This window comes from Squalius cephalus (genome assembly GCF_949319135.1).
Source record: "Squalius cephalus genome assembly, chromosome: 7".
NCBI lineage: Eukaryota > Metazoa > Chordata > Actinopteri > Cypriniformes > Leuciscidae > Squalius > Squalius cephalus.
This window is the reverse complement of record NC_137128.1, coordinates 24,513,388-24,747,323: the sequence shown is the minus strand read 5'-3', so window position 1 is coordinate 24,747,323 and position 233,936 is coordinate 24,513,388. Positions and strand designations below refer to the sequence as shown.

General features: G+C 37.8%; 9 protein-coding genes across 19 annotated transcripts; 3 read left to right on the top strand and 6 right to left on the bottom strand.

The window, feature by feature from the left end:
* Nucleotides 1-31,392: 31,392 nt before the first annotated feature.
* Nucleotides 31,393-39,416, bottom strand: olfml2bb (olfactomedin-like 2Bb). Of its 2 annotated transcripts, none has more exons than XM_079876434.1 (8): nt 38,988-39,206; nt 38,425-38,691; nt 38,139-38,246; nt 37,561-37,722; nt 36,946-37,135; nt 33,609-34,055; nt 33,329-33,505; nt 31,393-32,300 (listed from the first exon to the last, which is right to left on the bottom strand). In XM_079876434.1, exons 1-8 carry the CDS (start codon nt 39,129-39,131, stop codon nt 31,702-31,704), a joined length of 2,094 nt encoding a protein of 697 aa, XP_079732560.1. In that variant the 5' UTR covers nt 39,132-39,206; the 3' UTR covers nt 31,393-31,701. The 2 variants fall into 2 exon arrangements, with proteins under 2 accessions (XP_079732560.1, XP_079732561.1); XM_079876435.1 differs by having other exon boundaries at nt 31,394-32,300; nt 33,609-34,058; nt 38,988-39,416.
* A 3,419-nt stretch (nt 39,417-42,835) lies between these two features.
* On the top strand, nt 42,836-61,958 carry LOC307161872 (ADAMTS-like protein 2). 2 transcript variants are annotated; one of them, XM_079876814.1, is made up of 18 exons: nt 42,836-43,045; nt 45,590-45,732; nt 47,899-47,974; nt 48,193-48,295; nt 48,628-48,773; nt 49,464-49,587; nt 50,085-50,165; nt 50,255-50,430; nt 51,474-51,906; nt 52,803-53,151; nt 54,410-54,513; nt 54,610-54,736; nt 54,861-55,074; nt 56,166-56,321; nt 56,421-56,591; nt 56,786-56,962; nt 58,152-58,296; nt 61,233-61,958. In XM_079876814.1, the coding sequence occupies exons 1-18, from the start codon at nt 42,947-42,949 to the stop codon at nt 61,352-61,354; spliced, it is 2,946 nt and encodes a 981-aa protein (XP_079732940.1). In that variant the 5' UTR covers nt 42,836-42,946; the 3' UTR covers nt 61,355-61,958. The 2 variants fall into 2 exon arrangements, with proteins under 2 accessions (XP_079732940.1, XP_079732941.1); XM_079876815.1 differs by having other exon boundaries at nt 42,975-43,045; nt 45,595-45,732.
* Nucleotides 61,959-62,431: 473 nt separating this feature from the next.
* LOC307161815 (putative ferric-chelate reductase 1) lies at nt 62,432-68,140 on the bottom strand (the record flags this gene model as incomplete). The annotated part of the gene is made up of 5 exons (XM_079876758.1): nt 68,073-68,140; nt 65,250-65,442; nt 64,476-64,600; nt 64,174-64,268; nt 62,432-62,636 (listed from the first exon to the last, which is right to left on the bottom strand). Exons 1-5 carry the CDS (start codon nt 68,076-68,078, stop codon nt 62,432-62,434), a joined length of 624 nt encoding a protein of 207 aa, XP_079732884.1. The 5' UTR covers nt 68,079-68,140.
* Nucleotides 68,141-69,432: 1,292 nt separating this feature from the next.
* On the bottom strand, nt 69,433-95,270 carry agla (amylo-alpha-1, 6-glucosidase, 4-alpha-glucanotransferase a). Of its 4 annotated transcripts, none has more exons than XM_079876646.1 (34): nt 95,186-95,270; nt 93,966-94,112; nt 92,781-92,991; nt 92,497-92,666; nt 89,670-89,873; nt 87,789-87,970; nt 87,576-87,687; nt 86,661-86,787; nt 86,268-86,370; nt 86,096-86,193; nt 85,711-85,850; nt 84,523-84,710; nt 82,735-82,858; nt 81,418-81,581; nt 81,231-81,332; nt 80,979-81,134; nt 79,893-80,043; nt 79,072-79,196; nt 78,666-78,778; nt 77,353-77,487; nt 76,896-77,026; nt 74,868-75,004; nt 74,369-74,502; nt 73,668-73,843; nt 73,364-73,466; nt 72,873-73,098; nt 72,385-72,496; nt 72,168-72,303; nt 71,922-72,034; nt 71,393-71,604; nt 70,809-70,906; nt 70,624-70,711; nt 70,399-70,532; nt 69,433-70,032 (listed from the first exon to the last, which is right to left on the bottom strand). In XM_079876646.1, exons 2-34 carry the CDS (start codon nt 94,042-94,044, stop codon nt 69,915-69,917), a joined length of 4,602 nt encoding a protein of 1,533 aa, XP_079732772.1. In that variant the 5' UTR covers nt 94,045-94,112; nt 95,186-95,270; the 3' UTR covers nt 69,433-69,914. The 4 variants fall into 4 exon arrangements, with proteins under 4 accessions (XP_079732772.1, XP_079732773.1, XP_079732770.1 ...); XM_079876647.1 differs by lacking the exon at nt 82,735-82,858 and adding an exon at nt 82,328-82,451; XM_079876644.1 differs by lacking the exon at nt 95,186-95,270 and adding an exon at nt 94,380-94,484.
* A 318-nt stretch (nt 95,271-95,588) lies between these two features.
* Nucleotides 95,589-101,199, top strand: frrs1a (ferric-chelate reductase 1a; the record flags this gene model as incomplete). The annotated part of the gene is made up of 15 exons (XM_079876757.1): nt 95,589-95,618; nt 96,037-96,272; nt 96,402-96,541; nt 97,065-97,159; nt 97,299-97,443; nt 97,527-97,709; nt 97,825-97,923; nt 98,093-98,240; nt 99,284-99,397; nt 99,649-99,764; nt 99,932-100,018; nt 100,575-100,672; nt 100,762-100,820; nt 100,925-101,007; nt 101,188-101,199. Exons 2-15 carry the CDS (start codon nt 96,077-96,079, stop codon nt 101,197-101,199), a joined length of 1,575 nt encoding a protein of 524 aa, XP_079732883.1. The 5' UTR covers nt 95,589-95,618; nt 96,037-96,076.
* A 504-nt stretch (nt 101,200-101,703) lies between these two features.
* Nucleotides 101,704-109,355, bottom strand: LOC307161713 (uncharacterized protein). 4 transcript variants are annotated; one of them, XM_079876617.1, is made up of 4 exons: nt 109,055-109,355; nt 102,996-105,030; nt 102,809-102,897; nt 101,704-102,615 (listed from the first exon to the last, which is right to left on the bottom strand). In XM_079876617.1, the coding sequence occupies exons 1-4, from the start codon at nt 109,058-109,060 to the stop codon at nt 102,604-102,606; spliced, it is 2,142 nt and encodes a 713-aa protein (XP_079732743.1). In that variant the 5' UTR covers nt 109,061-109,355; the 3' UTR covers nt 101,704-102,603. The 4 variants fall into 4 exon arrangements, with proteins under 4 accessions (XP_079732743.1, XP_079732742.1, XP_079732741.1 ...); XM_079876616.1 differs by having other exon boundaries at nt 101,704-102,588; nt 109,055-109,343; XM_079876615.1 differs by lacking the exon at nt 109,055-109,355 and adding an exon at nt 106,617-106,934.
* A 75-nt stretch (nt 109,356-109,430) lies between these two features.
* On the bottom strand, nt 109,431-123,192 carry palmda (palmdelphin a). Of its 2 annotated transcripts, none has more exons than XM_079876609.1 (9): nt 123,112-123,174; nt 119,901-119,952; nt 119,348-119,428; nt 118,203-118,321; nt 117,287-117,401; nt 117,105-117,129; nt 116,887-117,003; nt 115,178-116,071; nt 109,431-110,412 (listed from the first exon to the last, which is right to left on the bottom strand). In XM_079876609.1, the coding sequence occupies exons 2-9, from the start codon at nt 119,943-119,945 to the stop codon at nt 110,372-110,374; spliced, it is 1,437 nt and encodes a 478-aa protein (XP_079732735.1). In that variant the 5' UTR covers nt 119,946-119,952; nt 123,112-123,174; the 3' UTR covers nt 109,431-110,371. The 2 variants fall into 2 exon arrangements, 1 of the variants encoding a protein (XP_079732735.1); XR_013821786.1 differs by lacking the exon at nt 109,431-110,412 and adding an exon at nt 111,558-112,549 and having other exon boundaries at nt 112,653-116,071; nt 123,112-123,192.
* A 16,143-nt stretch (nt 123,193-139,335) lies between these two features.
* plppr4a (phospholipid phosphatase related 4a) lies at nt 139,336-160,779 on the bottom strand. The gene is made up of 7 exons (XM_079876177.1): nt 160,393-160,779; nt 157,007-157,192; nt 145,556-145,685; nt 145,081-145,276; nt 144,225-144,282; nt 143,919-144,092; nt 139,336-142,947 (listed from the first exon to the last, which is right to left on the bottom strand). The coding sequence occupies exons 1-7, from the start codon at nt 160,468-160,470 to the stop codon at nt 141,442-141,444; spliced, it is 2,328 nt and encodes a 775-aa protein (XP_079732303.1). The 5' UTR covers nt 160,471-160,779; the 3' UTR covers nt 139,336-141,441.
* An 8,595-nt stretch (nt 160,780-169,374) lies between these two features.
* plppr5a (phospholipid phosphatase related 5a) lies at nt 169,375-196,850 on the top strand. Of its 2 annotated transcripts, XM_079876613.1 has the most exons (7): nt 169,375-169,410; nt 170,203-170,391; nt 178,794-178,926; nt 181,196-181,446; nt 186,217-186,393; nt 191,120-191,254; nt 194,596-196,837. In XM_079876613.1, exons 2-7 carry the CDS (start codon nt 170,212-170,214, stop codon nt 194,623-194,625), a joined length of 906 nt encoding a protein of 301 aa, XP_079732739.1. In that variant the 5' UTR covers nt 169,375-169,410; nt 170,203-170,211; the 3' UTR covers nt 194,626-196,837. The 2 variants fall into 2 exon arrangements, with proteins under 2 accessions (XP_079732739.1, XP_079732738.1); XM_079876612.1 differs by lacking the exon at nt 169,375-169,410 and having other exon boundaries at nt 169,762-170,391; nt 194,596-196,850.
* The last annotated feature ends 37,086 nt before the right edge of the window (nt 196,851-233,936 follow it).

Below are 233,936 nucleotides of genomic sequence, written 5' to 3'. Positions count from 1 at the left end.
AATTGTTCTAGTTTATACCAGTGGTTCCACTGCTCTGCACATTTTGTGTGTCTCCCTTATTTAACACACCCGATTCAGATCATCAGCTCGTTTGGAGAGGCTCGATGAACTGAACTGAGTGTGTCAGATAAGAGAGACATACATAATGTACAGAGCAGCGGGTCCTGAGGACTGGAGTTGAGAACCACTGGTTTGTACCAGTCCGATCTCATGACATTTCATACGTATTTTACAAGGTGGCTAATTCATACCAATTTGTACGAGCGAGGTCGTACGATTTAGCCACCTCATAAAATGCATACGAATTACCGTGTGATTGGATTGGTCTATACACAGTATTTAGCTCAATTGCATCAGAAGTAACTAATTCAATTCCAGAAAAATTAGGAGTTATCCCTTACTTTACTTTTTCGAGGGAAACGTAATTAAATTACAGTAACTAATAATTACTTAGTAGTTAGTTACACCCAATATAGTCTAGATGGGATCACCCAAAAAGTGAAAGTGAGGAGCATTTATGGGTACAAGTCGGGAACCGGCCTACCTTACATATTTCAAGGGTGCTGAATCCAAAAAAACTGGTTCCCAAGCAAAATTTTGAGTTTTTGACCTTCTAATTTGCATATTAAAATGGCCACCAAATTGCCTATCTTGCTCAGTCGTTGGACCATTTTCCCCTAGTTTTTTTGTAAGTAGGCAATCAAGATGAGGAAATTAAGTTTCTAGATCGATAGTCAAGGGTCAGAGCAAAGATATAATGGAGGCTCACTGCCTTTTTTATGTATATATATATGCAAAATACCAACTTTTAAGGTGAAATTAAGCATTATTTGTGTCATTTTTTAAGGCTGACATACATATTCAATCAATATCACTCTTAAATGTTCCCAGTGTATATATGATATGTGATGTATTCCATATTATATAATAACTAAGAAAAACACCATTGCAAGTTGTCTGAGATTTCATTTTTTATGCAAATTAAGGCGAGACACTACAGGTGAATAGGGTAAAATTTTTAACTAGCAGATATCACCATGAAACTTTCACAGTTGATTACCTACATTAAGATGAGAAAAAAAATGTATTACAAGTTTTCTGTAATTTAATGTTTAAATATGCAAATTAGGCAATATCTAATCAAATGTGCACTAATTTGCATAGATTTAAAAAAACGAAATCTGAGTATTGGATGAAGCCAGGTTAAAAAATATTTTTTCATTGTGTTCACATATTAGATGGGAAAAAAATTACCGAGGGATTTATGGATATCTACTTTTGTTATCCTGTAAATCAGAAAATACTGTCAATAGCCTTAAAAAAAGCATTTTCGCCATGTTTTTTGGAATAAAATGTTATATAAATCAGGCAAGGAATAATATATTTACAAATCCCTCTGTAAATGTCCTCATAATATAACTAGGTACAAGACTGGAAAGTTTGGTTTATAGGTGCTACTGAAGTAGAGCGTCATCCATGTGGTTTCCTTAGTCTGCTTCCGAAGCCTTCACCGGCCCCAAGCAGGAGGACGGCACCGCCCGTCTCCGCCCCTTAGCCGGCCAAAACGCCAGGCTAAGCAGCACTCCTGAGATGGGCAGCTTGGAGTTAGGGCTCAGTTCTTCTCAGGAGCTGGTAGCAGGACCACTCCTTCCCCCGGTGGAGGGCCGGGGGAAAATCTTTTTTCTAAGAACTGATGCCCCTTCCTCCGAGCCCCAAGAGGCCATGGATGGCAGTGTGCGACGCTCTGCCTCGCCACTCTTGTCCCCCTCTGTCGCCAGACCTCTGTCAGAGCAGGCCCCCCGTGGAACACTGATCCTTCCCTGGCCTCCTCTGTCAGGATGCGGCAATGACAGTGCCCCCACACCGGGTCACTACGCCGCCCACGTCCGGACCGTTCATTCCACTTCGCTGCCCTACCGAGGGTACGTCTGTGGTTCCCATGACCCCGCTGGTTCAGTTCTTGGGAGCCTGGCTAGAGCTTCCCAACCTGTCCCGCTGGGTTGAGAGAACCACCAGGCTCGGCTATGCGATTCAGTTCGCACGATCTCCTCTCTGCCTCCGGGGAGTCCGTTACACTATGGTGGGTGGCAATGCCCCTGTCATGCGTACGGAGGTCGCTACCTTACTGGCGAAAGATGCAGTTGGGATTGTCCCTCCAGCCGAAATGAAGTCCGGGTTCTACCGCCCTTACTTCATTGTACCGAAGAAAACCGGTGGGTTACGGCCAATCCTGGACCTGCACGTCTTGAACCGATCCCTTCACAGGCTTCCGTTCAAGATGCTCACATGCTCTCATGGCTTCAGCCTCTCCCTGGAGAATGGAGACTCCATCCAAAGACGGTTCAGCTGATTTGGGATCAGTTCGGGGACTCACAGGTAGACCTGTTTGCCTCCCACAACTCGTCCCATTGCGACCTGTTTTACTCCCTGACCGAGGGCACACTCGGCACGGACGCACTGGTGCACAGCTGGCCGCGGGGCCTTTGCAAGTATGCGTTTCCCCCAGTGAGCCTTGTTGCACAGACCCTGTGCAAGCTCAGGGAGGACAGGGAGAAGGTCATTTTGGTTGTCCCTCATTGACACAACCGGACCTGGTTCTCCAAACTAGTCCTCCTCGCGACAGCACCTCCCTGGCCAATCCCTCTGAGGAACGACCTCCTTTCTCAGGGACGGTGCACCCTATGGCACCCTCATCCCGATCTTTGGAACCTCCACGTGTGGCTCCTGGACGGGACGAGGCAGGTTTGAGTACCCAACCACCAGCGGTAGTGGCTACCATCACTTCCGCTAGAGCATCGTCCACGAGACATGCCTACGCGTTGAAGTGGAACCTCTTCGTCACCTGGTGCTCTTCTCGCAGAGAAAGACCCCAGAAAATGCCCGATCAGTGTCGTGCTTTCCTTCCTGCAAGAAGGGTTGGACCGAAGGCAGTCTCCCTCCACCCTGAAAGTGTACGTTGCCGCTCCTCTGCGAAGAAACATATCTGCATGTTGCCAGCATACTTCCTTATATACCCATGAGGTAAGGCGGAGTTACGCAATGCAAATTCCGCAGACCCATGGCATCTCTTTGCCAATGGCTCGTTTTATTTCTCGAAGATGAGAGGCTTTCTAAGCGAAACCCCATTCATCGTCATGATGTAACATCTCCGTTCCCTACTCAGGGAACGAGGGTTACATATGTAACCGAGACGTTTTACGCCCCCCTCTCAGAAGCCTTGGACATTTGGGACAATGTGTCAAAAAAAAATTTCTCTAACCTCAAACCCTTTCTCCCACATTGGATGTAGTAGCAGCAACCATGTGTGGCCCACTATAGTCTTCTATCAAATAGCAGTATTCATTGGTTCCATGAGAGTGGGGCCAGCCCATAAAAATATCTTAAATTTTAACTTTTCTTTGGATTACTCTGTTGGAGCATTAAAGCCTAACTTTCGTCATCGATTCTTTGGTGTTTTTGTTTTCCGTCTTGTTTGTGTTTTTGTTTAATTTTTTTTTTGGTTCATCATGGACTTCCCTGCTGTCAAGCTGCTTTGCCTTGAGCAGGGAGACAGCTCCCTCGAGGAACGGGCGGTGCCGTCCTCCTGCTTGGGGCCGGTGAAGGCTTCGGAAGCAGACTAAGGAAACCACATGGATGACGCTCCACTTCAGTAGCACCTATACACCACACTTTCCAGTCTTGTACCTAGTTATATTATGAAGACATTTAAAGAGGGAGTTGTAAATATATTATTCCTAGCCTGATTTATATAACATTTTATTCCAAAAAACATGGCGAAAATGCTTTTTTTAAGGCTATTGACAGTATTTTCTGATTTACAGGATAACAAATGTAGATATCCATAAATCCCTCTGTAATTTTTTTCCCATCTAATATGTGAACACAATGAAAAAATAATTTTTAACCTGGCTTCATCCAATACTCAGATTTTGTTTTTTTAAATCTATGCAAATTAGTGCATATTTGATTAGATATTGCCTAATTTGCATATTTAAATATTAAATTACAGAAAACTTGTAATACATTTTTTTCTCATCTAAATGTAGGTAATCGACTGTGAAAGTTTCATGGTGATATCTGCTAGTTAAAATTTTTACCCTATTCACCTGTAGTGTCTCGCCTTAATTTGCATAAAAAAATGAAATCTCAGACAACTTGCAATGGTGTTTTTCTTAGTTATTATATAATATGGAATACATCACATATCATATATACACTGGGAACATTTAAGAGTGATATTGATTGAATATGTAGTCGGCCTTAAAAAAATGACACAAATAATGCTTAATTTCACCTTAAAAGTTGGTATTTTGCATATATATACATAAAAAAGGCAGTGAGCCTCCATTATATCTTTCCTCTGACCCTTGACTATCGATCTAGAAACTTAATTTCCTCATCTTGATTGCCTACTTACAAAAAAACTAGGGGAAAATGGTCCAACGACTGAGCAAGATAGGCAATTTGGCGGCCATTTTGATATGCAAATTAGAAGGTAAAAAACTCAAAATTTTGCTTGGGAACCAGTTTTTTTGGACTCAGCACCCTTGAAATATGTAAGGTAGGCTGGTTCCCAACTTGTACCCATAAATGCTCCTCACTTCTTATAGAAGGCCATTTTTCTGAAATCCGTCTAGTCTAATACTGATCAACAGTAAAAACAAAAATATTGTGACATTTTTTTTTAATTTTTTTTTTAAAAGTTTTCTATTTTAATTTATTTTAAAATGTACATTTTTTTATCCTGTGATGGTAAAGCTGAATTTTCATCATAATTTATCCAGGCTTCGGTGTCACATCATTCTTCAGAAATCATTCTAATATGATGATTTGGTGCTCGAGAAACTATTATTATCATAATTTGTCCAGGATTCTTTGATTAATATGAAGTTCAAAACAGCTGCATTTATTAGAAATGAATTAGAATTTTTGAATTCAATTTATTTTTATTTGGATTAACTTTTGCATTCATAAATAAACAAAGATCTTGGGTTTTCTATCCAGTAGGTGGCGACAAATAACTAGTACTGAGCAATTGCTTTGCACTATATTTTGAGTGCTATTCAAAATAGTGGAGAGTAAGGACTAAGGAGTTATTGGTTACACCTGCACTATAGATGACAGATGATCATAATTTAATGGAAATGTGAGACAATTTGATTTGGTTAAGAAGTACTAGATGTATGAGGACGATATAACAAACCTGGCTCCTGACTTGCTAAATTTGCTTCTCAAAAAATGAGAAATTACAAAAAAAAAAAATGTATGCTGCCACAGAATTTGGTCTGTAAATTGTCATCATGTACTTTATATTTGTATGATATGTAGCACTAATTCAGATTCATGGGCATGTAGTTTCCTCTTGACCCCCAGCGCATGTTTGTATGATGTTTATTGAGAGAGTCTGCATTTCACTGTGGGTGGTTATGGCATTGAGTTGTGAAATCCTGTTGTGTTTATGAGGGTCATATCCTCTATGTAATGACCTGAACTCTTTCTGTGAAGTGTGAAGAGTCGCCCGCGGAGTATTTGCGCAAGAGTGATGACATCAGTTGAGAGAGGAGCAGGGTTTCAGGAATAGAGGAGCTGAGGAAACTAAATGTATCTCCTCAAAATGATATTCACTAACACAATATATGCAGTTGTTTTTGCTTTTTCAGGAACATTAAATATCAGTGTAATGGTAAATAAAAGTTTTGGCTGGAATAGGCTATATGTTATGTGGTACACAGATCACATACAAAGGAGAAACCAGGAAAGTGTGTTTGGTCAACCCACCGCTGATGTTGCAGTCATGGTCTTGGTTAGAGCTGAGATGGAGGTGTGGAAAAGCTAGACATCTGATTGGTTCAGAGACCCACTTAAGCTGTGTGTGACAGTCTTGACCTTTTCAAAAGTAGCAATTTGGCCTAAAATACACAGTTTTTGTTTATTCTTTCCTTTCAAGAGTAGTTAGTGTAAATAACCGTTTTTACAGACATGCCATACATCTGGAAATGAGAAAAGATGCCGAAATGGAACAGGCGGTATTGCCTAAACTGTGAAATTGCTATCGGTTGAGTGTGTAAGACCGAACAGAAATAGTGTAGTTTGCCTTTATTACTTTGTGTATCAGTGTTAAGACTCTTTTTAAACAGGTTTAAAATCAATAGATCAATAAACAATGGTTGTTTTTCTAGATGTTAGCATTTTCAAAAGTAATCAAAATGTTCATTCAACTTGTCTTGCAAATGTAATGACTTGCAAGTCATTATGTAGTTCCACATTTGAAAAGAATTAACATGCAAGACGCGTGTTTATTTTTCTCAGATCAGATGAGGCGGTGTAGCAACACAAACAAGCAGGAGACAGTTTCCCTGCTATTTCCTGCAGATCTATGAAGTGAATGCATTTGCGTAACAGCAGTAGCAAACCACAGATGTCTATGGATCAGATGTTGAGCACATGGATGGACTTAACTGCTAAATTGGTCTTCTTCAGAGATCTAGATTGCTTTAAATCAGTTTTTGGTTAAATAAAATTTGAATTCTGTCATCATTTATTCACCCTCAAGTTCTTCTAAACCTGTATGAGTTTCTTTGTTCACTTTAGCACGCACGCACGCACAAGATAATTTGAACAATGTTGGTAACCAAACAGTTTCTAGTTCCCATTGACTTCCATAGTACTGTTTATGTTATGAAAGTCAATGGGGACCACAAAATGTTTGGTTACCCACATTCTTCAAAAAATCATCTGTGTTCAACAGAACAAAGAAACTCTTGAGAGTGAGTAAATGACTGAATTTTCATTTTTGTCTGAATTATTCCTTTGAGCCAATCTTGCATTTTGAATTAGCAGAGTATTCCAGTGTGTTAAATGTTTAGCAGTGTATTACAGTGCGTTAAATGTTATGATGTTGATTTTCTAATCCGATTATCCAGCTAAACTAGAGGAGATCTGATTCTCAAATATGTATAGCAGATTTAATTTTGCCCATGTGTCTAGAGCCAGCTCTCCTTTGCAGTCTGAATCAAAAACATGGCATGTCTAAATGATTGACACAGTCTTAACTGAAACAACCTTGGACTAGTTTTAATTGATTTCAGGGGGATTGACCTCTTCATGCCACGTCTCCACAGCATTAATATAACTCTTTCATCTAAAAACACATACTGTAAGTGGCCACATAGCAGCTGCAGAAAACTGAATCAAAGCACATATTGTACAGTTGATCCGTTGCCTCTATCTTTAGCATGATCTGTAACTAGAAGCTTCTTTTTAAACATGAACTATTAGTTATATTGATTCCTTCTTTGTCTTCTCTTGTGAATGTGCTTGAGTTGTATCACAAGCCAGTATAATGTCATTAATTAATATCTTTTTGAGGATTCTTTGAAGAAGAGAACAACATTTTTTACATTTCTTCAGTCTAATTCATCCTTGGAGAGTAAATAATCTCTTTAAAACATGTAGGTTTTTTTGTATACATGTGTTTATATATGCAAATATTATATAAAAATTCACCAGTTACACTCAACTAATACTCATTCATGTAATTTGAGTGAAACATGCAGGCTTTTGCGTATTTTTGCCATTTGTATTGGATGTTTACTTGGCTTAGTAATCTTACAGTCCAGTCTAGTTTTTATTAAGGACTGTTTGATCTTTAATGGAGGATGCGGTCAGTGGAAAAGCTCTCAGAATTGACAGAATCTTAGTCTTTGAAAGGCAGATTTGTTGCTGTGGTTATTGGGGAGGTAGAAGTCAAAGCCCAGAATTAAATCTCTCTTCTAAAGAAAGGATTTTCTTCTGACACAAATCTTGGCTCTGTGGCCAGGAAATTTCTATTGGTTTAGTTAGTTATTGTGCTACTACAGTATATTAATAATGATTCAGTTTCCAAATCATTCTGAATGCATGTGTAAAAAGGGGTTCTTTAGGGTGGTCTTTAAAACTCTTTCACCCCTTTTAAAGTGCAGTTAAGTCTAAATATTTAGCTATCTGGCATTTGTTTAAATGGCTAAAGAGACATCCCGTAAAAATGATCTTGTGTCATTGGTCATTTCAGGTCATTGGAGAGCCTCAGGCTCTCCAGAAGAGGATATGTGTGAGGTTTTGCAAAGTGTGTTCAATTGAGGATTGGTTGTTTAAAAGGTTTTGCTCAGTAAGCAGAGCAAAGAAGAAACAAACAGAGCCGCAATCTTGCACAACCTCAAATTAGCATTTAAAAATGCAATTACGATTTGGACAGCATGGATTCTTTAGTTTTGTTCATCTCTGTGTTTACAAAAGCATTAGCAGAAGAATACGGTTCCTGTCTCCATCTTTGTCAATATGGCAAAGATGAAGACAGGAACCTTATTAGGTTTTTTGCTGAGCATGATCGCTCAGGGTTTTTCCTCATACATATCAGTCCTTTATTCCATTTCCAGAAACGTTTTTTTCCCCCTACAGACCTCACAGATGGCTGTGCTCCCAGATTTAAAAAGGTTTCTTTGGAAACCAAATACAACATTGTGGTTGGAACCTAAACTGCTATAAAGCCAAAGCTATTAGATGGCCTACACAAACTGACCCTAGAGCAGGTCTGAAGATGAGCTGACTGAGGGTTTTCTGCTGCACAAGGACATTGAGGACATTCTCTTGTGACTTTTTCACGGATTTATGGACAGGAGAGTGGGGACCACTGAAGCGCTAGTCATGTGGTTTATTCTATAGACCAATGCTTGGACAGAATTGAATGTTTAAGTCCTTTTCTTTTTCTCCTCCGCACAAAAGCATTTGAGTAAAGTGGAGCACCGGCAATTTGTCCTCCCCTCCCAAAGTGTTGTGTAATCATTCCGCTCTGGGTTTTCCATTTCCCGTTCCTTTGTTGCTCCCCATTCACTGTTGAGAGAAACCCCTCTCAGAGTTCACTCCATATAAAATTTGTATGCAGATTTGACTTCTATATATACATGATCATACAAAGTTGTTTTTTTTTTCAGAGAAATGTACATCGTTACAAATGATTTTATTACATAAATGCTGTTGTTTTAAACGTTCTATTCATCAACATTGATAATAAAAAGAAATGTTTCTTGAGCAGCAAATCAGCATCAGAGTGATTTCTGAGGGATCATGTGACACTGAAGAAAAATTCAGATTTGCAATCACAGGAATAAATGACATTTAAATAACTTTTCATAATATTTCACAATATTACTGTTTTACTGTATTTTTTATCAAGTAAATGCAGCCTTGGTGAGCATAAGAGACTTCTTTTAAAATCATAAATCTTACCGACCCCAAACTTATAAATGGTATATACATTTTATTTCCAATATTTATGTACAGTAATATAGTTATTTTAATATGCGGCAGGAACACTTTGGCATTTTTCCACTTTCACACTCTGCCCCCCATCTAGTGATTTCTCTTTACCTTACTTGACCGTATTAGATAACCAGTTAATACATCAAATTACCTCATTATTCCACAGTTTATTTGACAGCTATAATGCCTGTTTGCATCTAATTATTTTTCGACGGGCTGTGGTAATTATTTAATGTTTGCATGTCATTCTTTCCATTGCCGCAGCTGCACCTGTTTGCTAGGTGTTGTTTTTCTCAGCTGTGCGGTACAGTGGATGGCAGCAGCTGGAACGTGAATCACTGCACATGTGTTGGGCTTTATTATAAAACAGTTAGTTTCCAGTCCTTGATTCTGATTGGTCAATAGTGGTGTTTTATTCATACATAGACCTTATGTAGCCCCGCCCCTTTCAGCGCTACGCTCGTTCCGGTCTGTATTTTCACAGCGATTTTGCGTGTTTATTAATGAACGGCTCGTTTTAAAATCTTCCCGGTCGACTTACATTTGTTAAGACATCTGCTTTAAACATTACAGTCCTCATGATAACTTTCGTTTACTTTACATTAAGTAAATCCACTTCAAAAGCTAATTACTTCTGGACTGCAGCGCCATAGAAATATAGCCTATAGAGCGACCGCAAAAACGGAAGTTAAAAGACAATATTGTAAAGATGGCGGCGCCCTCGTTTTTCTGGTGCATACAAGGTCTATACAGCACTGGTACATGCATGTAGAACTCTGGAACTTGTCATACCACGTGTTAGTAGGACGATAGTAGTTTGTCGATTAACAAAATTTCTGGTTTCACTCTGATATTCTGACACTTGTGCAAAGTAAAGACTTTGCAAAATATAGACGGTTGCATTAACCAGCTGCATGACATTTAGCTGCTGTCTGGCCACAGTTTTCAGGGTCAGTTTGGAGAATGGAAAATGCTAACATAAAATCCATGACATCATGACTTCTATTTCCAACTTACTTTGACTTCAAACCCATTGGGTTTTTTTCTAAATGCAAATGATTTTCATGTAAGTCTCTCACATCACATGTCATGTGTGTGATTGCATTGGAGTGTTGTGAGTTGAGTCCACTGCCAAACATCATATCATACAGGAGGTTCAGATTCTGTAATCAGTGAAATCATCGAAACCACCTGTCAGACACACTTGCTGTGCATTTTCCTGCCGTACAAGCTGATTTTGATTTGTGTGCGTGGCTTTATTCTTCAAGTCTCTTGTAATCAACCAGTTATCAGGAGTCTTTTGCATCAAGCACAGATCCCTAACTGAAAACATTGACCACATGAAACAAACCTTAAACGACCTTTGAGATTCTATCACCAATGCAATATATATAGCTAGCCAGGAAGGTTTTAATGCAGCCTGATTGTTGTAATGAGGCTTGACAACCAGATGACATAGAGAACATTGTGGAACAGTGAGAGCTGGTGTTACATTTCCTCCTTTCACAAGCCATTGAGCTATACCTGTCCCAAAGAAAAGGGTGCAGTAATACAGTTTTACATTCATGGAAAATGCTAGAATTACTGAAATATCCACAAAAAAGGCCATGTTTCTGACTTTTTTTTTGTTGTTGTTGTTGTTGAAAACAACTTGTTAATATATGCTTATATAATTGTAGGCTACATGTTTTTTATTGTCCGATTCTGTTTCAGACAAGTCTATAAAGCCAAATGTATCGTATTTCTGCAAATTTCTAAGGCCTCTAGTCTAAATGATCAACATGATTAAAACAATGCTGAAAAACCTGCTGTATCTTCTACATGTCTTCTGCTCTCTGATTGATAGTTTTTTTCAGCAAGTAAAAGGCAATTTTAGTACAATTTTCTATAATTTCGTTATAATAGTAAAATGTCCACCTTCAGGACATTTACTGATATTTATAAAGTAAACGCAAGGATAACTTTTATATTGTAAGTAATATTTCACTGAACACTTACTGGACTGAAGCAACTTAGGTTTAAGTTATCTATACATCTTTTTTTATTATTTTTGTATTAAAATATTATACATCTTGACGAATGTTTATTTGTACATCTCTCTATCCTCATTGTATTGTATTGCATTATATTTTTGTCCTCCACAATAAAAAACTACAGAGCTTTGATCATAAAACTATGCATTTAAAAATAATCTCACTAAGAAAATTTATTGGGATATGTAGAGTGACAACTGATATTTATATACATTTTATGTACAGTACGTAGTCTGCTTTACTGTTATAAGATCTCGTTGATTTACATTACAAGCTATATTTTCCTGATTAGAATGGATAAGTGTCTGTGACCCATTTGTTTTGTTCAGTTTTACATGTGCAAATAGCAATATAAAAAACAACATGCAAATTCACATTGTCGTCACACACCTGCAGTGCTTCTGTAAATGGAGAAAAACAGAATGATTTTTTGTACTTATAAATATATTTAACTTATATATTTAAATATGACGAAATATATTTAACTTTAACTTTCAGGTTAACTAAACGAAAGAAAAATGTTTTCTCTTCTGTGTGAGTTTACACAAATAAAAATAGACCCTTCATAGTTTCTAATGATGTCTTTACAGAGTAAGACAGAGTCATTTAAGTTGTTTCTGCTGTTATAATGAGACAAAATCATTTGGCTTTGTGCCGATTTGTGTCGTGGAAGTCTCATTACTAGTCCAGTGATGAAATATGTGTGTCCTGGAAATGAGAAGCCTCAGGTGCCGCTTTACTCGCTGGCTCCTCGTGGAAAAGGGAAGTATAAGCTCAGATGTAGATGGCACTTTTTCACCTTTCCGTTAAATGTAAGTTTGGTAAATGAGGGGCCTCCTCGTAGCTACACAAAAAAGACATATGCAAAGATTTTTAGAGTTTATATATATATTTCAATAGACTGTTCAATTAAAAAAAAAAGAAAGAATTATAGTATATAGTAATAATAGTAAAAGACTATTATTTCATATGTCAGGCTTTTGAATGACAAATGTCAGTGACTTGGAATCACTATTTTTCCTTGTCTTCACATCTCAGGAAATTTGCTAGTGTAGAGTTTGGGTCTGTGTGTTCTTATGATGCCACCATCCACCAGTTAACATTATCATGATGTAACTTTTATGTTGCTCCAGAGTGACTGGTCACATGGCAGCTCAGGTGATTTGCTCAAAAACATCTGTAGTTCCATGAGCAAAATATGGCAGATTTCAAATGGCAGATTTCCGGGGGTCCTGTGCCAGCAATGTTAATGCTAATGGAATGAAAGAGTGGAAACCCTGAGAGAAGTCCAAGCAAGTCTGACATTTGTTTCTTGATAGTCTGCTCCAGTCGTGATGTGAATGAATGAGAGATGCTCAATGCTGCATGTCGTCCATTGTTCCGTGAACAAACTGCTTGAGTTAAGTCATATTTTCATTTCTTTCTTCTCACAAATGTGTGGAAAAGCCACCTTTGAAACAGCGCTTTTTGATGGATGCTCTGGAAAGTTGGCCCACCGGTGCTGTGGGCTGCTCCGACTTTCCATGCGCTGAGGCTTCTCGGAACGCTGAGACGTCAACCAGGGCCGGCTCAATGAAACAAACGCGCTTATATTTAGAACCAAAGTGCTCAATCGAACCCAAGCTGCCACTTCCATTCCAATCCATCTCCAATGTTTGTTAAATAAACTACATTGAGAGAACGAATATACTGTAAGCTTTTCCTGGCTGTGCTGCTGATCGGCAAGTGCTGTTGTTTGGCTCTCTTCGCTGACTGCCAAGTATTTGCTTATTAACAAAACCTTGCAGAGTTTGCCATTAGAAATTTTGTTAAGTACCCCAGTCAAATAGAAGAGTGTTTTTGATTTCTTCAAAGCCAAAGGTCAGTCATTTGACTTCTGTCTATATGTACATAGTCTAAGCTTCAGACCCATGGACCGTTGGCTGAACCTGAGATTTTCAAAGTCTTCATCTGAATTGAATTCTCCAGGATTTCTGGGAGACATGTGTGTCATGTTCTTTAATGGTCTGCCTGGAAACAAAGCCGCTTTGATTCCAAACTCCCTTATGGAAGAAGAAAGCCGTTATGTTTACAACTGTGACAATGAGCGCTTATCACAATCAACTAAACGCTGGATTTTCAAAAGTGTGTGAAGTTTACGGCATAGACTCTTTAAAATACATCCAAGAATTTTACACTTTGGTCTGTTATTGTAGGGACATATGCTGCGTCTGTACTGTCTAGGAACTACATTTGAATTTGGATTTACTTTGCGACAGTAAAAAGTATACTCTATATTGAATATGGGTAGTATGAATGAAATTCGGACGTACTACCCTTTTGGCGTACTGTTTTTCAGATACTAGGGAAGTATTTGATTTCTTGATATGATATGTTTTAGATGAATTGAATAGTTAATGCATCAATTATAGTTAACTAATGGGCCCTTTTTGCACAGTGTTGCCGATTGTGATATAACTGATATTATACTGATGTACTGTTGCTTACCACTCATCTGTTGGCTTTATCCTAACAAACTGGACTGGGACGCAAACTGTATTTTTCCACAGGATATGTGGAATTTTACTTGAGTAAGCTGAAGGTCATTTTTGTCTGTACATTCATTTCTCTGCTGGGTTTTCTCTGCAACTACACCCCTCACTACACTGGAGAGCAACTGCTCCTCAAATGCTCAGGACACAGACAGTCTGGATAACAGCATACATCTGCTGGACTTCACGCTCATCTAAAACAGAGCAGGAAACACCAGACGGGGCCTGACTTATGGTACCCCTGTATAGAAAGCTTACACATCTCCAAATACACTTTTAGCTCATATGATCAAAATGTAAGATAGATAGATAGATAGATTGGGTGAGTCTCTGTATGCTAATTGTCTGTGGTGCGTTTAGTGAGCATCGAGGTGACATATGAAGATTGTAATGCAGTTGGTCTGTGTGAACGCGGGTGATGGAGAAGTGGAGTGTGCAGAACACATTAAGAGCAGGACCTGCTTATATAACCAATGTGAGTCTCTCACTGAGTTATGACCCAGCTTTCTAGTTTTGGCAGCCCTTCTGCTGTAGAGCTGCTCCCCGACGGCACAAAATTACTCCACAGCCACCGCAGACCTTATACATACTGTACAGGAATCTCAATGATAGCAATTTTTAAGTCACAAGTTCACCTTGGCTTGTTGCTTTTCTCTCTCTTTTACATCACCAAACTCCTTCAGGTTAAACTTATTAGTGGTTGTTGTTTTTTTCAAGTTTATTCATTATAACAATGAGATATATTGTTCAAAGCCACACTTGTTTGATTTGTCAACAGTGGAGCTAAATTTAACAGTGGAAATGGCTGCAAGAGGTCTCGGTGTAAATTCTTCCCTGTTAACTGTATTGTTCAAGAAACCGCACACAGAAGTGTGGTTATACTGGTCCACTTACTTTTGGACCCATTTTTCTTAGGAACCCTTTATTATTTTGATGTGTTTTTGTATGCCTGTTCAGAGCATGTAAGCAGCTCTCTGCACACCAGAGAATATATAAGCAATGCTGTCAAGCAGAAGTAAACAGATCACTCTGTTGTGTAATGACATCATCTGTCAGTCTCATCTCAGCGCAGAATGTTCTCAGAACTACAGCAAAGCCTTTTGGCCTGGTTTTATGATTCTCTTTCTGCCTTATATACAAATCAAAAGTATATAACAGCAGTTCCTTTCAAATCAGAACTCCTTGTTGCCTATATGCTGAGCAAAATACAAAAAGAATACCAGTATAAATGTTAATCTGTGATAAATAGACAGATAAATAGCAGAGATGATCTGTCAAAACCACTTATTAACTTATGTGAAAATCCATAAAAATAGTTGAACTGTAATAATTAAAATCGACTTTGGTGCAAGGAAGTCCAGTTGCATAAACAGCCACTGTCTTATTTTAGCATTAAAATAGATTTTATATATATGGTAGATTTAATTGGTAAAAATGATTTCTACGTGAACGGATACTCTGAGTGATGTAAGTTCTTGTTTAAGATTCACAACAGTCACAGGCGTGCATTTATGTATTTTTTTGCCAACTGTATGAAACGTCAACTTTGTTGTGTGAATTACACATCTGACATTTACTGCATTCATAACTCATCCCAGGCTTTCCACTAATTTGTTGGAAATTAATCTGTGTCATTTGAATTCTGTGTATTTTACAGGTGTGAAGTTTACCCTGTAAATGATTTTAATGAATATTTTATAGCTATTAGTTTTATTTGTCCTCAACTGTGACACCACATGAGCTCAATGAAATGCTCTGTAAAGCACAGGCTTGGAGAGTTTCTCTCGTTTCTTACTTAAGGAGTTTTGTAAATCAGCATAAACATTGCTTTTTGGATGAGGGCAGGAGCAGAGAGAAAGAAAAAATCTTATGCACATGTGGTTCTTCATATCACAGACAAGCTTGAAAAACATTCCCATCCCGTGGTAAACATTCTCATGTGCCCCAGCAGGAACATAACAGTAATATACAGCTACAAAATCATGCATTCAGGCAGTAGATACCAGTGACGTGTCACACAGCTGGCCGGCAGAACTCTTTCACTTCTATCAGATAGATTGTGCCTCATTTTAAACAGACTATTAGAGCTTTCTATTGCAGACAATCATCCGACTGGAGAATTCCCACTCTTCCTCTCCTCTACATGGGAGTCCTTTCCTCCACCTGTCGTGACTTCATTAATCACCCCACACACACTGTGGTTCTCACTTCACATCATTCTCCAGCGGCTGCGGACGGAAGAATCCCCCTCTTCTGTGTAACGGGAGAGTCCTGAGAGGGTCATGGAATGTCAGTGGAAATCCTGGATGTGATGAGGCCTGATTTCTGCAGATCAGTGACCGTGTGTTGATTCAGCTGCACCCGTATTGCCCTGACTTACAATGAGCTTTAGATATAATAATGCAAATGATAATATAAATATAATTATATTTACAGACTTGAGTATCTTTATTATCGGACAGTAACGTCTCAGGTTGCAAATGCAACACAGTTCGATGTGAAGGAGAATGAGACGCTGCGTCATCAGCGTGACCGATGTCTGAGCATGTGTAAACAAACGCCAATAATCATTGGCAGACGGCAGCCCAAGAGTATAAAAGGGCGCCCGAGTCGCACGTCATCAACTTTTTTGTCTGAAGGAGATCTAGGTGTTGGCGCAAAGGGGGGTGCAATACCTACGACACCACGATGAAGAAATACCTGCCCCACTAGGCTGTGAGTATGCACAAACAGAGTGAGCACAGCACTTAATTGACTCTGAGTCAAAAAAGTGTGTCAACACCAGGGTACATCCTTTGTGACTTGTGCAAGAGATGCACAGTGGATCTGCTCCCTAAGCCAGTCTCCACAGGTGTTTAGGGAATAACCCCTAAAACTTCTGAGTCCTAAAAGTCCAGACAGGTCTTAGCCTGAAACCCTGGAAAAAAGGCTATTCATGAGTTCACCCTTACAAATAATCAGATAGAGTAAGTAGTATGCCTATTTAGTGCAGCAGATTAGTAAAAAAATCGTTCACTTTGGTATAGAAGCATGAAATTTGGCACAGATACTCTCTAAGGGCCACTATTTTGGAAAAAGGCGTTGGCCACTCAAAAATTAAATATGGCGGCCATTTTTCAAAATGGCCGCCATTGCTATTCAATGCTTATTATATCAATTATTCAAACAGTGATCCAAGCATAACATTTGATACAAATATACTCTCTAAAGGACATGTTAATAGAAAAAGATGCTTGTCCCTCAAAAATTCAAGATGGCCGCCATTTTTAAAGATGGCCACTGTTCCTGTCGAATATTAAGGTGAGACATGGCAGGCAAAAACATTGTTGTTTTTTTTACTGGTCAATTTTGAGATTTTTGGATATTTGTCTTCAATAACATGTCTTCTTTCAGACTGCGGTGAAAAAAACTCCAAAAAACACATTTAGATCTTTATTTTACTACACTTTGTCTGTTTGCGTCTGTAGATTTCGCGTAAATTCAACAAAAGTTGTCGTTGTAAATCCTCCCGCCGATCCGCGATCTCTGTCTGCTCTCTGTCTTCACAGGCACCGCTGGAAAGCTCTCTCTTCACTGTACAATGCTGTCGGATCCAAATATGGTCATTTCCTTTTTATCAGCAACCAATCGCGAAAGTAAAAGGGCTGAATGCGCGATCTCATTGGCTGATGATAAATCTTTAAAACCCGTTTTCTCAAAATGACCTTTCTCTCATACTCCAAGTCTGAAATCTCCACTTCAGTAGCACCTACACCAATCTTTCCAGTCTTGTACCTAGTTATATTATGAAGACATTTACAGAGGGATCTGTAAATATATTATTCCTAGCCTGATTTATATAACATTTTATTCCAAAAAACATGGCGAAAATCATTTTTTAAGGCTATTGACAGTATATTATGATTTACAGGATAACAAAAGTAGGCTAGATATCCATAAATGCCTCTGTATTTTTTCCCCATCTAATATGTGAACACAATGAAAAAATAATTTTTAATCTGGCTTTATCCAATACTCAGATTTCGTTTTTTTAAATATATACAAATTAGCGCATATTTAATTAGATATTGCCTAATTTGCTAATTTAAACATTAAATTACAGAAAACTTTTAATACATTTTTTTCTCATCTTAATGTAGGTAATCAACTGGGAAAGTTTCATGGTGATATCTGCTAGTTTTTTTATTTTTACCCTATTCACCCGTAGTGTCTCGCCTTAATTATTTAAATTGTTAAAATGGTGATGCAAGCATACAATTAGGCAGAAATACTCTTCAAGGAACACTCTTTTGGAAAAAGGTATGTGCCACTCAAAAATTCAGGATGGCCACCATTTTCAAGATGGCCACCATTTCTGTCAAATAGTTATAATGTCTGCTTTGTCTGCCTCCTCTTCTTTGACCTGTCCAGCTTCGTTAAACTTGCCAGGGATATAAAATCCCCGCTGGCATAGCTCTCAGGTTCAATGGAGTTCATACACAAGCCTCTCCACCACGGCAAGGTGTAGTCCACAGAGAGGAAGGGCCACTGTTAGAAAAAAGGATACGCTACTGGTACAGGTTGCACATACAGTGGGGAGAACAAGTATTGGATACACTGCTGATTTTGAAGGTTTTCCTACTTACAAAGCATGTAGAGGTCTGTAATTTTGATCATAGGTACTCTTCAACTGTGAGAGACGGAAATCCAGAAAATCACATTGTATGATTTTTAAATAATTAATTTGCATTTTATTGCATGACATAAGTATTTGATCACCTACCAACCAGTAAGAATTCCGACTCTCACAGACCTGTTAGTTTTTCTTTAAGAAGCCCTCCGGTTCTCCACTCATTACCTGTATTAACGGCACCTGTTTGAACTCGTTATCTGTATACCTGTACACACACTCAATCAAACAGACTCTAACCTCTCCACAATGGCCAAGACCAGAGAGCTTTGTAAGGACATCAGGGATAAAATTGTAGACCTGCTCAAGGCTGGGATGGGCTAAAGGACAATAGGCAAGCAGCTTGGTGAGAAGGCAACAACTGTTGGCACAATTATTAGAAAATGGAAGAAGTTCAAGATGACGGTCAATCTCCCTCCATCTGGGGCACCATGCAAAATCTCACCTCGTGGGTTCATCAATGATCATGAGGAAGGTGAGGGATCAGCCCAGAACTACACGGCAGAACCTGGTCAATGACCTGAAGAGAGCAGGGATGACAGTCTCAAAGAAAACCATTAGTAGTAACACACTACGCCGTCATGGATTAAAATCCTGCAGTGCACGCAAGGTCCCCCTGCTCAAGCCGAAGCATGTCCAGGCCCGTCTGAAGTTTGCCAATGACCATCTGGATGATCCAGAGGAGGAATGGGAGAAGGTCATGTGGTCTGATGAGACAAAAATAGAGCTTTTTGGTCTAAACTCCACTCGCCGTGTTTGGAGGAAGAAGAAGGATGAGTACAACCCCAAGAACACCATCCCAACCGTGAAGCATGGAGGTGGAAACATCATTCTTTGGGGATGCTTTTCTGCAAAGGGGACAGGCCGACTGCACCGTATTGAGGGGAGGATGGATGGGGCCATGTATTGCGAGATCTTGGCCAACAACCTCCTTCCCTTAGTAAGAGCATTGAAGATGGGTCGTGGCTGGGTCTTCCAGCAGGACAACGACCCGAAACACACAGCCAGGGCAACTAAGGAGTGGCTCCGTAAGAAGCATCTCAAGGTCCTGGAGTGGCCTAGCCAGTCTCCAGACTTGAACCCAATACGCTGATTTCACGCAGCCGTTATTTTGAAATCGAAAGCGAGGCTCCGGTGGGAAGAAAACCGGAAGTGTCGCCTTTAATCATAGGAGAGTCTTGAATGCGATGGCGTATTGTTGTGTTTAATGATGTTGTGTCAATTCTAAAACTGTACATACATTTCTTTAATACTTTAGACTATATACAGTGAAATTCATTTATAAATAAAATAATTTTTTAAAATAATTCAGAAAGTAAAAAAAGAAGCAGGAATGAACTATATACATATCCTATATTGGATATTAACATCCAAAAGTGTAAATCGCGGCAGCAGCTTCAGGTTGGTAGTCCAAAGGCATTGTTGTTTATCTTTACTTCCGGGGTTTTTCCCACCGGAGCCTCACTTTCGATTTAAAAATGGCGGCTGCGTGAAATCAGCGTATAGAAGATCTTTGGAGGAGCTGAAAGTCCGTGTTGCCCAGCGACAGCCCCGACACCTGCAGGATCTGGAGAAGGTCTGTATGGAGGAGTGGGCCAAAATCCCTGCTGCAGTGTGTGCAAACCTGGTCAAGAACTACAGGAAACGTATGATCTCTGTAATTGCAAACAAAGGTTTCTGTACCAAATATTAAGTTCTGCTTTTCTGATGTATCAAATACTTATGTCTTGCAATAAAATGCAAATTAATTACTTAAAAATCATACAATGTGATTTTCTGGATTTTTGTTTTAGATTCCGTCACTCACAGTTGAAGAGTACCTATGATAAAAATTACAGACTTCTACATGCTTTGTAAGTGGGAAAACCTGCAAAATCAGCAGTGTATCAAATACTTGTTCTCCCCACTGTATCTGCGAGAGGGAAGGCGGAAGGACCATCAGAATTAAGACTGGTTTCAACAATATAGGTGACCAGTTCAGAAAGAGCCATAAGAAAGATGGCTGGTTGAATCGTTTCACTCTGTGACTCTTTCTCAAGCCTTCTGAGGTGGAGTTTCTCTCTGTTGTAAAGATGAATGAGACACAAATGATGGTATTTCAGCTCCTGCGCAATGGCATCAGCACCACTTAGTTGAGACAATAATTTAGCATCATTCAGTGTTTGTGCACATTCATGTAGTCTGTCATTCAGTTGCAGTGTCGTTACCTGACGTAGGTCAGATTCAGGAGATATGTTATCACAAAAAAAGCAAACCTGATCATCTAGACTTTTCTGCATCATGGTTCTGCGATGCTTTGTTTGGCCTTCATCTGTCTCACTACATTGAGCATCGGATTGTTGCTTCTGGGCACGAAGTAACTTTGTGTTGTTGAACCGAAGTCGACAATTGTAGTGATACTTCGCTTGGTTCCTTCTCAAAGTAGCTTCTATACCACCACCTTCATCCAGTCGTTCCAGGTCCAGGGTCATTGGCATTTTGTTCATCTTGTGAAAGAGTGGAATGTTGGTGGCAATCATTTTATAGCCATCATGTTGAGAAACATGATGGGTAGGTGGTGATTGGAGGGGTTCCTTTGTGTCTGTCTGACAAAGACAACATTTCATCCAATCAGTTGGCCTCTTGGCTGACATGGGATTTTCATTTGCCATTTTGGAGGTTTGTTGTCTGATTAAGGCCGAGGGGTTATCCTTTTACCACCTCAATCATAGACATAGTACACATTCAGGTATGGGATACAACTAGGTACGGGTCACCTACACCTAGCCCGATCATTCATCCAGTGCCATTTAAGTCCCGTGTGATCTGTACACCTTCCAGGTAAGCATACATGAACAAGTCATGTATTGCCCCGCTTACCCTTGGCTCGGCTCTCCCACGCTGGCACAACCTGTCAATTCGGGTGCGGTTTAGGGACACTAAACTTAGCTATACTATTACTACTAGTCAAGAACTACAGTGAAAGTAAAACTAGATTAGCTGACACTGAATCCCATGCTGAGTTCCACAGCAGTGAAGTCACCAGTGTGCCCTGGTTGTGTAATGACGTTCACTCTATTAAACAAAACCTTCCTTAACACATTAAATTGAGCTCTGACAGAAATGGTGGCCATCTTGAAAATGGTCGCCATCTTGAATTTTTGAGTGGCACACATCTTTTTTCATGATAATGTTCCTTTAAGAATATTTGCACCAAATTTCATGATAGCATCACCATTTAAAAAAAAAAAAATTAAGGATTCAAGAAAAATGGCGGCCATCTTGAAAAATGGCGGCCATCTTGAAAAATGGTTGCCATCTTGAATTTTTGAGGGACAAGCACCGTTTTCCAAAAAAAACATTCTAAAGAGAGTATTTTCACAAAATGTTATGCCTACATCACTGTTTGAACGATTGACATAATGAGCATTTGACAGAAATAGCGGCCATCTTGAAAAAATGGCCGCCATGTTGAATTTTTGGATGGCCAGCGCCTTTTTCCCAAAGAGTGACCCTTAGAGAGTATCTGTGCCAAATTTCATGCTTCTATACCAATTTGAACGATTCTCTTGAAATATGCCATTAATCTGCTGCACTATATTTGGCGTGCTGTTCGAGAAGAGGGCTCCGAGCTCTGTATTTTGGCCCAAACACTAAGTACTCCCCCCTTATCTTTGGTTAGGATAGTAACTAGGCAAGTGTGAGGAGACGAGCTGGTGGAGGCATGTTGAAAACTGTCGAGGAACATACGTGAGTCGACTGCGTATGGATAGGCCTCCTCTCATGCTGATTGAATAGATCATTTGAACGTGTTCCTCCCAAACTTTGGTAATAAAACCAACTATCATGACTCATACTACCAAACAAGCCAAAGGGAGAACGTACATCCCTACTTGAAGCCCAAACATGATTGGGATTGGAAATTGCGGACTCCCCAACACAGTTCCATTTACCTTGTATCACCCTTAAGGAAGAATATGACAGGAAGGAAGGAAGCCATTAGCCATACCTGAAACTCCTGTATATCCACCTTATTCTGCTCTAAACAATGGGCGCTGCCATAACGACGACTCCGGTTCCATACTTCCGGTTCGTAGCGCTTGACCTGTACTAGTAGCGAGAGAAGTTCAGTTTTAACGCTAACCACTCTAAACGTTTACTTTATTGAATGCATCTGATACGGAATCGGACATGGGCATTATCTCCTTCTTATCTTATGCTCGAAACACTCAGTTTCTAAAAAGTTTGAAATCTTCTTTGAATTGTTAAAACAAAAGCACATGAGGAGCTTGAACTCATTCTCTCGCTGCTAGTACAGGTCAAGCGCTACGAACGGAAGTAGGCAACCGGAGTCGTCGTCATGGCAGCGCGCATTGTTTAGACTGAGCAGAATAAGGTGGATAACATGAGAGGGTGGTAAAAGAGGGGAATGGTACGCTGGCATTCTGCCCATGACAACTCTCATCACCAGGCTTCATTAATAATAGAACCCCCATCCCAAGAGGATAAAGGTCCGTACTTTAAGCCCCAACCATTGGGGAGGGAGGCAAATAGAGTCATGGGACGCAATGCAGACTGCCCAGTGAAATAAAATTACAGTTTAAAAGAGCTATTTTCTATTTTAATATATTTTAAAATGTATAATTAATTCCTGTGATGGCAAAGCTGAATTTTCATCATCATTACTCCAGTCTTCAGTGTCACATGATCCTTCAGAAATCAGAAATCATTGTTTTTTTGCTGCTCAAGTACCATTTTTTTTTTAAATCAAAGTTTTTTTTTCAGGATTCTTTGATAAAATAGAAAGTTCAGAAGAACAGTAAAAATGAAAAACTGGCAAGAGCAAATGTGGAGAATCAGCCCTTACGTGATTCCTTTGAGACACTATGAATTTAGTTATTTATTTTACTTCTTTATTAAATGGACACTGGAGCTGCTGTAACAAGTAATTGACTGTAGAAGCATTGGAGTTATGGAAAAATTGAATCAATTTAGTTACTTTGGTTTTACTCTTTTGTTTTGTGCTGTCATGCAGAATGGTGAATCATCTTTCCATTTTAACTTCCCAGCTGATGACTGAAGGTAATACATGTAATTTGTATTATCCATCTTCTGTCTAACCTGAAATGTTTCCCAGTTCCAGATAAAATGTCCCTACTGATACACTGTATTTTAGAAAAACTGTTCATCGCATGAAACAGGTTTTTATGTAAGGCTGACTGAATGGTCAGCAGCACAGACGCCCCTCAGGGGACTGTCCCAGACCCCTTCCTGTTCAGTCTCTACACATCTGGTTTCAGATAAAGGGCTGAAATGTGCCATTGTTGGGTGTATTGTGTTGGAAGGTACAGAAGAGTGTGTGGAAACAAGAGACTAAAGTTTATTTTCGAAAATATTTTACATGCATAAGTATATGCTCATTGACATTGAACTGAATGTTTAGGAATGGATTGCTTTGTCTTGTCACAATGTAATACAGACAATGCACAGCCTATATTTGAAGAGGCTGTTGTTGAAGGATGGGGAGTTAACAACTATACTGGGCATATACCCCCTGCCAAAACGGGCCTTTTAATTCTAAGGGTCAGAAAGACGGTGGAAAATGGTCAGGACTTGACTGCTTTGTCACTTTAGTTGGAATATTAACATAGTTTAAGAACTTTTAAATAAAAAATATATATATTATATATTTTGTATCTTTCACATGGAGAGTTCTGTGAATGCTGACTTAATGATTTTATGAAATGGTTGCGAAAGTCTTTTGTAATGGAGATTAAATGTGTAATGCAACACAATAGATTCCAACTTCCCCACTCTTAATTGTATAGTGCATAGGTTATATTTACTATGACTTACCTTAAAGGAGAACTCCGGTCAATTTTAACATTGAGCTCATTTTTTTGTACATTTGGAGTGCTGTCAGTACAGAGAACAACGACAAAAATCGGTGTTGCCTACACCGAGTTATTCTATTTTTAAAATTTGCACCCTGTTGACTTCAATGGGGCAAGTACTAAACCTGCTTTTAGCCTCTTAACATCCTTGATGTGTCATTACAAGTGCACAGAAAATGTGAGTGATTCCTTCTGAGTGAACACGAGTGAGTCTGACTGCAGTAGATGTGAAAGAAATGTATAAAAATGATGTTATTTAAGCCAGCGCAAATACCTTTGTTTACATCCTGTTTTTCGGTTGAAGTCCAAAGTAGTCGATTGCCGAGTTCACGCGCGTGATCATAGGTATTAAACCTATGCGTGTGAACTCTGCAATCGACTACTTTGGACTTCAACCGAAAAACAGGATGTAAACAAAGGTATTTGCGCTGGCTTAAATAACATCATTTTTATACATTTCTTTCACATCTACTGCAGTCAGACTCACTCGAATCACTCACATTTTCTGTGCACTTGTAATGACACATCAAGGATGTTAAGAGGCTAAAAGCAGGTTTAGTACTTGCCCCATTGAAGTCAACAGGGTGCAAATTTTAAAAATAGAATAACTCGGTGTAGGCAACACCGATTTTTGTCGTTGTTCTCTGTACTGACAGCACTCCAAATGTACAAAAAAATGAGCTCAATGTTAAAATTGACCGGAGTTCTCCTTTAATAGAATTGTTCTTCAATGTAGTTGTGATATATTTATTAACACTTGCTTGTTCTTCGGGTACAATTGATGTAATATTTAATGATTATTGAGTTAGACACACTAATCTCAGAAGATGTGTTGTCATAACAATATGAAGACATTTTTTTTAGGGTGCAATATCTGATTTTTTCCCATTAATGTGAAAATAAATAAAATAATATTCCTGAAATATGTCAAAAATGTTCTAAAATTTCACAAAAGTTCACAGTTAAAAACCAAGGTTTGAAAATTTTTGGCTAGCTTTTTTTTGGGCTTTTATAACCTGCAGTGCTTAGTGCTGGTAAAAGCATGCCTTCCTTTCAGCCCAAATGAGCATAATTGTGTTCACTTCAAAGAATGATCTGTAATGCCTGATCTAATGCAGATACAGTGTGTTGAGTTCCCCTCTGAAAGGTCTCCAGGAATGCCATGTGCTTGATGGCTGCATAAACAGTCCGATGAGGTTTGGTAAAAGCATTCTCTTGATGCTAATCTGATAAATCAGCATTGAGTCTCACTGTGAAAGGAGTCCTAATGCCATGCAGGGATAACACTCCCACAATTAGCCCTATTCAGACAGCTCCTCTGAAGTTTCAGACCCGATTTTCAGCATTATTTCAAGCCGATGACTACTAGATGAGCAGACAAATGTGTTTCTGATGATATGCCAGAATGGAGCTCATGGGAACTTGAGAGAGAAAAGCACCATGCTTGATTTCTGTCTCTGGACCTTTTAAGAGTGGCAGTTCCTCTATGAGGTTTATATATGCATGTGTGGATACTTGTGTTTTCTTTCATGCTCTTGACTTCTTATGCAACATACAGTTACATCTTAAAGTCATTTTTTTTTTATGGAATATCAGTGTTTATTGTAAATGATTTATCAGTGCACATCAATTATATATATATAAAAAAATTACTGGCACAAGGGCGGGACAACCTGTCACTCAAATGAGATCACAGCAATAGCAAACCACAACCATTCAATCAATTCCTGATGGACAAAATCAAGATCCCCCCTATTATTTCTTGTTTGAGAAGACGTTTCACTCTGGTATATACGTCACAATAGGGAAGAAACTTCTGTTTCATGCTGACTTTGAACTGGCAACTAAGTAAACCATTTGTAGATGTTTCTACAAAGTGTAAACACAATGGCACCAAAGCCTAAACAGAATAAACTTGTCCAGGTCTGGATGACCAGTTGTTTTATCTGTGAGTCAGAGTATTAGGAGACAAGATACAGTTCCTCTTGGATCAAAGCTAAAGAAAAGAAGCTCTGCTCCCAGAACCTTCACTGGCTGATTGAATGGCCAGAGCACATACACATACATACACAACAGACGCTGTGATAGAAAGCACAGACTGGGACCGCATTGGCTTGGTAATAACCCAGCTGCTGTGGGAAAGAAGAGCTGGACCTAAAGGCTTTGTTGGAGAGCATTTGTGAAAATACATCCAGCCAATGTGACCCTGTTTTCCATAATGGCTGAGTGTAATTTGCTCAGAGTTTCTCCCAAGTCTTGTGAAATGTGCTAAATGTCTTTGGTAACTGCTCTCCAGAAGGATAATGTCCCTTTCCCTAATATTACCTGCCATTAGCAATAGCAAGTGCCAGATCATGGTCCATGGCTGTGGCTTTTTTGTTGTGAAATCTTTACTGATTTTTTACTTTTTTATTGATAGTAATATTTCAAGATGAGTACATACTGGACTGAAGCGTCTTAGGTTTACTCCATACATACATACATTTTTTTTTTTTTTTTTTAAGAAAAATCCTGTTATCAAATATGATACACCAGGCTTTTGAGGAGTGTTTATATGTAGCCTACATCTCTCAATCATCATTGTATTGCATTGCATTATGTTTGCCCTCCACAATACAGAGCTTTGATCAGAAAAGCAAGCATTTCAATTTCATCTTCCTAAGACATATTATTGGGAGTGATGTCTGATAATTATAAGCATTTGATGTAAATAATCGGCTATGCAGTCATAAAGACCTCATTTATTTGTATGACAAGCTATCAGAATATCCTTTTACTTTTTGGCCATATATCAGCAACTGCACCAAATTGCAGATTTTGCTCGGTTTGGGCCTCAGAATAAAATGTAAGTATTTTTTTTTACTCCTCGAGTATAAGCTCCAAACTCACTATTTTATGAGCCATAAAAGCCTGTTTCAGTATGATACAAGAAGAAACACATATGCAAACTTTTCTAAAAATGTCTTTTTATATTTTGTCTAAATGTTCCACAAACCAACACGTAAACTATTCCATTTCAAAAAAATTGATTTTTCACTTAATATTTAATGTCAGGCTTTATAGGGTTAAATAAAACAAGCCCATTTGTAGTATGTCCTGCCCCGTCATCCTATTTCAATTGGAAATGCATCAACACAGGAAAGGACATTGTAAAGCCATTTCACACAGTCTATAAAGACACTTTTTGTAATTCTAAAACTATTAGTGGTCCATGAAAACCACCTGGTAAGTTTGAGTTTGAAGAGGCCCACAGTCCTAACCGGTCAAAACCCCAAAAGTATTTCCAGAAGTTCTTGACAATATGGCGAAATTTATGACCTCCCCTCTCTCATCTTACCTTTTTTTTCTGCATGACATTTTTAACCTCATTCGTTTAGAGTTCATTTGAAGTGTGCTAGAGAATTATAGCTGAAATTGACCTGTGGGTTACTGTCTTTGTCCTGTTATTGTGTGTTTTGTTTGCTCCAGAGGATTACCCAGTCAAGTTCAGTGGTCCCCATGACTGTGAAGACATGTCTTTTTAAGAGGAAGCATGTATGATGGGCTTAGATATGCCCAGCGGGAACATTTCTCACTCCGGCTCATTGCATGACATCAACATCCCCTCACCATCCTCTCTTAAGGGTCAGCTCTCTGAGGAGCTTCTCAATATGTTCACCTCTCTCTGTCTTTCAGCTTGGTTTTTCCTCTACTTTTTCTTGAGATATACAAGGCAAAAAGCCTATTGAATTAATTTAAGTCGGATAAACCTTTAATATTAAATATTAAAATGAGGGAAAAGCCGAAAGATGCATAGGTCACTGATGATTTCTTTAATCACACATGCCACTTACATTAAGGATCCGATTATCATTTCTCCAGTAGGTTATGACTTGTTAACAGCCTGAGCATAGAGCATTGATCCTAAATGTTTGTAGTTCATGAATGCTTTGGAATACAGACCTAAGATTGAAAGACAACACTCAGTTATTGCAGAAGTAATGGAACTGAAAGTGTAACAATAGTTTTAGTTAAAATAGTAATTTTAAGTTTTAGGGAACTGTTATTGATTTTAGATTTTAAACAAAATATGTATTTTACGAAAGAATTTGGACTCTCAAACTGCTATAAAATCAAAGCCATACAGTATGTCTAACCTAATTGTGATCCAAAAGTTCATCACACAAATTGAGCACACTAAAGGGATTTTAAGGACAGTTTCCATGGTACCACAATGTCCAGTGTTCAAAAGGGCTTTCACAGGATGAATTTTTTCAAATGATTTTCAAAAGACCTAATTATATAAGGAAAAAAGGCAATAAAACAGCGCACCAAGTATCCCACTATACCAGGACACTGACAGTTAACAGGGTAAAGCACATAATGGTGAAGTTCTGGCCAACTGGTGGGTAACCCTGTTTTCTTCACTTGGGAAAGCCAATTTTTACTCTTATTTGGCACTTGATGAGTGTTAATTTTGGACTTTGGTTGGTGTAAGTCTTGTGTCTGGGGTTTATGGTCAAATAATTCTGAGTTATCCAACTGAAAGCCTGAACCAGCTGAATGAAGTCAGACCATATTAACTAACTCAAGAGAATAAGAGCAGGGAACCTCGTCATCAACGTTAAAGCATGAATGAATGACTGCGTTGGCTGATATTGGAGTGAGTGAACATATGAACTCGTTGGAGTATAGCGTGACACAGTCAGCTCGCCCAGACAGACGGTGGGCCTGGCCAAAGTAAAGCCTCTGTGGAGACCTCTGGGGTTTCAAATCCCACTTCTCCAAAGCTCTGCAGATGTGGCCGCCATTCAGGGCCCTGTTAATATGTAGTTGTCTGAATGATTCCCCACAGCCCTGCTGGACAGCCAATTCTCATAATGCTTTAAGGCCATTTAAACCACTAGGGGCATTTGTGTTTTGTCTTTCAGTTGTCATATGTGGAGTGAGTGTCAATGGCATATCAGTCCTGTAGGGTGACCCCCCGACCCGCTTTGCATTGTACCGCACAGCATTTTTACCCCTTGTCTCGCCCGTCGCATATTGAGAAAATGTTCATCAGTCTGTTGGTTTTTAATTATCATATGAAGAAAACGTGTATGCGTTGTTTTACCTTTTTAAGAAAGCCTTTTATGTATTCTTTTTGCGGCATAGTTTTTCACCTATATTTAACAGCGCTTCGTCAGAAGTACAAATACAACAGCCGTTTTTTAAATCCTAATGGTTGAAAGGAAAGGAGTAAACACGGTCACTAGTAGGTTGTGACGGCTGTCAATCAAAATGTGGAGCGGTGATTCGTCCATATGTTCACTGTCAGAAAACAAATGGATAATTCGGTAAATTTCAATTTAACAGAATTGATCAACTTGTTGCTTGCTGTGGTTGTTTTAAATCACATTTAAAAAATATGTAAGTTTTTGGTTTAAAATATTCTTAATATAGGCTATAAGACTGTCAATGATACAATTTCATGTTGTTTTATATTTTATTTGTTCATTATTTATTTTGCTGGATTTTAGTTGAACTTGGTCAGAACTGTTTCAAAAATAGTTATCTGCATGATGCCTGCTGCCTTTTGGCTCAGTGATGTTGAATGTAGGCATAGGTAGGTAAAATAAAGACATGTTATGTTACATTGTGATGTAATGGTGTTTTCTGGAAGGAACTAAAGAACAAAGTATTTTTATCAGCTGAAAGGCAGAATACAAATGTTTTTATTAAGTTAGATAAACTTTATATAACAGTTTCAGGTTATGTTTTAGTGTTGGTAACATGTCCCACATTGTCCCACACAAACTTATAATCGTCCCACATTTGGTTTGTTTGATGGTGGTCACCCTAGCTGTCACTTCAGCTCGTCTAACACTCAAACGCTGTCAGGTATTGAGTGAGTTTTGACTTTTTCACTCAGAAAGACATATTCTCAAACCAGACTGACATTAATGGAGCAGCTTTAACTTTCACAGGAAGGTTTCCAAAAAGGAAACTGATTGCACATGTTTTATAAAGAGAAACACTGAGCATGATGTTTTCATTGAGACCAAAGTTTTCAATGAGTCTGCATAGTAACTATTAATAGCCTTCTATTATAACTGATATTCACATCACAGATCTCCCTTTGATTTATCACACATGAGCTGTGGGACTTCAATGTTTAAAGGAATAAAAAGAGACCAGCAAATAAATAGATAAATGTTTGTTTGCTTGCATATTTAACAAAAATATTCCCAAATTTTTTGAAGCATTGAGCTTTTTAGCCAATCACTGACATGTCTATTTAGTGCAAAATGCAATGGCCGGTCAAATGTTTTAAAATAAAAATGCCACAAAGTTCAGTGTGAGCTGTTTTGTAGTGTTATTTAGAACTAATAATTATTAGCATTTTTAATTAACACATTTAATTTAGTTAATATATTTTATTTTAAAATTGTAAGATAAAACTAGGCTAAGTAGTTCCAATATTTTTGCTATGGTACCGAAATCCGTACAGAGAACTGTGACGTACTGGTATTGGTAGCGGCTGAATTTTGGTAGCGTGCCAACTCTAGTGATTTGTAATGGTGATATTTATCAATTCCAGTGTGCTGTTTAGCCCCTTCCTCTTTCTCAACTGGTTTTTCTAGGAATTTCTCAGAGGAAAGAGGCAAGGAAAAGATTTTTAGAAGAGCTTGCGGACTCTGATAACAGATGTAGCCTATACTAAAGTAGTATCAGTCAATCCTTGAGATCGAAATCTGTATGTAATGCACATTCCTAGTCTTTTAGTGCAAAATTACTCAGTGCATGTCATTCAAAGATAAAAATGTTTGGCATATTCTTTCATCAAATTTGAATATCTCCTCCTTTTCAGCCACCTGCTAAACAGAAACCTTCTTTGATGATCCAATCAATTTCAGATGGAAAGCTTCATTTTTTTTGACTCAAAAACTCAAAAATACACCATATTATGGAAGTTTAATGGGTTGTTTGAGAATGACACTTTAGTCTGAGGTAATGACACTTCACAAATTTAGAAGAGCTTGCTATAAAGTTTATTTTAAATTACATTATATACAACATACATGTACACTTCAAGAAAGCAGTGAGAACCTTGTCACGAATAGCTCAATAATAGTTTTGTATCCCTTTGAGAATAAGAAACATCCTTTGAAAAGCAAATACAAAAGACATGCAACAGACAAAAAAAATAAGATATGATGAAATATTCATAAAAATATTTGTCATGTAGACTGATCTACAACCCACTTAAGACACAATCATTTGACTATTTTATACAGAAAGTGCTGCACGCAGTACCTAAATAAAGTGTTAAATTACTGTTAATAAGCAAATATTACATTGTAGGTCACTTGATGGCCGTTGTCCCATGCATAAAGCATGCGTTCCTTAGGGTTATAGTCGATTTGTGTGGTGTAGCTGTAGCTGTTTATAAAAGGGAGACGGGGAATCATCTGGGTGTGTGTGTGCGTGTCGAACGCGTAGGAAATATTGGCATGCGTGCGCTCAAAACTGTCAATGGCGTACAGAACGCCGCAGATGACGAAGCAGTTTCCATAGTAGTTCCTCCTCAGGCCCGTCCTCCAGCTCTTCACTTTCTGTAAGTCAGAGGGTTGAAGCTTGCTTAGGATGATCACTTCCTGGTGAAATCCCTCTTCGTCCAGAGCTGGGTACACTAACCATAACCCGCTCTCGTCCACACTAAAGTTAACGTCTGAATGCCCTCCCCAACCCCAGGGCGCCTCCTCCTCCTCTAATACTGCATCATGAAGGGTGGTCCAGGCTGCTACGTACCGGAGACGAAGATCAAACCTGATTATATCACGAGAAAAAGCTCTATTGTAGAAGAAAGAGCCACCGTAGACGACATGGCCGGTGCCAATCCAGTTATAAGGGAGTTTGTAGGAGTTGCTGAACTGCCCTGTGAGAAAAAGAAGAGAAAGAAATGTCACATATCTTGCAGGGGTCGATCATGATCCTGTTGCAAGGGACCCCCTTCCTAAAATATAAAGGCAGCTGTATATTTGCATGTATAAAGAAGAATAATTTATGCTATGTGAGAAAAGAAAGTATGATCTTGTGATATGTTGTCTTCAAAATTGAATAATTGGCTTTTTATAATATTGTAACTGTACTACTGTAGCTGAATTAATTAAGATATTATCTGTAAGATGTACTTTGTGTTTTGTACTTTTACCGTACATGTTTTGTAGTACCACTAAAGTAATGTTATATTACTTTATATATAACGTTTACTGTATTACTATGTATAAATGTGAAGAGAAAAAGTTTCAATCTAAAAAATCTAAATAAGGGTGAGTACGATCTTTTTTACGTTTTTGAAAGAAGTCTCTTATGCTCACCAAGGCTGCAATTATTTGACAAAAATACATTAAAAACAGCAATATTGTGAAATATTATTACAATTTTAAATAACTGTTTTATATTTGAATATATTTTAAAATAAATTCATTCTAATATGCTGATTTGGTGCTCAAGAAACATTTCTAATTATCATCAGTTGAAAACTGCTTAATATTTTTATTGTGGAAACCGTGATACTTTTTGTCAGGACTCTTTGATGAATAGAAAGTTCAAAAGAACAGAGTTTTTTCAAAAACAGATTTTTTTTGTATCATTATAAATGTCTTTACTGTCACTTTTGATCAATTGAATAAGTCCTTTCTGAATAATAGTATTCATTCCTTTAAAACAATGCACTAACCTAAAGCTACAGTAGTGTAGGCTATATGCAGATTTGTTATTATTTTGTACAGTTATGGCTCCAACCAGTCCAGTTCCAATCAAACTGTAAGAATATACAATTTGATAAAAATAACCTTTTTTTATTTATTTACACTGTAGACCCCCTAGCATCCCTTTGCAGACCCCAAGTTGAAAATATACAGTACAGTATGCTTCAAATGACTATTTTAAAGTCAGATGTACCTTGTTTAAAGGTGTCCATGTCACGGAATTCCAGAAGCTGGTTCCCATAGTAGTAGTCGGTCACATAAATAACTTTTCCATTGCCTTTTGGGTCTCTCATCCAGGCACCTTCATTTTTGCCATATGTGTTGTGTGTAACAGGATCAGCAATGCTTGCTAATGTGTCCTTGCAGATCCCTGTCAACAGTAAAAAAAGATGGGAAGAATCTATATATCACAGATCATACTCTAAACTCTTTTAGTTAATAATCATCAAAGTGGGCTCTAGGTTCAAGCTTACCTTGTTCTTTGGTCTTCTTTGGGGGTTGTGTGTTTGTCTGAGTCGTAGCTTCATCCCAGCTAAGTTTGGACTTCTTTGTGGGGGCTGTAACACTGGCCAGCTGTTTTGGCACTGCAAGAGAAGTTGCAATGCTTGTTGTATTAGTGCTTGGTGTCGTTGTGGTAGTTAAAGTCACTGAGGTTGGCAGGATTGCCCTTGCTGTTGTAATTGTGCCTGACTTCTTGGCTTTTACAGTCTCTCCTTTAGTTTGCTTTGTCACATTTGGCATGTTTGCAGCAGAAGGGTCTCCATTCTGTGGGTTGAGCTTCATTAAGGGTGTCTGGGTCACTGCTGCAGGAGTTCCAGGTCTTGTCACAGATGCAGATGCCTCTTGCTTATGGAGCTGGTCCTCAATTATTAAATCCACAGAGCCATCGCCACTTACAACCTCATGTGCTGCAGTGGCAACTACTGAGAGAAGAAACATAAAATGCTTAAGTTGAACTTGTTTGAAAAATTTCACCAGTAGTCTGAAAAGAATGGGTCTTACACAGTGCCTAATTTGTAAATGAATAATTGCCAGACAAAATCTGTGCCTGTTCAGAGGGTTCATGCAGAGTGATCGGTGGCAAGCCCATTATTGTAATTCATTTCAATGGTAAGATGTAGTTTTTCTCTTTATGAAAACAACATATAAAGGCTAATATAAGAACTCAATGCTTGCATGTAATATCTGTGATTGAAAAGGCTCTGTGACCGACACTGACCATACAAACAACTTACAAGTAGTACAAGACCATACAAGTTTTCCAGGAATGTGTCATGTCACTAATTGGTGATCTCACAACTATAAGAGCATCATATCTTTCTGCATGGCCCTAATTACATGTATATAGCGATGTTGAGACCAAATATTATTCCTTTGATCTGTGATATTCTTTTGCCTTTCATTACATCGATTTCTGAATATGACCGTTGCGTGTGTCTCCCACTATCCTGATTAGTATTAGCAGTTCCATCTTCGGGATCTCTTTTGATCCGAAACACCATCAGCTTTACTCGTGGAATTGGAAAATGAAAATATGCTTGACTGTCTTTTTGACATTTTGGCGATATTTCATTATTTTTATTCGAATCATTTGTCAGGTATTTACACTGCACTCCAAAATTTACACTTTACTGCGCACAAGACAATAAGCAGTATGCACCAACCAATGAGAGCGATTTTGAACTTAAAAAAAGCTGATTGGTCAAAAATATATATGCTGCGGGCCAATAGCAAAAGACAACCTCCAAATACATCTGCATAATCCAACGCTGACTCTGTCTCTCACATCACCATGTAATGCAGGATCGTTTAAAAACAAAATGCCGGAATGCAAAAATCCCAAATCTGATATTTTCCGAAACAGGATCCGGCTCAAATGAAGCACTGGTCTTACAGCAGCCTGAATGTCTGCCCAACCTCATGGAGCAAAAGTCTCTCTCCACCATCACATTTTACAGAGCCCCTTAAAGGGGTCATCAGATGCAAAATTCACTTTTATATGGTGTTTGCATGTAAATGTGTCTTTGCAGTGTGTGGACACAACCACCATAGAATGAAAATCCATTCACTTCTTATTTTTTAATCCTCAAAAAGCCTAAACACTCTCAATAATCAAGCCGTTTGGATCTGCCCACGACCACTGACGGACTGTCCCGTATTAGCATATTTCCGATCTCAGCCATTTGTATACTGTCTGCCAAGGCATCACTTTACTTGTCTTGTGTCCACACCCCCCATGGAAGAGAGGGGTGGGGTGAGCAGTTCTCATTATTATTTAAAGAGACATGCACTGAAACGGGTCGCTGTCAACAGAGCTGTTTTTGAGGAGGTAAAAAGGGTGTTGTTTATACAATCATTGAGGAATTTTAACCAAAGTATGTTACAAACTTTACAAGACCCTAAATAATCATACCAACTTGTGGAAAATAGGCATCCGATGACCCCTTTAAGGGACTTCGTGGTGGAAAAAATTTGGGATGGGAGATTTTTTTTATTTAACTTTTTTTTTTATCTTTTGCGTTCCCTCGCAAAACTTTTGCGTACCCCCGAGAAACTTTGTGTTCCCTCGCAAAGATATTTGAATTCCCTCGCAAAACTTTTGCGTTCCCTCACAAAGATATTTGCATTCCCACGCAAAAACTGTTGTGAGCTTTAAACAGACACTTCCTGTTTAATGTCCCGCTGGCAGTGTTTCAGACAGCTCCGTACGTTAACAATGAAGCGTTTCATAGTGTTTGAACTTGGACTCAAATGTAAAGAAATGCGGCCAGTGAGTTCTTAGGAGTTCAGTAAAGTTGGCAATATATTCACAGATTCGAACTTCCCGGATCAATATTTGTGAGCTAAACATTGTTAAAACACAAATGACACCTATTTACAATCACAGTAACGTAGACAACGAGCTACAACCCAATTTTCCTCAAAACGAGCTTTATAATCTAAATTTGCATGTTGCAACCGCATGTTGAGAGACCGTCTGGTGCAATATAGCCCAAAAAACGTGAGTATTATTATTATCTATTAAAACCAGTACCAAATCAGCATCTAAGTATGATTTCTGAAGGATCATGTGACACTGAAGATTTTAAAATATACTAAAATAGAAAACAGTTATTTTTAATTGTAATAATGTTTCACAATATTACTGTTTTACTGTATTTTTAATCAAATAAATGCAGCCCTGCTGAGCATAAAGAGACTTATAAAAACAGTGACCTCAAACTTTTGAATGGCAGTTTATTTATATGCATAAATATTTTGCAATAAATTTTAAATATATTGATTCTAAACTTACATTTTGCTATAAATTAATAGTTGTATATTGTTTTAATTTGATTACATCATTTGCAGTAGTTCATTGCCTCATACTAGAAGACATTAAGTAGGCTACACATAATTTTTTTTCTCCAGATTTTCATATACCTTTTTGTTTTACATTGAATTTTGTAATGTTGTGATTCATTTAAAAACTGGTTGGTTTAGTTCATGGTTTAGAACTCATTACTGAAGTGTTTTTTTGAAAACCCTATGGATAAAATAAATAGGGAAAGTAGTACTTCTGGAAACAAGTTTGCTGTTAAAATAATGTGGGCGGGGGTCACTATGTAATGCTAATGAGTGATTATCAGTGTTGAACTTTCATTTAGCTTCTTGTTGAAACACAAGAACTTCTTGTTGTTCCTTCTTAGTTTTTTTCCTCAGTTGCTAATATCTTTGATAAACACAGGAGCTGCAACTTGAGGTCCCAGTGTAACAACATACATCTTTAAAATGGATATAATGAAGTAAAATGAGATGTTGGACACTCACTGTGCTCTTCCCCCTCACTATCCTCCATCGTGTTGGCTTTGTAGAAGGTCATGCTTCTGATGGTCATGTCATTGGGACCTGCTTTGGTCTTCACAGGTTTATGTGGCTCCTCCTGATCCCCAGAGTTGCTTCTCTTCAGCACAGGCTTGCTGGGGCCCTGATTCCCAACAAACTTCTCCTCATATTTCCTCTGCTCAGGAACAGTCAAATTGCCAGTTAAATTATTATCTTCACAAATGCATGTAATTATCGCTGCATCAAATAAGCAGCATTAATTGTCTCTTTCCAAGCCGCCCATTTTTGTGTGGCTGCATAAATCTCCTGGATGAGATTTTTGGGAATGGGAATTTGTGGTGTATTAATGACTTGAGCATACTGTGGGAAAGTAGGATGGCTGTAATCGACTTATTTCTCTACTGACATGTCTTCAAGCTCACAGTAAATTCAACCACTGTTTCCACTGGGCAGGGTTTAGTACTGGTGGCTTTGCCCTTTGCATGCATTTTATAAATGACATTTGCAGTGTGTATTAGTTATATGTTGGCAGTTGCCATCTATGTGAAGTGAGACAAATATCAAGGCATTTGTAACGGATTGTGCTAGTGTGTCCTGTACCTCGGTGTGAGCAAACGCCGCGGCCACATTCTTCTGCAGCGAGGGCTCCAGCACACTGAGACGCTTCTTCTTCTCTTGCCGCTGGTTGGAGCGAGGCCCCTTCCCCTGCGCTTTTTCACCTTTCACGCTCATTTTCTCCTTTGTCAAGTTTCCGGAAAACGACTGTAGGGAGAATGTAAACACAATAGAGATCCATGGGTGGCAGTTCCGCCTAAACCACCTGAACTCAATTCCCCTTTGTCCAGTGGCAACATTTGAAAGGACACAGTGATTTCTGTTGTCATGGTAATACTGAATAGTGCACAGAAGCAACATTGTTGTTTTAGGGAACAGTATGATTAAAAATAAATAATGTGACAACCTGTTCTTGTTCTTAATGAACCATGACTGGATTGGTCTGCTAATGTGGTAAAGGATGCTTAACTTTTTTTTCTTTTACTATCAGCACTTTTTTACTAATAAAAAAAGAATAACTTTTTAGTTATGGCCCACACAGCAAGTAATTAATTTATTGATTTATCATTGAGTGTGTAATATATGAATACATGTAATGTACTATATATATATAACTCACTCACTTTCTCTATATTATCGACCCGTTCCAGAAGTTTTGTTGTGACGGAGTGAAGCCTTAATAAGTCCATCCCATAAAATGCTCCCTCTAGCAGGTCCATTATGGTTGAAAGCTGAAACATTAAAAAATAAGAGTTTAGATGGTTAATAGAAGTTATTTATAAATATAATACGCATTTATTTAAGTCTAAAACAAGAATAAATAGGATAAGTCTGGTTTTAAAACTGATCCAGTATCCAGTATTATTAGGGATCATCTATTAAAACCAGTGTTGTGATGATTCCCTTTACCTTGATATCGTCCCGCCCGGCGTCTTGCAGCTTCTTAAACCTGAAGTCTCCCTCACAGGGGTTCAGGGCGGACGGAGGGGCGATGCAGGCACACTTCTGGCAGCTGGGTCCTGCAGTGACTGTCTCCACTGTGTAGAAGTCCTCAGCCTTGGCTTGACCTTCTTCAATGCGCTTGCATGCGCTCCTGCTCAGAGGCCTTACTACACACTTACACCGACAGTCTGAGCCCTCAGAGAGAGTCTTCACCTTATCATAGTCCCCAATGAGCTATTAGAGTCAAGAATGGAATCATTATTATTTATAAAGTATAAATAAAACAAAATTATTAACCCTAATTAAAGTTTTCAAATTTTTTTAAATAGTGCTTTATAGATTATTATATTATGTACATATGACATATATATTATGTGCATATATAAATTGGTAATGCAAATTCTTTAATAATATAATACAATTATTGTTAATAATATTATTATTAATGTAAAATACACTCACTAACAATCATACAGTATGTTCATGTAATCATTAGATTTTTTAAAAAGTAGATAACCAAGAAGAATTACCTGTGTTAAGATGTTTTCTTGATTGTCCATTTCATCTTCTAGAGTTGCATGGTTTTCTATATTGTCAGCAGTCTGTTGCTCCGTCACACTTGCACGTGTAAAACAAAACGCGCCACAGCAAAAAATCAAAAACAATAATTCCATTATAAAAATTCTTCAGACAAGAAGAGCTGCTAAAGCAATTTTAGTAAGATGTTAAGGTGAAGAATTTTCTTTGTCTTTTCGTCCAAGAAAAAATGCAATTATTCTTCATGTAATCTATGCATCAATGGTCCATTAATTAATGAAGATGTAAAAAGTGCCCCTGGTGACGTCAAAAGGGTCCTTGGTTTGGTGAAAGCAGATGCTTATGCTTTTTACAGACAGAAAGAAGACCTTCAGTGTGTTGGATAGCCAGTGATGAATGGATATTTGAAAGGTTTGCTGTATGAACAGAAGTCAGTGGGCAGGAACCTAAAGCAGTGTTTGAAGACAGGGAGGAGTTCTGCCATTGGATCAATGACCCAAACTTTTTACTGCTCTACAATAAATAAATGCATAAACAAAAATAAAAACAAAAACAGTACAGATATAAATAATTTAAAAGGCCTAATAGCATGTTCATGGTAAAAGTATTCAAAAGCATTTCACAGTGGACATTAATTATGTCTTAATTATGAAATAATTCTCTAGAGGGTTTAGATATATTGATCAGTTGTTTATGAGTCAAAAAACATCTATTTTTGCAAGACATGATTTACAGAAAGAAACTCTCCAAATACCAATGAAGCTGCATCTGAAGTAGAGCGTTTACGCCATCTACTGCCATTTAGACGAACTGCAAGTTATCAAAACAAATGGGAAAATGTTAATGTGCAAATTACCTGTGTGAGAATATTATTATAAAACTACTTGGTTATTTGAACTCTGGGTAATGTGTTTATTTTTCAAAATGATAAAAGTGTTCAAAATATTAAGCAAAAATCAATTTGATATATTTATGCATCCCTCCTTATCCGACGAATGACTATAAAACAGTATATGCAACTAATTATTTATTTTAAATATCCCCTCCATATCACTCTGCCTCTTCCTCTCTCACTCATTTACTCATTCTCACATACACTCTTGCACAATGCACACACTTGAATCAGGGGGATATAGCCTAGACTGTCCTAAAGTGAACTGTCCTGAATTACCAAAAGCAAACAACATTTATTTTGACCAAAGTTATGTATATAAATTTTGACAATTTCAAAGAGATGTAAATTGTTTGTACAGTATAAAGAGTTGGGTTGACATAACAGTTAATTGCAGAAGTCAAAAGTGGGGGGAATTTTTTTTCCCTGGATTACCTTAATTCACCCTATACCAGACTAGAGCACTGTTACCAGTGTTTTGCAGAGACCTCAGATTTTACATTTATGTTCTTAGCAGAACCATACCAAAAAGTGCATATAATTTGTTAGTATTTATTACTTGAGCAGCAAAGAATAAAAACTCAAAACTTCAGAAAGACAAAACATTACAAAATAAACAGAGTACTTCCGAGATAGTCCCCGCACCATCGGTGCTCGGGCACTAATAATAATAAGAAGACAATGTTTCATAGGTTTCAGATAATAAACCAAAAGTATTTACACTTTCTAGCTGTCAAAATTTGTGAAACATACAGTTAACTACAGTTATGTCCTCGTCTAGGATGCTTGTGTAAACTTGAGGCAAATCACATTGAGAGCGGTTAGAACTAGAAGTCCCAGCATTTTTGTTGTTGTTGTGCAGATGCCACTTGGATGTTATGTATCTAATGCAACAAAAGTGTCCAAATACATTTTTGGGGTCACTGTAGTTTAATTGTAAATGTTGAATTTGTAAAAAAAAAAAAAAAAAATACCCTTCCATGATAAAAGCATGTCATAACTCCTTATACATGATTGCATCAGATTAAATAAATGTACAAATACCAATCCAATACTGTCATAACTGTCTAACATTAAATCAGCACAATGATCGTGTCATTGATTTTAGGATGTCTCGGATACTCTAAAATGCCTGACAGATAGCTCTTTGTGTTTGGTAATGCTTGATCTACGTTTCATTTTATATTACTGGGAATGTCCATATGTCAGTGTCTGTAAGAAAAAGATTCCTACAGTTTGGCAGCTCCAAACAAAAGTCTATTGTGTAGGCACAATGCCCTTTAGCAGTGTGAAGCAGCACTGAAGCTGTTCTTGACATTGACTCGCACCTACAAGTATGCTGCTATAGGTCTTTAATCAAAAGTCATGTTTTTTTTATCACAGGTGTCTATTGTTTCATATATCAAGTGTTTGCAACAACCTGGCATTGTTCAAGTGTGGAGTTTTTATTCTCGTTATATCATGAATGATGGAGTCTTAATTGATGGAGTCTAAAAATACATGCACGCACACACACACACACACATACACACGTGGGGTTTTCATGTTCTATGGGGACATTACATAGACAAAATGATTTTAATTCTGTAACAGTATTATATCCCCTACCCCTAAACCAACCCATCACAGAAAACTTTTTTACATTTTCAAAAAACATAATTTTTGTTATGATGATTTTGTTGATTTATAAGCTGTTTTCCTCATGGGGACCAAAAAATGTCTCCACAAGGACAAGAATTTTGGATATTGCCATCTTTTTTGGGACATTTGGTTCCCATAACGTAGGGTTTACCAGAAACACACATACATAAATGCTTGTTCAATGTTACTATGCTATAGATGGATTGCTCTGATGTTTTATTTCGCAAATATAATATATTGGAATTAACAGCAACAGAATATTGGGTTTACTTTAGTTATCCAGCTGTTATTTTTAAGTGGAAAGCACAGTCAGGGAAATCAGTGGAATCAGTGTCTGAACATGCCCTGTTGTCAGAATCCTAGATTTATGGTGGCATGAGAACAATATATAATGCCTTGTGTGTTGGTTTGAATATAATTACTCTGAGAATAATTAATAAGGTAATTAAACTAAGATTGTGTCATTTTTATGGACTTTTAGGGCATGCACACTATCGTTCAAAAGTTCCGGGCCGCCAATGTTTTTGAAAGAAGTGTCTTATGCTCACCAAGGCTGCATTTATTTGATAAGTAATATTGTGAAATATTACAATTTAAAATAACTGCTTTCAATTTTAATATATATTAAAATGTAATTTATTACTGTGAAGGCAAAGCTGAATTTATAGCATCATTACTCCAGTCTTCAGTGTCACATGATCCTCCAGAAATAATCCTAATATGCTGATTTGCTGATCAAGATTTTTTTTTTTATTATTATCAGAGTTGAAAACAGTTGTGCTGCTTACTATTTTTGTGTAAAATGTGATTTTTTTCCCCTCAGGATTCTTCGATGAATCGAAATTTCAAACGAACAGCATTTATTTGAAATAGAATTATAAATGTCTTTCCAGTCACTTTTGATCAATTTAATACATCCTCAATGGATGAAATATTAATTTATGAAAGAAAAAAAATCTTAGTGACACTAAACTTTTGAATGGTAGTGTACATCCAGTGCAATAGATCATCACACAATGATGTGCATCATAATATCCAAAAGATATTATGATATATTATAAACTGACAGGCTGTGATCAGGATATCATGTTAAAACATGCCAGGTGATTCTGAGAGAGCTAGTAGCCTTTGTGGAACTTTGTCCTGTTATTAGTAGCAGTTCACTCAGACCAGTTACATGACTAATGTAGGCAAACTTCTGTTTCTGGGTCCTCATAGAGATGGATGCTGTACTTTGAAATTTACAAGGTCAATCACAGTGGGTCTGACCAGCCCCCTTTCTTTTCTTCCAGCAGGTTGTAAAGCCATTAATGCATCAAGGCTTTGGTTCACCGTTAGACCTCAAAGTGCGAGCCCCTCTCTCTCTTTAGTCTTTGGTTAAGATCAGGGGGGCGAGGTCTCCTTGTTCTCAAATGAACCATGTACTGTCTCTGGACTGCAAGATTCGGACATATTCTACTACACTACTTTGTCTTACACTTATGGATTATTAATACAGCAGCAGGTGCAAATGTTAAGGTAAATCGCGTTCATTTTTGTATATATCGCTGTGAAACACTCTTTGGGCTTGAAGTCGTAAGCTTGATCTACTAACGCTGCTTTGAATAAGCGCTCAGTTACAAATGCCGGTTAAAATGCGGGAAGCGAGAAGAGCCAGTCTGTGGCGGGAGTAACGTTAACGTCAAACTTTCACACCAAAACACGGGTTTGACCACGTCCACGAGCACGGCATTGCTGTTTTATACCGCGTTTTGAGCTCATTCGGATTCTGAGATCAAAGCCCAGACAGAGTTTTTATGTCTGGAATTTCCCAAATTAAAACGGCACATTAATATTACTTTTTTTTCGCGATTTATTAACCCACACGCACGTTTTAGTCATTCTCGAGAATAACACATCGTGAGCGCAATTTTTTATTTGCCTATTGAAAATGTCTTTTTCACTTGCCTTCTGTACTCCGTGCCGGTGACAACTTTTCTTTCTGTTGCATGTTTGAGTTGATTCGAGGTGAATCTAGTGATGGGAAGTCCGACTCATTTCCGTGAATCGGTTCTTTCGAACAGTTATTTTCAAAGCACCTTGCTAAAAGACTGATTCAGTCGACGTTTACGTCACCGCACGTTCCTATTAACGTATTCTGTTAGTTTACACGCTGAGCTCTGGGGGGGTGTATTTTCTTGTGTTCAGTTCGTTTTGTTCCAGGCATTATTCAGCACATCGGGACAAAAGTCGTTTTGATCGTAAATATAATTGGTAGCCTATTTAACGTTATACTAAACTGGTTCAAATTAATTTACATCGCTCGGCTGGAAACGTTTTTGATGTTATTTCTTAAAACCAACATCTGTGTTTATAAAGCTGTCATTTCTACTATTAAACATCCTATTTTTTCCCACATTTTCGATAGAGCGGTTTCAATGTTGACTCGAGAACCGCTGGCGCTGATTCAGTCCGTTTCGTGAATGGTTCAAACAGGTTTTGTAACAGGTCTTTCTACCGATTCACTAAAAAAGATCCGAATCAAAAGAACGATTCGTTCACGAATCCCTATGGTTGTCCATAAATAGAGCATTGTTATTCGCTCAGTTGTTTGGTCTAACATTTATGGGCGTTATAGCCATAGCCTACATGTTGTTTGAAAGCAATACTGTTACTATAAAATATGTTTTGATGCTCATTCAGAATGTTAATATAACCAGTTCGACCTAACCGGCGCCGTGTTCTAGCATCAGCAGACTAAACTCAACTGAAGTGACATTTCGAAACTCATTGGGCCCATGTGGTCTCCATAGGGGGTCTCCAGGGCTGCATTAGAAAGTGGGGAAAAGTCTATTGTCTATTTAGAATATAAACATCTAGAGGGCATTCAGATAAAAAACATATGGGCATGCAGACCCTTGTTTGGACAAGATCCCCTTAAGATCCCCTGCGTTTGGGGCGGGGGATACTGTGGCTCTAGCCAAGCTGTTTGGGTTTGTAGAGGGGGGCTGCCAAACCTCCTTAGCCTACTACAAAACATCCCATGATTATGCATTTCTACAAGCCTGCAGTAATAGTCAGTGTTCTTGCTTTAAGGGTCATATTCAACTGTTAGTCCGTATTCATTCTACTGTAATCATGCTTCTAAAGAGATTCAGTCGTAAAAAAAGACACAGCTATGTGCACATCTTTGTCAAAATGCCACTTTCATGCTTAAATATACCATAACTTTCCAAATGTCAGTTGTGGACTGAACAGCACACTATTCAGGATGGGTCAACGGGTGCATAAAGCTCTAGGAAGAAAATGGTCTTTGTGTAAATCCGCCTCCTTATACCAAAATCCAAACGTTGACCATTAAAGCTGGTTTGAGATCAACCATGCTGGGCAGCTCTTCTCTTTTAGAGCTTCACAAGACTTTCCAAGGAGCCGTGCCTGTGCTGTGTTAAAGCTCACTGATGCACGGCTTGAAGAGGAGTGATTAACCTGCTGTCTAGACAACAGGAGTCTGCTTAATTTGCCTACAGTCGCTTGCCCTTTCATCTGGGCCGTTAGGGGGGCTCCATCCACCTTCGTCTCCATCTCTTCCCTAAAACTGCCCTCCACTCATCTCTCTCTCTCTCTCTCTCTCTCTCTCTCTCTCTCTCTCTCTCTCTCTCTCTCTCTCTCTCTCTCTCTTAAGTAACAAAGTCTATCTCATCTTTAATGTCTAGGCTTGTCTGAGTTTCTGAATTCATAGACAGCCAGTCTGTTTCCAATTTCAGCCAAAGTGTTTTCCTTACTGTCCTATTTTTCTTTTTTTATTCTGCTCTCTATTCTCTATTCTCTCTATTTTATTTATGAAAGTGTCTCTTGAGTTGCTTTTTGTCTTAAAAGTTTTTAATACTTGAGTTAATGTAGTAAACAAGACCTGTACTACAACAACATTTGACTAATATTAGTGCCTTGAGAGTCATGACAGCTTTTACCCACAAGTTACACAGAGAAGTCGTTGTGTCTGACAATAATTGCCATTGTTTACAGATTTTCCATGTTATCATGCAAGTGTGCAGCAGTGAAGCACTGTGTCTCTGTCTTTGCCAGGACAGCAGTGAGGGGAGGGATGATTTCCAGAGGCAGCCAGACGAGGTAGCTCAGTGGTGGGGTGAATGGAGCAGCTGGTCCACCTGTTCCCGTACCTGCGGAGGAGGAGTGCGCTCTCAAGAGCGTCACTGTCTGCAGCAGAGGTAAACCACTCTTAACTTGTACACACATGCTCATTCAGATCCAGCTCACCCTCGAGGAAAAAAGACCCTCTGTATCTGTACTAATCAGAAGTGACAAGTCTGATGCTTTGTGCAAGGTTCTCCACTATGGGTTGAGAGCTGTCATTTTGACCCTGGTCTGAACCCACTTTTCACACCGGGTAATGTCACTCACGATCAACTAACAAAATTCATTTAATGTTGGATTATTTGGCCCTGAATTCTCAGTCTCTCTTTAATGTTTTTTACTTTGATTTCATGGACAATTTTGATCTGTAACTGGTTTACGTTTAAAGTCAGCATGAAACGGAAGTTGTGAAAGTCTTTTCTGCCCTATTGCGATGTATGTCCAAGTCAAACGGCTTCTCAAACAAGAAAGAATGTAGGACATGGGACTTGATTTTGATTGGATCTTTTGATAGTTGTGGTTTGCTATTGCTGTGATCTCATGTGAGTGACAGGTTGTCCAGTCCTCACGCCAGTAAACATCATCAGAGAAGAGATTATGAGAGCTCATGGATTTAAAAAAATAATGATGTGCATAGATGAGTTATTAATAATAAATACAGCAATATTTCATTAAAAAAAAAGTTTGTCAATTTTGCCCCATGGGGACTTTAATTATTAATATTATTATTATTTTTTAACGAATTTATTTATGTTTAGTATTTATTTTAGTTTATTATTTTCTTCAAAGAAAGAGAGAAAATAGTGAACAATTGTCCCATCCATTGAAGATAAACCATGTATAAAACAGAGTTTCCCTTCCTCAGTCTATACCAGAACGCAGACTAACCCAAGTGAACCCTCACATGAGAAAGGGGGGAAGTGGGAGAGAATTCCCCTTTGACTAATATCCTCCAGAGCACCCAGAGGAATGTCATGTGGAATTAAAATCAATCCACTGGCCCACATGACACAGGGAATTCTGCTCAGAATGACAAACATATTTATAAAATGGCTCTTAAAGCAAATGGTCAAACATTTTGAGGAGATTCCACTGAAGATAAGGGCCCTGGCTGAGCCAGTCCAGCTGGCTCCCATTAGCACTTCCCAGTATGGTGGAGGCAGCGTAAGGTGTGTGTGTGGGGGGAGGGAATGGAGAGAGAAAGATGAGGAGAATCATATACGGATACGTTTAGAGAGATCCCAGTGGCATATGCTGTGTTTTGCATGCTGGTTACCACCAGTATGGGATGCTGGTGTGCTAATGTTCCCAGTAGGGTTATTATCGTTAACTAAAACACAAACTATTAAACACATTTTTTTATTTTTTTATTTTAGCTTCATTTAAATTAACAAAAGTCAATAAATATTAGATGAACAACTTTTAACTAAACAGCAATTAGAAAATTTGCCTTGACATCTAACTGAAATAAGTTTGATATGAAGCACTAAAATTGCTTACTGGATATAAATAAATGCTAATACTGAACTGAAACTAAAACCGAAATAAAAACGAACCCAAAGTGGAATATTTAAAAAAAAGACAAAAGCACATGACAATGACAAAAAAAATGTATTAAAGCTAATTCAAAATATTAATAAAAACTATGGGCTAATATAAATACTAAAATAACACTGGTCCAAAGCTGAATAAACACCAGACCAGTGCTAACCCAAAAAAACCCCAGCCTTGACCGGTTTGGTCCAGTCCTGGTGTCAGTTTTTTTTAATTTTTTTTATAGGAATGATAGCCAAAAAAAACCTGAAATAACATTGCTATTTTCTAGGGATATCGATTCATAAAGGTTATCAGTCCATATGAAAGATTTATTGGTATTTGCTGATATTAGATATTTAATTGTGCTGCTCATTTACCCTATTTTTACATTTAGATCGCCTTTGTCGCCATCTAATGCCCATTAAAAGCTAATCTTTAAAAACACTAATAACACTGTTAAATATAATCTTAAACTAATCTCAAAATGAATTTCCATTTTTTTATCATGTTGCGATGCCTTAATTCACTTGTAGCATTTAAAATGACAGATCTCAAAGGGTTTTATTTTTTAAGCGGGAATAGTAAATTTTACTATTTTACTATAGCCAATTTATCGGTTGTCCGCCATAACAGATACTTTCATGTATGAGTAAAAATGTTATGTCCCATCAAGATGGACTTATATACAGATGAACTGTTTTCAGACTGTCGTCGACACACAACATCAACAGTTCCTTCTGCACTGGACCATCCAAACAGTATCAGCTGTGTACAAACCAGGTATGACCTACAATTTATCTTCATAAAGATGCTTGTGTATAATTAAATTATAACCCATAATGTGACTGTGTTTACTGGGTGGAATACTCCATCCAGGCCAACTGGCATAACTGTGCATTTTTACACATGTTGGCTTGAAGCTCTAATATCTGCAGGCTGTTTGACCTGCTGCCTGGCTCACGAGCTGTGTCTTTATTGTTGTCTGGATGTTTGCCTAGCCGTGCCCAAACAGCAGAATCAGCTTCAAACAGCACCAGTGCTCTCAATTCAATGCCAAAGCCTTCGGCAGGAAGCACTATGAGTGGGTTCCACTTTATCCGGGTAAAAAAACGTCCCTCTGTGTTTTCTTTTTCCACCTCACTCTCTTTCTCTGTTTTGTTTTGTTTTTTTAAATCTCTCTAGTGTTCTGAGTTAATTTGCTCTCCTTCTCCATCTTTTAGCCTTTCAGTGTTCTAGACTCTTCTGAATTTCTTGTCTTGGCCCCTGGCCAGCTCTATTATAGCTCACATATGCCCCTTTAGGATTATTTCCTCAGCCTATATTCCCCTATGTACAAAAGAGGCCTCTCAATGCCATAAATACCTATTATCTCTAGAGGAATTCTCTAAAGCCTAGATCGTAATGATATTTTGCTGATGTCACCTCCTGTTCAGATGATTACATCAACATCTCCAATAAGCCATGTGACCTCCAGTGCACCACAACCACAGGAGAAAGGCAGCTGTTGGTGCCTGCCCATGACGGGACCTTCTGCAGGGACGGCATCTACCAGGGCGTTTGCATCGAGGGACAGTGTCAGGTGTGTCAGAATAATATTTGGTGCAAAGATTATAAGCCAAGGTCCTGAAAGGCGAGAAGGCTACATTAATGCTATATGTAGGGTGCTTGACATTCTAGCAAAAGCAGTTTTTCAATTGAATTTTTATTGGTTGATAGCATTGGGTTTCAGCTAACCGTTTTGTGTAGAAATCATGAATCATCAATAAGCTCACACTTAAATTTATTCGAAATTTATAATAAAGCCAGACATGGAAACATGGAATGTGTTGAGCTAGCATTTAAATATAAATTGATTATGTTCTAACATTTAAATTCTGACCTCAAAAACCTTAATTTTTTTCGTTGCAAAAATAGAGGAAATGAGAAGGAAGTGTGACCTAATGGGATATCAGGGATGGAGGGGGCCTGTTGCATAAACTTAGCAACTATGTTAAGACTATGTTTTAAGAACTAGTTTGACCAACTTGCTGTTAACCAACGGGTAATCTCCATCTAACTTTTCCAATTCAGATTAGACCGATCTACCATCTCATGCAACTGACTTTAAAAAGTTATGACCAGTCTTGAAGAAAAAATGTAGGTGACTACGTAAATTTTAAGACTAGGCTAAGCAGTTTATGCAACCGGCTGGTTTAAGCTCTTTGGTGTCGTAAAGTGATCACTGTAAACTCTCAGTTCAGTGCTAACTGTTCTGTTGTCTTTGTTGCAGGTAGTAGGGTGTGATGGGAAATTGTATTCCAGTAAAACCATAGACAAATGTGGAGTCTGTGGTGGAAACGGAGGTTCTTGTTATCGTGTCTCAGGATCTTACCGGAAAGGGATCACACAGTTAGGTATATCTTATGTTAGCATTAAGGGTTGATTAGACCATCTGTTTCCTTTTTTCCATGCATTTCATAAATTAAAGGAATAGTTCACCTCAAAATTAAAATTCTGTCATCATTTACTCACCCTCACATTCTTCCAAACTTGAATGAATTTCTTTCTTCTGCAGAGCACAGAAAAAAAAATATTTTGAAGAATGTTGGTAACCAAACAGATTTGGTTCCCATTGACAACCATTGTTGTTGTTTTTTTGTCCATACAATAGAGGTCATTGGGAACAGAAACTGTTTGGTTACCAACATTCTTCAACATATCTTTTATGTTCTACAGAACAAAGAAAGTCATATGGGTTTGGAATGAGATCGGGTGAGTCAATAATGACAATTATTTTTATTTTTGGATGGACTATCCCTTAATGAAGATGTTTCATTTGACACAGTCATTAAACACAAGCATTATTTTAGCAAATAATTTCAAATGTTTTCGTTTGTCTTTGTGTCTTTAGGTTATGTGTTCATAACCAATATACCAGTTGGTGCCACTGATATCCAAATCATAGAGAGGCGGAAAACTGAAAATATTTTGGGTCAGAGTTTCATTGGTGGATCAGTCAAAATTCTGGTGGGCAAAGAGAACAATAAAGAGTGATTAAATGTATCTTTCATTATCTTCTAGCTCTCTCTGATGAAGCTGGTCACTTCTTCTTCAATGGGAACAGTGTGATTGACAATCCACGGAACTTCCATGTTGCTGGGACGGTCTTCAAGTATAGGAGGCCGGCTAACCTCTTCTCTGATGGCTTTGAGTACATCATGGCTCAGGGTCCCACACATCAGGCCCTGAATGTCATGGTAGGTATATAGGTATGTAAAAATCACAACCATGTTTTTATTTTATCTCATATGTGACCATCTGATAATATCTCAGACAGCATGTAGTATGTACAGTATAATTAAAGACAGTTAAAGGATTAGTTCACTTCAGAATAAAAATTTCCTGATAATTTACTCAACACCGCATCATCCAAGATATTCATGTCTTTCTGTCTTCAGTCGAAAAGAAATTAAGGTTTTTGAGGAAAATTCCAGGATTTTTCTCCATATAGTGGACTTCAATGGGGTACAACGGTTTGAAGGTCCAAATTGCAGTTTCATTGCAGCTTCAAATGGCTCTACACGATCCCAGCCGAGGAATAAGGGTCTTATCTAGCGAAACTATCTGTCATTTCCTAAAAAAATTTTACATTTACAATACATGTATATACTTTTTAACCACAAATGCTCATCTTGCACTAGCGAATGTTTCCCTTTTAAAAAATGCGAATGTTTTCCTCAAAAACCTTAATTTCTTTTCGACTGAAGAAGGAAAGACATCCACAGCTTGGATGACGTGAGTAAATCATTCAGGAAATTTTCATTCTGAAGTGAACTAATCCTTTAATATTTAGTAATATTTAACTGCACTGACACTATCGGATGAGAAGAAAATTTGAACAGAATTGAGCCGAATAATAACTGTAACTTTGCAACATCAACACTATTATAACAGAATTGAATCAACATTGAACTGACTTGAGCTGAATAATGACACTGTTGTCTTCAGCAGAGCTTGTTTCATAACTGATGAACTTTGCAACACTGGCATTTATAGAACTGAACTGAACTGAAACAACATTGAATTATATTGTGCTAAATAATGACGCTATTATCTTCTTGTAGGGTATTTTTACAGCTAAAATTGAATTTGTTTCATAACTGATGAATTTTACATTAACACTGTTATTCTCCTGTTTAATAATGTGAAGCTGCTTTGAAACAATCTATAAAGCGATAATAAATGTGGCTTGACTTTTTTAAGTACAGTCTGTTTTTTTTCTTTGTATGTTTATGTGCAGTATTACAACCTCAATGGAAAGATGCCTCACATCACATATGAATACACGGTTCCTCGAGCTCCAGAGTTGAGAGCGGCACCTCCCATGGCCTCCACCCCTGAGCAACCTCAAATAAGCAATCTGATGTCAAAGACATCCAAAGACCCTTCATCGGCAGAGCAGAAGGTTAACGCATCCTCTACGGAGCTCTTCTCCACTCATAATGAAATCGAGGCTCGTAAGGAATATGGAAAGAAAGACAATCAGAGCAGTTCTTTGGTAGCCCAAGATAACGTGGAGGTGCATGTGGGCCATGAGGAGCTGTTGTGGGGACTTCAGGCCTCTGTAAACTTCAGTGAGCTCCCTGGTCTGGTGTTGTTTAGACCTGCCAGTGAGGTCCTCCAGAACGAGCTTGATGATGAAATGCACCATCTTGAGGCACAAGGCAGTTTTGGTAAGTCATTTTAAGGGGAAAACATTTTGGGTTCATTCGTTGGCATTTCATTCTGCTTTCACATTAGAGGTTTTGGTGCAGACAAGGGTAAAGTTTAGTTTAGTCTGATTTGTGTAAAAGCTGGGAATTACCCGTGGGTCTGTTCGGAAAAGCTGGTTCTGTTCATGTGAACTACAGTATGGTTCATGATTGATGTAAATGCGGGAATATTTTGCCAATATGAAACAAACATTGTTCATTGTACAATTATATACACTACCTTTCAAAACTTTGGGGTCAGTAAGATATTTTTTAAATGTTTTTGAAAGAAGTCTCTTATGCTCACCATGGATGCGTTTATTTGATCAAAACACACATGGTATACACATTAATATTGTGCAATGTTATTACAATTTAAATAACTGTTTTCTATTTTAATATATGTAAAGTAATTTATTCCTATGAAGCTGGATTACAGTCTTCAGTGTCACATGATGCTTCAGAACTCATTATAATTTCTTATGATTGTCAATGTTGATTTTTTTTTTTGAAACCGTGATACGTTTTTAATGATACAGCATTTATTTGAAATAGAAATCTTTTATAAAATAAATGTCTTTACTGTAACTTTTTATCAATTTAATGCATCTTTGCTCGCTGAATAGAAGTATTAATTTCTTTTAAAAAACGGACCCCAGACTTTTGAACGGTAGTGTTAAATATATTATTAAATATAGTAAATTTTTCTATAGTACATTCTGTAGAAATAATAATTAAAAAAAAAAACCAAATTGTTAAGTGCATATACTGTAAATATTGTACAGAACATTTATAATATAAAGGAAATCTAATCTTGGCTAAAATTTCATGGACTAATTGACAGATTTCACATTTTAGCATGCTTTGCTGTTGTCCAGGTCCTGATTCCAACTTGATTGACGGTGATTCGTCTAGTTCCAGTGACTCCAATCACACCTCTATGCCAGTTCTGAAGAGTCTCTTCTATGATGGGGCGCAATGGCCCTCAGGCTCCAGACAGCCCTGTAAAGACGGTTCTGCACTCTCAGGTTGTGCCATCATCAAGCTCAACTCCAGCTCTTCACTGGACAACAGCCTGACACTGGAGATTTACCCGGGCAGCCTGGACATGCACGGTTCAGATGGAGAGCCTCAGCCTGAGCCCAGGACTAATGACTCCACAAAGCACCAGTCCAACCTTCTCCTGCTCCACCAGGTGGAGCCAGTGCAGACCCCCCACAGTGAGAGGTCAGACAGAGGGCATTTGAGCGGATTGAGCCTTTTAATGAATGCTCTGACATATTTATTGCCATGGTCTGGCTTGAGTTGTTATGAATGGAAATGTGCACCAATCTTTCAAAACGTCAATGCATCCTTTCCACAGATGTGCTTGTTAGGGTAGAAAAAAGGTAGAAAGCTTTTCCTTTCCCAGCCTTCAATGTTTTATTCTCAGAGGGCAAGTTGACATGAAATTATGAAACATAAATGAGCCTTTTCTTAAATTATGGATATGCAGGAACTCAAGGGATTTACATTTTCTGCTGTAGTAACTGTATTGATGGTAATGTAGTTCAATGAATCAAATTCTGGTTCAGACTTAAACTTAAAAAAAGTGTGAAAGCGACAAAAGTGTCAGGGTGGGTGAATTCAAGGTCTGATGAGTTATGTGCACTATTTTAGCCTATGTAATCTAAAACAACAGGCTTTAGGTTTTTTTTAAGCTATATTTTTGTGCCTTTCTGGCTTTATTTGATAGGACAGTTTGAATTGAGACAGGAATCACAGGAACAGGATAGCCAGTCTCACCTTATTCAGTCAAATGCCATATAAACTCTTGTGGAAATCTCTTATATTTTGTCTTGTCGTAATTAAATTACTAATTCGAAATAACTAATTTCTGATTAATTTTCCAAACTACACCAGAATTGTTTTTTGTGCTGGTTTTTGTGGGTTTATTTTCACTGTCCCAACCACAAAAGAATGAACATTTTCCTTTTAGCAATATATTTTTCAATATAATATATGTAAAATACATACATACATACAATGTAATGTTAAGTTTTCTTTATGATTTTTTTTCTATACTTTGCCTTTTTGTTTTACAAAAAAACAAAACAAATTACACAATTTTCTTTAAACCAATTTATTTACTTTAAAAAAAGACAATTTGAAAAAATGTGTACAGTTATACAGCTACAATATAACTGTAATGTATAAGTGAAAACAAAAAAAATCTGCATATTTTGTCTATACTGTATGATAGCATATAAAGGAATATTTCCTTGTTAAAATATACTTGTTTTTTCCCTGTGAATAAATATGTTGACTGATGAAACACATTATTTTAACACTATATAAGCTTAATATAGTATATAATACATAATATTTAAATTGTGTGACATGTCAAAAGTAAAAAAAAAAAAAAATGAATCAGTCATTTGTACCAGCACTGCTCACAAACGTTTTTCTGTCCTTTCTCTCTCTCTCTTTTCTCCTACTCCGGCAGTAATGAGTTTGAGGTGGAATCTCTGGATCATGACATCAGCATGTCCGACATGTACAGATGGAAGGTATCTGCGTATGCACCCTGCAGCTCAACGTGTACCACAGGTGAAATTACAAGCACACACAGAGCATATATGCACATGACACTGATACACATTTGCAAACACACAATGAACCTGACCTTATGCTCTGTGTCTGTAGGTATAAGCACTTCTTATGCCTTATGTGTGAGGTATGATGGGTCAGAGGTGGATGAGAGCTACTGTGACGCTTTGACCAGGCCGGAGCCCACACATGAGTTCTGCACAGGGAAAGAGTGCCTGCCCAGGTTTGATACTGACACTTCATGCTGTGAATTGAGTTTAATATAATTTGCTTCATTATACAGTAAGTACATTCTTAAGCATAGATGCAGATGCTGTTGATGATAGGTATTCTGTATTCTGAGGCAGGTGGGAAACTAGTCGCTGGAGCGAGTGTTCCCGGACATGTGGGGAGGGGTTTCAGTTCCGCACGGTGCGCTGTTGGAAGATGATGGCGCCGGGATTTGACAGCACTGTGTATGATGCGCTGTGTCAGGCTGCGGAGCTGCAGAAGCCCATGACACGGAAAGCCTGCAAGAGCAAAAGCTGCGGCCCGCAGTGGGAGATCTCAGACTGGTCTGAGGTCAGTGTGTCTCAAGACTTTATTTAAAATGTGCATGTGAACTGAGTATTAGATGCCAAAATTGACGTATTCCTTCACAGTTAGTTGCATTGATCTTAATTCAGTTTATTTGTATGCTCCAAATCAGCTTTATAGAAAACCCTTGTGGAAAGGAAATTAAAAAGAGAAAAAGAGTACTTATTACAGAAATAATATACTTTAAAAGAATATACTTAAGTGCTTACAGAATGTAATGTTTTCAGACACTTAATTGCATGATAATTGGAATTAAATGAAAATGTATTATAGTTTAAAATGATATTAAATGCAATTAGCTGAACTTTAGAGAGCTTTTTTAACCCACTTGAGTACAACTCTTTATGTAATAAGTCATTTATTTGACAATACTTCTATTGTCTTTGAAATATGGTTAAAGTGTACTGCCAAATGGACTGACAAACATTTATCGTAAACGAAATATCTATTAAAACCTGTATGTTATGCATTTAAATATATTTGTAACTACACATTTGTAATGATCAAGTGATTTAAGAAACAGTCATAAAAGTATACTCTCTTTAAGTACACTTAAGTGGTCTTTTATTTCATTAATATTATATTATCTGTACAGTAAAAGTTCACATTCAGTACAATTAAGCACACTTTTTGTTTTTCACAAGGGATGTGCCTTTCAAACCCAATGGACCCACATCTCCGGGGTTCTCAGAAGCAAAATTCGTCATAGTTGGGTAAACTTCTATAGTGGTGAATGGGAGAAGACAGCAAATATAATTTTTAAAAAATACACAATAGTGTTTCCACGACTTTCCATAAGAGGGAAAAATATAGAGAGATTGATTACAGCAGTCAGAAGAGAGAAAGATTTCCCATCACAACACCCTTGCAGCAGCATTAATCCGTATTTTTTTTTTTTTTTTTTTTTTGTCATTTACTGACAAGGTAATATAACACAAAGTTTAGAGTCATAAATGTGTATTTAAAAAAAATTCACATTTTAATCACTTTACTAGATTTGCGATGTTGATAACTGTGGAAATGCGTCCATAGTGAGCCGAATGTGGCAGGAACCCTAGTGTTTTTCATTGTGACAGTGTTCAGCGCGGTGCGGCGGTCGTGGGGTGAGGAGCCGTGAGGTGCGCTGCTCCATGGAGGCCAGACTCTGTAACGAATCCACCAGACCGGCCAGCCAGAGAGAGTGTGAGGGGCCGCCTTGTGACCGCAGGTGGACCGTCTCTGACTGGGGGCCGGTGGGTTTCAGAAAACATCCTGTAAAATATCACATAGAAACTTCAAATAGATTGTCCATTAAACATGACATTATGTGTCTTTGTTTCTCCCTCTCTAAGTGCTCAGGGCCGTGTGGGGAGGGTAGGATGAGACGCTACGTGGTGTGTAAGAACAGTAATGGGAAGGTGATTTCTGATGGGCAGTGTGATCCAGAGCTCAAGCCGCTGGCGGTGCATCCGTGCGGAGACAAAAACTGCCATTCCCACTGGGTGGAACAAGAGTGGGAACAGGTGAGCTGAACTGCAGTTTATGAACGCTAACTCTTCCCATCCATCTCCTATGCTGTTATTAGCATTATTTATGTACTATTATAATATTTATCAATATTTTTAATTGGTTCGATTTTAGTTTTAGTGAACGATAACAACACGGCTCCTATGTGTATGAGTTTTTTACTGTAGTATTTTGTCTTGAACATTCCCAGTGTAATGCCACATGTGGCCGTGGGGTGAAGACGCGTCAGGTGGTGTGTGCAGGGCTGGAGGGTGGTGTGTTCAAGGAGTTCCCCGAACGGATGTGTGACAGATCCCTCAGGCCTGCAGACAGTGTGGCCTGTTTCGAGAGACCCTGCTCCAAGTGGTTCACCACTTCCTGGTCCCAGGTTAGGAGTGGTTATTATAGTTTAACTGGTTTGGAAACTCATTATTAAATTTGATATGTTCTATAGAATTCAATTTATGCCATATGTTGCAAGTTCATTGGGATGTTTACATATTAGGCTCATGCTGTGACAGTGTAGTTCAAAATACTAAGTATTACACAAAATGTCATGTGCCATTTTTAAACTGTACAAATCAATTTAAAATCTCAGTTATAATTTTGATTTCCATTGAGTAGATCCATCCTACTGGTCATTTATGGAAGCCTGTTTAAAATAAGAAATAAAGTCACTATTGTGAGACATAGTCACGTCGTGAGAAATGGAGCCTCGGTTACAAGAAATAAAGCCACAATGATGAGAAATCAAGTTGCAATTGTGAGATATAAAGTCACAATTACAACAAATTGTCGGATTTAAACTCGCAATTATGCAAAAACAAGTTGTGTGAGATGATAAAAGTCAAAATTGTTCGATAAAGCCAGAATTATGAGATAGTATAGAATTGAATTGCAATTACAATAAATAAAAGTCACAATTACAGGAAATTGTGACATTTAAAATCACAATTACGAGAAATTAAGTTGTGAGACAATATAAAGTCAAGCTTGCGAGAGAAAGTCTCAGTTATGAGATATTGTGGGATTTAATTAAAATGACACGAGATAAAAGTTGCAATTACTAGAAATAAAGTTGCAGTTGTGAGAAATAAAGTCTCAATTCTGAGACATGAAATCGCACTTGTGAGCTCAAGAACCTATGTGAACGCATTATTTAAATAGGAATCCGCACGATCTGGTGATCATGTGACGGTGTAAAAGTTCCCCACAATTTTGATGATTTTGCTCATGTGCAGGTTGGTCACACAAATTTGCCACATTGACCAACAGGCTTAAAAGTGACTTCTATGTGAGGAGTGCTACATGCATCAAGAACAACAGACCTTTTTTTCCCGAAAATGAATGTGTCAGCACTTTAAGAAACACTTCTGTATGGTATCTGATGCACATGACTGTAACCCAGCCTAATTACAGGGCTTCTGTAAGACCAACATTTTAGAAAATATTTGCTTTTGCACATCTCTTTGAAAGTCATCAGTGCAAACAGGCTGTGATTTCTCTGTTCTGGTTAATAGTTCATTAAAATGTTAGCCGCTCACACATGTGTTTGTGTGCATGTCTGTGCCCTGCAGTGCAGTAAGACATGTGGGATCGGAGTGCGTGTGCGAGAGGTCAAGTGTTATCAAGGAGAAGAACTGGGCCATAGCTGTGATTCAACACTGAGACCAGAGGCCAGACAGAGCTGTGAGGTGCAGCCCTGCACCACTGAGCCACCAGGTACTGTTAAAGCAAACCACAGCACTACAATACAAACAGATTGAGGTTTCCAGACCAGCTTGAGATGGTCTAAGCTTGGATGCGGACAGCAGATTTTCAACAAGACAGGCCCTGAGAGAATTGAAAAGAAATCCACTCTGTCTTTATTTGGAAAGATGCTATAAGGACGCACTCTGGCAAGGCTGTTATTTGATCATGCCAGTTGTAAGTAGTTTACGCTGTACCTTTTAATAAAACACAGCAACGAGTGCGTGTTAAACCGCTTGGCTCAATTAAAAGCACATGTGGATCTATCTTGGCACAACACAAGCTAATTCCTGTGAAATTTAGACCAGATTAATGCTTTGTTGTTTTTAAGCTTTGCAGGGCAAGTGCATTATGCATGTTGTCAATTTGGCAGCCAATTTTGTGTTTTTGGACAGCAGTGACATTCCTTGTTCTCAGTCAGAGATTTAGTAGGGAGAACATGGTACAGACCTGCAGTCGCTGATGTTCATCGAGATCTACTTAAAGCACTTTCTAGACATATCTGCAAAGACTTGCCTTATGAAGGTGAAGTGTGTAATGTCTGTGCAACAAGCCGTACTGCAAAAATCATGATAGTTTCCAAACAGGGAACATTCCAGTTTTTTAGTCAAACAGACAGTCACCTGAGTTCAAATCTTAGCACCGGTTCTATGCTTGTCCCGGTCCCCTTTTTCCTCTTCATTGTTTCTAAAAAAGGCATAAAAATGCCACAAATATACTTATAACAAAAAAATAACAAATGTCCTATGGGTGATTCAGAGAACGAATGTCCGCACAGAAAATGTGCGTACGCCTCTCTTCCAAATGTGAAATCTATACATCGCAAATGATCTTAAAATGTTGCGCAGCTGAATGATTTCAGATCTCCACCTTATAAATGCCGCCTAATTAATATCATTAAAATATAAACGAGTACCAATCAATGTCCAAATGCTTTAATTGAGAATGGCGAACAGCAAGAATTGTTTAGACTTCCAAATACCTGCAATGACTTCGACTCTCTCTTCGAAAAGTGTGTACGTCTGCTTAGATCCTGACGTGGCGCTAAGCACTTTTCCACTTCAAACACCGTTTTTATAAATATGAACGTTGACGTGGATTTCAACACTCTAAGTTGAAATCTGCCCAGACAGCAACACAGTGTCGGCCCAGATCCGGCCCACATCTGGTACGCGTAAAATCCACATGTACCAGATGTGGCCCACATCCAGAGGTGGACAGTAACAAAATACATTTACCTGAGTACTTTACTTTAGTACACTTTTTGAGTATCTGTACTTGAGTATTATTTTTTCTGGAAACTTTTTACTTTAACTTCACTAGTAGTAGTAGTAGTAGTAGTAGTAGTAGAAGTCTAGTCTAATCTAAAAATTTAGATCTGTTCTTGGTCAGAAGGTTTGGGCAGAAACGACGCCTAGATGTCAGTAGTTTAAAATGAGATGCCAACGGTTGTGTGTAATCACATACAATATTATTGGCCTTTCTCACCATTCTGTCTTTGTAAATGTGTTCAATGCTCGGTAGTGTTATCCCAAGTAATTTGATGGCTTATTAAATTTACTGATTGTCTTTTTCTGTGATTCAGTGGCATTTCCGAACCAACAGATAATACAGCAAGTTAAAACACTTTCAATAAAAGTCAAGGTCCTTGAGTAGAAAGTGGTAACGTCAGTCAGGGGATGATTTTGTTAGCAGGGGGGGGGTTGCATTTTGGGTGGAAATGAAAGTCGGATTGACGTCAGAACTCGACTGATGTTGGTTTCTGACGTCAACCCGATTTTCTTTTTCAACCACAATACAGCGTCTGTCCAACGTTGGAGATTAAAATGCCAATCTGACGTTGGATTCTGACATTCAACGTTGAGTTTTGGTCTTCTAAATGCAAATTTTGTCATTGTTTTGGAGCACACTAGCTTATAGATAACAGTAAGGTTAACATTCATACTAAAAGCCAAAAAACTTTAAATAGGGCACTATTTGAGGGAACAGCCATTTGGGTGTCTGAAACCATTGTGGATGTTATTGAGTGCACTTATTCAATCTCATATTCAATCCCACTTCTGGAACTGTGTTCTAGAAATAAATTTGATATTGATATGAGGGTAGGTAGGCAGGCATAGATTCAGAGGCATAAGGTACTGTAAGTATTACAGTAATAAAACGATACATTGACACTTACTTTTTACTTTTGATACTTAAGTACTTTTAAAAACAATAACTTCTGTACTTTTACTTAAATAAAAATCGGTCTTTACAACTTTTACTTGTAATTGAGTAATATTTGACCAGTAGTATCTGTACTTTCACTCAAGTAAGGAAGTTGTGTACTTTGTACACTTTGTACTATTGCTGACACTGTTTCTGTCTGGCTGTGCAGTGTGCATATGCATGTTTTTATAAATGAGGCCCATAAAGTCATGTGAGACGATATAAATGCAAAATTGTGTGATAAAGCCACAATTATGAGATATTATGTGATTGCAATTACGAGAAATGAAAGTCACAATTACAAGAAATTATAAGTTTGTGGTCCTTTGCCTGTCTTGTTCCCCTCTCTCTCCTTCCAATTTTTTTTCCTATCTCACCTACCTATATAATAAACCAAACAAACAGATCAATCTTTTGAAATCTTAATTATGCCAAGGAAATAACTCAGGATCCAGTCATGAATGCAGTTCAACAGTTTATTTAATAAACAGTAAATAATCAAAGAAATGTAGTCAGATGTCGTGGGACATCTTATTTCCCATTATAAAACATTTTATTTATTTATTTATTGCTATTGTGATTTTAACATTTAAAAAGTTATAATAATTATATAATTAATGTATTTACTTCATACAAATGAATGATGTAAGAATCAAGTTTCACATCTTTGATGTCTTTTAAAATTTTCTATTTTTCCCCAGCTGAGGATGCTTGTCAGGATAAAGCGACAGCCAACTGTGACCTTGTCCTGCGGGTGAAGTTGTGCACTCACTGGTACTACAGGAAGGCCTGCTGTCTGTCCTGCAGAAACAAGAGCCAGTAGAGTCTGTCTGGCTCCTCACTGTGGCCTGGCAGTTAATGTGAAGACCCTCCTCCATATACTGGACGCACTGAACCCAGAACTTTACCCCTGCCTGTCCATAGTCCAGCCCTCCAACCCTCATTGCTGTCACTCTCCCCTCCTTAAAGAAAGGTGCTATATCAAAAGGGCACTGGCCCTTTAGTGGTCCCAGGAAAGGCAGCTCCTGTAACTGGACTGCGGAGGAGCCGTGGGTCTACTGATGATAGAGACACACTGTTCTCTGATCAAACAACTGTACAGGCTCCTCCTGTGTACTGTAGAAGCCTTGATTCTGCTCTTACATACTTCTAAACACATCGTATGATATATGTATGTACAAAGTTTTTTTGTTTTGTTTTTGTTTGTATTTTATGTCCACTTTTGGTCTGGAAGAAGAAATAAAACTAAAGCGGATCTGAGATCTGGGCTGTCTTTTTTTTCATACATCCAGACTCTTGTGTTCACCCATACTGTAAACATTCATGCTTTTGTAACTAACCTGTAAAAGACACTCTTGCAGAAGTAAAATGAATGAAAGCAAATGTACTGAACTAAACATGTTTTTTTTATTTTATACAAAATAAAATTGGACTCTCATATTGCTACAAAATCAAAGCCATATGTCTAACCAAGTTGTTGATACAAATTAAGCCTGTTTTCATGGTAAGGCAATGTCTAATTTCAAGTTTTGAGTGTTTAAGCTTTCAAATGATACCTAATTTATGATAAAAATATCTGAATAGGAAAAAAAGTGCACAATTTCCCACAACCGAGACACTGACATTTAACAGGCTACATAGTCTTAACATTTGATACAAGCTTCATTATATACCTAAATATGACAGTTGGGTACAATGAGGCTTTTATGTTGTCCTATTAAAAGAAAAAATATTTATATTACAATATCAATATATCATTGAAAAATGTAATATATTTTGAGACCATAAAAATGGCTTTTTTTAACACCATTGTACTTCAACAATATAAACCTATTTGAATTTTAAACTAAAAGCCTATAAAACTGATTTGATTAAGGATTTTGTCCAGGTTTTTTTTTTTTTAAATAATTGCCAGCAGAGGTAGAAAAAAAAGAAGACACCATGTGAGAGATGTTGATGGACTATCATTAGTTGTTTGGTTGGGTGTGGAGACTGTCACGTTCGGTGGGGAGACTGTCACGTTTGGAGGATTTGTTGCCAGAAATCTAACAGAATCACTTTGAACACCAACCCAGAAGATAGATATATTCTGCACAAATGTTGCCCTGCAAAAAACAATTAAATCCATTTACATTTGCAATGACAGCAGGAAAAAGCAGTTCCCTGAAAAAAGGCACTGCACATCATAATTATTTGTTGAAAGCATCTTTTAGTGTGTCATTTCAAAGGTAATGAGGCAAGGGAAGTGAAAATCCTCAATTGCTGCATTATGAATGCAACGTTTAAAAATGCTTGAAATATGATTAATCACTTGAAATAGGATGAAATTGCTTATCACTTTTGACCAATAGGTGCCGCTGTTACCAAATTGATGTTGTGTGGTTAGTGTGTGGAGACAACAACGTGTACAAAGTTTGGTGTCAATATGCCAAAGCATTGCAGAGAGACAGCCTCAGAATCAGTTTGGCACCATGCCAACAAATTCGTTTGTTTATTCAAGAAAGGTTTGTTCAACCAAAAAGCTTGTAATTACATTTGGCCAGCATGGTCTAAAGATGTTCTGAGAAAATATTTAGATATGTTTTTTTTTGTTGAAAATCAGACCAACAATCTAGGATGAGTTCAAAAAGTAAATTCAAAATGGCGGACAAGTTCGATCGGTATGACTCAAGGAATCTACCAAGACCAGTTTCATTAAAATAGGTAAAATTAATCAAAATCTTTTAGCATTATTTGAAATTTCATTATAATTGGTCAACCTTTTTGAGAACCTTCAGGGCATGGTCCTGATGACACATAACGAGTAACGATTAGTGTATCATAACGATACACTAATGTGTTCAGAAAATAAAGCATTTTATGACAATCTTCAAAATGGCCAATGCCCAAAATTGCTGCTATGGGAAAATCGTATGACTCGGTATGCTGCAGTGAGTTAAAAGAGAACCGTTTTATGATATTTGGGCAAACTGTATAAGCAAACTTAGCCATTTTTAATATCTCCTAACCAGTATGTTATGCTGTACCGAAACATTGCCTCAGGTCATGCTTGTGATGGCATTTGCCAAGATTCATCGCAATACACTAAAGCTATGCAGAGATATATCCTTGCATCCAATTTGGTGTGCTCTTAGTCAAATTCGTTTGCACGTTATTCAAGAATGGTTGGGTTTATCAAAAAGCTTTTAATATCTTTTTGTCTGCATGGTCTGGAGATGATCTGAGCCAATTTCTGTGAAAATTGGAAAAACCGTGTTGGACAAGTTCGAAAAAGGTTTTTCAGAAAATTCCAAATAGCAGAATAATTTTCATGACAGAAAATGAAATAATTTGCATGACGGGCAATCGAATCTTCTTGAGCCAATCAGAGCGGAAATGTTTTTTTTTCTTTTTTTTTTCTAGCCTTACAGTTCAAAAGTTATTAGCGTAAACGTAAGTCAGTTGGTGGTGCTTGAGGGGTTGAGTTAGAGAATCCATAATTCCCGTAGTTAATGCTGAGACTGTCCTTTCAGTGTGCCAAATTTCATAATTTTCCCGCAAGCAGTTCTATGGGCTGCCATAGACTCAAGAGCAGAAGAAGAAGAAGAACAGATACAATAGGTGCCTACACACCTTTGGTGCTTGGCCTCTAATAAGTTTTACCTGAAGTGAATATCTGTGTTGTTACTGTTGGGAGCTTTCCACTGAGCCACAATAGTTGATTTGACATCATTTGAAGTATGACTGACAGATGAGCCCTGAAAGACAGAGTATGCTGGTTCACATCAACGAGTTCAATCCTATCTTCATTCCTTCTTTTCTATATTTATCCAGTCACTTAATTATGTAATGCAAGGTCAAAACTTCTTTACTGAAGGAAGCTTCCCAAAGTCATAGAGGTTTGGAATGACATGAGGGTGAGCAAATGACAGGAATGTTCACTGTCCCTTTAATAAAAGTTTTACCTCGGTTCCACAGGTGAGTAATTGAGCATTGCTTCCTGTGACTGTGAAAGTTCCTACTGGACCCTTCTCATTCCTGGCCTGAAGAAGAAAGCCCTTGAATCCAGTATTATTTGCTTGTAGTGTCACTGACAATAAAACAGTGATGTTAATTGTGAACTTGAGGAAAACTGACACATACATACAATACAAAAGATTACAAGACTCCACACTGAAATTTTTTTTTATTTCAACTTGTTTTTGTTTACGAGATTCAACTCGATTTCTTTTAAGTTTAGTATAATTTAAGTTTAATTTTGTCGTACAGCCAATTTGATAAAAAAAGGATTTTGTTGCTTAAAAATCATTGCCAAAAAGGTTAGGAAAAATGGTAACACTTTACAATTAGTTAACATTAGTTAATTACCTTAGTTACATGAACTAAGAATGAACAATACTTCTACAGCATTAATTAATCTTAGTTAATATTAATTTCAACATTTACTAATACTAAAAAATAATTTACTTTTAAATTATTAAAATCAAAGTTTGTATTTGTTAACATTAGTTAATGCACTGTGAACTAACATGAACAAACAATGAACACCTGGATTTTTATTAACTAAAGATTAATAAATATTGTAACAAATGTATTGCTCATAGTCAGGTCTACATTAACTAATGTTAACTAATGAACATTATTGTAAAGTGTTACCGGAAAAGTGGTTATTTCTGAGAATAATGTTAATGAAATGTAATTTATACATGTTTTTACAGATGAATAGGGTTGTCACTAACCTGTGATCACCTGACCATCTGTGTAGCTTGAGGCATCTGAGGTGACAGTATATGGAGGTTCTAATGTAGAGTTTAAGTAAGTCCCATGTCCAGGAGTCATAGACATGCATGCCGGAGTCACCTGTCCATTTTTATATGCCGTTATAGCATGAAGATTCAGCCCAAAAACCAGGATGAGAAACTGTACATGCATCTAAAACAGGAAAAATCAAAAGGATGGATTTTCAATTTCAATAGCATATAGATAACAAGTATAAATATTCCTAATGACAATTATTGACATTTGAATAAAAACACTAAAGTTAAATGCACTATTTTTGTACCAATAAATGTTTTAGCCAAGAGTTACCAACCTTAACAAAACCAAACAGCAATGTTGTGTTGCTTTCCAGAAAATGTCACTATCTGATTTGTGTCAGGAAGAAGAGGGATGTTTATAACAATGTTCAATGTTCTCGAATGTTCTATATCAATGTTCTTGATAACAGGAATGTAAATGAGCAGGCTAAAAAAAGCATCCTTATCACTAACGAAAAACAATAAAGAAAAGGGAGTGGATATGTGATGTATGAGGAAATAAAAGTGGTGAATTGTGAAAAATAAAAGTGGATATTTGAATTATGAGGAAATAAAACATTCGCCTCTCTTCTAATATACTCTTTCATGTCTTTTGTACTTCTTAAATGTGTAAAAATGGATGAGTGGAGTTGAGTGCTTTTCTAAAACTAACAGAGATCACCTGAATGTGCATCATAAATTGTATCCACGTGACACATAAATATTTATTATTGGAAAAAGTTCACGAAGTGATAAGAAATCAGATTTATTACATGTAAATTGGTTGCCAGGTTTCTTGGCCCACTTTGAGTCATGTACCAAAAAAAAAACAAAAAAAAACAAAAACAAAACGCCAACGGTATATTAGCTTCGAAGAACACTATGCCTACCATGTAAATATATATTTGTCATAACTCCATCCAATCCCTCAGCGCCAGACTCCTCAGCTCCACTAACTCGTTCTCTTTCCCTGGAATATAAACCATCTGCACCTCAAGAACTGTTATTTAAACCACTTTCACACTCACACCGTTGTCTGGTGTATAAAGTTTTAGGAAGATTATATAACAACTATTTCTTTGAAAATATATTCTCTATTTTTATATGTATTAAATTTTTTTTTTTTTTTTTTTTTTATTTATTCTATTTTATTTTTAATACAAATTTTAAGATACATTTTAGGATATACTCAGCATAAATGAAATTTTGACTTGTTTAAATATAGATTAAATCAAATTTTGCTCTATGGTAAATCTAAATGAATGAGAGTAAATGTCCCAATCGCAACCGAAATAAATTGACATGGGAAAACTAGAACACAATATAAAGTTGCGACACACGTTACGCATGCACAATCACAAATACAATGAGTTTTTATACACCCACATGAAATTCAATCTGTATTCACTCTATATTTATGGGATTGAATGCTCTTTATTGAGAGTAAGGACATTTCTAACAACTCCACAATCACTGCTGTTTCTGGAGGAGCAAACTTCTCACTCTTACACAGTAGGTTTCACTTTGCTGTCTTTGAATGAGAATCTAACAGCTGAAGAACATGCAAATATTTTATTGGTTCCACAGCATCATAACAAATAGCTTAAAAATACAGAGTTATCATGCTTTTCACTTTAGAATACTGTTCCAAATAAGTAGTCATTCCTTCTGAAGGATTTGGTAATACTTAAGTCATTACTAGTAGGTTACCATGATCTTTACTTTAGAATAAATTATACATTGTGCATACTAATTAATTATGAACCTTATTTAGTAGTTCTTAGTAGTCCTCTGGGAGTTATGAAAATAATAGAAGTTACTGAATAGTTAATAGTGAACTAGCCCATTCAACTGGGGCTCACATCTTTCCCTGATGGGCGAGTGGAGGATTCCTGTCAAAGCATGACCCCCTCTCACTCGAACTATGAGTCTCAGACAAGCAGCTCTCATTACAAAGTCTCTGTGAACCGCACCACATTCACACCAGGACAAACCGTCACTGGTGAGGGGCAGTTTCTAAATGCTGCTTCTTCTTTATAGCTTTTTAGATATTAGGTAACCCATTGTTGTTAATAAATAAAAGACTGACAAGTTTTCTATCCTATGCCGATGTAGGCCTATTTCCTATTGAAATAGGAAGTTTGGGCAGGACATATCGAAGGGCTTGTCCCTTTCAAAAAAATTGCCAATTAGACTTCAGTTTCATCACAGATTCAAACTGCTGGTATTGAGGGAGGGACTTTCCCATTCTAGAGACCATCTGATTGGACAAAAATCTGTGCAGTGCAGGATGAGTCATTAATATTTAAGACTACATATCAGAAATTGCTAGTAAATTTCACAAATACAAAGACACAGCAAGTGACATTAATAAAATGTGACATTTTGAAGAAGAATGAGAGAAAAAAATTATTTTCTTGTGAAATATACCCCAAAAGGCTAATCTTTTATTTACATCTTTTTTTTTTTTTTTTTTAGTGTATACATTTGAAATGCCCATATCAACTAAAACTGAATTTGTCAACGATCATGTAGACCTTATGCGCTAGAGAAACGCGCGCGCAGCCATCTTTAGAATTTTGTGTTTGAACTTGCGTTTTTGCAGTAGCTCTGTATATTTCTATGGCATCGCTATCAAAGAGTAATTAGCTGGTGATGTGGATTTAGGCAAAAGTTATCATGAGCATTGTAATGTTTGAAGGGGATGTCATTACATATGTAAGAAGATTTTAAAACAAGTTCATTCATAAATCTGTAAGATCTTACCTTCATGCTGTGGAAATACAAACAGGAAGCCAGAGCGCAGTGCTGAAAACAGGCAGGGTTACATAAGGTCTATAGAGTTCATGGGGTCTTCTTAAAGACTTTTATTTGTAATTCTACCTTAACGCCTTAAAATTTCGCTGCGTTATTAAGAGTAATTTCATGGTTTCAGTATAGGGAGGTGTACATTATACTTTTTACATTATACCACATCACTACCATTGTAGTTTCCCCAATAATGAAAAGCTCATGATTATGTAAGCAGCAGGGGTCAACTCGAGTTACGCTGACAGGCCCGGAGAGGTCACCACACATCTCTGTGTTTAACACTCAGTAACCCTGCAGGCGGCAGAGAATGCCTCTGAATTCCAAGGCTTCATGTTACAAGCTCGAGAGGTGGACGGAAAAACTGCAGTGGGACGCTTCACATCAATAAATACCGTCCAATCCCGTGCCATGAACTGCTTTAATATAGAGGTGCTTTATTGTTATTTTAAGATGGAGTTAATGTATTTCATTGTTCATTCGTATTCATTGCAGACATTTAAATATTAGCTGCTTTAGTGCTAAAAGGAGGCATGAGTCATGGAAACACTCTGGTTTTGGCCCTCAGAATTCAACTCTCAGCCAAGCATCTGCAGTCAAGAAATCCCAGTTTGAGGCTACATGGGAAGCACCGACAAACACCTCCCTGGTTGATATTCAGTTTTTGTATGCATTTAACACTCGTTTAAATAGCCAAATTATACTTTGCAGTCTCTTAAATTATTAAAACTCCTTGATCATAATTCTCCATTATTTTAATGCCCTTACAGTGTGACATTTGTCAGAGACTATACTGTTTTCTGGACCATGGTGAACAGCTCTACAATTCGTTCAATTGACAATCAGTCCCCTCCAAACAACACATCTACAACAAGTACATCTACAACAAGACCACCGGCTGGTTCTCAACAAACTTTACCAGTGAGTGTTCAGAGACATGCGTCTCATTTTCAAATCATCAGGTGCTTGAATGTTTTTATTTTTCTTTTCTTTTTTTTCTGACAGAATTCCTGCCACAAAAACACACATTTGAGTGCGATGCAACACACTGTGATTCTCCTTGCACTAACTTTCACTTCAATCAACCTTTGATAAGTATAAATAAGTTCTATAGGAAAATACTCTGATGTTTTAGATTAAAGGTAATAAAACTTGATGATAAAAGATTAGTATTTATAGAATATAGCCATGCAATAATTGTGGAGAATGCGAATACTTTAAACGTGTAATAAAATAAATAGCTGGCAACAAAAATGTCTTCGCTTTCTGAATTAAAAACAAAAAGTTATAAAGTTTAAAAAATAACCTTTTCCAGATACTCAGTCTTTAAACCTTTTTATTTCACATTTATCCATGTTTTTATAATTATTCAGTCATTTCAAACAAGCAAACAAAAAGATATTTTTTTGAGTTTTAAAAGATGCATCCTAACCTTACAGCAGTGTGAAAGACGTTTGTGTGCAAAGAAGAAGGACTAACACCACACATTAACTTACAGCACTAACAATGGGTTAATGGGTTAATTATAGGTTATACTAGACAGGTTCTGAATATTCTGACAGAATAACAACAACATCTTGACTATGCTCCTCAATTCAGCTAAGGGCAAATTCACAGTCTCTAGTAGTCTAGTAGAAGCTGGACGAGGGATGGAAGACAGTGAAACAAGGAAATATCGTATTAACATTACTGGAAGTACAGCGTGTTATCTTGTACTTTACACTGAAGCTCAGGGAGGTGATGTGTCCTCAGACCTGTTAAAGTAAAGAGCACACAAATAAGATAGCACAGGATCTCTGCTCACAGGTCATGAAGAATCTCAAGCACAGCGGCAAGAGACCAGGCCTGAGTTTCACAGCTAAAAGGGCAGTACTGGCCATTCTCATTAGTGAGCTCTGGCAATCCCTTCCAGGATGACCTGAGGAACAAAACACAGATATATCAGATCCAGATGACACGGGCTCTCCAAATACAGCATAAGATTTAATCATCTGTTTTCATAATCATTTATTGTTCCATTCACATGCATAGTTTCTCAGATGTTGGAACCGCATTTTGATGACTACAGTGGTATTGAAATTACTCACTATAAACTGGATTATTGAACAGGTGTTTATCTTTATGAACTTACTATCTCATTTGCTACGTTTCGGTTTTTTTTTAAGTAATATTTGCACAATACCAGCCATTAGTCATGGCACCAGTAATTTAAAAATCCAATTTGTTCAACAAAATAATAGTGTTCACTGCTTCGGAGAGCAATAATTGTTAATGCAATGTTTACCGTTCCATGTGGATATAATGGCGAGAGAGGACATTCTTCACCAAATACACTGTTTTGTCATAAGTGTCTTCGCCTAACTTCTTAGCAAAGTAGATCTTTGCACGGAGGAAGAAACCGATAGGCCAGAGCCACTCCTGATGAGGGTAAATGAACAGAAAGGTAAGTGATCCCTTAGACTGAAAAGCTGAAAATGTGCTGATGAAGTAGTACATATATGGATCTTACAGGGCCTTGATGGTAGTTGAAGCCCCTGGCAAGGTTGTAGTTGTCATTGTCCAGAGAATTGTCATAAACGCCACAGTAAACCATGTCACTATTCAAACAAATGATCTCGAGTCACTCACAGGAAGCAGGAATAATGGTAATGCAGTATAATTAATGTAAGCCGGTAGGAAAACATGGACTCTCACTCTGGGTCTAAGGTCTTCATCCCAAGAGGTCCAAGCAGTTTCTCTTCTGTAACATTCAGTGCTTCCCAAGCGCGCTCCACGGTAAACAGCTCTGGAGCCTGGGAAGGGAAACCATTAGAAATATACAAATTACAAACTATAAATCTTTTAGTAACTAACCAATAATTTGCTCCCTATAATAACTGGCACTTTTGAGCATTATGCCATTTTTTCTTACCCATATAAAAACTCAGCATGTCGCCCATTTAATAAAACACTCGACTTGAATGATCTCATTTAAATAAACTGCCGATCTAAGTATTTATTGATGCTACATATAAAATAAAACGAACATAAAACACAAAAATAGCTGTAAATTATTCTAAATGCTCTAAATAATGCTTAAGATTAGCATAAAACATGAAATACACCAAATGTTAAAATATCAAATAAATAAGCAAACAAGCAAATAAATAATATTATATTTATAAAGTATATGATCCCCCTATTATTATCCCCCTGCTCACACGAAACGAAGTGAAGGGATCTTTGATCTTTTAGATCTGATCAAGACCTAGTGTGTTACATTTAGAAGGAATCCTCACCACCACCATGGCAATGGCAAAGTTGGGTCTGAGCTGGTAGTCACACCAGGGGCTGGAGGCTCCGTAGCTGTCTTTGTAAATCCCCTGCTTATGGACCAGCTCAGGATGCTTCTCGTTGGGGTCATTTGGGTCATGAGACACATAGAACATCTTCTCAAAGTTCTCTTGGATTTTTCTGTCCCACTCTTCATAGGACACAGAGAGCTGTTTGCCTGCAGGTATAACAGAAACATTTGTGATTCAAAGGTTCTGGATGACAGAATGAACCAGTCACAAATATTAGCTCTGTTCCAAAGCTTAGTGAGCTGCCTTGTTGTCTACAAAGGCAGCATCCTATGATTTGAAATGCTCACAAACAATATACACACACAAATAACTGGAGGAAATGATTAAAGGAATCTTAGAAGGTAACATCACTTGCATTGAGAGTGTGCTTGATGATGCCTTAAAATAATGTCAAGGTAGGCAGCTGACTAAGTTTTGGAACAAAGCTAATGTTATGAACACTGTCTGGGCCATCTGAGCTCACCGTCTTTGTGTATGGTCATAGTATTGTAAGGAAAGAGCCCTTGCTTATGTAGCTCCACCAACCAGCGCAATGTAGATTTGCACAGACCCACTATTTCCACCGCTGAGCCATCTCTGCATTAGGAACAAAAGAGTCATATTCAATCATGGGAACAGATATAGAATGTGAGACAAAGAAAAGAGATCCACTTATAAATGGTGTCTTATAAATAGAGTATATGTGGCTTTAAGAGATTTCAGTGCATGCCTGGGTGTAGCCGGTATCCCTTTATTGCGGGCCCTCTCGCTCTCTCCCATTTTGTCCATCCAGGTCCCGCAGTTAAACCGATTTCCACCATACACAAAACCAGTGTCGGGGTTCACCTTGGCCACAATATTGAAGCCTGAGAAAGTTCATAATAAAGCAGATTCATACATTTTTGAAAGAAAAAAAAAAAGTATCAAATTATTTCAAAAGGCTTTACCTTCATCTCTCATGTTGCGGTCAATCTGTGGTCCGGCGTTCCTCTCTCTGAACTCTATACCCTGCATGTGGCGCGTCATGGCCTCATGAATGACCTCATACAGCAGCTGATCCTGTGGCATCATCAAAACAAAGCAATACTGGTGACATCTGGCTAACAGTGAAGATAAAATTTTAATAGAGTGCATTCACAATGCATTAAATAGTCTATTTTGAATGACTACTGAAATTGATACTTTTATTCAGCAAGGATAAATTGAATTATGTTACAGCAAAGACATTTATAATGTTACAAAAGGTTTCTATTTCAAATCAATGTTCTTTCTATTCATCAAATATCATGAAACATTGATACGAATAAGAAATAAGTCAGCATATTAGAATGATTTCTCCTGTTTTAAGGATAAATGTATACTATTAAAATATATTTTAGTGGAAATCAATACAAAAATACAGGCCAAGAAAAAGATTTTTTGGTGGTGTGCTCACCACGGTGCCAGGTGTCAGGGGTTTTGAGTCGTCTGTAGGGAACATCCTGGACACGGGGCTTTGGAGGATGTCATTGCCATTTGGCACCATAGTACAGTAGTCCTGAATGCACTGCAGCCACCACCACACTGCATCACGGCAATTGAAACGGGCCCCTACACCCTCTCCCAGCAGGTTAGGGATCAAGCCATGTCTCAGTGTGCCTGCAAAGGCCAGGATGATGTTCCTGTAAAGCAGGATGAAGAGAAACAGAAAGAACTAAGGGAGAAATCTACTAGTCACTCAAGAGTAAAATCCTTTTTCTCAGTCTGAGGTCATCCATATTAGCAGAAGGGGAAAATAATCCATTAGCGGTTGCATCACAAATGTTTCTCAAATGATTCTAGATGGAGCGATACTTCCCTGATAAGTCCCTGAATCAAAATCAAATTCTTATGCCTATTTCACATTGGTCTCAGTTGATTGCTTTAGAAATGAACTGAATTCAGTACCTGGCCTCCAGGTGACGGCCGGTGACCAGCATCAGTCCTCGCAGGGCGATGAACGTGTCCCGACCCCAGCAGCGAAAAATTCCAGCAGAGAAATGTGGCAGACCTATGGAATGAGGAAATCATCAAGGCCAAGAATGATAGCACAGAGCTTAAACACTGTACCTGGACACAGTTAAATTTAAACCTACAATCCTATGTTAGCAGCCCAGACACTTTGGCTATTCGGCTAGCAACACTCAATAATTAATTTACTCTGGTGACCTGTGACATATATAGGATTTTCTATGGGGAACTATAGAGTCACCTGCAGCCAAGGAGACACAGCACTGCTCCTTCTTCTCAGTGATTTCATTGACACGGTAAGGCACATCGCTCAGGGCTGGTGAGAGAGGTGGAAGAGCTGGATATCGTCCCACGCCACACATTTGGACCGATCCCAGAGCCAACATCTTCACAAAAGATGAGCCATTCTGCACAAAACTAACACATACACACACATGCACACAATAAATAGCAATCTTATAACAGCCCAAAGAAAACAACCCCATGACAACTCTCGAAACAGATTTTAAGTGGATAGATCTTGGCGGACTAGATCTGCAATGTTGTTCAGAATTACAAGCATTAGGATACGCTCTGCTTCTGCAAGGTAAAGTAGGTAGAACCCCACAGCAGATCTAGACAAGTGGTGCTGGGGAGGAAAATTCCCATGTCACACAGTATTGAGCTGAACCAGGTTGCAATGTTAATAAATAAGCTTGCTGAATAAGCTAGGAAATAGAGATCGATTGGTTGCTGGATTAGGAGAATCAATCGGCTACTTAAAAGAGTTTCATGACTGAACTGTTTGTTTGTTTAATTAGTGATGCACAGACCCTGTAATATAGTTGTTTTTGAAAGTGGAATCATAATAATAATAATAATAATCATACAGCCCAACAAGTTGAGGATGGGCTAGGATAGACACAAACACCAGGCTGATCATTCTCTTGTTTAGACACTGACCTTGACATCTGTTTGAAGGTCGCATCAAGTGCAGTGGTGTAGGCCCCAACCAGGATGGCATCAAAGTAACAGGGGATGAGGTAGCGAGGGATGTGCTTCAGGTAAGCAAACATAGCCTGGAACCACTGACCCACCTAAGCACACATTAGAGTTGGAGTCAAATTTAGGTCAAACTTTAGATTAGATTATTAGCCTATATTTTAACTATGACTTTTGCCTCAGGCTCAGCAAACTCCTAATTACTAATTAATAGTTGATAAGGTGGTTGTTACTTTTAGGTATGGGGTAGGATTATGGTTTAGGATTATGTAGAATATAGTCATGCAGAATAAGGCATTAATATGTGCTTTTTAAGTACTAATAAACAGCCAATATCCTAGTAATATGCAGGCTAATAAGCAACTAGTTAAAAGTAAGAATTGGACCCTAAACAAAGTGTTACCTGAATTTAACTAACTACTGGATTTAAAAGTAGGAGCAGCTGTTTTGACTCATTCACCTCGGCCAGTGTGCCCCCGCGTGACATCAGTCTATTGCTCACATAGTCGATCATCCAATCCCCTTGCCTAAGGTTGTCACAGAACGGGTGGCCAAGATCGTTTTTGGGTCGAATGTCTGCCATCACAGACAAAAGACCTGTGTGGGTGAAATCACAACAGTTATTGCCAGTTACTGTGACTTATTTAAAGGGATAGTTCACACAAAAATTCAAATTCTGTCATTAATTACTCACACTCATGTCATAACAAACCCGTAAGACTTTCATTCATCTTCGGAACACAAATGAAGATCTTTTTAAAGAAATCTGAGAGCTTTCTGTCCCGCCGTTGACAGCTGCGCAACGCTTCAAAAACTTCATAAAGAGATTACAAAACTAATCCATATGAATTGAGCGGTTTAGTCCAAATTTTCTGAAGAGACTCGATTGCTTTATATGATGAACAGATTTAATTTAGGCTTTTATTCACATATAAACATTGATCAGCGAACATAAACAGAAGCTCAACCGAACCTGCTTGACGCGTAAGAACAAACCTCATTGGTTCTTCAGGAAGCTCAAACGTGCTGCGTAACACGAGAATGAACCTCATTGGCTCTTGAGAAGCTCAAACGTGCTGCGTAACATGAGAATGAACCTCATTGTTTCTTCAGCAAGCTCAAACATGCAGCGCAACACGAGAATGAACCTCATTGGCTCTTGAGAAGCTCAAACGTGCTGCGTAACACGAGAATGAAACTCATTGTTTCTTCAGCAAGCTCAAACATGCAGCGCAACACGAGAATGAACCTCATTGGCTCTTGAGAAGCTCAAACGTGCTGCGTAACACGAGAATGAAACTCATTGTTTCTTCAGCAAGCTCAAACATGCAGCGCAACACGAGAATGAACCTCATTGGCTCTTGAGAAGCTCAAACGTGCTGCGTAACACGAGAATGAAACTCATTGTTTCTTCAGCAAGCTCAAACATGCAGCGCAACACGAGAATGAACCTCATTGGCTCTTGAGAAGCTCAAACGTGCTGCGTAACACGAGAATGAACCTCATTGGCTCTTGAGAAGCTCAAACGTGCTGCATAACATGAGAATGAACCTCATTGTTTCTTCAGGAAGCTCAAACGTGCTGCGTAACATGAGAATGAACCTCATTGGTTCTCGCACGTCAAGCAAACATGCTTAAGCTTTCTTTTACCACAACTGATGTTTGAGTTGATGAATGTTTACATGTAAATAAAAGCCTATGAATGAATGAATGAGGCATTTATATAGCGCTTTCATATGTACTACTGTACACCCAAAGCGCTTTACAATCATATCAAGGGATCTCTCCTCAACCACCACCAGTGTGCAGCATCCACTTGGATGATGCGACGGCAGCCAAAGTACAACGGCGCCAGTGCGCTCACCACACACCAGCTATAGGTGGAGAGAGGAGAGAGAGTGAAAGAGCCAATTCAATGTAAGGGGATTATTAGGAGCCCATGATTGGTAAGGACCAATGGGTGGAATGTGGCCAGGACACCGGGGTTACACCCCTACTCTTTGCGAGAAATGCCATGGGATTTTTAATGACCACAGAGAGTCAGGACCTCGGTTTTTACGTCTCATCCGAAGGACGGTGCTCTTTGACAGTATAGTGTCCCCGTCACTACACTGGGACCCACACAGACCACAGGGTGAGCACCCCCTGCTGGCCTCACTAACACCTCTTCCAGCAGCAACCTGGTTTTCTCAGGAGGTCTCCCATCCAGGTACTAACCAGGCTCAGCCCCGCTTAGCTTCAGTGGGCAACCAATCTTGGGCTACAGCCTAAATTCAATCTGTTCATCCTATAAAGTGATCGTGTCTCTACAGAAAATTTGGATTAACCACTCAATTCATATTGATTAGTTTTACGATCTCTTTATGGACTTTTTGAAGCGACCTTTAAGACATCTGGAAAGCATTTATTTGCACAAAATACAAACCTAGTGTATATTGTCCTTTTGAATACAAGTTTCAATACAAATCCTTTTAAATACAATCTGTACCTTGCAGACCACCGTATTTGAGTGGTGTCCAGTCGGGGATGTTGTAGCAGCCCCCTCCATCTTCCTTCTCCTCTGCGTCACAGCGAAACAGCAGAATGTTCATATCAGCCAGAGTCATCTTAGACATAATCCTGGTGTGGAGGAGAAACACGAAAAAACATCTTCAGAACTCCTCAACAATGAACAAAACATACATGTTCAGTCCTCTGTGCACAGAAAAAGAAAATCTACGTGGGACAGAAAGACTATAAGGCTGCAGTAGCTGTTAAGCACAACAAACAGAGGAACAGGATGTCCATTAGCGTCAGTGGAAATGTGCGGAACGGATCTAGATTGGGCACCGGCACCATGGTGGTGGAAACTGGTAAATGTGGATGTGTCTTGAATATATTAGAAGAAAAAAACAATTACATCACAGCAAAAACTCAAAAGCTGAAATGTGTTAGTGTGAACTCACTGTGTCAGGGTGCTCTTCAGTATGTCGGGTGTGTTTGGATCAGATAGACTTCCTGCTTTATACAGTGGATTGAACTGAATGAGATGGTTCCTCAACACACCAACCAGCTCCTGGGATTTGGGGTCCAGACTTACCCTGAGAAACAAAGACATTTCACTACGTACTACAAAATAAATTTTATTAGAAGTCAAAACTTTTTTCCACAGGTCAGTGGTTCTCAGTGGTGGGGTCACAGGAGTCTGTACTGGATCAGCTGAGTGTGGATAACAGGAAACAATTATAAATGCAAGTAATAAAATGGAACTAACTTTACAATTGTAAAACTAAATAAATAATACACTACCATTGAAAAGAGTGGGGTCAGTAAGATTTAAAAAAACAGCAAGAATGCTTTAAATTGATCAAAAGTTACAGTAGACATTTATAATGTTACAAAAGATTTCTATTTCAAATAAATGCTGTTTTTTTAACTTTCCATTCATTAAACCCATCAGCACATCTGTTCTCAGTATTGATACAATTTTTATTGATAAAAAATAATTATAAAATTTTATATTTTCAACGTTGATAATAATAAGAAATGTTTTACTTTAAAAGTACTGAATCAGCATATTAGATTAATTTCTGAAGGATCATGTGACACTGAAGACTGGAGTAATGATGCTGAAAATTCAGAACAATTTACAATCACAGGAATAAATTATATTTTAAAATATATTAATATGAAAATAGAAAAGTTATTTCCTCAGTTCTTTGTTTGTTCTTCTTTGTGTTATTGTGTAGTTACTGTTCTGATTCTCCTGCGTATTTTCCCTTCCGAAGACTCTTGGTTCTATTTGGATTCGTGTGTTTAACTACACCTGACAATTACTGTTTTTACTGTATTTTTTAATAAAATAAATGCAGCCGAGGTGAGACTTCTTTTAAAAAAACATTGAAAAAACTTTCCAACCCCAAACTTTTCAAAACTTTTCAGTTCTTTGTTGTTGACATTAAAGATTGTGTGTCCAATCAAACTCGATCTGAACTTTTAAAATATTGTCCTATTTCGCCTATTACATGTTTATTTTGTATATTGTCAGGCCTATGCAGTTCATATTAATATAAAATACATTTCAAGTTTTTTTAGGGCCTGAGCACCGATAGTCTGAGGACCCTATTGGAATTGCGCCGTTTAACTTTTTGTATGATACACAATTTTGGCATCACCACTTCATGTCCAGTGCAAAATCTAGGCAAAATCCTGATGTAAAACCATTTGAAAACCACTGTCATAGATCGGTTTAGGGACAGTAAAGCTGTTGAAGTCTAACCTGAAAGCAATAACGCTTCCAGGCGTCAGCTGCTCAAACACGATCTCCTGCACATATTCACTGCGCCCTCGAGACGTCACCCCCGCCTGCCGCACCACCTTGCTGTCCTTCAGCTGAGCAGACAGAGACGCAAACAAAGGAACATCTGAGACCAAAAGATAAGATTAACTCGTGCAGTGTTGACAGTACAGCAAATCAAAAGGCCATGCAAGTCCAGGCGGCAGACTTTTACAACCAGGCAGGAAAGGGGAGGTTTACCAAAACAATTTGTTGAGATGAAACGAGAGCTCTTTGAGGGCTGTAGGGTTAGAGCTTTTGCTATTTTGTGAATGAGTGCTCTCTGCTGAGGCCATTGTGTCGGCTTAGAACGGTTATAATTAGAGCGGTCTCACAGCACTCGAGTTACCTGTATGTGCTCTTTAATTTCCACCGTGTACCCAGGCATGCCATTAATGCTCCTCTCATCTTTTTTGTAGGAGCCCGCCTGCCTCTCCACAGTACGCACTTCCAGCACCACCTCCTCTATCTTACCTGTGAGAGAGGATTTGTTCCAAAAGATTTCAGGGATTGGCTTCCAGTCAGGCATTAAGTACAAAGGACACATAATAGAGACAGAATAAAACCAGACACCAGAACTGAATCTCAGTAGCTGCGTTTACATGGACCCTAATAATCCGATTGTAATCAAACTAGTAGCACAGTCGGAAAAAAAAGTCATATGTAACCGCGTCGATCGGAATGAATTGGCCAAATAGGATTAAAATTTCATTCGGATAGTAAGGGGTGGTTTAAACCTTTTCTAATTCGATCGAGAGGAAATGTAAAAACTGGAATGTTATTGAAACCCGAAACTGGAAAGTACTGTGCATATGCAATGACGTAGAAATGGTGTAACGAAGTATTACGTGTGGAACGAGCTGTTGTTGCTCTCATCCACGTATGCCTTGTTTTGGGCGCGGCACGGCACAACGGTTCATGTGCTCGTCGTCTCCTATTTAGGACACGAAATATATAAATATTAAGACTGCTATTTAAAACAAAGAAAAGAAGACATATAGGAGAATGGTTAGTATGCACTAATAGCGGGAAACTCAATTGGAATGAATTCAAACAAAAGGTGTCCATGTAAAAGTAGCTAGTGAGAGCGAGTGAGAGAGGATATCTCATCCAGTTAAACACAAAGAAGGTTCAGCATCTCTGATAAGGAGCAGTGAGCCTGTGACACACCTGGGATGCACATCGGTGGAACCTCATTTGCATACCGATGGTGTTTGGGGTTCTTGAATGCAGTGCGGCACACAGCCACCACTGACTGGTGCGTGCTGGGACAATGACGGGTGACCGCCACTATGTCCTCATCCACTTGGTCCACAAACACCTAAGAAAAGAACCAAAGACATATTGATAAAGATTGTCAAAGGTTTTTATAGTTTTGAATTTCAGTTTGGTTTTTATATTAATCGTGTTTACAAATGTATTCTATTCTTTTCAGGTCATTTCTAGTTCATAATTGTATATAGCATTTAGCATTTTTTATATATAGCATACTATACATCCAATATATAATATACGAAATACTATCTATAAAAATATAAATATTTAACATTTATTTATTTAGCTGGTTAGTTTCAGCAATGGTTTATTTAGTTACACCTTTAATTGATTAAACTTTTTCAAGTTTATTATAGTTCTGCATTTTTTATTTCATTTTTATTTTAATACAATTTATTTGTAACTGTATTTACTCCAACATTTTTTCTGGTTATTTTTAGCTTAGAATATAGCGTTTAATACATATAGTTAGTAGTTTTTATTTTTATAAAATTATAAAATGCAGGTTATTTTTAGTTTCTAATTAAAATGTAATATTTAAATTTCTATCTAAATGTATACTTTTACATAACATTTTAATGTGTTGGCAAAACTTGCTAGATGAACTTTAAAACCAAGTACTGACAACCTTACTTGTGTCACGTGTCATGGTAAATGCCGTTAACATTAGCTTTCTGTATGCTTATGTCTTATCGCTGCCGGTGTGTTACGTATAGCATGCGTTTGGCCAATCAACGTACAGTTTTGTCACTGGTAGTTCCTATTGTGCTGGGTTAGACCCTACTCTGAAGTAGGAGCTAATTTAGTCCCCTCAAAAGGCATTCCTATAACTAAATTCGTTCCCAGTTCCTGCGTTGTGAAAACACCAAAATGTGGGTACTTCCGCCAATAGTTATACTGTAGGAACTATGAAAACATTCCTCCAGTGCAAAAGCCCCTTATGTGGCTAAACCATCTGTGGACCCCCAGGGCTGCATTTACCTGGTTAAAGCCTTTTGCAGCCAGTTCCTGGTGTAGCCGATTGAGGGCCAGCTTTCCAGCGATGATTCCTGATTGCAGGTTGACCTCACCAGGGGATGATGGCTTAGCCTGAGGATTCCATTTGCTATAAAAGCGCTCCTCTGAAACCACTGAGATCTGATGGTAGAGACAAAAAAGAAGGGCTTTGAAGATGTACTCAAATAAAGGAACTCAATCCATGTTTTGTGAGTCTGTGTGAAGTTGATATCTTGCCTGGTGGGGTACTAACTCATCGTAGCCTCTGGTGCTACCAGTGGCACAGCAGGCCATAGAAACAACAGCAGAGCTGGGCAGTGAATCATATACAGAGCGGACCTACAACACAGAATATCAACATAAGAACTCTTTCAAGAAGCTCCATCAACATTAAAGTAATTCAACGTGTTTGACAATGCTATACCTGAATAGGGCACTCATTATCATGTGTGACATCTAGGAACATGGCGTGGGCAATGCTGGGCACCAGAGGCCTGAGACTGGGCTGAAGAAAAGCCCCTACCGGTTCCCCTCCGTACCGGTACACCAGCCTGCCCTCCTCATGACTGTCTCCTGCGCTCATCGCCTCTACAACAGCACAAGGAATGACAAGTAATGCAATGCAAAGTATAAATACTCCATCAGTTTAAAGTGCCCCTATTATGTTATTTAAAAGTCTCCTGATTTTGTTTTGGAGGTCTCCTACAATAGGTTTACATGCATCCAAAATATATAAAAAAAGCGCTTTCATTTTCACCTCATTTTTCAAAGATTCTGAAAACGGTACTTTGGAGATTCTGTCTCTCTAAACTCCTCGTTTCCGAGAGTCTACTCTGCTCTGATTGGTCAGATGGCTCACAAAAATAAATGTTTTATATATTTACGGTAGGAAATTTACAAAATATCTTCATGGAACATGATCTTTACTTAATATCCTAAGAATTTTTGGCATAAAAGAAAAATCGATAATTTTGACCCATACAATCTATTGTTGGCTATTGCCACAAACATACCTGTGCGACTTATGATTGGTTTTGTGATCCAGGGTCACATATATTCAAATAGGAAAACACCTCTTTTGAATAGAAATAAAATTTCACAACATTGCTGTTTTTACTGCATTTTTGATCAAATGAATACAGCCATGTTAAGCATGAGACTTCTTTTAAAAAACATTCAATCCTTAGTGACCCCAACCTTTTGAATGGTAACAATTCAGGATGTTTGATAATAGTGTTAGACTTCACACTATACACTTACTGTATGTACGAACAATATAATAAAAGAGCTAGAATGCAATTTTGTCAAAGACCTGGGTTATTAGAAGGCCATACCTCTGATGAGTGAGGAGATTCCTAATCTAGTCACAAAGACATTATCCAGCTCCTCGCTGCCCGTGAAGAGCTCGGCCACCACGTACAGGTCAGGCCTCAGTGTGCGGGCGGCATCCAGCATGAACTGCAGCAAGCAGGGTTAGTGCATGACAAACAGCCAAGAGGAAACCAAACCACGGGTGTTAGTATGTCAGGTGAGGGGCAAAAAAATGGGTTCAGAAAAGGAGGAGAGTCATGCCTCAAATGAAGCCAAAATGAGTGAACAGGAAACAAGGTCCAGGAGAGAGTTTTAGGACGTAAATATTCAGGAATGATAGTTCAGAGAGGAAATGACAGGATATGCAGAGCAAAAAGAGAAAAACAAACAGATAAGACAATGTTAGTGTCATGCTTACAGACATCAGTACCTCTGATGAGACTGGTTATTCCGAGCCGGTTTACAAACACATTGTCAATCAGCTCGCTGCCTGTAAAGAGCTCGGCTATCACATAGAGATTGGGTCTGACGGCTCTGGCCGCCGCCAGCATGGCCTGCAGGGCACAACATGTGATAAAATTCAGAAGTGTTGCTGCCTAGAAAACCATCAACTGATGTTAAATTTAGCCGGGTTTCATTCATGTCCCTTAAATACAGTACATATGTGTAAAAATAACTTTAACCCTAGAATGCATTAACCATAAAATAATCCACACGAATGCATGAAGCGGGTCAATTTGGGCAATTTGAACCCCTTTATGCATTCTAGAGGTAGTAAAAAAAATAAAATAAAAATTTGCCTATCAAGAAATATGAAAAGTACATTGATGAGGGTCATGGAATATCAAATAAATAATTGTTTTCATTGATAAAATATTTTTTAAAAATCACACCATTCCAAGTCAATTTGACCCACTTTATGCATTCCAGGGTTAACAACAAACAGCTGTTTCCAAATTTATATGTGTTATTATAGATATTTTTAGAAACACGCCAGCTTTATTTCATGTTTCATGTTTCATTTTTTCATGAGGTTACTTTTGCCCTTTACTTTCGACTTCTCACTGTATTAGCTAATGTGCACATTTTGAAAGCTATCAATTTGTCTTTGTGCCTTCTGTATTTTTACGTTAGTAAAATCTTAAAGTTGTCTTCAGTAGTCTTAAGCAAAGCAGACTTAAAGTTGTCCCCAGGTTTCACATTTTCAATAAATGCTTATGCAACATTATTTTAATGACAGAATCACTTTAACATTATTTTAATGACAGAATCACTTTAAAGAAGTGAACTATTAGAACTAAGGAAAAGTTAGTCTCTTTTTAAACACTGTTTAAGAGACAATCTGTTATGTTTGTGTGTAGTAAACTGATAATTGAAAAAACATAATGCCAACCCTGTTATCCTTCTGAGGGCATAACTACATCCCAACATGACTTATAATGCAATTTATTAAGATTCAAACAAATAAATTTGTCTAATAAAAGATTTATAGTTGTATGAAACCTTTTGGGTACCACTTTATATTAAGTGTCTTTACTATGTACTAGCATTTAAATGAATCTTGAATCTTGTGTATACATGTTTTTACATTGTAAATACCTGCATGTAATTACAGCTGCAATTAATTTCTGTAATTACTATATTTACACTGTTGACCTTTCTTTGCCTTTCCTTGTCTCAACCTTAAACCTACCCATACCACCAAACCTGTCTTAACCTTACATGTCTCCCAACTCAATAGCAGCAAATGTGTTTTGCAATTCAACATGAACACAATAAGTGCATTTATTGTACCAAACCATTTTTTTTTTTTATGTAAATACATAGTAGTTAAAAACACCTAATAAAAGCGGGACCAACTTTTGTAATTTAAAAATCACCATGTTAAACTGGAAAAGGCGTCAGTTGCACAGCATGACTCTTATACCATCACTGATTTATCAATAAGCATAGGACAGAGAATAAGCCACACTTAATATTTCTTAGTGTGAAGTACAGCAAATGACGGAGCTATCGGTGGATGGGGAACAGTCAGCAGCCAAAACGTACTAACCAAGACAGTAACTAACGAGCTCGCCATATAAAAATGTGTAGGGGAAAAAAACATTCTTGCCCCCCATGTCTAATATTCGTCTTTACACATAGTTAATCTCAAACAGGTTATTTATCTGCGATCTAGCCAAAAGTAATAATCCATCTTTTGACACTGCCGCTGTACCTCAGCCACATGCAGTGGAGTTGAATGGCAGTTATCCAGACGCACTCCCACAAAGTGCTTGGCCGTGATCTCGGTGTATTTCTGCATGTGGGCCCACAGGTAGGGGCAGTCCTCGGGCCCGTTGCCATACCGCAGTTTAACACTGTCACCCCAGCAGATCAGCTCCCTCCTGATGTAGACATTGGACCCTGACCAGAATGAGGAGAAGAAGAAAAAGCAACTTTGATTCACCTCACTGCCAAAAAGGTTTGGCAAGTGCTGTCAATGATTAGGATTTAAAAATGTGTTGATATCGCCACCTTGTGTTTAAAGTCAGAATGACATCACTGCCATCTTACAAATCCACTGTGACAGAATTCATTTTTACAATACACTTTTAAACTTTATAAAAACGTTTTTTCCAAGTAATTGTGGGGGGAAATATATGTTTTTCTGGGGTTCAGTTCAGGCGTTACACTTCAGAACTGAGACTATTAAAGTATTAAAGGTAGATGAAAACTTTTTTAAATTTAGCCATGATAGTTTTACCTTTTTAAACAATACACTTAATTACACTACTGTTTAAAAGTTTGGGGTCAGTAAGATTTTTTTTTTTTAAATGTATTTTTAAAAAGGTCTCTTATGCTCACCAAGGCTCCATTTATTTGATCAAAAATAAAAGTAAACTTTGTAAATATATTATGTATAATAAATGTAAATTTAAGGAATGTAATTTATTCCTGTGATGTAAAGCTGAATTTTCAGCATCATTACTCCAGTCTTCAGTGTCACATGATCCTTCAGAAATCATTCTAATATGCTGATTTGCAGCTCAAGAAACATTTTTATTATTATCAATTTTGAAAACAGTTGTGCTGCCTATATTTCTGAAGAAAACGTGATCAATTTTTTTTTGTATTCAATGATGAATACCTTTTTTTTGAAAATAGAAATTGAATGTGTCCTTGCTGAATAAAATAATTCATTGATTTAATTTAATTTTTTAAATCTTACTGACCCCAAACTTTTTAATGGTAATGTATTTTTCAAAGCTCTTTCAAAATTGCCATTTCAATGAAGAAAAAAATAATAAATCAACATGCAACTTTATTTTAAAAGTTTCTTTATGGTCCGTATATACACTACTATATTTACATAATTAAAGAAAACATGTAACAAAATTCTGTTAGTCAAGGCAGACTGCTAAACCTGGCTCTGCGAAGTTCCTCAGAGGATCGTCCGCCATGACCCAGCCATTGTGGGCCAGGAAGTGACATGACTTTTCTGGTTGATTCACCAGTTCCAGATCTTCCTCCAAAGTTGCCTCCTCGAATGGGAAAGTGAAATATCTGCATACAGACAAAAGTTTTCAGAAGCACCATAATTACATATATTGTATTGTATTCAGGTACATCACTAGAGGGCCGAAAGTTGGTGACGATTCTAGGGCCCAACCGACAGAGACCCACAACAACAACCCGCACCGGGGCTCCGGATACCTTAGCTACGGCCCTTATTGTATACATTCATTTTATTAAACAAAGGAACATGATGCTAAAACTTCAGCAAAGGCTGATGGAAGGAACTTTGCTACCTGGTAACCAGAGGATGCTTCCTGGTGACGGGGCCCAACTTGGGTCCATGGTCAGCCAGTCTTTCATAGCTCACGGTTCCATCAATGCAGTTGGTAGCCTAAGAGTAAAGAAATGACATTACTGCACTGGACTACATTGAAATCAGAGGTAATGCTACAGAGAGACACTCACCTGCTCCTGATGGTGCTTAATTTCATGAAACTGTTCACCATTTATTTCCTCTAGTCTCCTCCTCAGCCAGTTACAGCAATCTTCAATGGCACCAGGACTGCTCCTACAACAACATACATGTATAATTCATCTGTAGAATACCGAATACAGCATAATAAACAGTGTACAGCAGGGGTGCAAAACTCAGTTCCCTGGAGGGCCACAGCACTGAAGAGTTTAGCTTTAACCCTAAATAAATGCACCTGATCCAGCTCATCAAGTCCTTCAGGCTTATTTGAAAACTGCAGGTGTGTGTGTTGGAGCAACTCTGCAGGGCTGTCGACCACCAAGAACTGAGTTTTGCACCCCTGGTCTACACTGAAAACATGCTCAAATGTGTATCAGCATACTAACCCATGGGGCACAAAGATTTCTAGAGCGGAGTTCATGTCCACTGTGTTTCCAAAGCGCCTGTACTGAGGGTCCTGAATGATCTTCAGTTGTTGTTTGCCATCAGTCTTGATCCTATCAGGTTTGGCTCCTGTACAGACAATTTAGAACAAACCACTAAATAAATTTGTTCACTCAAAAATGAAAATTCTGTCATCATTTACTCATACTCATGCCATTCCAAACCCATTAAACTGGTCAATGTTTATATGTCAATAAAAGCCTAAGTTAAATCTGTTCATCATATAACACGATTGTGTCTCTTCAGAAGACTTGGATTAAAACCACTCGATTCATATTTATTTATTTTACAATTTATTTATGAAAGTTTTGAAGCATCTGAGTTTTCAGTGAATAGACTTTCAATGGAGGGACAGAAATATCTCCAGTTTCATTTAAAATGAAAATATTTTCATTTGTGTTCCGAAGATGAGGGAAAGTATTATGGGTTTGGAATGACATGAGGGTGAGGGTATTTTTTATTTTTGGGTGAACTAATCTTATAAAGTCATCATGAAATCAACTGGAATATTGAAGTATTTACTACAAATGATTTATCTGTGCACATCATTTTTTTAATTCATGTGCCCTTATAATAATCTTTAATCAAAATATCTTCCTCCCCCTCTTGCAGAGACATTTCTTCTCTTCTCTAATGACATGTTTACTGGCACGAGGGACAACCTGTCGCTCACATGAGATCAACCAATAGAAAAATCACAACCATCCAACATTGTTCCTTGTTCAACAAGCCGTTTCACTCGGATATCCATCACAAAAGCGAACAAAAGACTATCGCAACTTCCATTTTATGCCGACTTTAACATTTTCATTTCTCTTAACCTACTGTAAGTGTCTGAGAACCATCCAGGAACTCACCGCTTTGTAGTAAAGCTCTGAACTGCTCCACCGCCGGTTCCACTTTGACTTGGAAGAACTCCCACAGTTTAATCTTGGGAAACACATCCTGCCAGAGAACTCCACGAATGGCCTAGTGAAAACACATTACAGTTAGTTTTGAAGGAAATAAGAGCACCTTACACTTCAAAATGAATTCCATTCTATGGCTTTCACAGAAAGCGATTCACTCACATGGAGGTGCGGGTGATCCGTGATTAGGGCAGGGAGACCCCTGTCTTCGTATTTGCCATCAGCTATAGCACAGGTGACGTGCCACAGGGCCCTGTCCAGAACCCAGGCGGGCTTCAGATGAGGAGAGTTCACCAGGTTATAACCACACTCAGGATGTTTCTCAATCCATTTGCTGTTAGCAGCTGAGAAAGGCAGACGGTTAAAAGACACAGCGGTTATCGTGACATTGCAATGCAAAATAAATAAAAAAAGGACATAGAAGATGAAACGGGCATCAGGTAAGTCACTGCAAGTCACTGAATTGGTGATTCTACTTTTGCTGAAAAAAACCCTCCACCCCCTCAAATGAAAAAAGATATGGACTTTTTTGGATTTAAATGACAACAACTTTAAGAATAAGTTGTTGGTTCTAAAGAGACCAATTTACAATGAGGTCCAAAGGTTTGAGATTTCTTATGAAAATGTGTCTATTTTGCATTTTCCTATTTTAATGCAACAATAGTAATTCCATTAGTGACCTCAAAATAATAATAATGAACATTTATTACTTTATTTTATTATTTATTCATTATTTACAATACTGTTCAAAGGTTTGAGGTCGGTGAGACATTTATAATGCTACAAAATATTTCTCTTTCAAATAATCAAAAATCATGAAATAATGTCTTGCGGTTTCCACAAAAATATCAAGCAGTAACAATTTTTTGTTATAAACTGCATATTAATTGTTAGAAAAATAAGGAATGTTTTTTGAGCAGCAAATCATCATATTAGAATGATTTCTGAAGGACCATGTGACACTGAAGACTGGAGTAATGATGCTGAAAATACAGCTTTGCCATCACAGGAATAAATAAATTTAATAGAAAACAACTATTTAAAATTGTAATAATATTTCACAATATTACAGTTTTTACTATATTTTTTTAATCAAATAAATGTTTGTATATTTATATATGTATATTTGACTTTGATTCCCAGATTCATAATGTGGCCTCAGACTTTTGGACCCCCCTGTATATATGTAACCTGCACAAATACACACATATACTATGCCGTACTGGACTTCCCCTTGTTTAAATGTTTGGCATTTGTACACAGCTTCAGATAAGGTATCACACACCCCCTGACCTTTAGCTGTGCTGAGTTCTGGTAGCAAGAAATGAACTATGAACTTTGCTTTCTATGAAGCCTGACTATTCTAACACATGCATGCACAGCAAGACAAGATTAAGGAAAAAGAAACATGATTTTATAGTGACATGCTTAGAGATGTCAAACAGAGACGGAAGAAGCTCTGTAACAAGACTATGCAAAACAAGTAAACAATTCAAATTCCACTGCAGTTACTCATCTGTAAACACATTAGCCTTCTCTAAACCTTCACAGTCAGTCAGCTTGTCTGAAAGAAAGTTTTAAAGTGCTCCTCTTTATATTCTGCTCACGCATTGGGTCCATACAATAGCTTAACCGCACTATATCAGACAGGCTAAATGTTTCACCGATAGGTCCTGTCCTCTGCAAATAAACTATTTTTAGAATTGAAGTCAATGCAAAGGCTTTTAGTGGGGGCTTACTGGAGATTACAGTCATTCGCTTTGGAACTGTGGCCTTTTCCATTGGAATAAGAGAACCCACTATATCTGGACCCTGCAAATGGATAATTGACATGCAATACTTTTGAGAAGTCATGTGGGTGTGATATGTTATACTTAATTTAAAATTATTTAACAACCTTTTGACAATTCTTTTATAACGGTTATGCATGTAGCTTTTCTGAGTTATAAGGATATTTTAAAATTTAAAAAGTACCAAAAATGCATAAAGCATTGTTGAAAATTGTCTATAAACTAGATAATAAAAAAATAGAAAAACGCGCACCCGTATGATTGTAAACCACATCCGTGATGCAAAGCATATTCCACTCATTCTTCATTTTCTCCACCAGGTTGCCAACATCTGTCCAGGTGTAAGCTTGTCCAGGAGGGGAGAAGTCTGGGTTAAGCTCCAGCTGATCGGCCAGAGAGTAACAGGAGCGAGACTCACCCAGCGTCTGCAGTGGTGTGAAGTGAATCATATTATACCCTAAAAAATAGAAATGAAATATGAAATCAGTTACTTTGAAACAGAATACTAACTGATTACGTATTAAGATATATACTCACCTAAAGGATTATTAGGAACACCATACTAATACTGTGTTTGACCCCCTTTCGCCTTCAGAACTGCCTTAATTCTACGTGGCATTGATTCAACAAGGTGCTGAAAGCATTCTTTAGAAATGTTGGCCCATATTGATAGGATAGCATCTTGCAGTTGATGGAGATTTGTGGGATGCACATCCAGGGCACGAAGCTCCCGTTCCACCACATCCCAAAGATGCTCTATTGGGTCGAGATCTGGTGACTGTGGGGGCCATTTTAGTACAGTGAACTCATTGTCATGTTCAAGAAACCAATTTGAAATGATTCGAGCTTTGTGACATGGTGCATTATCCTGCTGGAAGTAGCCATCAGAGGATGGGTACATGGTGGTCATAAAGGGATGGACATGGTCAGAAACAATGCTCAGGTAGGCCGTGGCATTTAAACGATGCCCAATTGGCACTAAGGGGCCTAAAGTGTGCCAAGAAAACATCCCCCACACCATTACACCACCACCACCAGCCTGCACAGTGGTAACAAGGCATGATGGATCCATGTCCTCATTCTGTTTACGCCAAATTCTGACTCTACCATCTGAATGTCTCAACAGAAATCGAGACTCATCAGACCAGGCAACATTTTTCTAGTCTTCAACTGTCCAATTTTGGTGAGCTCGTGCAAATTGTAGCCTCTTTTTCCTATTTGTAGTGGAGATGAGTGGTACCTGGTGGGGTCTTCTGCTGTTGTAGCCCATCCGCCTCAAGGTTGTGCGTGTTGTGGCTTCACAAATGCTTTGCTGCATACCTTGGTTGTAACGAGTGGTTATTTCAGTCAAAGTTGCTCTTCTATCAGCTTGAATCAGTCGGCCCATTCTTCTCTGACCTCTAGCATCAACAAGGCACTTTCGCCCACAGGACTGCCGCATACTGGATGTTTTTCCCTTTTCACACCATTCTTTGTAAACCCTAGAAATGGTTGTGTGTGAAAATCCCAGTAACTGAGCAGATTGTGAAATACTCAGACCGGCCCGTCTGGCACCAACAACCATGCCACGCTCAAAATTGCTTAAATCACCTTTCTTTCCCATTCTGACATTCAGTTTGGAGTTCAAGAGATTGTCTTGACCAGGACCACACCCCTAAATGCATTGAAGCAACTGCCATGTGATTGGTTGATTAGAATAGATAATTGCATTAATGAGAAATTGAACAGGTGTTCCTAATAATCCTTTAGGTGAATGTATTTCAGTTAATTTACCAATGTAATAAAACCACATAAATGCAATCTATAGCAAACTATGACATACCAAATTAGCCATACTTCATAAATTAACCTTGAAGGCTTATTGCTTATGGGAAACATTACTCATAGTTTTAAGAAGTATGATCTACGTGCATTTCAATGATAGACCTTACAGTGTATGATTATATACGGCCATTAGTGATGCACTGCGGATAATAACATTCCAATTAATTGCGGGTGGATGAGAGATAAATCATTAATGTGTTGACATTAATACGATAAGACACGGAACTCTCATTTGACGGTAAAATGCAACGAACGTGCGTCACAACTTTTATCTCTTCAGGGAAAACCACCTCCTAGTCGTCATTATATTAAACACAAAGGGAAAAAAGATATTGCTTAATAACTTAACACTTTAACTAAAAATATACACAAGCATAACCGAACTTATTCTGATAGAAGTGTTTTCCAACATAATGATGGAAATATTATTATAAGTGTTAAAAGCTTAATTTTTTGGTCAGGCACCAGTTTGCAGACTCTCAATAAACTATGCAATTGCAGGGTTAGTGGAAGCAAAACAGATCCGAGTTGGAAGCATTTTACTGAAATAGCTAACCAGGATGAATCAAGTGGTGGGTACGTGATATGTAATGGCTGTGAAACCGCAGTATGTATATGACAATAAACTAATAAAGCCTATATCCAGCCTTTGCTTGGACTGAACATATTTAATTTCTTCTGTGTGTGTTCGGAAAGTTGGCGGAACTAGTGGCAATTTAAGTTTCAAGAGAGTAAAGCCTTTGTTAACTTTAGACTATTAAGGAAATGTAATTTTGCCAAAGAATAACTTTTACATTAAACAAATGTTCATTTAAATGCAGCCTACTTCAGTGTAATATGTTACCATATAATTTCACTTAACACTGAGAATTTGAATAATTGTAATGTGACGATCGGGTGTGGTTCGGGTGCAGATATCTAAATCAGAGAAAATCACTGTTCGGATGGGTGGCGGGTGGATGGTTTATTTTTAACAGTAGATTCGGGTGATGTTAGAGCTGACCCAAGAATCTCTAATGGTCATTATTCTGAAATAAAGAACTCAAAAATATTCACTTTGGTAAAACTAACTTGGCCTAACTAACGTTGACTAACTTAACCTCATTAAATCTATTTGTTCAGTTTCTGCATAGTTATTGGTTATTGATTTGTTCAAGTAATCAAATTGACCGCAGATAAGAGAAGTTCAAATGGAGTTAAAGTTGGAAGTGTTCAAATTGTAAGTGTAACTAATATAGCACCAGCTGTCTTCTTACCAGCCTCTTTGGTGACTCTGAGCCTGTCCAGCCACTCATCCAGGGGGCCGAGGCATTTGGACAGGTATGTCTGGATACTGATGCAGTCTAGGGGCAAGATGTGGTTGTCCACCCCTACCCGGAGCACTGGGTCAACCACAATATATCCACCACCAGACCTCTCCTTATCTCTGAAGAGTAAAAAATTAAATGAACAAGGACCTGTTGTACAGTTTTTAACAATATTTAAATGCAGAACTGACAGTATAATCTAAAAAAAAAAAATGTTTCTGCAACTAACTCACCCATGGCCAAAATAATACTGGTATGAGCCTGAAATCTTGAGGTCAAGGTTGCAGAACTTGTCCGAATCATCCTGTCTTCCAGTAGGGTTAATCCAGTCTAAGGCGTGAAACTTGTGGCGCTCAAAGCGCTCCCCTTCTGCAGGGTAGTTGGTGTAAACGTGCACGTGTTTCCCCTGAAGAGTGGGACCCAGGCGAAACTGGAGTTCAAACCCTGAGCAGAAACACAACATAAGCTTCATGACACAGATCTTGCCGTTTTTGAGTCACAATAAATAATTGTATAATAATAATAAAGAATTGATACAAATACTGGTGGAACTTGGCACAAATTGTTCATGACATATGTATTTATTAACAAGCTTTCTTTTTTTCAAATATATTTCAATGTCTTGTGGTACCATAGTAACAGTATCAGATGGCAATATGATGGTACTTTGTATTGATTCCTTATTATTATGCCATGATATTTACATGGTACTTCAAAGTTCCTTAAAGTGTAACATGGTTTTACCATCATAGTAGTCTCTAAAATAAGCATTGTATTATCATGATACAATCCCCCCAAAAAAAGGGTTATCATCATTAAAAAAAAAACATTTTATACCAAATTATGTACTTATGAAGGATCTATAGGGCTCATAATATTATTATTAATAATATAATATAGCCTAATTGTTATCATTGATATTAATTAGATAATTATTATCATTAATGTAAAGGCAAATAAAATAATCTCATAGCTTTAGCAGATGCAAATTAGATAAAAACTAGACACTAACTATTAATCTATTTTGAAATTATGCATTAACAGTATCTGAGGAAAATGATGCATATGAATTTGAACATATACATTGATAAATGAAAACCTCTTCATAAGAGTATCCATGGGATTAAAAGTGAAAAGTTCTGAACAAGATTTGTTTACTGGATTCATTATATAACGAACAGATTACATTTCTCAAAATTATCATAGCCAGTGCCAATCTCCTCTGCTATATTTACTCTTTATTAGTGCATGAATGAATAGTATAAAGTTGGCTCCTGAGAACACCACCGTCTATAAATAAGCACAAACGTTCCGCACGTAACACAGACTACTGGCCATTATCACACTACAATGAATACACTAGTACTTCTGTCGTGCCTCAGGACAACGCAAAGAGTTAAACATGAGCTGAAACTTGCCTTGGTCCAGACGGAACAGGGTCCTGTCTAGTTTCTCCATGTCATTGAGGACCATCACTCTTGTTTGTTTTGGTGTCATGATTGCCCTCCTTATTTTAGAACGTCCTTAATACAACGATGAACAGGAATTCAACGGGACCCCATTCACTGAGAAGTGAACCAAAAAATATGCAAATCATCACACACACACACACACACACACACACACACACTGAATTACAATAGATGATGACTTCATTGAACTTAACAGAAACCTGTAGCTTCTGAAAAAAACAAAACACAGAATTGCAACAGTTTCCTTTCAAATTATTGCAACATTTTACCATGACAATGTAAGAGCCACATAACATGATAACGAGTGAGCATTGCAACAACCAAAACAGAGAGCTCTGCCGGAATACATACGGAATATACCTCAATATTGTCAAGGTTTGTATCCGTACGTTAGTATCTACGCTCTATGCACCATCACCACCTCTGATATTAACAGTGTCCGATATTCGTGAACGAATCGTTCATATGAATCGGATATGTTCAAAAGGTTGAACCGGTTCACTGGATAGAACATGTCCGATTCGTAATGTGCCTACACTTGGAGTGACGTGACCCGAGGATAGTTTGCCGAGACGAATTGCAGAAATGATTAGCTACACCCAAGAGATGTGAATTCATTATAGTTTTGTCTAATGTAAATGCAAATTATATTTATCTTGTAAAAGACTTGTTTTATGAGCCGACTAAAATTAATAACACATGAAAATACAATAATTGTTACAATTATTCTAATCATCCATAATAACCAGCATTATGTTTACGTATTTACTAGATTATTTTATCACTAGGCCACACCGAGATGCAAAAAGAATCAGTGAATCGTTTTGTAAAGCGGTTCTCTGAAACAAATTGTTCGAAAGAACCGACTGGCGGAAATGTATCGGACTTCCCATCAGTACAGTAAACATGATATACTATTTAAAAGGCACGGCCAAAAAAGTATCCTCTATCTCAGACTGGTCGAGGTTAAGAATTTAGCGGATAAAGGCCAAGTCTATTTTAAATGAGTAATCGGGGCAATGTAGGCTAATATTTGCCAAGCCATATTACAACATGCATATATGTCCTATTCTGATGCACGACAGTCTAAAATATAAACTGATATCAACATTTAGATCAGTTTTGCACGACAATACAGTGTTATAAAGTAGGGTTAAAAGACACACCAGTGTTTTTTTCCTGTTTTCGGCTTAAGGACGTTCCAGTCGCTGGTGAAGGAGGCGTGTGCACGTCTCTGCTTCCCTCTACCGTAAATACACTAATAAAAAAGACACATTGCCATTTGCATTAAATGTTTTCAGACACAGCGTATGCTTATGCACATGATTAGATATAATTTTTTTTTTTACTAGTCACGTATTGGCATTAAATTCACAGGTACGAATAAACAAATAATGAATAAACAAATAAATAAAAAAAATGAAAAGTGAAAACAAACAGGCTACAACCTGCTGGGAGTTGTTTCAGATTTTGTCTCCATCGTGTGGTGGCAGGCCTACAGACTCTTAAAATGCGACATAACCCGCCCATTCATGTTCAAACCATAAAACTATTATCTGCCAACATTACCTGGTCCTGAGCAGACAGGTTGCTGACAAGGTAAGAGCAGTGCTTTCTTTTGAAAATCTTCAATAACTTTTTTATTAACATCTTTATTTACACACATACTACATTTTGTCATTGTTAAAGTAGCTTGGAGAAATCATGGAAAATTCAATTAATTGGGCAGCAAATTATAATGGCTTTTTCATGAGAGAAAGTGAGTTGAGAACATTTTTTCATATTGGAAAAAAAAAAACACATTTTATATAACTTTTATATAGCCTATTAATTATAATGGATGGTAACTGACTTACAAATATAAATTCACCCCAGCGAAATCCACAGAAATCACAAATGACTGGAAAAATTCATTTGTCAGTAAATGTGGGAACCCTGATGTAATGTAATATGAATCATAAGGAGCAAGGTATAAACTATGACATAATGACTAATGGCCATGTTTTACTCCTCTCAGGATCTATCTACAGACTAGGATCACTTTGCCTCTGCTGGAAATGTGGAATCTGCAAACGTCTCTGGCAATCCTTGGGACTTTGTGTTTGACAGCTGTAAGTGGATACAAAAATGGAAAGGTGGAGAAATCTTGCGAGAGCATGATGCCAGAACATCATAGCCAACCCAACACTACTGCCAGTCCATACACACTGACTGTGAATGCCAGTAAATTCAGCCCAGGGATGGACATCAGAGGTGAGGGGGAAAACACGTTTAACAACGATGATCATTTTTACCAATTTAGATGTTTTGAGTAAAGTTGAACAATCATGTTGCTTCCTTTTGCCAATTGCCTTTATTTACTGACACTTCCACTGTCCATAGTCACTCTCTCTGGAAGTGAGCACTTTGAAGGCTTTCTAATTCAAGCCCGAGACGCCACGAACCCTGATGGATCAGCTGTTGGCTCATTCGCATTGGTAGATCCCAAGATTTCCCAGCGTCTGACATGCAACAGCATAGAGGTACTTTATAGTGGAGGCCATGGTTTTCACGAAAATATGAATCAGCACAAATGTTTTCCACATTGATAATAATAAGAAATGTTTCTTGAGCACCAAATCAATGACTGATCATGTGAAAACTGGCATAATGGCTGCTGAAAATTCAGTTTTACCATCACAGGAATAAATTACATATTAAAATAGAAAATTTAAAATAGTTATTTTAAAAATTGTTTAATATTTCACAATATTACTGTTATGTTTATAATATATAACAGCAATTTATAATATATATATAATATAATATTTCTATATTTTTGATCAAATAAATGAAGCCTTGCATGAGAGTTTTTTCAAAAACATTTTGAATGAGCAAAAGTTCTATTATACTAAGTATCATTTGGTTGGTTGATCACAGCCCTGCTGTTGTATAAATCACTTACAATGAATTATTTGGTATTACAAAGTATTTTGAAATGTGTCTCAAAATCTGCTTTTAATGTTAAAGAGTTGCCGTACAATGAAAGTATGATGTCTTTTAAAGGGCTCTGCTGTTAGTCACACCAGTAATGCCAAAATGACCGAACTTCAGGTGATCTGGAAAGCCCCGTCAAATGCTCCTCCCACTGTACAGTTTCTGTGAGTGTGTTTCTGATCTGACTTTGTCATTCAATGTTGAAAATACTCATAAACAGTTCACTCACTGTATTGGCTCTTTTCAAACCAATATTTGTGGTATATTCAAATTTAAGTTTTTTTTTTTCTTCCCCACATCAAGTGCCACAGTTCTTGCCCACTACAAGACATTCTGGCTCAAACTTCCTGGTCCGGTCATATCTCAGGGTGACGTGACTCCCGCTCCACCTCAATCTACCACCGTCATGTCTACAATCTCTGCAAGCACCTCTATACTACCTGAGCCAGTAAGTGCCAAAATGCTAAAGGTAATCTGCTCTTATAAGCTGCTTTTACAAAAAACCCCTGCATGATGCCACTTCTCTTACAGTTCACTCCAGAGGGATGTGGCAGGTGGAAGTCTTGTCTCATTGACCCTGTCGGCTGTAACCCTTCTATAGACACAAACTGCTTCTTCCTTTCTTTTTCTACTTTTGGTCAAAACGTTTCGTTTGAGCTCAGCGGCCCTGCACAGGGATACGTCTCCTTTGCCCTGTCCAAGGATGAATGGATGGTGAGCATGATCAAATGCATTTCAAATTGTTGTCCTAAAATTGCATTCAGTGCATTATAATGAACTGACTTAATATTATATTCATGTGACCCTGAAGATCTTATTGTTTTCCTAGGGAGATGATGATACGTACTTGTGCGTAAATGACGGGGGTCGTGTAAGCGTTGAGTCTGCACACACAACAGGAAGGACATATCCAGAGGAGGCATCCCAGGTGAGAGAGTACTTTAGGGTTGTAATGCTGCTTTTAGTTTTCAGTATGTTACAACATCATTTTAAAGCCATAAAAACATTATAGTCCAAAAAAGATGACATTGTGTGCTCTAAACTTTATGCAGTGTCAGTCATAAATGTAATCAGCAGGATTTTCCCTTCCTCTGCAGTCTGTGCTGACTGATGTAGGCTGGAGAGTTTCCGATGGGGTTATTCAGTGCAAGTTCTCTAGATCCATCTACACCCCTCAGGATCCGGTCCGATTCATTCTTAACAACAGTTACTTCCTGTTCGTAGCACACGGCACTGCGGAAAACGGTGAGCTTTTTTTTAACTGCATCATTGACATAGATTTTTGTTATTGTCAAATAAAGCTATAAAAAATCATTTTCACTCATTGAAATAAAGCTAATATATATATATATATATATATATATATATATATATATATATATATATATATATATATATATAAATATTAGATGAAACATTACACTTAAACTTAAAAATCAAAAATTGGAACCACTGCCTTGGCCAACTAAAAGTTGAAGTACTAAAATTACTAAAAGTAAAACTGAAAAAAATCTAAATAGAAATCTAAAAACTTTATAAAATTACAAAAGCACATCACAAAAGCACTAAACTTAAATAAAAATACAAATTAAAGAATTAAAAAATATACTAATTATAATTTAATATAATAATATAATACTAAAATGGAAATGAAAGTTGAAAATATAAAACATAATATAACACTGATGATATATAACAGAATAGATAAGCTACTGTAGATTGAATTTTTTGTCTTATGTGTGTTGTCTCTTTTTTTAACTGCTACATTTCCAGCATGATGAAATAGCAGGAATTGTCTTTCCGGTCATCACGTCCTTCAGGGCTGTATTTCTCCTTTTGGCAAATGATCATGCATCTCATCAGATACAGTGTCACACATAACTTTGTTTTTATGGCCTCCCCACTGCGTGTTACTCCACAGATCCGGATTTCTGACCTTACTGGTTAACAAGTGTCTGTGAAGGCCTGAGCAATCAATACTCATTTCCTTTCATTTATTTTATGGCAGGGTCATTGGGTGCACAGGGGATAAAATAGTTTCAGCTGGTTTGCTAAAGTCTGAATTAATCTTTTACAAGGAAACGAGCACACGTGCATTTCTTAAAACATTTTTACCAGGTGATGTTCTGCGATTTACACAGCAATTGTCTCACATTTTAGATACATTTTTTTTATAACCTATCTTTATTGTATAATAAATCACCATTTTTATTGATAGAAATGGTGTGAGATTATGCTTTATCCTATAGTTATCTCATCAGTTTTATTGTTGTTCTGTTGTGCTGCAGGTATGATCCATAGACACACGTGGCAGCCACTGATATCGTCCCACCATCAGATCATAACCGGTCCTCCTGAGATACTGACAGGTTCTCGATCTCCACTGCTCATGAAATGTCATGGTAAGTGTTTTGCTGCAATTAAGTTTACTGCAGGATACTGAGACTTCCATGAATGGTTAAATATATGGTCAGGAAAAGGAAATGTTGCAAGTGCAATTATCATCATTGTGCCATTGAAAAGTGTATTGTAACTGCTCTGGAATAAAAGCATGGCAATTTTGTAATTAGATAAACTACTACATGTGATTGGTGTAAATTGCAAAATGCTGTCATTTGCAAGTTTACAAATATAATTCCAAATGTAAATGCAGGATCTCTAATGTTGATTGCCTGGATGCTAGCAGGAAGCACTGGAACATTAATCGCTGGCTATTTTAAACCTGATTGGCCAGAACGAACATTGTTTGGGCAAAAAATATGGTTCCAGGTATGAATTATGTTTTTATACAGGACATTTATTTGTCTATTGCAAAAAAAAAAATCTATGAAACACTTATTACTTATTCATGCTTTAATACTTTTCAGTTTTCTGCACATTTCACTTGTAATCAGCTTTTCATAACTGCATATATTTTTCATTTTCTCTGTTTACAGGTGCATCGCATGTTGATGTCCCTTACAGTTTTGCTCACAGCTGTGGGCTTCATTTTTCCTTTTATCTACCGAGGAAAATGGAGCACAGTGAGTAAAGCCTGTGCTCTCTGCCTAGACAATGTTTTGCAACATACAATATTCAGTGCCACAGTTACGCTCTTTGCCCTATTTCATTTAAAGAGTGTCTTATAATTATGGTGTGGTGTTATATTGTAGCCTATGTTGTATTGTCTATAATATGTGTTTAGCTGTACTATTTTTAATTAACTTTTATTTCGATTTTAGTTTAAGAGTAACACTTTAATAAGGTTTCACTTGTTTGGATTAGTTAACTACAGTAGTTAACATTAACTAACAATGAAAAATACCTTTACAGCATTTATTAATTTAATATAGTAATTTATTAATACATTTTAAGTTCAAAAGTTGTATCTTTTAGTTAGGACACTGTGAACTAACATGAATTTGAACTTTTTTATTAATGAACATTAACAAAGGTTAATATATGCTGTAAAATATTGTTCATTGTTAGTTCATGTGGTTAATGCATTAACTAATGTTAACAAATGAGACTATTTCAAATTTTATTTCTGAACATAGTTTTGGTTTTAGTTAACAATCCTATTACCAAATGTCTTTGCAGAGAGCAGGTGCTCATCCTTACCTAGGCTGCACAGTTATGATTCTCACTTTCTGTCAGCCTATAATGGCTGCATTCAGACCAGCTCCAGACTCCTCAAGGTAAATGACTCATCAGTGAACTCATATTTACATCTTCTGCTTACATATCTGAGTAGAATAACACCAGGATAATCATTTCATTTTCCCAGGAGGTGGATATTCAATTGGTCGCACTGGGGTGTTGGAAATGCTGCTGAAATTATTGCCGGTGAATTCCGCTCTTTGGAATTTTGTTGTTTAGAAAATGTATCTCAAATAAATCCATTTCTATCTGTAATAATTCCGTTTTTATTTTGATTTTTATTGTTGCAGTGATTTCCATATTTTTTGGAATAAAGCAACAGTCTCTTTTGCTACCTTACCCGTGGACCACAGGGGTTCTCTCTGCTTTTGTGGTTTGGACCATTGTGTTAAAGCTTGTGTTAAAACTTCATAAGCATAATGTTATTAGAAAAGGTTTGTATAAATCATTTTTACATTAAATTCCTCTGAAAGACTGTGCAAAAGCAAAAGTCTGATTTATTTGGAAGTACACAGTATCTGTTTCAGTCACTCTCCCTCGTCCTGTGGTTCAGACATACATTTGAAGATGATTCCAATTGAGAGTGAAATTAAGCAAAATATGTTTTCAAAGATATGTAACATTAGTCATTTTTCTTGTTTCAACAGGAAGTGTCAATGAAGATGAACTTCCAGTTTTCTCAGACTTTTCAGGGAATGTAAACTGGGTAAGTTTATTTTACTCAGACTTAAAGGTGGAGATTTAAAAAAAAAACGTAATAAATAATACAATAAATCAGTGTGTATTGCAATAGGCACATCAAAGACTGACAGTCAAATTATAAGGCTCAAAAACAACCTTACATAATGTTCATCTAAGCATCTAAATGCGCTTCTTTCTGCTTCCACAGGATACTAAGTTTAGAGTGGCTGTCCTTGCTGTGTTTGTGCTCGGAAACTCAGCTTTCTGTATCTCAATGCTCGTCTCCATAGGGAACGTATAACCAACATACTGTACGAATCACATGGCAGCTTTTCAGGACATAAACTGGGATGAAGGCCTACAATTATATATACAGCAGAACAAATCATTATCAGTTGTCATTTCATTTTATTGCAAGGTTTGAACAGTATTTTTGCATTGAAACCATCCTGCAAGGAAAAAGCATATCTATTAAGATGCCATTTCAAACATGAATATTATGAAGTGAAATTCACACATATTTTCAATTATTATTTTCACACAGGAATAAATGTTGACATTATAAGCAGGCAATCAAAGCATAAAATATTTAAAAGGCTCACAATGTAATAATGGTACAGAAGCCAGCTACTTATCTGTAACACCTCTGGAAGCTACATCCATAATATACTCTATAATAGACATTCCAAGAAGCGGTTACTCTTGTCTTAAATTGCACTTTTAATCAGATTAAATCAATAATAAATGTATTTTTTATTTACTTCTGCTCTCCACTGTATGGCTAAAGTGACAAAATATCTTATAAACAAGAAACTAAATTGTAAAGACTCAAAATTAGTATTTTTTTTTAAAACAATGTATGTTATGTGAAATCAGAATAATATATTTCTCAGTGTTTGGCGTTATTTTTGTACATAGTGCAATTTAGGAATGCATTACTGTATAAATTTTCCATCTGCAGTAATATAAAAGTGTACCCAGGATATAATTCAAAATGAAAATACTTTTCGCATCCAAACAATTAAAAAAGGTATTACATCAGTTCTGAATATTTCTACTCACCTATTAAGTTCCAGGTTTGTACTAATGACTGTTTTACTGTTTGAATCTATTTCTACATGCGTATACTGTAATGGAAACTTGATTTGTGCGTCGGTGCTTCATTTAGGTAAATCATTCAGTCTTGTTGCTGATGATTGGCAAAGATACCTGCCTCCCACCTCTGGGCCAGGGCACTTTTTCGTCTGACTCGAGGGAAAGGAGCTTCAGGGAACTAAAGGAGAAAACTTCACCTGTAAAACTGCATGCAGTTTCCAGTTTCAAGGTGAAATGGGCACAGATCAATGAGATGTCAAAGATGTGTAACACATGAAAAACAGTTGCTTTGCAATGGAATTCAGAACACTTATATATGATTCATGAGAGGACAAACAGAAAAATATGTACAGTTTAAAATCTGCAACTTTGAATCAGCATGCCTAAACTGAATGTACCTTGTGGTCGCAGGACAAAGCGAAGCGATCCATTTTGCGCATCTTTGATGGAGATGAGGGTGATGACTTGGATTTTGCTGGTACCTCTCCTGTAAAGTGTCCAAATAAAAGAACGACGTTTGCTTAACTACATCTTTGTGTAATAACACCATTAAGTAAATACTTGACTAGTTGCAAAATGTGCTACCTGGTCTCTCATAAGTGAAATTCTGCAGTTGGCTGGGGGACACGAGGACTGTGTCATATCTCTCCTTTACATATAGTTGTGCTCTCTGCCTCCTAAGCTCCTCTTCTCTTTGCTTCACCAACTTGATCTCCTGATCCACCAGAGACTGGGTGCTGTGAGAGCGCAGTTTGAAGAAGGGATTGTTCTGAAACGTGCTCTCTTGTGTCTCTTGACAGGCAGTGCTCAGGCAGAATTCGGAGGCACTTCGAATTATGAGATTTGATGTCTCCAGGATTATCACGTTGTTCATGTCTGGCCATTCATGGAAACCGCTGGTCCCTGGAGAGAGCAGCCCACCATTCCCTCGATTCCGTGGACTTGTGGGGTACAAATCCGGCTCGAGTATAATGACATTGCTGGCGGTCATTTCATGGTATGTGGGATTTCTTCCAGACGATGCAGTGACGGACAAAGTTGGAGTTCTTGCACTAGGGGACCTCTGAGACCTGCATCTGTCCTCTGGTGTGTCAAACATCCGTCCTTTCTCCCCAGGCTCTGATCTGCTGTGGTGAAGAACACTAGGCCTGGGTTGAACTTGTGTAGCGTCACCAGCAGACATCTTTGCCATTGCCCTCTCTCGTCTGAAATTCTCCTCTCGCTCGAGAGCTTCACGGATCTCCCGCTCCACTGGAGTCTCTGGCTCATCGTAAGGTGACCTGTAGCTTGTGTCGTCCAGACCAGAATCCTCTGAACAGGGGCTGAATTGAGTGTACTGGTTCTCCCCCAGACCAAGACTCTCAATGTCAGGGTCTCTTCTAGGGCGATCAATGTTGCGGACAGGTGTATACATTAAGCTGTGCCCACCCTGGCAAGATCCCAGCTTCATCACTGGCCGGTGCACCAGACCCTTGGTTTGCTCTTCCATCTTCTGCCATTGCTTGCGAGCCACCCTGAAATCCAGATGCTCTGTGCTGACATTCTCGCTCTTTATTTCCTGAACCACGCAGAAGTCCTGCGGCAACTTCTTGTCGAGCTCTGAAGTTGAACAAGACAGGCGCTGCAGGTTGTGCTTTGAGGTTTTCCCAAGATCATCTTCGTCCTCTGCAATCTTTGTTAAGCTGCAGTAATGGACAGAGGAGTCCAAAGAAATATCTTGCAGCTCACATTCGGTGGGACACTCTGGTTGTTCTAGAATCTCAGTTTCATTAAGGTTCAGAGCTAGGGCTTCATCTTCAGGTTCAGGATTGCTATCAATCACTTCAACTTCTTCCTGCCTTGCTTGGTCTTCCGGGTTTACCTCTGCTTCATCCATACCCAAGAGATCACCGTTCTCTTCAATCTCCTCTTTGTTGACAGCTGGTGGATCTAAAGATCTCCATGGCTCCTCAGCATCACTGTCTGATGAAATGATGGCCATTTCCACAAGCAGACAGTCACTCAGGTCATCTCGATCCATATCTGGGCTAGTTTCAGTCTGGACTTCAGAAATCACCAGCTCATTCATATGCTGCTCCAGCACAGATTCTTCTTCTGCCTCCACCCTCTCCTCGGGTTCATTGTGCTCCTCCTCCTGGGCATCATCAGAATTGTTGGTTTCCATTTCCTCTTCTGGTTGGTCATTCGTGTGAGGGTCTTCATGAGAATCAGAGGTCAAAGATTCTCTACCATTCGGCTGTTCTTGTTTGTTGACCATAACGCTATCTTGAGATTCTTTGCTCCCATCAGATTCACCTGAGCTATCACTTGCATTGGTTATGCCTTTGTCGTCTTGCCCATCGAGGTCTTCGTGGGGGTTGCTCTTTCTGGTATCCAGGCACTCTGAGAAATATGTGTCAAAACATTCATTTACCTCCTCAGTGAATTGGCATGTCTGGCCCTCTGTACACCCAGGATCCATTTTACAGTCTGTTAGATCAGCCATTTCTGAAAGCTGACTGGTCTCCATGGTGACTGTTTCAGAGAGGTATTTCTGCTCTTTTTGTTGCTGATTTACAGAGGTGCTTTTGCCTTCATCTAGTTCACTTCCATATGACCTTCCCACACCAGCTGTGGCTCTCTAAGAAAGTTACATTGAAACAGATCTGTTTAGAATTAAAGGAACCAAGCTTAGAAAGACTCAAAACATGACAAACGCTAACATTTTTTTTTCAGTCTTGGTCCTTGAAAAGTCTCAGATCCAATTAACATAGACAACCAGCCTTGTGCTGTTTTCTGCAGAATTGCACAGTGGCACTTTAGTTTCATCAAGCTATTCTGGCATCCATGCTGTGAGGAGTGGGTGGACCTCTTTGATATACCAAATATCCATGAGAAGTGGTTTCTAACAAAGCAGGCAATTACAAAGTGGGCTGAAAATCTACATTAAAGGATGTTTTAGTAGCCTCAACGAACATATGTGACTTCTGCTTTAATTTTAAGTATGTCATTTTAAATAAACTCGGGTTGGCCAATGAGTTAATTCAAGTTGTGATCACAAAACCTTCTAAGCTTAAATAAAGAGAATGCTAACACTACTGACAAAGTACACTACTTTCTTGAAAGTACTATAAATCCAAAAGCTAATTGGACGACTGGACTCAGTTACAATCTACAATAATTCATATTTCCTTAAAATGTATCACTTAATAGTTTATCATTCCCCTATTTTGTGCTGGTTCAGTGCTCACACTCATGAAACATAAACTGAGAGGAGCTTACATTATGTGGATGATCAAAATGCCATTTTATTTAATACTGTCATAGTCATAATTTATTTGCAAGATATGACTTCAGAGGGTCCGTTCTGTGTTTTTCCCCCCCGAAAAGTAGTGGTTGCCTGGCAACATGCTCCATCTGAGGAGGCTGTCTTGTTTATTATACAGTAAGAGCCATGTATACGCATCTCACTAGTCAGAGACAACCTTATCAAAGTGCCATGATGCAGTTGGTTTATTAGAGCTATCAGCCTGAGTTTATCCAGTAAGAGAGACAGAGAAACAAATCTATTGCTCATATCGAGCGGATATGATGTTATTTTATGCATGCCTGCTGGTGCTGTGACCACCATTAACCCCTGTCTGTTTTGGAAAATAGATTTCTGATGTCTGAACATCGCATCCACTTTGCCAGAGGTGGAATTCTGCAGATAGCAAAATTATGTCATCAGTTATTAATTATCCAATAAGTGTGACTATTGCATTAAAGGGAAAGATCCCCCCAACATTAAGATGTGTTAGGGACTAACACCCTCTGTCACCATTTACTTTCATTGCATCTTGTTTCCATCCAATGGAAGTGAATGGTGACTGATCTCATTTTGTTTTCCACAGAACATATATGGATTTGCTTTTTGTGGTGAAGGTGATTTATCCCTTTAAGTCAAACTTCTCTTTGGTAAATGGGTATATTCTAGCTACTCTATCACTGCAGTGTTGACACTACAAGCAGATAAGGAATTTATACCGATCAGTCATAGAGATTTCGGATATAGACAGCATAATCGTAACTCTTTTTAAATACACTGGACACTCTTACAAGCACGACAGTACAAATGCAGCACACAGAATTCCTGCATCACTCGCTCGTCGTGCCTTGCGCATGCAGATGTTCACCAAAGCATACGGATGCAACAGATGCACAAAGCTTCAGTATTTTGATACCTACCAGCAGCTTTAAAAAGAGGAGCCAAACGGATATCATCTCCAATCTACCGCAATACGCACATGCCTGAATAATTTGCACTGATAACGCGAGTAACCAAATGGCGACGCGTCGCGAGTAATTCATATGGTTGAACTCGATGAGGGAAAATATAGCTCGCGACAAATTCCTGTTCAGACCTATCGATCCGTCAGCAATTGTCAAATGTGAAATAGAGCAGATAAAGATATTGACAGAAACGACAGCAACTGAATGCACGAGCCCCGCAGCTCTGGTTGCACTGAAACGGAGCCGCTCTGTCCCTCTGGCGCCCACACTTTCTCAACCAACTATTGAACGCTTGGTTGTGCCCACGCGATTTTTGAACATGCAGTCCATATTCTATGCAAGGTCACTCTTGGACTCTTCTTTTATATATGGGTAGGATGGGGACCCATATATAAAAGAATATTCTTTTATATATTACCCTTCCCCCAACAACAATGTGGATTTACTTTTAAACTGTAACATATTTAGATAAGTTTAGCATGTGCAAGATGATGATGATGCATCAGTCAATGTTATTATTGGAAATAAATAGAAACATTTGCTTATTTAGTTGTTATAGCACAAAAAGTAAAATATTAAAAAAGATGGCCCCTAATGAGGTAAGTTGATCCCCTCCCCTATACCTGGGGTAAGAAGCCCCAGGATACACTTTTGCAGAATGTATAAATAACTTTTTGTATAATTCTTATTAATATTTATATATTGTTTTGTAAAGTGTCATTAATGTAAATACTAAATCACCTATTGTATTTAACATTTTATTCTGACAATTTGGTTGAATAACCATGACACAGCAGAATCCAAGTAAAAGAGATTTATCTGAAAGGTAAAATTATTCTATGACTTGTATATGTAATGATTATATTCTATTATGTTGCTTGTTTAGTTTGACCTAATTTCCCATGCTCCTGCTCCTTATTAGTTGTCATAGTTATTGATTTGATTTGTCATGCACCTCATCTAGTTTCCTTTGTGTATTTAAGTCCTCAGTTTGAGTTAGTTCCCTGGCCGGTATTGATTGTGTTCAAGTGTTTGCATGTTTTGATTTACTCCTGGTTTGTTCCTGTGCAAACTGCGACATATACAGGCATTTTATATTTAATATTTTAATTGAAGATATGTCATAATAGCAACACTATGAATGCATATTTAATGATTTCACTCAACTAACCTATAGGTTTTAAGCAAAGATGTCTGATATGTACATCTAATTTTTGGAAATACTTAATAAAAACACCATTAATTAGTCAATTTAAAAATAATAACACTAGTAACAACTTGGCACCAATTCTGGGGGAGGGGGATCATCATACCCCAAGGGTCTAATTTTATATTTTATACTCCAAAATAAAAACTATAACTTTTACTCATACAAATCTAAAAAACAATGATGTGTCCACTAATTTCTCATTAACAAATAGACACAAAAAAACTTGGTTTCATAATAGTTTCCAGAGACACAAATTTAGATCAGTTAACCTCAAACCTGTTTGGACTGACTAAGTCTCACAAATGTTGATATTCTATATTTATTATCTATAAAACTCATCCTCTCATCCTCCACTTAGACTCTAAGCCAAACCAATCCTCATGTATCATTATGTTTTTCCAGGACTAACCCAGAATTCAGTATTACTCAACTGCCACATCTGTTCTATTGTAATAATGTCATGTGTGATGCAAACTCTATTCATTGTGTAATTCCACACTCTCTAACTTTATATCCAAATGTCTTTTTGTAAAACAACAATTCCAATGACTTTATCATGAAATTGGCATACTATTTTGACAATGCATTTAATTTTTTGAAAACTAATCATGGTTTTTAGACCATATTTACAACACCCATTTTGGGTGATCTGATTGCATCTCGTAGAATGCATCTTGTAGATAAACCGAGATTACCTTTGGATGTGGAAGGGAATGAGGCAAAGCTTTTTTTTTTTTTTTTTTCAGAATAAGCAATTCAAATCTGCTTGCAGAGCATCATAGTAAAAATAACAAAAGTAAGTTTGTTCGAGGATATTCTGTCTGTTTGCTGCCTGTGTTAGTAGCTCAGTCTGTGCATGTTTTCCCCCATCTTTTCTGTTTTTGCTACCAACCCACACAAAGCAGCATGAATGCACTCCAGCAAATTGCAAATGTAACACCAAAAAGGCATCATCTCTCTCTCTCCTCCGTCTTTTCTACTTAAGACCTTCCCACTACAATGCACAAATTTGCCAAAACTCCAAAGTGTACATCTGAGCCTTTTTTAAACTCTGCTGAAGACACATAAAAATGTTTCTCACCAGACGCAGGTGCACAATGACTCTCCCCATCCAGACCGATGTCTTACACTACAGTAATGTATATTCCATATCAATACAAAAGTTTGAAATTTGAATACTTACTGTCATGGAGCTTTGAGGTCGGCTGGTTTAACAGTGAAGGTCTCGTTTCTTCCTTTGAGTGCATGTATGTGTGTGTTAGTGTGTATGAATGTGTTTGACAGAAGCCACAGCTGTGATTGAATGCGTGGGAATCAACCAATGGCAGCACAGTAACTCCACTGACAGACATGACAAGCTCAAACACACACAGACACATACAGAGAAAGGAGAATATACCTAAAATATATATTTGCACACAATCCTCAATGCTCAGGGAAAAAAAGCTCACACCAGACGACTGTTATCAGACAGTTTTGCCGGTGAACAGAATTAAATAGGCTCAGTGTATTAAAGGATCAGCTTTAATCTGATTTAGTATTTTATTATTTATTTTTTTCACTCTACCATCACTTTTGCAAAACTACAGGGGGACCAAAAACAACATTATATGGTGTTTATGCATCAAAAATATTTGTCAGATAGGCTATTTCATAAAAGGGACAGTTCATCTATCATCATTTACTCACCCTCATGTTATTACAATAACCCTGTATGACTCTGTGAAACACAAAATATTTAGATATTTAGCAGATTGCCCAAGCTGCTCTTTTCCATAATGAGAACGGATAGAGTATCCCTGGTCCACATTCACTTTCACTCTATGACAAAAATATCAGAAATGTCAAATATTTAATTAACATTGAAAGATATCTTTAAAAAAGAAAAGAAATGATCAGCTTAGAATATCAGAAGTTTTATAAAATGAGGTTGAAAAACTGTATTTTTGAGTGAGCTATGCCTTTAATTTTTTTAGTTGTTTTGATAAAGGTAACATGGACATCTAATGAAAAAAAAAAGATCCCCACAAAAACACAGCAGAAAGATTCATTCATTAGCACAGATAATAAAGCTGTCCCAAACAGCTGTCAGCCACATACACACGCACATCATGAGGTTTGACTGTCATTCTGGGGTTTTCTCAACAAGGAGAACACATCTGAAAGGAAGCCTCAGACTGTGACATATCATATGACAACAATATCTTCCTTTTTGGACGTTTCAAACAGTCAGTGTCATTTACAGCAGATATCTGTGTGTGTTGTATTTCTTTGAAGCACCATTATGAATAAAAGAAACTGACAGAGGCACAAAATGTTAAGCGGTTTAGTTATAGAATATTTTTCCTGAAAATGTTAATATTACATCCTCCTTTCACTTTCAGAAGACTCCGCCGAGATGTTGATCTACGTTTCTTGTCTTGCTGGCCACTTCGGACAATCGTACAAGATTCTCAAGAGTTCGCAGAGTGTGATTTCCACAAAATTTGCGTGTCGGGCACTATGCGGTTTGACCCAGTTTCTCCATCTGGATCTGTAATGCTGTTGGGAGCATGAGAGAAAAGACATTGATTTAGCTGCTCAGTTCAATCCTCCCAACCAAATAGAAGTTAATGGACAGCTGATGCACACCAGTAGCTTCCCTCTGAGACCCATCAGCAGTGCTCCACCTCCTCACTGACTCATCTTTTGTGCAAGGGCAGTTTAAGTAAAAGGGTAATCTTAATAACTCAAGCTATAAAGACATTTGTCCTCATGAAACAATTTATCCCCATTTATATAATCCCCAAGATTGATTATATAAGAGTGTTTCAAGCACACCAGCCAGCCTTCTTAAAAGCCTCTTAAGGTTGGAAGACATGCACAGCAAATTATCTGCCCACCACTGGAGTGCTCCGAGTGTGCGTGTTTCTGAAGAAGACTGACAGGGCTGGATTGCGTATTCTACAATGAAGAGATGACAGAGAGGGGGCCATGTGTGGGAGTGTCCCCTATTTTTTTATTTATTTTTTGATAAAGCATACTGTTAAATGACATCATTTATATTGAGTCTAGCAGCAAAATATTCCCATAATGGCTTTAAGTTAGTGTAGCCTCAAAAGTTGTGAGTCACTTATCTTTTCATGCAACATTTGTGTAGGTGGATGCTGTCGTAATCAGTTTGTTTTTCAGCATTAAAGGAATAGATCACTCATAAATGAATATTCTGTCATTTACTTGTGACTTTCAAAATGTATAGTAATAATAATGACAGCGGCTGTCAAGCTCCTTTTGTGTTCCATGAAAATACAACTATGGATTAATTACAAAGCTGCTATTGTTTACTTAAACTAAAACTATTAAAAATTGTTTTTGTTAAAGCTGAAATAAAATAAAATATTAATATTAAATGAAAAGTTGTTTTGACAAACAAACAAAATAAGTCTGTTGAAGTACTAAAATTAGTAAAACATTATCTTCAAAAATAAATTGAAGCTAAATATAAAAACTAAAGACAAACACACATAACAGAATTACTAAAAATTAAAACTTAAAATATAAAAAAAATCTAATTCAAAATATTAATAAATAATATAATAACATTTAAATAATAATAAAAACCTATTAATTAGCATTTTGTGTGAACTATCTTGTTAAAAAGAACATTGGGATATTAAAAAGACAAAAACAAAAACAAAAAAACAAGACTCATTCAATCAGTTTTATTACAAAGATTAATCTCTCACACTTTTCACACTCTCATACACTCAATGTCAAAGCAAAATAAAGGATGCATGACAGAAAAGAAACACAATCCATGAAAGCAAGACTGTTCATGTCACAGCAGATGGCATGCTCTCATGCTTATTATTGCAAGTGGCAAAAGCACAGGGAGGAAATTATAAGCAAAATATGAAAAAAGAAATATAGCATAGAAAGTTTGGCAGGTGAAAACAAAGGAGAGTTATTGCATATTTCACGTATTGTTTTGAAAGAGAAGTGGATTTCTGCCCTTTCACCATTAGAGGGAGGTAAAGCTCTAAATCAGGGGTCTTTTTTTTCAAGGAGCCCTTGGTGGACACATTTTGCATAAAATTTAATTGAGGTATTTTAAGCTTGACCATTAACAACATGTATACTATATAGGCCCTTATGAATGCATTTACAATTGCGAATTCATTAAAATGATCAGAATCACATATTAAGTGTATTAGGTGAAATTAAAACGTAAATGAAATGTACATCTTAATATGGGAGGTACAATGACTTCCGTTCAAAAGTTTGGTGTCAAAGATATTCTGTTTTTTTTTTTTTTTTTAAATGAATGATTTTATTCAGCAAATATGCATCTACTTGATCAAAAGCGACAGTAAAGACTTGTTTTTTTTCGTACAAAAAAAATCTATTTCAAATAAATGCTGTTCTTTAGCACTTTCTATTCATTAGAGAAGAAAGTGTATCACAGTTTCCACAAAATTGTTAAGCAGCACAACTGTTCCCTTTCCAGGGAATGAGACACTGTGTCATAACGTTGATGCTAGGGCTGCGCAATTAATCGCAATGAAACCGCATGCGATTTGACAAAGGCTGCAATTATTTTATGCACAGCTTGTCAGTGCAGCACAGCTGATCGGTAGTAAATGCTACTTCATCTGAACACCAGAGGGCGCTCTCACGCAGACACGCCAAATATTCCCCACTGGAGAAGTGATAACGCACATTATTCCAGGAAATCCTTATCGGGCATCATACTATCTGCAGCTGAATGAACAGAAGATTGATTAAACATGACTAATAAACACAACTGCCTTATTCTGTATAAGAAGCCACATCATCTCACAGAGGGATGCTCACCTGTTGTCATGAAGTGAGCTTGGAGTAAAAGCATTTTATTAAATGTTGTCTTTTGTTAGACAAGAGGTTCATAAATGCTTCTCATGTTTGGAAAGATGTTTGACGCATGTTGCTTTTTCAAATGCACGTTATAAGTGACTCAAACTCAGTGCTTTCAGGTATCAGCGTTTACAGAGCTGTACATCAATGACAAGCTGCGCATAAAAAAATAAAAATAATCGCAGCTTTTGCGATTTCAAAATCGCAATAAGCCAAATCAGTTTAAGTGCAATTACATGGAAATTGCGATTAATTGTGCAGCCCTAGTTGATGCTATGCGAACGCCCCAGGAATGACCGGTGTCTGAAGCAGGTGTGCAAACACAGCAATTGATTGGCAGATTGCAGCCCTATGACATCACATGGAGCGCCCGTGAGTATAAAAAATTGCCTGCCTTAGACGTCATCAGCTCTTTGACTTCAGGATCTGCTTGTTTAAGTGTGTGTGTGTGTGTGTGTGTGTGTGTGTGTGTGTGTGTGTGTGTGTGTGAAGATATTGCCTGTCAATGTAAGCTTTAGAGCAGAGTTAGTGCTATCAGCTCTTGGGGGAGCTGTATGCAGGCACTGCAATGAGTCATGGTGGGGAAGCTCTGCTCTCGCTTGATCCTGTTCTTGAGGGATCAGAATCGAGCATCTGCACATCACGTTTTAGACCCTGCGTTTGCAGAGGCACCGCGGTGGTTCTGATCACGGGGACCGTGGATATAAACTGGTGAATGAGTTTGACGGGAGTTTCCCTTTTTTATGCTTTCCTATTTAGATCACCAGTTGTTGTCTCCCCAGTGTGTATTTAGGGTAGAGCATAGACAGGCCTCCTCTCGTTCTAGAGGGTCTCTGTCTAGACAGTGATATCAGGTGTGGAGGGCTCCCTGTGAGCCTTCTTGGTAAGCTATCTTTAGGGTAGAGCATAGACAGGTCTCCTCTCGCTCAAGAGGGTTGTCATGCTGAAGCCTCCGCTCCTCAGAGATCCATCTAGTGCTGTATTTAGTGCTGGTACAGGTTAGGTAGACTGGGCAACACCATCATGGGCGTCCCGCTGCCTCATCTCATCTGTTGCCCCTCCAGTTTGGACCTGGAAGTGATAATGATGGAAGCGGCTTGTACAGATTAGGAAGACTGGGCAAATACCCGGACTCCTCATCTGTCGCCCCTCCAGTCTGGACATGGTAATAGGGTGGTCATAGTGGAACTATGTAACATGTTTCCTAAAGGTTTGTGAGGAGGATAAAGGTGGCATTGCGCTGTGGCAGCTCACTTTCTGTCCTCCTCAGTAAAGCTGTGGGAATAGGCATTTATTATCCAATGAGGCTAAGGGTATAGAGCTTGGCCCTCCCCAATCATCATTGTATGCTCCCCTGGGTATGAGTTGCTGTTAATAATGCCCTTCTTCAAAAGGCGTAGTGAAGGTTGAAGCAGGCTCCTTGACAGAGCAGAAGTAGATTGAATCTGTCACCCTCTCCAGTACTTTAAGTCTGGAGATCAGCCTGCTGAGGAGTTGCCTCACATGCTCCCTTCGCTAATGGTGTTCCTAGTGCTTAAGAGGTAGTAACGGGTTGAGGATGTTTAGAGTTGCAATAGCAATTCTGTATCTCATCCATCGTTGGGCTGTTATGGAATTTACCTGGTTAGTTAGAACATTGACCTTCGGGAATGTCACAAGCTGGGCTGCTAGCTCTTCTAGGTATTAAGGGCATTGCATGTCATGTCAAGTCCCTTGAGTTATTGACACTGGCTCACTATGATTGTGCATATCTTCACAGCTTAGTGAAGCAGGTGCTTGTTCAGCATGGCGAAGTGGGTATTAACGTTCCCATAGCGTCAACGTTATGACACAGCGTTGAGTTCCCTCGAAAGGGAGTGTCTAGGTTATGAATATAACCCCAGTTCCTTGAGAGGGAACGAGAGCTGATGCTGAAAATTCAGCTTTGCCATTAGAGGAATAAATTACATTTTAAAATGTATTAAAATAGAAAGTTATTTTGAATAGAAAAAAACATACAAAATATTACTGGTTTTACTGTATTTTTTATTTTGATTTTACTCTTACTGATCCAAAACTTTTAAACTGTAGTGTATTTAGATTACCTTAGATTTGTTTTTAGTTAACTTATTATCAATTTCTTTGTTATAAAATTTCATTTAATAAAAATGATAATTGTTGGACCCCCTGCAGTTGAAGACCCCTGCTTTAAAGCTACACATAAACGACAAGGTGTTTTTACAAACACTGTTAGACAACATAAGCAAATGACAACATGAAGGACAGTTTAAGACACTGAACAACTGAAAACCACAGCAGTGTCCAGCATGCAGAGTGAGGAAAGCCAGTCTGGTGAGAAGCTGCATAATAGAAGAGCTGATAGAGTGTTAGTGCAACTACATCAGCACACAGCAGTGCTTGTGTCTCTCTTTGACTTTTTTAATCTTACGGGTACCTGTAGTTGACGGGTCTTCTATGCCCTCTCTTTTGCCTTTCCATCTGGCAGAGTAGGAAAAGGCATTGTTGACGTTGGAGCTCTGATGAGGGTGGAAGCTCTTGCTTGCGTCATCTTCACCGTCTCCAACGATTACCAGCTCTGCCCGAACTGAGCCCTCATAGCTCTGGCTGTCATCTTCGGCATTCTGGTAGCCCATGAAGATCATGGTGACGGGCTCGTCCGAAGGCATGGCATTCAGGACGCTGACTTTGGAGTCCTCAGAGTAGGCCGAGCACAGGCTGTGGTTTCTGATGTCACAATCCAAATGCTGCGTTCCCCGGTTGCTCTCTCTTCGGTTGTAATATTGTCCATGCGCGTGTCTTTCCCCTCTATATAACTCATGGCTGTAGTTATTCCCATTGCCGTTTTGATAGTATTCGTCTGGTCTGTCATTATAATCAGGCATTGGAAGGAGTGGAAGTCTATGACCCGCGTCCTCCGGATAGCGAACACCATCATTGTACACAAGCTCGGGCCATGCAGATAAGTCGATGCTGTAGGGATCTTGGTGTCCGTTGGGTTTGTGGCTCTCCATGTTGTTGGGGTCTGATTGTGGTTCATGGGAGATGTTGTAAGGATAAGAAGGGTCCATTTGAACCTGATTGGACCTCTTCTTTTTCTCAGAGGCCTGTCTCAGCAGCTCCTCAACCTCAACGGGACTGAGTTCATCCACTCCGTTCGCACCAGGCTGGTCACCGTCCGTGCGTAAGGCGTAGACTGACTTCCGGCCATCGTCGTAGACTTTGATGCCTCTCTGCTGGAGCTCTTGGGGAGAAATGGCAGAGGTGGACAGCACTTGGCTTTCACCTGTGCGCAAGTCCTTCTGAACATTAATTTCCATGGCAAACAAAGCTGTAAGAGACAAATGGAATGTGTGTAATATATATGATTTTTAAAGATTGTTTTAAGATGTTAAAATATTAACCACTATCTTTGCGTATTAAACTTGGATAAAAGAAAGTAAGACATTTGTGTGTCCATATCCATGAAAGTTTAAAGACTGTGGCTGTAGCGCTCAACCAATGGTGTGATTTTGGAGGCAACCAAACTGTTTGAACAACCAATGACACCTGGGCTGTGTTTCTCAAAAGCATCTTAAGCCTAAATAGATCGTAGAACCATTGGCACCAATAGTGTCTATGATCAACTTTGTTTGACCTTTTTGTTTTAAACAAAACCTGTTTGAAAACTATCATATCGTTTTTTCCCATTTGGTGGCACAGAAATGACACACTTCAGCTATGAACATTTTACAACATGGATTCCCAACCCTTTTTGTCAGCAGAACCCATTTGAACCAAAATATTAACTTGAAGTACACCCTGAGATTTTAAGTGAATATTTCAAAAATTAAAACACAGTAATTTTGTTTGTAATAATGTTCACAGTTCTCTGCTTTTAGTTAATGGTCACATGACAAGCAGGTAAACAATTTTTTTTTATCTTGGTTTAGTAAATGTTTCATTTTGACTGTTTCTATTTAAACTTTTATTCAAAATTATGATTTAATTAATTAGCTTGAAATAATTAATCAACTCACAAACTCCCTGCTATTCCCCAGGGATTTGTGAAACCCAGTTTGGGAAACCCTGTTTTAAAAGATTTGTTTTGCTAGTTCTACATTATAAAAATATATTGAAGACTTTTGAAGTCTTCTTTCAGTTTACCAGGTTTGGCTTGATCATTTTTTGCTTCAGTTTCCAGGTCTTGTTTCTTCCTCTGATTTAATAGAGGTGTGCTGGGCTTTTGCATATTTGGAATTGTTGAATGTATATAGACCGGGTCTGCAAAAAAAGTTACAATATTCATAAATAATCCAGAATTCAAAACAACAGTTTTATGGTCCATAAATATTGTGATTGTAATGTAATTTTACAGTATTTACCTGATATGAAATCTGCATTCACTGCCTGTGAAAATACAAACAGAATAATTTTCTAAAATAAAGTGTCTTCAATTTTCAGATGTATAAAGCCTATATTTTTTTCTTTTTAATATAGTTCAAGCAAAAGACAGACAATCAGAGTTTCTGATTGTTTTAAATGAACCATAACAAAAGTACTGTACCTTAATGATGTCCTCTGGAGATTTTTCAATGGCTTTTAGCCTCTTTAGAATCAGCCCCTCATTTGTTGAGATGTTCATTTCCTCTCTCTCCAACGCTTCAATCTCTTTCTCTATCCTACAGAGAATATGTAAAAATAATTGCTTTCTAAAGCTTCCGTCCTTTAGCGTTCTCGTCGCACGCACGCACACGCGCGCACACACACACACACACACACACACACACACACGCCTCTGTTACTGAGCCTGTCACTCTGTTTATACTTTTTGCTGCATAGACATGCTAGATCCAATGGGTTAAAGACACATTGAGTTGTTAAGAGGGTATGAAAGCATTATAAACAAATATTTAATAACAGACATTAGAATTTTATCCTCTCATATGACAGAGGTTCAGTCAGAATCACCATCGGCCTGAATCATTTAACACACCCGCAAAGAATGAAACCAACAGCAATATTTGTACCAGGGTGTGACCTGCATGTAGCAGCTTCTCAAGGACATGGGAAAAGCTTTTTTAAGCATCCTTCTCTGACTTCATTGCTACTACAATGCAATGCGGTTACAAAGCATTGCACACTGCTTGCCTCATACTTCACTCTAAAAGATTTTATTAGGGCACCACAGGGCAAAAAAACATTAGCTGAGAAACATCAGGCCAACCCCTGAAGCTAAATACAAAAGACCCTTAAGTAAAGATTGAAAATGTTTTAACTGTATTCAGAAGATGCCAGAATGCTAGATATGCTATGATAATCTCAACAAACTAGCTGACATTCTTTATGGAAAAATCTTAAATAGCAAAATGGTGTTTGGATCAACAGCCACTCTTGTGGTGAATATGGTATAAATAAAACTACAGTAATGAAACCATTGAAATTAAAAATACGATAAGGCACAACGCAATAATTTGTCTTACCGAAATATATTACTCTTGAGGTGTTTCGTTTGTTGGGCATCTTCAAGAGCTTTTTGTGTTTCCTGTGCATTACTGCTGTTCATCCCATCCATGAGCCACAGATCTCTCATGGACCTTTTCTATAAAGACAAATAGAGAGATACTTTAAATTCCAGGGGCCGTATTCACAAAGAATTTTAAGGCTAAAAGTAGCTCCTAACTGGCGAACTTAGGAGCAACTCCTAAAAAAAATGGGCGTGTCACTCGTAACTTTAGGACTCCTATTTTTTTTTGATTAAGAGTAATTCACAAAGCATTTTAGCCCTAAAAGTAGCACCTAAGCCTGGGACAGCTTAAAAGAAGTCGAGAGGACTCCTAACTCACTAAGACCTATTCACAAACCACTTTTTGTGGCATTTCACGTTGCGATGTTTAGAAATGCGTATGCGGCGGCTACAGGAGCTTCCAATCGCGAGGGAACAATTTTGAATTGTAGGCATAACTAGGGATGCAATAACGCCACCAACAACAACCAAAACTAGGCTACTCATTGCATGTAAACTAATTGTAACGTTTCATTGTGAATCAAATTAAAATGTTCTTCTCTTTGCAAACGTAGGCAGAGGCATATAGTGACAGATTAATTCAATAATGTTGCAAAGATATTGCATCAATCCATATGTTTCATTAGGCTACTAGGCTATTTGTTTTGCCTTACTCTTTATTCATTTAGGCTATTTATTCAGTTATTCATCATCTTCCGTCCTTCGCACTACTTGTGTAGCGCACGCATTCTCAGACCTGTCACCTGTCACTCATCATCATAGGGGAGGTGTTTGGAATCATTCCCGCGTTACAATCATCAGCCAATCAAGGTGGTCACTTCAGTCAAGCTCGTGCATGAGTAATGACGTCATCCATAGCAACGAAGACTCACTCTTAGTTTAGGAGTTGTCATTTTTCTTTACTAAGAGTAGGTCTGAAAGGCGTTGTGAATAACTTTTAAGAGAAAACTCCTAGCTAAAATCTTTTAGTGCGATTTAGGAGTACTCCTAGTGGTAAGATAAAATGCTTTGTGAATACGGCCCCAGAACCTTATAATTCAAAACATAAAATTCAGAAAAATGTTGATGAAAATGACACTACTTCTAACATCAAGAAGGTACCTTAACATGCTGAAGCTTCAGTTTCTCTCTGTCAATCTCAAGCCGTTTGTGGGCAATTTCCTCTTGGATTTTTTTCTTATTCTATGGACAAATGGACACGTGTCCAAAAAGAGACATGGAACAACAGTAGCACATCTATGTGATAGGAAAGCGGTTGCCTGATGTCAACTATACAGTTCATTGTTGAAAAATAATAAAGCTGAAATAAATGTCTTATCAAGTTGAACTACTAAAATTACTAAAACGGAAATAAATATATAAAGCTGAATATGAATATATATATAAAGCTAAATATGAATAAAAAAACATGTAACACTTTCTAAAACAAATTAAAATAAACTGAAAATAGCCTATAAAAAATTGTTAATTCAAAATATTAATAATACTATAAGTGTATAATGCAAAAAAAAAAAGAAAAAAGAAAGAATAACACTAAAGTAACACTGATACTGTTTAGCAATCATCATTAAAAAATATTTTAGCACAGATTTCAGCATTTAAACAATCACAATCAAGTATTTCAGAGAGCTTTGAAACAAGTAGACAAGGTTACCGTAATAGCTTGAAGTCGCTCCTTTAAGAGTTCTGCTTCCTCCATCCTGCCTCTGAAAAAATAATAATATAATAATAGTAATAATTTACCTTTATATGACACTATAAATCATCATCCACTAGTGGGGCCTCAAAAGGGTGTTGGCCATAGGTCAAACTCCATACGGTGACACTGATATTTTGATACATTAATGTCCATTCATCACCACTTGCTTCCTGCTTTCTAAAGATCACTGTGGTTCCATGAATAGCAGCAGTGGTAAAACAGTCTCTACGATGCACCATAAATTATCTGCCTGACAGGATTTGGTTGCCTGTGTATGAGTGGGTGAGCCCTAGAAGATATTGTCCAGTTTAATAGACACCCAAGTAAGGCCTTAGGCTAGAACTTGCCCCTTGAAGTAGCTTCATGCTTCATTCAGTTAAATATCTCTTACAACTGGCCAGATGTGACCTGCAGTGATTCCCACATCACGTATGAAATATTGCAAAGGTATGCTTATGTATAAAAAGATTATGTTTTATTAGCATGTGTAATCCACAGTTATGAAAGTTATGCTGACATTTTGACCTCGTAAATCTATAATGGTTGTCCTGCATGTTTGTGTTTTTGCATGCGGCCACAAAGACAACGGAACTGAAAGACATGCTGTCTTTGCTTTATTTTGCCATACTTTTAACTGATATAAGGTAAAATACGTTTTCTTTTGCTGTGACGCTGTAGATTTAGCAGTGGAAAAGAACAGAAAACACTGCAGGTGACCATCACTTTCTATATCATTTCAATTTACATCATCTTCTATACCCTGTCAGTTGTTTCTGTGCTAAATATACTTCAGTTACAAGTTTTTGACCAGCACAAGTATTTGAAAATGTAACACTGTCATGTTATAGTGACAGCAGTGGGTCTCCAGGCTGCTCTTTCTTTTCCCAGGATATGTGAGACCGACTCAGGCCAGACTTCATGTCTCTGTCCTTGCTTCATACATAGACAGTATCCAGCGCTGACTCAACACAACCCTGCTCATCTGCTTTAGATATAAGGCCTCTCACTGCTCACAGTTCAATGTTAATTTCAGTGGCATATTCTAAAAGCTCGCAAGAGAAACCGCTTTATGTATGCAATCAATATTAACGCACAATAAAAACATTACTCAATATATACACTACCATTCAAAAGTTTAAGGTCACTATTATATATTAATGTTTTATTTGCATTTAATTGATCAAAATACAGTAAAAACAGTAATATTGTGAAATATTACAAGTTTTCTTCAGTCTAGTGTCACATGATCCTTCAGAAATCATTCTGATATGCTGATTTGGTGCTCAAGAAACATTTCTTCTTATTATCAACTTAGAAAACATTTGTGCTGCTTAAATTTTTGTGGAAACAGTGATACATTTTTTTTCTTCAGTATTCTTTGATGAATAGAAAGTTCAAAAGTTAAAAAAGGTTAATGTAAATGCATTTGCCGTCACTTTTTAATTAACTTAATGCTTAATTCTTGCTAAATTAATTTCTTTCCACTCAACAATGAAGTAAAATTAAACAGTAGTTTATGCCTATAGATTTTTTTTTTATTTGCTTAGTTTTAGATTAGTTACCAGCTCTGTTTAATTGAATTAGTTTTAAACTAAATGGTGTAAATACAATTATTGTTCAAAGATAATATGTTTCCAGGAAAGATAGAATTTAATCTTTATCTGATTTACTTAATATCAAAAAAGTTTAAAGTAGTACATTTTGTTTGAAATAAATTTTATTTCATCTTAAACTTTTCTACAATTTTTGAATACTTTAAACTCTAAAGAAAAATGCTTGGTTGTTTCAACCCATGTTTGGATCAAATATGGACAAACCAAACTGTTGTTTTAAAATTTAAAATGACATTTTTAAACCCAACAATTGAGTTTGTCTATATTTTACCCAAACATGGGTTGAAACAACCAAGCATTTTTTAGAGTGCCACAGGCCCTGAACCATAAAAGCTTTTAGCATACAACTACAATTCCCATTACAACCTATCAAGTTATCTATCTATCTGTACATCCATCTACAGACCCCTATTGAGCCCCTTATGCTCCAGAATTTCACTAGACTAAGGCACATCTAAAAATAGCAAGGCCACCCAGGGGTACATTGCCTAATGAGTCTGAGGTTGTGGGACACCAGCACTAGGTCTCTGTTCGTCTCCCTGCCACAAAAACCCACCAATTGTTCTGAAACGGACAAAAGTGATAAAACACTTGTGAAGCTGATGTAAAGAATGGATAACATGAGCAATAAATTAGGCTAGTAATAAACACCTTCATGCCTTATCTGAATGTTTTTGATGGTGTAAAACCCCAAATAAATGCAAAGATAACCAGATAGGCTACATTTGCATTTGCCTATTTATGAAAACTATATGCATTAAGAGTGACAATGAAAGTTCCTTATATAAACAGTTTGGGTTACAGGCTAGCTGACAGCTTTATGGCATATAGGAACATTTCAGCACAGATCCAAAGCAAACTGAACTAGCTGATTGGCAGAGACAATCACATGAATATGATACTCTTTGCAGGCCACTCCCGCACATGGTCAGTTCCCCTGTCAGTTTTAGAAGAGAGGAAGTTTCTCTCTAATCTCCTCTAATCTGATCACAAGTCAGTTAAGATGTAAATCTCCTGTTGTGGCATCTGCTCAATATCCTTACTGGACAAACATCCAGGAACTATGCAGTTATTGTATTTGAATAATAAAGATAAAGAACATCTTAAACTTTATAAAATAATACTTAAAAGCCCAAAAAAATAAATCATTAATAATGAAAAAACATGCTTTTTGTGAGCATGCAGGTGTGTTCATTTGTGTAGAAATAATAATAAACGGATTGAAAATCAAAAAAAAGTTTCCATATGTCAGAATTTTTTAATTGCTAACTATAACTTTTTAATGACTTGTGGAAGGTGTAAACTTTCACCTTATATTAACTTTTTCCAAACTAAATGTCACCCACTTTTCGTAGATTCGTAGAAGTGACGGGAGAATTCTTCCGCCTTAATGGCATTTAGACGGTACGAGACCCTCGATTAATTTATAAATTAATTAATTCTGCAAAACTTTAGACAAACCCTAGGCATAATATGGCATCATTAAATTGTCTTTCGCGCTATGTTGTCTGTGAATCCGCAAGAAGAAGTAAAATAGCAGAGAACACACTTACCGGGCTGCTGAAGACGAACGGATATCCAGAAGGGTTTTCTGAGTTCACGCGCAGTCGTCACGCAGCGCTCATTAAATGGCCACAGCTCTCGCAGGTGCTGTAGGCATGATTGACAGTTCTGCCCTCAGCCAATGAAACGCCAGTAAGCTGTTTCAGTTGTTCAGGCTCATCAGTTTCATCAGTGAATGTTTGAAGTGAATGACGACAGCCCACACCCATGCAGGCTTGAATGTGTCAATATATACTTCTGTTTGATGTCTGTGGAGGTTAACAAACCTTTGGAAACAACATTGTCTTGGGGGTGGGAAAAAAACATAATAAAATAGCCTACTGCAAAAGGTTTTAAAAAGTATTTTTCACTTAATGTCACCATGAAATCAAAATTGACAATTGTTACGTTTTTATGGAATATTGCAGTATTTATCTTATTATAAACGATTTGTCTGTGCACATTTAAATATATACAGTATATATTTTTTTTTATCAAAATAACTTAATAAACAACTTGCAACCACAAGAGCTCTTCTCTGATGACGTGCTTACTGGCAAGATTGGGACAACCTGTCAATGTCCAACTGACAACTCCAATGATCCAACAATCAATCAATTCTTTATAGACAAAATCAAGCCCCGCCCTATATACATTTATTCTTGTTCACTATTTCACTCAGATATACGTCACAATAGGGAATAAATTATTATCTTTCATTTGCATGTCACCTTTAATTGGCCTTGTAAATGTCTACATTTTGTCTAAATTGAGTTTTGACTAAAATCAAAATCTTAGACTATGGCTCAATGCTGAACAACAAAATGGAGTGAATGTTGATATCAAATGAATCAATTTATATTGTTAGCCATTTTTCCCAGTTTCAGTGTTAGTGCCCTTTGTAAGGCAGAAAACAGTACGATACAGTAAATGGTTTCACTGCAAAGCTGTTCTTTTAATCCAATTTGTTCAAATTTTTACTGGCCTTTAAGGGTGTACATTAGAGTCTCTTCACTTCAAATTTTCCATTGGGCTATACACTTCAGAGCTGCTTTCGGAGCAGAAAAACAGTGTCACAAATCATTTTGACGTGGGGCGACTCACAAGCTGCAGTCAAGTGTCAGACATTCCTACATGCACTCTCCTGTTTGTTCACACTAGCTGTAGAAAATGAGACCCACAGCAGGATGGGACATTCCGACTGTTGCATCTAATGAACAGAATGAAGAATGCTGAAATCTTTCTCATCTAATCTTTTAAATCAATCTCAAATTGATGTATTGGCCCACGCATTTCAAGCAATAACACGCATATTTTATTTGAATGTAGTTGATGATTTCTTGAGAAACAGACACTGCATATATATGTAAAGCAAAACTATTCAAAGGAAATTGCACAAGCCTCCCCAGTAGCATCTGTCATACTTTCTGCTTCCTGATCAAATGACATGTGCATTTAGATATTTAGGGTATGTGTGAGGTGGGGCATTCACAGGCTCTTGCCCTAGTGACAGCTGAGGGCACCCAATTCTTTTACAGAGACCTCTGGGAAAAAAGCAACATCGGACTGTAGCCTGCTTCAAAAATAGCATATTGATAACATATGTTACCTTTGTATTAGTTGTAATGATTAAGACAGAGAGACTCTGGTTAATTTGATTACTTTGATCATTTAACTGATGATTTTTTACAAAACCAACTTGCATTACACTAAAACTAAAATATACCCCCTCAAGGACGGCCCAGCATATATAGTCATTATGCATTATTATTAGGCCTATATATAATGTGACCCTGGACCACAAAACCAGTCATACAGGTCAATTTTTTGACATTGAATAAAAGCTGAATAAATAAGCTTTCCACTGATGTGGTCTGTTAGGATAGGACAATATTTGGCTGAGATACAACTATTTGAACATCTGGAATCTGAGGGTGCAAAAAAATCGCAACATTGAGAAAATCGCCTTTTAAAGTTGTCCATTTATGTTCGCGCTTTTGCTGTATCCACTCACAAAAATACATTTTTTATATATTTACAGTAGGAAATTTACAAAATATCTTCATGGAACATGATCTTTACTTAATATCCTAATGATTTTTGGCATAAAAAAATCGATATTTTTGAGCCATACAATGTATTGTTGGCTATATACCCGTGCGACTTGTGACTAGTTTTGTGGTCCAGGGTCACATATATCACATAAAATAAAATATCATACATCAAAGTATAAATATGTCAAATATTATTAAATAATAAACATAGATACAAATAATAAACAAATATAATAAAAACTAATAAAAATGTAAAAAATGCTCATGATTCAGTGTAATCGCAGTGTGATTATTTTATTCCATATATGTATTGTAAATTGTATTGTAAAACATATTTTTGTCAGTAACTTTCTTATATGAATGAATTTTCATTAAATGCATATTTATTTAATTAGTGTGAATTTGATGTTCTAATACTGACTGATCAGATCAGCTAACTTATATTATTTACTGACCTCTAGAGATGAGACCTTTAGTTTGTCTCTATCACTTTTAACTCTTCTAAATTTCTACACAATTCAAGGTCTTTTTTCCCTGTTTGGGAAGTGACGGAATGCACTACGTCTGATATATCTGTGGCATCCAAGAAGATGCTTAACCCACTTTTCTGTCCTAATCCAATAAGGCTGTGATTCTTTCTGGGTTTTGATCAGACAAGTTGCGAGTATTAGAGTGCGTGTGTTCAAAAGTCACATGATCCTCATACTCATTTTAAACTGCTTTTTAAATTTAAAGGTGCACTATGTAACTTTTTTCAAAATTAGGTAAGTCAACCACTCAACAGGTAAGTGATTTCATTGAACAGACAAATTGCCATATGTAGCTCTCTTACAGAGTTCATTATAAAGCATTGTATATTGTGAAGGGTCATATTCATCCACAGAATCATGAAGAGCCGAAGCACAACCAAAACAATGTTCTTCCACAAAATGCATGCAGTTTTTTTAACAGCTAGAGGGCAAAAAGTTACTGTACCTCTAAACGTCACAGAGTTGTTATTATTTATTGTGACCAGATCATATTTTCCCACGCCCTGTCATTTTTAACTCATAAATTTGTGGGTGGTACATGTTACACAGCCGAAAGGCATTTGTGCGGTTCTTGTGAGACAACCAAGGTCTGGTCAACCCCATAAAAATAGATACCTGAGAAATGCGCTAATTTTCGAGCTCTGTTGCCATGTCATACAAAATGACTTCAAAGAGACCTTCCTTTTAAAGAACATTTAGTGCTGTAACGATTAGAAGGAACAAAAACATGTCAGGAATGTAATGAGAGGTGAGAAAGTGCTTTTTATATACTTTAAGTGTAACCCATATTAATCAGCAAATGAGAATAAGGCAAACCTGTTGTTCAATGTTATTATATTGCCATTTACACCACATTCTAGCAGCCTGTCATTACAGTGAACTGTTCATTGACAGTAGGAACTAAATGTAAATTTAGAATCTAAAGCCTGAACAAGAGAAAGGATTCCTGTCTGTAGAGCAGCTCTTTTTTTTACCAGCCTGAATGTTGATTCTCTGTATTAGATTTTGACCTTAAATGTATTTGTTCTGATGCATCATTATGGTTGCCAAAGCGCAATCTCTTGTTCATAAACTCTGTTTAAATATAGAGTTTAGGACAACAGTATAATTTCTTGTAATTCTACATTTTAATTACCTAAAATAAAATTAAAACTTTTAAGTAAAATGCATGATTGAATTCAAAGAAAAAATGGACATCAAAAATATATTAGTACTGTATATCCCAGCATTGATTTAGAAATTGTGCTTTATTCAAAGTTCCAGTAGATGGCATTGCTCTGCATCCGATGCTCATTCCAGGTGGATTGCTCAAAAGATAAAGAAAAATCAGTAGCAGATCTAATATACAGTAGCTTGACACACAGTGTAGGCACTACGATAACTCAGTTATGCAATAGCATCATAGACATAAATAGCGTCCCACATAATGAAAGTGTGTTGACCTTGCAAAATTTGAAAAGAGCTTGCCATTTTGAAAAGCTGCTTCACTTTGATGCATCAAGAGCAATTCTTTGAAACATTTTCATGCCGTGGCCAATGGATATAGGAAAACAGATTGCTGGCAAGACTACAATACAATCATGTCAATTATTCTATTACATCATATGTTACCTTCAAAAAAAGGTCCTCATGCACCTTTGTCATTCATTCTAGACTCATTTAGCTTAAAAATAACAATGGATTTGCTCCACCACTGATACAGACTGTTTTAATATGCTAATGCCCCTGATGTAGCCTTAATCACACACTTCAGTTTGCTCTAACAAAGGTTTTGGGGCAGCGCCAAATAACACTTCAATGTTCTTTGATAGGGGTTGTGATAACAGCACACCCACCTTAAAATTTACACACACGCTTACACACTCAGACACACAGCTAAAAACATGCCTACTGAAATCTGTACATTAGGAAACACAAATAATACATGCCAAAATGTACATGCTAATTTGTATGCATGAATTAAATGCATAATTGATTGCTGTATTAATAATGCATAGGTGAATACTGTACATATTAAAAGATTAATCCACAATATTCAAGGATGTGACAGTATTCTGGCTGTGCTGTGTCAAGCTGAGTCGTCTATTGCAGTGAATGACGCTCTAGTTGCTTCAGTGGCATGGTTGCTATGGTGAATTTTCACATGGATTGCATGTTCTCTAGTGCCCTCCACAGTATGTCATGCAGCAGACTATAAAAATGCACTGAAAAAAGAGGATGGGAAAAAAACAAAGGTATTTTATGCCTCTCTCTGTAAACATGATTCACTTTGGGCCTCTCTGCTCCTAAATCTCAATTATAAAGGCCGTTTTCTTAGATTCTATGAACATTATTCATAATCAAATGAGAATGGAAGGATGTAATTGCAAAAGGAAATGTAACTGATTTATTTTAATGGATATTGTATCACTAACTGGTAAGTATGGGATGTATTGATTGAAAACAGCTGTGCAGTCACCCCTTTATGGCACCCCAACCCACATGTTTCTTTAAAGGGATAGTTCACCCAAAAATGAAAATTTTGTCATAATTTATCCACCATCATGTTGTTCCAGACAATTGTTCCAAAAAAAAAAAAAAAAAAGTCAATATGTGCCATCAAATGTCTGGTGACCAACATTCTTTAAAAATCTTCTTTTGTGTTCAACAGAAGTTAGAAACTCGTACAGATTTGGAACAACATGAGGGTATATGATCACAAAATATTAATTTTGGGGTGAACTATCCCTTTAATCAGTGTGTCAAAATAAGATTTCAGATCATTTTAATGTGAATCATAGATCATCACAAACATGTATGTTTAGATTTCCATTGGCAAACTGATCTATCTTTGTTACACATACTGTTAGGCTATACGTTGTATAAAACTTTATTTCGATGACATTCTGTTGACTAATTAATGATGTTCCTACAAGTCAACTAACTCATAGTAGAGTAGACTGTCTGCATAGTATCTGCTAACACGTTATTGTAAATGTCTCCCAACAGACATTCTACTGACTATACTTTGCAAGTACTGGTTACAGGTCAACTTATTCTACTAGCCATAACGCCTTATTCTATCCCTAACCCTACCCTAGTCTACTAAAACTCAACCAATGCTCTAATGCAGTGGTTCCCAAACTTTTTCTGCCAGGCCAAGACCCTAATAGGGTCTTGTATCTCCTGGAAGAGGTTTCTTTTGCATACCAATCTGCTGACTGTACACATCCCATAGTCTTGCTGCACTCCTTACTGACCCCAAACTTTTGAACGGTATAGTGTACATTCCTGAACTTTCTGTAATGCATTTTGCCCACAATAAAAAATGTAGCTGAACTTTTGTTTATGCATATTTCATTTTTCTCAAAACTTAGTTTGAGAGCAAAAAATAATTGGGGGACCCCCTACAGTACCACCACGGACCCCCTGTGAAGACCTCTGGTTTACAGTGTATTCAGACACACAAGCATGCATGCTTGCAGATGCACAGACTGCTTTAGCCAAGCAGACACAAGCACACAGTGTAAGTTCTTCAAAGATTCTCTCCCTGTCAGGACGATGCCTAATGAGTGTCATTCATGGAGGAGCTGAAGATGATTCATCCACTTCATGTCTATAGGGACATCACTGAGTTTGCAAAGGAGGAACAATCTGAGTGTACTTAGATGAACTCATATTTCAAAAAAAGCTTGATTTCTGTGTTCCCACATCTATTTCATGCATGTGATACATCATATATGTGTAGGTTGTAACTGACAGTATATGCATTACAAGACAATTCTGTCATCAATTAGGTCACTCACCCTTGTCTCATTCCAACTGTATATTAGGCTATTTTATTTATTTTCATAAACTTAAAATGAGGTGCTATGCAGAATTTCAGTGATGCTCATACATAAAATAAAAGTGTGAGTTGATTTTCCTTAGTCACCTTGCATGTCAAGTCACTATGATAACAGGAAAATTATTAATTGATTGATAATTGAGGTATTTATTTTCTACCAGGTGTTCAAAATATGTAATTTTGTGTTTTTATTGAAAAACTATAGTTCTTCCAATGTTTCATCATCGCGCTCTAATTGATATGGTAAAATAGACGCCATTGGAACTGTCTTTACAGTGTGTACAATCGCTGAGCTTTAGGAAGCTTCCGGAGCTGAAATTCAGTCATGGTAATGGCCGTTTAGCTTTCAACACGTGCTGCAAGATGTAGGCTAGACCAATCACAACCGACCGGGCCATCAGGCCAACCAGAGCAGATTAGGCTTGCGGAAAGGAGGGAATTGAGAGACTGAATCTTCGGACGAGTCGTTTGAGAATCATTGAAAAATGAGGTGATGTGCAATATATATTATGAGAGTATTAAAGTGTTTTTTGACCTTTGATGCATAGGAGACCTTCAAAACAAAATTAGAAACCTTTAAAATAGCATAATAGGGGCACTTTAAATGAACAACTACCTAACATCTCCTTTTCTCTTTCACCGAAGAAAAAAAATAATACAGGACTGAAAAGACCTTGCCGAAAACAAATTCATTTTGCCTTAGGTAATGCAGCCCTTGTGGGTTTGAGATCTCCCGTCACTGCCTGTAACAACACATTTACTTTACCACTCAATTCCAACTCTTCTGACTCTCATCCAGGCCAAGGCGTAACTTCCTACATACAGGCTGAGCTTCTGCCAGTTCTGTGCAGTTCTGTGTGTGCTGCCCAGCAGGGGGGAGGCTCACAAATGTTTTTTTTTGTGTTTTTTTTGCAAAAAGACTGCTGCACGTTCACATGCATGAGAACAGTTTCTTCCCCTGCAGGCAATGAAACCGCCTGCTGATCACTCCAATCCACAAGCAAACACTATACACAGTTTTTTTCAATATTACAGAGGGTCCATGCAGAAACAAAACATGACATATAAGCCTCACAATAACTACCAAGCTAACAAAAATATGTCCTAAGAATGTTTTGCTTATGTTCCCATTAAGTAATGAAAAAGTATTTTCTGAATGTTCTCAGAAAGTTCAAAACGTCCAATTTATTAAATGTTTTTTATTGGTTATACGAACGTTAAGGGAACATTCCATTTGATCATTTTGCAAACATAATGGGAATGTTACTTTTTGACTGTTTTCTGAAAATTCTGAAACAAGTAGCATTAGAAAATGTAACATTAAAAAACATTAAATGAACGTCCAACCAAATAGTTTAAAGAAAAAAAGTTCCTGTTCCCTGTTAGCTGGGTACATTCAGCTTCACATTTACATGCTTGACAAGAGTCAGTTTGGTTTGTTTAAATGGATTTGCCAATAATCTGATAGAGTACAGAAACATGTACATTTAAATGTACATCAATAGATTAAGCAATAGTTCATTACTATCATTATCTAACAATAAGCGAGCGTATATTACTCTCAGATCTTTTTAACACATTTATATGTTTCAATCAACAGATTTTCCCTCAAAATAAGTGCCGGAAATGCAAAAACAATCCACATATTCCAACATAGCCTATAATAAGCCAGATTTTAACTATGTGGATCAGTATATTTTAGTAAACATCAAGATTTTATAGAAGTGATTCTGTTACATCAACTCTTCTTTTGCATTCCCAAAGCCTCTGTGTGGATCCTTGTAACAGGATTTGGGGGTTTCACAAGGCATGACCTACATTTTCCACAATCACCATTTTCAGGTGTTTCAGCCCAAAGGACACTCTGCTTCGACCTTATAGCTACATATGAGAGCCAGAGAAAAATGTGAAACAGATACAACAACAAAAAGCATAAATAATTCTACAAAAAAAGGTGAAAACAGTCAGAAGCATATATAAAGCAGCAGGATTGATTTATCTGCCGAGGGAGGGGAGAAAAACAACCCTGCAAAAGAATGAATGAGACTGAATGATGATGTCTACTACTCCATTACCAACACATTTGCTTTTGGACTGGCTCAACAAATTCAGACAGCAGCCAGACTGGAGTCAAGGGAGGACCTTGGAAGCTGATAAACCAGTGTAGCTGTTTTCACATATTTACTCTGTAAATTATTACACTATAACCACATTTACATATTAAACTTGGCAAATCTAATTAAAATGTTTGAAATTACTTTTCCAGTAAATCAGCAAAAATTATAAAACTGTAAAAAAAACAACAACAAAAACACAACAACAACAAAAAAAACATGTCTGCTGTTCACACAAGCTGGACCTTTGTCCGGACCAAAAAAAACAACAAAAAAAAACATTTAGCCATGGTCCGCTTAGTTTCCTTTTACGCAAAGAAGAAGATATCACGGGATAATCAAGTTCGTTGAAATTATCCATCCTCTGCCCAAATAATCACTCTGCCCAAGTAGCAGTGCTTTGCCTTCTGAGAATATAGTTCCCAGTATGTATACGGTTAGGGTTAAAAGATGTCTATGTCTCATGTGACCTTGTTATTTGTACACGCTGTGACTATACAAATCACAACAATGTTGGCGCTATTTTGTCACTTATTGGTAGCAGTATGCTAGCTGGAGCCATTTACCTCCAGTCTTTGTGCTAAGCTAGGCTATAGCGGTAGGTGCGTCTGACAGAGTTACGGCACTCACGGAGATGAAAAGGGTATGTATGGACTTATCTAACTCTGGGGGATACGGTGAACAAGCTAAAGTCCCAAAAAGTCGGCGTGTTCCTTTAAATGATTGCTTAAAGTAGCCCTATTGATGATCTAAATAATAGTTTTGTTTTTCATGCTTCTAGAGGACCAGTGGTTACGTTCAAACTGTAAAGTTTAAGGAGTGATAACTGCATTTAAATGTGGGAGTGAATCCGCTAAATTATAGTCGTCAGTCGTGAAATTGCGATGATTGACATAACCATAGCAACATGAGAACTTAATAACCATAGCAACATTTTGACGTCTAATAATGTTACGATTTTTGTTACATTTACACTTTTGTCATAAGTTTACATACACCTTGCAGAACCTCCAAATGTTATTGTGATTTATTTATTATTAAGAAGGATAATAAAAACATTGTTTTTATTTAGTACTGCCCAGAAAAAGCTTTTTCACATAACAGATGTTTAGAGCCAGGGTGTAAACCTTTAAATTGGATGATTGGTGTAAATTGTTCTTATTTTGTTGAAAATGCATTTATTCATTTAGTAGCCTTTAGAGGCTAAATAAGATAGCTATTAACACGTAAAAGAAAATAAGAAAAAATTACACATCACCATCATCTTGCTCAAAAGTTTCCCCCTGGCTCTTAATGCATTGTGTTGCATTCTTGAGCATTACCTTGCCAATTCTGAAAGATGTACAGTAGGTAAACATATGACTGTAACTATACATTGCAATCCTTTTGTAAAGGTTAAAATATTAATTTAAGAGCTCAGTGTTGAGACCTTGATATGACAGGCGATCTGACGAATCATAATGCAGATATCCGCCATTTTTGTCTGACAAACAAACCAAACAGTCAGTGGATTTGAACTTGAAAAATTGTGTGTATTGACATCTTTCTGCAGTTCTGATGTTCATTCATGTTTAATTCATGCTATAACTAGAAGAGATGATCAGTTCACGTGCTGCTTGAACTGAGGCGCTAGGCTACACATTAAAGCGCCACAAAATGGTATTTGTTGTTTGAATTTCATAAAAATTACAGTTTGAAAGCTGAGACTTTATTTCATGCCAAAAGTAACATGCTCTGTCTTGTCTGTTGGCGCATTGTGTCATATATTTTTTACTGTGTGAGAACATGATGTGTGGAGTGAGAGCGGAACGGCTTGTCGGACGTAGCAACAGTAACTAAGAGGGGTGGGTCTTTGTGAAAGGTCAATCTTTTTTTAAATCTTTGTGGACTCGACTCGGACTCGGATGGTAAGGACTCGGACTCAAGTCTGACTCAGCCCCCTTTGGACTCGGACTTGATTGGTTAAGGACTTGGGCTCGACTCGGACTCAGCAAAGGTGGACTCGGACCCAACGTTTTGTGCCTCGTTCCGAACTAAACTTCCAGTGTAAAAACGCCCTTAAGGTCCTTGCACACTTCGAAGTCCGAAATTTTCGTATGCGTTTTTTCGTATTCGTCATTCGGTGGCTCTGAACTGTCAAAAAACCTCTCAAAATACTTGCTATGGATGCGAAAAATGCAGAAAATCAAACCCTATTCGAATTTTTTATGCCGGATGAAAAACAGGATGTGATGTCACCAGATGTGACCCTAAAAAGTACAGAATGCTGAAGTATAGCCTACTTGTTTTTTTTTTTTCTACGTTGCCCATTGCATAGTATTTTCTTCCCTATTGTGATGTAGTTAAATGGCTTCTTGAACAAGAAATAATGTAGGGCGGGACTTGATTTTGTTCATCAGGAATTGGATCGTTGTGGATCTCATGTCAGTGACAGGTGTCAGTGTAAGGGCGCATTGTGAGATATAATAGATAGAAGTCATCAAAATGTTGACTAATAATAACGTTGCGATTATGAGATATAAAGTCAGAATGATGAGAAATAAAGTTGCAAATGTGAAATATAAGGTCACATTGTGAGATATAAAATCAATATTATGTGAATTAAAGTTGTGGTTGTGACATATAAAGTCAACATTTAAATATATTGTGAGATTTAAAGTGAAAATGATTAGAAATAATGTAATTAAGTCACATTATGAGATTGGAAGAATTTTTGAGGCAGAACCAGGCTTCCATAAGCAAGAGCCCATCAGATCATGCCATATTCTGCATACAAAGAATATTGTCATCATTAGAAAAGTAACTTACTGTTTCTTCTGCTCATGCTGTGAGGAACCATAAAAATGAAAATACATAGGAGAGAAAAATTAGTGCAGCATCCCAAGAGAAACATCTACTGTAGACTGATAATACTGCTACATCATCATGCACAGTCTCTTAGATTCACACGGGAATTAATGATATCATAATAGCCAAACAACTTCATTTACATGCCAGGTTGTGCATGAATACAGTTTTACAACTTATTTACGCACCACTGTTCCCAAGCAGCTCTTTGTGCCTCCCAGGGCGATCCCATTAAATTAGGAAAAACTCTGCAGGAAACAGAAATACAATTTCCTCATTCAGCTCGTGAGAGAGTTTTCATTTTGCGGTTAAACCCCCAGGCTCACCATAATGAACTGGCTTCCATTAAAAGTTTAGCTTTATTTGCCTGCCTCTGTTGCCACAATGAGGTGTTGTAAGAAGAGACATGTATGGTAGACATGCAAATGTTCAGTGCACGGCTTGAGCTGAAATTTGTTAAACAATCTTCATCGGAGGATAAACGTAGGTGTCCTGTCCTTCTGGTAACCTCAAGATGTCTGCACAAGCTTTTTGCACCTTGCTTATATCAAGCATGAGAGTATGAATAGTGTCTAAAATGTTGTTTTTCAGATTCAGAAGCAGCACCGCCAAGGCCATCGGCTACACAATGTGCTCTCACACTCATCTTAGAGGGAAAAAAGCATTGATTGGAAACACTCTCGTTCTATACAGAGTCTGCTGAGGAGTTGCCATGGCAACCTCGCAGAGATGGAAAACTTGCAGTTCTTTGCCTCACAGATTCATCGTCTGGCTGTGGTTAAATAGGACAGTGTGTTGTCCTGTGTTGATAGCACTGTGTATGATGGACGGAGCTGATTGTGTTAGGTACATGCACCTGATGACTCTGTGTATATCTGTGTTCATGAAAGTACATATGTGACTGTGGAAAAATACCACTTTCTGAGGCAACAGAGGTAGGAGGGCATCAAAGCACGTCCAAATCCACTGTTTACGTAGCCTAACATCCTGTCAACTAAGATGAATTTGTATGGATGTTTTTGAAGGAAGCATGCGGTTTGGGCAGACGGTGGAATAGTATCTGATGAAGACGTTGAAAGTAAATTAATTCATGAATGTCATTTCCCCCCTTTATTCAGCTTACCCTGTTATACTTACTCTCATGTCGTTCCAAACCCATAAAACATTGGTTATTTATTCTTTGAAACACAAATTAGGTTTTTATTTTATTTTACTGAAACCTGAGAGGTTTCTGGCCCTCCACTTATTCCACGAAAACTTAGAAGATCCAATAAGGTCATAAAGGCATAGTAAAATCGAGCGCTTTAATCCAAGTCTTGTGAGGAGGTATAATGGCTTATATGATGATCAGATTTAATGTAGGCTTTCATTCACATCTAAGCACATACATAGAGCTCATCAAATATGGTAAACATGGAAGCTCAAATGTGCCTGCATCACACTTTAAAATAAAACTCATTGGTTTGCGTTTGAACTTCCGTGCTTACCATATTTGATGTGCTCTCTATATATGCGTTGACTATTGTTTAGATGTAAAAAAAAAGCTTAAATGAAATATGTTAATATAAAGCGATCTTACAGTGCTATGCATAAGTTTAGACACCCATGCTAAAGTTGACTAAAAAGAGGAATAAAAAATCATCTTTTGGAAAATGAACTTAATGCCTTAATTAAAAAAAAATTGGGAAAAATCCAACCTTTAAGGACACCAATTTTCTTTGTGAATGAATAATGTATCGTAAATAAATAAATGTTCTTCCTTAAAATACAGGGTGCATAAGTTTGGACACCCCTATGTTAAATTCCCATAGAGGCAGGCAGATTTTTATTTTTAAAGGCCAGTTACTTCATGGATCCAGGATACTATGCATCCTGATAAAGTTCCCTTGGCCTTTGGAATTAAAATAGCCCCACATCATCACATAGCCTTCACCATACCTAGAGATTGGCATTTCCAAAATTTCCAAAAGATGATTTTTTATTCCTCTTTTTAGTCAACTTTAGCATGGGTGTCTAAACTTATGCATAGCACTGTATATATTCACAGGACTGAGACTATATTACAGGATTAAGACTATAAGTGAATAGATAGAAACCTTTCAGGTTTCATTAAAATAAAAGTATGTGTTTAACAGTATAAGTGTGAGTAAATGACAAATTTGTCCTTTTTGGGTGAACTTTCCCTTTAAAGTTGCATTTCTGCTGATAAATTAGCACAGTCATCAAATATTTGCTTGGTTATTTTTTATGCATCATTAGATGTGACATAATGGTGCCTTGTAAACCGACAACAAGTCGCATTCTGGGTTATAGGGCATCAAAAGAACAAAGAATATTTATGTGCTGCCACTGTTACCTGTTAATATGGTCTAATGCAACATACAATGTAGTCCAGAATATCCAAAGTATAACGAGATGTCTGCTGTGTGAAGGCTTTATTTGACAGTCATGTCTGTCCCTCTCTGTTGGAGGAACCACCTTGACATTACCTTGACAGGTCGTGCCTGACAGCCATGAAATGAACTTGACATTGTCTCTCCCCCTTGGAGCTGATCTGTGGATGCATTATCTTTGCCAGATGACCCCTCCATCTGTCTCCCTCTGTGTACTGCATTCAGGCTGTCCTCAAATAAAAAAAAAACATTGCTTAGATCATGCAAAGCAAGTTTAGACGTTCTTGCATGTATAATCTCAAAAGTTTTTGTTGTTGAAAGCTGAGACATTATAAGGTGAATTGATGGGCCATTTGTAGAGAAATCATAAAAAGAGCACTTGGGTTCAGCTAGTTGCAGTCCTGTATTGATAGAAAGTAACACATTATCTAGTCTAATCTAGATGCAGATCAACTTCTAAACCATCAGTTCACATTCAGATAACACTGGCAATTATTCAGATAAATATCTCCTTTTTTGAAAACCAAAATTAGTCTCTTCAAAGTCTTGAAATAAGACAGCATAATGCAAAAAAAGAGCACATTAATACTACACTGAAATCATCTTATTATAGACAATCTGCTGGTATATTTGATAAACCCATGTTCCTTGCCCATTTTGTTAAGCAATCTATAGGAGACAGATGGTTTGGATGTATACACGCAGTGTTATTTTCTGCCAGATGACATGCTGATAGCTATATCAGAGAATAAACACAATGTGCGCTTTCAGGTTTGAATGAAAATTTAATGGAACAAATGGAAGAAACACGAAAATGTAAAAATACGCTATGTACTTTCCAATGTTGGAATGATAAGGGACTCAAACATCACTCACCTTCATTTTAACAGACGCTGTGCTGTTGTTTGCATTAGCCAGGTGACATAAGAGATGTTTTCATGTTGCAGTATTTTTAGTGAGCAATGGCTCTTCGCTTCAGGGCAATAACATGATGTGCATCGGCCCAATGACAAGCTCGAAAGTAATGGATCAGGCATCTATTAATCACTTTTTCTCTTAGATGTCTCTGTTTCCTTGTTGTCTTAGTCTCTGATACATTACACGGCTATTCACGCTCTACTCCCCTCTCAACACAATGCATTAGGTCTTCAGGGGATGCTGTATGAAATGATGGGGAGTGAGAATCTCTTCCTCAATTTAGGTCAGCTTTCTGACCTACTTAGGACCCACTGATTGGATTCAGCAATGCTAACCAGACCCACTTTCCCGGCTTTTAACACTTCCTAGAGGAATGTGTTTAATCCAAAATGCCACATGTACTCTGAGCCAAACACTGAGCTTGGCAAAGGGCATAAATAAAGATGAAGTGATTGTGAGAGAAGGGGAACTTTGATTCTAGCTATAATGTGAGGTCATTTGTTAGAGCTGGTCAGTGCGTTTACTTTAGATGTGTCCTAAGGACAGACAAGGCTTGGATAAATACACTTGTACAAAGACATGGAAACTACAACTCAGCACAGAAAGACTGAAGCAACCTTAAAGCACACATACAAAGGGAAAATACTTTCCGCTGTTATGCAATTTCTGAAATAAGATGCTGAAAACAGGTTCTTTGTTTAGCTGTACCCCACTTTTTTCATTTACAATGTGCAACTACATGTAATAAAAGCATTGGCTGAATGGGGTTCTGGCTCAGAGATGTCAACTTCAGGGACATTTTGAAAGGCATCATTATTACTATTTGTCATTCTTGGGTATTAAACTTAACCATAAATACTTCAGGATAATTATGCTAACATGCTAATAACCACTCAGAACACCTAGAAACTGCATTGCAAAGGGTTGGCAACCATGCCGAAAAACCTGGCCTCATGGCAGAGAGTTTATTCTGGTCAGGAACCGAGCCACCTGACTGACAATTAATCACAGTTATTGTTGTGTATATGTCCCATTTAGGGGCAGGTTTATTATACCAAAATAATAGACTAGCATAGAAAAAAAGAATAATGTCATGGCTCTGAATGATTGTACAGAAGAAAATAGCAGAAAACATGACAGGACAGTATTGGAAATTAGTACCATTTCACAAAAATAACTGAAATCAAAGCACACATATACAGTGTAACAAATCTATGAGAATAATTCAAAGATTTGATGTCACTAACCTTGCAAACAACTGTTGTTTTCCAGACTGATACAATTTGTGCTCGTACTCACAGAAAATTGCAGAGCCAGTTAGTTTTGTGTACAATATGCATCATCAGATGTTTAGTGAACTGACTGTGGGTGGTCCGTGGGCATGTCGTTTGAGGCTGAGACTATATACTGTCACATATAGAAGGTGTATTTTCCTATAAATGTGGAAGAAATAGATCACTTCACAAAAGGCACATAAACAATGTGATGATATACTTTTTGATATTTTATGATACAATGTGAAAGTGTGGAAATAAAGGAAAAATGCTTATTTTGGCTATGATACCAAATATTTATTTCAATATATATTAAGACATATCCTCAGTTAAAATACAATGCTAAACAAAACCCCAACAAGGCAAAACTTCCAAATATCTGTCAACGGGTTCAACTGAAAGACCATTTCTCAGATTTTTCGGATCTGGTTTAGAGCACTAATAAAGGAAGTGTGTCAGTGACACTCAAACTATAACCCACTGATCTCTTTCACATCTCAGTTTGCTGGCAAAGTTACAAATACTTATTTACAGGGGTAAAAAGATTTTAGGATTATCCTGTTGATTCCGCAGAAAGTACCAGCCATCACTATTAAAGGCATCATTTACAAAAGAAAAGCAAAACGAAACAAATCCTTTAGTTACAGTACATACAGTATTAAGTCACCATGCATATGTAAGGACAGGTTAAAGCCATAATGTGGGGTACAATTATACTGTACAAGCACATATAAAACTTTAAAATGTGTTGGTTCTGATTCACTCTTTTAAAACAGACACATTAAAATAGGTATACTATATAATTGAAATCTAAGTTCAATTAAAAACCCAACATCATATAAATGACACTGTACATGAATTAGGTAAATGTATCAGTCCCCTTTTTCAACATACATTCTTATTTGGCACTATTTATGTATATTACAACATGATCCTAACAAGGATGTAAACAATGAGCTTAGAACTGTTTAGAAATACACATGCCACGCAGGACAAATCCTAACATTGTCTATTATGTGGATTGTATTAAAACTTTAGTTTATGCAGCACTTGTCATACGCAACGAGTGAGTCCGTTTTCCAATGCCACAGACAGTGGTTATTTAAAGCAAAGTCAATGAACAGCTGTCAATTCTTCACCATAATAATTACAGCAGCAACTTTTTGTACAGTTACTGCAAGATGGAGCTAAGTAATCACCAGCTAATAGGCATGTAGTTCTTTTTGAGGCACTCTATGAATATGATTATTAGTGTTTTTTTAGTTGTTTACAAAAATAAGCAATGAATTCCCACTAGTACCTTTGGGGGCCTCCTATTGCTCTTATATTGTGTATGCTGCTCTGCAATGTGCAGTGAAGTATGAGTCATTTGTTTATGCCCACACGCTTAACAATGAAGACGACGACGCACCTCAGTAGCTATATAACCCCATTCTGCCAGGCAAAATGGGGGGGACAACCAAGAAAATATGCCCACTACATCACTGTAAACATACAGCAATGGACCATAAAACACAATTATACCTGTGCTCAAAGCACACTAGTACAAAATACAGGGGCTTTCAAATCAATATTTACGAGTGAAATAGTGCTCATTGGCCTGTGGAACCAAATAACAGTTCTATATTACACAAAGGCAATACGACATTAATATCTGAAGAATGTATTGTTCTCTGCATTACAATGCCAAAGGCTGAGTCTCTATAAATTCATTGTCTCTATGCCAGCAAAGAGCGCTTTCAGCTGTTTGAATGAAAATAGCTCATTCATGGTCACCAAAACACACAGTGCATATGGTTAAACAAGCCCACCAAACAAAACATCCATTTGGTTAAAACGCTGTCGCTAAAACCTTCTGTAAACATCACAATAACATTCTCCTAATTGTCTAAAAGCTATGAGTCTGATTGAAAGACCGTATTAAATATTTCATAGCGACATAGTGAAAACAGTTATTTTCCTTAAGCATGTGATTGAGTGGTCCAGTATACATACAAATATTTATATTCAGAAAATATATATAAATTTACAACGTTTTTAAAAGCACCCACGTTGCCATGAGACAACAGACAGATTCCGATAAGACAATGGATTCGATAACAAAATGAATCTGGAAAATCAAAGGCAAATCAAACAATCACCTTTACCAAACAGCCTCAAATTTGATATTTTGTGCTTATGTTTCCGTAACGAGACCTACAGAATGTAGATTGAAAATGCACAACGTTGCCTTATGTGTTCTGGAGAGTTCATGTGTGTCTAAAGGTCAGGGAATGTAGATTTACCCAGAATGACTAGCTCTACTCATTCCCTTAAAAGAGCCTCCAGTCTTCAGAGTTCAGAGAGCGGGACAACTCTTAGGATTGGTACGGAAAGGGGCTTCTGTCACTCTTTGAAAGTCAAAATGGGGGGAGGTGTAGGGGAGGGTTTGAAAAAGTGAGGCAGGTTCCTGGTGTTATCCGGACTAGGTCCTCTGTCAGGCAGCAGGATGATGTTGCCTTTCCTGCGTAGGGTGGAGTCTCGACTGGAGGTGGTAGAGAGAGTTTCCGAGGTGGCTTCACTGCTGGCTTCCACCGGTGTGACTCGGATTGTGGTGATACTCTGTTGGCGGTGGTGATGGTGGAAATGGGGATGATGGGGGTTGCTGATGTCAGGTAGGCTCCGGTTGCCATCTATGGAGCCGTAGCCATCTTTCAATGACTCGCAGCTTTCAGAGTCCCGGTTCAGGTCGTTGAGCTCAAGCGACTGCCGGATGCTGACCCGCTCCTGCGGTTTCCACCTCCAGGACCCACTGCCATCTGTGGATGGTGGTTTAACCACGGGCTTGCTCTCAGGGTGCGCCTCCACTCGAACAATGCCCGAGTTAGGTTCCTGATCCATCAGGGCTTTGTAACGGATGGATCCAGTACAACTCACGGTGCTGCCCTCACTTTTAGGACTACCATGCAACATGCCTTGCTGCTTGGACATTGCGATGACCTGCATTATACGTGGCTGGCTGTTAGTCCGGCAGACGGTGCTCTTCTCTGCCACCTTCAACCATTTCGACCGTGCTGACCCACCCCCTCCCCCACCATCATTCTCCTCTCCACAATCCTCCTGAGGTGAGGAGCTCACATACTCTTGGGCCTCCTCAGGGATGTGCACCAGTTGAGAGGATCCTGGTCGTGACTGGATAGATACCCTGGCTCCACCAGCTAGGCCACCAGAGTTATTATGATTGGCTAATGGCACAGCACTAGCGGCAAGCTTCATGTACTGTCCGGGAGGTCCACCACGGAGTTCACCATCCAAGCCCACAGCTGAGGGTTCAGAGCTGCAGCGGAGCTCCATGTTTCGCTGGGGAGAAAGTGGTCCAGCCTCATTCTCCATCACCTGCAGAGACATCTTGCGGTTCTCGTTCTTGGTCTTCCATTGTGAGAGCAGCTGCTTGGAACGTGTGGAGTCCATGGAGGCATGGATAGCGGCGTGGCGGCGAGGCACTGGTTCTTCAAATCCGGTTGAGTGCACGCGAGGCAGGGTGTTACTGAACGTCACAAAGCTCTCCTTGCAGAGAGGACTGGGTGGCGTAATACACTCCACTTCTGTGCTTGCCCTCTTCAAGCTGGACATGGAGTTCTCTCTGTAGGACGGGCCACGTAGCAGGATACTTTCAGAGCGTGCCGAGGTGGGACGTTCCCGCATGCTCAGGCTCTTAGGTGGCAGTAAGCGTGGTGGATCTGTGTTCAAGTTGGGTAGAGGTCTCAGAGGCTCCCGCATAGAAGGTGGAGGCACCACTGGCTGGGGCTGTGGTGGAGGCTGTGGTGGCTGTGGTTGCCGGAGAGGAGGATGTGCATGTGTCTTCAAAGATGTGTCTTCACTAGGTTTAAAATTCCCGACTGCATACAGACCCTAAAGTAGTGCAAAAAGGTAGAATTTTTACCGCAATGAATCAATGCCGATAAAGTTAAGATGCCATAAAACTTATTTTTTTGCACATGAAATTAAGGCTCTGAGAGATACTTGCACAGTCTGTTCAAAAGGTTGTATTCCCTGCTGAAAAAACCCTCTAGATGTTTAAGCTGGTCAAGCTGGTCTCCCAGCCTGGCCAAGTGGGTGTTTGGCTGATTAAGCTCAGTAGCCGGCAAGACACCAAGCCTGACCACCTGTAAAGTACCCAAACCCCTCTAGGACCAGTCGACAGACCAGAAGATTTTGTTTTTCTTTTCCTAACAGAGTTGTCCTAAGGTCCAATGTCACCAGTAATTGTTTTGCCAAGACATATTTTCAACATTAATACTACCTGAGTGATTGACAGCCTTTTTATGTCAGAACAGTTCCCATACAGACTAAGGTGCATTATGAGCCTACATTAACTTCTGAGAACTTTCCTCATACTGTCTATGGTCTACACTCTGAATGTGGGACTTCACAGCATCAAACAGCATTACAAAGCTAATCTCTTGGCCTGACAAACAATAAAACCAGGACCTGATGTACTGATTTGTCTCAGCTTCGTTAATTCCTCCTAAAGGTGTATTGGCATTGTTGTCGGTGTTAGAAACCATGGGATGTACATAGCCCTCAGAGCAGATTGAGCAGAGAGTAAGCAGAGAGAGTGAGAGAAAACGAAATAAATGGTGGGAGATATGTGAGGGGTGTGTGTGGGTGGAGAGCAGAAAAGGAGCCACAAGGGATTTGCATGTGTGAGCTATTTTTACCTCTATTAAAACAGCATTGTCTTATAGCACCTTGCTAATTCTCTATGATTCTTCTCCAGACTCAGGTTAAATAGAGAATTATGGATCGGTCATAGGATTATGAAATGAATTATCATCCTCATATTGCCTTTGTTTCTGCATTGCTGTGACAGTAGGACTCACCAGGTAGACGGCTATGCTCCCTCCGATAAGAAAGCCACAGTAGACATCCACGGCATGGTTCTTGAACTGAATGATACGAGTAAGGCCGCAGATAATGCCGCAGATGATGAAGGAAAACACCAGGAGTGGCTTCAGGAGCTTGGATGAGTCAGTCAGAGTGGCATTAAAGTACATCTGTGGAAGGAGACCAGCCTTTTGACTGAAGTTTTAGGAAATTCTTAATAGTGGAAAGGACAGTGAGATTATTTGGCAAGCAGTTAGAAATCGCTTGAGTCAACTGTGCCATGAGTCAAGTGGATTACTTACGGAGATGTACACAGCCGCAAAGGCTGCCAGAGTGGCATGCTGAGATGGGAAGGACTTCCTGTAAAGAGAGACAGACCGCCTTGTTAGATCATTAGATCTTTTTCACACTGAGCACATTTGAGGTACTGTACCATGCTAAAGGACAGATGGGAACGGAAAGCCACAGATGATCACGTCCACAGTGCCACAATTCTTATAGTGTGGCAAACAGAATCAGGGCTTTTGATTTCCAAGAATGTTCTCATAAAACCAAGAGATATGTCTGGATATGCATGTCTGCTTGATATTCTGGAGAGGCATTTCAATACACGTCACAGTAGTGTAAGCCTTTGGGGACACACGCACCACACTGACCCTCTTTGCGTCCAATTTTTACGTTATAAAAAATGTCTGCACAACATATAATTGTGGCTATTGAGAGTGCATGAAATTAGTGGAAGATTGAAAAGCAGAGCTGTGCAAATGGATATGAGTGGGTGTGCTGGAATGGGCAGTCATGTTGTGAGTGAAGCATCAAGACTCAACCCTGTGTGGGTTTTACAGGAACTCCATGTGCCAGAGGACAGCGCCACATTCATTCTGCTGCCTTCACATTTATCTACACTGTTTACACCAATGATTTTATATCAATCAATCGATCCATTTAGACCTTTACTGTAAATAGAGTTGTTGCCAGCAGGGCCAATTAAATTTGGTCAGCCACAATATGTCTAATCATCTTTGCTTGCTTATATTTTTAATCTCCCACACTCCATTATCAGAGTTTCTGAGCCAGTTTTTCATAAGGTCATTCTTGCAGCATTGATTATGCATTGGGTTGACAAACTACAACATGACACAGATACCGCTCTCTGACCTGCCGGCGTTGATGGCAGCTGGATCAGGCCCAGAGCAGATGTCATCCACAATGAAAGAGTTCTCATCACAGGAAGTGTTGAGGCTGGTGTAGTTGGGCTTGCACACAGTAAGGAAGTAGGGGGCGTGATATCCTGTAGCCAGCTGGATAATATCTGTGATGAGTGCTGTGACACACAGGCCAAACACGTGGACCCCTGAAAATGAGACACACAGACATAGACACACACAGAGACAGACAGACACACACACACACACACCTTTTTCAAACACTAGATTTCATAAGTAGCAAGTAGACTTCATAAGCTTTTAATAAAATAGATGGAACTTTCATTATTACTATCAAACTCAATTTAGTACAAGACTATAAAAAAGACAGAATGAGTCAAGATCAAGAGTGCATTATTCCAAACAATATTTATACAAGCTATATGGCTTTTTATAAAGTCACAAAGAGCAGAAAAATATACACCCACCCACAAACCTCACAGCCCGTCGGATGTAAGAGTTGAAATTGCAGCCAGCTGCATTTATGTTAGCCTCTGTTTTGATGCTGATATTTCTTCTGGCCAAGCAGCAGTACAGGATCCCTTCCCCAATCATAATCTGTGGGAAGATGGTCATCTGTGTTTACCCAAACATACAACACTGTCATAAAACTCCCATCCCTCCTCTCGTGGCTTCCAGGGGGCATTTCTAATAGAATCACTGACACATCAACCCCATTACTGCAATTAAAGTAATCACTCTCATCCATCCATCCATTCATTCATAGCCATATGAGGGGGATTTCATCCAAAACTGTAAAAACCGATGAGGGGAAGGGGGTATCTTGTAAGTCGTTCAGGCCTCCACTAATGCAAAGACTAAAATGTTAATTCCATGTAAATGAAAAGCAGAAACCCATAGATTTACATGTAAATGCTTCTGCTGTGAATGACGAGATAGAGAGTGAAAGAGATGAACAAGTGATCATACCCCCCTGAGATCACACTTGCCACACACCTACAGTCAAGTGCAGCACTCGAGTGTAGCAGGCACTACCGTAACAGCTGGAGCTACCAGCAGGACACACATTCACATGCTGCCTGCTAGCACAGGCTCAGCCATCATACCCATACAGCACTGAGGCACAAAACTCAGCTGGGTGATTTAACATCAAGAGAGTGTTGTTGCGTGATTAGACATGGAGCAAAAGTTAAAATTATAACTTAAATATTTGTGCTGAGATTTTAAGGGTGCTCAGACTGATCGGCTAACGATTGCTATCGGACGATAATCGCTTCTAATGACTCAATCTGCAATCTCTCAATTTGCTGATCTCAGAAACCAATCTCATGCTGAGGACACATAGAGATGAATACCTTCTTAATCTCTGCCGTCTCAAAACACATGTATAACAGTATTTTGGATCCGTGCATCAGGTCTTAAAGGATTAGTTCACTTCAGAATTAAAATGTCCTGATAATTTACTCACCTGCACGTCATCCAAGATGTTCATGTCTTTCTTTCTTCAGTCGAAAAGAAATTAAGGTTTTTGAGGAAAACATTACAGGATTTTTCTCCATATAGTGGACTTCAATGGGGTACAACGGTTTGAAGGTCCAAATTGCAGTTTCAATGCAGCTTCAAATAGCTCTACATGATCCCGGCCGAGGAATAAGGGGTCTTATCTAGCGAAACTATCATTTTCTAAAAAAAAAAAGAATATATATATATATATATATATATATATATATGTATACACAGTGAGGAAAATAAGTGTTTGAACACCCTGCTATTTTGCAAGTTCTCCCACTTGGAAATCATGGAGGGGTCTGAAATTGTCATCGTAGGTGCATGTCCACTGTGAGAGACATAATAAAAAATAAAAAAATCCAGAAATCACAATATATGATTTTTTAACTATTTATTTGTATGATACAGCTGCAAATAAGTATTTGAACACCTGTCTATCAGCTAGAATTCTGACCCTCAAAGACCTGTTAGTCTGCCTTTAAAATGTCCACCTCCACTCCATTTATTTTCCTAAATTAGATGCACCTGTTTGAGGTCGTTAGCTGCATAAAGACACCTGTCCACCCCATACAATCAGTAAGAATCCAACTACTAACATGGCCAAGACCAAAGAGCTGTCCAAAGACACTAGAGACAAAATTGTACACCTCCACAAGGGCTATGGGGAAATTGCCAAGCAGCTTGGTGAAAAAAGGTCCACTGTTGGAGCAATCATTAGAAAATGGAAGAAGCTAAACATGACTGTCAGTCTCCCTCGGACTGGGGCTCCATGCAAGATCTCACCTCGTGGGGTCTCAATGATCCTAAGAAAGGTGAGAAATTAGCCCAGAACTACACGGGAGGAGCTGGTCAATGACCTGAAAAGAGCTGGGACCACCGTTTCCAAGGTTACTGTTGTTAATACACTAAGACATCATGGTTTGAAATCATGCATGGCACAGAAGGTTCCCCTGCTTAAACCAGCACATGTCAAGGCCCGTCTTAAGTTTGCCAATGACCATTTGGATGATCCAGAGGAGTCATGGGAGAAAGTCATGTGGTCAGATGAGACCAAAATAGAACTTTTTGGTCATAATTCCACTAAACGTGTTTGGAGGAAGAAGAATGATGAGTACCATCCCAAGAACACCATCCCTACTGTGAAGCATGGGGGTGGTAGCATCATGCTTTGGGGGTGTTTTTCTGCACATGGGACAGGGCGACTGCACTGTATTAAGGAGAGGATGACCGGGCCATGTATTGCGAGATTTTGGGGAACAACCTCCTTCCCTCAGTTAGAGCATTGAAGATGGGTCGAGGCTGGGTCTTCCAACATGACAATGACCCGAAGCACACAGCCAGGATAACCAAGGAGTGGCTCTGTAAGAAGCATATCAAGGTTCTGGCGTGGCCTAGCCAGTCTCCAGACCTAAACCCAATAGAGAATCTTTGGAGGGAGCTCAAACTCCGTGTTTCTCAGAGACAGCCCAGAAACCTGACTGATCTAGAGAAGATCTGTGTGGAGGAGTGGGCCAAAATCCCTCCTGCAGTGTGTGCAAACCTGGTGAAAAACTACAGCAAACGATTGACCTCTGTAATTGCAAACAAAGGCTACTGTACCAAATATTAACATTGATTTTCTCAGGTGTTCAAATACTTATTTGCAGCTGTATCATACAAATAAATAGTTAAAAAATCATACATTGTGATTTCTGGATTTTTTTTTTAGATTATGTCTCTCACAGTGGACATGCACCTACGATGACAATTTCAGACCCCTCCATGATTTCTAAGTGGGAGAACTTGCAAAATAGCAGGGTGTTCAAATACTTATTTTCCTCACTGTATATATATATATATATATATATATATATATATATCTTTTTAACCACAATGATCATCTTGCACTAGTACTAGTAAGTACCAACCTGGTTTTTACAAAGCGAACGTGCAAAGAATAAGGACTAAATGCTAACTTTTCAACGTGATTACGTAATGTGTGGCGCATCGCAGAACTAGTGCAAGATGAGCATTTGTGGTTAAAAAGTATATACTGTATATATATACCCTTTGAAGCTGCATTGAAACTGCAATTTGGACATTTTAATTCTGAAGTGAACTAATCCTTTAAAGTGACAGCAGCCTATAAATACCTGTTGCTGTCTGTGTCATTAATGGTAATCAAACAACAAAAGACAAAGAGAAAAATCGCTCACTGTTCTTAAAAAGAGTAACTTTTGTAACTTTAATTGTAAGGATTCATCTGTATTTAATTAATTCAGGGAAGACTAGATTATGCCAGAATTCAGGCCTTGAATTTATGTCTGTAAAATCCTGATTGGAACATCCCTATAAATAATTCTACATGATAAAAATAAGGTTTCATATAGACCCCATGATCGGTATCGGTAATCGTTATTGGTGATCGGTTGATCGTTTATCTGTAATCGGCCCCAAAAATTCTGATCAGAGCACCCTTAGGAGATTTGTACTCATGCTTCATTGCAGACCCAAGTCTCCTTTCATTTACAGTGGCTGACAAATGCATAAGGCACAGGATAACCAACAGTGATAGCAATTAAAAGAGCGTAGCCGCCTTGCAAAATTAATTAGGCCAGTATGGTGGAGCACCTAATGTGATGAAAACACACAAGCGACATGCTGGGGAGTTGATGAAACAAATATGTCATTAAACATTAAACGAATCAGCTCTCTGATGAATATAGGTGGAGCGAGGCAATTTTTTAAGATGATGTTGGTGAGACCAACAGTGGAATAACAAACTTTGAAAAAGCCATTGTGAATACATAAGCAGCTGGGACAATGCCATAAAGCTATCTTTTTTTGGCTCGGATCTATTAATAAAAAACAACAACATTAAAATTCAATTCACTTATTTCAATTCATCATGAAATGATATTAATTAATTAATAATTAGCATAGCTGTCAATAGAGGAACAGAAATATCTCATTCATTTGTGTTCTGAAGATGAACAAAAGTCTTATGGGTTTGGAAGGACATGAGGGTGAGTAATTAATGACAGAATTTAAAGAATTGAATTTAAATAGAATTTTTTTTGGGTGAACTATCCCTTTAACTCCATAAACTCGATCACTTTATGAGCCAAACCCAAACAACAAGTAGGCTATGATTTCAAAAGACTATAACCGTTATCACAAACCGTATGTAACAGTAATGTAACAGGTGAGCTATCAGGTAATGTGATGGTAATGGGATGGCATTTGTGTGTCAAATTAACACATTTATTTCAGCCTTCACCAAGCAGTCCATGTTCAGAAATATGCTTCCTTTATACACAGCTCACTGTGCGTGTCTGTTACTCATGCTGTTTGTGAAATTACAGTCTGAAAAAAAGATTTCAAACTATTATTAATATCTTCTGCATTGTAAACACTGAGCTTATGGTAAAATTATGCACAATTACTCAATCACAAGCTGAAATTCAGGCCCTGCAAAGATTGATACTTGGTGTCTGTGTATCAATACAAAATTCCCATGCAAAACATTGTGATACTAACTATGCATGATGTATTGATTTTTTCACCCTATCTGTTATGATGGTGCAAGGAGATGAACCCAAATGCAGACAGTATGCAAGTGAACTACGTTTATTACAGAAAAAAACAGGGAAAACAAAACCCACGAGGGGGCAAAACAAGACAGGATCGACAATAATAGACTTATGCCGGGCGTACACCAAAGGATTTTCACAGTCCCAGACTAAAGACCGGCATTTTTTAGGAATCTTACTGGAGTCTCGGCGCGCTCCCGTCGTCTCGATCGTTAAATGTGAGTTGATAATCTGCAGTCGGCGACCCGATTTATGCCCGTCTTTCTCTAGTCTTTCATATCAAACATGTTTGATATTATCGCAAGTCTTAGCGTAGTCATAGTGACGTAAAACAATCAACAACCAATAAATTCGCTACCTTTGCTGTGAGTATTGTCCATTCTCTGTATTCTATAGTAGATATGTATCTTTTCTTGTATTATGTACCCTCGAATATTCACTGTGAAACACTTGTTCATAATTTCAACACAGCATTTAAAATTATACCCTTTCAAGATATTTAGTTCAAACTATTGTTCTCATCATATAATGATATAGATTCATAACCCCCATATACAGTCATGTGAAAAAGTTAGGTCATACCATTAAATAGTCAACTCTTTATTAAGAAATGTTCACATAACAATGTCTAATTTGATTTTTTTTCATTCCTGGAAAAGAAACCGATTTATTGTAATTAAACAATATAAATTACATATTTTTACTCATCAAACTAAAAATATGCATAAAAATGCCTATTTTAATGGAGGAAAAAATTAGGACCCCTAATAACTAGTGATGTTGTTGAAATTACTTCAGTGAGGTAAAATTGTGGAATGGCTGATGTCAAAGTCCTTTGATATCTTTTTAAATCCTTTTCCACACTCATAAGCAGTGTGGGGGAAATATATGGGGGTTATGTACCCTCAAATTTATTATTTGTCCTAATTTATTCCTCCTCAAAAATTGCATTCTTTTAAAATTACATTTCACAGAGAGTCTTAAAAAGGCCTTCCTTATTTTTAAATAGTTTAGTTAAATCACTGGGTCCTTCAGTATTGTTCAAATTGTTATTACTGTACATGTCCATATGTTGAAAAATAGACAGGCTTTCGTGGTGTCCTATTTTTTTCACATGACTGTATGGTTGCCTTTATATAATTTAATAATAATGATAATTTATTATTAATATTATTATTATTTTAATTATTATTTAATGATGATAATCACATAATTTGGACAGTGACTCCCACCCCCTGCAGAACACCATCACTGCACTGAGCAGCTCCTTTAGCGATATACTCCTTCACCCCAAATGTGTGAAGGAGAGATCTTATCTGATATACCACCACTGTAGGCCTACCTTCAGAAATATTTTGGATCATGCAACATAATGTGATACATTATGATATCTAACTTTAGCTGCTTCTCCTCCATTTTTGTTAAATCACTGCTGAGCATGATAGGAGGAATTTGGTGGGAATAAAAAGTCTTGTAAATAGTGTCACTACAAGATTCAATGTTTGTAAAATCTTTAGTCTGAGACTAAAAACTGTGAACCCCAAGTCTTTAGATGTGAGCTGATAATCTTATAAAGTCTTTTCTAAATCTTTTCAAAGTCTTTAGGTGTACAGAAAGCATAACAAGACTAGACTAATGCTTTCTGTACACCTAAAGACTTTGAAAAGATTTAGAAAAGACTTTATAAGATTATCAGCTCACATCTAAAGACTTGGGGTTCACAGTTTTTAGTCTCAGACTAAAGATTTTACAAACATTGAATCTTGTAGTGACACTATTTACAAGACTACAACTTGATTATATTAGCTTTTTATTCCCACCAAATTCCTCCTATCATGCTCAGCAGTGATTTAACAAAAATGGAGGAGAAGCAGCTAAAGTTAGATATCATAATGTATCACATTATGTTGCATGATCCAAAATATTTCTGAAGGTAGGCCAGTGGTGGTATATCAGATAAGATCTCTCCTTCACACATTTGGGGTGAAGGAGTATATCGCTAAAGGAGCTGCTCAGTGCAGTGATGGTGTTCTGCAGGGGGTGGGAGTCACTGTCCAAATTATGTGATTATCATCATTAAATAATAATTAAAATAATAATAATATTAAAAATAAATTATCATTATTATTAAATTATATAAAGGCAACCATACAGTCATGTGAAAAAAATAGGACACCACGAAAGCCTGTCTATTTTTCAACATATGGACATGTAATAACAATTTGAACAATACTGAAGGACCCAGTGATTTAACTAAACTATTTAAAAATAAGGAAGGCCTTTTTAAGACTCTCTGTGAAATGTAATTTTAAAAGAATGCAATTTTTGAGGAGGAATAAATTAGGACAAATAATAAATTTGAGGGTACATAACCCCCATATATTTCCCCCACACTGCTTATGAGTGTGGAAAAGGATTTAAAAAGATATCAAAGGACTTTGACATCAGCCATTCCACAATTTTACCTCACTGAAGTAATTTCAACAACATCACTAGTTATTAGGGGTCCTAATTTTTTCCTCCATTAAAATAGGCATTTTTATGCATATTTTTAGTTTGATGAGTAAAAATATGTAATTTATATTGTTTAATTACAATAAATCGCTTTCTTTTCCAGGAATGAAAAAAAAATCAAATTAGACATTGTTATGTGAACATTTCTTAATAAAGAGTTGACTATTTAATGGTATGACCTAACTTTTTCACATGACTGTATATGGGGGTTATGAATCTATATCATTATATGATGAGAACAATAGTTTGAACTAAATATCTTGAAAGGGTATAATTTTAAATGCTGTGTTGAAATTATGAACAAGTGTTTCACAGTGAATATTCGAGGGTACATAATACAAGAAAAGATACATATCTACTATAGAATACAGAGAATGGACACTACTCACAGCAAAGGTAGCGAATTTATTGGTTGTTGATTGTTTTACGTCACTATGACTACGCTAAGACTTGCGATAATATCAAACATGTTTGATATGAAAGACTAGAGAAAGACTGGCATAAATCGGGTCGCCGACTGCAGATTATCACCTCACATTTAACGATCGAGACGACGGGAGCGCGCCGAGACTCCAGTAAGATTCCTAAAAAATGCCGGTCTTTAGTCTGGGACTGTGAAAATCCTTTGGTGTACGCCCGGCATAAGACTCAGAAATAAAACTGAACAATAAACTAACAGCTAAGACAGATCAAACTCTTCACAAGACTTTCAACAGGTTACTCACGGTAGGTTTCACATAATAAATGGCAATGAACTGGCACAGGACAGCAAACACACTAATGAGGGAAACAGGTGACAAGGGTAAAGCAATGATGACTAAACGAGGATAACAAGGGGGCGGGGTTACGTGAGGAGACAAGCAAGCACACAGCCCAAACAAATGGCCATGTGCTTACACATAAAACATGGGTCTGTCATGATCCTGCCTCAAGACCAGGGAAAATTAAAGACTAGATGGCAGGATCATGACACTATCTTTACTGTCACTTTTGATCAATTTAATGTATCCTTGCTGAATAAAAGGATTAATTTCTTTAAAAAAAATCTTACTGGCCTTAAATTTTTAAATGGTAGTATGACTCTCAAAAGCTACACTTTCCAAACTTCTAACTTTTGAAAGTTTGAAAGGAAATGTGATAATTAGCTATTGGAGATATTTCTATCGAGTTGCCTTTGCAGTGACACTCTTGTAAACCTCAACATGTACAGATGGTGAAAAGCAATTGAGGACAATCTATTAGACTCATGAGTTCATCACCCAGGGTCTTGATAATACACTAACAACATGCCTGGAGAGGCTTAGAGCCTTGTCGCCCAGCTAATGCTCGAAATGCATGCTGGGAAGGCGGTAATCAAAACTTCAATGACAGTTTGGGGAAAAGACAAAATGCAAAAGAGACAGGCAAAGAGCATAAAAGAAAAAGATAAAGAAAGAAAGAAAGAAAGAAAGAAAGAAAGAAAGAAAGAAAGAAAGAAAGAAAGAAAGAAAGAAAGAAAGAAAGAAAGAAAGAAAGAAAGATGAATATATGCTAACAACAATTTAGATGAGGTGAAAGCCGAGAAACTTATACTCAAAAGGTAGGGTAGGCAATGTTTTTCATAAACACTTTTGGTTATCCTGGTTGAGACTCTCTTCACATCCTTATAATAATCAATAAGAAAAGTGGGCTAAATATTAAAACATTTACATATATATTCTGTGGAAGTCTCAGGACCAAAAATTTTCATCCAGTCATTGCATTCGGTCCTGCCTGTCAACATATGTATTTCTAAACCTCCGCGCACCCTGCTCGCTCAGACATCACACGTCATCAGTGTGTTTCATAAGGTTATGCAGAGCTGTAGATAGACAGGCAAGATGGCAACCCCTGACGTTCTAATGTGCTTTGAGAAATTAGATAATTTAATGCCATCTCTCATGATGCTTTGCTACGGAGCCCCGCACATGACATGCATGAACAAAAAGTAAATCGTGCGCACGATTTAGCCTACTATTTTTTCCCTGCATATCATGTGCGGGGCTCCATACTTTGCAGACTCTGCTGTGTGCGTTCATGTGTTTTGAAGAAAGCGTGGCTTTGGAGAGCACTCTGAAGGGAGGGTGGGATCTTATGATTTCAAAGCTAGCTTGCTATTGCTAGCCTCTCTGAAATTGCCAACCCTACCTTTAATTACGTAATGTTTATGCTTACATTGGCATCTGTCTATTAGCTTTGAAGACATCTTAGTCAAAAATATTGATGACTCATTCAACACTACACAGACTTTTGTCCAATCAGACGCTCTCTAGAATGAGAATGTCCCTCCCCCTAATGCCGGGGACACACTTAACGACTAGCTGAATCATTCTAAGACAGAACTGAACACACTTACAGACTGTTCTAGTCATTTCCAATGACTAGAGCAGATATTCAACACAGACTGTGAACACCGAGTGAACGCAACTGTTTCTGACGTTTGGGCATGATCAGTCGTAAGTATCAAATTACATTCATAATCAGCCTTACAGTCGTTAAGTGTGTCCCCGGCTTTATGTCACCTGCAAAAGACTAGGAAGCTGCAAATCATTGTTCATGGCTAAGATGAGACAAAAGCCATCAAGCAATTTCATAGGCCTTTTGACTTGAAAAACATGCAAAACTAGCGACAATTTACGACCAAATACAGCTAAAAATTACCCTGGAAATCCAGAGTTCTTGCGAGAGCACAAGTTGAATTTGCTCAGCGAGTTACTCTGGTGTCGAGTAATGATGCTCATTAAAGGGATAGTTCACTTTGAAATTAAATTTTGGTATGTTTTAGCTTACCTCAAGGGCATCAAAGATGTAGGTGTCTTTTTTTCCGCAGTAGTTTCAATTTTGATATTTTTAGGTCAAACCGTTCTTGTCTGTCAGTCATTTAATGCAGGTCTGTGGTCACTGTCTCAAAGAGCATGCACAGAGTCCAAATTAAAACAATTCCCCATCGTCCAAATTAAACAATTCCCCATCGTAAGTACACATTGATGGCCTAAGACACGAAACGAGCGGTTTGTGTAAGAAAACGAACAGTATTTATATCGTTTTTTAACTCTTGTACACAGCCATGTCCAAGTGATCTGAGGGCGCACGCGCATCCTGCTGTGTGATGTGTGCGCAGACTGGTGCATAGATACATATACACTAGAATAGATGCCGCCTTGCCTACGGCATTCGTTCCAATGAACTGCCGTAGCCAATGCGACATCTAGTGTATATATATCTATGCACCAGTCTGCGCACACGTCACACAGCAGGATGCGCGTGCGCCCTCAGATCACTTGGACATGGCTGTGTACAAGAGTTAAAAAACGATATAAATACTGTTCGTTTTCTCACACAAACCGCTCGTTTCGTGTCTTAGGCCATCAATGTGTACTTACGATGGGGAATTGTTTAATTTGGACGATGGGGAATTGTTTTAATTTGGACTCTGTGCATGCTCTTTGAGACAGTGACCACAGACCTGCATTATGGGACTGACAGACAAGAACGGTTTGACCTAAAAAGATCAAAATTGAAACTACTGCAGAAAAAAAGACACCTACATCTTGGATGCCCTTGAGGTAAGCTAAAACATACCAAAATTTAATTTCAAAGTGAACTATCCCTTTAAATATGCCCCTCGATCTGAGCTGCACCAATCACATCGGGTTATCTGATATAGGTGGGCCAGAGGCGAGCTAAACAGATGACGACAGCGCTGTGACGTCGAAGTCATTAATAAACATTGCAAGATGGCTATGGATGAATACCAGTTGTTTGAAACGGCTTTGGCCGCTACAATGAACGAGTTAGACTTGGCTTTTTATCTAAAACAGGAACAGAAGACGCCGCTCAAATCATTCCTTTGCAAGAAGGACGTTTTTGCTGTTTTGCCGACCGGATACGGTAAGAATATAATCTACGACTACCAGTTAGCTCTGCTGGTAGCTAAGCGTATGGGGTTTATTGTTGTGACTGGTCGTAGTGTTATCCAATTGCGTGCAGTGAGATTTTCAAATGCACGCTTGGTGCCGCCCCTCGAGCTGACCGATTTTCATTAATCAACGCCAGACCATTAATCTTTTAGATTTAGGTCTGGATTTCCAGGCTAGCTAAAAATCATCTGCCACGTTCAACTTTAGAAATTGTAATTTTGTCATATGTCATATTATGAGTCATACCATCAAAAATAGACAACTTAGTATTCACTTTAATATTCATCCTTGCCCATCGAAACTGAGATCAAACACTAAGCCTGCATGAATAAGTAAGAGTGCCCTCTAAACTAAATAAGAGCAAGAGTGGCTCTAAGGCATTTACCGTTGCTGCCGGCCCGGCGAAAGCCAGACTGAAGAGCATGAGGAAGGGGATGACCTCCTTTGTGGGCTCAATGTAAGGCATGCTGAGACTCCGGTCATTGCAGCTGTAGCCTGAACGCACTGGCTTAAAAATGTCTGTCAACTCCAAGAAGTACAAGCTGACCACTGAGGACACCAGAATCGGGAGCTGAAGAGATAAAACAGAAGGAATATGATAAATATGCAAGATGAGAAGTGAACAACAATAAAATTATGCTAAATTTATCAAATGGTGCACAGCACAGTCCCATAGACTCACCCAGGCTTGAAAACCGTTGCAAACGTGATAGAAAGTAATTATTCCATTGACAAGGTAATCAGCACAATTATAGCACAATGGAGGCACTGCGTCTGATCATGTGACTTTTGAACTGTATTTTGCCACGGTTTCATGCTTAGGATGTCAGCGATAACAGATTAGGCTTTCGATCCACTGTTATCCTTTTAAGTCGCAATCCGTAAAAGTTGTTCTCATTAATCGAAAACGCTGTTGGTGTTGAAGCAGGAAATGCATTGGGAGCATCCTTGCATCTAAAAACCTGGCTGTGTAGAATAGATCAGCGTTACGTTGGTAAACGAGCTTCATACTCTGATACATGTAATGAGGGTTTGGATGAAACTATGCTGGAGTTATATCCCTTAAGGCTTTTTACACACTTCAACGATACCAGGTTCATGCTAAGGTTAGACAGAAGATGTGTGATTACGGCAGAATGAAGGTTATTCTCAGGTGAATATGCATGGAACGTCTTTAGATATCGTAGAATTACTGTTGTCATTGACACGGTTCACCCAACAGTATCTCAGTGAACAAGGATCAGCTGGAAATGTCATAGCAGCAGCAGTGCTCCAATGAGGAAATATATTGCGCTGTGCTATGCAAAGTGGAAATGTGCCACGTACTGAATTATTACGAAACTTGAACGGACAGCGTGAAGATCAAAGGTGGGGGTAGGGGGTTTAATTACTGTAATCAACCCCCTTCTAAAAAAGGGAGAGCATCTGCAGAAAAAGCCCCAGTGGTCTAAACTCCTATTGATGCTACATTTTACAGCACAGATACTAATAACCTCTATGATACTGTACTGGATTGATTAGCATATACTCTTACCAATCATAACCATTACTAATTCTGTACTTTGACTGTACAGATGTTAAACAGTGACTTGCAATTAAAAGTGTTTTAAACTTAAAACATTTGTAGTTAATATTTTCTACAAGTTACTAAAACTCAACTTATAATGCACATACACCAGAACAAAACTTTGTTGTAATCAAAACTTGTCATGTTTTATGACAATAATGCAACAACTGAAATTAAAATTTAAAACGATTTACTTTTTAAACAACATTTGTTGCTTACAACACATATAAAAATGTTCAAGAGTGCACATGCATGCCTTTATATTTAAACCTATGCACATTATATCGGTACTATATCGGTTATCGGCTGATATTTGAGATTTTTTTTTTTTATTTATCAATATATTGTCATAAATGGATATTTAATAGTATTTACAAACATACTGAACATTGTTTTGATGGTTTAATGTTATTGTAGCACTTAAAAGCACTTTATTTTAGATTTCTGTGTTTTTTTTAAATATTTTTTATTTATTTATATAAAATAGTATGGGATTTTATTATCAGCTATTTATTGGTTATCGTCCAGAAATAATCTGCTTATCGGTATCGGCTATTGGTATCTGCACATCTGTGTCTAAAACCCAAAATAAAATCATATTTTGATATTAAATGTCACATACAAAACACAGCGTTTTATTCCAAACAGCATTAACTGGGTTAAAAAATGATATGGCTGAGCAAATGAACAAGAACCAATTTGGTATTTACATCATTATAAGTAATTGTGGAAACTTTTTGTAAGAATGCGGGCATGTACTGTAGAAGGCTGACATGGCAAATTACAACCTAAAGTGAGATCTGTCAGCACATTGTGTACATTAAATATGAAGTTTTCAGGAACAATCAAAAGAATCTCTCTCTCTCTCTCTCTCTCTCTAATTCACGGCCATATTGTAATTTATTTAGTAAACTGAAACATTAGTGAAACAGGAAAGTTAATTAGCCAAAATTAGTGAAGTGAAGCAGATTAAATGACTCTGTTTTTAATTCATTTTTCACTTAGGACAGAAACAAGGTCTCTGCATGCAGCAAGGAAACTCTATAGAAGGCAACCAGGTCACACCTGGGGACATGATATTAATGTCAGTGCAGCCAGTGAGCTTTGATTCTGTCTGATCTGACAAAACAGAGACTATTCCAAGTTAACTGTTTACAGAAGCTTTTTGCACTTGGTTTACATTGGATCTGGAGCATGTATGTATCATAAAATATTTCTCACTGTCAAAATGATATAGATAATCTATATAAATATAACTGTAAATATCAATAAATATATTGTTATGCCTTTATCAACAACATGAGTAAAGCATTGTCAGTCATTAAGTTTTTACAATCAGGCACTCACAAATCTTGTCTACATGGGGAAAAGGGTTTTTATATGTATCTTACATCATCATACCCACATTGTCAAATGAAAATTAACTTTTAAAACAGAATAGAAAGACAACATCATTCGTTCATGATCATGCAGTTTAATACATAGAACATAATGTTTAATATTCTTCAATATAAAAAAAAATAGGGAATTCAGTACTGCAGCTTGACAAGTAAACAAGACAGATCAAAGACTGCCAGCATTACCTCCAGGACACCAGCCATCAGCACTCATTTGTTTGTGATATCTAGGGCACGTCAGATTGGCCTTCATTTAATAACTGCCTATTTTCTAACCTCATTTATGCTCAATGGTGCCCTCTTAATTCTGTAATAGACAACATTGTTTTTTTACCAAGACTTTTTTTCAGAAGGTTTCCAGTTCTGTTTTATAAGCAATATGGATGATTCCCTTTTACCTTGACTTTGAAGTAATACTTTACTAAGGCCATGTTGCCTATACCAATGAATACTGCACCTTATAATCAGGAAAATAGTGTTTTTGAATGGCTGACAAGAAGCAAGCCAAACTTGATGCGCAAAAGCCAGCAAACAATTGTTTGCTGGCTTCCCCATAACATTAACATGACATACAACAAGTGCAATGCATTTTGTCCTTCTCATGACCATATCTGCATGCCTATGTAAAGTTAACGAGCAGTCATGCAGAATGAACACAGACTGTGGTTCCAATCCGCTCGATTGCTTTGATTTCGAACGTGACCATCGCGTGAAGGAAGACCATCATACCCTTAACTCTCGTCTATTAGTCAGACATAATACACAAGAAACATCTCTGTCAATATGCAGGCTACTAGACTCACTTACCTCCACGAAATAAAAGCACGGCAGCAAGGTAACGCTGTCTTTGGTCATCCTGCCTTTGAGTCTTTCCTTCGCAGACATGATAAACGGTACGTCCCTTTATAACGCGGTGCGTGAAGAGAGGAATAGTGAATTTGTCCCCTTGTGCAGTAAATGCGCTCCTTCAGGCTGTCGCTTTCTCCATCCCCAAGTGCGCCTTTACTGCGGATACAGACACACGGAAAGATGCTGTCTCAAACCTGGCGACATCATGACTGAAACCATGACAACACAATCACCATCCCCTGAGGACGCGCCGATGGAGATCTTAACAGTGTCCAACAGCGATTAATGTTTCAAAGCAACACTCAAACCTTCTGATTAGAGGCAATATGCTGACCAGATGACGTCAGAGGTGTGCTAAAAACCCATTTTCACCAGAAGCGCGCGCACGTGTGTGTGTGTGAGAGGTGGGGGCGTTCACGCTTGTTCACACTATCATGATTGTCAAATGGCTCAAATACGGCTCAGAGAGGGTGTAAGCTGATTATATAGCCTATATAACTCTGTAATGATTTTTCCCAGCCATAAATACACTGGAAGCATTTAGGCATGTAAAATACCTCATATCCACCGCTGGTCTTTTAATAGACATGAAAATTACAAATGCCGTTTTTTGTAGGCTTTTGGAGTCTCAACAATATGTGTAAATATTGCATTCAACATGAAACAATCCAGTACGAATTTTGCAGTGCGCCAAGGACCACTGGACTTAAAATAAACATCTCAGACCTCATATACAAACATGTCCTTCTGTCAAATATGCATAAAGTGATAATAAGAGCCTACATCATAAAATGAGAATCTGTCTGGAGTTCTACATAACTAGCCAACAATTGACAATTTTTTTTTTATTCAGTAGCCTATATAACTCAGGGTTTTCTTAAATGTTCTCCTAAACCCATTCAGAGAGAAATGAGAAATAGCACAACTCCAACACGAATCTACTTCTCTTTGAATTTTGTTTCAGTGGGCAAACACGCCATCTAGTGGATATTTCATGATGACAATCTTAGAGATGGATTAGTGGCGACCGCAAGCATTTTAAAATGTAGCCCACATCCAACTTTATCAAGTTATTAGTATAAGCTTTAAAGCAAAGTCAAATAGGTTATGGTAAACAATTAATCGTCTGCATGTTAAACAGTTCACAAACTCTACATTATCGGCTAGTTTTACTTGCTGTCTGCCTAATCCCATCATGATTTTCTCTGCCCCAAACCCAGTGTTACGTGTGTTTCTACACACGTTCAGCTTAACGTGTCACTGGAAAACAATTTGCATATCAGCAAAACATTATGGTATATGCCACTTAAATATTGTATTGGTTAGATAGGCCGGGCTAGATAATTAGCAAAATTATCTCTTTTTTCCAACCACAGGTGACACAAGGGACGTGATTTGTCCCCTTAAATTGATTTCCAGGGGTATTTCTTTACCTTTATAAGGTGACATTTTTATTTACATGCATTCTTAAGTCAGTAGAGGAAATTAGAAGACACTATGGGGCTATTACCAGTCAAATGAAATCTTTATTGAAATCTTTGCACTGCAGAAGTGGAACAGAAGCTGCAACGCAGTGTCATTTAGATGTATTAAATTAAACTAAACAAGACTGTTTAATGCAGCTCAGATACACCATGAACATTTACACTGCAGGTACAATGACAAAAATAATGTTATGAGATTAATAATAATAATGTTGAGTTAAGAGATTATAATAACATAATAATGTTAAGAGATTATAATAATATATTAGTATCTTTGAGTGTAGCTGGAGAAGGGCAGACTGCAATGAGTTTGCCTATGGATATCAACGTTGTGAAAGACTTGTGCATGATCTGCTGGACTCTAAAAGTGATACCACCTTTGTCACTCAAGGTGACAAAGTAATGCTCTTAACCCATTTGTGCCCAAATTTTTCTGAATGGTTTCATGCATATAATCCTGTTAATAGTGTCCTATGTGAACATGTTCTGCATTTATTTTCCCCAGGTTTTTTTTTTATTTCTTGAAAATCATATTTGAATGTGCGGCAACTATAGTTGCCGGTGGGCAAATATGTTGTATGCACCCCTTCAATGTAAAATATGAATAGGAGGAGAACATTTGCCATTTATCTCAAAATAACTGCTTTCAACAGATCAATCTTTATTCATAAACAAATTTATTATGTATAAAAGTCGAAAAACATTCGATGCAGACCCCAAAAAAACTGCATCTAGCTTATAATCTCTTGAATATGAAAACACAACAAACAACAAATCCATTTGCCTTAACCATTGTGCGCTGTTCAGGGTCTTTTTGACCCACATTTCTGACTTTCATTCATGGGGATAACATGGATAATTTGACATGGTTAAGTGTTTTTAAAAGATTTTTGCCCATCTTTTGGAAAATGCAGTTCTAAAAGTAACAATTTATCACTTTAACCAGTAGATGGCTGCAGAGCACCACTATTTGCTATTTGCTTTTTGACTAACTGAAAGACATCTTTTCACAAGTTTTTCCAGTTGTACTCATATCTACTGAAAACACAATTATAATAATAAAAGTTACTTTTTGTACTGAAAAAAAATCTGTTTTTCAGTAATGTTATATATTAAGATTAGAATCAAATGAATTTGATCAATGGACAAAATTCATCCTCAAAATCCGAAACAACACAGAACACACAGACAGAAATGAAGTGGCACACTTTAAATTCGTAGAATTATATGAAAAACAGATGTTTGAAATAAATGATAAACTCTAAAAATTCCAACTTTTCTCTTTGTAACATCCTGATCAGGTTTGATTCTAATCATAATGGAACATTATTGAAAAACTGATTTTTTTTTTTCAGTACTAAAACTGCCAAACTTTGACAAAAAGTAACTTTTATTGTTATAATTGTGATTTCATTATATGTAGATATGAATCTAACTGGAAAAACTTGTGAAAAGATGTCTTTTAGTTTGAAATTTTTAGTACTTTTAGAGCTCTACAGCCATCTACTGGTTAAAGTGATTTTTCTTTTTTTTTTTTACTTTTAAAACTGCATTTTCCAAGATTTGGCCAAAAATCTTACACTAAACCATGTCAAATTATCCATGTTATCCCCATGAATGAAAGTTAGAAATGTGGGTATTTTATAAGGCAAATTTTTGATTAATTTTTTTTTTCTTTTTGGAGAATTTTTCTTTTCTTTTTTTGAACATTTTGTGGAGTAAAAATGTCCAAATGTAGAGTAAAAACATTAATAAACTGAGTAAAATTACATTTATTTAAAATATATATGTTGTTACAAAATAACATTTTGTTGCCTGGGGTCTCTCAGACCCCAAACAGCCTGACTGTAAACCTCAAACGAACAGCGCACAAGGGTTAAAGTTGTGGAACATAGTGCAGAACAAAGTGCAGCCATAACCGGGCATTGTGTATCAAAAAGATAAATGAAAATAAATAAATACAAATAAATAGAATGAAGAAAAATATATATCTATATAGAGATGTCATTTAAAGGGTTAAGTTATGTTTATGCACTAAACAAGACCAATAAACTTGATTTATTAACCTATTAACACAGTATACCCCATTTTCCCATGATATATGTACTTACAAGGCATTTGCCCACCGGCAACTATAGTTGCCGCTTGGACTTTTAACTAAGTATACAAAAAACTATAGATCTCTTGTAAGATTTGTTTTGTTTGGCTGATTCTAGAGACCTTCATGATTATGTAGATATATATATATGTCAACAAAAAATACTTATTAGTAACATGAAAATGACCTTTCTTTGGGAGGGTTTGCCTTCGCTCTGCTTCCTGGAAATAGGGGTAGGAAGTTGACAGCCTCATGTGACAGGGAGGAAGTGAATACCTTTTTTTTTTTCTTGAAATCCTTTATTTGGTTGTTTGCTTGCATTCCATTGAGAAATAAAACATGGACAACATCTAGAAAAATATTTACAAAAGGAAAATGACAACTATGTACTGCGGCAACTATAGTTGCCGGTGGGCTTAAATGGGTTAAGGCACAATCAAGTAAGACTGAAACTACTACTATGCTTGGTAAAGATACAATTGTGCAAAGCGAGAGAGTGTCAGGGTTGCAAGTACGAGCATATGAATCAGGTAGTTTTATTGAGCTTCCTCCAGCTTACACCAGAGATTACATACCTGTGAACCGTGATCACATCCCTACCCGTGAAATCGCAAAGAAATGGAGTCATCTCTGTCAAATATTGCAGATAAGGTATACCACCATGAAAAGATTGTGAAATTGGTCTATTAATATGCTACAACTGTCCCAGGTCGATGGCTCCTTGATAGGCTTGATACCCTTTGCTGTGAACTGATTTGGGATGGAGTATCGTAGGGTGTTTATCTTCACATCTTGATTTGCCTGAAGAAAGCAGTCTATGTCACCGCCTTGCAGCCAAAGAACTTCCTCCTGTCACTCCTACAGACATGATTCGTGTTTTCCAGATGGACTTCAAGGACATTAACGAAGAGAGAATGAAGGTATCTCAAGATGACATTCCTTTTCTCAAAAAAATGAAGGAAAACATTTATAAACATGCATGGACATTATTCTATTCTACCAAGTAATAAACAATTGGCCATGGCTAGACTTGACCATCTCAAGAGAAGGATGTCTAAGGATGAAATGTACAGGAACGGTATAAGGAATTTATGAGTGAGGTCATTCAAAGAGGGGATGCAAAGGAAGTAAATGACTGTGGCAAAGAAGGATTTCGTCAACATCCCATGCTCTCATGTGTGATGTGGAAAAAATGCATCACCAATTTCATGTGAATGAATCTGACAGAGATTACCTGCGTTTTCTCTGGTGGAATGACGGGAAGTTCAATCAAAATCCTCTTGAATTTCGAATGAAGGATCACATTTTTGGTGCCGCCGCCTCTTCAGGGTGTGCAAACTTTGGCCTGAAGCAAAACAAGAACAGCCATTTATACCCTCTGTTCAGAGTTTATTTTGAGGAATTTCTATGTGGATGATGGAGTAACTAGTTTGGAAGACACAGAAAAGGCAATTAAGGTTGCTGATGAAGCAAGAAACCTTTGTGCAATGGGTGGTTTATGACTTCACAAATTCATGTCAGATGTTTTGAATAGTATTCCTGCATCTGAACTCACATCTGATGCTTAGGATTTTGTATTTGATTTGCTGTTGGAAAGAGCCCTTGGAATACAGTGGCAAAAGGATGTTTAGATTGTTTCAAGTTGCAGCAACAACCTGCTACTTGTTGTGGAATATTATCTACAGTTGCTTCAGTGTTTGATCAGTTAAAATTCGAAGCTCCTATTCTGCTTAATAGAAAGATAATTCTGCAGGAGATATGCAAGTGTGGTACTGGATGGGATGATTCCTTGTCAAGGGAACTTCAGTTACGGTGGAAACAAGAAATTGGAGTTGCAAGAAATAAGCATACCAAGAACATATGCACCTAACAATTTGGGGAAAATTGTCAAGGCTGAATTGCGTAATTTCTCAGATGTTAGCACTCATGGCTACCGTCAGTGCTCCTACTTGAGACTCCGCAACGAGTATGGGAATGTTCACTGTGCTTTAGTTATGGGAAAATCAATGGTCTCCCCTCTGAAGGTCATAACGATTCCCAGACTAGAATTCACAGCTCCGGTCATTTATGTTGAAATGAGCAAAGTGCTTAAAAGAGAACTAGAATGATGATGTTGAGGAATCATTCTGGAACGATTCAAAAGTGGTACTGGGGTACATAAAGAATGAAGCTCGTAGGTTTCATACCTTCGTGGCAAATCGTGTATAAAGGATATAGCTTAGTACAACCCCACAACAATGGAGATATGTTCCTTCTAAAGACAATCCTGCTGACCATGCCTCCAGAGGTCTAACTCATGACTTGCTGTCATCAAACTGGTTCTATGGCTTTAAGTTTTTGTGGGAAAAAGACTTGCCAAAGCCAATAGAGAAAAGTTCAGATGTCTCCTTGGAAGACCCAGAGGTAAAGATTACATGAGTTCTAAAAACAGAAGGCGCTGACAAATTGAATTTGATCAATCGCTTGTCTAAGTTTTCTTCATGGTCAGTTAGAGCCGTTGCTCGACTTATGAGAAGAGTCAACAAAGATAAGTCAAGCCACCTAAGTACTATATTAGAATAACAGAAAGCTGAACTGCATATCATTAAATTCTTGCAAAGTCATGTCTGCAAAGATTAATTAGAGAGGTTGCAAAAGGGACTAAGCGTTACATCTCATTCTAAATTGTATCCTCTTGACTCATTTATAGATGAAGATGGGGTGCTTAAGGTGGAAGGTTAGTGTCACCTTCATGGACTTTTAATTTGTTTGTCTTCAGTCACATGTTTCCTTTGTTCTATTTTCCCGCCACTCATCAGTCACCATGGACACTAATCCTCCACCACAGAGCTCTGCTCATCATTTAATTTGTTATCTCTGTATTTAGTTCCTCTGTTTTCAGTCTTCAGTTGTCAGTTGATGTTTGTTGAAACATGCTCGCATTGTTACACCATCTGTCTGTACCTGAGTTTATTTTATTATTAAAGACATTTTGTATTGGAACCTGTTATCTTCATCTTGTGACAGAGGTAGGCTTCCTCACTCACATTATCCAGAGGCCTTAAAATATCCATCATTCCAAAGAACCACCCTGTCACTTAAATGATATTGCACATTATCATGAAAAGGTCAAACATCAAGGAAAAGGATTCACCAAATTGAAAGGCCTATACAAAAGCTGGTACTGTTGATGGATAACAAATGTAACTATACTTTCTTATGTTTGTTTAATTTCTTCATATTTATTTTTTTTCTAGCTCTTACAGTGGTTCATGATACGTTGTTGTGTGATGGCTCTACGGAATGAGAACAATAAACATACTGTGAATCATCAGTGAAAGAGTTAACCGTTTATTAACTAGGACTCCTCAGTGGGAAAACAGCTTATTTAATTAATCGACAGTACCAGCTAATCGTCAACATGTTTTCCATTAAACATTTGCTTTGGATTGATCTATTTAGTTTACAGTTTACACTGAAAAAATGCTGTTTTATAAGCGAAGTCACAGACAATTTTGCGACAGGTAGGATTCAGTTCTCATTCAATTTGATGGTAGGCTATACACAAAGAGTGATTGACTGTAACACAACTCCGACCAAGTTGGCCGTTACGCTTTCTCCAATGGACCACAGACCCTGGTATCTCCCAATAATAAGACCATCTTTGATGTTACAGACAGACTGGGAAGAGAGGTGTAAAATAGCCTATGTGAAAAGGTTTTTTTTTGTTGTTGTTTTTTTGCAAGCATGAAAATGTATTACTAAGTATTATTAAATATAACCGCAAGGTAGAAAAGGTGGCGTGACAAAAGTTAGGCTACATCAGGCAAGGAACGCCATTCCAGAGCGGAAGCAACTTTTCAGATTTTGATTAAAGTTTACCATGAAAAACATATTTTTCTGTGTATTAACTTGCACGGTTTAATTGTTCACCACAAGACTAGAAATGTGCACTAACAAAGTAAATAGGGTCAGTTTTGATTTCATGGCGACTTTAAACTGTGAAACTAAAATTGACAGTAGGTGGCGTCAATATCATAATGAGTGAGTCATTGGGTGCATCCAAATTCACATACTTCCCTATTAAAGGATTAGTTCACTTTTAAAAAAACTTCTGCTGATAATTTACTCACCCCCATGTCATCCAAGATGTCCATGTCTTTCTTTCTTCAGTCGAAAAGAAATTAAGGTTTTTGATGAAAACATTCCAGGATTTTCCCCCATATAATGGACTCCAATGGGACCCAAACGGTTCAAGGTCCAAATGACAGTTTCAGTGCAGCTTCAAAGGGCTTTAAACGATACCAGACGATGAATAAGGGTCTTATCTAGCGAAACGATCGGTCATTTCAAAAATAAATAAAAAAGTTAAAGTTTTTATAAGCACAAATGCTCGCCTTGCTCTGTTCTGTGATGCGCGTTCGTGACGTCACGTAATACGCAATTACGTTGAAAATGTCACGCTTGAAAAATTTCTGTCCTGAAGAAAATTTTCTTTTAGGCTTTTTAATATTAAAACACCCAGGATTCGCACACGAAATGGGCATTTTAAACGATAAACTGACACAAATAAATTTGAAAATGTGTATATGGTCCTCCTTCCGCACATTTGTAAACACAACAGCTTGACCTTTTCAACGTAATTGCGTATTACGTGACGTCACGAACGGCTGATTCATTTAAGAAAGAAGAGCTGTTTTTATGAATGGGTCATTGAATCATTGACTTGCTGGATTCGTTCAAAAACGCTGAATTACTTTTGTCTGCTGTGACTGTTCTATTTTTGTTAGCGAAACAGTCAATTTTGACAATATAAAATGTACGTCACGTAATATTAACTAAAACATAGCTTTTTTTTTTTTTTTTTTTTTACATTTATTTATTATTTTATACACCATTGGGTATAAAATAGTGATGATCATAAAAGGAAAAAAGTGAACGTCTGGATGCTGCGACGACAAGGCCTATTTCAAACCAGAACAGTCTGACTTACAACTGGACAGGTGCCTGACTCACCTTTAGTACTTGGGCCCTGGCAAGAATACCTTTATTTTATGTAACACTTGTAGTAGCCAGTGCTCTATATAAATATATAGTACAACAATGTAAACAAAAGAAACAAATCAAACACACCGACAGAGTGGAACAAGAAAATGTCCAAACAGTAGGATACCTGCTGCAGCGATGAAACAAACCTCGTTGAAACAGCGTGGAAAAAATTGTTGATTGATTCCAAAAATTGTAATGATTAGTATGAAACAGACCAGACAAAAAGAAAAACAAACAAATTCACAATGAAGCTTCAGCATGTGGTAAACAAACTTCAAAGCATCCAGACCAGTAGGTGTCAATACAAAACCCACAACAAGCTCTGGCATTATTTTGAGGAATAAGAGCCAGCTGCCCAAACAAAACGTGAGTGTAAACTTAATATGCACCTTTATCTCTATTTATTTTTATTCATTTTTATGTAGAATCAAGTTTTTTTGTTTAATGTTGTCTGTTTTTAAAATGTGAAACTGCTAAATCTTTTTCAAAGTCTAACATACATTCACAAGAGGGCAGTAGCTCACAGTTCCTCATAAGTCTTCAAAAATACATCGAAGCCTTTCCTACATTCCTACATCAACAGTATGCAAATGAAATATCCTGAAGAAAGACATTTAATCTTTCAAATAAAAAAAGAATATATATTTATTTTCAAGCATTATTTCAGTATTTCTGTTTAGAGTCATCTGTAAGCTGGTCTTCGTATTTGACCATGTTGTTAATGAAGAGCAACTTGCTTCACAAGTCCTTATGCAATTGAGCAGCAGCAAAGTGAGACTCCAGGTGTTATATATTTGGAGGAGTCATATAACAGGACGAAAGATTCGATAATCTATAATAATTTTAGACAGTTCAAGTGCATTTTTTTTTGTGCAGGCATCCCATCACTTAAAAAACAGAGGCACGCCTACAGCGCGTGCTGCTGTCCAGCCTGCGCGAGCTCTAACCCAATTCATTTTCATAGACTGCAGCGCACTTTTAAAGCGCTCTGTCACGGACACAATGCGCTACTATTTCTGGCGGATTTATTAGGAAGAATGATAATGGAATAATAGGAAATCATGCCAGTGCTATTTTAGGACTAGGAAACGAAGCCGAAGAACCTTCATTTATTTCGCCGGATCTGTTTGACCCTTATCGACAATGCTTTACTTTCAGTTGGTGATCATGGCTGGAACTGTCATGCTGGCATACTACTTTGAGTACACCGATACTTTCAGCGTGCACATCCAGGGATTTTTCTGCCATGATAATGCCTATACGAAGCCCTATCTCGGACCAGAGGAGTCCGGCGCGATCCCACCAGCTGTCCTGTACGCGGTGGTCGCAGGTGTCCCTGCACTTGTGGTGAGTGTATGTTTAAGGATAAAGGAGTTAAGAAAGAGCAGTAGGCCTATATAGTTCTTGGCAAGATCTTTATTTGTATATAATAGTGTAATGTCAATCAGTTTGTGAATTGTATAGATAGTTGAAATGTCCTGTTGAATATGGTCTCATACATTGAGCCAGCCTGCCTGCAAAGTAAGGATTTAGAAATAATTATACACTTAGAAGAATGTGGCCTATTAAGTAAACAAATGTACCGATATTTATTAAATGATCAGTGTATGTTCATGAAATGCTTTAAACATAAATTATGTATATTTGATTATGCATACTATATTTCAAATTAATTATCCAGTGTGGTTTCTGATTAGTCTAAAAGTGTATTTTTGCACCTTTCATGGTGGCTCAGTGTATAAAATGTGGGGTCAGTAAAAGAAAATAAATTAATCCTTTCATCATCAAGGATGCATTAAGTTGTTACATTTTATAATGTCAACTAAGACGTGTTGCCTATAATGTTACAAAATACATATATTTCAAATAAATACTGTTCTATTAATCAAAGAACCCTGAAGATAAAAATATATCACAGATACATTGATATACAGGATTTCTGAAGGATCACGTGACACTGAAGACTTGAGTAATGGCTGCAAAAAAAAATAAATAAAAATCTACATTGCCATTAGAATAAATTACATTTTAAAAATATATTTAAAAAGAAAGTTGCAATAATATTTCACAATATTACCATTCAAAAATAGAAACAAAAGTTGACACTTAGTAAATGGTCATTTAAATTAACATAGCATAGTTCAGAGAAGTTGGTCTTTTAAGCATGAGAAATGTAAGTTGAAAGAGATCAGTAAATTGAAAGGCTTGCATCTGCAGGGTTGCCATTGCTTAATGTTTGCTATTGGCCACACTGAATGTTGGAATCTATCTTTGAGAGTCATTTTTTTTTTGGCTCTGGGGCCGTATTCACAAAGCATTTTATCTTACCACTAGGAGTACTCCTAAATCGCACTAAAAGATTTTAGCTAGGAGTTTTCTCTTAAAAGTTATTCACAACGCCTTTCAGACCTACTCTTAGTAAAGAAAAATGACAACTCCTAAACTAAGAGTGAGTCTTCGTTGCTATGGATGACGTCATTACTCATGCACGAGCTTGACTGAAGTGACCACCTTGATTGGCTGATGATTGTAAGGCGGGAATGATTCCGAACACCTCCCCTACGATGATGAGTGACAGGTGACAGGTCTGAAAATGCGTGCGCTACACAAGTAGTGCGAAGGACGGAAGATGATGAATAACTGAATAAATAGCCTAAATGAATAAAGAGTAAGGCAAAACAAATAGCCTAGTAGCCTAATGAAACCAATGAGTATCTTTGCAACATTATTGAATTAATCTGTCACTATATGCCTCTGCCTACGTTTGCAAAGAGAAGAACATTTTAATTTGATTCACAATGAAACGTTACAATTAGTTTACATGCATACATGTAGCCTAGTTTTGGTTGTTGTTGGTGGCGTTATTGCATCCCTAGTTATGCCTACAATGCAGAATTGTTCCCTCGCGATTGGAAGCTCCTGTAGCCGCCGCATACACATTTCAAAACATCGCAGCGTGAAATGCCACAAAAAGCGGTTTGTGAATAGGTCTTAGTGAGTTAGGAGTCCTCTCGACTTCTTTTAAGCTGTCCCAGGCTTAGGTGCTACTTTTAGGGCTAAAATGCTTCGTGAATTACTCTTAGTCAAAAAAATTAGGAGTCCTAAAGTTACGTGTGACACGCCCATTATTTTTAGGAGTTGCTCCTAAATTCGCCAGTTAGGAGCTACTTTTAGCCTTAAAATTCTTTGTGAATACGGCCCCTGGACTCTAGCTCTGTGTGCCTGCCTACAGTATATTAAAAGAGAATTTATGATGAGCAAGATATTGGCAGCTCCGAGGATCAATTAAAGAGCACCAGGATCACTACTGAGCCTCCCTGCTCTCATCTCTCATAAGAATTCCAATGGATTTGCTCAATCGATCTGAAAACACTCTGCATGGCCCACAAATTCAGCCCCAAATGACTATTATTATAACCCATTTGCTGAAAGCATCACTTTTAAGCCAAGTGTGGAGTGAAAATTTCGATCTGGTCTCAACAAGTGTGCTCTGCGGTGAACAGTAAAGAGGTCGTGAAGGAGTAAAGGTCAGCTATCAGCCTGGCGGGTTCTAAAAGTGCAAGGCTTATTCAGTGTAGTGTAGTCCCAAATATTGCTGGCATGCTTAACTTGCTCGGCCATTTCTGACAAGACAACTGAAAAGTTTACAGTATCTCAGACTTTTATGCAGAAGTACTTATTCTCATGTTGTTTCAAACTGTGTGACTTTCTTTCTTCTGTGTAATACAAATGACAGTTACTTTTGAAGAAACTGTAAGTCATTTAGCCATGAAATTATAATTAATGCTGAGTCTGACTGGAGCTTTTAATTTTCAAACACAAAATCACTATAAAAGTATCATAAAAAAGTTAATGACTCATGTGCTGTATTACAACTCATTTTGAATTTATATAATAGCTTTGTATAAGGAAAAAAAGAAAGAAATTGGAGTTGTTACAATTTTCCCGTCTGGTGAGCTGTTATAATTCTGAGATAAACAGTTTAAATTATGACATACTTCACATAAGTCATAATTATAAGTTGTGATTATCATATAAAAATTTTAATTTATGCTCTTATGCTTATACGTTTTATCCATAATTTTGTGTTTTTGTCATGACTATGACTTTGTCTCATAATTTCAACTTTTTTGTAATAATTATTACTTTGTCAAAATGTCAACTTGTCTCATAATTTTGAGTTTTATGTCATAATTATGATTATCTTTATCTAATTTGTTGGAAATGGGATTTCATATAGATTTTGGTTTGTTCATCACATAAAGTTATCATATATATATATATATATATATACACACTCACCTAAAGGATTATTATGAACACCATACTAATACTGTGTTTGACCCCCTTTCGCCTTCAGAACTGCCTTAATTCTACAAGGTGCTGAAAGCATTCTTTAGAAATGTTGGCCCATATTGATAGGATAGCATCTTGCAGTTGATGGAGATTTGTGGGATGCACATCCAGGGCACGAAGCTCCCGTTCCACCACATCCCAAAGATGCTCTATTGGGTTGAGATCTGGTGACTGTGGGGGCCATTTTAGTACAGTGAACTCATTGTCATGTTCAAGAAACCAATTTGAAATGATTTGAGCTTTGTGACATGGTGCATTATCCTGCTGGAAGTAGCCATCAGAGGATGGGTACATGGTGGTCATAAAGGGATGGACATGGTCAGAAACAATGCTCAGGTAGGACGTGGCATTTAAACGATGCCCAATTGGCACTAAGGGGCCTAAAGTGTGCCAAGAAAACATCCCCCACACCATTACACCACCACCACCAGCCTGCACAGTGGTAACAAGGCATGATGGATCCATGTCCTCATTCTATTTACGCCAAATTCTGACTCTACCATCTGAATGTCTCAACAGAAATCGAGACTCATCAGACCAGGCAACATTTTTCCAGTCTTCAACTGTCCAATTTTGGTGAGCTCGTGCAAATTTTCCTATTTGTAGTGGAGATGAGTGGTACCCGGTGGGGTCTTCTGCTGTTGTAGCCCATCCGCCTCAAGGTTGTGCGTGTTGTGGCTTCACAAATGCTTTGCTGCATACCTCGGTTGTAACGAGTGGTTATTTCAGTCAAAGTTGCTCTTCTATCAGCTTGAATCTGTCGGCCCATTCTCCTCTGACCTCTAGCATCAACAAGGCACTTTCGCCCACAGGACTGCCGCATACTGGATGTTTTTCCCTTTTCACACCATTCTTTGTAAACCCTAGAAATGGTTGTGCGTGAAAATCCCAGTAACTGAGCAGATTGTGAAATACTCAGACCGGCCCGTCTGGCACCAACAACCATGCCACGCTCAAAATTGCTTAAATCACCTTTCTTTCACATTCTGACATTCAGTTTGGAGTTCAGGAGATTGTCTTGACCAGGACCACACCCCTAAATGCATTGAAGCAACTGCCATGTGATTGGTTGATTAGATAATTGCATTAATGAGAAATTGAACAGGTGTTCCTAATTATCCTTTAGGTGAGTGTGTGTGTATATATATATATATATATACACTGCCGTTCACAAGTTTGGGGTCACTAAGATTTTTTATGTTTTTAAAAGAGTCTCTTCTGCTCACAAAAGCTGTGTTTATTTGATTAAGAATACGGTAAAAATTGTGAAATATTATTCCAGTGTAAATCAGCTGTTTTCTATGTGAATATATAGTAAAGTGTAATTTATTCCTGTGATCAAAACTGAATTTTCAGCATCATTACTCCAGTCTTCAGTGTCACATGATCCTTCATAAATCATTCTAATATGATGATCATCAAGATCAAGAAACATTTATGATTATTATCAGTGTTGAAAACAGTTCAGATTCCTGTTTTATTTCTCAGGACTCTTTGATGAATAGAAAGTTCAAAAGAACAACATTTATTTGAAATAGAATCTTTTGTAACATTATAAATGTCTTTACTGTCACTTTTGATCAATTTAATGTGTCCTTGATGAATAAAAGTATTAATTTCTTTAACTTCTTTCCAAAAAAAAAAATTCTTACTGACCCCAAACTTGTGAACGGTAGTGTATATATATACTGTATATATAGCTTCTTTTTTACGATACATTTATGTATGGTGCGTTTGTCCTTTTGAAGCTTGAAAACTCAGTTAATGTAATTGGATGGAAAAAAATCACAAGTATATTCTTCAGAATTTCTCTTTTTGTGTTTGATAAAAGGAAAACATCATATAAATTGGGAACGACATGATGATGATTAATTGATGGCATAATGCTGTATCTCACATTCCTCATTAAATATGAAAACAAATAAAAAATAAAAAAAATAATTTTTGGACGGCCCATATGACAGTCAGAGGAACCCTCTCACTCATCAGGCTTGGCTGTGTGACATATATGGGCCAGGATGGCTTGATGTCTATTAGAAATGAACTGTGAGTCATGTCAATCCAGTTCACAGTCCCGAGTTGCATTTGTTAAGAAATATGAATTCCTTTTGTAGAAGCCATGAAAGGATTTGTTGACAGATCAGACCTTATTTATAGTTAATTATGAAAATGTGTACATTCATAAATCTCAGAATTTAAAATGGAATTGAATCCAATTTCTGGATTATTTTCTTTTGATCTAAAGGAGCATGTCATAAAAGTGAAGTAAAAAAATAACAAATTTGTCATTCTGTAATATCATTCTGTAGAAAGAATCAACCACCAAACATAAATTTCTCTAACGCTTCTAAATTTTAATAATAAATGCAATAAATAATAAATACAATTTGTCTTTCTGAGCTTATTGTACATGCCTCAGATGTAATCAATAAATAGAAGAGTTTCATACTGCAGTACTAACAAGTGATGTCAAAGTGATATATCCTCAGACTCTTGCCGTAGAGTTCCCACTTCAAAAGCTCGCTCAGCCGTGCTAATATTGAGATATTACTGCTGTTGTAACCTGGCGTTTGCTGCACTGTTGAGTTTAGCGCAAGAGTTCACAAGTTCACCTGTCGCTTCCTGTGATTTTTCACATTGGTAGAAGTATTCGAATTAGTCTCTCCCGCACAGAGAAAGAAGTGAAGACACCTCACCACTGGACCACAGAGATGTCTCCATTTATAATTTTCTGCGTGACTTGCACATTGACAACAACACAACGAAACAATGTTTCTGCAACGACGTCGACGTGTTTACATTTTACGTGACGTGAGAAAGTGACATTGAAAGTGAAAGTGAAGAAAAGCTATGCGAAATCCAATCAGAATGGTCCGACTGAAACGGATTACCAGGAAGGAGATTTGTATAGGATTTCAAGCCACATATGAATTAGACACAAATTTGTACTTAGACTTAAGAGTCTGAACAAGGCTTAAGAACTGAGGTACCATGATGAAAAGTTTCAACTAGTTTCACCTTCCTTTGTAGTAGGGCGGTTAAGCGCAAAAATCGATCACTTTGCGATAAAAGCATAAAATTTGGTAGGAAGGCTCACAAAGGGGGTCTGATCAGATTTAGGACCGTAGGCGCTTGGAATTTGACCCCTGGGGGTCATGGTGGCCATTTTGAAAAATGAAAAATTTAATTGAAATGTTTGAACAAAAAAGAAAAGTGAAATGAGTAAAAAGAACACGAGAGAACTGTCAATTGTATAGAGTATTTGTAAAAAAAAATGAATGAATACAATTAAATAAATTGAACAACTCATGAATTGCCAATCAGAAGTGTGTTTAGCAAGTTCAGTGACTTTTATTACAGTCTGTACTGTTCAGCAGATGCCCAGAATGGAAAAGTGAAATGAAAAATAATTAATTAATTAATGAGTTAAATGAAAATTAATTACTTGTTCAAGTGTTATTCAAGTGTTAATTATTCAATCAATTCCCCTTTTGACCAATTATTTTCTGAATTTGTTCAGCAGATATGCCCAATATATCCATAGAAGACTTGGAAATGTTTGGTGCCAAAAAGGCGTATCTGACGTTTTTGCCATATTTTTTTATTTTAAAATGTTTTAGAACATGTTCATTGTGTTAATATGCGTTCATTGTGTTAATTTTTATTACTTAAATACTCATTCATGTAAGTATGCCTGTGGTTACAATGTTTGTGGTTTTGTCACGGAATAGATGATCATGAGACGAGGATACAGATGCAGAGGAAATTTATTGATGACATGCAGACAGGGTAACAAACTCAAAACTCAGAGACTCCAGGAACAAGAAACTCGGACAACGAACCAGCACAAGACTACAAACACAAGGAGGCTAAATAGGGGAACAAACAAAGGAGGGTAACGAGACAGACAGGTGGGACAAATAAAACAATAATCAGATAACAAGATGGGAGGGGCTAGACAATAGACACGAGCACATGGCCCAAAATAACAAAACACCCATGTGCAGCACAAGACAGGACAGGCATGTGACAGGTTTAAGGTTAATAATACAGGTGATTGAAGTTGGGTCAAAATTTTGTTTTGTCTCTCCTGTAAAGTTTGTCAAAAGCCACTTACGCCCCTCTGGCTCCAAGCCCTCGAAATGTGCAACTTTTTTAATTGTTAATTTCTGTCGCCTATCCATTATGACATTATGAAATCCATATTTGGCGGCCATTTTCAATTTTTTTTAAAACATATCTTATATTTTAAAGTTTAAAGACCTTCTATGTGAAAGTGTGCTCATATTTACATGTATTTATGGTGAAATGTGTTATTGCATTTTATGTTTCTGGCAGCTTTTAATTCATTTTTCCATTACGAAATCCATATTTGGCAGCCATTTTGAAAAATGGCCGACATGGCCCCCAGAAGCCAAATTTTGAGCGCCTACAGTCCTAAATCTGATCAGACCCCCTTTGTGAGCCTTCATACCAAATTTCATGCTTTTATCGCTAAGTGATCAATTCTGATGAAAATCTGCGCTTAGCCGCCCCACTATTGGGCACAATTTTACCTTTAGGGGTTTAACAATCTTTTCCTTATTTACCCCTAAAAGGTGTCTCTTTTCTGATGACTGGTGCAAGGGCGGGACAACCTGTCACTCATATGAGATCACAGCAGTAGCAAAACCCAATGATCCAATCAATTTACAATGAACAAAATCAAGTCCCGTCCTTTTTTCTTGTGTGAGAAACCGTTTTACTTATATATACATCACTATAGGGAAGAAAAGACTATCACAACTTCTGTTTCATAATGACTTTAAAGTAACATGACATGCAAATATTGAAAATTACAAGTTATAGATGTATAAAATATGTAAAATATGTATGTTTTTTTTTTTGTCAAAATATGTGACAAATAATATAGAGATTTAGATTAATTCCTTATATAACAGGCATTCTAACTTTTTCATATATCAACAAAAGTTGTCACAAAACCCCCGTAGCCGTCTACAGCTTTATTCTTTCAAACCTATCCAGCACTAATTGCGAGTGTTTTTTTTTTCATAGTTCCTTTGCCCCGGGTGCTCCCTGCCAGTTTGGCAAAATCAGGTTCAAGACCTTGCTGGGAACTGGCATCTGGCCAGCAGAAAATCAGACCTCTAATCATTTCCATTGTGTTCATGAATTGGTCTTTATTCTTCTTCCAGTGTTACAAATAGCTGAAATACAGCCTGTTTTCTTGATTTTGAAGCAGAGAATTCGATTTTAGCTTAATTTACATCTTAGATCTAAGTAGAGATCAAGGAAAAAGCAAACAAAAAAAAAAAAAGAGAGAAGAGAGAGGGAGAGTCTACAAACGAAATGTGCCATTAAAAGCCTTGTTTGGTTTTTGGTTTTGTCTGCAGATTACAGTGACAGAGTCCGTGCTCTTCTTGCTGCAGTATGTCTCTGAGGATCTAGACAACCGAGAGAAGATCATTGTGATGGGCGACTGTTGTTACCTCAACCCTCTGGTCCGAAGGACATTTCGCTTTCTTGGTATGTCTTCACAGGCTGGAGCGTCACTAATTAGGACAAATGTAGATTTCGATTTTTTCTTATCTTTGTGCATTCGCGCCTGCAGCAGAAGAAAAGCCAAATCGAGATGTCAGGCACACAAACAGTACTTGCAAGTTTCTTGTGTGGGGTAGACGCTCATGGTTCATGTCAAAGCATTCTCTTAAATTATTTATAATATTTCTTGTGCAGAGAGGAGTTGAAGGGGAAAACTATGGGATGTTACTTGCCCTGAAATCACACCAGACTATAAATTATCTCCCAAAACTCCAGCAAACACTAAAAGGGAAGCATACTCTCCCCCACAATATATTTAATTTAGTGACTCCATTATATTTATATAATCTTACAAAATAAAGCAAAAAGATTTTACATTTACGTCCCAACTTATATGATGGTCCCCCCTGAATATTGTAAAGAAATGTACTAAACAGTAGCATTTCAGCTAAAAAAAACAAAAAAACATGATAATGGTCACTAACTACCTGGAAAACATCTTAACCAGATTGTGAATGTGCTGAAATATTCAAATCAACACCTCCTTCCTATAAAGCTTGTTATAGAATGTGCCTTATTCATAAACTCGCCGAAAGCAGGTGGTAAACAATTTTTTAAAGAGAAACTTTTATTTGCATCTTCTGTTGATCATAGAAGCAGTTATTTATATGGGCCATTCTACAGAATTGGTTCAAAGTCAGAGTTGAAAAAGTCTTGTAAAAAATTGGCCTTTTTCCACAAATTTTGTATGTACTGTATGAAAAATTGATAATATCCAAGGTACACATTTCTAGTAATTGTGCTGTTAATTCTCATTTTGTATTTTCAGAAAGTAAATTTACTTGCTCTTGTCTGTTACACAGCACCTCGCGCTTCTCATCTAAGTGTGCTATCATGTGGTTTTACGAACCATATGATTACTCTTGAATTCTGTTGTATGAACAAGTCAGCCGAAATTCAGTGCTGTGCCCACATTAGGTTTCTGGTTAAATATGGAGTCCTCTGGAGCATAATGAATAAGCGTGTTAATGTGGAGGCAGACGGAGGAGCTGTGAGTAAACTGACAGTGGTAGCGCTCATTGTAAACTAGTTTCAGTCTGCTGCTTCGCTCATAGACAACATTCAATGTGACAAAGCTGCCCACGCTTACATTAAGATTTAAGTCTGGTTGCTCTGCTTTCCTGCCCAATATTCTGGTTGAAAAAACTCACCCAATGCTGAATGGGCTTTTCAGGATTTGTTTAGTGAATAGGCATTACAGGCAAACAACAGAAGTCATCTTTAAATCATTGCTATTGTGAGATATTTATATTGGGGATATCTATTTAACATGTTCATTTAGTGTGATTAATAATTAATAATTGCCTGGTGGAAATTATAGGTTGTATTTTTAAACAGTTTGAATATTTTGGAAGTGAAATATGAAAGGTGAATATGGATTATTGAATTTTTAGTAATGAAAATGTGTTTGAAATGTTTTTAATTGAAATATTCACAGCTTAAATATTCAACCATGTTGAATTTCAGCCCATAAAAATGCAAGCCCTAAAAATACAATGCATTAAAATGCAAGCATGGTTAATGCAATGCCTCTTTTTTTTAAGTAGTGCAATTCAACAGGCTTTTTTATTTCAAAAACATTTGACATTATTTTACTTCCATACACACTTCTGTTCAAATGTTTGGGGTCAGAATGTTTTTTTTAAAGAAATTAATACTTTTATTTAGAAAGGATGCATTAAAATGATCAAAAGTGACAGTGAAGACATTTATAACGTTACGAAATATTTCTATTTCAAATAAATGCTGTTATTTTGACCTTTCTTTTTTCATCAAAGAAACCTGAAAAAAAAGTATCACGGTTTCCACTAAAAAATATTGAGCAGCACAACTGTTTTCAACATTGGTATATTAAGAAATGTTTCTTGAGCAGCAAATCAGCATATTAGAATGATTTCTGAAGGATCATGTGACACTGAAGACTGGAGTAATGATGCTGAAAATTCAGCTTTGCCATCACAGGAATAAATTACATATTAAAATACAAAACATTTATTTCAAACATTAATAATATTTCACAATATTACAGTTTTTTATTTTTGATCAAATGAATGTAGCCTTGGTGAGCATAAAAGACTTCTTTCAAAAACATTGTAAAACCTTACCGACCTCAAACTTCCGAACGGTAGTGTAAATTCCTTAAGTAAGACTGAAATTTGCCTCTGGATAATACAGTGTCTTTGTGTCCCTCCAGGTGTGTATGCTTTTGGCCTCTTTGCCACTGACATCTTTGTAAATGCCGGGCAGGTGGTAACGGGAAATCTGTCCCCACACTTCCTGACGGTGTGCAAACCCAACTACACAGCGCTGGGGTGCCAACAGGTGGTGCGTTTCATCAACCAACAGGAAGCCTGCACAGGCAATGAGGATGATGTCTTGCATGCTCGCAAATCCTTTCCGTCCAAAGAGGCGGCCATCAGTGTTTATGCAGCTGTTTATGTTGCTGTGAGTAAACCCTACTTGTACACATACAGTACACAATAGAAAAGGATCACACTGTAGTCTAAACAGCAAATAACAAATAGGTATCTGGTTTTCTACGGCTAAAAATGTTTGGAAACAGTTGCATTCTGTTTGTGGAAGCTTTATGCACGTTATTTCACATGTGAAGAGGTTGTTTATGTATAAATTAAATCAGCAAAAAATGATGTGTAGCTCAGGGAAAAGTAACATTTTTGTCAGAGTTAATATTTTAGACTAAAGGATTTGTTCTAACACTCCTTCAACTTCTGATGAGAGAAGCTTTTTATCCATACTATGGTACTGATCCAGGCATGAATTGGGTTTCATGACATGTTTTTCAAAAATGGTACTCCTTTTTAAAAAGCATAAAAACACATTTTCCATTTATTCTTGAAGTCTAAAGGCCTGTTCACACCAAGCACGATAACTATAAAGATAACGATAAAGATAACTATATATGCGTCCACACCAACGACCGATAACAGTCTTTTTATTCTAAGCACGCGCGCGCCCGGATGATCCAGATCCATTTTAAATGCTCGAGACCTTTAAATTAGAGTGGATTCTGATTGGCTGTCAGTGTTTTATCGTTCGACAGCTGGAAAAAAATCGTTCTGAAAGTGATCCCAACGATATCGTTCCTCATATCTTTATCGTTATAGTTGTGGTGTGAACTCTGTTATTCTTTAATATGGAGAACGATTTTTAGAATTATATCTTTATCGTTATCTTTATAGTTATCGTCCTTGGTGTGAACGGGCCTTTAAAGCTACAAGGCCTGTCAGCAACACACAGCATTCACTTTGGCCACAGAAAATGTATTTTCATTTTCCATCAGTTCTCTGAAGGTTTTTAAGTTACTTTGCCTTGCTTTCTGATTTTTAAACATGTTAACATCTGGAGTGACCTGTGAGATCTCACTCGGGGCTTTCGTCTCAGTCAAATCCATTAAACTTTAAGCAGTGTCACAAGTTAGTGTACACATCAAACTTCACATTTTTGTGCATCGTCTTAATAAATAAATAAATAACAATGATGTAAGTGCATATTTCACCTTGCAACCTTCAAACCTTAATCATACTAATCAAATTGATTACTCTGTATGACTCCAGTCATTAAATAAATCAGAAATGGTTTACATTCTGAGTCAGCACGTTTAAAAGCCTCAAGGCAGATGGTAGAAGATCCATTTAATGGTTCCTATTACAATAATAAAACAAATAACTTCCCTACAGACTGAAAAACTTTCATCTGTCATATCCAAATGGCATTGTGTCAAAGAGTTAGTGGAGAGGAGGAAAAATCAATAGATCTACCATGACTAAAGGCTACTCTATTATTTAATCACCTCGTTTTTCCTGTGATGGAATCTTAAAATAGTACTTCTCCCGAAAATCTAAATTCTGTCACTATTTACTCACTCACACCCATTACAATCCCATTTTCTGCTATCTTACTTTGTCCAGTGTAGCACAAAAGTACAAATGCATGAACTGTAAAATACACCATAACAAAGTTTGCATCTAGCTTGGATCCGGATTAAAAAATCATTCAATTTTAATATTTGACACCAAAATGACAAGTTCTATGAAACAAATCTTCAAAAATGTCTACTTGTGTTCCACTAAAAAATACCAGCAAGATATTTTTTAGAATGAGATGAAAGTATATAATGACAGAATTATTAGTACCATACTGGTTATCATACAAAAAAAAGGAAATTATCAGTATCGGCTGATATTGGATATTTAATTGCGCATGCTGCTTTTTTAGATTATCTTTGGCATTATCTAATGCTCACATGAAGTTAATATTGAAAAAACACAAATCATTTAAATGTAAACTTTAGCAAATCTAAATGTCACACTGTACTGTTGTAAAGACTAAACCATTTGTAGCATTCTATTTATTCCATTTATCCGTAAACGGGCAAAACATGGAAATAACTAGATGTACCGCATGGCGGTACAAAATATGACCGCCGCTCAGGCCTGCACTGGCTTTCCACAAAAATAAATGACGTGGAGCAATTTGGCTGTATTGCGTGTTTATGTATATACCTAAAAAAAATAGTAGTATGTGCATGTCTGTCTGTGTGTGTGTGTGTATGTGTTTGTGTATGTGTGTGTCTGTGTGTGTGTGTGTCTGTGCGTGTATGTATGCGTGCGTACATGTGTGTGCGCGTGTGTGTTTGTGTGTGTGTGTCTGTGCATGTGGATTTGTATGTGTGTGTATGGGTGTGTGTCTGTGCGTGTGGATGTCAGTGTGTGTGCATGCTTGCGTTTGTTTGTATTCCTGCATGTGTGTGTGTGACAGTTAGGGTTGCCAACTTCAGAAAAGGAAAATGCGGGACAATCATGGTTATTTATAGGAAAATGAGGGACACTCAAAATATTTGTACTGTATCACACAGTGTACGTCATTTCAGTGTCTGCAGTTAAGTTTGTGTTTAAAAGGTTATCAGACATAAACACATTTGTATTGCTTAACCTATTTATGTATTTAATTCTAAAAATAATTTTAATGTCATACATGAAAAAAGTCACATTACAAACAAACCATAGTTCAAAATAACAGCATTTATCTAAAATAGAAAGCTTTTTTAACATTATACACTAGGCTTACAGTTCAAAAGTTTGGGGTTAGTAAGATTATTTTTTGGGAAAAAAAAGAAAGAAAGTAATTGCCTACTTTTATTCAGCAAGGATGCATTACATTAATCAAAAGTGACAGTTAAGATAATGTTACAAAAGCTTTCTATGTACTTTCTAAAAGCTTTAAAACATTAATAATAATCAGAAATGTATTTTGAGCATATTATTCCCTCAGGTAGATTACATGTTTTCTTGCGTGGCTGGATGTTAGACTCATGAACAATAATCATGTTGTTTGCATTCGCCAAAATTGATTAGCCGAAATCAAAACGTGGACAGTGAAAGGAAATTACCGTTAGCGCGAGACGCGTCCGGCTTGAAGCGGAAGCAACCAGACGGCAGAGGATGTTCGCAAATCAAACAATGATTTGTCTCAAAACAGTGATTAAAAAAAGCTGTGATTGGATGATGACAGGTGTCGGTGATCATTCTCAAGTGTCGTGGTCAGCACTGCTGCTGTTGCTGTTGTATCAGTCAGTGGTTTATCAGCTTGTCAAAAAACGGGACACGGGAGGTCACGCACGGGACAAATAAATTAGGCTCAAAATACGGGACGTCCCGCCTAATTCGGGACAGTTGGCAACCTTAGTGACAGTATCATCCTAAACCAGCAACCCTCGCTCAACACCACCATCTACAGGCCGATGAGTGTACAGTCACTAAATGTCCACATAAATGAATTTATTTTATACCTCCCCATGGATGAAATTCTACGAAACTTAGCATACCCTCAGAGGATGTCAAGTTAATCATACACATGAAATATGGTGCAGTTCTGAACATCTCAACTGAAGATAGGGGCGATTAAAGCAGAATAATATTGCATTTTCATTTTTTATGGGAGGGGCGCAAATCACAAATGAGTGATTATGGGCTAGGTTGATGTGGGCCCTTAAGACCAACATACCATAAAAATTTCTTCATCCTCGGTACCACGGTTCAGGTAGTTATTTAGGAAAAACTGCATTTTTTTGGGTTTGGGGGGGCCCAGCGCGGGGGGTGGGGGGGGGGGGGTGGGGGTGGGGGGGGGGGGGGGGGTGGGTGGCCCCCGGGGACCAAACGAAATTTTTCCGTAAAAGTCTAGTGGGGCTACATGCCCACCAAATTTCATGTTCCCCGGTGTGTCCCTATATGACCGCTTTCGCTAGCTATGCTAGCAGCGGTCATAATTATCGGCTTATCGTACTGGCCAGAATTTTAAGACGTGAGCTTCCACAGGAACAGTTAAAGGAATAGTTCACTTTAAAATGAAAATTCTGTCATCATATACTCACCCTCATGTTGTTTCAAACTTGTATGAATTTCTTTCTTCTGCTGAACACAAAGGAAGATATTTAGAAGAATGTCAGTAACCAGACAGTTTCTGGGTCCCATTGACTTCCATGGTATATTTTTTTCCTACTATGGAAGTCAATGGGACCCAGAAACTGTCTGGTTACTGACATTCTTCTAAATATCTTCCTTTCTGTTCAGCAGAAGAAAGAAATTCATACAGGTTTGAAACAACATGAGGGTGAGTAAATGATGACAGAATTTTCATTTTAAAGAATTTTCATTTTACTATTCCTTTAAATGGATGCTTGGTACAATAACGTCTGTCTGAATGTCGCTGGTGCTCCCTGCTCTAGACATTAAGAGTTGTACTTGATCAAACCCTCACAATGAGTTGAATACAAGTCCACCCCCCATCCCGCCTTTGTCCACCTTCCCTCATTCCCCTAGGGCTTAATTCTGGACTAAAGCGACATAGGTTTTCTTCAAATACCACCAGACTAGCCTTCAAATGTCACCCTTCCAGTCAATGCCAATGTCTTGGATAATTGAAACAATGTAGCTGAACCATGCAAATGTATTTCATTTGAAAAGCACCAGCATGTCAGCAGCATCAGACACATTCAAATGTTTGCGTACACTGATCCGAGTAATTGGTGCATGTTAGAGTGCAGTTTATTAAACAGGTATTTAAACAGTAAAAATGAAACCTGTGTGTATTTAGACAAACATGTCCACACGTGAGCAGGGAATGAATGAACTATGAAAAGCGTTTACACAGTGGTTAGAATGAAGATGTATTACAGAGTGCTTCATTCTTCCTCAGATGTACATCACATTCTCTGTGAAGGCCGAAGGGACACGGCTGGCCAAGCCGGTGCTCTCTCTGGGGCTCATGTGTCTGGCTTTCCTAACTGGGATTAATCGAGTGGTGGAGTACCGCAACCACTGGTCTGATGTCATCGCTGGCTTCATCATCGGTGGAGCCATTGCTGTCTTTATGGTGAGCTCACATATGAGAACACACTGATAATAAAGATACAAATTCAATTCATTTTTAAATACAAATGTATTTGATGTATTTGCAAATATTCAAGAAGATCAACTATAAGTACTGAGTGTTTCTAATGAACTGTTTGTTCTTATTTGTGAATACCTTTTATTAATATTATGTTTAGTTATAGTAACTACCGTTCAAAAGTTTGGGGTCAGTAAGAATTTGTAAATGTTTTTTGGAAGAATTCTCTTATGCTCACCATGTATGCATTTATTTGGTTAAGAAATACAGTAAAAACAGTAATATTGTGGATCTTTTTGAATATATTTTAAAAAGTGATTTATTCCTGTGATAATTTTCAGCATCATTACTCCAGTCTCCAGTGTCACATGATCCTTCAGGAATCATTCTAATATGCTGATTTGATGCTCAAGAAACATTTCTTATTATTATCAATGTTGAAAATAGTTGTTAAAAACATCTTATTGACCCCAAACTTTTGAATAGTTGTACACAATATGTAAAATATACTGTAGTGTTATGCAGTGTTGTTCCTTTTTGCGTTTTTATATTTTGTGATTGATAAAACATGCAAATTATGTTATCTAAAGGTTATATTACGTGATATGCACAAACCTAAAAAAAAAATGCGACACACTAAAATAAAAACTGTTTAAAATAATGTGTTGTGGAACAGTAAAAGCAAATGCAACTCCTGTTTAATCTGGTCCCAACTATATATAACCAGGCAGACCTTTCTAAGCAGTGTTGAGAAAGTGGGCATCAAAAAGTTTGAAGACACCTGATTTAGACAAATTTAAATAAACATTATTGTACTGAATATTTTCATAGTGCTTTAACAGAAATGCAAGCTTCTGTTTAAATAACTCAGACTTTTTTTTTAAGTGTCTGACTCACTGTACCACATTTTTTTGACAGTACACAGTGCATCTTGACAGAGAGTTTGAGGGATCTGCGGTACAGAGTTGCCTTCAAGCCATCTGAAATTTAAAGAAGCCACATAGCAGCAAACCACTGATCTTATGCAGACTTTTGCCCATCACACACACTGCATATGCCTACGTACTATGAAAAAATATTTCAGTTGTATTTCTCAGTAAAAGCAAGAAATACATAAAAATATATGTGCATTATTTATATGAAAAAATATGGTAATTCATAAAGTAATGTTACACTAAAGAAGAAATGTGACATATGGCTAGATAATTAGGTCAGGCCACAGGATAGGGCACATGTGTGGCTGCCTCTTCAAAAAAACACAACATTTTGTACAGTGCTGGGCACACTGTTGTTTGAAGAGTGCACAGTGAAGATGAGAAACTCATTGTGCGCATTAGAGGAAGGTCACACATGAGCTCATGCGTGCTTGCCTCACATTAGGCATAACAGCATTGTGAGTGAGTTTGTGGAAGCGTGAATATTTTATTTTTTGTGGTGCTTTAGTCATACTGTATGAGATATGCACTGACCTATTTCTGCTGTTAGGGTAGGTTGGGGGAGGGGTGCAGGGAGGAAGGTGAATATACACATCAAACTCATGGTCAGATCAAATCTCTTAAACGTCACATCATCCGAAAGGAGGCTGTAATGGGGAACAACAGTTTGTGCTTAGGTAAATGCATTGCAGTATTCTTGCTAATGTCTGTTTCCTTCTGATTCCCTAGCAGTTTGTTTTGCAGTGGAGTTCAGCTTAGGTCTCAATAATGAGTTTTTCCCCCCGGTGACATTGTCAGGACAGGAGAGTAGCTCTGATTTTACTTGACCTTTTATTTGTGTCAGGAACATTTTTTTAACCAGTATCATACATGCAAGAGGGCTGTTGTTTTGAATATTAACAGGAGTAAGCCAAAGCGGTGGTGGTGTTTGACTCCTGAATGAATCAGTGTTTGAATCAGAGAGAATGATTTAATGATTCACACATAAATATAGTCACTTGTTTCGGTTCTGAATGAATTAGTTTTTTGAATGAATCGATTGAGTAAATTATTCAATGACTCACCCATAAAGATAGTCACTTGTTTAATTCCTCACTGAATATGAATGAGTTTGAATAGGAGTGAATGATTCAATGGGCCCTATTTTAACGATCTAAACGCAAGGTCTAAAGCGCACAGCGCAAGTGAACTTATTGTGTCTCCAGAGAGCAAACGGATATGCTGGTGCGCGAGGTTAAAGCACGCAAGCAGACCATCTATGGGACAAGCCGGATTTCACCATATCTTTATGTACACAATATTAATCTATTACATTGTAATCCTTTTATTTTTAATATTTGGCTAGTTTGTGTGCTGCTGGGCGTCTTTGTGTGTGTGTCTTTGTGTGTGTCCAGTGTAACCCTGGTCAAAATTGAGCTGATCAGAAAAATAAATATAATTTGTAATAATTATATTCTCACTCAAAATGCTGAAATAAGTAACATAATGTGTTGCCGAAGTCATTCTGCTGTGCCATGAACATTAAAATAATTAAATTAACGAAAATAATTAAAGTGTGTATGTGTATGACGTCACTGAAATGAGACGCATAATTTCAGAGAGAGCACGAGTTTCACAGATCGCGAGTGAAATCAAAGTGGATCAAAAGGCAAATATAAGTATTCATTCATCAACTTGAGGTAGTACATTAATTTAAATATTTAGGAATAATAATAGATTATCAGCTTTCTTTTAAAAAACATGTGAAGAAATTGATAAACAGTGAAATTTAACAGCGAATTTTAGATTCATTAGAAATAGCTTGACTACAAAACAGTGGGTATTTCTTTAAGATTACAAGCGAAGTTCGGCTTCCCCTATAATGTCAAAAAATGAATGGTCAGATATGTACTATTGTGTTAATATTTTATTGACTAAAAATGCGTTAGAAAACGTTCATCTCGAAGACGAGTTCGTTCAGAATCAGCTGCATATAGCAGGTTGGCTGACTTGATTTCCTTCTCATACATTGCTGTAGTGTCACAGTGCATTTCCCTGTTGAAGCCCAGCGTCCATTGACTTCAATGGGGCTGCTTTGAACAGTTTTTTTCAGTGCTTCGAAACTAGACGGTCATTGGCTAAATGTTGCGATTATGTCCCGCCCACGGACGCTCAGCATCTCTGGGAGTGAATGAGGAGTGGGCTGGCCTGGACTCTGGGCTTCTGCGTGATGGTTGGAGGGTCTGTCGAAAGACTGCATCTCCTTTTGATTGACAGCGATTTTGTACTATAAAAAGTCGCTGATGCTGAAGCTATTCGAGATCAGCGAATTGCTAGCCAATTTTCATCATACATTTCACACAATTATACACCACATTCCTTGTTTCAGTTTAACCTAATTCCCACATTTCCTCTGTCGAGTTTAATATCTTTGTTTGTTCATTCATTCATTCATACAGAGCATTTTCTTGAAAAGGAACGTGGGGCAAAATTTGTGTCTGATAGGGATTGCACCAGGTGTCTGATAGGGCCCAATGACTCACTCTTAAAGACAGTGGATGCGTCCGAAATCGCATACACTCTTGAGTAGGTAATTATTTTGAACAATTTCTTACTTTGCAACCACTAAAAAAGTATGTTGTATATAGTATGAATGTGAATAGTATGAATGTAGCCTGGATGTACTTCATTCGCCATGTTCTCATTATCAAGTGACCTTCCAGTGTCAGTTACGTCGTTTCACTGCCATTCACAAATCCTCTCCTGTGGCCTCATCTAATAGTACATAGGGTATAGAGTGTTTTGGGCGTTGTGCCGACAGGGCCCCCCACTGCTTGGGCCGTCCGTTAATCCATCCTTGGATTTCGGATGCAGCCAGTTACTTGTTTTGTTTCTGGACGAATCACTTTAGTGAATGAATCATTGACTCACTTGTGAAGACTCGTCTTGGCTTATCGATGTAACTTGCAGTAAGAGTTGTTGCGTAATTGAGTATTTAAGTTTTCTTTACAAAAAAAAAAAGTAGCGGCATGACATCATAAATTAATCACTTTTAGTGGCATATGGTAAAAACATTATTGATATATTTTTCAACCAGTTCTGATACTTCTAATACTATCACAAGTCATTTTATGCTGTAATAAAATCACATCTATATTAGCCAAGCTGACAGAGCTACCCTAGTGACATTACATAAGTACAATTGAACAACAATGTTGCAACAAAAGTTTTCATTTATAAGGCTTAAAAACACATACACATGATCAACAACCAAAAGACAGTGACTATGCGAAACTCTCCTCTGTCCTCTCAGACAGACCCATGGTCATTTTTATAGTGTAGCCCTGGTTAGGCAAATGGTTAGGCAAATGGTTAGGGCAGCACACACAGCACAGAAAATTATTTCCTCCATCTGTTTAATTCAACTTAGGGCTCCGGGAATGAGAACGCCCTGTGATGTCCTCTGCAGAAACTCTCCCTTGTGTTATGCTGCAGTCTAGCAGAGCATTGCCTGTAGTGTCTTATTGAAAGTACTCATTTTGGTCCGATAATGGATGAATCTCCTCCAGGACATGGACTCGCATGCTTCCTCCTTCCCGAAAGAGCACAGAGCCCTTTTACTTTGGGCAACAAGTCATGCGAGCATCTTTGCCCTTTCGAGACTTACATAAATCATCATTTACACTCCGAGAAAAGCTATGCATGTGTATGTGTGCTACAAAAAGCCTTTCAGAGGTGCAAAACTTCCCTCTTTTCTCTCTTTCCTTTCTCTTTCCCTACGGGCGCTCTTGTGTTAGGTGGTGTGTGTGGTGAAAAATTTCAAAGGAAAGCCGTTACTGGATGAGATACCGCCGGAGGAGAGTGTGTCCAGTGGTCCCATGATCAGTCAGCCAAGGATGGAGCACACCGTGGAGAAATACATAGCGTCCCAGGTATTCAACCTCAAGCCTTCATGTACACTAGAATCATTCATAAAATTCAGTCATTATAACATATAAGTGCTTTATTACATTAAGCCATTGCCATTTTCTATCCAAAATGAGATTATTAACAGCATTAAAGCCTGTTTATATCATCACAAATGTTTTACGAGAAATTTCTGTCCGCTTTTCGCATGCGATTTGTCTTTAGACTGTTGATTGAACATACAATCTCTGAAGTAGGTGGCGCTCATTGAAAACCAAAAATGTACACAAAGCAGCTCTCCGCAACTTTCCTTTTTTGACACCTGTCTGTCACAGAGAAGTCAAGCAGTATTTACACATTTTCAAACAGCGTTTCAGATTATTGTATTCGCTATTTTTATCACACAACACCAAATACAAGAGTACAGAGACAAGAGCCGATTCTGGATTCTCACTGTCGCTTAGCAAAATACTCTGTTCGTGAGCACCACCAAGTCGAATTTTTTTTTGTAACAACAGCAGCTCTGGGCATGTGACCAAAAGCCATTTTTTTTCACAGTGCTATGGAAAAGGGATTAAGATGCATTAACAGCCATTCATTCAAAATTGAGCTTTTTAAATTTGTGTGGATTCTGATTGGCTGTCATTGTTTTTATCATTCATCAGCTGGAAAAAAAATTGCTTTGAAAGTGATTCCAACAATATATTTGCTCTGTGTCATTATAGTTCTCATAGAAGTAGAGAGAAAACAATCATTAATCTTTATAGTTATTGTTATATTTATTGTCCTTGGTGTGTGAAAGGTCCTTTACTCTAATGTAGATGAGCTTCTTACATATGTCTCCTACCAGATCATTCATCCACACTTTAAAAATTTGCAAAATACAATGTCAGCCTTATGTGGGTCATCTTATGAGTTTCCCTGTGGCAGTTTTCAGTTTTTGCAGCATTGAATTTTTAACTGTAGGGACATGAATATAAAACTTGAAATGGAATTAAACACACATTTTTGGTTAAGGGGCTTAAAAATGTCAAAGGTCATAGATGAAATCACAAGGAATGCAGCTGTTTGATAAACAGAGCTTTCCTTTTAGCTTCTTTTTTGAGTACTGAACTTAATCCCTGTCCACTTCAGTTCCTTCAAGCATCATAACATACTTTTGATGACAGCCATCACATTGAACAGCCTTTGGACACTGAATATTATGTTCTCAATGTTAAATGTTCTTCCCTAGTAAATCCCATTATTTATTTTCATTATGTTCATTTGGCTCCTTTGCTGCAGGCCAGAATTTCTTGTATCTGTGTCACAAGAGATCAGGGTTAGTCAGTGGGTTTATCTTCCAGTCTCAGAAAAAAATAGGCACATGCAGCTGAATATATCATTTCTTCTTCTTTGTTGATTTCCAGGTTGCAGGCTTTTATGTCCTACTGTATGTTTTCCACCTCGGAGAGCTAATTATAAAATCACAGATGGCCACAGATCAGATATACACTGCTGATTATTTCAGTATTCAACAGCATTGTTCAGCAGGGCTGCCATACAATATTCAACAGGTAGTCAGTCCCCATAAGGTCATGAACCCACAGTCTGGTAGCAGATATTGTTGCCTTTGAATTCCATTATTCATCAAAATCAGAGGAGTCCTGCCCATCTTTGATTAATAGTTCAATATGACTTCCCATGATTCATTTCGAATTCATATAAGTGTGAGCCCAGGGGCTCCATGAGGCCGTTCATCAAGATTACGTATAAGCCCAATACATGTGCACCTGCAATGCAAGGCTAGCACTCACATCACACTTGGTTATTTCAAGGATACATCATTAATCTTTAAGGTAGCTATTACTCATTTCCACAGCCTTAGAAAAGTGTGCACCAGTTCTTTAACTTTGCAATGAGATGGAGAGGTAAAAATGCAGCTGTTAACGCTCCTCATGTCTCAAATGACCCAAAATATTTAACATTAAGTTTGAAACGCGACAAATCTGTTGTTGGATTCAAATGGTTTTGAAAATTTTAAAATACTATTTTCAAGAAAAGTTCAAATTTAAGGCATCTAAAAATGTTGTGTAACCAAGTAAAAATACCATATTTACCACGAATATGTATTAGTAATTTTATTATCTTTACACCTTGAATATGAGTGTTAGGACCGGTTACAGAAAGAGAACCCACATGCAGATGAATACAAAAGGCAAAACTCAGCTAAATCCAGCTCAAGAAGGTCAGAAGAAAAACAATCCTTAGCCAGGAAAAAACAGACACTGCGTAGCGGAAAAAGAACAAGCAGGCAAAAATCCCAGAAGGGGCAGGCTGGTACTGATGTCGGGACAGCGAAGGGTCAGTAGGGCAGGCAGAACCAGTGGATGGCCAGATTGGAGGGCAGGCCTCTAACAGACCACATAGAGACAAAAGTTGACCACTGGAGAATCCAGGAAACAGGCAGGTGTACTGACTTGATTGCCCGGGGCAAGAGATTTACCAGTCCAGGCTAACAGAACCAGGTCAGGAGAAGAAAACCTCAGGGTCCCAGGCAGGCCAGATCAGGCAGACTAAGCCGGGCAGGGGTAGACAACAAGGGAATGCAGGACAGGCAGAGAATCCTAGAACCAAAAAAAAAAAACTGGACAGCCGACAAAAACACGAAATGGATATTGAGAGCAGAGGCAAACAACTATACGGCACATACAAAGGAAATAAATAGGGCAGCAAACTAAGAGGGTAATAAGAGGCAACAGGTGAGGCAAATAGACTAATGAAAAGGAAACGAGGAGGTGGGGCAAAGACATGACAAGGGGGATGCACATTTTACAAACTAAACAAACATTAGATTTGTTGGACTTGAAGCGGCGCTGTATATACCGATCGGTATACCTTCTCTGCAGTCGGTCTGTGCAGCTCCGAACAAGCCTATCGTCTTGTCATTTAAAGGTCAAATTATCTGATATTTTAAGTGAATATGGACATACAGTCATAAGGAATTATATCATTTTTGTTTTCTGTATTTTTTTGTATCTTAAGTTAATAAGCAGTGATGCTTTAATAAGAATTGTTATAATGTCATTATTTTTACTGACCAGGTTTTGATAATAAGGTTTTCTTTGTAAGAATTTCAGCTTTTTATGAGGGTTTTTCTTAACTGTTATTAGGACAGTTGTATCAAGCTGATATTTCTGCCATTATGCTCACCAAAAATGTTTTAATTTAGACATTTAAAACATTCTCAGGATAGAACAGGGGTTTAGTAGTTATAGTATCTATGAATTACATTTGAAAGTTTGTGAATTATTTATTAGATCTGGACAAAATGAGTGTGATGTAATTGACCCAGATACGTAACTGTATGTTTCTGGTTGATTTTCAGAATCCCATCACCTATGCTGAGATCACATGACAATGAAAAGCCTGCTAGCGAGACGAATGCTGTGGATAATGTTGCTGCTCTCCGGTGCGACTTCTTACTTTGAGTGCAACGTCGATATGTTCTACTTTTAGACTTCTATTTTCAAGTGTGTGAAAAAATGTGTCGTCCTCCTTGTAACTCCTTTTTTGAAAATAGGTATGGTAGGGTCGCATACATATTTTTATACAAACATATCACTGTTAGCATTTTTTAGGTGCGGTGGGTATGGAGTGAACGTGGAATTGCAACATGATGTCAAATGAAATGTGTTTAACAAATTCTGATGTTCCATTTACAACTGTGAGTCCATAGCAGAATTTTTTGAAGAGGTTTCTGACTGACAAGAAATATTGTTGTTGATCCTCATAGAAATCTGTTTCTTTTGATATTTTCTTTGATGATAGTATTTTTTGCTTGCCAAAATATATCACAGCACATTTACAGAGTTTTTCTTTTCAGAACAGCAAACTGTATCACTGTTGCATCAGATGTTATTCTCCGTATTTTGAAGCACATTTAATATCCAATAGGTTTTAGTTATGTTACAGTCATGAACCATGATTTTCGACTTGCTCGTGCAGATGGTACTGGAGGGAGAGACATGCTCATTATAGAAAGCATTTGATTGGTCCAAACTCAGTGTAGTACATGATGAGAATTTCCAGGAACTTATAGGACTATATTAGCATATGGTCTCAATCGACCAAGAATTCACAGGGTCTTTAAAGTGAGCTGATGTGGGCATGAGGTGATAAACCGAAATCATGATTGATTTTGGTGTCATAATGGCAGAGAGCACCTTGGGCAGAGCTGAGTGCTTTAATTGTGACTGGCAATGCATTACAGGGCTCACAACAGATTAGATGCTCAAGCTTTTGTCCAAAGAGGCTGCTAGGTTGTTTATGAAGGGTTGCTTTGTGTGCTTTTTACGTGGCCAGTGTGTGTATTTGTGAGTCTGCCCTTGATGTTGCCTCTGTGAGAACATGGTCTCTAGTTACTTAGAGAAGGCTGTTTTTTCTTTTTTCTTTTTTTCACTGGAATAATACCTGTACATGTCAAAGAGAGAGAGATGGAGATGGAAAGATAGAGGGGATACACCTTCATTGTGTGGAAAACAGTGCATATCAGTCAGTTCATACAAATATATAGCAATGTTTGCATTTGGACACATATGTGTTTTAATTGTATGACAGATCCCGTAACATTAAAAATAGTGTTTGGTTGAATTTACATTCTGCAGAGTGATTTTATACACTATACTGAGCATATGTTTGATCTCTCACTGGCCAGTGATGAGATTTGATTTTCAAATGAATGCTTGAATACATTAAATATAGTGTCTCCTAATGATGTAAATCATTTATCCTGTTTATCTCACTCATGTAGTACTACTGAACATCCCCAACCCTTTTATGTCCACTGTTAGTGTCAGCAGTTGATGCTTTCATCATGGAAAGCTTGTGAATATAACTACTGTGAGTTTTTTTGGCTGGCTAACTGAGGAAGCACTGTGTGAAAGATTAAAATTAATCAGATAGAGCTTCTGCATTAACTGCACAATTAACAACTTTAATTCAGGGTTATTTATAATGACAGTTGTTTGATTCACCCCCTTCCCCCCCTGGGTTGGTACAGTATGTGATATGCATATACATGTTTGAGATTATGTTCCAGTCATGAAAGCTAAATGGTAACTCCTCATTTTTTCCAATGAGATTTTTTAACAAACTTTTAAAAAGTTGTTTACAGTATACATACCTTTCCTTCATATTTGGTTTGCAATAGGATTTGATGCCTAAAACCCCAAAATTGTGAATGGAATTTTGATTGTGAAAAAGCTTAAAATGTTTTTATAACCATATTGTGTATACGTTGGACAGTATATTTAAACAGCTTGTGTCAATGGTCAATCATTGACCTCTGAGACTGAGCTGGAAAGGAAAGCAGATCTTCCCTGAGCCCGAGGTGTCACAGTAATAAAATATTTACTCTCAGACTCACTGTCACTCTGTATCTTTTATGTATGATCTCTTGCGTTCTGTGATATTTTTTTAATGTCCATAATATGTCATTTGAAGATGCATTTTCTCATTTTAAATTTATAATTTACTGTTCTGTTATGTAAAAAATAAATAATAATCAGAACTGTGTGTGTTAACTTTGAGCTGGATGATGTAACTAAAATAAAAAACATTTTTTAGTCATTTGTAATAGTCAATTTATATCTTGATATTTTCTCTGAAATGGCTGAAATGAGTGATTGTTGTTGAATGCAATAGTGTATTATATATATATATATAAGGCTATCACAATGCAAACAACACAAATATTTACCTGACATTTTTTGCTGCAACACGTTAAATCGTGTAAAATGCCACGCTGAGGCTTTTAACACCTTTAAGTGATTAATGCCCGAGAATCATTGAAACAAATCTTTTTAACAGTTCATGGGCTTCTCGGATTTTATCAAAAATATCTTAATTTGTGTTCCGAAGATGAACGCAGGTCTTACGGGTTTGGAACGACACAAGACCAAGGGTGAGTAATTAATGACAGCAATTTCATTTTTGGGTGAACTAACCCAGACTGGAGTAATGGCTGAAATTTTTTTAATTGTAACATATTTGACAATATTATTGCTTTTACTGTATTTTTGCGAGCACACGATTCTTAGCTGAGCAAGACTACTGAAAAGTAAGTGACTACTGAAATTTGCTAAATTAAAATCTAAGTTATTAAAAGTATTTACTTTCCTTAGAAATATAATTGAGTAAAGTTTTCGCTCCTTACTAAAATAGATCAAGATGAAGTGTAGAATCACGAAAATCAAGATGACCGTGAAGTGTAAACATGAAAACTGTGATGTGTAATGATATTGAAATATAATGTTTCTGTTCAAATATATCTCAGTCTCTCATAGACTGTGTCCTGTGTTCTGTTATCTGGACAAAGACGCATGCCCTTGTCATGCCCTTCCTTTGAATTAAATTAATTTTATGAGAAGCTTGAATGAAATCTTCAAAAATGAAATCAAGATTCCCCCTGGGTACAGAGTTCTTGAAATGTCATTCGAAACATTCAATGCATTTTTAATTTACATTTTGTCCATGGGAAACTTGCACTGTAAATGGGGCAGAGGGGAGGCGGTGGGCATATGCACTGGGACTCACCCACCACACATGAGCTTCATTAATAGAGGAGATTAAAGCAGGACGTCCAGGAGGACCCCCAAACTCCAGCATCCTTATGCTTGGACCAGCAGCTGATACGTGACCTGAGAACTGATATAACCAGAAAAACACAGCACGCATTTTCCTTCATCTCTATTCATATGTGAAATGCATTCTTTTTAAAAGTTTAGTAGAATTAAATGTGGAAACTTTGTAACTTGGGTATGTTTTTGGCAACTTTGACTTTTGAGAAAAAGTTTGACACTGTAGTCAAACTTTAACTTACTTTGTGAGCCCCTGTCATGGAGAACAATTTTTAAACTCAGGCCAAAACCAATTGGCAGTACTTTTTACACATTTAATAAACTAATGTGGCTGGGAGAAGATCTTTCTTGGCGATGAGAGTATCATGACCCAGCATGACCTGCAGTATATTCAGCAGTGTCACTTTTACATTTCACATGACTTTATTGCTAGGATTCATTGCCAGAACATCCTCTATGGTGTTGAGCTGATCTCAGATCAGTTGTGTAGAAGAACAGTGTGTATGTTATGATTTCATCATGAGTAACTCACACCCTGACCTTGTGTCAGTTGGCTGCTCTTTCATCCTCAACTGTTCTCCATTCATTCGCAGATCACATAGCAGAGAACTACACAGGCATACGTCTCTCATATTCTGTGTGTGAAGTTCACATCTAATGCAGAAGTTCAGTCCCTGTGACCATGTGCTGGGTGTTAAACTCTCAGAGGTGTAAAATATTTGAGTAACAGTACTATAATTAAGAGATATTTGATGGAATCAGTATTACTTGATCAGTACCAGTATCGGATACTTTTACATTTACAAGGTAAAATAATACTTTTTACACGATTACAGTTTCATGTAGACTTAAAAGTACAAAGTAAAAAAAATTGTTTCATCCTATTGAAAAACGGTGGTGAGTAAATGATGTCAGAATGATAATTTTTGAGTGAACTATCCCTTTCAGACACAGACTCTGAGCTATTGTGTTATTTATGATAACCATCGTTGCAGATGGATGAACTTGAGTTCATGGGTGAACACGGTTCATGATTAGTTTAAATTATTCATCACTATAATGTCGAAACACTGTAAAAATCATCTGCTGCTAATTTTAGGATTCAGGAAACTGGTTTACCTTAACATCTTCTGTATTGTTCTGCTACACAGTAAGAACAATGAGAGAACTGATTTTTAACAGGTTTCTTTGAAAAGTTTTTTTTGCATCAAAAAAAGAGAACATCTCTACTGCATCTTAGAAAAGTGTTTAATTTTTAAACTTTTCAATTCTTAAGTACAAATAATTTTGGATACACTTTTACTTTGCTTTTAAATGAGTCAAATTTTTTGACATGGTAGCCAATGAGTACTTTAACTTTAAACTTAAATACAATCTCTCAGTACTTTTTACAGCCATGTAAACACTTAACCCATCTAGGCCTACACTGCTATCGATTGTGACAATCAAGTATGCTGCCATTACAGTGTATTCATAATGTGATCATAACGGTAAAGGCCGAGTTTTTATCATGTTGAGTTTAAATGGGCTTAAATGTGATTTTTTTTATAATTGTAATATTTTTCCAGTTATTTTTTCACTGTAAGTCATAGGTAAGTCATAGGTCTGGCCTTCGGGGCTTCAACAGCATGTTTATCATTTCCCTGTTATTTTAGAGGTAAAGGTCAGGATTAGGGTAAGGATATTGATCCAGAAACATGTCTTTTCTGGTTAAATCACAAAGCATGGCACAATCATAACACACAGCAGAGTGAGGTGAATAACAAACACGCATCTGCCAATGACAGCTGTGCAAGGTCTCACAGCACCAGTGCTTCAGCAGCCATGTGGATGTACGCTTTCATTGGGGCGCAATAATTGGATGCTTTCCTTTGCTAAGACACAAACTCTGCATTGCATGAAGCTGCACTTGATTTGACATAAATCAAGACTCACTGCAATGCTTTATCTGACTGAGGACCTGAAAATGACCCGTGTAATTGCATTTGGTATAAATTTAGAGCTGGTTCCTCTTGCGTTGTCTATTTCTTAAATCAGAGTCAGTGTAACAACTGTAGAGTATAGGTTAGAGTAAAACGGTAAAACAAAAATGAAAAGAGTTAAAAGAAGACACATTATCTTCATCGTCATCACATTATCTTAAAAATTATTTTCTTTTAAAATGATATGCAGATAGCCTAGAAATCTAGACGCACCCTAGTGGCAGCAAAATGTATTTTGCAGCCAGGGTAGTCTAGCAACTCTCCATCGACTTTCGAGCTGCAAAAACCTAAATTGGGTCAGACCAATCACATCATGTATAGAGTAGGCGGGGCGGGCTTAACATAATGACGACAGAGTTGCGACGGTTGCTGCTACTTGAAGACAAAGAAGAGTTGCTGCTTCTGGTGAACAGTCTTTCGAATCGGCTTTTGGCCTTGGAGGACTTGGAGTTAAGTTTTTCTTTGAGAAAAGAGCAAAGAACGGCACTTAAGTCATTCTTAAAAAAAGGAAGATGTGTTCGTAGTTTTGCCGGCCAGATATGGCAAAAGTTGAATCTATCAACTAGCTCCGCTGTTGGGAAAACGCTCTGGTTGGTTGTAGCGCTGTCCTATTGCGTGCAGAGGGAATTTGAAAGACAGCCGTTTATCCCGCCCCTCGGATTGAGCCGTGTCTATGGTGAGTTGCCAGACCTAACATCTTGATGTAGGTCTGGCTTGCCAGGCTAATATGCAGAAGTTTTATGGGGGCAAATGCCTTATGGGATTTATTACAGTGAATGTTTTAAATCGTTAAAAAATGTTTGTTTTAATATTTTAAAGTTATTCTGAATGCTCTGATGGATAATGTCTTGAAGGGGTGGTTGATTATGATTTCACTTTTTTAACTTTAGTTAGTGTGTAATGTTGCTGTTTGAGCAAAAACAACATCTGTAAAGTTACAACGCTCAAAGTTCAACGCAAAGGGAGATATTTGCTTTTCCTCCCAGGTTAGTGGCATCACCAACCCTAGAATTTAGATAAACCCCGCCCCCTGAACACGATTTATAGATTATCATGACAGAATATGCTAATAAATGACTAGAAGATAACCACATAAGCTACATCAACTAACCATTCAGAAACGTCCTGTTGCATTCTACATGTTGTCACTTCTTCTTGAGTCTCTTCATCATTGAATCCGGTTTGAACATACATTTTCAGTGCATGTCTGTGTGAGTGCAAGCTGTTGAAGCTCCACCCTCTGTGCTGGGAGCAGCAGCTCATTTGCATTTAAAGGAACAGACACAAAACGGTGCATTTTTGCTCACCCTCAAAAATTACAATTTTAACATGATATAAAAATATCTGTGGGGTATTTTGAGCTAAAACTTCACATACACACTCTGGGGACATCAAAGACTTATTTTACATCTTGTGAAAAGGGCATTATACCAGCCCTTTAATGTTAATCAAACAATGGACAAATAAATTACTCACTGCTCTTGACTAAATAAGATACCCTTTTTAAGTTTACAAAAAGATCCATCTATATTTAATTTATACAGTAAAGAATATGCAATGTTTTTTTTCTACATTTGATTACTTTATTCAAATTTCTGTACCTGTTAGATCTACCCGAAAAACTGTAAAAACATTGTTTATTTCATTTGTAGACTTTCTTTGGTCTATTGTATTTCTTTGTGCTATTTGTGCTATAGGTGTAATTTGATTATTCTTATTTTATTACTGACTGCTTACTTCTCTTTAATAATGTTTTAAATTCACATTAATTAGGCTGACTGCTTACTTGTCTTTAATAATGTTTTAAATTCATATTAATTAGGCTGGTAGTTTTTGTAGTATCAAAATTGGAATAAAGAATTGATATTTCACTGGTGTCTAAACATTTGTACCACTCACCCAACCCTCAGCACTGAGCCCTGCTGGAGCTGCTCTAAATATGTGATGTGCTGTTAAATGAAAGATAAAATAAGATAGCAATAGAACGAACAGTGAAAGTAACAGAAGCTCATACAATGCATTTTAGCAGGCTTAACCCTCTGGGCTTCTTCATAATTGGGTCACACTTAGCTTCCTCCCGCCCGAAAACGGGCGAAGCCTTAAAATTGTACTTAACTTTGTCCTAGGATAACCATTCAAATATTGTTTTGTTCTATAATGTTTTCTGATTATTATATAGAATTTGTAGAATTTTTTATGATACTTTGCATTAATTATGTAATTTTTATGAGCTATTTTTTCCATTAGAATTAATATATATATATTTATTTTATTTATTTTATTTTATTTTTCAATAAATGCAACATTTCACATCAAATTAGAGTGCAGGCCTAAAAAAAAAAAAATATTTCAAGTGAGAAGAGCGCCACCTAGTGGCTTCAAAATTTATTAATTTGTGTCATGTCCTATAACCGCCCATAGGCGGCCTATAGCTTTTTTATTTATTTATTTGATTTATTCCCATTCGGAAAGAAAACAATTTATTACTAATCACTGAATGGAACAACACAAATTATATATCATTTTAAAGCTTAGAATCTCAGCTTTTTAATGCATCTAATTAAATGTATTAATTCCTAACGAGTGCTGAGTAATCCCTCTAAAACCAAGTGTACCGCCAGCAGGCGCCACCTAGCTGCGAAAATATTTATTACCATATTTTTCAAAAATCTTGCCTTGATAAACACAAAGTTGATGTCATTTGAAAGCTTAGAGTCTGAACTTTACAGTGAATGTATCCACTTTGAAAAACTCTTAAGTATTGCTGAGTTATTTGCTGATACATAGAATTTCTCTTTTTTTCATAATCTATAAAATAATGTACTGCAATGTGTCAAAAACATCATACAGCTCATGAAACATTCTCAGATAATTGAAAATGGCACTTCATTTTTTACAGCATATTATTACAATTAAAATGAGCCCAAAATTAACATAATCTATTGCTTTTATGACAAGATATTCTTCATGGAGAAAAAATTGCCCATGAGGGGGTGTGAAAGACTGTACAAAAAGGCTATCTCTTTTCAAAATGCTGTAATTTTTGATTCCTTTATCCAAAAATTATTATTTTTTTATCCAGATGCAGCTAACATGTAGGGGTACCTTATTTCTTATTTCCTTCCTGAGTTATTCCATGACAAATATGAAAGATATGCAAAATCATAATAAAAATTATATATATATATTGTCTTTTATCCACCGTTTCTTGGCGGGACAATGTCCAAATGTAATGTAATTTATATTTTCAAAAAATTTAAAAAGAGTTCTTTCAAACGATACCTACCTTTTGACTCTCCTTGCTACAGTTTTGGAGTTATTATGATTATATAATTTTTATATAGTTTGGGGCAAAATTTGCTGTTTCAGTCTTACCAGTTCATTTCTCTGTGTGTGTGTGTGTGTGTTTGTGTGTGTAGGTGTGTGTGTGGGGGGGGGAGGGTGTCTTATTTGCACTCTTGATGTTCTAGAGTGTCACCCCTTCATTGCTGTACACTTTTTTTAAGCACAGTGGCTGATCTGTAGCTTGTACCACCAAAAGTTTCTCTGAGTTTTCCTATTTTTTCGTATTTCCCATTCATTTCCTATGTCGCCCGTTTTCGGGCGGGAGGAAGCTAAGTGTGACTTTTTTTTTTACGACCCTTTAACATATCAGAATCATCTCCTTGATTTTTTTGTGTGTTCATATAGGTAATAAAAGAAAAGTCACCAAGTTTCACCCCCATCCGATGAAGCAAAAAAATTAAACAATTCGAAACGTTCAAGTTTTCGCCCGTTTTCGGGCGAAGAAGCCCAGAGGGTTAAGCATGAAAATAACTAAAGGAAATATATATTTGATGAACAAATTAAGCCAACTAATATGATTTATATTCTTTTGGTTTATCTTCTAATACATTTAAAAATTAGAAATGCAGTGAAAATACAGGTATCGGTTATCCGGTATCGGTATCGGTATCGGTATCGATATCGAGTACCAAAAATGGGAGTATCGGTATCGGACTCGTTCTGGAATAAGTGGTGCATCCCTAAATATAATATAATATAATATAATATAATAGTTGAATTCTAAACTAATTGAGGCTACTAGATAACAAACACAAATACATTTTTAGACCAAAAAGAAAGTTGCTGCAGGCAAGCTAGAACATACTAGAGTTGGTTTGCTTCAAGCATTTTATTATTTATTAACATTAATAATTAAGTCCAGATATTAGAGGCTGTGTCTGAAGAACTAAAATAAACATGATTTGTCTATCAATTTCAGCATCAGCTAACCAAGTAGGCCTACACATGCCATGTACTTTATTTATGTCTAACATTTATTCGTGTATAGTCGAATCCTGAAGAGCTTATACTACTGTAATTATTTGAAGGAAATATGATGTAAGCAGGGTGTAACTGACATTCTGTTGATTTGATATTGTTATGTTCCGATGTTGTTGTGTTTTGTTTTCTCTTTTCTATTCCTGACTCTTCTCCACTCTAATGCTGCGTTCACGCCATGTCGTAAATACTGTAGTCTCAAGATGACAACAAGTGACATTCTATTCGGAGCTGTTAACATCCTTGGACTGGGAATTATGCGTTTATATGGGAACACTATCAACGCTTGAATGAATTTGCAGCGGTCACGTGGTACAAGTAACGGTTAGGATCTCTCAGAAAATATCCATGAATGGAATGCTTTTTACAAATGGTTACAAATGCTTTTTTACATTCCTGTGTATTCCCTATGTTTTTAGTTATTGAATGTAATCTGACTTGTTGTGTAGTACTTTACTCATTGCTCATTCGTCTCACCTCTCATTGCTGTGTTTTGTCGTAGGGGCGACAAAAGGGGGGAGCTCCAACCTCTGCACTTTTCATTGTGGCAAGGAAGAGGTTAGGGCGCCTGGCTGAGATGCTGAAGATTTTTCTTCCTTCATTTTCTTTTGTTAGATAGTGTAGAGGGAAACTTGCAAGTTAGCTTGGTTTTGTTTTTTATTATTTATTTGATTTGGAAGCCACCCACTCCCTTCTCCAATACTCTCCCCCCTATACAGTAATGTATACTTCTGTTGTTTACTTCTATCCCCACGGTGTAAATACATTGTGTGTTTGCAAAATATTAGTACTTGTTGTGTTTGCCTTGCCACCTCAGTTTGGTATGGTATGTATGCATATGCGTTTCTCCCAACTTTAATGTTATTCCCCTCAACCCCTTTATTCAATGCCACTAGGGGTCTTAACAGATGTCTTTTATTGAGAGCTATTTTACCTGTGATATGGTTCATTTGGGATAGTGAAGTGTCTTGCTTAGTGTCTCCAGTTTGCATTTAAAATGCTTAGATTGTTCTGTTGCAATGTTTTCAGCTTGAGTTATACCGTACTGTGATTCTGGTATATTGGTAATATCTGTCTGGAATAATCATGCTGTATTGTATGATGGTGATACAGTACTGTAGCTTGGCCACTGATTGTTTTTCAATATTTTGTGTGATTCAGCACTATTCCAATCCTCTTAAATTCACCAGATTTTAAGAAATCTACACCCATGTTTAGACACTTTTAAAGAGCCACAAGGACAGATAGTAGAGTTGTACAGAAGTCAAAGGTCTGATATGTAAAATGATATATATTTAAAGTCCTCTGTGGTGAAAATCAAGCTTTTAATGTTGTTTATATGTCTATGTTTTTAATATGCTTTAAGACAAACCATTAGCAGGTTCATAAGTCAACACCATTGCTGAGTATTTTCTCTTTAAAACTGCAGGGAACCAAAGACAGTCTCAAAAATGCGAATTGAAATCGTTGGTATTTCTGACATCACAAACTACCTTGTAACCAATCAAATCAACATGTGATCATCAACCAGTGGATCTCTGAGCTGGTGTGAGTGAGTGGAGGCGGGGCTCATTTGCATATTCATAGAACCGCTTATACTAAATGAGGGAAGGGTGTAGAGTTATAATCAAGCTACTGAAGAAGAAATTTTAAAAACTGCCCGTCCCTGTTCACTTGTCGCCTGTCAATGACATAATATCCGGGTTATCCCTGGTTTCCGCTTGTACTGCATAGTAACCATAGTGACAGACGTGGACAACTGCGTAGTTCATAACGTCTAGCGGCACGCTGTTGTTGTTTTGTTCAAACATTATGGATCATGGCAAGCAGACTTTGGGACAAACAAAAGGAGAACTAAAACGAGGATCAATATCGGCTTTGCGTTTTCGAGATGCCGAGAGCTCCACGTCCGCAACTAACTTGGACTAGAGCTTCACGAGTCACGACTTGACAGAGACGCCGCTCTAGCATGTAGCCAATGTTTTCACTCATCTATAAACATTATTAGATCCATCATCATTCCACTTATCTGCGTCATCGAACTATGCCTTTGTTATTGTAAGAGGTTAGCAACCCCTAGCGGCGAAGAAAAAAAAATTACATATTGTAGCTTTAAGGGATACAATTATTTGTTATTGGTTATTTGTTTGTTAGCAGACTCAATATTTATCAATTTCTGGTCATAATTTGGAGACAATGAGCATATGAACTGTTGTGCCGTGCTGCTTATATTTATCACGCAGTAAAAATGCCCCTCCCTGTGCCCAAATCCAGTCGTCTGTGGATAAGAATCCGAAAGAACAAGGAATGGTGGGACGTTGTCCTATCCCCTTCACAGACGCTGAGTGAAAGGAGAATTTTAGAATGATGGGACAAATGCCACTTTATTTAACAGGAAGTTTTCAGGCTTTTCAGTCCGATTGAGCCGTCAATCAGATTACTAACAGATTATTTGGTTGTATGTAAACGTAGTGTGAGGTCATGGCGAGCTTAAAGTGTAACCACACAGTGCACTCACTGTGTGCTCATACTGTACTATGGTTACATTGGTCAGTGCACTCACTTTGTGCTCATACTGTGAGACCACTGTGATATCATTGTGTTAAACTCTCATTCTGTTAGTTTAGTGTGAGTTCACTGTGATGTAAAATTTCACTAATATTGGTCAGTTATATCACAAACATCATGTGAAAGTTCATATTTTATTTCCACCAACAAAGTATTTCAAAAAATCAGTTTCCTTGTTTATTTTGTATTCTTTTCAGCATGGTGTTAGCATTTGACACAAATGTGTAAATATTTGACAGATGCATTCAGATTCTGGTGTTGTTTTGGTGACTCCTTTTTACTTCTTAACCTCCATTTCTTTTACCCCTTGAAAAGATTTGACACATCCTGAAATACAGAGAGCAATATGTCAATGAAATTAGTTTGACTACTGGTGGTGTGATTACTAAAGCTAGGTGATTCTACACCTGAGCTTGCAAGATGGCTGGTTCATGTACCTGGCCATGTGCCAGTAAGGGCCAGGCCACAGTGCATATTGCCATTATAATATCTTATGAGCGTCTGTGAATAGAAATTAAAGAGACCACTCACCATTTCTCCAGTGTAACAATTCCACACTGAGTCCAGAAAACAACTGTACAGCACAAACTGTTGAGAAACAGAAACTATAATGTTCCCCCGGTGACCGACATGCAAACTGTTTTCTCAACCTGCTCAACATTTTGAATTCCCAATGAGCTCACATATTACTCACACTGTGAGTATCACAGTATGAGAATCGTGTGATGTCACTGCTCAACATTTTGAATTCACAATGAGCTCACTTCACACTGTATCACAGTATGAGAATCGTTTGAATTCACAATGAGCTCACTTATACTCTCACTGTGAATTTCACAGTATGAGAATCGTTTGAATTCACAATGAGTTCACGTATTACACTGTGAGTATCACAGTATGATAATCGTGTGATGTCACTCTGATCATCGCATGATCTCACGTGTTGACTGGGTAAATTTTATCCCTCAGTAAGCAGGCTGAGTGTGTCTCTTTAGCCTATATGCCACAGAGCTAGGGGATTTCAGAGTTTCAAAAGAGAGAGAGAGAGAGAGAGAGAGAGAGAGAGAGAGAGAGAAAAGAATGGTTATATGATGGACTGCCTGGCTCTCTGTCTCATTGAATCAGGCGAATATCTCAGTGCCCCAAATGCATCCTCTCTTACAATGAAAGTTTTCACTGCAGAGATAAAACAGAAAGCTGAAAGAGCAGAGATCTCCCGGGGCTTACACTTACTTGCTTTACTTTCTCTATACACACTGGCGACTTGCACAGAGACATAATGGCATGCAATTTTTTTTATCAACATCAGCTCATCTAGATTGTTTGGGGCAAGTTTAGTACAAAGGATATAATTTGTCCCATGGGTAAAAACAAAAACAAAAAACGAGAATTAGACAAATCTAATTTAAATAATTAAATCTAACAAAACTCTTAATATCTTAATTTATGTAAGTTTAAGGATTTTTAAACAAAATTTAAATCAAAGAAATGCTATGGAATATATTACGAAATTGTTTACTACATTCCTGGTCACTTAATCAAGTAAATTAGCTGATCATGTTCAGATGGTCAGATGTTCTTCCATTGAATCTCAAGATGCTATTGGATTATCTCAGTTCATGCTGGAGAACATAATCAACACAAACTTGTGGAGTTCATGCAGCTCAAGTTTTGTTGTCATTAAAACAAAAGTGAGACAAACCAAATATTAAGCAATTCAGAAGTTACTTTTACTTTTCTCAAATCAACTTTTCACTCAAATGGTTATGATTATATTAAGTTATACTAAATTGGATTGAGATCTTTGGAATTTGGAGGCCAAGGCAACGCTTTTACTTGAACTCTTCATAATGTTACTTAAACCATTCCGGAACAATGTGTGCATTGTGACAGGGTGCATTATCCCGCTGAAAGAGGCCACTTCCACCAGGTAAAACTGTTGTCATGAAGAGCTGTACCTGGTCTGCAACAATGCACAGGTGTAGGTGGCAAGTAGTGGCAACAAGTAGGTGGCATGTGTGGCAAATTTACGTCCACATGAATGTCAGGAGGGTGTCCCAGCAGAACATTACCCAGCGCATCACACTCCCTCCACTGGCTTGTTGTCGTCCTACAGTGCATCCTGGCGCCATCACATACCCAGCTAAACAGTGCACATGTGCACGGCTGTCCACGTGATGTAAAGGAAAAAGGGCCTCATCAGACCAGGCGAACTTCTTCCAGTTGCTTCAAGGTCCAGTTCCGATGCTCGCATTCGACGGTGGATGGGTCATCGTAAGCACTCTGATTGGTCTGCGACTATGAAGCCTCTTTCACAGCAGAGTGCAATGCACTGTGTGTTGTGACACATTCTTTCCATAACCATCATTAAAATTTTGTGTGACTTGTGCCACAGTATACCTTCTATTGGCTCGGACCAGATGGGATGGCCTCCGTTGCCCAACACCCTGTCCCTGGTTTTGTGGTTTGTCCCTCCACGGACCACTCTTGGTAAGTTCTCACCACTGTTGACCGGGAGCAACCCACAAGCCTTGCCATTTCAGAGGTACTCTGACCCAGTCGCCTTGCCATAACTATTTGGCCATTTTCACTTTTAAAGGATCTTTATTCCTGCCCATTTCTCCTGCATCCAACACAATGATTACAAGAACTGATTGTTTGCTTATCATCTAATCTACCCAGACCTTAATATATACATGGCTATGCTATATATAGAATACTTTGAAACAGTTAGTAAGCTGTGATTGTCAAAAGACGAAATGTTTGAAATATGTTTGTGGATAAGTGCAAACAGAACAGCTGGATATTTTTCCCTTCACGTTTTGCACAGAGTGCTCTCAATACCTTAAAATGATAATAAAATTATATAATTCTCAATTATCAGTAGTGTTTATTAGCTTAAAAAAAAGCTTTATATTTAAAGTGAATTGTTTAGTCATGAACCTTTTTTAAAATCTCATTCATACCATCTATATAAACCCAGGGATGTTCTCCATGAATAGTTGCATTAGTCTTATCCCGGCCTTAAAGCCTGCTTTGATTTGTTTAAGCTTTTGACAGACACATGGTTGACCGTTGCTCATGTTGTTCATTTGCATAACTTTTCTATTGAATCTGTCTGACCAGCATAGTTCCTCTGATGATGGTTGATCATGGAGGTCTCTAGTGGCATCACCAGCATCCAGGTCTTAAGGAAAGGCCTTGTGTAGAAAGCACAAGTGGCTCCCCTTGACTCGTTTCTCTTTGTTACTGTGAGGCGATGAGACGCTATTGGAGGTGCCACTCAGTCCTGTGTCCCTCTTTCTACATCGCAGCTCCTGCTGATGTACTCTGACAGGCTGAGCAACATGCTGATATCACACCTGCCTTTGCTCTCTTATCAGCGAGCAAACTGAGGTTCAGCTGAGTGGATGGACGAGTGGGCAAAGCTATTGTTCTGACGATCTGAATGGCACAGACAAGCACAAAACTCTGATTAAGAACATGTTTCACAGTCTGTCACGGTTCTCTTTAATCAGATGTGCTCAGTATTTGTAAACATAGCTAATGAGTCATGGGCTTAAGAGTGTATTGCCTCACACAAATTTTGATAAGGAATTGACTAGTGACAAATAAACCGGGTAAAGATGAAGCCAAAGGGGTCAAGGTTTGGCTGTTACCATGGTCCCTGCTGGTAGAGGCTGTACACTAAAAAAAAAAAAAAAAAAAGTAAAATTTACTTAATTTTTATTTGGCAAGTTTTTGCACGAATATGTTTTAAGTAAATTCCACACGCATATTTTTAAAGTAAATTTCACATATGGGATTAAGTAAACTCTACTTAACTAAGTTAAGTGAAAGTATAACAAAGAAAATAAGTCATTTTAACTTGGCTAGTAAAAGGTTGAGTAATATCTATTTAGTTGAAGTTTCCTTTGCCATACATTTCACTCAAACAATATAATATTGAATAAAACCACACTTTCAAAGTTTATGCTTTACTTAGAAATATCCAAGTAATTAATACAACAGCTATTGTGTGAGACACCATATCTACATATCGTAAGTTATGCATTATGTGAACGCAGAGACCTCAATACTAGGTTAGACAATACACAATGACAGTAACATTTGGTGGATCGTTTTTGTGTTTGAATGTGTCATTTTGAGTAAAAAATGAACTCCAAATGTCACAAAAATTTATTTATTTATTTATTTATTTACCTTTATTTTACCAGGAAATAATCCCATTGAGATTCAGAATCTCTTTTTCAAGGGAGTCCTGGCCAAGACGGCAGAATAATAGTTCCATTTAAAAATACATATACAAACATTTAACAGAAAAAGACATTTTGGCAGTTTAACATCATCTCAACATATTCACCAGCAGCACTCAGTAACAGTACATGTGCATTTAGTACTCAAATAGTTCTTTATCCTCATTTTAAATTGTGTCATTGTCGGTAAATAATCAAATTTGAGCTTATTCTGCAATTTATACCAAGAAAACGGTGCAAAAACTTTAAAAGCACTTTCACCGAAGACAGTTCGCGTTCGTGGGATATCATACATGATTTGCCCATATGATCTAAGATTACATTTCCTGGTAGACACTTTAAGAGTCAGAAGAGAACATAAATAAGGAGGCAGTTTACAAAGTATGGCCTTAAAAAGAAAAATATACCAGTGTTCCAGCCTGCGATTGTGCAGAGATGGCCAACCAACACTCTCATACAAAATGGCAAGTTACTAATCCTAACAACAAAAGCAATGATAAAACAGTGTAAATACAGCTGGAAAACAGTGAAAAATCAACCTAATTAATTAATCAAGGCCCAGTGCATGATGGGAACACCCATCACAATTTTTCCCTTGCTATTTGCTTTAAAGTGTTATTCTTTTGTTCAGCAAAGTTTTTTTATTGCAGCAATTTTAAGATTTTCTTGGTTCATTCCATGTTTTAGGCAGCCTCAGTTGTACTAATCTGTGTTTCAGACAGCAAATTTAAGCCATGATTAACTATTCTAGATTAAGGCCTACAACTGTCTTAATTTAAACCTTAAACCGCCCATTAGTGTTTAAGACAAAGTTTGGTTGTTTCTGTTGAAATAAAGAAAAATACTTCACACTTCAAAAATACTTCACACAGTGAAGTAAAATACTTCACACACAACGACTTATAATCGTTGAATTTCTTCATGGAATCATTGAATTTCCTTTGTTTTGTTTTTTAAAGAATGTGCTTCTGAATCTAATATATGTTGATGCCATTCATATTGCAGTTTAACAGCAAGACTTCAAGAATGAAGGATTTTAATCATAATTGCATGTCATTTTTTTATGACATTATCTATGTACTTTAAAGGACATATTTGAGCAGTTCACTGATGGACTAATCATTCTGTGTGATAACAGTAATTCCCCCCTTTTTAATTTTCACCTCACCGGTCACCACAGATATAGTAATGTTGACATTTCAATGCCAACGGACCTCTGGCTTATAAAGGTTTTTTGATTTAATTTCTTCAGCAGCAAAAGGAATTCTTCTGTGTTTAAGGGTGATGTTCAAAGCCACAGTGTTTTAGTATCTTTACTGCCGGGAAGAAAAACACATTTTTCTGATGTGAGCTGACTCTGTCTGAGCTTGCATGCACAATTGCACAAGTGCAGACCTTTGGACAGGACACCTCACATGTGATTATAATAACCAACCTGACGCTGAGGCCTCTCCATTTTTAGATACTTAAAAGCAGTCTCAATCCAGCTAAGAGAGTTTTCTTCATTATCAGCAGGTCAGACCAAACATGCTTTTGTATGACTGATAATGTTCAAGTTATAACCTGTATGTCTATAATCATTCCTGAAAAGCTTCTATATAGAACATCAAATGGTTCTATCAGGTGTTTCATATATATAACCTTTATGGGCAGTGGATCTATGAAATCACCTCCTACCCTCATTCACTATTTCCAACATTATTCCACTAATATAGCCAGAAGGGCTGTGGACGAGATGCAGGAATTCATTCGGTGTGTCACTCACAATGCATAGGAATTCTGCAGTGGCTAGCTGTTCAGTTTACATTGGTTGTACATTTATCATTGAGGTGCACTTGTATTGAATGAGTGCACTCGATAATGTCCACTATGGCTTCTGACACCAATACACACGGCTGTCCCCTTCAAGTGCACTACATAAGGGTAAGGGGGCAAATGTGAAAATGACGATGTCCCTTCAATAACAGAACAGCGTGTAAAATTCTTGAATGTATTTAAAAAAATCTATATTGTAAGCTTCACATGGAAAATCCAGTGTTTAGCGATCATGATATGGCTCATTGTCTCAGTTGTAAACACATTGGCTTTCTTCCATGAGGGGGTTTGACATAACAAGTCACAAACGTGACACACATGCACATGTCCCGGAAATCCTGTAGAATTCTACAAATCAGATGACGACTTCGAACATCCTGAAATGTTTTCAATTTTGTGTGCCAAATGCATCAGACGTACAGCCAACATGAGCATGACGTCTGAAGCTGAGACTAAATGTGTTGAAACTCACAGTTATTGTAAAGGGCTTGACATTTCTGAAACGCGCTCGAAGCGGTTGAACCATAACAACACACACTGGTCCAGCCGGCCAATCAGAGCACATTGCGCATTTCGGAAGGATGGACTTCATAAACGGAGTGTTGCAGACAGACAGGGAAAACTGCAACCAAAATAGGTAATAATAATAAAAAATAAAAATAAAAATAAAATTATTCTAGGAGGCCCCAAAAACAAAATTAAGACTTTGTTAAAAAGGCATAATATGGCATCTTTAAGTTTAGTTTACTAAAAGCAAAAAAGATTTGTACTTCTTGTTTATTGAACAGTTTTATAAAAGAAACCTATTTCTCACAATTCCAGCAAAATTATGCTGTTTTTGTACATTCAAGGAAGATATATTTCATCCATAGTTAGCATAATGAAGTTTCTTTGTATGAGCACTATGATCCATCAGAGCATCTGTTTGATAAGTGCCTGCATCCAGGCCCTGCCTTACACTGCCTTAGTATGGTGGCACTCGCCTGTGGTCTGGACAGCCTCTGTAAAAGAGGACACAAAGAACTGATAGCTCCATCAGAGAGGTCTCTTCCAGATGACAGTCCCAGCACAATGGATTCTGCCTTCATCTAACCTTTAATAATCTATACATCTGAGATTGTCTGCTGTGTTGAAGGGGTAGAATATTGTTGTACCATATGTGACTATTGTAACACTACTGTGCAAACCGAGTAAAGCATTATATTCAAAATGCAAGTCTATGATAGAAACAATGTTATAAAGGAATTAACATTTGACAAAGTTTTAGGCTATAGATTCTCTCAGGGCAGTAAAGACTTCTAATACTTCATTACAGTTAACTGGAATGGAAGTTCTTTATTTTTGGCAGTGTTCATGTTGCCATGGTATCACCATAGCAATAACATTAGATGCAAAGTATGAAGTAAACTGATAAAAATATAATCCACAGTGCTGTGAATAATTAATCATCTGAAGCCTTTCAGGCCAATGTGACAAAATGAGCAAAGATTAAAATGTGTCAAGCCATAAAAAGAGCAGAAGGTGAGAAGTAATAATGAAATTAAAATGATAATATTTCATAATTAAGGTCCTGATAAGAATAATATGCTCGGGACCCTGAAATTCTGCATGGATATGAATATTTGTATTTACAAACCACATATGGCTCCTGGTGTACCCTTAAATGACTCTTTTTGCTAGATACTTTCCCAAAGCACTGAAGGATAAAACATGGCAAAGTCAGATCCATCAGGTAATTTCAGGAAATGCTTTATTTTAATGTGTCCTTGTTACACGTTACATGTATTTACTATAGTTGCAACTTACATGCAACTAACCCTAAACCAAACCCTTATCCTATAGTATAGTTAATTAATATTACTCAGTACTTAAATGTATAGTTACACTGTAATCAGTCATTCACTCATCTTTCTTATCAAATTTTCTACAGGTAACTTTCAAACACATATACCATGAAAATAATTCACCCTTCCTTATCCCCTTTTAATTGCATATTTCAACTGGATGGTTTCAAATAATAAAATGAAATGTCATATTAGAAAAGAAAAATCTGAGAAGACATAAATCATTTTGCTATCGATATTTAATTTATTTAAAAACACCAATCACCCATATTTTCCAGTATCTGGCTCATATTCGCGATCTCAAACATTCTCAAAACTATAATTTTCAACATCTTCAAAATCAATATTTTGATCGCTGACAGCTTCTTTGCCAGATCCACCATCAAGTGACAGTGACACTAATATTTGATTGCGTTCAGTACTTGCTCTGCAGTAAATCGCTGAGCCATTTCAAGTTCTGCTGATGATACTTCCTAATCTTTTGTTTTCGGCCTGCGGTAACTATGAGTGAAACTCACTTCACCGTTGTGTATCAGACATTGCCACCTTATGGAATAAAGGTGAATTGCACTTATTCAGTCATCAAAGATTCAATTATTAATGTGCAGAAAATTTACACTGTTACACATCCCGGGTCGTTAACGACCCTATTACATTTTTTACAAAAAATAAATGGGAAAACAGGCTTTCTTTTATTTTTTAATAATTATTTTCTTGTTGTATTGTTAATAATGAATTGATTGTGGAATACTAAGAAGGTTGATGTCTTTAAACTAAAAAAAAATAAAAATAAAATGTATGGTAAGAAGGGTAGTGAATGATGTCCCAGGTCTAAAGACCTGATGTATTCGTTTAAGGGTTAAGTTAAATGGACGGATGTGAATATAAGTCTATCCCAACTGAAAGACTTCAGTTTGGCAGCAAGTTAAGTTACTGTTTGATACTTCCCTCAGTTATCTTCTGTTTGAGACTGTTTTATGTTGGACCTTTTGAGTTTAAGTTTATTTCCCTGGAGATCTGTGTATCTGTTGTTGAGATACTCACCTGTTATCCCAGATCCAATCTGCCAGATACTTATCCGTGTTACTCTCCTGTTGTCAACCAGCCTATATCCAGGTTATATCCAGCCTACTCTGCTCCTGTGTTATCAACTGTATACTCGTCTGCATATTTACCTGTCTGGTACCACTGCAGTTAATAAACTATCCTTTTATGCTATCCACCCTTTTAGTGTGTTACAGGCAGCCTTTACTGCAACCAGTCCTATTACTGTTCAAATGTTAGAATTTTTTATGTTTTTCAAAGAAATTAATACTTTCATTTAAGGACACAATCAATTGATCAAAAGTGACAGTAACGCCATTTAATATTACAAAAGATTTATATTTAAAAAATATTCTTTGTACTTTTCTAGTAATCAAAGAATCCTGAAAGAAATTGTATCCTCAAAAATGTTAAGCAGCACAACTGTTTTCAACATTGCTAAAAGTTTCTTGAGCACCAAAATTTGCATATTACAATGATTTCTGAAGGATTATGTGACACTGAAGACTGGAGTAATGATACTGAAAATTCAGCTTTTCCATCACAGGATTTAAAATATATTAAAATGGAAAACAGTTCTACACAATGCCACATTAAAGGATATTAGAAGTTTTTTGGTTTGTAAAGGGTTATAAAGTAATTTCTAAAGTTCTTGAACCCCATTGAAACAGTGTGGGATATTATCTCCAGATAGTCTACATTCGAAAGCGCATACTTCCATATAGTAGGTGAAAAACAGTATGTGACAAAAGAAGTATGTCCGAATTCACAGTAAAAACATAAAAAAAGTATCCGGATGACCTACTACTTACGGCAAGATTCAGAAGTGTGCATACAATGGAACGTGCAACTCAAATGTGCAACTGAAACATGGCAAATGTAGTACATCCAGATTACTCTCATACTACAGACATTCATACAGAGAGTTCTTATTCAAAATAAGTACCCACTCAAAAGAGTATGCGATTTCGGACGCAGCCAAATGATATATCCCTAAGAGAATCTCAGGACCAATCAAGCAAAGTCAACCACTTGAGTATGACTCATTTAGCACTGAACATACTCTAAAAGATAGAGCAGAGGATAGAAGGTTCTCGCTCTCTCTCTCTCATAGAAGGGTCTCGCTCTCTTTCTCTCTCTCACAAACATGTACACTGTGCAGTTACTCTGTGCAAGACCCCAGAATCAGAGCTAATTACCACACATTAGCAGTAATTCACACAGCTGTTGGTGAGGCTGCCGGGACATACATATTGAACTGTTAATACTCCTCCAGAATCCAGACAAGGGCAGTTATGCTAAATTTGGTACCACTGTTGGTTTTATATGGAATGTGAGCTCAGAACACCACAGAATGCATAGCAAAGAAAATATATAATGGCTTTATAGGACTGAATGTCATCTTATAAGAGAAAACCCATGAATGCATTTGGATGCGATTTGTCATGTGCTGCCCCATGTGTTCAAGACCACACATAGGCTATGCAATATTTTCATAATTTATGTACCACCCTTAATCCATAAATGTGTGTATATGTCAAATTTACATTTTCAAAAATAAGTATGTAGAATCAAAATCTTGTTTTTGTTGTTGAGAAGTTTATAAAAAAGACAATAATTTTACTAAATCATTTCAGTAAAGCTGTGTTTTGGATCTCAGCCCATCTCTCCACAAGTCAATTAGCTGTTGATGAAAGAGCTTTGTAGAGAAGTTGTTTCTTTTTGGGGAGAGTGGGATATCTAAAGTGCTCTGAGATGCAGCTCCAGGAAGCACCATTTTTGTTGTCAGGCTCTGTGTAATAAAGTGCTCTTGTGTTGTTTTTCCAAGTCTTCACATCAGATTCTCTTCAGTGGTTTGGGATGCATATGTACCTCTACACTGGTAACAAAGATGGAGAGAATACTTGAAAGAAACACAACCCTGCTTTTGAATTCCAAACCTGACTGAAACCCTAAATATATTTCTTGTGCTGGTATATGTTCAATGACTCAAGGGGCCTTTTTACAGCTTGATTTAACCACTTGATTAGCTTCAGCTCACAGGGCTCTTTGCCATAAGTGTTTTTATGTGTCTTTTCAATTTAATAAAGACAAACACCCAAAACTAACTTGACTCTTCTTTAATAAACTTGTGGGCCACTACACACATTTCACACGTGATTACTCTCTGGTGTGTCCCTTTTCGGTCCCCACTCCAACAACAACAATAGTTCCTATTGTTACATCCTTTTTAGGAATAAGAACTAACGTCCCAAACAAAACTCCTAATCAATTTCTGGCACAGTTAAGAACAATATACCATTTCCTTATAACATATTTCACATTTCCATCACAACAGTTTTACATTTCTTTCTATTCTTTTCTTTTTTTCATGTGACAGTCTTGTAAGTGTTGAGGTTTCTTTACTAAACGTCCTGCTTTTGTGACAACAGGTTCTGGGATGTCTGGCTGGACAGTGCTTTGAATCTGATTCTCCATATTGGTGGTGAGTTGTGAGTGAGTGTCATCAGGTTTTTCGTTTTTTTTTGTATTGTCAGGATCAACAGTCTCTGTTTGGTTGGACTCAATAGGGGTCACTGCATGATCCCTTCAGAGATGTCTTCCTGTTTCTGTGGTCCAGTATTGCTAAATATGGATCCTGTCTGGATATTTGTGCTTTGAGCATCAGTCCCTTGGCAGTTTTGACTGCTGATTCCGCCTTGCCATTGCTCTGAGGATAGCCAGGTGATGAAGTCTTGTGTAGAAATTCTCGGTGATGTCCGCAATACCCTGACAGGCGAAGTGAGCTTTTAGCTCTCTGATGACAGTCACTGATTTGGTGTCTGTACAGTTAGATAATCTATTTCCCAAAAGTTGGAATGGTAGTCTACTGTGATTAGATAGTCCTAGTTGTCAAAAGTAAACAGGTCCGTACCTACCTCGGCCCAAGGTCTGTTCGGCATGTCATGTGGTCGCAGTGTCTCCTTTTGCTGGTTCCGGTCCACTGAGCGGCAGGTGTCACATTGCTGTACATACGCTCTGATCTGTTCGTTTATTCCTTGCCAGTACACATACTCTCTGGCCCTCCTCAGGCATCCTTCCACATATCCCTCCAAAGTTTCCAAGGGATAACAGCTCATTCACCTCTAAAAACAATTCCATCCTGGTAACTCAGCTCACCTTGAAACAGGTCATAATGTCCTATTTCTTGTGGTGTCTCTGCTTTGTTCTTTGGCCAACCCTGTTGTATGGTTTTAATCAGTGTTTGTAAAGTGTTGTCTTCTTTTATTGCAGAACGGATTAGACTAAGTCTGTCCTCTAAGATTGGTAAGTGTTGCGCCATGTTGATTGTCTCTAGCTCTGCTCCCACAGAACCAGTGGGTGCACTCTCTGGTAGATATGCTCTGCTTAGAGTGTTTGCTAGCCACATCTCTGGCCCTGGTACATACACAACATCTACATCATATTTTTGAAGTCTCTGGCAGGCCCAGGATTCAAGTGTGAGCTTCCTCTGAAAGATCTCAGGGGCCGGACTTATGCCCATAGGCATCCGCAGTCAACGATACCTTCCGAATGGGGAAGAGAATGTGATGAGAAAGCTGGACTCTTTCTCCAGCTTGACATGCCAAAACCCACTTTTCACATTGCACACTGTAAACACTTTGGCTTTAGATAGGTCAGGGAGAATGCCATCGATAGTAGGTAGTGGGAAATGACTGTGCTTTAAAGCTTTGTTTAAAGGTTTCGGGTCTGCCGCTGGGCTTCTGCACGACCACCATACTACTGATCCAATTCATGTTCCTCTCGACTGGTGCAGTGAATCCTCTTTTCTGAAGATCTTGCAGCTCTTCCTTAAAAGGTTTCATCGTGGCTACTGGAACCCTTCTTTTTGGGAGTTGTACAGGTTTTATAGTGTTGTCAATCTCAATTCTGTTTTCTCCCTCTAGGCAGCCATCACCCTCGAACACATCAGCATAATCTGTCTTTATCTGTTGTAGTGACCACTGGCTGGTTGTAGGTTTTTCTGTGGTGACTATGCTGTCTATTGCAATAATGTTCTCATAATGCACTTTGATTCGTTTCATAGCTTCACTTACCTATTCACGAGTTCACACTTACAAATAAGTCAGATAAATAAATGTGTATTTGGCGTGCTGTCCGAGGAGAGGGCTCCGGGCTCGGTTTTCGGCCCGAACCCAGAGTACTCCCCCCGTATTCCTGGCTGTGAAAGAACAAGCCAAGAATGAGGAGTCGGGGTAGTGGAGGGATGCTGGAAACTGTCAAGGAATGTTAGGTGAGTTGACAGAGTGAATATATATGCTTCCTCACATGCTGATAGGGTAGACATGGTAATTGTTTGATGACAAGTTGATTGGATTGATTATTTGAATGTGCTCCTCTCGAACTTTGTTTATGAAACATAATTTAAAGGGACAGTACATTTGTTATCCACCACCTGAAACTCCAACCTGTACAATTTGTGGTTTCTTGGGTTTCTTACTTTCAGTTTGCACTTTCCTAGCGGTGTCACTTTGCTTTGGTTGTACATTACTAGCACAGTCTTTGTATCCTCCAGTTTTATATCTGGGCTCAGTAGATTTGGGAATTACATTACAGCTTGCCCCACAGTCAATCTAAAATTTCAAAAGGTCCTTTCCCAAAAACATTCCTGCGTACAACTGTGTTTTCTTTTCGTTATCATTTTCTATTTTGTTTACAGTCTCTAAGTTTGTTACACCAACAGTAAGAATATCCTCATACTCATCGTTGTCCTGTTCAGTTACCTTGTGTACTGATTTATGGTTTGTTTGTCTCATCTGGGCTCTACATTTAACTGCGAAGTGATTTGCCTTTCCACACTTTTTGCATATTTTTCCAAAAGCTAGGCATTTCTGTTTATTCATTTCATGCTCATTACCACAGAATTTGCATGTGATAATCCTGTCGCGTTGATGTCGATCTTGATGCGCTCCTTGTCTGACAGCATGCCCTTCTCCTCTTCTACCGCTGCTCCCGCAATGGCTCTGCTGTTCTGCCGTGACAGCTCCGCTGCTCTGCATATATGTATGCACGTCTGCAGTGTTAAATCTTTCTGGCGAAGCAGTCTCTCTCTCAGTCCAGCATTGTTAATTCCGCATACTATCCTGTCACGTATGAGCGAGTCTTTGATTTCTCTGAAGTTGCATGTTTTAGCAAGCATTCTTGCTTTCTATAACTCTGTGACATAATTATCGATCGACTGGTCCGCTCCCTTGCTTTTTGTGAATAATCTATAACGCTCTACCGTCTCGTTTATACTGGGATTACAGTGTTCATCAAACGTTGCAAAAATGTTCGTTAATGTTCTTGCATCCGCGACTCATCAGAGTTTCCAGCAATTCTCGCTGATGAGGTAGTGAAACAATTTGACTTTAGTGTTTTCCTCCGCGTCCGACATTGTTAGCTCCAAGTAGAGATGAAACTGGTCCCTCCAGGATTTACAGGACTTGGAAAGATTGTCGGTGTCCATGCATGACAGTGATGGGGGTTTTAGTCCGTCCATCGTGCAGCTCTGTTCAGACGCAGCTCTCCACTGTCTGATTCTCAACTTTTAATCTAGTAATCTATAAGTGCCCACGCTGCCACCATGTTTTTATGTGTCTTTTCAATTTAATAAAGACAAACACCCAAAACTAACTTGACTCTTTTTTAATAAACTTGTGGGCTACTACACACATTTCACATGTGATTGCTCTCTGGTGTGTCCCTTTTCGGTCCCCACTCCAACAACGTATCCAACAATAGTTCCTATTGTTACAATAAGGATATCATGGGTGTGAGACCATTCACAATGTGGAGATCTATTGATTGTGAATCAATTACTACAGGCCATTTCATCCATTTATATACAGAGATGATACAGTGCTGTGTTAACTGGATTTACTCTTGCCACAAAATGTGATACAGAGAGGACAGGGCAAGGTGTCACACTGTAAGTCAATGAATATGTCTCAGAGTACATTTATTTTTGAAAGTCAGTTTGTGTATAGACACACCTTAAAGTTGGCATGAAACAGAAGTTGCGATAGTCTTTTCTTCCCTTTTGTGATGTATATCTGAGTGAAACAACTTTAATCAAGAAAAACTGTAGGGTGGGACTTTGTCCATTGTGAAATGACTGGATGGTTGTGGTTTGCTATTGGTTGATCAAATGTGAGTGACAGGTTGTCCCATCCTCACGCTAGTAAACGTCACCAGAGAAGAGATGAGGTATCGCTGCAAGAGGGGGAGTTATTTTATTACATTATTAAAAAATAATGCAGTGCATGGATAAATAATTTATAATAAATACTGCAATATTACATTAAAAAAAAAAAGAAAAGTCCATTTGATTTCATGGTGACTTTAAAGTTTAATATATATATATTTTAATTATTTAAGCTATATTTAATAAAAAAAAATTGACATTTATGAAAAATACCATAGTAGTGAGAACATACTAGAATCTTTTGGTTTAAATCTAGTTGCTTATGGTTAAGTCTAATGCATGTACGTGTGAGTAAGAATACTAAACTGTGTTGAGTATGACTGCTGTGGTCTGTTGACTCCTCAGGCCGAAGTTCTTCACTCCACTGAGCACAGCTGAGATGATGACATCAGCGAGGCCCCAGGAGGGGATAGCAGGACCTTGCAGCTGATTTGCTGGGTTTCAGGTCTGTAATGTTGTCTGTTGTTGCCCATTGGCTAGTGTTTTGGGCAAGGGGGCAAGATCTTATGGTTGACTGGCTAGGCATGCTGATTGATTAGACACTGTTGTGCTTTCCTTTCCAATCGAGACTTCGGTCAACTCATCATCCACAGTCAGTGAGTCTGCTGTCAGAAGCACAGCTTAACAGTGACACCTCCCTAAATGCATAATTACATGCATTTAGAACAGCTGAATTTTGATAAGAATGAGTAAATTCAAGCAATTATGCTGACTTAATTGCCCTGCTGTGCTCATGACAAAAAAAAAAAAAAAAAGTAGTTTTATTTGGAACCTTTGCGGAAATCAATATGGGCAACTCTGAAATTAAATTTCAGCACAAAGAGAGGGTAATTAAGAGAAGGGAAATATAATGCTGTTAAGTTAGCATTTAGAATTATAATTGTGTTTATATAAGACAGTGCATACATTTTCACTGTTACATAATCAGATTTAATGCCTAAATGATCTAACACTTTAGAAGAGATATCTGTGGAACCTCTTTATTTTACTTGTTCTGTGCATTTGCCTCCATCTGTTGGATAGAAAATGTATTACATTATTAAATGAAGAAAAAAATCCTTTCTATTACAATAACTTTCCTTTGAAGTAAAACATATATGTGCATATCAACATGCATATCTGATTCAGTAAATTATTCTACTGAGTTTAAACTAACAGTATACATGTTAATCCCTTTAAATTATAACAGTTCACCCCTAAAATAGAAAAAAAAGTCTTGAGAACTAAACAGTATTAATGTTACAGTAATGTAACTGTCAGTTGATGTTACATGTCACAACACAAAGGTTAGCTCTTTTTGTGTGTGTGTGTGTGTGTGTGTGTGTGTGTGTGTGTTCAGTTATTCCCTACCTTATGAGCAGAGGTGCACATTAACATTTACTTGAGTACTGTACTTAAGTACACCTTTTGAGGATCAGTACTTTACTTGAGTATTATTTTTTCTGGAAACTTTTTACTTTAACAGGGGATGATTTTGGTTGCAGGGGTAGCATTTTGGTTGGAAATTGAGGTCAGAACCCGACGTCGGACAGACTGGATTTTGGTTGGAAATGAAAGTCGGGTTGACGTTAGAACCCGACTGGTGTTGGCTTCTGACGTCAACCTGATTTTCATTTTCAACCACAATACAACGTCTGTCCAACGTTGGAGATTAATGTCAGTCTGACGTTGAATTCTGACATCAACCTGATTTTAATTTTCAACATTGGGTTTGGTCTTCTAAATGTGAATTTTGTCTCTTTTTTTTGGAGCACACTAGATTATAGATAACAGTAAGTCTAGCATATTCATACTAAAAGCCTTTTTTTTAAAAGTTAAAAAAAAAGTTAAATAGGGCACTATTCAATCTCACATTCAATCCCACTTCTGGAACTGTGTTCTGGAAATAAATTTGATATTGATATGAGGGCAGGTAGGCAGGCACGAAGGCCTACCTTAGGTCAGTGTTGCCCAGTCCGAGGTTTTCCCTTTTCCCTAAAAAAAAAGTTTTTTTTTTTTTTTTTTCTGCGGGTTGATTTCCACCCCCGTAAGTATGATTTCTGTGCTCCAACACCCCCAAAACATCCCTCAGACTCACTAATCCAGTGAAGAATCCGCCCGCCCGATGGAGAAAAGCCAATGGGATTTTTGGGCTACTTTTGTTGCACAGACCTAGACCTGCCAACCGTCCTTCTTTCCCCGGGCCGTGAAGGATAACGAGGAACAGCAACAGCCAAGAGAAAATGAGACCTCGGGTGCTTCTCAATATCCCTCCTCGTCTCCTTGCTCCTCCGTCCTCCATCCTATGACCCGGAAACCGATCGAGCTCAGCCATCTTGAAGGACATCTCAATTCTCTAATTGCACCGCGAGGAGGCGAGGATCGAGGAGTGAGGAGGCTTCCTGCGAGGAGTTATGATCGAGGATACACAGGTGTAACCTTTGCCGAAGAGTTTTATTGACTAAACGTGACACACTTATAAATTCTCCTCCCCCTTCACATCGGTCACAATCATTTTAATTTATACTTTACCTTTGCAGTTTATATAAACCACAGATCTCACATATTTCAACAGGGTATCTTGCTTTATTATTATTATGAATTTCTTAAATAACTAAATGATGCTGTGAAGAGATGCTCGAGTGATCAAGTATTCCAATGTATAAAAAAACTTTCATTCGATTCCTCTGTCCTCATTTTCTTTCCTTGCAGCCTTCCCTTGCATCCTACAGGAGGTGGAGCTGAGACGCGAGGAAACGAAGTGAGGAAAGGAAGCGAGGATGCACAAATAAGAATTGAGAAGCACCCGGAGAGGATGAGCTGATCGAGATAATTAGGGAGGACATGAAGTTTCAGAGAGACAGAGGAGAGGAGATCACAGAGAATGGACAGATTTCTCTTTTCTTGACAGATTGGTAGAGAAATAAACTTTTTGGTTATGTGAATTAAAATGTGTAAATGAAACAATTGTATAGGCTACGCTACATTATTTTTATAGAAGTTATATCAAAAAATAACTTCTGTGCATTGTTTATTTTTCTAATGCAAGTTATAACTTGTAAATGTAATGAATAAATTAATCTGTGCATTTATTTTTGTCATGTCAATTAATTTGTAAATGATACAAAATAAATTGTTCTATTTTTTTTTCTTACAGTACTTTTTTACAACTATTTAAAAGACAAATTACGTTTGAGAGATTAACAAAATAAAGGTTAATTTAACAGTATACATAAAACAGATTGTAAGAAAAAAAAAGTCTGTAGAATTTTATTGAGCTTAGTAGGAGATCCTGGTGGTGTTGCTGGACCGGGATGGGGTGCACAATAGAGACCCTGGTAAAGGATGAATGCATATTTCCAATGTCCACCAACAGGTTTGTAGGGCTGATTCAGGCATGGGCTGCCAGTCACTGAGATGTTCTCTGAAAGAGGAAAGAATAAATTAAATTAACTTGCCTACTAAATAAAAACCATAAAATATTTTACCATGCAAAACTGTCCTATGAGCTTACTCTGGAAGACAGCGGCCCTCCAGGACCAATGTTGCCTATCCCTGATCTAAAAGACATATTTTTAGTGTTTCTATATACTGTTCATATTTTTTTTAAAAAACAATATCTAATATTAAAATCTAATATCCATGTGTAAAAAATCCGTTTTTAATAAAAAACAATATTTGCCTCTGAGATGAAGTGGAGTTGAATAACAATCTAAAGAACTTCAAATTTATACTTAAATACAGAGTAAATGTATTTCGTTACATTCCACCACTGTTTTTTTTTTTTGGAAAATGAAACTAACAAAATGTCTTGTCACATTAACAAGTTGTTGTATGATAGCTGTGTCCCGGGAGTTGTTCAATGGGACGGTCTGGTTTTGTCACCTAGCAACTGTGACAGCCGTTGTGACAAGCTGCAGTAACATACTGGAATTTATATAAAAAACTTTATACAAGTTAAATATATAGTTATAACTGCCTAAAAACAAAACGGGGTTGAAATGTTCTAAGAATGTCTAAAAATGTTCACCATGGTCAATTTAAGTGCATAATAAAGTCTAAAGAGTATAAACTAGGCTAACCTATATCAAATCACATACTGGTAACATATAACTCAATATTTGAACCTTTATTGTATTTTTTTCTTTCATTTTTATCATTACTCGATTAAATTGAAACCCAATACTTACATTTAAAAGTGTAATCTGGCAATTTCGTCTCCGGAGCGCAATGAATTCTGGGGTAGGCAAGGCTGCAAAGGATCCTTCTGATGTATCCTGCATTCACAGGAAAAGAAGGCCGCATTTGCAGGCCGCATTTTGAAGGAGCCTTCGAAGGACCTCCGAATTGGCACAGCCTTCGTCACGCCGCTGTGACACAATCGGCTATACTTTCCCCTTTAAACAAGTCTCGGTGCGTCCTCCGAAGGCCGCGGCCTTCAAAGGATGCAGCCCCTAAATTGGGACACAGCTATAAAGAAGGTGTCTCGGCTAGTAGGCTATAATGCGTGTGAGGATGTTGGAGATGGAGATTTATAGCCTTTTCTCACAGCACTTGATATAATTAAACTTATCAATTTGATGGCGGATCCAGAAAGGTTCAAACGACAATCACCAGTGACAACTGGAGATTCACCCGTTGTAAAATGCAAAAGACTTCGGAGTGGCTACAGAAAAAAAGAGAGAACAAAATATCCCCACAACAATAGTAATAAGCTACTAGTAAACTTTGACCTTGTGAGGACATTTTTGGGTCACCATGAGGAAAACGGCTTGTAGGTTGTACTAAATTATGTTTGAATATGCAGAACATTTTCTCGGAGTTTGTGAGATTTAGAGTTAGGGATACAGTTTACAGTATAAAAATCATTTTGTCTATGAAAAGTCCCCATAAAACATGGAAACCAACCCAGATTGCTGTGGCCCAGATCCAGCCCACACCCGACACTTTCATCTGGCCCACATACTGCGTGGAATGATGACACTTGGGCGGTCCGCTCCTGTTTGCCAGATTTGGGCCACAAGGAAGCCATAGCAATGCCGCATGTCAGCCGAGTTATGGTCTATTTAGTTAATTGAATTTTAGTTTGTTTTCATCCATCACATGTGTTTTTTTGTCTTTGTTTTCCCGCCACTGATCAGTCACCATGGACACTGACACTAATCATCACAGTCTTTTAGTTAATTATCACTGTGTATTTAAGTTCCTCTCTTTGTGCTGTTCATTGTCGGTTGTTGTTTGTCCATAGCACTTTGTCTCGCATGTTTTCTTGTTATTCTGAGTTCGAATAAATCTTATGTTATTTTATAATCAGGGGTGCACATAACTGGTGCTCACGTGTGGTAAAAATAAACGACGCGCAGCAGAAAACGCGTCGTTTATTTTTACCACACGTGAGCACCAGTTATGTGCACCCCTGTTTATAATCATCTTCGTCTTCTGTGGATCTGAGCGTTACACAGTCACTCACATGAAATCGACCTATAGCAAACCACAACCATCCAAAAATCCAATCAAATTTAGATGGACAAAATCAAGTCCTGGCCTTTATTGTTTGAGAAGCTGTTTCAATCGTATATACATCACAATAGGGAAGAAAAGACTATCACAACTTCCATTTCATGCTAAATTTAAAGTGACTTTACCTGAGATTAAGTGCTTTGTTCTAGGCCAAAATGACAGAGTATGGAGGGGAGGGAACTCAAACCTGTAACCTTTCAGTTATTAGTCATCTTACCAAACTATTAGCTGCCAACTAAGCTAATCTAAGCACAAAGTCAAGCCAGGGAAATGTCCTTATCTGGCCTATGCAACCTCAAATACAGCCTAATGCATTATAGATGTTACACCATCTCCCATGAGTCAATATTATGACTTGTGACAGTAGACTCATCAGTGAGGAAAAAATGGCAAATTGCTACTGAATGTGAACTACTAAATGAACTATGAACAGTGCAGAATATTGCAATTCTCATCCGTTACACTATTATACCAGAAGACGAATGCTAATTTTTGGAAAAACTTGTTTCATGCTTCAAGTTCAAGCTGAATTCGGTTTAGTTGACTTGATAATTATTTAAAACCGAAATTGAAAATGAGGTATAGGACACATTAAGAACCCAAGAGGGGGCAAGAGTTCCCAAATTTCTTGGAAAGGGAGCAAGTTTTTTTATTTTTTTAAACCCATTTTACCAATGACTGACTGTAATGAGGTTGAAAATTGAAAGGCATTTGTGAGATGGCTGCTTTTTGAAAGTTCTATCTATCTGTAACTCTCTTTGATCCAAAAGCAGCTCTTTTAAATAGACTCAAATGTGCTTGTTTTTTATGACTGCACTTCTAATTAGGTAGTAATATAGGGAGAAAAATTTGCTCAGTAATGTAGTCTCAATGATGTGCTTCCCAAAATTCACACTGTAAAGAAATTATTTAAATGACATTCATCAATATCTCATCAATACCATAAATATAATTACTGAGGCCGTTCAAAATGACGACTTGAACTCAAAAAGTGACTTATACTTAAAGTGCAGTTTGAGCACATTATATACTGTAGGATAGTCATGCAAAATCTTATATATTTCAATCTGAATTAAACAAAAGTGGGTTAAATATGATACAGGCACACATCAAAAAAAACAAACATCTTCACTCAAAAAGTGCTCATGGGCATTAATTGGATGACCATAAATCACTCATTTCAATTCAAATATTATACATTTATAAGCAGATGTTTTTTTTGTTGTTGTTGTTGTTGTTTTTTTTAAAGAAATGTAAATTACCTTGGTTGTACAATACATGTAATGAGAGTGAATTTACTTGGAATAATGACTGAAATTTAAGTTTGTGGCCTGACCCCGCCTACTGCGCATGTCACTGAGAGCTGTGGACTGTGTTCGAGAACTTCGAGGAACTTTTTCTGCGGCCATGCGAGAACTTTCGACGGATCCTGCAAAAGTTGGGTGAGTAACATTTATTTAAGACATTTCTAACAATAACGATGTAATTTCTTACCCAGTCACATAAGTATTTCCCCCCCTCTTTATGTACACTTTGTTAGGCGAAGCTGTATTCTATGGTGAAAAAAAACACATTTCCGTTGACATTGAAATCTAGTTACCATTAGCTTCCAGTTTGTGAGATCGATGTTACAATTGTCTGTTTTGTTTTGTGTATTGTTTAAATTATATGAACCTCATTTGCTGGTGAATACAGTAACGTAAGCGATCGCATTACTTGACAGTTCTCCGCACTTGGCAACGGTCGTGATATGACGTCACATTCTGCGGCAACTTTTTTAAAAGCATAAATTCAGTAATATATAACAAATAATGATATATCTAAATGTAAAAATATATAATCTACTCTAGTGATGGGTCGTTCATTTTGAACGAATCTTTTAATGAGTCGAGTGATTCGAGGTGCCTTCCAATCGACTGTAGTGGACATAACTTTAGAGGGCATTCCGCCATCTTAAAGGGGTGGTTGAATATGATTTCACTTTTCTAACTTTAGTTAGTGTGTAATGTTGCTGTTTGAGCATAAACAACATCTGCAAAGTTACAACCCTCAAAGTTCAAAGCAAGGGAGATATTTTCTTTTAAAGAAATAGCTTTTTAAGGACTACAACAAACGGCTGGTAAGTACTACACGACATTCCTCCCGGGTTAGTGACATCACAAACCCTAAAATTTACATAAACCCTCCCCCGGGAACGCGTTTTATAGATTATCATGACAGAATATGCTAATCAATGACTAGATGATAGCCTAACTACACATAGGCTAAACTACATAAATTCATCAACTAGCCTAACCATTCAGAAATGTTGTCTACATGTTGTCACTACTTCATTTGAGTCTCTCCATCTTTCTGACTTCGGTTTGAACATAAAAGGCTAAAAGTTTTTGAAATTTTCAGTTCATGTCTGTGTGAGGTAAAAGGACACTTGCTGTTGAAGCTCCGTCCTCTATTTTGAGCTAAAACTTCACATGCACACTGTCACATTCACCATCTGTCTTCGTCTGTGTCTGCACTACACTTCCCAGAACCCTCCGTCATCACCTTCACCTGCACATCGTCATCATCATCCTCATCACCTGTGTTCACTCATCATCTCCTTCACCTGTTGCCTTGTCATTATCTTCTGTGTATTTAAGTTTCCCTGTTCACTAGGCTGTTGTCGGTTATTGTTTGTGCACTAGCACACTGTTTTGAGTTTGTTTGGATTTTGCCGATGGAAATAGATATTGAGTATTTTGTATCTTCGCTCTACCTTCGTCTTCTTCATCCACCCGTTGACGTTACAGAATAACCGACCACATCATGAGCTGGGAGCTTGCTAGACAGATCGCAGCTTTGGCTCTGGATAGCCGCGATCTGTTCCAATTCACCTGGGGGTTTGTTCCTCTTGCTGCCTCCTGCTCGCTGGGCGATGGATCGATTAAGGCGTGTTACCGGCTGGGGGCTAAGACAATCGATCCAAGGGAGCTCCCAGATCTCTCCGGTCTGGACTGGAGAGAGGCACTCTCCAGTTGTCTGGAGAGCTTCCTCCCGTGGCACGCCATGTCACCGTATGAGCTTCACGTCAGCCACGCCGAGCCTGCGCTTCACGTCAGTCCAGCCGAGCCTGCACTTAATGCCAGTCCAGCCGAGCCCGCACTTCATGCCAGATCTGCCGAGCCGAAGGCAGTATGTGTCTTGCCCCTGAGACTGTGAGCATCATGCCCGCCGTGCCTGTGACAGTGAGCGTCATGCCTGCCGAGCTAGAGACTGACAGCGTCATGCCCGCAGAGCTTTTGTTTTCTTTTATCCCGCCGAGCTTGAAGCTCCCTTCGCCGCTGGTTCCGTCCAGCTTAAAGCCCTCTTCTCAAAGCCCTCTTCGCCGCTGGTTCCGTCCAGCTCAAAGCCCTCTTCGTCGCTGGTCTTGCCCAGCTCAAAGCCCTCTTCACCGCTGGTCCCGTCCAGCACAGAGCCTTCACCGCTGGTCCCATCCAGCACAGAGCCTTCACCGCTGGTCCCGTCCAGCACAGAGCCTTCACCGCTGGTCCCGTCCAGCACAGAGCCTTCACCGCTGGTCCCGTCCAGCACAGAGCCTTCACCGCTGGTCCCGTCCAGCACAGAGCCTTCACCGCTGGTCCCATCCAGCACAGAGCCTTCACCGCTGGTCCCGTCCAGGTCAGAGCCCTCTCCGCTCGTTCCGTCTGCCCAGCCGGAGACTGTTCACGTTCCGTCTGCCCAGCCGGAGACTGTTCACGTCCCGTCTGCCCAGCCGGAGACTGTTCACGTCCCGTCTGCCCAGCCGGAGACAGAGCCTGTCCCAGAGGCTTGTCTTGACGCCGTCACTCTCCCCAAGAATTTTTTTGGGGGGGGCCATAGGTCCTCGCCATGGCCACCCAAGGGCCCATGGCCACCAGAAAAGTCATCACCGCCGTGGCCGCCCGAAGGGTCCTCACCGCCATGGCCGCCCGAGGGGTCCTCACCGCCATGGCCGCCCGAGGGGTCCTCACCGCCATGGCCGTCCGAGGGGTCTTCACCGCCATGGCCGCCCGAGGGGTCTTCACCGCCATGGCCGCCCAACGGGTCCCCTGCTCAGCCTGCTTCACCATGGCCACCTCCTCAGCCTGCACCGCCATGGTCCCCTGACCAGCCTGCTCCGCCTGGACCGCCCGAGGGGTTGTCTACTGCTCAGTCTTCTCTTCCTCGACCAACCGAAGGGAGGTCACCGCCTGGACCATCCTGGAGTCCGTCCAGCTGCACCCGGTCCGCCTTCCCGTCTCGGACTCCAGGATGCCCACCCCCCCTCCCGTGTTCTGTCTTGTACGGCGTGGGTCGCGCCTAGCGGGAGGGGGGAGTAATGTCACATTCACCATCTGTCTTCGTCTGTGTCTGCACTACACTTCCCAGAACCCTCCGTCATCACCTTCACCTGCACATCGTCATCATCCTCATCACCTGTGTTCACTCATCATCTCCTTCACCTGTTGTCTTGTCATTATCTTCTGTGTAAGTTTCCCTGTTCACTAGGCTGTTGTCGGTTATTGTTTGTGCACTAGCACACTGTTTTGAGTTTGTTTGGATTTTGCCTATGGAAATAAATATTTTGTATCTTCGTTCTACCTTCGTCTTCATCCACCCGTTGATGTTACACACACTATATGGACATCAAAGACTTATTTTACATCTTGTGAAAAGGGTATTATACCACCCCTTTAAGTGAGATTCGAATCCAAAGGGAGCAAACATGTTCAGTTCGAAGGGCACTGCGAACCATACTGCGGCTGAGGCATAGGGAATAATGGAACATCGATAGAGAGGTAAACGTAGAGGGAAAATCACCCAACTGCCATTGCGCACCGTGTCACCATCAGTGGTGGACCTCTTTCATATTCATTCAGATGAGCTCAGGAGTGCAGAGTTGTAATGAACAGTGAGACAGCTCTCCTCCACTGACACTGACAGCTGTAGCCAGCTGTGCACACCTCTACCAGATGTAGCCGTCTGCCATGTTGTTGTTAAGGAAATGCTAGTATCTAAGCATTAAATAGCAAGGTCTTGCTATTTAACATTAGGTCAATGTAATTGTAATAATGTTTGTTACAAGTACATGTGTTTGTAATTGTAATAATTCAGATAGAAATAGTTTGATTACATCCAACAGACATGATTACAAACAGCTTTATTAATGTAATAATTTTATGTGGAAATTTGCCACATGATTAATATACATTCAACTGATGAGGTATTTTTTTGAGTGTATTATGAATGTATGAAACATGAGTGTCACACCAGCAGGTGTCACTGTTGCCTGCTATATTGTACAGTAATCATGTGAGGAAATTTAAATAGAATCACAAAAACTTACATCATGTTTAGAGCATCTACATGAATCTCTGCTAAGTATTAATAGTGTGTCATAGATACAGATGGATGGAGGGAGGGATAGATTTTCTTCAAAGATTTTGCATATATACAAGTGAATAAAACAAAAAAGTGGAATAGAACAGCAGTTTTAAAACACTTTTATTCTACATGGAGTGGGCAGCCATGTGATCTCAGTTGTAAGCAGTACACATTGGACACCTCTGCTGGCAAGTTATAATAATAAAAATAATCACATTTGTAATGATTGCTTGACAAACAAAAATGTCTGAGTGAGAAGAATGTCATCCTGATTAGTTTTTTTTTGCCTAAACAGCAGTACGACTCCTATATCACTTGAATATCATAAATAATTTCTATACTTTGAATAACCTTTTGTCGATCTGTAATTGGACACAGGGAAAGATCCACACAGAAGGTCATTCCTTTGTTTAGACAATGCAGACCGCCTGCTCCTGATTTTCTTATTGATGGCCTGAGATTCCTCTGTTCTACTGTTACAAAGCGATCCAGCGAGTAACCTTCTGTTTCATATGCATTTATAAAGGGTAATCCTAGTGAACGTCCTGAAAGGTCACATCTTAAACTGACTAGATTACAGTTCTGTATGAAAAAGAGCACTAGAAAGGTCATCACAAGCCAGCCATAACTCTTAACACACTTTCAATAGATTTTCGCTTTGATTAATTTAACCATTATCTGTTTGCTACCGACAGCCGGTATGCATAAATATGCATTAACCCTGATGAATGCGCGGACGCAAGCACGAATGAAAGCCGTGACATAAATAAATTCACGTTTCTGTCATGACCTCTCATCACATTGATCCAAAACGTTATCTCGACGTAAATTGTTGGTGCGGAGGAAAGAAGTCAAACCCTGAGGGGGCTTAATGCGTTTACAATGGATGGAAGTCGTCTTGCTGGACGATTCAGGGACAAGATGTTACAAATGCTCAGGAGAGAAAATATTAAGATGAATGTTTCCTGGGACGCCACCTAGCAGATGCCAATAGCGAGAAGGAGAACCATGCATCCTGATCCCAATTGAGCCTGGTGGCACTGTCCCGTCCCTGGAGTGAGTCAGGGCTCCGTACTCGGCCCTGCTTCATCACTGCCAGTCTCTAATCAGATCAACACTAACCTCCCCCTCAACAACAGCCTCCATACA

What these genes read in the sequence shown, in the direction of transcription:
- olfml2bb (XM_079876435.1), bottom strand. Translation starts at nt 39,131, where the DNA reads ATGGAATTATTGTTTTTGATTTTTTGCTGTGGCGCGTTTTGTTTTACA. An exon ending in GGGTCGATAATATAGAGAAA is followed by an intron (nt 37,723 to 38,138) that starts GTGAGTGAGTTA and finishes TTCTCCCTACAG; the next exon opens with TCGTTTTCCGGAAACTTGAC. An exon ending in CGGCGTTTGCTCACACCGAG is followed by an intron (nt 37,136 to 37,560) that starts GTACAGGACACA and finishes GTTCCTGAGCAG; the next exon opens with AGGAAATATGAGGAGAAGTT.
- LOC307161872 (XM_079876814.1), top strand. Translation starts at nt 42,947, where the DNA reads ATGTACTGTCTCTGGACTGCAAGATTCGGACATATTCTACTACACTAC. An exon ending in CAGCTCAACGTGTACCACAG is followed by an intron (nt 54,514 to 54,609) that starts GTGAAATTACAA and finishes CTGTGTCTGTAG; the next exon opens with GTATAAGCACTTCTTATGCC. An exon ending in TCACCACTTCCTGGTCCCAG is followed by an intron (nt 56,963 to 58,151) that starts GTTAGGAGTGGT and finishes TGTGCCCTGCAG; the next exon opens with TGCAGTAAGACATGTGGGAT.
- agla (XM_079876646.1), bottom strand. Translation starts at nt 94,044, where the DNA reads ATGACACCAAAACAAACAAGAGTGATGGTCCTCAATGACATGGAGAAA. An exon ending in CCCTGACACCTGGCACCGTG is followed by an intron (nt 72,497 to 72,872) that starts GTGAGCACACCA and finishes ATGATGCCACAG; the next exon opens with GATCAGCTGCTGTATGAGGT. An exon ending in CATTATATCCACATGGAACG is followed by an intron (nt 70,033 to 70,398) that starts GTAAACATTGCA and finishes TTTGTTCCTCAG; the next exon opens with GTCATCCTGGAAGGGATTGC.
- LOC307161713 (XM_079876614.1), bottom strand. Translation starts at nt 106,739, where the DNA reads ATGAATTACTCGCGACGCGTCGCCATTTGGTTACTCGCGTTATCAGTG. An exon ending in TTTCACTTATGAGAGACCAG is followed by an intron (nt 102,898 to 102,995) that starts GTAGCACATTTT and finishes GACACTTTACAG; the next exon opens with GAGAGGTACCAGCAAAATCC. An exon ending in CTTTGTCCTGCGACCACAAG is followed by an intron (nt 102,589 to 102,808) that starts GTACATTCAGTT and finishes TTTCTCCTTTAG; the next exon opens with TTCCCTGAAGCTCCTTTCCC.
- palmda (XM_079876609.1), bottom strand. Translation starts at nt 119,945, where the DNA reads ATGGAGGAAGCAGAACTCTTAAAGGAGCGACTTCAAGCTATTACG. An exon ending in TGAAGCTTCAGCATGTTAAG is followed by an intron (nt 118,322 to 119,347) that starts GTACCTTCTTGA and finishes TTGTCTTTATAG; the next exon opens with AAAAGGTCCATGAGAGATCT. An exon ending in CTCCAGAGGACATCATTAAG is followed by an intron (nt 117,130 to 117,286) that starts GTACAGTACTTT and finishes GTATTTTCACAG; the next exon opens with GCAGTGAATGCAGATTTCAT.
- plppr4a (XM_079876177.1), bottom strand. Translation starts at nt 160,470, where the DNA reads ATGTCTGCGAAGGAAAGACTCAAAGGCAGGATGACCAAAGACAGCGTT. An exon ending in TCGCCGGGCCGGCAGCAACG is followed by an intron (nt 145,686 to 157,006) that starts GTAAATGCCTTA and finishes ATCTTCCCACAG; the next exon opens with ATTATGATTGGGGAAGGGAT. An exon ending in TTGCGGCTGTGTACATCTCC is followed by an intron (nt 144,093 to 144,224) that starts GTAAGTAATCCA and finishes CTCCTTCCACAG; the next exon opens with ATGTACTTTAATGCCACTCT.
- plppr5a (XM_079876612.1), top strand. Translation starts at nt 170,188, where the DNA reads ATGCTTTACTTTCAGTTGGTGATCATGGCTGGAACTGTCATGCTGGCA. An exon ending in CAGGTGTCCCTGCACTTGTG is followed by an intron (nt 170,392 to 178,793) that starts GTGAGTGTATGT and finishes TTTTGTCTGCAG; the next exon opens with ATTACAGTGACAGAGTCCGT. An exon ending in ATGCAGCTGTTTATGTTGCT is followed by an intron (nt 181,447 to 186,216) that starts GTGAGTAAACCC and finishes ATTCTTCCTCAG; the next exon opens with ATGTACATCACATTCTCTGT.